General features: G+C 44.8%; 2 protein-coding genes across 6 annotated transcripts in view; one reads left to right on the top strand and one right to left on the bottom strand.

The window, feature by feature from the left end:
* DYRK1A (dual specificity tyrosine phosphorylation regulated kinase 1A) overlaps nt 1-50788 on the top strand; it is a 69928-nt gene extending 19140 nt beyond the window's left edge. Inside the window, exons 2-12 of one of the 3 annotated variants that reach the window (XM_032101128.1) lie at nt 4899-4977; nt 32566-32771; nt 40343-40435; nt 41358-41546; nt 42198-42345; nt 43527-43813; nt 44914-45060; nt 45370-45510; nt 45757-46063; nt 46535-46659; nt 47330-50788. In XM_032101128.1, coding sequence (XP_031957019.1) covers nt 4968-4977; nt 32566-32771; nt 40343-40435; nt 41358-41546; nt 42198-42345; nt 43527-43813; nt 44914-45060; nt 45370-45510; nt 45757-46063; nt 46535-46659; nt 47330-47953 — 2277 coding nt within the window. In that variant the 5' untranslated portion in view covers nt 4899-4967 and the 3' untranslated portion in view covers nt 47954-50788. Of the gene's footprint in view, nt 1-4898; nt 4978-22307; nt 22331-32565; nt 32772-40342; nt 40436-41357; nt 41547-42197; nt 42346-43526; nt 43814-44913; nt 45061-45369; nt 45511-45756; nt 46064-46534; nt 46660-47329 lie in introns of those variants that run through there. The other 2 variants (XM_032101129.1, XM_032101130.1) reach the window with 2 other exon arrangements.
* Nucleotides 50789-70036: 19248 nt separating this feature from the next.
* Nucleotides 70037-220615, bottom strand: KCNJ6 (potassium inwardly rectifying channel subfamily J member 6). 3 transcript variants are annotated; one of them, XM_032101125.1, is made up of 4 exons: nt 220393-220615; nt 171813-171861; nt 104227-105147; nt 70037-71276 (listed from the first exon to the last, which is right to left on the bottom strand). In XM_032101125.1, the coding sequence occupies exons 2-4, from the start codon at nt 171835-171837 to the stop codon at nt 70951-70953; spliced, it is 1272 nt and encodes a 423-aa protein (XP_031957016.1). In that variant the 5' UTR covers nt 171838-171861; nt 220393-220615; the 3' UTR covers nt 70037-70950. The 3 variants fall into 3 exon arrangements, with proteins under 3 accessions (XP_031957016.1, XP_031957017.1, XP_031957018.1); XM_032101126.1 differs by lacking the exon at nt 171813-171861; XM_032101127.1 differs by lacking the exons at nt 171813-171861; nt 220393-220615 and adding an exon at nt 106378-106542.
* Nucleotides 220616-287559: the final 66944 nt, after the last annotated feature.

Raw genomic sequence — 287559 nt, 5'->3', positions numbered from 1 at the left:
TGTGGCTGCCCTGTCCCTGGAAGTGTCCCAGGCCAGGCTGGACGGGACTTGGAGCAACCTGGGATAGTGGAAGGTGTCACTGTCCATGGATGATCTTTAAGGTCCCTTCCATGCCAAACCATTCCATGATTCCCTGATTGTGCAGTTTTAACGTAGTTGCTGTTTCAGTGAAAACATTCAGCTAATAAGCGTTCCACAATCCCATAGAACTTAAACCTGCAGAAGGGAATCTGTGACTTCTTTGGGAACAGGAGAGCTGTGATGCTGATGGCAAATTAATTACCTGTGTTTTAGTACTCAATATATTTGCTGTGGGGCACACAGGAATCTGCAGGTGCCCAGAAAGGGGAAGGGACGTATTGGCTTTTCATGCTGGAATCATAATCTGCTCTTAATTTTCTCCTGTGATATTGCAGGTGAACCTGAGTCGTTGTACAAAGCAGAACTCAGTACCAACTTGTCCATCTTTTTTTCCTTTTCGTTCTCGTGAATTATTCCATAGATAGATCATCCCATATGTTGGTCACAAGGAGAACAGCAGCACTGAATTCGTGTGCGTTTAGCTCTCAGATCTGTGTTAATTTGGACATTAAACACATGGGATTTCCCTGGTAACAAAGCACATTGCATGTGCTGGGTGCTGGGAAAACAATGATTCTGGAATTCCTCAGCTTTGTCCCTCTGGGAAGCTGTCAATCACCGAGCACCCTGTAAGATTTATTCATCTAATTCCAGTTGGGTTGATTGTACTTCACATTTCACTGTGCAGTATTTGAAACAAAACACCAAATCCTGGTGTGTTTGAGGAATCCTTTGCTCAGTTTGTCTGACATCAAACCTCATCACTGGTTGCCTCTGCATAGTTCAGATGTCTAAATCCATTATATTCCAGTATGCTAATAACCCCAATTTCATGGTGGATACCTCAGGATAATTCTCTTATTAAATAAATTTTAAAAAAATTCGGTTTCTAAGTAAGTATTTATATTTTATGTTGCTAGCAACAGGCCTGCCTGTGTTCACCGAAGGTCAGTGACCTGAATTATGTTCAGCTCTGCCAGCAGTGTGTGTAGCCATGAGAAATGCAGGGGTTTCTCTGTATTCCACGAGTATGACTTTAAAAATTACAAAATAATCTTTTCACAGAGGAAAAACTTGAACCTGGCTTTGCAGAAACATTCCACATTGAATCTTACAATACAGTGATCCCGAATAAGGAAAATAAATTCCTCTATGAAGTGTTTTAATTAGTAAAATGTAAAAAGTAAACCCCTCCCCAGCAGGCTTCTCTTTTAATTAAATTTTCATGTTAATAATGGTTTTTGCACTTTAACTTTTAGGGGTTTAGAAGTCTGATTGCTCTGAACCCAACTTTGATCTGCAGTGGACCTATTGACGTGAGTTGGGTATTGAGTGTTTTGAAGGAAGGGATGGATGCTCCTAAGGAATACAGGGAATAAAGCTTGAATTCTCAAAGAGGCCAGCAGGGAAACTAGGCTTGGGGTGTGAGGAAAAGTCAGAGACGTGACGAAGTTTTGTTATTCGGTGTCACCATCTTCATAACATTGTGGATATAACCTGGAATAGAACGTGCTCAGCATCCTCGGTGTATCTGACTAAGCCTTGTGTAACTCCACTCCGGAATTGCTCATGAGCAGGGAGTGGCTCTGGATAGGGGATCCCATTCCCTGTGTTTGAGGAGATCAGAGGAGCCTCGTTTGGCTAGGGAAGAGGAAGAGTAGAAAGCAACAGTGATTGAAAGAGGAAACAAAAGCACGAGGTAAAGTTTAGCACAGTTGATTTCTAAGAACTGCTCTCTTTGTTTAAATAAAAGACTTCAGCTTTTATTCTTCTCTTTACTCTACTACTTTCAATAATTTGCTTTTTAACACCTTTCCTGTCATCTGCTCCTTCCTCTCCTCCTTTATTTCCAATTCACTTCTGTTCTATACTGCTAAGTAGATCAAACTGGGTTCTTGAAGCCCAGTAAATGTTATTACTGAGGGGATTCTTCTCATAATGATCTTACAGACTGTGTGATGAGTAGGATTTGCTCTTGCCTCCTCTTATCATCAATTTATTATCTAAACCAGGAAGCCTTTGTACAGGCTGGCTGAAGGGCCTTTTGGTCTAAGAACTTGGCAATGCAGACACAGCAAAGACATTCAGTGACTGAGTTTAAGGTGCTGCCCCTGCAGTCATTGGGTGCAATTTGGTTGTATCTATTTAAAAAAAAAACCCAAATCGTTACCCTTTTGTGTTGTGTGTGTGTGACACTGATGCTGTCCCAGGGACTCACCAGCTTTGGGCTCTGCTAAGGTTCTAACCCCCTCCTTGGAAAACAGGGCTGCACCTGCTTTTCCACTCTGGAATTCCACATGAGTTCTCCAGTTCTCCAGGATGGGCTGATTGTTGGAGAGTTGGAAGGAGACTGAAACTGGGGTGGATCTGTGTTCCTGGTTAGCTCTGGAATGCACAGATGTGTTGATTCCTGGTAATAACCTGGTAATGACTTTCTCACATCAGCAGCTCTTTGTAGTGTTGGTAGCTCTTAAAGTGTCTTCTAAATTCTACAATAGCTCAGGGCTCTGTGGGTACCTCTCCAGCTCTTTGGGAGCTGACCAATCCCATTGTGGAATGGGCAGGAGGCAGTGTTTGAACACTCCACGATATTTTGGCTGAAAATTGCTCAAACTCTGGTGATAGTTTGAATTAAGCTGGTTTGGTATTGAAACTGGTCTTGCACTGGTGGCACTGGGAAGGGATCAGGCTGTGGTTGAGCTGCAGGGTGGTAAAGATGAGAGAGTGATGCCTTCAGTCCTTGAGCTGCTGCTGGCAAAAGCTTCCTGTAATCCTGGTGTAAACCCAGAGGTGCTGCAGTTAAAAGGAATAAAAGGATATTGGCCAGAGAGAGATTTCAGAAATAGAACTGAGGTTCTGTAGCCTTAGGGCACCTGTGTGGGATGGACAGGCCTGGTGCTCCAGGACTTGGAGCTGCTGGAGAGAGGCCAGAGGAGGCACCAGGATGAGCAGAGGGATGGAGCAGCTCTGCTGGGAGGAAAGGCTGCGAGAGCTGGGATTGTTCAGCCTGGAGAGGAGAAGCTTTGGGCTGAGCTCAGGGTGGCCTTGCAGGGCCTGAAGGAGCTGCAGGAAACACGGAGAGAGACAATTCCCAAGGCATGGAGGGCCAGGAGCCAGGGAATGGCTTCCCAGTGCCAGAGGGCAGGGCTGGATGGGAGATTGGGCAGGAATTGTTCCCTGGCAGGGTGGGCAGGCCCTGGCACAGGGTGCCCAGAGCAGCTGGGGCTGCCCCTGGATCCCTGGCAGTGCCCAAGGCCAGGCTGGACATTGGGGCTTGGAGCAGCCTGGGACAGTGGGAGGTGTCCCTGCCCATGGCAGGGGTGGGAATGGGAAGAGCTTTCAGGTCCCTCCCCACCCAAACCACTCTGGGATTCTCTTGTTTGTTTGTTTAAGTAGGAGTTTGCTCTTCCTTTCTTTTTTCTTGTTGAGTCCCAGGGCTGCCTGTGCTGGGTCAGTGGGGCTCAGCTCAGGGTGGGAGGTGTTCACTCAGCACCTGGACCAGACCGAGCCTTTCACCCAAACTGAAGTGATTTAGGCATGAGAGTGCCCAGCTTGTAGGACTTGGTGTAGCTTCAGCAGTGCTCATGGCAGCTGTGGATGTGGCAGTGACATTCCAGGGCTCTGTGAAACTGCGGCCATAAAAAGGCTGTGGATTCAAGATACGGGATGGCCACTTTGAGGGGTTTTCCCCTTTTTTTTTGGAGGCACAACAGCAAGAATTCACCTGCTCCTAAAACACCGACACTACCACTGCAACACCTGCCCTACATGGATCCAAAAAGTTGCTCCTTGTCTTCCTGCCCCCTTCCCTTTGGTGTGTTTGACATTTGAGTGGCACAGGGACAAGCCCAGCGTGGTGGCAGGAGGGCAGGCTGGGCCCAGGGTGGGCTGTGCAGGGTTTGAACTCTCATTGTTGGGGGGAAATGGAGCGAACGGCGCCGGTTGCTGCTCAGATCGCAGGGTCTGAGTGCATTTTAGACTGCTCACACTTGCCTGAAGTTACATATTTCAGGAGGTGTTTAAATAATAATAACTCTGCAATTCCAGCTGGTCAGTAATTTGCAGAGTTCTCTAAAATTCTCAGTAATTCTAAGTGGGTTTGATATTTCCATAGGTTGTAGAGTACCAATGATTGTTTGTTGGAGAACAAGTGAAAAACAAATGCTTGAGAAATACTTTGACCAGTCTTAGTTGCTGGGTGTTGTGTTTTGGGTTTTAATTCTCTTTTTTTTTGTTAATAATCCTACTGTTCTTCCTAACTTCTCTTGGAGTTTTCTTCCTAGAAACTCCTGTCTTTATATCTCTCTGTCTTATGGAAAGTATAATTTTATTTTTCTGAGCATATTTTAATTTTTTGCAGCAAGGTGAACCTAATTCAATTTCATCGGGCTATGAGGAGAAATGAACTTTAACATTTAGGAATTTATATATGTTTATGGTTCTGTAGCTTGTTGATTGGGGAAAATCCCACAAGTTCAGTTGTGTTTTAGAAATACTGCCTGGAATTTCTGTAAAAATCCACACATTTAAGGGCCTGGCAAAGATGGGTAACTGTCAATTTTTTGGGATGACCTTAATTTTCAGAACTATTCAATGCCCAGTTGAAATTTAAGTTAATCCTTGACATTTTGACACTTAGAAAGTTTTTCTAAAACCAGGTATCAGTGGAAGATAAGTCTTTGTAATGCCTGTCTCTGCTTTTCCTGTTGGAAAACTTCAGTTTCTGTTTGGATTTCCTTGGTTTAGCTCGGGGTTGAACTGAGCAGTTGTGGCTGCAGTTTAAGAAGTTTATTCTTATTTTACTTTTCCTTTTTCAGTGTTGTTTGCTGCTGGACTCCCCCTGTCCCCACAACCCCGCAGGATGATATGAGACTTGAAAGAAGACGATGCATACAGGTGATTTCATATTTAGGATTTTTACAATGAAAAATTGTGCATGTTCTTGATGTGCTTTTTGTTGCTGTTCCATTGTCTGTCCCCCTCAAATGATGTTGTTCCAACTTAGCAGAATATTTAAGAACCTGCAGAATTCTGAAATCCTTCTTTGCCCTTTGAAAACTCTTCTGCAGCTTGGAAAACTCTCCTTCTTCCAGGAAGAAAATGGTTTTCCTGAGTGGAAATATTGTTTTCAAAGTTTTCATGGGAATGCTTTTAAAGGTGCCAATTTAATGGACTGATTGATATTTTAGGAAGTTCTTCCATTTTTTGGCTAATCAAAAATCCTGGAAGTGCCAAATGTATTTGCAGATTGAATAGCTGATCTTTAGTTTTGTTGGAAATAGAGTTCATATTTTGACATAGAAAATCATGAGCAGTAGAAATAGAATAAAACTGAGCTTGTCCAAGAGGGTTGGTCTAATTTTTTATACCCAAATGCCCTTATTTTAGCAGTTTTGGGGCCTGTAAAGGTGTAGTAGATGCAAACTAGATCTTTGGTTTGCTTGTTCAGCTTTAAACCCCAGGAATCCTTGGGGCTGGAAAAAAAAAGTCTGGGTAGATTTCCGTGTGCATCCAGCTCATCTCCTGATTGACAGTTTTCGGTTGCATCAGCTGTTCATGCATAAACAGCTTTGGAGGGTATATTTACATGGAGCCTTTGGATTAGGACCAAGATGCTGGAAGTGGAGATTTCATTCCGTGAAAACCAAACATCGTTCATTCCACTCCGATGTTTGTGAGTCGTGTGCTGAAAGCTCAAGTCAAAGTGGGTCCAAAGAATTCTAAAATTAGGTTGGGCAAAGAAGAGGAGAAGGGAAAACTACTCCAAAGGGGTATTTCATTGGTTTTAAATATCTACATCTAGAGGAACGGCATTAGAAGTCTCAAAATTGATGTCCCATCAGATTCGGGGAGCTCTGTCTAGTAGGCAGTGACAGATTAAAATAGAACTTAAATATTGAGAAAATGTTTTGAAAGCTTTAAAAATATTCATCCCACAACTGAAAGGAGAGATGATGTTATGGAATAGTACCTTATGTATGACAGTGTTTGGGAGAATTCAGTTTCGTATTGCAATACATTAATCTGATTTAAAACTTCCAACTTAAGCACTTTCAGTTTTGGTCAGAATTCCTGATGATGTTGAGCTTGTAGGATTAGGAACTTGCAGAATAGAAATGGATACAAGATTTTGAAATTTAAGTGGTAATTCTGTCTTCTGCAGCCCGAATTCTTTATTTACAAGTCCCTTGATAAATACACATCAGAAAACAGGACAAAGACCTTCATGTCCTCTGATGTGTTGAAAGTTAGAAAAGTCAGATTTATTTGCCTTTTCTTTTTATTAGGAGAGCCAGGCTTGCTGTGCTGAGGTTTTGAGCATGAACAAGATTTGCAGGCTTTAAAATGAGAACCTGCCCTGTGATTATTTTGTGGTGCAGTAACAGCCAGAGTCATTCGGTGACTCTGCTGACCTCGATCTCAAGTTCAAAGTAGCTGGGGAGAGCTCAGGCCTGAAACTGAAAGGTTTTGTGGTACTTGAGGATGGTTCCTTGTACATTTTCAAGAAGGTTTCTTGAGGGTGATTGATCAAAGGTGCCTGGTAATGTCTAAACTGTCTTTGGTTAAAGGGGGAAAGCTTCTATAGGGCCAACAAATTCTTTGTTACAATGGGCATCACTTCACTGTTGGGGAAGCTCACCTGCTCTAAACCCCTACAATCAACCACAACTGGGGAAACAATTCCCTAAAGAAGTGGATTTTTTCACTTCTTCTACCATGGAATACTTTAATTTTAGATCACCACTTAAGCTGAAAACCCAGGAATGTATTAAGGTCCACTGCTTTAAAAAAAAATGTGAAAATTTGAAGAAATGGGGATATTAAATGTTATTTTCCAATTTGACTCACCAAGAAAACAAACTTGCAGCACGTTTAACTTCTCTTTATGCCATGTGTAATACGTAGGACACCCAGCAGAAGGGCACTTTAAGATGGTGTTTGGAGAACCAAAAGATTTTCAATAATTTTATCGATGATCTGGAGCAGGGGATTGAGTGCCCTCTCAGTCAGTTTGTGGGCAACACCAATTTGGGCAGGAGTGTGGATCTGGAGAGTGGGAAGGTGCTGTAGAGGGATCAGGACAGGCTGGATCCATGGGCTGAGGCCAACAGTGTGAGGGCCAACCAGGCCAAGGGCCAGGTCCTGCCCTTGGGTCACAGCAACCCCGTGGAGCTCCAGGCTGGGCAGAGGGGCTGGAAAGCTGGGAAAGGCCCTGGGGGTGCTGGTGCCAGCGGCTGGACACGAGCCCAGGGGTGCCCAGGTGGGCAAGAGGCCACTGGCCCCTGGGCTGGGTCAGGAATTGTGTGTCCAGCAGGAGCAGGGCAGGGATTGTCCCTCTGTGCTGGGCACTGAGAGGCCCCTCGAGGGCTGTGCCCAGTTCTGGCTCCTGCAGGAGAGCCCTGGAGGGGCTGGAGCGTGTCCAGGGCAGGGAAGGGAGCTGGGAAGGGGCTGGAGCCCCAGGAGCGGCTGAGGGAGCTGGGAAAGGGGCTCAGGCTGGAGCAAAGGAGGCTCAGGGGGGACCTTGTGGCTCTGCACAAGTCCCTGACAGGAGGGGGCAGCCGGGGGGGTCGGGCTCTGCTGCCAGGGAACAGGGACAGGAGGAGAGGGAACGGCCTCAGGCTGGGCCAGGGGAGGCTCAGGGTGGACAGCAGCAGGAATTTCCCCATGGAAAGGGAGCTCAGGCCTTGGCAGGGGCTGCCCAGGGAAGTGCTGGAATCACCCCCCTGGGGAATGTTCAGAAACCTGTGGATGTGGCAGTTGAGTTCAAGGTTTAGTGATGGGCTGGGCAGAGTTGGGTTAATGCTTGGACTTTTATGGTCTTAGAGATCTTTTCCAGCCTTAATGATTCTCTGATTCCATGTTTATTTGTGGATTTTTTAGGATCTGTTCTGCTTTTCCCTGAACCACTCTGCAGTAAGCAAAGCTGGGGTTCAGCTCCTTACAGGAAAAGCCAAGTTCGTATTTCAGTCATGTTGTGGTGACACAGGCAATGCCTTAGAATGTGGTTTGTGATAAAAAAGTGTTTTCAGAATGTGAATTTTTCACTTTTTTGTCCTTTGCAAGTCTCTCCAGGACTTTTTGGGAAAGGAAGGAACCAAACAGTTCTGGGTGTAGTTAGGCTGGTGGTCAATCATCCTACCCATATTCACTTTTCATGGTGTGGTAGCATCAAATTTGGGGTTGTGCTGGGTTCTTACAAGCAAGGATTCATCTTGGGTTTAAAAGTTGGTGTTTCCAGAGTTACTGCTACACCTTGTCCTGCTCCTGCATAACTCAGTGGTTGGCTGTTCTTTTTTTTCCCCTTTTTAATGGAGATTCCTTATAAAAATCTTCTGGGTTTATAACAGCTTTCTGCTTTTGACTTTTCTAGTTAGCTGGAGCCTGAGGAATATGGATCTAAAAATACTGAGTTGTCTGATTTTGAAGCGTTTGAAGATCTCAAAGCCTCTTTTTGTAACCTTTGTAAGAAAACAGAGTAACATAATGGTTACAGCGAATTATTCTCATCAACATGGAATTATCCTGGATGCACCAGAGATGTAGAGAACCAAGGAAATGTGATAATGGTGTAGTCAAGTTTGATAAGACATTGGAGGTGCTCAAATTGCTCTTAACTTTAAAAAGAAAAAGGTCATTTTTGGAAAAGAAAAAAAGCCACTCCAATACTTCTCGATAAGGATAGTGCAAGAGCAATGAAATAGCCAATTCTCCCACAGATACCTGTCTTCCCCCAGCTGTATTCCTTATTAAAATAGAACAAATCCAGAGGAAAGACTTCTGGGAAGTTCCTGGATTGAGTTGAGTTTAGAGCCTGCAAGTGTCCAGGTGTTACTTTTATGGAAGAACAGAATGAAAATGTAGAATTGGGCCATGCCTCTCACATCTCCTATTTCTGATGTTTTAGTTGCTGGTTTCATTGAGCCTGTAGCTATTTTAAAGGATGTTTTTATATGTCAGTAGTAAAAAAAACACAAACCAAAGCAGAAAAACCCCTCTGTTGTTCTGCAGCCAGAACAAAGTGTGTCCATGGTGCTGTTCTGTGTTTGGAGTTCATCTGTGTTACCTGAACTGCTTCAGTCACAGCCACTGGAAGTTTCACCAGGGAAATCCAGAACCTTCCTGGGCCAGCACCATGTCCCTGGATCTTCCTGTGGCAGTGAAGATGCTGTCCCTGGTCCCACGGCGGTGATCGCACGCCTGGAGGTGAAAGTTGGTGGCAGAAAACCAGACCCGGCTTGGGCAGAGCAAACCTCTGCTCCGTGTGCTGGGTCCCTACTGGGGCACACTGGTGGCTCCCACTGGTTTTGTTTCCGGTGGGGGACTGGTTCCAGTTGGATTCTGTCTGGCTGGATCCTCCCAGGGAGTTTTTGGTGGATATTCAGGTCCTGGCTGAGCAGATCAACACAAGTTTGCCATAAACAGAAGATACCGGGAAAATCATGTCCGAGACAGAGCTGCTCATTAGGAGGGGAAGTTTGAAATACAAGCAGCTAATGAGGGCTTGGATGTTCCCTGGGTTAACCCCTGATTTTCCATGGATAAATCCCTTTGCAGCAGGGGGTGGTGCTGGTTTGCCTGGGAGTTTTTGTGAGAAAGCAGTCGGGAAGGGCAGCGCTCCTCAGACTGAAAGTGGAAGTTCTGCTTTTCAGAGATGGAGTCATTGACCTCAATGAATGATAACCTTGAAGTCAACAGACTAAATTAATGCTCTACTTTCTGGATTTGAGAGCAGGAATGTGAAAACCTGGACAGCTAAAGTTAGATTCGTGCATCCATATTTAAAAAGAAGTTGCCTATTTAAAAGAAAAGGGTTTTTTTTTTACCCCTCCTCCAGAATGGCTCAGTACCTGTGATATTGAAAATTGAAGTTTTCAGCCTCAGCTCGCATCTAAGAGGAAACAAAAATCCTGTTTCCAGGGTTTTGGCATGGAATTACAGCCTGGTGGAGGATGCTGCTTTCCTTATCCAGGAACAGACCAGAGCATCTAAACCAGAAAATCTTAAGATGCTGCTGTCCTTATATATAGTTTTAATACTCTGGAAAAGTAATTTCTATTCATTTTGCCTCCCAATACATGTGACCCTCTTTAAAAACCTTTTGAGGTAACTTTCAATGAAGTTTTAAGTTGTGAGGAGATTTCTTTATTGCAAGGCTGAAATTTATTTCTGTTGCCAGTTTCTAAGAGCAAGGACTCACTTAGGCTTGAGAAAAATTAGGTTTTGAACAAAAATTAAAATTCAGATTAAAAATTGCAATAATAACTATAAAAATTATTTCCTGAATGATTGGTCAGTGCACTGAGAATGCCTGAGGTGTATAATGAACATAACACTACAAGTACAGAGTCCTTCTTGCAGCCTTTAAAGCCAGTGTTCAGTGTGGGAGCAAAAAGGAAAGGTTCACTTGGGCAAGGCAGCAATGGGGTGCTGAGACGGAGTTTGGAGCTGCCCATGGAGTCTGGGAACTGTGCCCTGTCCCAGGGATTGACTGGCTCAGGTGGCTGCTGCTGGGAGTGGCCCTGTCTTGTGCATCCCCTTTTGTGTCCTGTTTCCGCTGTTTTGGAAGCAGATGTTCCTGGATCGATCGTGCTGGCCTGGGCTGGGTGGGTTTGGAGTGAAGTTTGGAGTGAGGATGGGTGTTGGAGGGAATCCCAGCCCTGTGCTCCGGGGAAAAGCCATAGGTTCAGATCCAGAGGGAGTTTCTTCCCATGGACTTGGCACGGGCAGCACCAGTTCGGAAGCATTTGCAGCTTTTCAGGAATCCCACCTGAAATCTGGTGCTCCTGAAGGACCTCCCAGGGTGCAAATCTGCACCCAGCAGTACTTTGTGGGTATTTCATGGAATTCCTGAGGTTGGAAAAGCCCTCCCAGCCCAGCCAGGCCCAGCTGTGCCCCATGCCCACCGTGTCCCCAGCCCAGAGCACTGAGTGCCACCTCCAGCCCTTCCTGGGACACCTCCAGGGATGGGCACTCCAAACCTCCCTGGGCAGCTCCTGCCAAGGCCTGACCTCCCTTTCTGGGGACACAACACCCTAAATTCATCATCACTAGATGAGCTTGACAGTGCCTTAACTTAAACTGGTACCACTTCAGTTCTGAGCATATTCTGTGTTGCATCCATAAGCAGGGCAGCAAATGTCTGTAGGAGGCATCCTGCATCATGGAGCCAGGCAAAAATTACCTCTCCCCCCATCCTTGGAAGTTCTGTTCCTTTGGGGTTAGGTTTTACAATACACAGAGACACCATAGGATGTCTCTCAACAGCCAGGCCTGAATAGTTCTTGGTAAGAATCCCATTTATAATACTTTATCAGGCAGGTGGAGGCAAGAACTGGGCAAATATTGTTCCTAAATCTTGATGAAACTGGACATTCTGACTTCTTAAGATTTGTATTTCTCTTTTTCTAGTCAGGCTGCTGCTTCCTGTTCTATTCAATTCATCCCTTGATGTGCGGCTTTTAATGTTTCTATCAAATGCTCTTGCAGGCAGTGGTGCTCAGATGTTGTGTTTGCTTGATGCCTGACTGGGATCAAACTGGTGGATTCCCAACTTTCCAGAGCAACACAGGATATGCTCAGCTTGATGACAGAGTTTTTTCCAGGTTATACATTAAGGAGTAGGTTCCTGTCACCAGGTTTTACCAGAGTTTCCATGCCTCAATATGCAGTCAGCTATCCATGGATAGCTTGGATATTTCCACAAGGCACCTTCAGGACACATTTGTCAGCCCTCTGATGTCACTGGGAGCAGCTCAGACGTCATCTGAGTGGGTCTGGTTAAACCCTGCTGGATTTAGGAACACAATTAAGCTTGGAAAATGTAAAACTGAGAATGTTTCACTCTCAGATTTCCATTGTGATGCCACAGTCTCAGAAACACACTTGTTGCTAAGATGTTAAAGACAGGGATTAGATTAGAGAGCAAGAAACATAATTTGTTTTTAGGAGTGACACATCAGATTTAAGGTTCTGACCTTCCAGTTGTCCTGGGAAGAGCAGGAAATACCCAGCCCAGCATGGATCCATCAACCCAAGGGAAAAGCCTGGTTCCTGAGGCTCAGCACTCCCTGACACTCCCACCTAACCCCTGGTGACATTTGGCTGACTTAAATCCCAAAATATCTCTGGGGATCTAGATTTGAGTGTATTGCACACAGAGCCAGCTGTTGAACATCTTTGCTGGAAAGGTGGAACAGGTGGCAACAGTTCTGTTCCAGACAGGGAAGAGAGATTTGTTCTTGATTTCCTCCTTCCCTGTGGGAATCTGTTGGTGCTGGCATTTTCCTAACAAAGTGGTTATTACAGGTCCCTTAAAAACCTGGGGATACAAGAAGAGCATTGAGTTTTTTACTGGTTAATTCTGGATCTTCTAAGTGGTTTCTTTTTGTGCATATTCTTAACTTCTCTTTCATTTCATTGAATCCACTTTGTGAACAGAGAATCCAACCTCAAGTTTGCTAAACCAATCCAACACTTTGCCTTTTCCTTACTAAAATCACAGAAAATTTCAATATTTGTGCATCTTGCCTATTTGAGCTCAGTATTTTGGGGTGAACTTGGTACTTGTTTGTGCTCCCTCAGATGTGATGGAGAGGGATCAGCAGATGTGCTGTGCCAGGAAATAAACAGAAGGATGATGTTCGTAAAGGTGGGGGAGGTTGGTTTCATTTTTACTTGGCTTTGTGAGGCCTTTAAATAGAGAAAAATATTATAATACTGTGATTAAAATCCACAGTTCCTCAGGACTGTCTCACCACTCCAGAAAAATAAACTGTTTCTGGCAATACATGGAGATCCAGACATGGTTTTTTAGCTTAGCTGTGATAGGACTGACATCTTCATGCTCCTCCAAGGTCCTGAAGATGCCTGAATGGAGTGAACTGGTTCTCCAAGTTTTTATATATAGGTAAAACTATCTCTGATTTCACCTGCCATTTTAATGTGAGTTCTGACTTGCTGTTCTTGCCTCTCAGTAGATCAGATCCTTCTCCACAAATTGGGTTGAATATAAAACTGTTTTTATCTTCATGTAGGTATGGAATAATGGCTTACATATATTATATTAGCTTATAAAATATAAAATAAATTAACCCCCCCACCAAATATATTTACCTTATATATTTAGATTTAGATTTAGATTATATTATTTATATAAATATTTATATTATGTTTAACTTATAAGTTTTGTACCATCCAGAGGCATTGTGCTAGTTTGGAATAAAAGTGGGAATTAGCCCTTTGAAATATTTCACTTACTAAAGTTTAGCAAAATATCTGAAAAGGAGCAGATGTCCATCATAATTCCATTTACAGCTTCACTTTAGGTGTGTTCCAGATGTTCATGGGAGGCTCTGTGTCAGGTCCTTAAAGACTGTAAAAAAAGCAGTAATCTGGTAATTGATTTATTCTTGCTTCTTAAGTTAGACCTTTCTAAAACTTCCAGATTTAAAATCAAGTAATCATTTCACAGTGCTGAGTGATTCCAGGACACTTCCCTGAGTCCAGTGATACATCCACGGTGTGGAGTTGAAGTGTATTTCTGGTGCTTAAGCTCAGAAGGGGATATAAATAAGGCAGTGTTTCTTTTTAGGTTTAAATGTTCACATCTCTGAGTTTTTTCCAAAATTCAATTTTACTAAATTGGCTCGTTGAGATCATGGAATCCCAGAATGGTTTGGGTTGGAAGGAGCTTAAAGCCCATCCAGTGCCACCCCTGCCATGGCAGGGACACCTCCCACTGTGCCAGGCTGCTCCAAGCCCCAATGTCCAGCCTGGCCTTGGGCACTGCCAGGGATCCAGGGGCAGCCCCAGCTGCTCTGTAGAAGCTGAGATGTTGAAGAAAAACTCTGATCCCAGCATTACCATGATGACCATAAATAAATGAAAAAAACCACCAAGTTAGTCTTGTGTGCTTTAATTTAGACCAGTTCGTGAAGATCTTGTGTTTTGTCATTGGTGATCCTCAAAATCAGCTGATAATTCCTCACCTTTCATGGCCCTGGGCAGTTGCTTGGTAAGAGCATGAACCTCTTTTAAACCTTGCAGAGAAACGGGGTCACAGCCCAAAATCTTGGTGTGAGCAGCGCAGTTATTGGCCAATGGTTTTGAGGTGTTTTCCTTTCTTTACATCCCAGGATTTTCCAAAATCCAGTTCACAACTGAGGCTCTCCTGGTTTGCCATTTTCACTAATTGGAAGGAAGCTGTGTCAAGTAAGAGCCTTGATTTGTAAACTGTGCCAGCAGAGAGCTGCAGGAGCAGATGTGGTCAGAGGAGATTTCAGAACATAAATTCCCAGACAAAAAGAGCTGTTTCCCTGTTAGTACACGGAGCATTCCCAGCCTCGGGAGCCGATCACATGGAGCAGCACACATCTGTGCTAGTTCACTGTCCTGGCTGCCTGCTGGGAAGGATTCCTGAACATGCTGACTGCCACACATTCCCAGGAGTTGCTGGGAAGAGCGCTGCACACAGGGATGCTGTGGATCCCGCGGATCACGGCCCTGTTTGGGATCTTCCTCAGCCCAGCTGGATCCAGGGGTACACAGCTGCTGCTTCCATGCTTCCTCAGCTCTTCATTCCAGTGTTGTCCTTAAATCCTTTTCCCTTTCTCCTTGGACTTAGGATGTCTCAGGAGAAAATTGCTTTTTTTCCCATTGTCAAAGCAAAAAACCCCAGGGTTGTTCTATCTTTTGTTATATATACATAATATATAAATATATATATAGAAATATAACTTCTTTATTCCTGACCTGCAGCTGCAGGAATATTCCTTTGCTTCCTTCTCACTCAAAAGCCTGAGAGAATTTTGTGTTGCTTTCCTATAGATTTCCATCGAAAGTTCAGCTTTTCTTCCATCTTCTGAGAAATTTTATCTGTAAAGTTGTTCTTGTCCTCTGGCTTGGGCTGACTTCATGGACTTCAGGAGTCTTCATGACTTCTCTTGTGAAGAAAAGAGATTTTCCTCAGGAAAAAAAGAGGCTGTTTCACACCCAAATCAATGGGTCAGCTTTCAAGTTAGGATTCTGCACCTTCAGCTTAAATTCTGTGTTCAGCTTTGTTTCCCTACAAAGATTCTGGTAGCAAAAGGCCCCAGGCAATGACTGTTTGGATCCTGAGAAAGGCAAAAAGTAGTTGTTGTGTTTTTTGTTTGGTTGGTGTTTTCTTTTATGTCTGGAGGCATGTGGAGCTCCAGGGGAAGGCAAGAAGCGCAACTTCATTTTTTCTTGGGAGAAATCCAGGCTCTATAGGCTGCCATCCAAATGCAAAAATTCTGACACTTCCCTGCTCAGAAAAAGTGCCACCAAAACGGAGCCAGCTGAATACTCCACTTCTTCAATAGAAGGCAGTTTCCTTAAATAGAACTTGGGAGCTAACTTCGTCTGGAGCGGGGATTTGGGTTCAAAACACTTCCAGATCCGTAGTGACGTCTTTGCACTTGAAGTCTTTCACTCTGGCTACAGGTATTTGAGTAAACACTCAGTAGGTATTCAGACACCTAAGGAATCATTTGTGTCCTTTAATTCCATGAATTACAGCATTTATAACCTGAATGAAAAATCTGCTTCACTGTTTTTTTCTGGGAAGGGGTTGGTAAAGAGGAGAGGGGAATTCTTGCTTTCATAGAATCCCAGAATGATTTGAGTTGAAAGGGACCTTAAAGCTCATCCCATTCCCACCCCCTGCCATGAGCAGGGACACCTTCCACTATCCCAGCTTGTTCCAAGCCCCATCCAACCTGGCCTTGGGCACTTGCAGGGATGGGACATCCGCAGCCTTCCTGAGCAGCCTGTGCCAGGGCCTTCCCATCCTCCCAGGGAACAACTCATTCCCTACAAATACACTTTGCACAGATACACTTGCTCAGTATTTACAGATTGGTTACAGTATTCTGTTGTTTGTGTGATGCTGTCTCCTGTGGATCCCAGTTTATTAGCAGTATCTTTTTGCTATCAAAAATCCACATTATCCTCAATAACAGATTAGCAGTAGCTCCGTCTTCTCAAGAAGCTGCAGTAACCCATTAGGAAGGTGGTTAATCTCCCTCCTGGATAAGCCTTTTGATCAATTTAGAGAAAAGTGAGTTGGTGTCTTCTGAGCAAGTCTGGGTAGCAGCTACTTAAACAAAGCGATTTGGGCTCCTTTCAACATCAGCTCCTAATGAATCGTCGGAATTTCATCAAAGACCAGGTAATTAGACAGGTACTGCACCTTTGCATTAATGGCACCTCTGACAGAGGCCTGGCTTCCCCATTCGGAGATAGGAACTGATCCATTTTGGAGAACAAGAAATGCCTCAGGAAGTTTTTGGAAGCATCTGGACAAGGTGCTCCGTGGAGAAGCATGGCTGTGCTCAGGTTTGGAGAGTCAGGGAGTCTCTTTCCTCCCAGTCATTCTGGGGTCCTCAGCACAGTTACAAGGGAAGGGACAGGCACAGGAAATTCCAGGTGTTACTCTGTGCCTAAAACATGGTCCTCGGGAATGAGATCCTATGAGTAGGAACACAAAATTACCGTGGTGTCTGAGCTTTCTGTGGAACAGGAGGCTCTGCTCCCAGGGAACAAGAGAAGGAGGCCTCAGGCTGTGCCAGGGGAGGGTCAGGTTGGAAACCAGGAGGAATTTCTCCACTGAAAGGGTTGTTAGACATTGGTATTCAGGATCATCCAGTCCCACCTCACCCCAGCAGCACCAGCAGCACCCCAAAGCCTGTCCCCAAGGGCCACATCCAGACTCCTCCTGAGCACTCCCAGAGACAGTGACTCCAGCACTCCCTGGGCAGCTCATTCAAATACCTGACCAGTCTTGCATGGAAAGTTTTTCCTAATATCCAATCAGAACCTCCCCTGGCAAAATCATTTAATCCTTGATGATGTTTTGAAACACTGGAGTGTTGGCTAAAGGTGGCCAATGCCGTGACCCTCTGAAGAGTCTGCCATGTTTTCCTCTCACAAATGACGGCAATTTTTCCACGTCTGTCCACTCCCTTTTGTTTGCAGAGATGTTGGGAAGTCTCCCCTTACCCTCTTGTGGGGCAGAAAAAGAAAGGAAGTCCTCTCTGGCACCTTCAGTTCGGACACGGTTGGGCTCTCTGGAACTGCTAAGAAATCGTAGCAATTCCGCAGATTTCTGAAGAAGTCTTGAGGAGCTGTGTGAGATTGAGTGACATTTGGAAGCAGCTCTGTGCTCACTTGGCCAGCAGTGCCAGAGAACAACACCGTGGTGCTTTCAACCCAGATGCTTTGGCAGAGCACAGCCTCGAGTGTCGCCACTGCTTGGCAGAACAACTGGTGCTGCAAAGCAGGAGCAGGTGGTTTGGGCTTTTTCTGCTTCTTCTGCACCAAGGCCCTGCTTTTTGCAGGGGTTTTGGAGCACAAGAAACACTATTGCTCTTCTTTTCTGGTAAGGCTTTTAAACTCTGAGATGGACTTGGTAAAAAGTTGGGCTCCATGGCAGTCATGAGAATGATGAGTTATGTGGCCTTTGTCTTTTCAAACATCTTAGAGGTGGCAGATTCTGTGCTTGTTTTATACTTTCTCCTCCAAATTCATGGAGTCATGGAATGGTTTGGGTTGGGAGGAACCTTACAGCCCATCCAGTGCCACCCCTGCCATGGGCAGGGACACCTCCCACTGTCCCAGGCTGCTCCAAGCCCCAATGTCCAGCCTGGCCTTGGACACTTCTAGGGATGGAGCAGCCATAACCTCTGTGGGCAGCCTAATTCAGCATTGCAGTAACAGAAAGTCCCATTACCTTGAGCACTGTTTGATAACTGCCCTCGCTGATGTCCTGCTGGGGGTAACATTTCTTTGGGGTAACGTTTCTTTGGGGTAACGTTTCTTTGGGGTAACGTTTCTTTGGGGTAACGTTTCTTTGGGGTAACGTTTCTTTGGGGTAACGTTTCTTTGCACCCCTTCTCGAGCATCTCCTCCCACCACAGCCTGACACAGCCCTCACTCCAGTGGGTTTTCACTCATGGCAGGAGGGCACTTCCAACTTCTTCCCTCTTCTTTCAGCATCTGCCTGCCAGGGAAGAGTCAGGCTGTTCAAAGACTCATCCTCACGGGTGTGTTTGCCAGAGTCCTCCTGACTGTGCCATGCATGAAGCCGGGTGTTCTGTTCCCTGAGAACACTTCTAAAACCCCAATGCTGAAGCTTTGAAGCTCATTGATACCTAAACTTCTAAATAAAGAGTTTGTTTGCTATTATTTCACTTTTCTTGACTTGCAGTGACTTCACCCTTGGTGACATGACTTTGTAGGAGGTCGTGGTTCCTGTGCATTGCAGGACAGTCGTGTCATGTTCACAATGTCCTTAGGAACTGGGAACATTCCCTGACCAGACCAGGGCACAGTTTTGTTTCAATTAAAAGCCTTCAGGGGTTTGAATGTCATTAACATTTCTGCTATGAACTGGACTTGGGGTGATCTTTCCTCAGAACACAGTTGTTTGCTGAACCTTGAAGAACTCCTTGTGTGTTTGGTGTTTGGATCCTGTCAATAATTTTCCATCATCACCTTTCCTTAGAAACATCTCTTACCTCAGGTGAAATGCTCCCTCTGCACCTCTCTGCACCAAACCCAACACCAAACCATGGCAAATTATCCGGTCAGGTTTTCCTTGGTGTAGTTTATAGATCTTTCAGGAAATGCTGCAATGATTCCTTCCCTCCCTACCCCATTTCTGCACCCCTTGGAAGTCACCTGCTTTTTTTGGTGGCCTGGATACATCTCTTCCCTCATGGATGCTTCAAGTGCAGGTGACAGGCAGCTCTCAGCAGCTTGTTCTGAGAATTGGCTTTCCAGAAAAACCAGAGACTGATGGAAGGAGAGGCTCAAATGTTACAGCTGGAACACGATGTCTTTGGTTTATGCATCTTCCATGGTGTCCCTGCGGGGAACAGCTGGCACTTCTTGGAAAGGGGGACCCCAGTTGTGGCAAATGGGAAAGTTTGTAAGCTGGGAATCAGATTTACGAATGGAGATCAGCTGAAGGAGGGCAGGGCTGGATGGGATATTGGGCAGGAATTGTTCCCTGGGAGGGAACAGGGTGCCCAGAGCAGCTGGGGCTGCCCCTGGATCCCTGGCAGTGCCCAAGGCCAGGCTGGACATTGGGGCTTGGAGCAGCCTGGGACAGTGGGAGGTGTCCCTGCCATGGCAGGGATGGCACTGGATAATTTTTGAGGTTCATTCCAACCCAAACCATTCTAGGATTCTGTAAGATGCAGACAAAATTTAAAGTTTTTTAATTTGCACAACTCTGATACTTGGGTAGTGTTGCTCTCATCATTATTATTACTGTGAAAAAACCCCATTTTTTATAGTTAGCTTTAATAGTTCTTAGTTTATGCTAGAAACAGTAAAAGCTTAGAAGGAAAAATGCGAGTTAAACTTCAAAGATAATTTTCTTAAATCACAGTATTCTCCTAAAGGAATAACGATACTTCTTGTTTGTTTTGGGGATGGTATTTTTGTTGATTTGTTTAAAATTTTTCTGGGTTGAAATTTGTTACTTGAGAGAAATTAATAAAGTTTACAGTGAGCTCCACTTTGGGGTCGTATCGTTTGGATTAGTGAAGTCTGGCATGCCTGGGTTTTGGTGGTTTCCAGCTGGAAGTACGGATTCAACCACACTTAAGTTTTTTTTCTCCTTAAAAGCTGCAACTTCAAGGTGAGACAAATCAAAAGAAGTAATTGCTTCAACTTTAAAGTGTGTGTACTAAATACAGGAATTATTACAAAGGCAGGAGGAAATTGGGCTTTCAAATGAGTGCTTTGGAATTGTGAGGTTTGACTGGACTTGTCAACCCCCTTGCCTGGGTTTATTTCTGATTTTTTTGGGCTTTTCTGTGATGAGCACTAGGCTGGATATGGAAATAATTGAAACTTTTTACTGAGGAATGATTTATTGTTTAGTGACTCAAGAAGTCTGAGTGGAGTTTGTCAGGACTGGCTTCAGATTCCTGCTGTAAAATGCAGGTGTCAGAATATCAGTTATCAAATCACTGAGAATGCAGCAGAAAAATGGTTTAGGTACAGTTCATGACCTGTGAGGATTTTATGGAATAGTTCTGGTGCTTCCAGGCTACTTTGGAGTGAGGAAAGAACCTGGAATGTTATTATTTTATGATCTGTGATATGGATTAATAAGGACAGCATGCCTAAGAGTTTTAAAGTATTCTGGTTTTTAGAAACTCCATCAGAATCGGTGTTATTAATACAAAGTGTTCTGGTTTTTAGGAACTTTGTCAGAATTTGTGTTACTAATACAGAGTATCAAAGCAGTGCAATGTCTCCAAATGCAACAGAACCCTCAGTTTGTTGCCACAATTTATGTGCTATAAACTTCCCTTGGAGTGACATGAACTGGTTCAAAATCATACATGAAATCAGCCACTGAGAGAATTCCCTGGAATCATCACACCAGCAGCTGCCCCATAATCGAGGGGTCATTCATAATGGTTGATATTTCTTTTTAGTTCACTTTTTCACTTAAAAAGCTTCTGTGTGTGTTGGTCCTTAAAGGTGTGTGATAGGTTAATAGCAATCCCAAATCCAATCCCAAAAATCCCAAACTGTACAGGCAGTTTGGAATTAGTAAAGGAAAAAAGACTTCTAATATCAATAGGGCTGTGCAAATCCTGCAAGTGGAAGGAGGGGACAGCCCAAATTCTGAAAATACACACTTGCCCACATGCCAAGTTATTTTATTTTTGCAGTTGGTTTTATTTTAAAATTGTCATCACTGGGTTAGATGAAATCCACCTTTATTTATGGTAGACACCAGAGCTGGATGGATGTCACCCAGTGAAATAGTTCAAAAATACATGGGATTATTTAACTGAGTTTAAAAGATTTTGCATCAATTCCGAGCCCTGTCTGTATTCAAACTGCAAAAGTACTTTGAGATCCTCCCCCTCTCTCCTGAAAGCTGTTCTCTTTGGTCAGGTATTGAATAATTTATATCATGTGAGACTCTTGCACATGATGTATTCATCCCTTGTTTAGCTCTTACATTCATGGTTTGGCATGCTGGCTGTACATTGATATGAGAGATGCTTCCCATTTTTTCTCTACCAACTGTTTAAATATATCTTGTGCCTCAGTAACTACAAATGGGAAATAGAATAATTCAAGTAATTTCCCTTGATGGGTTTTATGCGTAGGAAAAGATTTCTTTTAATTTTTTTTTTAACATATATCTTGTTTGCACAATAGATTAAAGGAGAACTTGAAAAATTATGCCGATATTTATGCTAACTTTATGTTCAGCTGGAAATGCCTGACACATCAGGCCAGGTATTGATTCGGGATAAAATATTGGGTGTTTTTCACCTCTCGTGTGGTTTGACGTGCTGCCATGTAGCAGGTAATTTATTCCATCTTTAATTAGTTTTGCGCTGCAAACTGCAAATTGTGAGTAATGTTCTTTGGAGGTGGGGGAAGGAGGAGGCGCTGCACCAGCACGAGGAACTCTCGGTTAAGTGCTGATAAAAGTATTTCCCTGAAAGGACAGCGGAGCAGACCAGGAGAAGGATTAGTGCTGCAAAGTCCTGGCCCAGCCTGGATTGCTTGGAAAATCTTGTAAGCCCCTGGTCAGGTAACGCTGCTGCTGCTGCACTGCTGCAGGGTCTGTGAGACGAGCATGAAAGAAATGCAAGATTTGAGTTCAAAAAGCTGACACGAGATACAGAATAGGTGGCACTGATTTTTTGGGGTGTGTAATGCACACGCACTGAGGTAGTCGCTTGTGTTTTGGGGCATGTAAGGAGATATTGCAGTAGTTTCACTACTGGTAAAACGTCCAAAATGAAGTTGTTGAATGAGGGAGCCGGTAAAACTTTTTAAGTTCTGTTGGAACTGACATTTTGGAAAAAGCAGATTCTCTGCTTCAGGGCTGAAACGTTTGGCGGTCCTCGGCACCCCCTAGAAAACAGGGATCTTGTCCCCTCTTTACCCGTGGCCCAGGCGAGCGGCCGAGCGCAGGTGCTGTCCCAGAGCGGCGTGGCCGCCCCGGCGGGTCCCGGCGGGTCCCGGCGCTCCGTGCCCCGGCCGGTGGCAGCGCCGGGCACCTTCCCGGAGCCCCGGAGAACAGGAAGCACCCCCCACCCCCTTCGCAGGTGAGTGACTCGCAGCGGCGCTGGCACATCGCTGCCGGGCTCGGCAAAGTGCAGTAAAACATGCCCGGCACCGCTGCGGCCGCCACGGCGTAGAGGGGACAGTGCCGCTCCAGGGACAGCCGGGGGCTTCCAGAGTAAGTCTGTCACTCTTTGCATTTCCAGGCGCCGGTTTTCCACATCCGCATCCGTGCGCGTGGGAAGGGGATCTCCCCAGCAGCCCTGCAAGCGGTGGTGGTCAGTGATGGATTCACACCGTCACAGGCACAGAGACACCAATATGCTGTCAGATAATCTTTTTTTTTTTTTTTTTTTTTTCTTTAAAATCGGTCAAAAGAAAAAAAAAATCTGCTTATTTTCTCGTAGGATGCTTCAGCTTCGCTCATGTTCAGTCGTTAGCGGCGGTGGAATGAGCTGAAATTTCATTTGCTTAAAATCTGTCGGGGGGGGGGGGGGTGTGAATTATAATAACAATAAAGAATGTTGTGTCTTTAGGGTTAAACCCAAACCAGTGAAACATAAATTCAGATCCTTGGGAAAAGGGAAGGAAAAAGGGAAGGACAGGAGTAGCCTGACACAGTAATTTTAGGAGGTGACCTGCCTAAGGCAGCGACAGGGAACTTTAGAGCTTTTTAAAGCCCCGGGAAGAATTCCAGCCGGGCGAGCTCCCACCCGGCAGCATTGGGGGATCTTTAGCATCCCAGCCCTGGAGAAGGCGTCCCGGAGCCGGGCAGGCGAAATCCTAACGCGGGCGCGTTTATCTGTAATCCCGTGTATCATGGCTGCGCCGCCCTGCCCTTGCTGTGGGGGTGAAATGTAGAACATGAGCCTGATCCTCGGGAGATGGAGCTAATTTCGCCCTAAACTGGAAAGTGTTAACAGCGCCCGGCGAATGTGACAAAGCTCAATCGCGCTCCTTGTTTATGGAGCCCGCGCCCATTGGCCGCCGCGCGCCAGCTCTGCCCTGGCAACTGCGCGCCGGCATTTGCATAGCGCGCCGCCATTGGCCGCCGCCGCGGCGCTGCGGGCCAATGGCGCGGCGCGGCCCGGGGTGGGCTATGCTAATGAGGCGCTGTTGCTGGGGCGCGCTGCGGCAGCCGGGGATGCGCTGAGGGGAGCGCCGGCATCGGCTTCCCCCTCACACACGGCGCGCGGGCCTGGGCGGTGCGCGGCACCCTCGGCGCCTCACACCGGGCTGCTCCGAGCCCCCGAGCGCGGCCAGCCATGGGGCACCCGCAACTAAGCCTTGGTGCTAGTTTTTTTACTATTTTATCTTTTTTTTTTTTTTTTTTTTTTTTAAAATGCCTTAAAGTAGCCAGATTCCCGCAGAAAGCGCGGCTGTGGAACGCTGGTACACTCACCTCGCATATCAGCCCCTTCTCGCTGTCCGAGATCAGGATCTGAATCTGATAATTCTTTAGCGTAATTTCTGGAACACACACTCACCTTTCAAAAATGGTGTATTCGCATCCCAATCCCCGCCCGCCCCCCCCTCCCCCCGACAAAAAAAAAAAAAACCCCACCAAAAACCAAGCCCCTCCTCAGCTGTAAGTTGAGTCCTGGTTTTTTTCTGTCCTAAATATAATTCCTGCCTAAGAATATTGGGGAATCTAAGCTTAAAATATATTCTGTTGCTTAAATCTGCATCTGTATCTGTCCCTTTCCCCCCCTTTCCCTGCTTTCCCAACGAGCTTTTTCTCCTGTTCAGTCATGGATCACTTTACCTTCCTCAGTCCTGTTCCCCACTGCTTCCCTCTGTCTTCCTTAGTGTCCAGTTCCTGGGTTTTCTTTCCATAACTGCTCACATTCTCTCCTTCCAACTCAGTAAAATTGACTGTAAGGTTAATAAATTATTTAATTGAGTAAATCCAGCTACATTCCATGCTGTTTTTTCCCTTTTTTCCCCCTTCCCTTTACCATAAGTATCAATGTGTATCTACGGTTTGATACTACACAGCATTTACTAGTAATGGTGGAAATTCCTGTCACCAGCAGATTTTTGATTAAATCTGATTTTTACTTTGGTGGAATTTTAATTTTCTGGCTGTTTTCTAAACCATTCAGGAAACTTCAGGTTCAGCAGAGGGAAATGTAATTTCTCTTGAATAAAGCCAACCTTTTCATAGAGAAACTTAGTAATTTCTAGAACCAAAAACTTGGATTTAATATAAATTGTGTGTACTTGGAGTTTGCTTGAAGCCTCCTGAAGAGTAAGTTTAGAGGTTCTTTTGTAGCATGTTTAAGGGATAAAATAATGTCAATTTAAACTTCGTGTCACTAAACTTCTGCTGTATTAGGAGATTACCATGGATTATAAAGGTTTTTCTCCTTATTTAATGAATTTGACAGAAGTTTCTGTTTTCTGATTGTATTTGTGATTTTCACGTGTAATTGAGGGACAGGTGTGGGTCTTTGAGCAAGTTTAAATATGCAGAGGTAGTTGGAGTTAAGTAATTATTGGAAAACCTATTTGGGAATAACATTCACACTCAAGTCTTTATTTCTGCTTTAAAGCTGTAATGTTTGTTTGGTCAAAGGTTGGACTTGATGATCTTTGAGGCATTTTCCAACATTATTGTTTCTGTATTTCTTTGAACTTTCACCATGATCATAAAAGAGTTTGTCCATTTTTCCTCACCTTTATATTTCCTCTTTTTTAAGTGTCAGACTTTTCATTCAATTAGAAAAATTGTAAACCTTAGAATAACTGCATAAAATCTTTAAATGCACATAAGTTTGTAGGGGGAGAGAAAAAAAGAAGCCTCAGATCCTCAGCTGTGACACATTTTCACCAGCATCGGTGACCTCTGGAAAAGGAGGATTTGGACAATTTTTATTTGTCAGTTTTAAAGTAAATGTTAGGCCTCTTCTTGAAATACAGGTTATTAAATATTCAATAATAAAGTATTGACTGTTGAGATATTGTTTCACCCACTCGTTTGTCATAAAATACATAAATACACGTTGGGGTGAATCACCAGCCAAAGTACTTGAGTTTGACCAGTAAAACTTCGGAAGAATTTTAACCATGTATTAGGAGAGGGGAAAACCCTCAGTAATAACTCTGTTGGAGTGTGTACAGATGCACAGTTGAGAATGTTTCCTCTCTAAATCCTGGGATATCCTCTCTTGGAGGATCACATGGGGGCAGTGTGTCAAAAAGGAGCTTTTTTTACCTAACCTGTAAAGCTGTGGAGCTCTGTAAAACAGAGATTTACCTGCTAGGATGCGTTCCTTGTCTTTGCAAAGTCCTGAAGATACAAAAATTTAAATCATGGAGCCCTTTGGTGTTTATCCCATGCCTCGCTGTTTTTCTGCAGAACAGGAGAAAATGCAGAACGCTGCAGAAGGAAATGATTGTTTGTGAATTCCAAGGATGCAAAAACAATGACCACTCTATAGAATATATATGCAGCCAGGAATAATTTTATTTGGAGCACAGTCTGAAGAGCGTCAAGGGATATTATGTTAAACACAATGAAAATAAAAAGATCTATTGTATGGCCACCAATTCAGGGAGCGCTGCTTCCATTCTGCCCCCTAAAACAAACAGGGCATTCATGGAGCTAAACAGAATCATAACTTATTGACATGGAGGCACTAAATTAAAGCTGGGGAAAGATTCTGGGCTTTCCTAATTTCTGGGCACAGTGCTCTTCATTTTAGTGGTTTTTCAGTCCATTCAGTCCTTTGTAGGCCTGTCCGTAGGTTCAGTTCTCCCTGTTTCTTTGTGGAATTCCAGGTGTTTTTTAGCTGTGCTTCTCCAGGGCAGAAATGGAAGAGCAGAGGTCTCACAGAGCTTAATTTTGACTTTGAAAGTTAAGAGTCCTTGTGTTTCCTGTAGATTTTAGCTGAGAATTTTGGCAATCTTGGGCTTCATGTATTAAAAAAAAGTGGTTTCACTTTCACAACATTTTCTCAGTTCTAAGATTCTCTGGAGTGTACTCAAAGTCATATTTATAAGTTAATGAAACACAGATTTATATAGTGTTGCCAGTGGATTGAATGAGTTTTAGAAACTTCTTTCTCTTGTAGTGGGAGAATTACAACGTAGTAGCGGCATTCAGTCCTTCTGGTACCAGATTTTTGAAGTGGCTTTTTTTTGGGAAGATATTTCCCCCAATCTTTCCCTGTCACAGGTCTGAGCCCCAGTTTTTCTCCAGGAAAGGGGAACTGGTGTCCTCTGATTGCACAAAAGCCACAGACCACAAGTCCTGCCCAAAGTCCACCTCCTGCTGCAGGTTGTCCAGGGAAGAAACCAGCCAAGACAGGCCCAGCAGTTCATGAACCTGCTCTTGGCCTAGTTTTTCTCCAGGCTGGGAAAAGATGGCACCCAGGAGTTTGATGTCACCTCCTGAGCACTGTGTCCTCCCTGCAGCTCCATCCAGTGGGGAAGAGCAGGAGCTGGGAGCAAGAGGAATCCATGGGAGTGTTGACCCATGAATGGGATTGGACAGGGGGGTTGTTTCTTAGTTTAGGGCTTCATTCTGCTCTGAGGGAAAGCAGTGTTTGACATTTCTGTACAGGGAAGTTGGCTGAATAGTTATTGTAGGATAACTTCTGAAGCAGCCATTCTTAATAATTCCCCCACAATAATAAAGTTCCTCCAGAGGAGGAACTCGTGTGGGATATTTATAACAGGATTGTTCTCCGGTAGCTGCCGCAGGTAATTTCCCTTTGTTCCCTGAGTTCTCTCAGCTTTTCCCTGGGTTCTTTCAGCTTTTCCCATTCCAGACCAAGCTGAGAGAGGTCCCTGTACCCCCACGTTCTCATGCAGTCACTTCAAACCCCGTGCATGGGGACAATGGGCAGAGCAGGGCTGCAGAAGTTCACTCAGAGTTCAGGTTGGCATTTGCTGATTGCCTGAAAGATGATTGTTCTAAACTCTCCAGTCCCCTGTGGTTGACATCCGTGATGCTCAGGCAGAACTCTGGTAGGTCTGACTCGTCTTCAGTGTGGGTTTATTTGAACAGAGAGTTGTCAGGTACAAGTGCTTGTTGCTAATTGCTCACTGTCTGTTTTGGGATGTGCTAATACAGCACAGAGGTGGTTGGATGCTAGAGCAGTGCGGGGATCAGTCTCCCTTTTCCAGACACTCTTCAATAGCTGAGGCATCACTGCTCATGGATGCCGAGAGCTTTTCCAAGCAGAGATTTTGAAAAATAAAGTACACCAGAACTTCGCAGAACAATTAACTTTGCAACAAAAGGAGAAGGATCTCACATGAAGGAAGAGGGCTGTACAGTTCCTCAGCTAACACAGGATGTTCTTAGAGGGGACACTGGGCTGCTTTCACATTCACTAATTTAAATACAGAATAAAGCAACAAGAAGTGCTTGCCTTCACCTGTGGTAGCTTAGCAGGGGTTGGAAATAAAAAGATTCGAAGTCTGAACCGGTCCTGTGCAGTAAGACCCGTACTTGGTCTGTGGTGTGGGCCCACAAGCTCTTGAACTCTGAGTGTGGAAAGGAGAACAGCCTTTGTGGGGAGCAAGACACTTCTCGCTTTTATTCCCGGGTCGCGTTTCCTGGCAGCTTCTCACTCAGCTGCCAGCGTAGCCCTGAGAGGGAATAGGGGGAATATCTGCACATGGCTGAGCAACCCAAACACAGGAAGGGAGGGTGGGACAGGAGGGAGATGAGGGGAAAGAAGCTCAAAACATTTTGTGTCAAGCAATAATCTTTAGAGGGAAAGTGTTGAAGAAAAGGAAGAAAAGGTCTAGCAAGGCAAAGAGAATGGAAAGTGAATTGTGCAGAGGAGGTTTCACACTTCAGCCTGAGATCATGGAGTGGTTTGGGTTGGAAGGGACCATAAAGATCATCTAATTCCAACCCCTTGCCTTGGGCAGGAACACCTTCCACTACCCCAAGTTGCTCCAAGCCCTGTCCAACCTGTCTTTGAACATTCCAAAATTGGGGAATTACTGCATTTAAACTTTTAGAAGTATGGAATAAATGCTGATGGGACTTTGACTGCTCTTACCTGCTTCATCTTGCACGAGAATCAGCAGGCAGGGAAGTGTTTTTAAGGCTGTTGCAAAGGTTCTGTTATCAGCAAGATAACTCTTTATCTCCCGGTGTCATGGAACCAAGATCTGTTGCTGCACTTGGGAGATGCTTTTGTCAGTCCTGAAGGCAAACTTGCATCACTCACAGGGTTCAAACTGTCACAGTGGTTCTTTTTGGGGGCTAATTTTTAATTGTGAGGCGAGAAGTAGGAAGATGTATTAAGGAAATGTCACCTTTTTTAATGCTCTAATGATTTTTGTCTGACTGTGCCTCCTTTTTTATCTTTCACTATGAATGCACCTCAGTAGAACACTTGGGTAGAAGTGTGACAGAAGGACAAAGAGAGTCACAAAGATACTTTGAGAAGCAAAGTAGATCTTTAATGAGCTGGATGGCAGGAATGCAAAGAAACCTTGGAATTACTGGTGGGATTTGCAGGTGCAGTCTTACCCAACAGAGGAGATGCTCTAACAACTCCTGATTCGGGGAGAAATCTCACTTTGTGCTGACTTTGTGGCACAGAAATATGGAAACACTGAGGCTGGAAGAGACCTTTGGAGGTTGCCCAGTCCTGTGGCCAGTTGGGCTTTGGCCACAATCCACACATTTTTTCTGGATTGGTGATCCATTGTTGGGGTCACCTGCAGCTCTTCCCCATCAGTCAGTGAATGTTTGTGCCTCGCTGTAGCTGAAAGGAGAGGGCCACGGATGTGTTTCACCACCTGACCTTAAGGTACTTTATCTGGGAGGAGGTTTAATGTCTAAATGAGTTATGTGGACTGATGTCAAAATGGGAATAATAGGATCTCAAATGGATGAGGGAGGGAATTGAATCTTGAAAAAATACATTGAGTTCTTAAAAGATTGATGCAAAATTTTACACCAACTTTTCCAATATTACACCAATTGTCTTTCATTTATAGACTCCTCGGTAACCAGCATCTCAAATATTACTTCTGCTTGGAGTTAATAATTTCTTTGTTGCTTGGAAAAATCATAAAATCCCAGAATGGTTTGGGTTGGAAGGGACTTTAAAATCATCCAGTTCCACTCCCTGCCACGGGCAGGCACACCTTCCACTATCCCAGGGTGCTCAAGCCCCATCCAGCCTGGGCTTGGACACTTGGGGTGGGGAGGCCCCAAAACATCCATGAAAAAAAAATCCATTTAAAACACAGCTATTTTGAATGAGAAAAGCATTTTCCATCCTCACCAAAGAAATAAATTTATTCTTCTTCCACTGTGTTGAGATGATGCTTTAAAGAAATAAACCTTCTCCTTTATGATGAGGGAATCCATTTTTGCAGTGTGTCTATTTTCAGGTAGTTCTGAGCTGTGAGCCTCTTTTGAGTGCAAATACACAGCAAGGTGGGTATTTTTATGCCTTCCCCGAACTAACATTAGGTAAGGCCTATTTGTAAGATAATTCTACCCACTTCCAATCCATAATCTCTTCCCTTAATGGGCTTCATGCTTAGAGATCTTGGCATATGTTTTGGGGTTTTTTACTTTATTTTCTTCCCAAGGTGCTTTACGAGGTGTGAGCACTTGAACTTGTAGTGGTTAAAAAGGAAAATTGATGATTGACTACACCTTGTTCATAGATATTTATGTCCTGTGGAAGTTCTGGATGTGTTGTGGTAACAAGTGCCGGTGGATTTTAGTCCTGCTCTGGTGGTCAGCAGATCTCTGATTTTTTTGGATGTCTGGAGCTCTCCAAATGAGCCAAAAAGCAATCTCTGAGCCACCAGAGGCTTTATGAGCCTCAGTTAATGGATGTGCACAAATGTCCCTATTTGTGGAGCGACTCCTCGACCTAAAACTAAAAGAGGTCAAGATTTCTATTCTAACCAGTCCTTCTTTCCCCCTTCCTTTCTTCCTAACGTGTCACTGGGTGTTTCTAGGAGTGTTCTCTTGGGATTAGATGTCCTGGGATTGGATTGCAGGTGCCAGGAGCAAAGTCTGGGATGTGGCAAGGGCAGGGATTTCATCAGGGCCCAGAGCTGAGCGTGACTTGTTTGTGTTGGTGGCCAGGACTGCTTCCAGCACGAGGCTGTGAACTCCAGTGCCTTCCTTGCAGGGACAGGGACAAGTTGGAAAGATGGAATTACTTGGCTGCTGATCCTTGTGGTTACAGATCCTGAACTTCTGACCCAGGTGGTTGTTGCTCGTTGGTGACGTGGGTGAGGTCGGTCCCATTTAGGAGATGACTAAAGTGCTTTTCCATTTGGGATGGGAACATGGGGATGAGTTAGCCAATTCCCATCCATCTCCTTGTCATTCTTCACGTCATCGGGCTGGTCAGGCTCTAATCTTGTCCTTTTTTCTGAGATTTGCTGTGCAACCATTTGTGTTCCTGGTTTAAGAAGGTTCTTGTTGGACACAGTTTGGATTCGTGGCATCACATTTGTTGTGGGACTCCCCTCCAAGCCAACAGGGACCTCTTTGTTAGTCACAAACAACAAATTCCAAAAAATGTTTAACTAAAAGAATAAAATTCATGGATTTGGATGCAGGTGGACTTGGGAGGAAAAGGTCTACAAACATGGAAAGTTTGAAGCTGAATCAAAACATCAAATTACAACTCTTGTTTTGTGGGATAATTATACTTCTAACACTCTTTTACTTTACTTTTTGACTTCATCTTAAATGTGTGTAGTGCATTATTCAGTTTGTGCTCAGATTTGTTGTGATTTTTGGAGTGTCAGAAGATCCTATGAAGTCAAACTGTAAATGAGAACCCCACGGTGCCAGGATTTTTGGCTTTATATATTTGAGCTTTCTGCTTTTTTAGGAACTTGTGGAAGGGCAGAATTTTTTAAAAATAAAATCTGTTTTTATTAAGTTCTGTAATTGTCCAGGTATCTGTCTATTGGAAACCTGTGGCCTGAGGTAAAAAAATACAAGATAGAAACCTTTGAAAGTAACTGGCTCTACACTTTAGAATTAGTGGTATTTTTGACTCTCTGATTTAAATATTGTTTTGACTTTTACTTCAGTCACCGTGATGTTGCTAAGTGAGATTATGATTTTTTTTCAGGGTAAGCAGAACCTCAGAAATTAAAAGAGCAGAAAGTAGAGATACTGGATGATGTCTTACATATGTTCAGCCATTCTTACAGGAGTGTTCAGTGAATCTTGAAAAGGAAATGTTCACTAACTTCACCAAGTTGTAGAGATGGAAGATTAACTCTGATTCTCAGTTTTTAATGGACATTTTGTAGAAGAGTTAAAAGTAATTTTCTGTGCAATGTTAACTTAAAATGGTTAATATTTTAATATAACCAATGTAAAATGGTGTTTGATTTCATCCATGCAGTTCTTCTCTTGCCCTGATAGATGTTGAGTCAATGGTGCAATATCAATATCAATATTTTAATTTTCTTTTAACATAGTTATTTTTAAGAAAGCCAAATCTTGGCTGTACTAATCTACTGTTTTCTAGTGCTTGTATTTTCTTGCAAGGTTTGGACTGTAAAGGAAATGGGGATTTCCCTTTGCTGGTCAGGTGCTTGGCTGTTTAACACCTTCCTTCTAAATTTAATCTTTAGTGATAATTTTGCGTTCATGTTGCAGCTGCTCTTTGTTTGCTGCACTTTTTAGGGAGGCATAAACACAGAGAACAGGGAATCAGGGATTCACAGAATCACCAGGGTTGGAAGAGCCCTTTGGGATCATCCAGTCCCACCATCACCCCTAAACCTTATCCCCAAATGAAGATGAGCTGCTGAGGCTGGACACAGGATTTTCCTTTCTTTTGGTACAATCAGTCAAGAAAGTTGCTGGGAGCAACCCAGAAAGGCAGAACCTGTGTGTTTTTCTGGCTTTTGTGGAATCCGTACATGGAATTAGTGTGTTTGGAATAAACCCTGTCAAATTCTGACTGAGTTATGACACCCAGATGGGGATGTGAGAAATGGGACGCTCAGGATTAGAATCATGGAATGGTTTGGGTTGGAAGGGACTTTCCAGTATTGAGTTCTGACCGTCAGGGACACCTTCCACCAGACCAGGTTGCTCCAGCCTGGCCTTGGACACCTCCAGGGGTGAGGCAGCCCCAGCTGCTCTGGGCACCCTGTGCCAGGGCCTGCCCACCTTCCCAGGGAACAATTCCTGCCCAAGATCCCATCTAACCCTGTCCTCCCTCAGCTTAAGGCCATTCCCCCATGTCCTTGGGAGAAGTCCCTGTCCAGCCTTCCTGTCCAGCCCTGTAGATAACCTTTCCCTGAGGATGGTATCTGGGATCACTCCCTATGGAATCTCCCGTGTGTGCCAAGCACTCGGTGCTGATGAGCTCTGGGATCCTGACCACAGGGCAGTATTTTCAACCCATCACCTGCTTAACCCTCACCTTGTCTTTGCAGGAGGAGAGACTTCAGCATGCAAACCTTCATCTGTTCGGCTTGCACCATCGTTTTCATTCCATGCTGCTGGCCTTCAGATGGCTGGACAGATGTCCCATTCGCATCAGCAGTACAGTGACCGGCGGCAGCAGAACATCAGTGACCAGCAGGTCTCGGCCTTATCCTACGCTGACCAGCTCGAGCAGCCACTCCCATTAACAAACCAGGTATGGGGGGAAAGCTCCTTTTACATCTGGGAGTTCTTGAAATGTCGAACTGTGCAATCATTTGGGTTGGAAGGGACCTGTAAAGATTGAGTTCCAACCCCCGCCACGGGCAGGGACACCTCCCACTGTGCCAGGCTGCTCCAAGCCCCAATGTCCAGCCTGGCCTTGGGCACTGCCAGGGATCCAGGGGCAGCCCCAGCTGCTCTGGGCACCCTGTGCCAGGGCCTGCCCACCCTCAGGGAAAAATTCCCTCCTAATATCCCATCTAACTCTGCTCTCTGTCAGTTTAAGGTAGTTTTCCCCATATCCTGTCACTCTAAACCCTTTGTGAAAAGTCCATCTCCATCCATATATTATACAACCATAAATTACAGGATCAGGGCATTTATTCTTGTAGGTTTGGGTTTTTTTAAACTAATTAACTCCTGACTCTGTAAGGAAGGAGTTAATATACAACTACATACTCAGAAACACATATTTTTATATATATATATATATATATATATATACACTCTAACTTCAAAAGTAAGTTTTTGTAGTTGTTTCTAAACTTCTGGAACTTATTTATTACGCTTATTCTGCTTGTGACATTTTTTGAAATTGGGGGAGAAAAAGATTGGCCAAGTGGACAGCTGTAAAAAGCTCTTTAATAACTATTTTTTTTAACTTTTGTGCTGTTTGTTACTATCTGATTGCTTTTTTATTCTAATGGACAGTTTTTTACTGCCGAGTCACTGGTTGATGTAAATGGAATATAGTTTGCACAGAAGATAATTTACTTGAGTAGGTAGAACTGCTGAAAGAGCTCCCTAATTCAGAGTGCCGGGAGCTACAAGAGCTGCTGTTGGTCTGGATAACTGGGAATTCTCTTGGTTTTTAAAAATTCCACAGTCCAGTTGTGGAAACAAAAGGGCAGATTGGTTCCAACAAAGCCCGTAAGTCAGAACTTGAAAATTTGGTTTAGATTGATGAGGAATGAGGAATGTTTCACTAAAGAGGATGGAGGTGAAGTGTTTTGCTGCTCAAGATGTTTTAGGTAGAAAACTCTTCAGTACTATCAAGAGATGCTCTGGTGCTGTAGGGAGACACTTTTGCAGGAGGAGGAAAGGATTAGAGAGAATGAGAATGGTCAAACCAAGTGCTGGGGTGTTGGATGCCAGGATTTGGAGATCTCCAGTGACAGGGGCAAAGTGAATAGAGCTGGCCAAGGATGGGTTTCCTTTCCTGAGAGCCAATCCAACTGGAAGAGGAAATCTGCTCCTATATAACAATACTTAGCTTGAGGATCTTCAAAGGCATTTTATGCGAGTTTTTTTGGGTTAAAGGTCTCCCAGAACTTCTACAATGAGGTTGGTCAGTCAAGAAAAGTTGCACCTTAAACCTTTTAAGGCACTTTAGAAACAAACTCAAGGAATTTTAGATTGTATGGACATTATCCATGTGAGGAAATGATCAGCTGGCCACCTTCATCATGGCAATCGAGCAGTCTTTGCAGCACCAGCACAATCCTACTGAATCAATGTTCTTGGCTTTGATGGTGGCCAGCTTTCTGAAGTCTTCTGAGTACTTGCCTTCTGTGCCTCTTTCCTCCCTCGAGTTCTTGTGCTTCTCCCATCACCCAGTCTCACCAAGAGTTCTCCTCACCAGGTTCCTCCTTGGAGTGGAAGTTCTGTGTGAGCCTCTGTGGGGACTCAGTGGCTTTTTGTCTTTGCACTGCAATTCTGATTTTATCTGCACAGCCAGATCCAGCTGAGATCTTCATGCTGGTGGCTCAGATCATCTGCTCTAGACCTGGTCTCTGTGCTAAACAAATCTGCTGATCTTTCTCTTGGAGTTGCCCTTCTACGGCTCTGGTTCATCTTGTTCAGCTCTTGTTCATCTTGATTAAAAAATAACTTTTTTTTTCTTACAAAAGTCTTGCCCCACAGACCAGTCTTTAATAATGGCAAACTCTCTTTGGTCACAAAAGGTAATTTCTGCCTTTGTAAGTTCATATCACAGAATTCCAGGATCATTTAGGTTGGAAAAGATCTCCAAGATGAGTCCCAGCTGTGCCCAATGCCCACCATATCCAGCCCTTCCTGGGACACCTCCAGGGATGGGCACTCCAGACCTCCCTGGGCAGCTCTTGCCAAGGCCTGAGCTCCCTTTCCATGGGGAAATTCCTGCTGCTGTCCACCCTGAGCCTGCCCTGGCCCAGCCTGAGGCCGTTCCCTCTCCTCCTGTCCCTGTTCCCTGCCAGCAGAGCCCGACCCCCCCGGCTGCCCCCTCCTGTCAGGGACTTGTGCAGAGCCACAAGGTCCCCCCGGAGCCTCCTTTGCTCCAGTGGTTATCTTCCAGAAGATCCTGTTTTTAACGTGCAGCAAAAAGAATTGGCTGTTGGAGATGGTTTCATAGTTTGATCTTAACATAGCCATAAAAACAGGAGGAGGGAAGAGGTGACTTCAGGCAGATTCAGGAAGCTTTTAAATTTTTTTAAGTGGATCCTTGCAATGCAGTGGCTCACATGCAGTCAAACAGACAAGGATTGGGTCTAGGAGCTTCAGTTTCCTGGAATTGCCTGACATCAGCAGCCTGGACCATTGGGATTGCTTGGGTGCTACAGCCTTCCACAGCCTAAAAGTAACTTAGTCTGGGTGCCCTAAAACTGACCTGCTTGGGTACCCTAAAAATAACCTGCTTGGGTGCCCTAAAAGTAACCTATTTGGGTGCCCTAAAAGTAACCTAATTGGGTGCCCTAAAATAACCTGTTTGGTTGCCCTAAAATAACCTGTTTGGGTACCCTAAAAGTAACCCATTTAGGTACCGTAAAAGTAGCTTCTTTGGGTGCCCTAAAATACCCCGTTTGGGTGCCCTAGAAGCGACCTGTTTGGGTGTGAGTACCCAGCAGCTGATTGACAGCGAGTTGCAGCCCCTTTGCTCCCGTTCCCTGGTGGATTGAGCAGCCAGAGCGATCAGGAAATCGGGATTTTCCCAACTCGGCGCTGCCGGGATTCCAGGTGGAGCCTTTCCCGAGCTCCAGCCCCCCTCTGCTGGCCGCAGCGCCGCGGTGCTGCTGCTGGGAAAGCTGCTCTCCCAAATATGCCATCCTTGCCTCCAACTCCCTGAGCTTCAGTAATTACCTGAGGATGTTCTTCAGGTTATTTTTGCATCTTTGTTGCACACTGACTCTTTTTTTTTTTATGGAGTGTCTGGTTCAGGTTCCTGCAGTGATTTTAATTCATAACCAGAAAAAGGAAGCCAGGCCTTGAATGTGAATTTATTGCTTTTATTCCTGCTCTGTCCTGCTTGGATTTGGGGTTGTAGTGGCTCGCAGGCCATATTCTGTTATTTTGGGAATCATTCCCAGCTTCAGATTAAAGGTTAGGAAACAATAAGGACAATTTATATTAAAATGATATAAAATATATGTATTTATGTTACATGTAAATAATATAAATAATTACATATAAGTTGCTTTTAAAAGATTATTTACATAATCTTCTCTTGCACTTACTGCTTTCTGGCTGTGGTCCCCAAACCCGTCACTGACAAGGATCAAAGAATTCTGGGAAGATACTCCAAGACCAGCCAGATTGTTTTGGTTTTCACTTATTTATGAGGTTTTAAATCACAGTTTAAAACTTCCAGCTCTGTTTTAAATTTTTTTTTCCTTCAGGAGTTGGTTTTAGGGCTTTTTTTTCCCAAAAAGTGCTGGCAGGATGGGTCCTCATCTTGGCTGTGGCTGCTGAGTGCTTCAGTTTCAGGGAAGTGTGGGAGCACATGGTCCAGAGTGAACAGAAAAGTTGGGATCTCTGGGATCTTTCTCCTGTAGCAGTAACAAATTAATACTTCTCTGTCCAGTTTTAACTGGTTCCATCCTGTGAGTTCAATGCAGCCTGATGGGAATACAAGATAAGAGCTTAAAAGTTGTCACAACTTCAAAGTCTCTTTTTTTTGAGGCTCTGTTTATCTCCATTGTGGATGCTCAGATTGCCTGGAACTCTTTTCAGTTAATAACGAAATGCTTAGAAAATTGATGTACTTGATAAAGGAGCTGAGGTGAGATTTTGGTAACAAATTCCAGCAGTTCAGCTTTCATGAAACACCTGGAATGGGAAGGTCAGGCTGATTGCTAGACACCTTTCTATCTCTGTTTATCTAAGATCACTCTGCATAATTTGAGGTTTTACTGACCAGATCTTGGCCAGAGATTTTATTGATCACATCAAGATCATTGCCAAGTTCACGCTGCAGCACCAGTTAAAAATCCTTAATTCAGATATTCCCACTACCTGATCAACATTCCTGTTAATGATGGTTTAACTTCAGCAGTCCCTGTCATCAGTGTGGCCATGCAGGTCAATTAAATAAGTCCTTACACTTGGAATTCTTGCTAGAATTGCCCTTACACGATAAAATCTTCATTATTTATTCTGTTTGTCAAGTGGAACATGTGCTACACACAAGCTGAATTTATTTTTTTTTCTCTCTCTTCTTTTAATCAGTGTGGATGGTGGTGGATCTTGGTTGTTTTTTTCATAAAATCTGAATTAAAGCATCCCATAAACAGCTCAAGATTCTCCATAATCAAAATAAAAATCATTTAAAAAGGAACAATGCCATCTGCTTGGACAAAAAAGAAAATGTCCAAAAAGAGTGACATTTGTTGTGTGTTCCACCCCCAAAGGCTGGGAGTTCAAACAGCACACCTGAGTTAAAAGTCACAGTTCCCATAAAATGTGCTTTGTCACCAGTGTGTTGAGGATACGTAAATGGGGCCTTTTCTGTGGGTATTCCCTGACATTTATAATTGTAATTAAATTAGTTTCTGGTCTCTCAGACCTGAGATGCAGCATCTCTGATTTGTGTTGTGTTTTTAGGGAGATTTATCTGAGCTTGCAGTGTTGCAGTCTGGCCACCAGATAGAGACTGAAGCTTGTGAAATAGGACCTTTCCTTTCCCCTTTCCCCTTTCCCCTTTCCCCTTTCCCCTTTCCCCTTTCCCCTTTCCCCTTTCCCCTTTCCCCTTTCCCATTCCCCTTTCCTTTTTTTCTTTGGTGCTTGAGCATTCCTTGAAGCCAGGACAGGAATCAGTGTTACCCCAGCAATAAAGAATTCCAGATTGTATAAAATGGATAAAGACCACTTTGTTCCACGGTCTTCCATCATCAGGAAGAAGGGAGTAAGAATCTCTCTGGGAAACAGAAGAGAATATTAAAAATTTTTCGATATAAAAGTGTGAGGAAAAAAAATCAACCCAAAACTTTATGAACCCAGGAGAGCAAAACAGAACTTGTGGAAAGGTTCATACAGGTTCAAGAGTGTGCCCAGAGATGTGTGACTGCCAAAATGCAGTTTTTAAATAAGGGACTGGCTGCAGTAGTCTGCAGAATTTAATTTACAATTAGGGAATGGCAGCAAATCAGATTATGATTTTTTTTCATCAGGCTATTTATTTCAGAGGAGAAATTAGGTTTTTATTTTTGAAGTAAGCAAGAAAATTTGACTTACAAAGTAGAAAACAAATATGAAGACTTGTCCTACAAACTCCCTTTCCAAATTAGAGCAATTTTTTGTGGGAATAATTGGTCTGAACTATGGAATTCTTCCATATTGAGACTCTTCCCTCAGAACTTAAGTCCCTGTGCTGATGATCCAGCCCAGGACAGAGACGGGGCCCTGCCAATATTCCTGATATTCCTGTGCCACACCCTGGTTTCTTTTACCAGCAAAACCCACCAGTGTTCCCATATTCCAGTACCTTCTTTAAGTCAGATTAAGGAATTTGAAGGAAATCCTTGGATTTGAAGAGCTGTAACAGTGACAGCTGGATCAGGACTTGCTGCTGCTCAGAGCTGTGGGAGGGAACCAAAAGAGATCCTCTTTAGGTGGGGTTTATTTCATGGGCCACATTTGTTTGCCAGATGAAAGGAAGAAACAAAAATGTTTTGTAAATGTCTGATAGTTTGTTTAGGAAACTTTCCAACAGTTTCCTGATGTTTACAAAGTGCTTGTCCTTGTAATAAAATAGAATTAATGTCTTTACCCCTGCCCACACAGGAGGAGAAGGGGAGTTTGGCTTTCTAGGGTGGTCCCTCAGGTACCTCAGTGCAGGTTCAGTTTCAGAAGCACAAACTCTCTATAATTTCTTTTTTGGGTTACTTTGATGTGATTCTTTTTATTTTGTCATTGAGGAGGAAAAAAAAAAAAAGAGTTATTTGTACAGTAACCATTATAAGTATTAAGTTATCCTATAAAAAATAGAGGAGCAGTTAGACTTTTCCAGCTCATTTATTAGTTAAGTAATACTGGTGGAAAACATACATGGAACAAGCTTTTCTCCAATGGAATTGCTTAAACTCACCCTGAGGTTTTCTGTCCTGCTCCTGGAGGGGAACAACCCCAGGCAGCAGCACAGGCTGGGGGTGACCTGCTGGGGAAGGACCTGGGGGACAATGAGCTGTCCCTGAGCCAGCAGAGTGTCCTGGGGGACAGGAAGGCCAATGGGATCCTGGGGTGCATCGGGAAGAGCATTCCCAGCAGGTCAGGGTTATCCTGCCCCTGTGCCCAGCCCTGGGGGCACCTCTGGGGTGCCGTGCCCAGCTCTGGCTCCTCAGCCCAGCAGGGCCAGGGAGCTCCTGGAGCGGGGCCGGCGGAGGCTGCGCAGCTGAGGAAGGGCCTGGAGCAGCTCCGTGCCCAGCACAGGCTGAGGGAGCCGGGGCTGCTCAGCCTCGAGAGGAGCCCCAGCTGAGAGGGGCCCTCAGCCCTGGCTGTCCCTGGCTGCAGGGAGGGCTCAGGGCAGGGCCCGGGCTCTGCTCCGGGGCCCGGCAGCGGCACCAGAGCCACGGGCAGGGCCTGAGCCCGGCAATTGCCCTGCACAGGAGGCAGAACTGCTGCCCTGGGCAGGGCCAGCCCTGAGCAGATTGGCCACAGAGGCTCTGGGATCTCCTCCCTGGGGATATTCCAGAGCCACCTGTGTGAGGGGATGGAGAGAGGAGCAGACTGAAGGACTGGCCACTCTCCAAACTCCTTTTTTGGGCTCTGGTTGGGTGGGACAGGGAATTCCCAGAGTTTGTCCAGCAGGGCAGCAGTACTGGGCCTTTGGAGATGGTTTGTCTCTAGGTAGTCCTGGATTTTGGTTTTTTTTGGAATTTAATGCAGTTGAATGTTTTGAGCTGGCCCAGTTCTCCAGCAGTTCCTGTGAACTTCCGTTGGAACCTCCTGTAAAGTTCCTTTGGAACTGTACCTTAAATATGGTGACAATCCATGAGTCAGCCCTGAGGTGGAGGAGTGATGGAGGAGAGTCTTTGTTATGAGAAGAGATTTCGATGAAACCTGTTGGGTGTAGTGGGAGGAGAGTAGGAATCTTGAAATTTGCTCCTTTTAAAAAAATAATTAATATATTAAAAATTATTAATATATTAAAAAGTAACTTAACTAAACTAGGTGTGGGGGTTTTTTATTACCAGTTAAAAAAAACCCCTTGCATTTAAAGAACTCACTTCTGTGAGGAATATCACAATTTGATTTAGTAACTATACTGTTAAATTCCTGGTTTTTGTTCTGATTTCTGCCATGTTCCTATTCCAGAGGCGGATGCCCCAAACTTTTCGTGATCCAGCCACTGCTCCATTGAGGAAACTCTCCGTAGATTTGATCAAAACATACAAGCATATTAATGAGGTAATGGCTCCAGATGTCTTTAATGTGCACTGATGTTTGTTACAATACATGATTTAGATGTATTTTCTACGAATAATCTTATCAAGAGATCCAAAAAATCAAGTTTTTTCTCAGTTGTTCACATCTTGTTTGAGGTCATGGGTGTCATGGTCCTGCTTTCTGTCCAGCACACAGGAACTCTCTTATGCTGGGATTTATTTTCTGTTGTTTTATAAACAAATGTTTAGCTTGCAGGATGAGGAAACCTGAGTGCCACAAGCACACTTTGAGCTCAATAAAACTTTATTAATATTTCTAAGATCTTTTAAGGAAAGTGCTGAAGTGTTTCCCCTAAATTATTTCAATATTATTGACAAATGTAAAATTGTTGTGGTTGATACAGGAAAGCATCAGTTGGTTTCAAACTTCGACAATTATAGGGAATGTGAAGGGATTTTTATGGTGATTAATGACTTCCTTGGAATTCTTTCCCAGTCTTGTGGGAAGATCAAATGATAATTCTTGTTTCCAGGCTCCTTAGCATTTTGAGTTTTGCTGTGTGCACCGTGTGCTGGGATGTGTCCGTTCCTTTTGCACCTGCTCCAGAGATCAGTGTTACTGCGTTTATTAGTGTTGTTATTATTATTATTATTATTATTATTATTTATTAGTGTTAGTACACTGATCGGTGTTATTACTATTATTTATTAGTGTCAGTACATTCCTTTAGCTCTGCTTTCCCAGTTCTTCAATTATTCACCCAGACTTCCCTTTGGAATAATGGCCTGACTTCAAACAGAGCAATAGGAGGAGAGGATTGCTTGGTTTTCCACTTGGAGAAGTTGACTTTAAAGCCACAGGATGCTGAATAAAAGTTGATTCTCCTCTTCCTTGAGCTGCTGTTCTAAGCAGGGCTCTTAAGGAAGCTCCTTTTCCCCTCCAGGTTTACTATGCAAAAAAAAAACGGCGGCATCAGCAGGGCCAGGGAGATGATTCCAGTCACAAAAAGGAGAGGAAAGTTTACAATGATGGTTATGATGATGACAACTACGACTACATCGTGAAAAATGGGGAGAAGTGGATGGACCGCTATGAAATCGACTCTTTAATAGGCAAAGGATCCTTTGGACAGGTAATGGCTCATTATGTATTTATGTAATTTATGTGGATCACATTTGTATTTAATTGGAAGTGCTATTGCTGTTTCATTTTGAAATTAAAACTCTTTTTTCTCAGTCCTGTTATCCTGAGTTCCTGTTCAGACACATATTTTTGTGCTATTTCATGTTACTACAGAAAACTTTTAATTATGTTTCAGTGTGTGTTGCATTTTATAATGAGAAGTCCTCCACCTTTTGCCATCAGTTCACATTTTTAGCTTGAGTTTAGTTTTGGTTTGAGTTAGCTTTTTAGTTGGAACAGGGTTTTTAAATTAAAACAATAATTAGTGCTGGATCTTACCTCTTATAAATGTCATTAGCAACATTTGTTTTGACTGGTTGCAGCTTTAGCCAAGGGTGGAAGGAGGATGGAGCTTTTATTTTGTAGTTTTTAGTTTTTCTCAGACTTAGCAGTCCTTTTACAGTGTTGGTTTAGATAATTTTATTTGCATGTAAAGTGACATTGCTGCAATAAACATCACACAGTCAGTTGTAGCTTTATTGCTGTATAGAGTTAAAAAGGAGAACATTTCCTCCGAATTCAGAAAGGTGAGAAAGGGAGTTTGGGTGGGTTTTTTTGAAAACTGGAGGGAGTTTCCTGATGGATTTGGCTTCTCCTGCAGGTTGTGAAGGCTTATGACCGAGTGGAGCAGGAGTGGGTGGCCATCAAAATCATCAAAAACAAGAAGGCTTTCTTAAACCAGGCCCAGATTGAAGTGAGACTGCTCGAGCTGATGAACAAACATGACACTGAGATGAAGTACTACATAGGTATGGAAATAATTCTTCTTTATTTTTATTTTATTATGAATGGTTTAGATCTTGCTGTAGAGCTTAGGCTGCTTTCAGCTGATTTCCACATCTATTTGGGAACATTTGTGATGATATTTGGTGGTTCTTGCCAAGCTGGTGGGTCCAGCGAGCTCAGGTAGGGTGGGGAGGAGTTGGAATCAAGTGTAGGAAGCCCACCAGGACATGGAATGGTGGGAGGAGAGTTCCAAAGGTGAGAGAACGGGAATTTGGACAAGGATGTGTGGCAGGAAATGGCAGCAGGGTGGGGGCAGAAGGTTGCATCTCAGGTAAGTTGTAAAGGACACAGAAGGAACTGGTCTGGGATAACAGAGAAAACAAATCCATGGATTTGTTGACCAAAAATCCACCTTAATTAAAAGTCTGAATTCTCATGGTGCTCATATTCAAGATTTTATTCTGCCAGAAAGGGGAGAGTGCTGCTTTTTCTCTGGAATGTTTTTCCTATTTCAATTTTCTTGTGGCAGCCTGAAGGTTTGACAATGGCAAACCCTGCTGGTCTCTGAACAGAGCAATGTGATAAATATTTCACTTATTTAATGAAAAAAAAGGCTTGGATTGGTTCCTTTCATAAACTGACATTGTACCTGAAGGAAATGAATAGGAAATCCAATTCCTATGGGATATCCATCAGTTTTATTAATTCAAGTAATCAGCTGAAGTCACAGCTTATTAATTGCCTTGATGTCATTGTGTATTTTAAATTATTCTCACTATTAAATATTTCCTCTGTCAATGTAAGGGAGTGATAACTTATTTTGGTAATCTTATCATTTCATAAGGTTTTGGTTAATGCAGCTTTACTGAGGGTGTGTAAAATGCCCCCCTGTACCCCAGGCATGGCAGAAATATTTTGTTAATAACACAAAACTAGGAAAAAAAAATGCTCTTATTTCACACATTGCTTGAAATACTTAAAAGATTCCACAAGTTTTTGCAGTTTTTTACTGAGGTGCACCTGAGGATGTGTAAAATGTCCTCTTGTCCTCCAAGCATGGCAGAAATATTTTGTAAATAAGACAGAACTAGGAAAAAATAAATGATGCTCTATTATTTAATGATAGTCCTGCTTCCTACGTACTCTGTTGTAATTAACCCATAATTCTTAGCGTTCGTTAGTGATATTTTCCCCTTTTCCCCAGTGCATTTGAAGCGCCACTTCATGTTCAGGAACCACCTGTGCTTGGTGTTTGAGATGCTGTCCTACAACCTGTACGACCTGCTGAGGAACACCAACTTCCGCGGCGTGTCCCTCAACCTGACGCGCAAGTTCGCGCAGCAGATGTGCACGGCCCTGCTCTTCCTGGCCACCCCCGAGCTCAGCATCATTCACTGTGACCTAAAACCAGAGAACATCCTGCTCTGCAACCCCAAAAGGAGCGCCATCAAGATTGTGGATTTTGGCAGTTCGTGTCAGCTTGGGCAGAGGGTGAGTTTGGGGGAAAATCGGTGAAAATTCTGTTCGTGCTGCTGGAAAATGCGAGATTTTTAAGTCATAGTACTCATCTAGCTCATTGGAACTTCATTCATGGTGATTTTAAAACAATAATTTAAATAGGGATCCACGGTCCACAAGAGCTTTAAATATGAGTTTCAGAATCCCAGAGTTGTCAAGGTTGGAAAAGACCTTTGAGATCAAGTCCAGCCATGAACCAGCAGCACCACATTCACCACTAAACCAAGTCCTCAAGTGCCACATCCACACATTCTTTGAACACTTTGACACTCCACCACTTCCCTTTAGTGCCCCAGTAGATAAAAATCCACCACATGATAAATTTTCCATGGTTTTTATTTCTTCTTGGCTGTGTTTTTGTGCCTTGTCAGTAGAGAATGTATCAACACTTGGTTGTAGAAATCTGCAGTACTAATTAATAAAATACTCCTTTATTATTATCTTATTCCACCTAACTCTTCCTTCCACGAGCACTCCTTTAGCATGCCCCCTGTTCACAATTAGTGACACTGCAGTTTGGATCATTAGGAAAAGAATTCAGGAAGTCAGGAACTAACTTCACCAAAAGTGCCCCACTTCTCTCTTGAGGAGTTGGGACTGGCCAGTAGCACCCCGTTGCTGTTTCCCATAATGAACTTAGGAAAAGCAGATCACACTATTGAATATTGTATTGAAAGCAGCAATGAGACACAGATTTAGATGTATAAAAGGACTTTTTGCTATAAAGTAAAAGGAAGGGCTGAAGGCAGACAGCAAGAAGTGAGATCACATCTGGATTATTTATCCAAATCCATTGTTCATCAATAATACGATAATTTTGAAGTGTTAAGAATCACAATTACAAAAACATTGCTGAACTTCCTGCTTTTTTTTTTGTGAGCATAATATTTTCCTAAAAATCAACAATAAGATATTTTTATTACTGTCATGAATGTGTAGATTTTAGTATCTCTGATACCTTGTCTTTTCCTCCACCGAAATGTTTATGGCAGTTGTGTTTTGTCACGTGGAATTGTCATTCTTTCCCTTTGGATGCTGTGTGTGATTGTGACCTTGAGATGCTTTTATTCCAGATATACCAATATATCCAGAGTCGTTTTTATCGATCACCAGAGGTGCTACTGGGAATGCCTTATGACCTTGCAATTGATATGTGGTCCCTTGGGTGTATTTTAGTCGAGATGCACACTGGAGAGCCTCTCTTTAGTGGGGCAAATGAGGTAAGTTATGTACCAGTAATTGGGTTTTTCTCTTGTTAATTACCATCGTGATTTTCATCTGTTTAATTGGAATGCATAAATGAGGGAAGTCTGATAATTCTGAAAGGACTAAACATCAATATCATTACTTTTGTCAGGACACAAAATTGCCTGTTCATAATTTTCTGTGTCTCCCTCTTACTCCTTGTTTTGTACATATTAAGTTTTTCTTAAATTAATTAATTTAGAACTTGTGTGAGTTGCTGACATTTGTGCCCCAGCTGGGCTGGCTGTCACTTGTCCTTCACAAACACATTTTATTTGGGACAGGTGGATCAGATGAATAAAATAGTGGAAGTTTTGGGGATACCACCAACCCACATCCTCGACCAAGCACCCAAAGCAAGAAAGTTCTTTGAGAAGTTGCCAGATAGCACTTGGAACTTGAAGAAGACCAAAGATGGAAAAAGGGTAGGTTAAATAATTAGGATGATAATATATATATCAAAATACATAAAATGGTGAGTTGTTACTTTGTTTTACATCTTGTCTTACTGAAAATGCAGCTTTGTTGTTTGTTAGCATTCTATCTTGTCAATTAAATAACATTTCCTTTAGTGTTGAATAGTTTCCTTACTTGATTTGACTTTTGATATAGAATCTGTGCACACCCAAGGCTTCACCCGTTGATTCCAAGCAATTCCTCCCTTCCCACAGGAATACAAACCACCGGCAACTCGCAAACTCCACAATATCCTGGGAGTTGAGACAGGAGGACCGGGTGGGCGCCGTGCTGGGGAGTCAGGTCATACTGTAGCTGACTACTTGAAGTTCAAAGACCTCATCTTAAGGATGCTTGACTATGACCCCAAGACACGAATCCAGCCCTACTATGCCCTGCAGCACAGTTTCTTCAAGAAAACAGCGGACGAAGGTACCAACACGAGTAACAGCGTGTCCACGAGTCCTGCCATGGAGCAGTCCCAGTCTTCAGGAACCACCTCTAGTACATCTTCAAGCTCAGGTGGGTTTTGGTCATGAACAGGTGACAAAATTCTGCTTTCTAATGTTGGGCACTGCCCAGGCTCCCCAGGGAATGGGCACGGCCCCGAGGCTGCCAGAGCTCCAGGAGCGTTTGGACAGCGCTGCCAGGGATGCCCAGGCTGGGATTGCTGGGGGGGTCTGTGCAGTTGGACTGGATGATCCTTGTGGGTCCCTTCCAACTCAGAATATTCCATGATTCTGTGAAATGTTGATTTTTTTTTTCCTCTCCTGTTAAAAAATGTATCAATCATGATCACTAAACAATTATTTTAATCAGCTGGAGCAGGTAAACAGAAAAACCCCAAAACCCAACTAGATGAGCAAAAATGTGAGTGATTACCACAGATCTTACACTTTTCCCTTGCAGCACTTCATAAATCTTGATGCTGCCATTGTTTCATAGCTGTAAATTCCTTGTCCCTTTAGTTATTGTCATGTTGGGGTTTTCCAGGTGGATCTTCCGGCACGAGCAACAGCGGGAGGGCGCGGTCGGACCCCACACACCAGCATCGACACAGTGGTGGGCACTTCACTGCTGCTGTTCAAGCTATGGACTGTGAAACACACAGCCCACAGGTAATGCTCCAGTGGGGCTGAGGCAGTGATATCTTAGCATACAACAGATAAAACTGTCAATTCCCCCTATAAATGTAAGTATAAATTGGTGTGGAGATAGATTTTGCTCTTTTAGTAACCTTTAATCAGCTGTGTTGTTCCAGAGGTTCCTCTAATGCTGTTGGCACCTTTCAAGGTATGAGCTACAACATTTTAATTTAATTTGCTTTGCTTATTGTCTCCAGGCTCCTCAGCCAGAGGTCAGGGCTTTATTTTTCTAAGTGTTGTACAAATGCTGTTATTATTACTGTAATGTAAAGCTGCTCCTATAATTTTGACAGCCGAGTCACTTACCAGACTTTCTTAAATTGTTTGAGAAAAACATCCAGGATGTGTATTCATTTTTCTTAAGGCAAATATAGAAAACTATTGGAAACGACTCTTAACTACATGCCTGCATTTCTAGAAAAATTGTGCAACTGCAAGGCCTGGGTAACATTTCAAAATAACGAATAACTTAATCTCTCATGTATTGTTCGAGAACCAGCTGGATGTGACACTCAGTTGACAGGGTGGTCAAAGGTTGGACTGGATGCTCTTGGAAGTATTTTCCAACCTTTATGATTCTCTGATTCAGTGAAATCACAGCTTTGAGTCAGCATTTTAATTGTAACTTTGCTCCTGACTGCAGGTTCGACAACAGTTTCCTCCTCCGATCGGTTGGACAGCCACCGAAGCTCCCACCCAGGTCACTGTCGAGAACCACCCGGTTCAAGAAACCACCTTCCATGTAAACCCTCAACAACAGAATGCATTACACCATCACCACGGCAACAGCTCCCACCACCACCACCATCACCACCACCACCACCACCACCATGGACAGCAAGCCTTGGGCAGCCGGACCAGGCCGAGAGTCTACAATTCTCCAACAAACAGCTCCTCCACCCAGGATTCTATGGAGGTGGGCCACAGTCACCACTCCATGACATCCCTGTCTTCCTCAACTACTTCTTCCTCTACATCTTCCTCCTCTACTGGTAACCAAGGCAATCAGGCCTATCAGAACCGCCCAGTGGCTGCTAATACCTTGGACTTTGGACAGAACGGAGCTATGGACATGAATTTAACAGTCTACTCTAATCCGCGCCAAGAAACTGGCATAGCTGGACATCCCACGTACCAGTTTTCTGCTAATACAGGTCCTGCTCATTACATGACTGAAGGACACCTTGCCATGAGGCAAGGCATTGATAGAGAAGAGTCTCCCATGACAGGAGTTTGTGTTCAGCAAAGTCCTGTGGCTAGCTCGTGACTAAACTGAAACTAAGTTTGTTTCTTGTGTGTTTTTATAGAAGTGGTGTTTTTCCAAAAACAAAGTGCAAAGCTGCTTGAATCAGAAGGAGATAAACTCACTGAACCGCTACAGGAGGGCAAAGTTGACTATTTTTTTAAACTTGAAAAGATTGCAAAGGGACAATGAAGTTTTTTTTTTGTTGTTGTTGGTTTTTTGCTGGGGGGAGGTTTTTTGGTTGGTTTTTTTTTTAAGAGCCATGTCTGGACCCACCTTAACGGATAGCTTAGTGGTGTTCACCTTTTGCTTCCCCCATTTTAACTTGCCACAACCTAGTCATAGTTTGGTTTTTTTGGGGCGGGGTTTTGGTTTTTTTTGGTTTTTTTTTTTAATTTTTTTTTTTTTTGCTCTCATTCAACAGGGGTTATTGTTCAAATGTTAGTCATAGTTGCAAGCTAGTTTCTTTTTAAAGGCATTGCACATGATTTCTAAAAAAAGGCCCTTTGAAGTTTTTGGGGTGGGAGGGGGAGTGAGTAATATATATATTTTTTTTAGTTCCCCAAACAACCATGGGCACAGAAATGCAGTACTGTAAGAAAGAGGGACCTTCAGATTACACAAATATATTATTCTTCAGCTGTAAAAAGGGACGGTTGTGACGGAGTTTGTGAGGCACATTGAGCATGCGAAGTGGCGGTGAGCAGAACTCTCCTTTTCTGAATCTACTGAGGATCAAAGCAGCAATTGTGATGGGAATTCTGTGGGTGCCACCTTTTGGAGCCCACGGGCAGTTAGGATGGAAATCTGACTGGTTTCATAACTGAGGTGCACTGAGAAGCAATCAACGGGTCGGTCCTGGCCAGTCCTGGGGAGGTCTAAGTGGTGGTCTTTGGGATAACCTTTGGCCTTATGGATTTGGACTCTTAAGTTAGAAGAGCCTACCATTTCAGATGCAATCACTTTTGGACATGCTTTTGCAGACAGTCCTTAATGCTGAAAACACAGAGAATGGGTAATTCAAGAGGCCTTTCTTTTAAAAATAGACTTTTGTGACCCACTTATTGTAAGGTATTGCAAGGTCACTTTGCGTGTGTCATAAAGTTGACTTCCTTATTGGTTGAAGGTCACAGGAGTAGTGGTTTGCGTTTGATGGAAATAGCTACAACTGTGTCCCTTCCTGCTTTTTACTTTTTTCTTTTGCTTTTTCTCGGCACGTGGTTTTCTCCACCATTACTTCTGCACAAAGACGTCTTCTGTTCATCCTGAACATTTTTAAAAAAAAAAAAAATGCAGAATTTTATGTGACTGCTTTTTTGCCTCACAATTATGCTGTGAATTTTACAAAAATTTATTTTCTTTTTTGATAATTTATTGTACCAAAGCTGTTTTTATAGCACATAGATGTCTGTAACCAATAATGTAGCAGTTCTGCACTTTGACACAAGGTGTAACTAGACCATTTTTAAATGTCAGTTGAAAAATTATGGCTGTACTATTGCTTAAACAAAACTGGAACTGTTGTTGAATTCATAGCCAATACATTTACAGCAATCTGTGTACTGAAGATAATAGATTGACATCTACTTGGAGACTATAACATCTGTTACATTATCAATGTGTTCAGGCTTCTGAAGGTTAAAAGGGACACTAGATCCAGAAGCTATGAAACCAGCAGTTGATTCTTGTATTCCTTATTAACATAATTGTAAACTTGAAGGCAAGACCTTGATTGCATGAAACAGGTCCAAAAATAATAGGCTGAGTAAAGCAAAACCCTCACGGGAGACCTGAGGTTAGCAGGCTGTATTTAACAGGTGCCTAATTTTTGGGTAACGCTGCCTTAATATAACACAGTCAGCTTGGCAGTTGCAAAATTTATGGGCCCATCCAAGAGATCTTTTTTTTTTTGTGGGAAAAGGAAAAAAAAACAAACCCGAACGCTGCGTGAGAAAAAAATCCCCCTTGGTGAAAGAATGAAGGTGAATTCCTTGATTGCCCATCCCAGATGAACAGTGTTGCCCATCCTCTCTTACAGAAGCAGTGATCTACCTCTGCCAGTAAGCCCTTGGAAAAGTTAATTTTAGCAGCAAATGGTCAATTCCATGCGGCCAAGTCGATTTTTTCAGCCGGAAAGGTGGAATTTTTTATACTCGCAGTGGCAACACAGCAGCTGACTACCATGTAAATGGGAACGAATCCTTGGGATTATCATTTTTTTGTAAATCATGGTTCTCTTAATCAAATATTTCTTTTTGTACCGACACATCAACCCTGTGGATGAAAGTGGATTGATTTTTTTCCCCCCGCGCTTTTTTTCTTTTTTTTTTTTTTTTTTGTTTTCTTTCAAAGCTCAGTAATTCAGAGAAGTTTACAGGATTTGGAAGGCTGTCACCTTAGAAAAGGATGCTGAGTTTAGCAATATAAAAAAAGGAATCCAGTTCTTACTGCTGTCTAGGAATATAAGGGTAATATGGAATCTGGGTAACACCGTGCGCGCCGGTTGCCACCCCTTAGCAAGCGCCAAAAAAAAAACCCCACCAAACCTAAAGCAGTTCAAAGAAATAACCTCTACATCAAGAAGAAAAAACAAAAAAAAAAACCATCATAAAATCCAGTGCTTCTGCATACTGTGTTATGTTACAGTCCAGTTTTGTGTGCTTTACTACACAGTTTGGTTACAGGACTTCTGTGCATTGTAAACATAAACAGCATGGAAAAGGTTAAATACCTGTGTTCAGATTGTAAGATCTAGTCCGGACTTGCTGTGTATATTGTAACGTTAAATGAAAAGACAAGCCCTTTGTATTATAGTCATGCAGTCTTATGTATGATAAACAGTTGAATAATTTGTCCTCAGACTCTTTACTGTGCTTTTTAAAAAGAAAAAAAAAAGAGAGAGAAAAAAAAAAAAGTAATTTAAGGAAAAAACCAAAACCAAACAACAAAAAAAAAAAAAAAAAATGTAAACGTAGTAAATCTTCCTATGCAATTAACCTACTCCAAGCCATGGTATGGTAGGTATAATTATACTATAATATGTAAATAGCAGATACATTGCAACAGACTTAAAAATATGAAAGTAAAAGTTGGAGGCGTAACAGCTAATTTGGAGTTTTTAATTGAAAACCAGCAAGGTCTGCAAATCCCTGATGTGTGAACACAGCTCTGCTTGGTTCTCATGGACTGTGCTTGTAGTTTGAGTTCTTTAATCCTCATCTGTTAGTCTGAGTGTTCTTATGTGCTCTGCAGCTTCCTCCTTATCCCAGACGAGCTGGTTTTGAGGCCATGGAATGGGATTTTGGGACTGGCATGCCATCATCCCTAGAACCCAGCCTAGATCCTCCTGCATCACCAGCTCCCTGTCTTTGGGTGCAGTAGGACATAGTTCTGAAAAAGCTGATTTTCCTCTAGATTCTGCCAAGTGGGAGGACTTTTCCGTGTCTCTGGAGTGATTCAGCCAGGTTATTTCCATACTCCCAGCCCTCCTTTGGTTCTAGGACTGTTTAGTTACAGCTGGTGGCCGCCAGAGCCTGGCAGAACGATGGGTAACAACTCCAGTTTGAAACTATTCCATGTCAGAATATGTTAACTGTAAAGCTCTTACGGCTCTTCTGGAACTTCAGGTGTTTTCAAACCCATTCTAAAAGCTGGAATTGCTGCACACAGCCCCTGGGATTGGTGCCAGTCCTGCTGTGTGCAGGCAGGGAGGTGCTGGTACATCCTTGAACCTCTCACTCAGTTCCTTGTCTGTTTATCCCTCCAAGGATTGCAGTTTTCAACCTTTCAGTCTCAGTTCTTTGCATTAAAAGATTGTAAATTTAGATGATTCTCCATCCTGATTGCTCAGTCCTTTGGGAATGGCTGCTCTGCCAGGATTTAGGCTTCCATCCCGTAAGTACAGTGGTGTCTGGAGGGGCCTGGATGCCAGAAGGGTTGGATTCACCTGGAAATGTGACTCATCTCCATTGCTTATCACTCTGCCATCCCTGTCTTCATCACACCATCTATGTGCTTGCATTTTATTCTGGACAACTGAAAAAAAGACTTGAAGATCCTCTGTGGAAGAATTCCCGTTGAAACCCATCAGGAACATCCATTTTAATGAGGGAGTGAGTGAAAACTCCAGCGTGGTGACACAGAATGTGTTGTGTTGGTTTTTAGAACAAATGCATCCCAGTAGGATCAGTCTGGAACTTGTGGATAGAAAGGAAGTGTCTTTCTGGTCAAAATTCCATGGGGAAGTGGCTGCAGAGTAGAGTTACTGTGAGAGTTGATCTCCTGAGGGTGGATTGTGTTAGGCTGACTTTTGGATAATTTATTTATTGGAATTCTCTCAGGGGGGACCTTGTGGCTCTGCACAAGTCCCTGACAGGAGGGGGCAGCCGGGGGGGTCGGACTCTGCTGCCAGGGAACAGGGACAGGAGGAGAGGGAACGGCCTCAGGCTGGGCCAGGGCAGGCTCAGGGTGGACAGCAGCAGGAATTTCCCCATGGAAAGGGAGCTCAGGCCTTGGCAGGGGCTGCCCAGGGAGGTTTGGAGTGCCCATCCCTGGAGGTGTCCCAGGAAGGGCTGGAGGTGGCACTCAGTGCTCTGGGCTGGGGACAAGGTGGGCATGGGGCACAGCTGGGCCTGGCTGGGCTGGGAGGGCTTTTCCAGCCTCAGGGATCCTGGGATTCTGGGATATTTTACTTTGAATGATTCCCTTTAAACTGCACAATACTTGCCCAGCAAGGGAAGGCACCTGCTCAGTGGTTTTCTGTTCCATATCCCTGTTTATGTGGGGTTCTACAGAAACAACTCCATGTCGGAAATTTCCAGCTGGTTTTTAGTTCTCCACCTTCTGGCAACTGTTGAGCTGTTCCTCACTGATGAAGATGCCTTGATTTGATTTCAGCAGTTCTCCACAGGAGCCCTGTGAAATTTATGGGATCTGCCTAAACCTGAGGGGGTTTGGAGTTGCTGTTCATGATGTTTTATGGTCGATGTCCTGGAGCATCGGAGTTAATCATAAGCTGGGGTTGTTCAGCCTGGAGAAGGATCCAGGGAGACCTCAGAGCCCCTTCCAGTGCCTAAAGGGCCTCCAGGAGAGCTGGAGAGGGACTGGGGACAAAGGGCTGGAGGGCCAGGAGCCAGGGAATGGCTTCCCAGTGCCAGAGGGCAGGGCTGGATGGGAGATTGGGCAGGAATTGTTCCCTGGCAGGGTGGGCAGGCCCTGGCACAGGGTGCCCAGAGCAGCTGGGGCTGCCCCTGGATCCCTGGCAGTGCCCAAGGCCAGGCTGGACATTGGGGCTTGGAGCAGCCTGGGACAGTGGGAGGTGTCCCTGCCATGGCAGGGGTGGAGCTGGATGATTTTTAAGGTCCTTTCAACCCCAAACTTTCTTTGATTATGTTAAAAATGGGTTAAAAACTTCTCAAATCCAGTGTTGTGTGATCACTGAGTCCTGCTGAGCCCTGGCTTATGAATCTCTTGAAAAATCACAGGAATTGTAACAATTTCTTGAAACTTCAGGTTTTATGGGTACAGCTTGTGGTGTTGAGTAATAAAATAGTGTGGCTAAGGCAGGAGAAATTAATAACCAAATCCCCCTCCCGCAGGCCTCCCCTTGAGAAAGGAGATGGATTTGATGGATGGTGATTGTCAAAAACCAGGGAGTTCATGATTGGAAAATGATAGATAGAAAATTCAATACAGAATTTGTTTGTTCTAAAGAAACTTATGGAAGATCTCAAGCAGAAAATCCCCAAAAAAATCTTTTTTTAGGATCTCTCTTCCCCATCCCCAGCTGGGGACATCTTTCCCACTTCCTGTTGTGTTTCCAAGCTCTCTTTCCCTTCAGATATTCCTGCCAACCAGCTCAGGCAGGAATCCAGGACTCCTTCCCATCAGTATCAAGAGCTGGTAGATGGAATTAATAATTCTGAGGCTGCAGGGATGAGGAGGAGGATGATGATGATGGAGTTCCCTTTACCCAAGGCAGGAAGAAAAGCTCATCCTGAATGGAGCACATTGAGCTGAACTCAACAAAGCCTTTCGTAATTTGTGCTTGAAGGAAATTCCCATTTTGGAGACCTTTGGAGTCTGGAATGAGCTGGGGGAATTCAATCATAGACTTATGGAGTATCCTGGGTGGGAAGAATCCACAGGGATCATCCAGTCCCACCCCTGTCCCTGCCCAGACCCCCCAACAATCCCAGCCTGGGCATCCCTGGCAGCGCTGTCCAAACGCTCCTGGAGCTCTGGCAGCCTCGGGGCCGTGCCCATTCCCTGGGAATTTTCAAGGCTTGAGTGTCACAACCTCAGTGAGGACAAATCCAGGGATCTCAGGAGCCAGGGCTTGGAAAAGCAGAGATGTCACAGAGTTCCTTCACGGGGACAGTGAGAGTTTTGTCTGAAGAAAAAGTCCAACACTGTAACCTTGGCTAAAGGAATTGAATGCTCTTTGCGTTTGCTTTTAGGTTGAAGCTTTGGTTCATTTCCCTCTTCAGGAACATTTCAAGGCCTTTTCACGCCCTTGCCAAATTCCTGTCCTTTCTTAGTGCTCCTCCCTTTCCCTTTCCCTGCTTTCCACTCTGACCCTTCTCCCCCTTCCTACACTTTTTTCTCCCTTTTCACATTTTGCTTTTTTCTCCTTTTCCCATCTTTCTGCTTGGAATTTTCCCTCTGCTTCTATGTCTGTCTTTCCCTGCTTTCCCCACTGCTTTTCCCTGCTTTCTCTCCCGTTGCTTTCCCAGTCTTTCTGCTCTTCTCACTATATCCCTTTCCCTTCCCCTTCCCCTTCCCCTCTCCTTCTCCTTCTCCTTCTCCTTCTCCTTCTCCTTTCCTTTTTTTTTTCCTTTTTCCCTTTCCCTTTCCCTTTTCCTTTTCCTTTTCCTTTTCCTTTTCCTTTTCCTTCCCTGCTTATTATCTTCATCTCTTTTCACAGCTTTTCCTGTCTTGTTTTCCCTGCTTTTTTCCTTGCTTTTTTTTCCCTGCCATTCTTTCCCTGTTTTCCTTGCTCCCCGTCCCCTGCTCTTCCCTTCCTCTCCCTCCTTCTTCCCCTTTTGGCTTCCTCCCAAGTCTTTCCTTTTTCTCCTTTTTCTTCTTGGTGCTTTCATTTTTTTCCCTGCTTTGACTTTCCCCCCCTTCCTTTGAGTTCTCTTTTCTTCCATTATTTTTTCAGGATCCTTCAACACCGTCCCCCTTTATTTTCATTATTCTTCCCTATATTTTCACTGCCTGTCTTTCCCCACTTTTCCACCTTTGATTTGCATTTGCTTTTCCCCCTTTGCTTTTCCTTCTTTTCCCCCTCTTCTTTCCAATCTTTTCTGTTTCCCCCCTCTTTTTTTCTCCATTATTTCAATACTTTTGAGGTGCTTCTGTGCTTCCTTTCAAGTTTCTTCCCCCTTCCTTCTCTGCTTTTTTCCAAATGCTTTCCAGGTGTATTTCTTCTTCCCTTTGCTCATTTTTCCATCCCCTCCTTGCTTTTCCCTGGTTTGACTTCTTTCCCATTTTTCTCCCATCTTTTTCATGCTTTTTCTGGGTAATTTCATTTTCCCCTCTTCTTTTCCTTCTTGCCTTTTCCTTGCTTTTCTATTCTCATATTTTCCTTTCTTTTCATGCTGTTATTCCCACGCCCTCCATCCTTTTCAGTACTTAAAAGAGACTTTTCTCTGCTTTTCAGGTCCTTTCTTTGCTCTTCTCTTCTCTTTTCCCTACTTTTCCTTTCCCATTCCCACTGCCTGCAGTGCTTTGACTTCACTCTCACTGATTTTTCAGGTATTTTCTTTCTTCTCCCCTCATGAAAAGATTCCTTTTTGAAACCCTCTTGATTCCCTTCTTGATCTTTCCCTGCTTTCCTTGCTTTTCTTTTTCCTCTCTCTTTTCAATCCTTGTAACTCTTTCTATTTATTTTCACCCCTTTACAGGTCTTTCTCTTCCCCCACCCTTTTCTTTATTCTCATTTCTGAGGAAGGAAGGAGCATCCTTTTTTTTTGGTGCCTTTTTTTCCCCTATATAATTCTAATTAGATTCTACCAAACCTATAAATGCTCCATTAATTCTTTTTAGTTCTCTTTCAACTGTTTCCCCATTTTCTGTTTAGTTTTTTGTCTTTATAACATTTTGTTTTACAGCTGTGAAAATGGCTGAGAGAGCTTTTCTCCCTAAATTTCCTAAGGGAAATTTCCTAAGCAAAAAGGGTTGCCCAGGGAAAAAAACTTTGGAGACACAACCTGTTCTGGTGCAAAGCAGAGCTGGAATTTTCTCTCCTGGGAAGGGCTAAAATCCAGACTTTTCTCATTTTCTGCATCCTTACCAGACATTTGGGAAGTGGGTGATGGCAAATCCCATAAATGACGTGGCAAACTGGGACAAAGTTCATGAAAGCTGTGAGAAACCCTAGAGGCACCTCCCCAAGGCTGGAATCCAGGGAATGGCACATGAGCTATCTGCAGCTCCATGGAAAGGCCTGGGGGGGGGGAGAAGAAAGGATGAAGGGAATGGGAAAAGCTCTCCTGGATGGAGACTGGAAAGACTCAGGCTGATTAATGAGAAAAGAGAAAAAAAAACCCATGGAGAAATCAAAAATCCACCTGGTGTGGTGTAGTCAGACCTTCTACACACCTTGGTCTCTGTGAGGTGAAATGGTTTTGCTTGAAAAGTTGAAATGGAATCGAATTTGAGAGTGGGAAAATTGAAACTTTTCCATGTGATGTAACTCCCATGAGTCCCACTGGATCCAAGGGTTGGAAAAGCATCGGAGAGCTGATGGATAATGGTAAATCAAAATGAACACACTGAAGAGACCAGGCACCCTCAGCCCTAGAGGCATCAATCCTAATTATTGCAGGTTAGGAGAAACTTCCTGGCTACTTCCAGGCACAAAAAGATCATTAAAAGCTGCTTAAGCCATCCTTGCTCCCTTGAGAACTTGGGTTCTGCTGTGGCTGGGGAGAAGATCCTCAGGCGATCCTGTTCTGTGTCCATGTGGGGCTTCCTGAGGCCTGCCCGTGCTGCAGCTTCTCCCTCATCCCAAATCCACCTCCAGCCTCAGCTGGATCACAGAAAAAGCTCCTTGTCTCTCTTTTTTTGGCCAAAATCCCACAGCTGGGAGCTTGAGCAGGAGTGTTTTAAAATGCAGCCAAGGGAGAGCAGGATTTAGGAGGGGTAACAGGAGAAGCAGGGAAAAGCAGATCTGAACAGGCGCATTTCTCCTGACTTGTTTTTCCTCGAGTTTGAAAAAAATTCTGACCAGTAACTCTCCACCATTATCTGAAATAAACTTCAGTCTGGCTGGGTGGAAGGGCCTTCTTGAAAGAGATCAAAAATATTTCAGTTGCAGTGGGTTCTTGACACATCTGACGTGGGCTGTCCATGGCTAATTTTAGCTGCTGCTCTGCCAGCCCTCATCACTCCCAAATTCTGACCCTAAGTTTAGAAGCAGCAGCTTTCCAAACACTAATGGGCCTCATGCTTTGCATTGAGGCTGCAGGAGTTAAGGCCAATTAAAACAAGTGCCTCAGCATTTGATTCTTTTCACTTTTAGTTGGTTGAACTTCACTTTAAGGTGTTCTCTTAAGGGGAGATTTTAATGAAATCTGTTTTGGCCTGGGACACTGACGGTGCTTTTATTAACGTGGGTGGTGTTTGTTTGGTCCAGCACACACCTCGTGTGAGTTCCCCTCAAGTATTAATTCAGGAGGAGAGAATATTTCTTACCTGTGCCTTCATCCCCAGCAGCGTGGGCAGCAGGAGAGGGATTGGGATGGTGCCCCTGTGCCCCTGTGCCCAGGTGAGAGCCCACCTGCAGAGCTGCCCCAGCCCTGGGCCCAGCACAGGGAGGACATGGAGCTGCTGGAGAGAGGCCAGAGGAGGCACCAGGATGAGCAGAGGGATGGAGCAGCTCTGCTGGGAGGAAAGGCTGCGAGAGCTGGGATTGTTCAGCCTGGAGAGGAGAAGCTTTGGGCTGAGCTCAGTGTGGCCTTGCAGGGCCTGAAGGAGCTGCAGGAAAGCTGGAGAGAGACAATTCCCAAGGGATGGAGGGCCAGGAGCCAGGGAATGGCTTCCCAGTGCCAGAGGGCAGGGCTGGATGGGAGATTGGGCAGGAATTGTTCCCTGGGAGGGTGGGCAGGCCCTGGCACAGGGTGCCCAGAGCAGCTGGGGCTGCCCCTGGATCCCTGGCAGTGCCCAAGGCCAGGCTGGACATTGGGGCTTGGAGCAGCCTGGGACAGTGGGAGGTGTCCCTGCCCATGGCAGGGGTGAATTTGATGACCTTCAAGGTTCCTTCCAACCCAAACCATTCTGGGATTCCATGAAAGGAAATGTCCTGGGACACATCTCCTCATCATTCTGCCAGGGGAGAGTAAATTCAGGGTGTGCAGCCCTTTCCCTCTGCTCTGGAGCGATGCTGACCCCAGTTTTTATTTGTGTGTGTGGGAGGAGGGTCAAGGCTCTGAGCTGATTCTTGACAATGAAGCTTCAGACAAACTCCTTCACTTCTCCCATCCCGAGTTACCAACCCTGCTGTGAAAATCTGTGATAAGGGAGCTTTTTATAAAAGGTTATTTCAGCCTTGCATCTTTTTGGTTGTGTTGGAATGATTTATGGGCACAAACTGACCCAGCAAATAAGGCAAAATATTTTAGTTCTGCTAGATGGGTGTCCCTACTCATTCCTTGTGGAAACAGGGAATTACTGAGGAGTTTGTGACTTGTCTCAAGTACAGAGACAAAGGAAAAGCTCACAAGCCTCTGCCAAAGAACAGGAAAGCTGGAGTCCAGCAGTTCTTTGTCTGGGTGTACCATGGGCAGAGAAACTTCACAAGGCTGGATTCCACAACTTGGGAAAACCAAAAGGATGTTTTGATGTTCATTAGGGGATTCAAAAAGCTCCAGTGCAGCGAAGGTGGAATCTGTGCTGTTTCTGGGGGCAGGAAGGCAAAAGTTCTAACTCAGACCACGATGCTGCAGCAGAACAGAGTTCCAGAAGGGGAAGCCACACGTGATGGATCAGATAAAGTGCAGAGGCTGCAACTGTCAACACAGAAATAACTGAGAGTGGATTTGAGGTAAGGGATACGAAGGAGGAGCAGCTATTAATAATGAGGAGACATCGAAAAAATCCCGCAGCCGCCCGGGGGGGAAACCTGAGAGCACAAATGCTGCTGGAAGGATTTGCAAAAAATAGCAAAGGCATCTTTGCAGGGGATGCTTCTCAGTCGTGCCACTGCAGGAATGGAATATAAAATGCAACTTTCTAGAGCTGGAGGTCCCTTAGCAAGTGAAGATTTCTGGAGCTGACCAAATCCACAGCAGAGGAAAAACCTTGGAGAAACAGCTGAGCTGCTGGATCAGATGACTGGATTTGATCCAGGATGGAAAGCAGGAGCACTTGGAGATGTCAGTCAAGAGTGGAATGTGACGGGAAGAGAGCGGAGGGGATAAAGCTGAAAGAAAGTAAAGAGTGTAAGGGAGCCACAAAAAAGAAAGGAATAAAACCCTCATGAAATCCATCTCCTCTTCTCATGCAATTGTGATTTCTAATAGGCAAGGACAGGGGTTTTCCTGTCTTTGAGACAGGACAAGAATATGGGGGGAAGAAAAGGAGTGGAAAAGGTAACATGTGGCTGGCCTGGATGGTAGCAGGGATTTTTCCATGAAGTGCAGCTGAAGGAAAAGTGCTGGGCTGAGATCTCCCTCTTTTCTTCACAGTCAGAGTTAAATCTCTTCACATGATTTGAGCCTCTCTGACCTGATTTGCACTTTATAGGAGAGAGATTTACCAAAAAAACCCCACTGTTCTCTCCTTTTCAGTGTTCATATAAAAATCCAGGATGTCACAGAGGTGGTGGAGTCACTGTCCCTGGGAGTGCTCAGGAGGAGTCTGGATGTGGCCCTTGGGGACAGGCTTTGGGGTGCTGCTGGTGCTGCTGGGGTGGCACTGGGTGATCCTGAAGGTCCCTTCCCACGTTGATGGTTCCATGTGAAAATGGTAAATTATGAACCAGTGGCAGCATGGTCACTTCCAAGTACTCCAAATCTTAAGACATTTAGAGGAAAACACTGATTTTCATGGATCAGGACAACACCAAACATAAAAAAAATCCCCCAAGAAATGAATTGTTCCACTTAAAATCTCCTTGGATTTTCTGCTGCTCACTGAGAACCACCAGGACTTTCCCAAACCAGCACATTTTCCTTCTTTTTTTGTTGCTGTTGCTCCAAATGAACCAAATTTACCTGGATTTATTTCAGCCACCTCTGCTGGTGGATCCTGCTCCTTGCATAACCTCCTCCCTCAGGGGCTGCCCTGGCTGATCCCGTGGGCACAGGGAGCAGCCTGGCCCTGGAATGAGGCTGGAATTGCTCAGAGGGGAGCACACAGAGCAGCTCTGCAGCCCACCCTACTCCATGGAATTCAGGGATGTGTCATTCACCAAACCAGAAGGGTTTGAGGCCATCCCACAAAGTGCTGAGCAGCTCTGGTAGCACTCCCAGGCTCTAATTTGGGAAAGGAATCCATGCACACCCCTGACCTCAACGCACCACTCCGCTCCTGATCCTGAACACCAAATTGCCTGATTTGGTGTCATGAGAACTTCAATTCCCAGAGAAAAAAAAAAAAAAGGCAAAACCCCCCCCAAAACCAAAGCAGAAATAAAATGCTGATAAAAAAATGTTGCTTTCTTGTTCTTCTTCCAGCACATTTTAGCAAAACATTGAACAGCAACATCCCTGTGTTCATGCAAAGAACACATTCCTGTTGTTTGGAGGGTGTGGGTTCATGATTTCTTTGTATAAAGGCAACTTTTCCCTGAGTTTTGTGCAAGATAATAAATTTTCCATGAAGATTTAAAAATTCTTTTTGCTATCCTTGGTCCTTTCCCAGGAGTTAATTTACATGATGTCAAATTCGGTGCGAAGGGATTAATAATCTGTTGGCATCATATAAAACTATATCTGAGTGCTCTCAGTTCTTTAAAATCAGCAGGGAACTGAATAATAAAAAAATGCTGTTTCTCCTTTTTGCCCACAAAAAAAATAAACCTCAGAGCCTGATTTTCAGGTTTTTATATTTTATGTGTGTTAGACCTCAGGTGCGGGGTTTGGTTTGTGTTTAAATGATTCACAATCCCAGGATTGAGGGGATCTTTGGTACATAGGATTTGCTTAAATTCTTACCTATTCTTCACGATTTTTATCAAGAACAGTTTGAATCCAATCCTTCAATCTGAATATTCAGTGTAGAGGGGATATGGTGCTGTGTAGGAGTTTGACCCCCACTCCTACAGAATCACAGAATGGTTTGGGTTGGAAAAGACCTTAAAGATCACCCAGTTCCAACCCCCTCCAGTTATTACTTTTTAAGTAATATTTAAGCCCCCAGCTTTGTCTGCTCTGACAATTATTGGTTAGCAGGCTGTCAGCTCCAGGTTTCTCCCCAGTCCATCTCTGCCTTGCCCAACACTCCCCTACAATTCTTATGTCTAGCAAACTTCCAAATAACCCACAATTTGCAACGTTAGGAAAAAGCTGAAAAGCAGCCAGAATTTTGGAGAACAGAAGAAACAGCTCACAGAAAAGGAAAAGAACCTTTGCTTTTGTGCTCTTCCTTTGCTTCTCTTCCTTCCCTTGGCCCTGGAAGGGCTCCTGGCTGATCCCTCAGCCACATTTTTGTTCTATTCCCTCCTTTTCTTCTGAGCTGCGTGGGATTTGTGACATTTCATCGCAGCACAAGCGCTCTCCAGCATCTCCCTCCTCCTGTTCCTCCCCGTGCTGTCCCTTGTCCCCTGCTCCCCCTGGAGCAGGAGGGATGTGGGGAGCTTTCCCTGCAGGAAGATCCTGGCAGGGTGCTCCGTGTGCCCCCGCCTCGCCTTGGAGCCTTTGGAACACCAAACCACCTGGATTCTCCCTCCCTCTGGATTGCTGCACTGGCATCTCCTGGAGATCTTCCCTCCACAGCTGCTCCTTCAGCTTTTCTGCAGAGGATTTCTCCCACTCCCTCCAGAGTGAGCTGTGGGAGCTTCTTTGTTCTCCTGGATCCCTTCTCTTCTGTCCCCATTTCTGTCCCATCCCATCCTTTGACACGGGAAAAACTCAACTCCCTCTCTCTCTTCCAGCCCTGCCTTGTCTGTTCCTACAGCTCCACTCAGATTCATGGCCTGAAAATTTAAATTGAATTTATATTTAAGTGCAAATTTCTACGTTATAAATTGAAGTGTAAATTATCCAAAGTCTTCTTTTCTTCCTCTTGCTTCTCTTCTGCATTGGGGAGTAACTCTCCACAAATAATAAACATTATAGTTTTATGTATAGATTTAATTTTCCTCCTTGAAACTTCTACTTGTTTGGTGGCTGTTACAAAACCCTAAATAATGGTATTCACTGATACCGAAGCCGTATCTAATTTAACCAAAATGCTGCATTACTGCATTTTCTCTTCATATTTTTCTGTTATCTCTGTCTCTCTTTGTAGTTGAGACTTGTCTGCTTAGGAAATTTATCTAAATTAGCTGCTGGAGTAATTTGAAGTGGATTTGTTTGATTGCACAGAATCAGTTTGTGGCACTTCACTCAAAATTTAAATGGCTTCAATTCAGTTTATTCCACTCCAGATAATGATCAAATGATGTTTAGAGTTCATTTTTATGGGCTTTTCAGAGGTCAGTTCTAAAGAATCTGAGCCATGAGGAGCAGGGATTGGCCTTGGGATGTGACCCAAAGGATGGGCAGGATTTAGTGTAGGACAAGGACCAGAGAGACGAGGGCCAAGGCATAGAGTAAAAGGCTGAGTTCTCACTGAGAAAATGAGTAAACTAAAATTAAAATTTTCCCAATTATAAATCACATTTAAAGAAATATCTCCTCATTTGGAAACGGATTGCAGCGTGTTGCATGATAATCTGGTGGTGTAACATTTAGAGAAGGTGTGAAGGAAAATTAACATTGATATAATGTGAGCAAAAGCTCCCTGAAACTGTGGAAAAGCAGCTTTCAAGGTGTCCCAGAGACTGAGATCATCTCATTTTAAAGGGGGTAAATTCTTTTCCTAGAACACCTTTTCATATATTTTTTTCTTTTATTGGTTCTCTAATTACATTATTTTATGTGCTTTTTAAATGAAATCCTCTGATCTTTACCCACTGCCAGGTGTGTTGGAATTATTTCTGCCTCATATCTGCTCTTACCTGGCTGTTCAGTGCCAGGGACACTGCTGGGACAGCAAGGAGGTGACCACACCTTTCCTGGAAGGGTTTTGCTCATTCCTGCTTATTTACTGAGATGATTTGAGCAAATATTGTTTTATTGCTTTATTCCTAAACTTCTCTGTGAGTATTTTAAGGCAGATACAATTTACTCATTTTTTAACCTAATCCTGTTAATATTCAACTTCTGGGATTCAGGCAGAAATGCAGAAAAAATGAGTTTGAAATCTGGCTAGATGTTATTATTTCTTACTCTTCTGGGAATGAGTTTTTCATTTTGTTCTCTTCCCCTCTTTCTTTTCCCTTTTCTTGCCTATTTTCGTTTTTCCCTTTCCCCCTTCCTCCTGTTTCCCACTTATTCCCTTTTCTTTTTTTCCTCTTTTCCTACTTTTCCCCTTCCCCCCTCTCCCTTCTTTTTCTTTTTCCCCTCTTTGCACTTTTCCTCTTTTCCCCCTTCTTTCCCTTTCCTTTGTTTCAATTTTTCTTTTTTCTCATTTTTCTCTTTTTTAATTTTCCTTTTTGCCCCTTTTCCCTCCTCCCCCCCTTTTTTCCCCCCTTTTTCATTTTCTCCCTTTTTAAATTTTCCTCCTTTCCCCCCCTCCTTTGCCTCTTCTCTTTCCTTTTTGCTCTCTTTCCCCTTGCCCCCATTTTTCCTTCTTTTCTCCTTTTTTCTCCTCCACTTTGAGAATTTCTACCCTGCTGGGTAGAACCTGCCAGGGGAGGAAGGAGACGTGGTTTGAGCTTCTGCAATTTCATATTTAAGATAATCCAAGATTTAAAAAGTCTCTCTGAGTCAGTACCAGCAGGAAATTGAGCCTACACTTCCTAAATCCCAAGTGGGTCCTTGACGTTTTGGTCCAAACCCTTCCCAAGTCCCATTTTTTGGGATGAAAATGTACAGAATGTCAGATTGGGAATAGTTTAATTTTATCTGTGATCGATGTCTGGCAATGACTGACTCATTGCAAGGGTGAGCTGATGGCAAATTTCTTCATTTCCAGATATCTCCAGCAGAGTATTTGATTAAAATAACAAAAATTAATGCCTATTCCATTTTGCAGTAGGAAAACTGATTTAATTTGATGCCTGAATTTGTTCATTATCTGCAAAGTTGAGCAAAAATGGGTTTTTTCAACCTATTTCAAGAAAGTCTCCAGATGAACAAAACATTTGTTCTCATAGCAAAATGCTTCATTAATTTATTTTGGGAATGTGAGGGGGAAAAAAACCCTGGGAATAGAAGATTCTGTTCTGATCTGTGAAGTGCTGGGATTTAATTTTTGGGAATTTTTTCTCTGAGAGAGTTCACTGGATTGATCTTGTTGTAATTATCAGTTCTGATCCACAGCTTCCTCAGTAATTAAAAATTAAAGACATAAAATAAGTGACTTTGTTACAAAACGAGAAATACTCTTAAAAGGTCATATTTTTATGGCCATGCAGATTTTTGGCAAATCAGTCAGAGCTGACACAAAGAGAGAACAAAAAATCACTAAAAAAGAAAATGGAATTTGTTATTTAAGTTTATGAAATTAAGCCCCACTTTCCCCTGCCAGTTTCCTGGGAAATTCCAGTGTCGGTTTTGGTGACAAAAGGAAGTTGGAATCTTGAAGGGACCCAATGGTTTTTGTGCATTGAACTTTTCCCTCTTTCTTTTGAATCCAGGGAGTTTGGAAATGATGCCATCCCTCATTGGAGCTACTTTGCTGCATTTCATGAGGGGGGGGAAAAAATTCTGTGTGCGGTTGAAATGAGGAATTCTCTCCCTTTTCTCTTCTCCTCATGGAGATTTCACGGTGGTGATTTGTCCAGCCAAGAATTTTAAGCAATAATTTTGGTCTTGCTTTATTTAATATATTTATTAAGGGTTATTCTGTGGTGATGATTTGTCTGGCCAACATTTTTAAGGAATGGTTTTGGTCATGCTTTATTTAATATATTTATTAAGAGTAATTTGGTGCATGTCAGAGAATTGACAGAGAAACTGTAAAAAATGGCTCAGCATGGCTGAGCTCCAAACTCCTGATTCCACTGGCCCTGCCCTGTGTCCGAGACTTTTGTTGGCTTCATCTGTGGACTTTGCACTCGTTTTTATTCCTCCTTTTTGGGGATCTTTTGTATTTCCATCCCTGGCAGTGCCCAAGGCCAGGCTGGACATTGGGGCTTGGAGCAGCCTGGGACAGTGGGAGGTGTCCCTGCCCATGGCAGGGGTGGCACTGGATGGGCTTTAAGGTTCCTTCCAACCAATTCCAGCTGATTTTGGGAAGAGCTGGTCCATGTTCAGCATTCCTGAGGAGCATGGACAGAGATTTAGGAGGCAGCTCCATTAGCTCCCATCCAGCTAAACCAAAAACGTTGCTGTTAAAAGGAAATAACTTCCATCACCATGTGAGCAAGATTCCTTGGAATGACTCCAAAGTGGGACAGTTTGGGTTCCCCACCCCAAATCTCACTGATATTCTCAGATTAGAGACTTCTCATTGTGATATCATAATCTGCTTTTAAAAATACCATTTTTAACTTGATCAGAGTTGCATTTGGGGAAGATTTGGGAAGATGAAAGAGCTGTTGATGCTCCAGTGAGGAATTCGGGACACAGTGATAGAGAAGTGGCCAGGGAAGGTGACTGTGAGGGTTCATCCTGGTGAGCCAGGAACGCTCCTTCCCTGAGCTGGAAGGAGTCCTCTGGAGGACATGTGGAGGAAAATTTGGTGGGATAACAGTTGTCCACCAGTTCTCCCAGTTTAAATTCTCCAGGAAAGTCAGTGCAAATGATTGCCTATAATCATTTGAGGGAAAAGAGCTTCAGCTGTGAGTTTGGAGCTGCTGCCTTTGATTTAAAAGAAGGAAAAAAGGAAAAACAGTAGGGATGGCTCTCCCCATTCCTGCCCTCTGGAAAAAAAAAGCCCTAAAAGCAGCTGATGTTATTTGAAATTGAAGTTTTTACTCTGTGTGGATGACATGTGAGCTGGGGAGAATGAGGGAAGAGCTCAGGTTTGTAGTTGTGAATTTGCTGGGAATAGAAACCAGATTTCACACTTGAGGTGAAATAGGAAGATCCAAGTCCCTCTGGAGCTCTGTCTTTGGATATGACGTGGGAAACCCTTGGAGCATCAACAGGCAACAAATGGGGCAGTGGAAGGGGTAAAATAAGCGCACTGGGGTTTGCCACTGGATTATAATTTCTGGAAATCCAGAGGAGCTGATAAAACTGTGAGAATAAATTGGGAGAAAGAAGCTTCGGCGAAAGCCACGAAATGAATTGTGGATGTCTGACACCAGCTCTCCCCTCCAAAATGCCAAACCCTAGAAGTTTCAAACTCCCTCAGGAAATGATGAACAAATAACAGCTTTCAGGTCTTGTCTTTAGGAATTATTTACAGCTCAAAGCCCAGATTTATGCCTGCTCTCCACGTGCTTGTTTCCAAACAGGTGTTTGGGAGCTGAGGGAACAAGGGTGGAAGAGAAGCCAACTCCTCGTGTTTTAGGTTTAATTTATGGCCTAAAAAGTGCCTGAGTGAGGTCTGGCTGTCAAGGAGGCTGATAATCTGAAAAGAAAGATATTTTGATCAACAGGGAGTACCACCACAGTAAAAATTTTTTATTTCCCAGCCAGAAGCTCTGTTGGTAGCACCTAAGGAATGTCCAAGGTGCCCAGTGCATGGGAGACAAATTGTGTTGAACCTCTAATTCACACCCACATCAAAGAACTGGAGGAAATGGTATAAATTCACCACTTCAAGTTCAAATCTGCAAAAGGCAGGAGTGACAGGTATCCCAGGGTTTCTGGGAATAACACCGTGCATCCTCTCAGGGCTGGGCAGTGAAGATCAAACTACTCCAGCTCAGGAAGTGAGAAACCTGCGTTGCCATTTAGCCAAGGAACACCCCGATGGGTAGGCTGGGCCCAGGGAATGAGGGATTTTCCATTCGTCCATTAAAAACCCCATAGATTTTATAGAATCCTAGAACTGTAGAACTGCAGAACTGCAGCATCCTAGAATGGTTTGGGTTTGAAGGCACCTTAAAGATCATCCAGCAGCATGGATCCTTCCACTCTAGAAGGAGAAAGTTGGGCTGTTGGGAGAATTCCAGAGCAAGTCAGCCCTTGGCATGGGGCTGGAGCTGTCGGTGCTCTTATGGCAGGGTTTGTTTTTTGGGAGGACTGGGATGCGGCTTTGGACATCCTTGGGCTGAAGAGAGCACTGAGTCCAGGCCTTCCCTCTCCTAAACAGCCCAAAGTGGTGCCCTGGGGCTGGAAACAGGACAGGGATTTCAGGAATTTTGTTCTTCCCTGGTTTTGGAAGGCCTGAGTAGCCACTTTAACTCCAACAGAGGAACATGAGCAACCCAGACTTGAAACCAAAGACCTGAAGTGAACTTCAAACCATCTGTTGATTCTCTTGGATTTTCCAGCACCTTGTCCCTCCTGGTTTAGGCAGCTGCTGGATTTGTTGGGATGGCTTCCATGGCTTTGGTGTTGTAGGGCAAAGACGCAGATCAGAACAACTACAGACACCTACCAGGACTTCTGCATTTTTGGGTGATATTGTAAAATAATTGTGGAGATGTATTTCAATGCTGATAAGGTGGTATTCGTTGCTAAATGATAAACCTGAGCTTGGAGTATTTGCTGAAGGTTACATTCTCATTCAGCAGGGTTTCTGGTCATTGAAGAAGGAATTGAGAGCTCCAGGAGATTACTGGAAGCTCACATTTACCTCTGGAAATAATTTTTCTCCTGGAAATCATAAGAGACTCCAAGAAAAAGCCATCAGAATATATTAGTGAATGAAATAGAATTGTAATGGGTCTGGATTAATTATGTAGTCAATTACATTAAGATGTTACATTATCCATATCCCTTAAATGTGATCTGCCACAAGTATTCCCATAGGGAATTGAGCTTTCCTAGAACATTGCTCAGGATTAAGAGGTAAAATTCCTGGGTTAAATTATTTACTGTCAATGAAAACACCACTCAGGATATACGGCTTGAAAATCCATTGTTAATTAACAGCATTCAATTCTTAATTGTCTTTGTACCAATTCAGTTGAAATCATTGACACAAAATACATTGTTAAACTGCTTAATCAATCATTGTAGAAAAATAGAGGTGTTTGATAGGGACATTCTAGTACAAAGTTTCCGTGAAGCTTCCCCGTTGAAAGCTTTGGAGGCTTCTATATTTTTTTTTTTAAAGCTTATGTTACAAAAAATGAGAGTTCATAAACTTTACAGTCCATACTACATGGATACCAAAGACAAGAAAATACAAGGAGGGGAGAGAGAGAAAGAGACAAAACACACACACCTTAAGCTGTAAGTGCCCTATTCACAAAAATAAAGCTTACACATGCGCATGCCCCAGTGGCGGAAAGTCTCTTTTTCTGTGCTGAAGGACACAAAAAAAAGGTTTCATCAGGGCCCTGAGCTGCTGTTCCGACCACAACAAATTTTCTCAACCTGCAGCAACGACTTCTAGAGTGGCCCAGTGAATTCCAAGAGCGAAAAGCAGGTTTATCCTCGGAGGGAAAGCTTTGCTTTCAGCTCATGCACCTTTGGCGGGACGGACACGCGCGCGTGGCTCCTCGGCACCGGGGTCGCTTCCAGAGGGGCTGTGGAGCTGCCTTTCCCTAAAAACTCTCAGCACCCCTCGTGGGGAGCCGTGGGGGTGGTGATGGATGGGCTGGAGCACGGGGCAGCTGCTGATGCTGGGGCAGAAGGACGAGCTTGGGAAGCGCTGTGGCCAAGTGGGTGCTGTCTCCCAGAAGTGTCTCCAACCTTCACTGAGCTGCTAGAACCATCCACCCCGGGTGGAGGGACCAAAAATCCTCATCCTGCACCATTCCTTGCATCCTGGGAAAGCCTTTTAGGGGAAAATGGTCAGTGCTGAAACCAAAAAACCTCTTCCCGTCCAGCCTGACCTGCCCTGGTGTGCGACCCTTCCCTTCCCCAGGTCCTGCTGTGCCCTCCTCACCTGGAGGCCCCCCAGATCAGCCACCCTCTCTGAAAATCAGCAAGGGGCAGTTGTACTAGCAAAAAAAGAACAATAAAAAAAGGAAGAGAGGTGTGAATTTAATGCCAAAGCTATATCACAGTGCAAATTTTCCACCTGCCCACCAAGTTTCTCCTGAGGTTTATTTTTATATATTTTTTTTTTCTCTTTTATTTTAACGTAAATTTTTCTGTACAAAAAAATGCTTCGGATTCTCTTCAGTGTTTTCTTTCTTCCCGAAGTAGGCAGGCATTAAAAAAAACAAAACAAAATTAAGGCTGCAGCTTCTCCTCCTGTGCTGGCAGAAAGTCTGTTCTTGGTGGGGCTGAGCTCCCCCACTCCCGTGCGTGTTGCTGTGGAAGCAATGAAAGTTCTCTCTGCCCGGTGGATGGAATGTCCAGGGTTTTCCAGGGATTTACAACAACCAGGGAGCTACCTAAGGTGGAAAAACTCACTGGGGAATCGCCCTCCTGAGCGTGGGTGGCAGGGTCCGTGTGTTTTCCTGGGAATCCTCGTGGAAGGATACCCCCAGGGATGCTGTGCCCCCCACGCCTCAGCACCGGCGCTGCCAGCACATGGCAAACCTCACGGACCTCTCACACGAAATCCAGCTGTTTCTTTCACAGCTGAAGTAGCTAAAATCTGCTGGCTGAGGGGCAACATTGATTTTTCAATGGCTTGTGTGGATTTTGGTTGTTTTATATTTTGTGTAGCAAACGACTCTGCTGAAATCCCACGGTTTGGGTGGGGAGGAGGGAGGAGATTCCCTGGATATTGCACAGTGAGGATAACACCTCCACACGACACATGCTCGCTCTATGAAGAGTATACAGGAAATTCTGGTTAGCCATGAGTTTGCCACAGCCTAAATTTTTCGGCTGAACTGCCCCCAAAAAAAGAGTAACCAGGAAGGGTTTTGCCTTATTTGTAAACATTTTCACAGTATGTCAGAAGTTCTGGTACAATTCCTCTACCCTGCCCTCTCCCAGACTTTATGGCTTTTTAGAGTGAGTGAAACGCTCTGTTTGGCAAACAGTGAGGTACTCTAAATAGCTGCCAGTCTGGTACGCTGAAGAAAATGTCATGCACTAGAAGAGTCAGAGAGGGGAGGCAAAAAAAAAACCCAACCCAAATTAAAATCAATAGTACACTCCAAATATTTGAAGAGAAATGCCTACTCGATGGGTAGTTAGTTTTTGCATCCCAATATTTCTAGAGCTCTGTTTCTAAACCTACATTAATTACACAGCTGTGTACATTATTTAGAAGTTCTTTACTACAGTACTTTTGTACATGCGGCGTTTATTACTAAATGTAGAGAGAAATAGTTACATAAGGCATATGTACAGGATCTGTGGGGTTGCAGGTCCCTCTGCTCACCTTCCTCTTAAAGCTGCAAGGCCCATTCCACTGTCACCCAGTCTGTGAAACTGTCCTGAAATACAGAAAAACCACAGTCAAGGCCCATTGCTTTGATGAACATTAATGAGTCTTTCCTCTGAAATCCCCTGCATGCATTTCCTTTGCATTCAGGGATTGGTTTTTGTGTTGTTGATGTGAATAAATCTGGAGGGCTGCACTGGAGAGGTGCCATCAGTCCCTGCCAGGGGGAGATTCCACCATCCTTGATGGGTGTTGCAGCTTTAACCCACGCCTCTGCTGACTCTGGTGATCTCTGGGGTTGAAGTTGGGCGGGGATTTCGCATCTATAGAGTTCATTTTCTGGGAGTTACCAATAACAGGAAGAGAAAAAAATTAAAGGCGTGTCGCAGGAAGAAACAGGGAGCAGAGAGGGAGAAGACAAAGGAGGTGGTGTGGCCCTGGTTTCTCTGCTGGTTCTACACTTTGGACTCATTCTCCAAGTTGGCCACGTCACCGTTTCTTTCGTTTTGGTCTTCTTGGTTCTTTTCCTCCTCCTCCGTTTCCAGCTCGGCGTGTTGGTCCAGCTTGCTGGAAACAGACCAGGTCAGGGGCAGTTCTGCTCGGCTGGCCATCTCTGCCAGCTCTTTGGCACTGTAAACGGGGGTGTTGGTCTCATAGGTTTCATGAAAACTGTTGTAGTCAACCTCATAAAAGCCATCCTCCAGCGTGAGGACGGGCGTGAAGCGATAGCCCCAGAGGATCTCGCTCGTGATGTAGGAGCTGCGAGCCTGGCAGGTCATCCCTGCAAGAACAGAGAAGGAACAAGTGCTGTAATCAGGACCCACTGCTTCCCCAAGTCTTTAATTTATTCTTTTTTCTGTCTGTAAGAAGGCACATGCCAGGACAGAATGAGGTTTGACATCACACGAGGTGGAGCTTAGCAATCAACTTCAGGTGTATAAGCTGAAGTGCTCAGTCTGTCAGCGAAGATTTTAATAATAATTTCTTTGTTAGACACTGTTCTTCTGCCTGGGTTTCACCAACTCACCTGCTGCTGGGTCTCAGGTGGTGTGGGCAGTGCCCCTGCCTGGCACTGTGCCATCCTCTGTCCCCTGGCTGTCACAAACCCACGCTCAGCACATGCCCAGGGTGACAGGAATTGTCACCAAAGCTTCCCTCTGCTGGAGCCCACCCCTCATCCTGAGATCCGAGGGGTCCCTTGGCTCCCCTGAAGGTGGGAGTCACCTTTTGGTTACTCTGATCTGAGAGCTGGGCTGGTGGGCAATGCATAAACACCAATAAAACTCCGGAAGGATGTTGGGATAGTGTCTGGAGTGGAACTGGGATAACTGGGAGTAATTCCTTTGTTTCATTCTCTCCCCAGCTCTGCTGAACCTCACTTTATAGGGCAAAAAAATACTGTGCTTTGTTCAGAGGCACAAAAAAAAGATGCTGATCCAAGCCCAGTGCACATTCCAGAGTGTCCTCTAGGTGAAGAAATTCCTGGGAATGGCAGGGATCTGTGACTTGGGACCTGCTCCATCCCAGAACCTCAGGGAAGCACTGCAATAAGATACTGATGCTCAGGAGTGGAAAAACCCAGGAAAAAGGGGTTACCTGGCATCCCAGGCAGAAATATCAGGAGAAATGAATTTAAGAGGCCAAAAATGATGCCAGCTTTGATGGCTGCAGATTGTTAGCTTCGTATTACTAAGCTGGACAGTATATACGGAATATTTAGTAAATGAAATTGTTTAAGCCCTGGACAAGCCTGCCACACATCAGTTATTTAGAAGGCAATCATAAACAGTTAAAAATAATAAATTTAGAGAGCACAAATGGCAGGCTGTAGAAATGCCCATTGTGTCTCTGCACTGGTGACATCATGGAAAGTCACACGGAAGGGTCCTGTGAAGAGGCAGCGCTGGGAGTTTAATATCCCAAATCTCTTTCAGGGCTGTGAAGACTGTTCCAGGTAATTCTGCCCTCATTCTTTCGAGCCTCCTCTCCCAAGTTCTCATTTCTTCCTTCTGGTGGCTGAAAACTGCTGTTTCTCCATATTCTCACTTATAACATCACCTTTAGGAAGATATTTACCAGCTGTCACCACACTATGACACTGCTCCAGTGTTTCCCTGCCCTTCCTGCAGTTCCTTGGACCCTGTGGAATGTTGATTTACAAGGAAAAATGTGGGAAAGCTGCTGCTCTGGACCTCCCTGCTGCAGCCAGGCAGGAACACCACCTCAGTTCTCTTTCTTTAGACCTGACACAAATATTTAAGCCTTCATTTGTCTCTTTGTTCTTCCAGGACAAGTTGCATTTCAATTCCCAAGAAACGCACAAATGGAAATACAAAGATCTTCCCATTTTCCTCCTCTTCCACAGGTGGGAAGGGTGGGAGGACACCAAGGCCTGTGACAAAATCACCTCTTATGTCGTTTCCTGTGTGATTTTGAGTTCTAAAGGATGTTTTCTTTCCTGCGAAATCATGGAGGGAAAGGAATGTGGGAGCTCACAGGGTACTGTACTTAACAACAACCCCGTGGAGCTTCAGGCTGGGCAGAGGGGCTGGAAAGCTGGGAAAGGCCCTGGGGGTGCTGGTGCCAGCGGCTGGACACGAGCCCAGGGGTGCCCAGGTGGGCAAGAGGCCACTGGCCCCTGGGCTGGGTCAGGAATTGTGTGTCCAGCAGGAGCAGGGCAGGGATTGTCCCTCTGTGCTGGGCACTGAGAGGCCCCTCGAGGGCTGTGCCCAGTTCTGGCTCCTGCAGGAGAGCCCTGGAGGGGCTGGAGCGTGTCCAGGGCAGGGAAGGGAGCTGGGAAGGGGCTGGAGCCCCAGGAGCGGCTGAGGGAGCTGGGAAAGGGGCTCAGGCTGGAGCAAAGGAGGCTCAGGGGGGACCTTGTGGCTCTGCACAAGTCCCTGACAGGAGGGGGCAGCCGGGGGGGTCGGGCTCTGCTCCCAGGGAACAGGGACAGGAGGAGAGGGAACGGCCTCAGGCTGGGCCAGGGCAGGCTCAGGGTGGACAGCAGCAGGAATTTCCCCATGGAAAGGGAGCTCAGGCCTTGGCAGGGGCTGCCCAGGGAGGTGCTGGAATCACCCTGCCTGGAAAGCAAGAACTCGGTGATCCTGCTGCTTTGGTTAGGAAAAATTGCTCTGCCTGGTGGGAAAGAGGAGGGACAATTTTCTGCAGAAATCAAGAAGATTAATTGAACTGTGTTAATTGAACTATGGTTTACGGCTCATAAAAAACAAAGCCTCCTCTGAAATGTAGATCTCCATTTTTAATTTAGGCTCCCATTCAGCAATGATTTAATTCCCGTTCCTTTTCCACAGCTGGATGAAGCACTTTCAGAGCTAGAATGGAAGTTAGGATTTTTCAAGTCAGTGAAACTAAATTATGGGGATTGAGTGGAAGGAGACTTTTAATTTTAGGCAACCAAGCTAACTTGGCTTTTTTTTTGTTTTATTATTGTCATAGGTTAGCAAGCATAGTCCCGGAAGGGACGTCCTTGCTAAGGGGTGCTTACAGTTTCCTCTGGGAACTGATAGAACCTATCAGCTGGCCAGTTTGAATATGGACAATTCTCTAAGCCACTTAAAGTTGTGACCACCTCTGTGATCCACATTTAAGAATAGGCAAACTCCCCCTCCAAGCTCTCTCTCGTTTCCCGTGCTGGGACAGGTGGCTGCGGCCCCGTGTGGGGGCCAGCGGGCCCGGCCAGGCCCTGCTTGGGCCAGGCCGGGCCGGGCCACGGCCACCCTGGAGCCGATGGACCTGTTCCAGCCGTGGAACCCCCCCCCACTGCCTTGCCGTGGGCAGCCAGAGCGGCTCGGCTCTCCCCCCTCTCCACTTCGATAAGAAACATTCAACATTCCAGCTGCAAAGCTGCAAGGCCGAGGTGAGAGTAACCCTTTTATTGCTGTGAAGAGCTGAAAACCCTAGGGAAGAGAGAGAGGAGATGCTTAAAGCTGAAAGTCTGTTGTGAAGCTATGATATATCAGAGTATCCCGTTGTAATTTCATGAAGATATGGGGGGTGGAGTGTTCAACTCGCAAGCAAAAGCACCTGCGCTGAGATAGGCAGATGCTGACGCAGCTGTAATTCCATGAGAAGTTTGAACAGGGAGAGATGGACCAGATGAGGACTTTTGCTCCAAACGGGAAAGGAGAAAACCTCAGTTCCTAGAGATGCTCCCAGAGATAGTCCTAAAGATGAAGATGATGAAGACCCTTTGCTCCCAGGGAAGGAGAAGGGCCTCTGTTTTTTGTTTCTGAACGGCTCAACCTTAAAATTGTACCCCAAAAAACTTCAAGAGTGGACCCTCGAAAGCAGTTGCGGGAGAAGCTGCAAGTCGGGGGAAGGGACTCACATGCGAGCAGAGAGACTCCTCTTCCTGAATGGACTGAACGATATTTGGAAGTGGGCGGCTGTCTCGTTGTGATACTGTTTTCATAGCATGAGCAAGAAGAGACTTCTCTTTCTAAATGGACTGAACAAGGTTGTTATGGAAGTGGTAAACAGACTGAACATTTTAAGGGTTGTCTTTTTTCATTGTCAGTGGGAGAAGGGAGGAAGGTGGGGGGAGGAGGAGAGTTCTGAAGGTGGTATAATTTTTTTTTCTTCTTTTAGGTCTGTTAATAAACTTCTTTATATTCTTTCAAGTTTGGTGCCTGTTTTGCATTTCTCCTAATTCTTATCTCACAGCAGATAAACAGTAATGAGTATTTTGGACCAAACCACTACAATTATTTATTATTATTATTAAAAATTGTTATTGTTTTGCTTTTAAATGGGAACAAAAAAGATCTTTGCTTCAACTAGAAGCTGGGACCTTGCTCCTCTCCAGAGCAGTGGCTCCTGTGCCTGGATGGGAGTGTGGCCTCTATTTATTTCAGGATGCCCTGCCAGAAGGTTCCTTTGCAGCAGAAGGAAAGGTGTTATTAATGTATATTAATTTATTAATGTTTGCCCCACACAGCCTAAGAGAATGACAGAAGAAATTCCCCACAGCTGTTGCTGAAAGGCAGATAAGGTTCACCCCCACCTCTGACTGATGAGAATTAATTACAAAGTCGATGTCACTTCTGGCTTTATTACTCTTGAGATGTTGCCCTGTGCAGAAATTTGGAGGTTCCTGCTGTCTGCTGCTATTCAGGCTCAAGCTTTGCTCTGTCTCACAGTGCCACAAGGGTTTGCTGTGATGACCCAGAGTGACCTGATGCATTTCCTCGGAGTGCACTTAATTGAAGATTTCCTGGTGGCTTAGACAATAAAAGGTTGTGTCAGGCACTCTTACCATGCAGTGTTCCCCTTTGGGATGGGAGCCATCAAAAGTAAACCACTTGGAAAAAATCAGGGGAAAAGGTTGCTTCAGAACCATGGGATCAAATCCATGTTTGGGCTGAAATGCAGGGATTTTAGTGATTTTCCAGCCCTGCAGTTTGCACACAGGGACAGCCTCATTCAGCTTTCGTTTTACTCAAGACAGGCCCTTTTTTACAACATCACCTTTTCTTTTCAAATTCCATTTCTGGGATAAAAAAAGGGCTCTCAGTGAAATGAGGGGCTGAGGGTTATGGCTCACGACTGGCTGCACCTCTGTGACAGTCACAGCGATTTCGAGGTTTGGCAATTTGCTGCTGGCACTTGGCAGGGCCAGGCAGACTTTCTGCTGCACTGAATTATTTGGGATATCCCACAGGAACGGCCTGTTTTCAATCATTGCCTGGGAATTCTGCCTCACGCTTCAGCCTGGAGTAAGACTCAGCAGCAAATTGTGCATGGAGCACAGGGGTGTCCCCGTTTCTGGGGTGAGTGGGGTTTCACTCATGTGCAGGAGGACAAAATTTGGTCTGGGGTCTCCATCTGGGAGCTGAGATTTCCTCGTGCCTGTGATGCTCCTGTTGAATTCCTTTCACCCTGTCTGTATCCATAAGAGCCTTTGCTGAGCTATCACTGCAGAGGTTTTGATCTACTTTGCAAAAAGTTCACTTGAGTCATGAGAACCTTTTAAAACCAAACCAAAACATGAAGTTCTTGCCCCTTATTAATTTCTGCAGCCTCTGTGTGCTCATGATGGAGCTGTGGGAATCAGGAAGCAGGAGAGGCTTTAGAGCTGAGTTTGCACCTTGTCTGGGGCAAGGGGGAGAAGATGAGAGAATTTTATTCAATCACTGTGATCAAAGAATCCCAGAACAGTTTGGGGTTGGAAGGGACATCAAAGATCTTCCAGTTCCAACCCCTGCCATAGGTGGGGAGTCTTCTCTTAGATCAGGCTGCTCCAAGCCCCAATGTCCAGCCTGGCCTTGGGCACTGCCAGGGATCCAGGGGCAGCCCCAGCTGCTCTGGGCACCCTGTGCCAGGGCCTGCCCACCCTCCCAGGGAACAATTCCTGCCCAATCTCCCATCCAGCCCTGCCCTCTGGCACTGGGAAGCCACTCCCTGGCTCCTGGCCCTCCAGGGCTGTGTGAAAAGTCCCTCTTGCAGAAAAGTCCCTCTCAATGACACCAGTACTGAGGGAGTTGGAGGAACGTGCACCTTGTTTGTAGCTCCAGGAAACCCAAGTGGATTCCAGCTTTGCATCCAAGCCCTGCTCCCGTGTTTGGGAAGGATCCCCAGCGAGGCAGAGCCGTGCTCTCTGCCCCGCTGACCCTTTGCACGCCGATGGATTCGGTGAAGGATTTGTCACTCTGCTATTTTTGGGTGTTCTCAAGAGAATGAGAAAGCAACGTGGGCTATCAAAAACAAGCCAAAGGCTTGGAGTCAAGACCCCCTGCTTGATCCCTCAGTTTTCCTGCAGACACTGTGTGGGCTTTGGCAAATCCCCCAGCTTTGCTGGCTCTGTTTCCCTGCTGTGCCACCAGGAACACGCTGAAATGGAAAAGCAGGAGATGTGCTGGCAGTAGATTCTCTTCCTCCTCTAGAATTTTTTCGCTGTCAAATTTGTACTAAACAGTTCTCCCTGGTGTGAAAATTATTGCCTCAAAAAAAAAAAAAAAAAAAAAGAGAGATTTGGAATAAAATCTCCAGAGTGCCACCAAGTTGGTGTCAGAAACAATCCATGGGCGTTAATTGGTCCTCTTTAATCAAGCTAAAAAGAAGGAAGCAAAAAGTCATGTTGGAGCCTGAATTCACTGCAGTATTTTAAAGCTGGGAGCATAAAATCATCGAATTTAGGTACAGCTGACAATAAAGCCATGGTAGTTTCAGTTTATTTGAGTTAACACCCCACAAATATATATTTAATATTTTATACGTATATAATCTCCCGTTCCGAGGTAGCAAAGGGGAATTCCCAGGGGTTCTGATAACTTGGTTCCAGGCACACCTGGAAACTGGATGTTTATCTCACCCTGAGCAACGTCTAAACCTCCTGAAAGAAGTAAAACTGCACAGGTGCCTGGGAGCCTTTTAAATATTTTAAATATCTTTGCTTCAGCACATCTGAGGATCTGGGTGTGAAACCCTCGTGCTGTGGGGGTATGAATGGTGTGGGAGAGGAAGGGAGTGAGGGCAGATGTTTTTTACTCTTACAAGAATATAAGGAGTTAATTTTGCCGGGTTTTGTTTGTTTTCTTTTTCCTTTTTTAATGTTAAAACTGGCGTGGTTTATTTTTCTTCCTTGCAAAGGATCCGTGTAATTTGATATTTCTATTTTCACGTCTCTTACTTAATCAGCCCGAGGAGCAGATCACTATATTTGAGATTTTATTTGCTGACACCATCTGTGAATGCAGCTCAGGGGTCTCCGTGGTAGCTGAGGAGGGAGCAGGGACCAGCTCAACCCAGAAAATCCAAATTTCCATGGAGTGAGTGGGCTGGAGCAGCTGCTCTGACCACCCCACCCTGTAATAAAATCACAGCTCTGCAGGAGAACACGCAGATTATCAGCTCCCATTTGCACAGAGACGAATATGCAAAGGAAACTGAGCTGATGAGAAGCCACAATTTCAAGCCAGTTGAACTTTCTGACACTTTCAATTCTACTTCTTGCTGAAACAAATAACAGGCATGAGAAAAAAATGGAGCTGATATTAAGTTAAATTCTAAACAAAGCCCAGCGTGAATCAGTCAAAGCATTCTGGTTTCATTCTGACTTCTTCAAATGTGATGTATTGTGTAATGCAACACCTAAATAAGAAAAAAATGGACATGCTTTAGTCTTTTACAGACTGTTAAAATACACATTTCCCCCCGCCCCAGCAGGAGATTTCAATGCCAGCAAAGTGATATTTTCCAGTGGCAAAATGCTGAATTAGAAATGTTTGATTTACTTGGTTACTGTTTCTCCTATCAGGAATTAAATACTGGGTAATTTGTGCTAATTTCTTGCTTTCTGACAAGTGTACCTGGTGAGGCAGAAGAGTTTGTCTGATCCAGCCTCAAATGTGCTGCCACTTTTAGCAAACAGTACCAACACATTCTCAATGAACTGCTTGTAAAGAGATGGTAATTTTACCAAAAAATTACAATTTTACCGCAAAATTACAATTCAGCCAATATTTAACCTATATTTAGCCTCCTATTCAGGCCGTGCCCAGCAAATCCTGATGTGGCTGAGCTTTGATGTTGTTTTTCAGCTGATCTTTACCTAATGGGTGATAATTACATTTTTCTGTCACCTAAATCTGGGAAATTTCTTATATCCAATAATGCCTGACCAGAGAGGGAGAAGCTTGTTCCAGAGCTGGCACTGGGAGTCCTTGGGAATGGGGAGCTCAGTTCAGAGAAGCTGGAACATGAAGTGCCAGGATTTTGTGCTCTGCTCTGTGTTTGGATACATTTATAAATCCAGAGCTTCCTCAGACATCGGATCAGCACCACACAAGAGATTTATTTTTCCTACTGGGTGCCCACCACAGGGGGATTTGTGGGAATTGTGGTTAAAAGAAGCTGCAGCTCCGCTTTCCAAAGTGCTGAGTAAGGAGAAGACCTGTCCTGACCTTTTAAAAATATATTCCTACGAATCCAAGGGCTTTCTCCTGAATCCTGCAGATGGGATGTTCTCCCCTGTCATGGTACACTGGCATCCTGGTCCACAATTCCTTGACAGCCATCCAGGAACAGGCAGCAAGGCTCTGGTTCCAGCTGCTGCCTCCCTGGAGAAGGGTCCTGCGGGATTTTTCACTAAGCAGTGTGAGCTGAGGCACCAGCATGAGGGGCTGAGAGCATCCTGGGTGGATCTGGATGGAGCTGAGAGCATCCTGGGTGGATCAGAAGCAGGTTCCCCTCTCTCCACTCCTTGCTGAGGAGGCAGGAGATGGGAATTAGGCACATATAAAATACAACTAGGAAGTGAAGAATAAAAAACTCCTGACCCAGAAATGAGCATTTGCATCCCTGAAAGCCAAATGTGCCCTGGGCTGCTTGCAAAGCAGGTGGGCAGCAGGAAAAGGGAGGACTGTGCCGTGCTCAGGTGAGAGCCCACCTGCAGAGCTGCCCCAGCCCTGGGACCAGCACAGGGAGGACGTGGAGCTGCTGGAGAGAGGCCAGAGGAGGCACCAGGATGAGCAGAGGGATGGAGCAGCTCTGCTGGGAGGAAAGGCTGCGAGAGCTGGCATTGTTCAGCCTGGAGAGGAGAAGCTTTGGGCTGAGCTCAGTGTGGCCTTGCAGGGCCTGAAGGAGCTGCAGGAAAGCTGGAGAGAGACAATTCCCAAGGCATGGAGGGCCAGGAGCCAGGGAATGGCTTCCCAGTGCCAGAGGGCAGGGCTGGATGGGAGATTGGGCAGGAATTGTTCCCTGGCAGGGTGGGCAGGCCCTGGCACAGGGTGCCCAGAGCAGCTGGGGCTGCCCCTGGATCCCTGGCAGTGCCCAAGGCCAGGCTGGACACTGGGGCTTGGAGCAGCCTGGGACAGTGGGAGGTGTCCCTGCCATGGCAGGGGTGGCACTGGATGATCTTTAAGGTCCCTCCCAATCCAAGCATTCTGGGATTCTGTGAAATTCACTTGGCCTTGAAAAAGAATAGAACATTTTTTGTGAGGGAGCTCTTCCAAGATGGCATCCTTCAAGGAATGTGCACGGAGAGTCAATCTTTTGTGGAAAAATAAATGGTTCTATCCTACACAACCCTCAGCATCTGCACCTCTCCTGGGGAACGGGCACTCAGCACCCAGTGCCATGGGACTGACACTAAAACAAGGCACGTGTGGGCACTGCTGAATTCCCACTAATGGGAATTCATGCCAAGGGATGGTTGGGAGAAAAACCCCTTTCCTTGGAATGGTGCTTGCTGCGAAGGAAGCGTTTCCTGTGACACTCTGTACCTGCTGCACACTTGTGCTGTCACTGCTGGGGGACAAACATTCCATTAAAATAGAAGTGTGATCCATTCCACCGCTTCTTCCACACCTAATTCCAGTCTGCCTGTTTGGATGGCTTTTGTTCCTCTCCTTAAAATGCTGAACATCCAAGGTTTGCTCCATGCTGAACTTTCCCGACTCGGAGCTTTTTATATAAAAATGTCACATTTTCCTGTGGAAATGATTGTGAAGCCAGGATTAAAGACAAAACAGCGTGAACATGCAGCTTGGCATGCTGTAAAATCCAGGCAATAAGGCAAGATCAGGAGCTTTTTGACAGCAAAATCTGTGAATCACCCACCAAATATTCTGGGGGTTGTTTCGAGGTTTGTGGCTGAAGCCTGGTTGCTGTGAGAGCAGAGGGGGAGATGAAAGAGAGCTCAGGAGAAAGCACTTGTTCCTGCCAGGCAGATGCTGGTGAGAAGTGATGCTTGGAAATGCAGCACGAGCAAAGGTTCCAAAATCACTGGGATTTTTTGGGAAGCAACAGCCCAGTTCCGTGGGGTCGCCTGGGTGGTTTCGTAACGCTGCATCCTTTTAGGTGGGCTGGGACAAGCCACACGTGGGTGGGTGGTGCTTGCTTTTAGAAGAGAAAACTTGAAGAAATCAGCTTTTCTAAAGATATCCCGCTTTCAGAGATGATGTTTTTGACTTCTGTTTCACCTGAAAGAGGAGCAAGAGGACTGGGGGAGACGAGCTCCGTGGTTTGCAGAAGAAAGCTCTAAATCCCAAGCTCTGGGAGGAGGAATATCTGGGCTGGTTTTGTTGCTATTTTAAGTGATGGGCTTGGATAGTAGATCTTAACCCCTTTAATTTTCTTAGTGGGAGAGAATTTAAGCAACCAAGCATTTGTTCATGTCATTATTTAACATGATTGATCCAGCCCTTTATAAAAATCTCTTTAAGGGAAACCATTAAACACATTAAGCTCAAAGTTCATCTGACACAACAACGATCTTTAATTAAAATTTAAATGAGGGTTTATTGATATCTTGATCATAACAAAAGACTCAGCCAATGCCAGGCTCCCTGCAGCTCTGAGTTTTGATGAACTTTTGCAGGCCTTCTTGCAGTTCTGCACAGAAAATCATCTGCGCTGTTAAAATCCTCCCACTGTGTAGCAAGTGGGTTTTGAGTTTTATTCTGAGTTGGTTTTTTTTCAGTTCATGGGATGAGACTTATTAAGTTGATGCTTTCAGGTTAATAATATTTGGCTATCTGACAACTTGAGCAGCATCTTTTTTTGAAATGCAGGAGGGAGCAGAAAGTGGCTGCCTGGGGGAATGAGATGCAAAATCTTTCACTTCTGAAACGCTGTTTAATATTCAAGTGGTGTCAAATTTTATTTCCATATTTTATCTTCTTGGCATCCCATCCAATAGTAGGGGCTATTAATACACCTGCTGGTAGATCAATGACCATTTTAGAAAAATTAATATTTGCCTGGTTTTAATCGACTTTGGTTTTATCAGAGGTGGTGTGGAAAAGCTGATTCGGATCTTTAATTACTGCCCACATTTAGCAAAGGGTCCAATAAAGGAGAAGAGCAGCAGTAGGGTTGGGATTTTAGGGAAGCTTCAGTTCTACTCTCCTGATATTTCTATTCTGGGAAAAAATAGGAACAACACATGTCAGGCTCTGGGCTTTTCAGTCTGCACTTTCTTCAATGCTTGAATTCATTTAAAGTAGGGGGAGAGGGGACCAAAAACCAGCAAAACCCCCAGCAAAACATTTTTTTTTTTTTCTATTTCTTCATATTTAAACTAATAATACTTAAACTAATTGTTTCTGGAGGAGCACAGACAAAGCAATCCATAAAGAGATGTGTCAGATTTTCCTCAAATTGTTCCAACTGCTGATGGAGCAGAGAAATTCTAAATTTCTTTGACACCTGCACCTCACTTACGGAAGCAACAAAGAGTCCTTAGGACTCTTTAATTCTCCTTCATTTGACAAAAATTATGTCAGATGAAAATTTTGAGAAAAATCTGTTGGTTTAGTAAGGAAAAAATAATGAACTTGAGAAGAATGTGTGGGGAAAGGGCAGCAAGGTGAGGGTGCTCACACCCAAACTGCAGAATTCCCAGGAGAGAGGTGCCTGAGATGATGGAAAAGAGTCTGAAATTCAATGAGGGGTCTTGCAGAGCAAGAAAAACTTAGTGTGAAAGCCTCCATAATGTCAGCTCTCCTGAGTAATTAATTGATTAGTGTTCAGCAAAGCACACAAACACGAGCTGGGGAGGGGGCTGATGCTCTCAGGGTGTTGTGGTGCTGGATGAAAACCTGCTGGGAGCCCAGGGCATGAGCTGTCCCTGTCCTGCACAATCCCAGCTCCCCCGCTGTGGCTCGATCCATCCTCAGCATCAGTCATGAGGTGGCACTCTTCTCCCAGCAGAGATGCCTTGGAAGGGAGTGTGTGTCTAAGGGGGAAAAAAACCAAAAGCAGCAATGCCTGGAAAATATTGTCGAGGGATTATTGCGGAAGTTGCTTTCAGAATGTCTGGGCAGGGAGGCCGTGAGAGATCAGCAGGATGTCGTGGGGTTGTGGCAGGAATGGATTATTTGAAGGATGTGCCTTGCTGAACTCTCTCTGAGCTACAGGATGGTGCTTTCCTTGGTTTCCTTCTGATTCCCACATGGATTTGGGGCAGTTCTGACAGCAGCTGGGGACCACATTCTCCTGCATGACAAGCACAGTGCCACAGCCTCTCTCCTGCAGCTTCTGTTGCTGCTGCCAGACCTCTGCCGGTTTGGAGCCCTTCGTTGATCCAGACGTTGTACAAGGAGCTCTTGGCTAAAACTGGACATCCCTCACTCCCAGGTGTCCTCACCAAAATCAAGGCTCCCAGGCTGAGAGGTAAACAGGGGAAAAGCTAAACCCAGGCATTTCTGGCTGAAAACATCTGTCTCTAACATTTCACGTGAGTGCTTGGGGAGAAATTTTAAAATGTCCCGATTCCAGTCCCAGTCAGCAGCAGTTCAAAGCAGCAGCGTCCTCCATCGGGATTTTGCCGTTCCACACTGCCCACCTGACTCAGATCCCCCCAGTTTTACACCTCCACGGGATCCTTGCTAAGTCCCAAGCAACCCAACAGATGTCTGCTTGTGGGGCAGCATCCACTGGCTCCTGCTGGGGTCCTGAGGTGTGTTTAACCTCCAGGGTGGGAAAGAGAAATAAAACTTGGCATGGTCTCTTTGAAAACTTCCCAAGCCCGTAGACAGGACAAGGGGAATGGCTTCAAACTGACAGAGAGTGGGTTTGGATGGGATATTAGGGAGAAATTGTTTCCTGGGAAGGTGGGGAGGCCTTGGAAAAGGGTGCCCAGAGCAGCTGGGGCTGCCCCTGGATCCCTGGCAGTGTCCAAGGCCAGGCTGGACATTGGGGCTTGGAGCAGCCTGGGACAGTGGGAGGTGTCCCTGCCCATGGCAGGGGTGGAGCTGGATGAGTTTTAAGGTTCCTCCAACCCAAACCATTCGGGATTCCATGTTTCTCTCCTTCCTGCTTGCAGGGAGTCAGATTTAGGTACTAGGGGAGCTCAGGGATGGTTTATTCCTGGTACTTCCTGCAGTGTCAATCACAACACCTGGGAGGACTCAGGCAACAGGTTGGACACAAGGCAGGCTGATAAAAGGGATACGAGTCTGGGAGATGTTCAAGAAGACACCAGGATGCTGAATCCAACCAGCTCTGAGCCCTTCTCTCCCTTCCCACCACAATAAAACTTTTCCCTGGCTGCCAAATTAAACATCTGGCCACTGCCTTCCCCTTTACACTCCAAGAAGAGTTTTTTTTTAACCAGAGAGACAAAAGAAGCCAATATTTTGCACAAGGCCCTTTAACTAAAACTGGGAGGGGCTGCTGGGACAGGTGACAGATCAATAGGGCCACCTTGGCTTCTCCTCAAAGCACAGCTGAACATCAGGACCCCGAGGTGAGGAAGTGCTCAATCACCCACCAAGGCTGGACTCCTGCCTGGCTCAGCTGAGATCAGCTTCTCAGAGCTGTCTCAAAGAATGAAGACTCTTCTTCATCTTAATCACACATTTCAAAAGGGAAAAGGGAGACAAACCAGCAATCCCTTATACCCAGTAGGAATGTGAGCACTGGAAATTAATTGGAAATGCAGCTGTCCCAGCCCAGCTTAAGTCCTGACATTCCATGTGGAATACATGGGAAGCAAAGGCAGAGCTGGCACATGCTGGGCCCTACATTCACAGAGCATTAACTGCAACTCACTCTCTACAACCCAGATCATTTGTTTTTTGTGTTTCCTATCAATTTTTCAATTACTTTTTATTCCAATTTTGCTGGAAGTACAGGTCAATGGAAACACAACAATACAAGCACAGAAATCCAGCAGGCCATCAGGAAATGAATAATTGAAGCTCATAAAGAACAAGACCAGCAATATTTGGCTCTTATTTCCCATGACCTTTTATCTGGAGGTCTCCAGGGTAGGGATTCATTATTATTTTTCTTTTCCAGTGGGGAAGTTGAGGCAGGGAATGGCGACTTGCCCTGAGGCCTCATGGAAGGTGTGCAGCAAAGAAAGGCTCTGGTGAGGATTTCAACATCCTCATGGTCAGGTGGGGGCTGCTGGATTTTTGTTGGCCTTTGGTGGAACCAGGAGGAATTTTTGGCCTGGAGCACTGATTTGGATTTAATGGAGAACTAAAGTTTTGGAACAACATTTTTTTTTCAGGTCCTGCTATTTCAACACAAGGCAAGTTTTGGCTCAGTGCTGGGATCTCAGCAGAGCTCAGCATCTTTCTCAACATCTTTTCTCCCTTTTGCTTTAAGCAGAGCAGGGTATGGGTGGCAAAAGTGGATGGGGTTGTTTCAGGAACAGGAGGAGGATGAGATGAAACAGTCATGGAATGTGAACGTGTTTTCCTGGAGCTGCAATCGTGCTTCCTCAGCCTTTTCCTGTTCTCTGTGCAGTGGAGCTCTCGCATTCTTTCAATCATGATTGAAATTTTCCTGCTCCCAGCACAATGGAGGCATTTCCTGGGGGAGCTGGGGTGGCAGGAGGCTGTGGCACGTGCACACACACGGAGACACCGAGGGCAGCGCCGCCGCGCTTCCCCTGTGCCCAAAATAGCAAAGCCTTGGCGTGGGAGCCTTGGAAATCCTCAGCCCCTTTAAATGCTTCATGAGACTGGTTGATTATCATCAAAGGAAAATTCCTTGTGTCATAAGAAGGGAGGAGAAGAGAATTTAACTGGCAGCAGGGAGAAGACAAGTAACAGACTTCAGAGCGGCACTGGGAGGGTTAAGAACTTGTTACAAGAAAATAATTGGGAAATCATGAATAGGTCGGGTTATGTGGATACCCCATGATCCCTGGCAGTGTCCAAGGCCAGGTTGGATGGAGCTCTGAGCACCCTGGGATAGTGGAAGCTGTCCTTGCCCATGGCAGGGGCTGGAACAAAATAATATTTCAAGTCCCTTCCAAGCCAAACCATTCTGGGATTCCATGATTATGAGAACATGGTGAAACTGAACAAAAAATCACCACAAAATATTGTGGTGTGACAGGATTAAATCAGCCAACCCCACGAGTGAAGTTCTGTTGCACCACCACAGCACAGAAATGTTTGGGGCTTGTATTTTTGGTGACGTCTAATGGCATTTCCTCATTTCCTCCCTCTCCCCACTCACAAAAACATTTGTAGTGCTGAAAGCTTCACTCGATTTCTAATTTGGGAAGAAGCTGTGGCAAAGCTCATAATTCTTTTCCTGCAGTTTAGCAGGGTAGTGTTATACAATTTGGCTGCAAGGATTCCCTGTAATAAATGACAGCTCTTTCAGCCTCTTGGCAGTGTCTGGCCCAGCCATCACTCTTGTAAAAGTTCCCATAACCATCGAAAAGTTGAAATAATTTGGAACTGTGGCTTAACACATTATTAATCACAGAGCAAAGGGTTTGCTCTGGTCTCACCAGGAATATTAATGTAACCCCCTGTGATTCTCTCAGAGGCCAGCACAGGATAAAAGTCCAGCAAATCAGGGGCTGCTCCCATGGTTGGATACAGGATTCAAGGCCAGCATTTCAGGGAGCATTCCTCAAAATTTGGTCAAGGCTGAAGGCTTTCAGTTAATAAATCCCCTTGGGAACGTGGACAGGTTGGTTGTGTGTCCATGGGGTGTTTGTGTCTGTCAGTGGAAGAGGAGGTGATTAATGCCTCATTAACTGTCCTGACTGATAATGAGAAACTATTTGAGCCAGTCCAGAGGAGGCACCAGGATGAGCAGAGGGATGGAGCAGCTCTGCTGGGAGGAAAGGCTGCGAGAGCTGGGATTGTTCAGCCTGGAGAGGAGAAGCTTTGGGCTGAGCTCAGTGTGGCCTTGCAGGGCCTGAAGGAGCTGCAGGAAAGCTGGAGAGAGACAATTCCCAAGGCATGGAGGGCCAGGAGCCAGGGAATGGCTTCCCAGTGCCAGAGGGCAGGGCTGGATGGGAGATTGGGCAGGAATTGTTCCCTGGGAGGGTGGGCAGGCCCTGGCACAGGGTGCCCAGAGCAGCTGGGGCTGCCCCTGGATCCCTGGCAGTGTCCAAGGCCAGGCTGGACATTGGGGCTTGGAGCAGCCTGGCACAGTGGGAGGTGTCCCTGCCCATGGCAGGGCTGGATGAGCTTTAAGGTCCCCTCCAACCCGAAGCATTCTGTGACCCTGTGAACTGTGTTCCCCTACTCACTGAACTGGAATTCCCTTGTGAACAGGTTGCTTGTGGTCAGTGCTTTTTGGGCCCACCAGTGATTCCATTCTCCAGGCTTCCAAGCAGCCAAAGGCTCCAAAGTCACTGACAAGGTGATGACCCAACCCAAGCTTCACGAAAGCCCAAAGAATCTTCTTGCTGCATTACTTGGCTTTTGGAAGGGAGTGGATTAATTCTGGATGAGAGCAGGTAGGAAAACTCTTTATAGGAATGGAATCACTCCTCAGGATCCCTTTTGGGATCTTTGGGGAATTTCTCCAGTTTTTCATGTGGCTGCTGAACCACATGGATGTTTCTGAATGCAAATGTGTCAGACTGACAACAGAAAGAACTTGTTCAAAGGAAATCACCCCAAGATAATGAGGATGCCATGACTGGAGTTAGTCACCTGTAGAAAGTTTAATTCACTTCAGGAATAATGCAGCAACAATCCCACAACAACTTTCCATTACAGACTGTGCCATGTTCAAGCCACACCAGCCTGGTCTGCTGCTGTTGTGTGGTACCTTGAACTAAATTGCTGTGAACAATTCTCTCAAAAGAGGGAGCACAGCCAGAGCCCTGACACTGCAAAACTCCGGGATAATGCTGGAGCTTGTTGCTAACAGGAGAAAGATGGAGATTAAGATGACAACCGCAGGAGAAAATCCACTTTGCAGCCTTTTTTTACACTGTCATCTGTAGGAGAGAGAGCTACAAGCACAGCTGATGAGGTGTGATGCTTTAAAGGAGGAGAGTTTGGATTTGCAAGGAGCTTTGAATGTCTTGTTTTCCCACCAGTGCTGCCATCTCCCTTGATAAGCTCATTTCAGAAGTTAATGGACCAGATCCTTCCCTGTGCTAATGCTGCATTGTGCGGCTTCAGAGGGGCAAAACAGCTCTAAAGCAGTCTCTTCCTGCTCCTGGAGCTCTCCCCCTGTCCCAGGAAATATGGACCAGCCAGAAGAGATCATCCAAAAGCCCAGAGTCTGGAGCAAATCCTTCTGGGGAAGGAGAGGGGTGAGAGGCGTCACCACCCTCCCTAACTCTGAGTGGCTGCTGCTTTGGGGCCATAGGCTGAGGGCAAAAACTGATTTTACAAGCTACTGATGGGACAAATATTCCCAGGACTGGAAGGGCATTGAAAGAGTCCAAGTTTGGCATCACCACCACTCCTCCACCCAAAGTGGGTCCCTCCCTGCTGCTTTCGACTGCACGCTTGGAAGGGGGCGTGAAAAACAGCGAGGGAGAAATTCCTGCTTATCAATTTCCTCAGCTGTGCTGACTAAACAGACAATTCCCTCTTTTTATTTGGTGTCAGCACGTGGCTGTGGTCGGTGCTGAGCAGGGCACCAGCTGCTCTGAGGTCTGAGGGGGAGGAAGATGACCCAGCAGGGCACTGCCACATCGACTGGGACAATTTTACCTGGACAACTTTAATCTGCTGCTCTAAATCAGACTCCAAGCCAGGGAGAGACACTGAAAGAGGGGCTGTGAGAGTCCAGATGCTGCTGTCTCTTTGGCTCACCCTTCCCACGAGGATACAAACCCCCAGTAACCCAACCTGAGCAGGGCAGCTAAATCAGGACCAGCAGTGAATGGGCAATCAGGCTGGGCACTGTTACACACAGCAATGGGTCACACACACCTCCTGCAGCTGAATTCTGCCACCACTCGATTCCTGGCAGGCAATCTGCTCTCCAGAGCCACACTGGATCTTTTCCACACAAGAGCTTAAGGTTATTGTTGCTGTTTTTCAATTGAAGGAAGAATTTCGTTGGAATTAGTCTAGAATTAAAGATTTTGGACAGGTCTTAAGCACAGCTGATGGTTCCCCTGCATTTCAGGTAAATGGACTGACTTTGGGCCCTTCTTCACCTCCTACCTGGGCAAGGCAACAGAGGCCATAAATCCACAGGTCCAATCCATGCTGAATGCCAAACACCTCACCTGCTATTTCATCTCTAGAAACAGAATTAAAACCGGTGCTTGTTTACAAGGTGCTCATTCCGTGAGACCCAAATAACTATGGATTGTTTCCATCCTGGGGAAAGGTGGTCAAAATAGAACTTTTCTGTTTGTACAGAGGCAAGAGACTGAGGAATAAACTCCAGTTGCAACTAAAACTCCCCAGTTTCCATCAGAAGTGCCAGAGAGACATTTTGGACCTCGTCTTTTTAATACAAACACAAAATAGAATGGATCAATGCTAAAAAAAACCAAACAGCCATCACATCTGGGACACAATTCTGCTGATGAAGGGAAGGGATGGACCACTTCTGATATAAAAAAACTTTCTTTCCTTTTCCCTGTTGTCTGTTCTTCTCTCTTTCCTGATCAGAGAATGACAGAATGTCAGACTGACACACCATCAGGTGTAATCCTGAGCTGAGTGAGGGCTGTAATTTGATTAAGGGGCTCTGACAGGTTTTGAAACAATGGATGAATGAACCTGGAGGATTTAATTCATTACAAGTGTAGGTGCTGCATAATGCAGTTTTCATAAACCTTTCCTGCCAGAGCAGCTGCAACATCCCTCCAGCTCCTGATCCTGCTGAATTCAAAGGGACTGAACAGGCCTTGTGAAAGGGCAGCTAATGAGCTGAAAATTCAGGGAGGTGGATTCAGCAAATGAAGGCCTGCAGTGATCTTACAGCTGCTGAGAGAGCTGTACAGAAAAGAAGCTGAAAGTCTCCCAAAACAGTGAATTGTTTTGAGATTAATTCCTCACCTCTCAGCTCAGATCAGTGGCACAAAATGACTAAGCCACGGTCTCTTGACAAAGCCTGTGCTTACACAGGGGGGCTGCTGCAGAAACTTGTTGAAACTCAGTAAAGTTGATTAAAACCCATGACTCTGTCAGCACCGACACAGAGCTCGAGGTGAACAGCTGCAGGTCAGCATCGAAGGGATTTTTTCCAATTAAAGTATTAAAATTTCCTTCTTCTGTATCCAATATGAGGGGCTTAGCAGCTGGGTGGGGATCAGGCAGTGGATTAGACCTAATTACTCTTGGCTGCAATAAATCAGGGCTCTGGATGGCAGATAAGTAGATGGCATGGCCTTGTGGAGCCTCCAGGGGGAAGTTTGGATCTCACATTGCCCATTGCCTTCAGTACTCTGGCTAGAAGACTTTGGACACATTAATATCCAAGTATTTTTCCATTCATCCAGCAGCAGGAAGGACTGGTCCCTAGGTTTTTTTTCCTGCTGGAAGTTCAGGTTTGGATCACTGGGGGTGTAGAACAAACAAAACATCTGAGACACTTTGCAGACAGACAAAACATCATCATAAATACAGGTGTCTCCTGGCCCCCGAGAGAAGGGAGCCTCAATCCTCTGGTAGAAGTGAAGGAATCTCTTTTTCCTTCTTGAGAGTCGACTTGAGCAGCACCCACGCACTGTTCCTTGTGTTGGAAACTTTAATAACTTCACTTGAAAATCCTGCCTTTTTGATGGCAGTGGAAATAACATGACTTTTAAACAAGTAGAGGAGACTGTCATTGAAGTCGAGCCAGCTACGTGGGAGTCAGATGATTAAGGTAGATGTGGTGTAGGAGGGGAGAAATACTATCATTTGGAAAAAAATACTGTATTTTGAACAGGTTTAATGTTCTCTTCCAGGAAAGTGGGGTTGTTATTATTAAGAGCATTACCAACATTAGATGCAGGGCTTGATTCTCTGTTGATGTGCCTTGGCTGTAATTGTTCCCATCCATGCAAATTGCCTAAAAACGAGTCTCAGCTCTCACTGAGTTGTGCAGCTGAAGTCTGGGGGAGCTGTGTGCTCACTTCTTCAGGTGTGGAAACAACGAGGCAGAGGGTGAGATGGGAGGGAGGGATCTGCTCCGTCCATCTGGGCCACGCCAGTGTGTGTGTGTCACACCAGGGATCCATTTCTGATCCTGTCAGAAGGTGTTTCATTCCTGTTGGCCCAATCTGAGTTTTATCTCAAGGCTGTGTGATGCTGTTCCCTTTTTTGGGGGCAGACAGTGCTGCTCCAGCAAGGATAACTCAGCACATACCCACAGCAGGCTCTGGAGCAGCTGCAGGACAGAGGCAGCAAGGCTGGGTTGATGCTGAAATGTTCTGTTCTTGTTTGAAGCAGGTTCCACCTCTGAATCTGCAGCCCCTCTGCTCCTCTCTGTCCTGCCCACCCTGCTTTTAGGAGCCTCTCCTCTTTGTCCTGCCCACCCTGCTTTTTGGAGCCTCTTGTCTCTGTCCTTCCCCTCCTGCTTTTTGGAGCCTCTCATCTCTGTGCTTCCCCTCCTGCTTTTAGGAGCACAGCACCTGTGCTGGGCTTGTCCCTGCTTTCTCTCTGTGGGATCAGCCCAAAGCCAAATGAGTCCAAAAGACTTGGATCTTTTGGGGGAGATTCCCACCCCCCTCCCCCCCCAAAATCTTATTCCAGTGTGGAAGCAAAGTGCATTGTGCAAAATTTGGGTGCACAAATTCAGAACTTGAAGTACTCCTCACATGGTATCTCTTTTTTCCTAATCACAGGGTCCTGCATTCCATTGTTCTAACGTGAGACAGAGGGGAGGAAGCAGAAAACCTGCACCAACCCCTAACAAATAGAATATCTGAGATAGATTTGGTGTGGTATCTTTTGGTCGGGATGCAAAATCTCAGGGTAGTGATTAAGCAAAATCCCTGGTGATGACGTGGTTGGACTTTACTCAAAGCAACAAACCTCTCTGCTGATTTAGTGAACTCAAGTGCTCTCACATGCCCTGAAAACCACTCCAACTCGGGATCTTGGCATCTTGAGACAAAAAAGTGCCCTCTGGGTAGCAGCAAGGCCTTCCAAAAGGTTGTATTTTACCAGCAAGATGGTTTTGTGCTGTAAAAAAACCCCTTCTCCACCAGCAAATTTCCTTTTCTCCTCCTTGACAGACCCGTACCACTTTCAATCTGGCAGGAAAAGAAGATAAACCCTAATCTGTGCTCAAAATGCTTCATAGAGAGCAGATGCTTCCTCTCTCAGCACAATTATTGGTCTCTGAGTCTGCAGTGGAGGAACTGATTGACCTTAACCATAACCCAAATGACAACCACAAGATGCTCTGTATGAGCAAGTGAATTTTGATTTATATCAATCCCTCTGCTTTTCTCCAACTTTTCTCCCCACTAAAAGAGTTAGAGGACCCTGTTACTCATTTTGCCTGGCACTTGAGTGACCATGTGGATTTGAGTGCCCTCAGCCCAAGCACTTTCCTGGTGTTTATTGCAATCTTATGAACTCAGAGGTTTTCAGTGGCTCAAAACTCACTGAGAAAATTACATTTCTTCCTTGACAGATCCCAACTGTTCCCAGGGTCTCTTTAACACCAGGCCTTCAGGCTCACAATAATGAAAAAGCAAGATTTTACAGCCTGGAGAGCAGAAGGGAACTACCCCAGCACAAATAAGACTTTTTTACAAGATTTCCCAGCCTGAGCTGACTGTAATTACACGACATCTATGGAAAACACAGTTGCTGCCTAATGCCACCACCTGCGTGGAATATCCTCTTTACTTCAGCGTGGTTTCATAATTTCCTTGCAGTGTGATGCCACAGGGTCTCATGATAAAGCCTTTATAACACATTTTGTAAATGCTAGCATGGATTAATGGCACAACCTGCATTTTCTGGGCTCTCACAGCCCCAGTTGCACACTAAGTGTCATTTTTGTGCCACTACACCTGCTCCTCCTGCTATTTTCTTCTCCTTTTGTCTAAACAACCTACAGGTATGTTGTGTATTTTGTCCATTTAAGTAAGTTATGGCCATCCTCTACGAAATTGCTTTAAAATAGATTTTTCCTTATCTTCTCCAGCCCTGCAATAAGTAGAATAGTGGAGATAAGGCTTCCTGTGCTGCACGGTGCTGTTTTCACCTGGAAGGTGTCTGGCTGAAGGGCACTGCTCTCCCTGTGGTATCCCTGTGCTGGCTTTTTTTGGGAAATGAGGCTGAAGGATGCTACTCCAGCTGTCTCAGTGCTGCCTGGAGTTCTGAGGATTCCATGGGGTCCCACAGGTGTGATTCCTCTTGTATCCCTGAGGGACACTGCATGTTTTTTGGTGTTCTCACATCTTCCCAGGTGCCTGGGGGAAACTGAGGGTGTGCTGAGGGAGGAGAGAGGGGCCTGGTTACCTGACATGGATGGTACCCATAAAATATCATGGAATCATGGAATGGTTTGGGCTAGAAGGGGCCTTAAAGCTCATCCAGCTCCAACCCCTGCCATGGCAGGGACACCTTCCACTGTCCCAGGCTGCTCCCAGCCCCAATGTCCAGCCTGGCCTTGGGCACTGCCAGGGATCCAGGGGCAGCCCCAGCTGCTCTGGGCACCCTGTGCCAGGGCCTGCCCACCCTGCCAGGGAACAATTCCTGCCCAATATCCCATCTAACCCTGCTCTCTTCATCTTTTTTTTTCCAATGCTTCCACTTATTTCCTCAGTCACACAAATCCCCTTTACTCCCAGTGCAAATCAGACGAGAATTTTCACCCTTCTCTTGGCTGCTGCTGTTGCATCCCTGGGAATTTGCATCATTGTTTCATCCCCCAAAAGATGAACAGGCTCATTTTGTGCTCCCCTCATGTTGGTTTCCATGTCCCAGCAGATAAAGTTGGAAGTCAGAACTGGTTGAAGGGCGAGGATTCAGCACATCCTGCCCTGGCTGTGCTGCAGGCTCGGGTACAAGGTGCTGGATAGAAATTGCTCTGGTTATTTAAAGCTTTCTGTGCATTTGATTTTGGTCACTTTGTAGACATCAGTAATGCTTGACTGGTGTCCGTTCAGCATCAGAGGTCCTTTTCAGCATCAGAGGCTCTTCAGAAGACTACTTTGAAATATGAGGATTGTCTGTCTATTGGGTAGCAGATAGCCAATCCTCATATTTCAGCTAGCAAGAAGTGAAAGAGCTTAATCTGCACAAAAAATTTCCAGGGAACTCCTGGAAACGTTTCAATTTTTTCCCTTACCATGTTATTCTGTTCTGCTGAGTGTGATATTTACACAATATAATGAAAAGAGTTTTAGGAGAGACATGATCTCTGTCTTGGCTGCCAGACAGAGGATGAGCCCTGAGATCTGTGTTTCCAAGGGTCTCTGCTCCAGGTCTGTTATCTTTCCAAGGGAACCATTAGCACAGATTTGTAATGGACCCTCTGCACCTGCTGAAATTTTGGCTTTTGGTTCCTTTCTTTGTAACAGATTAAGCATGAAATCACAGATGACAGATGGGAAGTGTGGTGGGAGGGATGAACTCAGAACCCAAGGAAGGGAGACAGAGGAAGGAGAATTTCCATGGATTGAGCATTTTTGGCCGCAGCAGTGTCTGTGCTGGCCATGGACAGTGAAACAGTCCAGGTCTGTTGGGTCTGTCCTTGTGGAATGGCTCCTTCCATCCAGCTGCAGAAGGGACAGTGGCTGCAGAGAACAGAAAACTCAGGGCTGCAGGACAGATTTCCTGAGGGAAGGACACCCTGCCTGGATCCACCCTTCCTCCCATGGCTGTGGACTTACCTCAGATGTGGTGAAGCCCAAACTTCCAGTGTGGGTACTTTATCTAGATTATAAACATTCAGCTGCTTCTAATCTTCCATTTGCCTTTTAATTAGAGCCTTAATTGCTTCTTCTCTGAGACCATTAAGGAGCTGACAGGCGCTGCACAGCTCAATTCAGTCCTTTAGGGTCCTAATGCAGAGGCCACCAGAGACTCAGTCCTACTCCACAGGTTTGGGAGGGCTCTGGATCAGGCTCAAAATTATACATTAAACCTCAGATCCACGTTGATAAGGGGTGGTTTTGGACTGAATTGCTATCACTGATGGCTTTTGAATGCTTGGAGGGTATTTTATATCCCTTTGGAGGGTAAAGGAAGATGTAGCGAGATTAAAATTAATGTTTTGTGTCTTAAACCTTGGATCTTGACTAATTTAGCAGGGGTTTAAACTCCTGGTTTAGTTGTGATCAAGCCCTGATGGGAGTGGCTCAAAGAGGAGATTTAGCCCCTGACTCACAGTAGGAGAGGAGCATTTTCCTTAAAATGCAAAGCAAAACCTCCTCCCCTTCACAGCTGTGGAGTTGTGGCTGCTGCCTTTGAAGAAGATTTTTGGCCAGACAAGAACCTTTGACTGCCTCAAAACCTTTGGCTTTGGACTCTTCTACACTTCTTCATGGCACCTGTCACAGCCCTATTGGCAGTTTGAGACTCATTGCTGCACTTAATAGCTGAAAAAGCACCTAATTTGTTGTCTTCCCACTGGAGAAGGAGATTAATGGAAAAAGAATTGGAAAACGATGAAAATGGACTGGGGGGTTTTCCCACTCTGGAGATCTAAGTGTAATAAATTAATGCTTCTTATGCAAGGTTGCAAAGAACAAAAAAAAGAAAAAGAAAAAAATAGAAGCTAATGGCTGGTTAAAAAAAGTGCCAGCACAATTTAATTGGAGTGGCTGAGTCATAAATCTTTTTTGTTCTGGTGGTGCCTGGCAGCTCTGCCACAGTCAGATGGATTTTTCTCCTTTAGGGGAAGCCCCCCTTTCTCTCTCTCGTTCACATTGGTCTGCACCAGTCAGAAATGTGGAATCAAAGGTGTCAGCCTTGATGTGCCTTAAAGGGGTTACCCCAAAAAAGTCTGGAATGTCTTGAGAGACACAAGTTGTTGTGATGACGATGCTAATAATGCTAATAATGACAATTCGGCACCTGTTTGTAGCTGGGATTCGTGCTGGCAGCTGGAATCACAGGGAGCCTGTCCCACAGAGAGAGGAGCAGCCAATCCATGCTGGACACTCATCTCAACTTCCCTCACTCTCCAGTGGAGCAGAAAGATGCAAAACCCCCCATAAACCACAATTTCTTCAATGGTCACAGAGGAGAACAATGAAAGCTCTGAGGCGAGCTATGAATTTTGCAAAGCCATTCCATTCTTCACAGCTCTAAAATACAAGGAGGAGCTGGCTTGGTGTTTTATAATCACAGGTAAACTTAGGCTGGAGGGGATTTCTATCCACTTTTGTGGTATCAGGGCCATCCTGAAATCACCCTCTTCCAACTCTGTTTATTCTATCTTTGAATTCCCTGACAAATCCCTGGGGCTTTGGCTCCCCTTTCAGCCTTGGCCACTGCCATGGAGTGTCCTCAAGAAGAGATTTTGGCTGCTCTGACCTCATTTTGCTCCTGGTATGAGATAAGTCCTGACCAGACCTGCCAGGGGAAATTATTTGTCCAGTTCATCCCTTTGTAAATTCAAACTGCTGGGAGAAGCCTGGGAGGAGCCTACAAAATACCCCAGAGTGTGAGTTACCCTTCCCACTACTCATTTCTGAGAAGTTAATGAAATTCAGCCAAATATTCCCTCTGAATTCATTTTTCTAAATCAAATTTTGGCATTCCTCAGATGTCTCAAACGTGTTCCACTGGAAATTTGGTTTTGGAGATCTTCCTTTTTGCTTTGTTTGGAATGTTTCTTTAAATCAAGTTTCTTTCTGGTCTAAGTTGTAAGAATGGGATATCTCCTATTCAACAATCCTGTATTTATGAAAATCCCATTTTCTTATACTAAAGGTTTATGCCATTCCACAGAAATCCCAACTAATGAAAATTGTCGAAATCAGGAAGAAAAGAAATCTTGGAGAGGATTGTGACTTTCTTTAAGTCATTCTTGGGAATGTTGGGAATGAAGGAAAGAGGGAGTAAGTGAGCAAGAGCACAGCAGTGAGTCCAAACTTGTGCTTGATTTTCCTTGGAATGCAGTGATTGAGACCACTGAGATCATTGCCCTTCTTTGTGATTTGTTTTTCCTTAAATCCCTCGAGGATTTTTTTCAGTGGCCTTGGGAATCCCAGGAACTGTGCCACGATGGGAGTTTTTAGTGCTGGCAGCTGCTTCCTAGGATAAAAAATATAAATGCAGGAATTTTCTGTCTTTTTTGATGTCCTTTATGTAGCTAGTGGTGTTTCTGCTGCCCATAGCCTCGTTCTTTCTGATCTATCAGCTGTTGAGTTTGAATTTCTGGTTTACTTCACAGCTTTTCTCATTCTTCAGCCTTTTAGGTCCCTTTTGGCTTTGAAGTTGCTGCTCTATTGAATTTTGTGAAAACTTTCTGCTGAAGGTGAACAATCTTTCTGCTCACATTCATTAGAAACTCTAAATATTTGTGTAAATATTTGCTGTTCCAGAGAGGCCTTATGGTTATCAGGGAGTGTATGCAGAGTGTTTTCCTTCATTACAATTCAGGGAGACAGGAGGAAACAATATTCTACAGCTGGAAGTAAATAAGCACCAAGGGGAGAAGCGAAAAGATCTTTTAGAAACATGGGAGGGAGCAGAGTTTTCCTAAAAATACTTCCCAGGGTTTTGAACTGCAGGCTGCACAGATAGACTTCATATCTGGAGATCAAGCTGAGTGAACAAGGTAATCGACATGAAAGAATCTGTTCATTCCAGCAGAATTCCAGGCCTGAGACCCTGCCCTGACTCAAACCCGTGCCTGGGATTTCACCACCGTTGTCTCCAGGCAGGTAACAACCTCGGATGACCAAAAGTGAAAGTCTAAAATGAGAAATACCAGCGAAATATTTCCTTTCCCAGGAAAATATTTCAGTGCTGACCCTTCTTTTACACCGGAGCAAGGGGTGAGCTCAAGTTGAAGCTGAGCACACTCACGTTCCTGGTGTCGTCTTGGGAAGTGCTCTGGAATGGAAAAGGCACCTCAGGGGCCCCCAGCACGTCTCCGAGGGGCTCAGGAATCACATCTCCACTCAGAAAGCAGGTGGAACATGTTCAGTGAGCTAATCCTGCCTGGGGAATCCTCTGACCTGGATAAGGCTCAGGTGCCCTTTGCAGAGAATCCTCCCTTTGTTTTTGCCAGGTGGGGACAGTGTGGGCACAGGGACACGGGCACTGGTTCCTCCTGGCATTCCTTAGGGTCTGAGCTGGGTCTGGAGCCCCAGGGACTCAGCAGGAACACCTCTGCAGTGCCTTCTTTCTGGGCTAAAACTGCTGGGAAACTGTTGCTTGATGCTGTGCTGGAGTCTGGAACCACAGGATTTTAGGAAGACTCTGCTGGTCAATGCAGACAGTGCCAGCCCAGCTTCCCACTGTGCCTTTCTGCTTGGAAAACAGGAGCAGGGCCAGTGTTAAAGCAAATTTTGGGATCCTGTCATTCCTCTGGCCGTGGAGATCATGAGCCCTGCCGGAATGTTGTGTGTAGGCTCAGGACTGATGAGCAAAGACAGGATTTTGGGGCACCTCACTCTGCTTGTCCCTGGTTTAGGAAGGAACAGTGTTCACAATGTAGGTCTGTGGGATTGTGGAAAGAACTGGAACCTGCCCTTTTTCCATGCCCAGAGAGATCTAGCAGGGATTGTAAAGGCAGGATGTGCAAAATGAAGCTCTTCTCGTGCAAGTCTGATATGTGGTCGGCACAGAATTATTTAATAATATCTGATCTGTTAGGTAATCCTTAAACCCATGGTTTTTTAGGGCTCTTACCTTTTAATATGAGTTACTGCTTGAATCTGAATATTATATTTGAACATTTAGGGGTGAGGGAGCAGCTGGAGTTGTGAAGAGCTGAGGAATTAATCGGTGAGGAAGGTGTGAGAGATGGACAAAAAGCCATTGCCAAACATTCATAACAGCTTTGCAAAGTACAGCAGTACCCAGAGAATAAAGCTGTTAAGCAAATGTGTACTCCCTTTTCCCTGAAAGTGAGATACAGCAAAATTTTAGTTGAGATACTCATAATCAGCATCTCTCTTTTATTTCCCATGAATGTTGCTCCCTGATTTCTTGCTATTCCTCATAGTTTTGACTATTGTGAAATTGTAATTGCCTCCTTTAAGCCTTACAGTCCTCTTCAGCAATGAAACTCATCTTTTCCACCTGTAGAGAAATCTTCCTGAAGGAAACATCCCAATGAGACAGGAATGCCTTTCCCTGCTGGCATTTAGAACTCCACTCCTGCTAATGCCCCTAATTTTCTGTGTTGGAGTAAATAACAATGAAACTGTTTGTTACAATCAGTAAAACTAAAATGGGATAGAAGTGAAAGGAATTGCTGGCAACTCCAGGGAACTGGGGATGTGTGAGAAGTTAAACCTTGTCCAAGTCTAGCACCCAGCACCAGGAGATGTTAAAACCCCTAAAATAGAAAGGAAAACTGCAGACTGGAGAGCCCTTGTGTTCTGATCATTCCTGAAAAGAAGAGGATCCAGTTTGGAGCATTAGCCACCTATTCCTGACCCTGCTTAAACTGCATTTCAGTCAATGTGCTTTGGTCACACCCTGGAGCACAATGAAATCCACTTTCACTCTTTGTCTTGCAGAAACACTCAGGTGGGAGAAATGCTGGTGCTTTTCTTCCTTTCACCTGCATCCCCTTAAGAAGCAGGTGGAGAGGATAAGCATTTCTTCTCTGAAGAGCAGTAGAAAACTCAAGTGAGAAACTCTAACCCCAGCAATGTTTATTTGGAGAGCGAGCAAAGTCTGCTGAGAGGTTTTGAAGGATTGGAACTGCTTAAATTCATATCAGAGGGAGATATTTGCTAGGACTGGGCAAGGATAAGGGGTAAATATGGCAATTCATCCCAGAGAAATCCAACCCACGATAAATCAGTCAGTCAAAGGGGCTGTAGTGAAGAGGGGAACAGCTTTGTACAATGTTTGTCTGGTCAATAGCACTGTTTACTGAATAAATAACCATCCCTGTGAACATTTTATTGCTTTGCACACATATTTTCCACAGCTGGCAAGTGTGGTTGTTCCTGTATCTGTAAAGCCTTCTGCAGATGCTGCTCTCAAAGCTGCCCGTGTGTCAGAATTATAAATCCATCCCAGTCTGAGTTTATTTGTAAAATTATCCCTCTGAACCTGAAGTTCTCTGTCTGGCTTTGTTGCTTGTTTTTTTGAGAGCTACAAATGTGCAGATTATTTTCTTTCCTCGGTGCTGTTCAATGCTCAAATGTTTATTTTTAGGCAGAGGGAACTGCCAGAGTGTCACTGAGTGCACCCCACTGGCCAGATAAAACTTCACAAGGTTTGTTCACAATTTTCCTCTTTCTCACCCTTTTTTTCCTTTTTTTTTTGCATCTCTCTTCCTCTCTCTCAGTTCCTTTCTCTCAGTTTCTCTTGCTATTGTACCACACCTGACTTTCCCACTTTGCATCCCAAATTTAAAAGGGTTTCCATTTCTTCTCATGGGTCTATTTCCTTATCAGAATTACACATTTGCAAGCCTTGCTTAATTTTTTAAAATACTTACTTTGCTTATGATGATAAGACTTCCCTTAAAAATAGCATTTCACCAGGTGAAAAAGGCTTAAAAATTTTAAGCCTATGGCTAGGATTCAATGATCATAAAACATTCCTAATAATTATTATCTAATAATTCTAGTAGATTGTTTTAAATTTAAAACTCTGGGAAACGGGGGCTGCAAAATGTGGAAATACCAGAGGTGTCCTCCAAATGCAGTGAAGCTTGGTTGGATTTTTTCCCCCCATTCCTCAAAGCTCCTCAGTGGTTCCATGGCAGCCTAATGTGCTTTACACTATGATTGTGTTGTCCCAAAATTGGTGGTTTTGGACACTTGAGAGCTGTGCACCACCATCAGGAAAAGCACAGAGAAAAATCTTTGCAAAAGTTTTATCCTTTGAATCCAAAGGGATATTTTTGAATGCTGTTGTAAATAAATAAAGAGAATTGCATATTGAAAGGATCTGTAACAAATATTTTTAAAAACCAGCCTTATTTTGAGTGTTTGATGATGCTGGATGAAGGAATCAGATTGAGTTCATGTTTTTGGAAAGTGCCTTGCTGAAGATTCTGCCCTCAAAGTGATCTTCATGGTAGAAAGAATGGGAAAACCAAGGGGTAGGGATTCTCCTTGGGATAATATTTTGTTATGTGCCTTAGTAAAGACACATCCACTTCTTTTTGCACCTCAGGAAGTTATGGCAATGCTTCCATGGGGAATTAAGGGGTCCTTGATTTGAACTTTCTGCTGAATTTTAGTTCGGTTCATTATTTTAACATCATTTAATAAAATGCATTGCTCTTAATTTCCTGTCCTAACACACCATGCTGACTTCCCATGACAACCCATAAAAAAGTTGTGTTTCATTGGTAGATGTGATTTTGGAGCACTTAGGGTGGAAAGTATTATAAATGTATTTACCTGTTCAGTCAAATTTAAACAGAATGATATCAATAATCAGCAACAGTAATAGCAAATGTTTACCCTTATCACTTCCCATTTTATTTCTCATTGAAGGTATAGCTGAGTGGGGAAGCTCTGAAAATAGATAAAGGATTGTTTCCCCTGGTCAGACTCAGGAGTGGCTTTTCTGATGAGCTCACTTGGTTTGGATCCATCAGCAGCGACACTAAATGAGGACACTGCTATAGGTGACATCACAGTTTCCTGGCTTCAACTTTAATAATTTTGTGTTCCATGACTTTGTTGGCAGGAATGAGGGGTTGGACTTTGCTGCTCTCACTCTGCATCAGGTGGAAGAAGGAAATGTGTAGATTTGACAGCGTAAATCGGCTTTCTGTGTTTGCCAGGATGCAACTTGTAAATATTTGTAAATTAAAAGAGTGAAAATTCCTCGTTTTGGCAGAAGTCTGGCCTGATTGTGCCTTCAACAAAAATCACTCGATGCATGTGGTCAAAGGACGGTACAAGCAGCTACCTCTGCACAAATATGTTCTAGAAATTGTGCTGGTAATTCTGACATTATCTGATGGCCTCTGCTCATATCTCACTCAGCAGGAGACTCTACCCAAACAGAGAAGTTTAAAATGGGAAATGGACCCATCCAGTGCAGGGGAAACTCTTTAATCCTGGATATCTTCTGTGGGTTTTCAAATCGCTGCACTCAGTTCCTCTCGTAATATGGACTGGAAAGGTTACAGATAACGACAGATTTGATTTTTATCTTCAACTTTGCCAGCCCAAGCAGGCTGAGGGGTTTTGTGCTGCAGTGAAGCCTGGTGATGGCTGAGTGGGAGAGGTGGTCAGAGCCAGAGCAGCAAAGGACACCCCGGAGAGCCTGGGGGTGTGCAGGGGTGAAAATGAGGTGAGGGGAGGGGGGGTCACAAATGGAGAGTGTTGAGACTTAAGATAACAAATCTACATTTGCTGCACTGCACAAATATTGTCTTTTGATCTTGTAGGTGGTTTTGTGAGACATTTTTTATTCTTCCACTACCTGCCAACCATTTTGCTGGGAAACACAGTGTTCAGCAAACCTGAAAATACTCCCCACCCTCTGGGATGTCAAGTTCCTTCAGCTGCAATTCTGAGACCTCAGGATGGTTTCAGGGAACAAACAGCAATTTCCTCATTGTCTCACCCAAAGGTGATGCAGATGTTTGAAATCTTGGTGCCTACTGCACAGATCAGGAGCTCTAAACACTTCATCTTGATTTCTCTTCAGTACCACCTACTTCCTGGAAAATTTGGAAGCCTTGCACTTACCACTTCAAATTCCCTGCCAAGTTCCTTTCAGTTTTTTCTTTTTTTCCCCCCTGCTCCATTTTTGTCTCACACGTTTATTATATGGTGACAAATGCAGTTTTCTTCTGACACCACATAATAGATGTGTGAAACACACACACATGTTCTAGTAAGAGACTGCTCTTTATTTCCTGGCTCCAGTTGCAAAACATGAGTCAGGGTTGGAAAGGTTGTGCCTCTGTCAGAGCTGTGGAATCCACGTGCTCAAACTTCCCTGGGTTTTGCAGCAGTCGTGGGGAAAAATGGCAAATCTCATTCTTATATTTCTATATTCAGTGTTTTCTCCTCCCCAAGCACATCAAATCTTCATTTCATAATCACCATTCCCTTGTGTTGATTGTATTTACTTATTTCAGGTATTGATGCTGTTATTAAGAGGGAAAAAACCACCTCCAGCTTCTAAAACACAGATAAAAGTACCCTCCTATAATTCTGGCTTTAATACAAAAAAGAAACATTATTTTAGTGGTGCATTTGCTGCGAATTTCAAGCACTATTTTCTCTGCACCAAGTGATTTCTGCTGTTCTGCTGCATAATTGCAAGTAACAACCACCCAGCATCTCCACAAGACTCCGGTGACACAACATTCCGTGTTTACACATCCCAGCTTCCAGTGTTCTGTGTGCTTCTGTGGGGGCCCCAGTGAAATACAAAATCAAAGATCTTTTGTGAGCTAAACTGGAACAAGCCCCATGTTACAAGTTAAAACAAAAACCAAGCAAAACAAGCATGCAAAAAAAAGAGAGAGAGCCGAACACATCATGACTTCCTGCTGGATCCAAAGAGGCTTGGAATGCCACAGGGCTGGCAGTTGTTCTGCAGATACCCAGGGGTGATTGGAAGCAGCAGGACCGTGGTGCTTCCACGTTAATCACAAACAGAGTTTTGCATTGATTTTTTTTTTTTTCTTTTTCCTAAGCAATTTTACCCCACAAGGTCCCTGTGGTTGAGCTGCTCCTGCAATAGAATGACAAATAACGGGGTGACATGCTGTGAAAAATTTAGAAAATGAGAGATGCTATCCCATTTTCCAAACAGAGCAGAAACAACACTAATTCCGTTAGGCAAGATGGAACAGACAATTAAACCGGGCATGCTTTTAATTTTGAAGCTCACCAGAGAACGGACGCCTTTTTCAAATGTAACAACTGTGGAAGTGATTCCTTTAAAACGAAGCAAACCCACTGATTTTCCTTGCTAAAATCAAAGCATTTACCTTATACAAAGTATAAGAAATGTTACCTGTTGCCTCCACCATTCCTTCTAGGATTACAACAATTTCTAGCTCCTCTTTGGGCAACTGGGCTTTGGAAATCTCCCAGAAAGGACTCTGCTGGTTAATCTCATGGCTGATGATCAGTGGTGAAACCAAAAAGAGACGATCATCCCCTGTGTAATAACCTACGTTGATATCTGTCTGGTTGAGTGGTATAAATTCCCCCTCCTTTGTCTGTTTGGATTTGATCAACTTGGCTCGTATTGATGCCTCTACAATGTGTGAATTCCTAAGGTCTCCTACTCGGAACATCAGACACAGCTTTCCATCCCGCATGGAAATGACTGCGTTTGTAGAAAAAACCAAGGTTTCTGCCCTCTTCTTGGGTTGGGATATTTTCACAAACATGCAGCCAACCATGAAGGCGTTGACGATAGAACCTAGGACAGACTGCACTAAAAGCAGGATAATTCCCTCGGGACACTTGTCCGTGATGACCCGGTAACCGTACCCAATGGTGGTTTCGGTCTCGATTGAGAATAAAAAGGCTGAGACAAACCCATTGAGGTTGCTGACGCAGGGGGTCCACGTGCTGTCCCCTATGTGATCCATGTCCCCTCGCATGTAAGCAATGAGCCACCAGATCATGCCGAAGAAGAGCCAGGTCACCGTGTAAACCATGACAAAGATCAGCAGGTTGAACCTCCACTTGAGATCCACCAGGGTGGTGAAGATGTCAGTCAAGTACCGGTAAGTCTCTCTGACATTCCCGTGGTGGACGTTGCATTTCCCATCTTTCCGAACGTACCTCTGGATTTTTCTCTTGGCACATTCTTTGCTTATGTTTTTTGGCAGATCCTCTCTAGCTTGTTTGGGCAACTTTGGTTGATGGATAGTGACAGGGCTCTCGATGTCCTGCTCCATTGAGTCTTCTTCCAGGACGTTGGCTGCCGTGGAAAACAAACAAGGAAAAGTCGTTATTCCTCTTAGTATTTCTCTAAGTCAATATACAACCTTTTCCTGTGTTAATCGATAAAATTATCATCCCTGTTCTTTGCTAACACAAAAATCAAATGATTCCAGGCACCCTCATTTTATTGCTACACAGAAATAAAATGAAACCAAACTCTCGTTTCTTATCAGGTCATCCTATCTACATCCTACCTTATTTAAATTCTGCAAGATGGGTTTAAGCAGATATTCCTTCCCTCCCTCACCCCTATTAGAGTTCAATGAATGAAATTTTTTATGCACCAAAAAAGATCTTATGGAGATAAAAGATATAAATGAGGGAATGGATTGACTTGGGGGTGAGCAGAGAAAATGAGCTATTGTTGAGTTATTCTTTTCCAGCAATTGCATTGCTGTGGGGAAAGTATTAAATAAGTAGAAGGAGGTTTTTTATAAAAAAAAAGCCAACAGTTTTTAGAAAGAACCAATCTTCTTCTTGTTGAAGGACAGTTGTAATATCCATCAAGAGCAATTCATGCACACTTCCACAGAAAATCAATGTCTTGCTGATAATGAGACAGGGAATTGTGTGTCCTTCTCCCAGCAACGCAAAACCTATGGTACTTCAGATTTCATTTGAATTCACTGTGCCTGTGGCCTTTAATTCAAGTGTACCTTGTCCTCTAATGATCTGGGCTTTTTTTTCTTAAGTTTCCCAGCCTTTGGAGATAAATAGCTTCATTATGGTTGTGTGCCAGAGAAAAAAAAGAGTGTACTGAGGAGGAGAGTGGTTTAATCAAATGTCTTTAGCATGGAGGACATGGTGAGGTCTGGAGTAATTGTTGTTTTTAACCGAAATCCTTTTGTTTTCTGGGGCTTCTTCCTGCAGGAATATCAGCTCTTGAATTCCTAATTCTTTCCCTTCTGGCTAACTGCTGTCATTCTTCTGCCAGACTGTAAAGGGAAAAGTCTTTTGGTGGGTCTGTCCAGGTGCTTGACTCTGCATACAGAATCACAGATTGGTTTGGGTGGGAAGGGACCTGGAAAATCATCCAGTGCCACCCCTGCCATGGCAGGGACACCTCCCACTGTCCCAGGCTGCTCCCAGCCCCAATGTCCAGCCTGGCCTTGGGCACTGCCAGGGATCCAGGGGCAGCCCCAGCTGCTCTGGGCACCCTGTGCTAGGGCTTCACCACCCTCCCAGGGATTTCTTCCCAATATCCCACCTAAAGAGCAGCACTGCTGTGATGTTGAACCAGTCCCTTACAGAGGGTTGCACAAGGGGCTGCTCTCGGTGGGTCAGTGTGGCTCTAGAAGCATTTTTCACTCTTAGAAATGTGTGCTGTGCAGCAGATCCTGTGTGGAGTCTCACAGCACCTGTAGCTTTTTCAAGATGTGCAGGTTCATCCCTGTAGAGAAAGATCACAGACCCTTGTAGAGTTTTAGGGGCGATCGAAATACCCAGGGGGAAAAAAAGGGTTGTAGCCTGGTTGTTCCTCCTCCTGATCTGCTCCTCTTTCAAAGAAAGACTCAAAGCCCTACAGTAGCACAGAATCTGAGAGCAATGCCACGTTATAAGGCTGTGCACCCCATCCCGTGTCACCTTTTCAGTTTGCTGCTCTGTCTCAGGAGAGCGTTATCGGGGCTGATGGCAGCGGCAGCTCTGGGAGCTGTGTCACAAGGCCCTCAGTTCTGAAGGAACTCCCCCAGCCAGTGACACTGTGCCTGTTTGCATTATCCCTGATGCAGGGTAATGCATGATAAAACACAATCAAAAGGTATTGCAAGGCCCTTGTGAGGCAGACTGAAGCCAAAGCCAGAAAATTTGAAGTTAAGGCTTCCCACTTTATGCTCAACTCTCCGTTGTGCTTAAGGAAATTCCAGTCCACAGGAGTTATCATATCACTGCAGCAACAGAATCCTCAAATAATTATGAACAACCTATGAAGGCTCTGGCTTTTGAGGCTTTATGTTAAACTACTAATGCTGATATAATGGGGTTCATTATCTTTCAGGCATTATGAATAATTTGCTTTCCCCTCCCAGTCAGAGCCCGGCATGGACCCAGAGACCATGAGTGGAAGAGTCCTGTTGGTTTTGAGAATATTCCTTCCTCCTGGCCCTGCTGTTGAAGGGAACCACATCCCAAACCTCCCTGTCTGAGCATCTCTTACCAGAAATTATCCTGGGAGGGGACCCAGGTGCTGATTTTATTCCTGGCAGCAGGAGGAACGTGAAGGGACATCCAGGGCTGCCCTCCCACCACACGGCTCCTGCTTTGCATGCAGAGTTTATTTCCTGTGGAAGTACTTTGAGCAGCAAAGCACCTTTTATTCACACAGCAAAGTTTTACTGATGCTTTCCAAACGCTTTGTGTGGGTTTGTGCATCACAACCAGCCTGACCCGTCTCTCACAGCACGAGGGAAGGGCCACATTTTGTCAAGTGTCCATAGGTTCTGTAGGAGCCAGGAGCTGCTGTCACAATAAGTGGGATCAGGATGTGACACTTCCAAATTGGAAGGGTTTTTCTTAACCTGGAGAGGTTGTAGTTGAGCTAATTCTCATCTGGCTTTGTAAGGGGGCAGCTTTGGACAACCAAACCCAGTGTTTAACCAAAGTCTCTCCCATTACAGCATTTATTTGACACTCTTACAGACATTTCCATCTTCCTGGGGGCATCTGGCTGTTTATAAACTCTCCAGGCTCTTCCCAGTGCTGTCATTTCTCAACTCTCAGTCTCTTAGAGGAAAAATTAAGGTCAAGTTTTTTGTCTTTTTCTCTTTTTTTTTTGCAAGATGCCCTTTCCTTCTTTCCCTCACCCAATCCTGCTATGAATGAATTCCTTTGTGGAGAGGTTTCTAGATCAGAATCACAGTTTGTTACCCTCTCCTGGACTGAGTTCTCACTCCAGAGTGAACCTTGGGAGCAGCAATTCCTGAAATATCACACACAGATATATATCACACAGAAATACGAGGTTGGAAGAGACCTCCAAGACTTTTGAGTCCAACCCATGCCCTAACACCTCAACTAGACTATGGCACCAAGTGCCATGCCCAGTCTGTTTTTAAACACATCCAGAGATGGTGACTCTACCACCTCCCTGGGCAGACCATTCCAGTACTTTATCATTCTTTCTGTGAACAACTTTTTCCTAACATCCAACCTCTACCTTCCTTGACGCAGCTGAGACAGTGTCCTCTTGTTCTGTCAGTTGCTGCCTGGTGGAAGAGACCAACCCCCTCCTGTCTGCAGCCTCCTTTCAGGGAGTTGTAGAGAGCGATGAGGTCACCTCTGAGTCTCCTTTTCTCCAGGCTAAACAATCCCAGTTCCCTCAATTGTTCCTCACAGGGCTTGTGTTCCAAGCCCATCACCAACCTTGTTGCCCTCCTCTGGACACACTCAAGCATCTCATCATCTTCCTGAACTGAGGGGCCCAGAACTGGACACAGCACTCGAGGGGTGGCCTCACCAGTGCCCAGTACAGGGGAAGAATGACCTCCCTGCTCCTGCTGGCCACACAGTTCCTAATGAAGGCCAGGATGCCATTGGTCTTCTTGGCCACCTGGGCACACTGCTGGCTCATGTTCAGTCGCTGTTGACCAGCACCCCCAGGTCCCTTTCTGCCCAGACACTGTCCAGCCACACTGTCCCCAGCCTGTAACGTTGTTGGGGATTGTTGTGGCCAAAATGCAGAACTCGGCACCTGGACTTATTAAACTTCATCCTGTTGGACTCTGCCCATCCATCCAATCGATCCAAGTCTCTCTGCAGAGCCCTCCTTCCTTCCAATAGATCGACACAAGCTCCCAGCTTAGTGTCATCTGCAAATTTACTAATGAAAGACTCAATAAGTGATCCAAAGATTATGCATCTGTGTGTTTCCATGGAAACGCTTGATGAATAAGTTTTAAACACATGGCAGGATCCCTGTTCACCACTGAGGCTGAGGCACAGCCACATACTGTCAGTGCCTTTGCCACAAAATACTTTAACTAATTATATTTTTACTTGGTATCAACCCAATTAACTTCTGCTGTTTATTCCATCCAATTTTCCTATTGGTTACATAATGGCTGTCATGGATCCAGGAACAGGGGAGTGAGTAGCAGCAGCCTCACTTGAGAGCTATTTTTGCTCTCTCTGCTTTTCTTCCTGACAAAAATATATACATATTATTAATCTGCACTGAAAAAGAGAAAAAAAGGTGTTTCTGAACTCTTCCTCCTCTCCCAGTAAACATTATGTTTGTTTGAACACAACAGCCAGGTAACGAGCCAATTTAAGGGATTCTATTCAAAGGATCTGCTTTGGTTACTCTCTTAGGCAAAACCTACAAGACATAGGAGATTTCAGTGATTTGTTTAATTTCCCAGCAAATGACAAGGAGTTCTCCTAAATAAGTCCCTGAATAGTTCACTTGTGTCCTGGCTGTGGCCAATTTAGCAAATTAAGTGTGCCCAGGCCTATTATTTAGCGTGGAGGGTAAGGAGGGTGCAGCCCACACCTGGATTATTGAACTCCAATTGTTTTCCAGGCAGGTTAGTGTCGTACAATCTGCCAAACAGGAATAATCTGTGTCCTGAAATGGAGCCAGGAATTGTGTGTCCTCAGTTCTGCACTGGTCCAAACCATGCCAAGGGCTTTTCTAGAAATTTCACCCTGCAGGGGGTTGTGTGCCAGTGCTCAGAACATTTTATTTTCCAGTAAAATTGTAGCAAATGTTGTTGTCATGTTCTTGTCTACTCCAAAGCAGCACTGGAAAGGCACAATCCCGTTCTTCCATGCACATATTTTTATTTAGAGCCTGTAGAACAACACGAAACCAGTGTCAACAACAAAAGAGCTGTGCAGGACATGCTCTCTCTCTTTGAGGCTGTGAATGTAACACATCAATATAACCCTTAAGCAACCATTTTTTCATCAAAAATGTGATTTTTGGCGTATTTTGGTAGATCTTGTTGTGCTGCTGTGCAAATGCAAAGCAAAAGGAGGAATGTAAAGGGCCTGCTTGTCCAATTTAAGTACTGGAAGCCTATTTTGGTTGTGTATGATCTGTAAAATAATGAGGAGTTTCAACAAAGAATATTGCAAATTATAACTGACCTTTCTGTAACACAAGCTGACTCAGAAAGTTCTGTGGATGTTCCACTGTAATTTAGTGATTTTAACTCTCGTAACACAGTTGTGAACACTTTGTGTGCAGATTCATTGAAAATGCCCTGATTTCCAAAATCATTTACAATCTAAAAATCGCTCTCATGGGCTTTGCTGCATGTAGACAGATGTGTTGAGCAGACACTGCCATTCCTGTCTGCATTCCCCACTTCCTGCTGGGATGAGGGCCACTTTTAAGTGAAGCAGGTGTTTGCATCTCTAAGGTCCAAGTTTGACTTTTGGGAAGCCTTGAGTGTTTCAGCTCTCGTTTGCTGTGCTCCCAAACCTCCCTGGCACTGCATCCAGCTGTGGAGTATTTGGCAGTACCTGGTGGCTGTTTGGGTTCCCTCTGTGGGGTTGTTGGGCTTTGCACAGCACAAGGAATTTCTTGTAGCCTTCAACACCCTAAATCCAGGTAATTCTGTTTCTCCTCTTGCTGGCAATGGAAGAAGTCAGAGAAGGGAAGCAGAGATTTTGGAATGCTTTGCCTCATCTGTGGCTGGTTTTTGTTTCAGAGCTCTGCAAAATCTCGTTTGTGATGAGCACAGAGGGGCACAGGAACACAGGAATTCTGGGAATAGAGGGGGATTTGTCTGTGGGATGAGCCCAGCCAGATAATCCACACTGCAAGGAGCCATCATCACTCCCAGATATGAGGAGAAAGAGTCTTGTTTAGAGAAAAAAGTGGAGCCTTTTATGATCAGCTAGCAACTGTAAGCAGTCATTATCACAGAACACAGATCCTTTTTCCTGAAAAAGAAAGGAATTAGGATCTGGTCCCGCACTGTTGAAATCAATGCAAGATTGTCTATTCACTCAGCTGGAAGCATTGCTAGGCCTCGCTTTGAGAGGTTGGAGTGCTCAATAAACACTGACTTGGCAAATCTCTTCAGGACCCAAATTACTTCTTTGCACCCATGGAATCATAAATCTAATTTCAGAGGGAGCATGCGTGTGACTGAGGTTTATTTCAGCAGCAGCTTTCACTAAAAAGGACATGAGATGAGATATATTTATGATTAGAAAAGAGACTGTAGAGATGATACTTTGTTTTTTCACATTACCTGCTTCATCACTGCCTTCCAATCCCACTTGATAAAAATAATGTTCTACTATTTTCATTTCTTTTAAGCCTGTACAGCTGCAAGAAATCAGTCTGAGTAACACTTTGTGTCTCTGCAGCACAAACATTTCCATTCACTTCTGATTCTTGGCCCTTTTATTGTGGAGGGTGGAAAATGAAGCTGGTAACTGAAATTGAAAAACACGACTCCATTTTTGGTAGTCATTTGACCTTGTAGTTTTTGTCTTGGATTCTAACCAACTTCATTGCAGAATTTACCACTGAAGGCTCCAGAATGCTGTTTTTACATCTGCTTTGCTAAATTTATCTTCATTTGAATCACGGGGAAGCCAAACAGCCCTGGCTTGGCAACATTTATGGGGCAATGTAAAAAGGCTGCACGTTGTGAACCTGCAAAGATGTGCAGACACAGTTCATTATAAACATCTTCAGCCTTTCATGAGGCTGTGGGTCCCAAACTGGATGATGAAACTTGTTTGCTACCTGAAGTCTGAGCTCTTGGAGTCAGTGTTTATTCAGAGCCATCTCTACTGCCTGGCACTGAACACAGATCTCTGGAATAAGGAGACATTTCCTGTCTGATTAGTCTTTTACCAGGTCTTTGGCTCCCAGAAAAGCTTAAGCTGGAGCTTCAGAGCAGGTATTTCTGTGTCCAGGGCCAGGTTGGACAGGGTTTGGAGCAACCTGGTCTAGGGGAAGGTTCCCTGCCCATGGAACTGGATGATCTTTAAGGCCCCTACCAACCCAAACCATTCTGTGATTCCATGATTCCGTAATGTCCTTGTCCTATCCACAACCTTAGAGCCCTGTTTCATCTGAGAAGGTGACAAAGCAGAGAAAAAGCCTTTTTTACACTTGAAAAACGCTCAATATTGTCAGTGCTGCTGCCAGCAAGGCAGCAAGGGCAGCAGCAGAGACAGCCCAGGTGTCCCAACCTGAACTGTGCCACCCAGCAACACCAGAGCTGGGCTCTTCTCTGGTATTTCCATGTGCCAAACGAGTGCCAGGTGCTGCCAGAGGGATAACAGGGATCACTGAGCATGGTGCTGACAGGCCTCAGCAGCTGCAAATCCTGGCCACACATTTGCCTCCTGGTGCCTCTAAGTCAGACGTGTTCCCTGACTTGCTGCAAGGTGTCCTTGTCTGATGTGACCCCTGAGACTTCTTTTTCCAGTTACTCAACCCCAGTTATTCCTGCCAGTTGCTATCACATGTCCAGATACCAAAATTTTTGTACTATTGCACTATTTCTTCAGAGGTTTACTAAGAACCAAGCTTTTCTTCTCTGTGGGGTGTACCAGGAAAAGGAGAAAGCATGAAAGACCTGTATTGACCTTATTGTTACCAGCTTTAAACTGTGTTTATATGCTTTAACTGCTAAAAATAATCAATCAATTAATTCAAAATCTGCTTAAATCAGTGAATATTCTGGGTTGCAAGGAACCTCTAAAGGTTTCAATGCGCTGCTCAACACAGAACCGACTTCCATGGAGTGCCCAGGGAGGTTTGGAGTTCCCATCCCTGGAGGTGCCCAAGGAAGGCCTGAATGTGGCACTCAGTGCTCTGGGCTGGGGACAAGGTGGGCATTGGGCACAGCTTGGATTTCTTGGAGGCCTTTTCCAACCTCAGGGATTCTGATTCTCTGAAAATTGGGTTACTCTGCTCTGGGTTGAGGTTGGGAGTGTCCACAGCCTCTCTGGGCCCTGTCTCAGCACTTTCTCTCTCACATTGAGGACTTCTTTTTGCTTTGTTTGCATCCTGTTGGAATTCCCTTCCCTGCATCGTGTCCATCGCTCTTTGTTCTTCCCTCTGCACCTCTGAGAAAGGAGGACTTCATCTTCTCTTCAGCTTCTTTTTCAAATCTGAGCTCAGCCTTCCAGAGAAGTTGAGGGCTGGTTAAATGCTGATTCCTCCATGTATTCTCTTTACTGATTACATGGAAAAAGAGTATTCCCAACTTTTGTGAGATGAGATTCTCCAGATTTTTTCCCCATTAAAATTTTCCCAGATGAAAACTCTGGGAACAAAAATGAGCTGATCAGCTGAGCTATTTTGTGTAGATAATTCTGACCCAAATATTTCATATGGATAAGCCTGACTCATTTAATTCTGCACTTGTGATATCTCTGATACCTGGGGTGTTCTCCTGGTTGTTTCTGGAAGCGTAAATAGGAGTTTGGCTGCCCTGTCCAGTGGTGATTGCACTGCTAATTTAGCAAACTGATTGTTTTGGCTTTGGCCCAATTAGTGCTCTGCGAAAATACCTGGGAAGGGTTTGGGAGACAGGATGTGCTCCCATTCAGCAGCATGGATGAGACTGAATGGGATTTGGCTTTTTTCACTCTTATCTGCCAACACCATTCCACCTTTGCTCCCTCAGACACCTCCACAGGCTCCCATCCCACCCCTGCTTAAAGCAACACAAACCCCTGGTCTGCAACACAGACCTCACCTTGTTCCAGAGAAATTGAAGAGGAAAAAGGTCACTATTAATAAACAAGTTATGCCCTAAACCCAAGAGAAAGTCCCCACAAGACTCAGGGCCAGGTGCTCTGCAGCAGGGCATCCTGTACTGCTTGGTCTCAAGGCTGCAGAACAATTCCTGGTTTTATTTAACATTGGAGATGGAGTCAGCTTGCTGGTGGGGCTGGTGCATGTTCCAGCACGGGAAAAGCTTGGAAATCAAGGCAGGCAGCTTGTCAAAGTCTGTCTGTCCAGTTAGCTCATGAGAGAGGAGAGAAATGCACTCTCTCAGAAGAGCTGTTGTCACCAATTTTCATGTTGGCAGGAAAAGGCAGCCTCTCTCTCCTTGCTGTTTCCTATCCCAACTCAGTTCCTGTCCTTTTTTCCCTCCCCTCCCTGAAGTCAGGGTGTTTTCACTTGAATCTTCATCCTTGGCATAGCCAAATTCAGTATTTTCCTGCATTGCTGAACAACCTTGAGGCAGCCTTGTGCCTGAATATTCATAGAGCTCCTTGGGCAGGTGCTGGAACCACCTTGACTGCTGCACAACACACTCTGACAGCTTCTTTGCTTTGATCAATGAACTCTCATAAATATAAGGCAGAGGAATGATGGAGAGGAATATTTTTGGTCAGAAGGAAGGACTTGATTCAATCAAGATGCTGAAGCAGTCGAGTGAAACCCATAACTTATGCAATGGTCTAAGGCTGCAGACCAAGGCCAAGAGCTTCTAGCACTTTCCTACCAGGAGCAGAAGACTTCATATGATGGTAGAGAGCTTGGATCTGATCAATTTAAGGTGAGAGGATCCCAGATGACTTTGAGAGTGTTCACTTTTGCTCTGCAAAACATTGTTTGCACTGAATTACCTTTCCCTAGGTCAGGGTGGTCACTGGCTGGGGAAAGCTCCGGCATTGGCACCCTGGGTCGGGTGTGGGTTTGCTACAGTGCAAAGCAAATATTTACACACTCCTGACTGTACTTTGACACTGATTTTTCAGCTTCCTTGGGCAGCAAAATTTTGGGAGAACAGCGCAAATCCCACTGGTAAAGAGATGTGTTTGGGTTATGAAGAACTGTCATTGCTCTGGGTTTTTTTCCCCAAAAATTATGAACTACAGGGGACAGAATGACTTTGAAGCACAGATATGTGATTCCTCCTGCCTTCCAATTCTTGAAAGAAAAATGAAAAAATGCCAGAAACTTCCCTCCTGAAATGATTTTCTTTTCCTCACTCAGTTTCCATCCAAACTTGCTGCCCCCAGGTCACAGATGTTGCCCAAGCATATTGGTTTTCTTGCTGCTATTACTGTTGCACAAAGCTAAAGAAGGCGTTGAAAAGACTGGAAAAATTGAAACAGGCAGAAATTATAATTATTTTTTTTAATCTGGTAATGGAGATTTCTTTCTTGACAACTTCCCTGCAGTCAAAGGAGGATTTTGATGGCTTTTGCTTCTATTTCAGGTGAGCTTCTATTTCCTGCTCCTCCTTTACAAAAATCATGCAGGATTTTAATTTTTATGCACTTGAGGAGAAAAACTACTGAAGTGTTTCACATGGATGCCAGGGAAACAACATTTCTGTGGCTGTTGCTGTCCCTCTTGGTGGTGACTTGGTGGATGTGCACAGATTTCTGCTGGTTAAGTGTTGGCTCATTTGGCCTAAGATACAAACCCAAACTCTGCCATCCAAATGTTGCCTCAAATAATATCTCAGGGGCCAGGCAATTACCCCTCTTAAAATGAGTTTATCTCAACAGCTCTCGTGTTCTTTCCATGCTGCTCCTTCTCCATTTTTGCAGGTGATACTGGGATTTTGGCTGCTTTCTTTAAGCTAAATAATTAGGCCATCACTGCCTTCATCCCTTTTCCCTGCCAAAAAAAGTCACAGTGAAATACAAAGACCTTGTTTCTTGCTGACAATTTCCCCTTTTGTGCAGTTTATAGACTGAAGGAAAAAAAAACCAAACAAACTGAGAAATCAGGCTGGAAGTGGCATTTAGAAGAAAGAAATTTTTTAAAACCTCCTTAATTTCAGCTGAGTCAATGTTTTGTTTCAGGCTGTGGTGTTTTGATAACCTGGAACTGGTAAGTTCAGAATGGTACTTTAGCAATGTTTCCTAAGGAAATGAGCCTTATCCATCACCCTGTCTGGCCTCCTCTGAATCACTTTTGAAACTGTGGTTGGTATTTAGGCTTTTAGATCTCTTTCAGATCTTCAGTGAGATTTTGGAGCCCTCAGAAATACTAAATTCCTACCAAAGTCATGAGAACAGGCTGAGTTAACCACACCGTTGGATGCCAAGAAATCCATCTCTACAAGAGCGAGCTACAAGAAATGTTTCTTTTGTTTCCATAAATGCTGCTGCTCCCAAAGCTCCAGTCAAATATTTTTTCAACTCACTATTCCACTCCATGTCCCTGTGAAGTCTCTTCAAAAGGAGAAACCCCTGCTCCTGCTTTGTGTGCTTGGATTTTCCAGGCTGCATCTGCCTGATCCTCATTTTCCATACAGGGACTTCCACCTTCAACAACAGCTCAGTTTAGGTCAGACTTTGGGGGTTTGTCCACAAAACAATTGAAGTGCAAGAAAATAAAGCTGGCTCAACTCGTGCTTTTTATTTTTAAGTAAAAGGTTGAGTAAACATATGTTTGGTTTCAATCCAGATTTTTGCTTACTTTTGTTTAATCTGAATGAAAAACCTCATATTTTTTCTGCAATGAGCATCAGCTCCACAGGATTTTATACCCATTTTACACGTAAGAAGTTGTTCAAAGATGTATTCAGGCAGGGACTATGTCAGCCCCAACAAGTGTAGAAATAGAAGTTAAAACCACCAAAAAAAAAAAAAAATCTTTCCATGCTAACAAATAGCAACATTTTGTCTTGAAATAAGCAATTCAGTGGTGTCTAAATTACCATTTACTGTGCTAGTTCACTTAAGCTACATAATAAAGTAAATAGGTCTATAAATTTGTTTGAAAAAAACTCAAAGGAGTTGCTGTGAAATTGCTATAATTGCTCTAATTGCCATTATCTTTTTCTATACGGATATAAGCAGAGAAAAAAAAAGAATTAGAAGCAAGGAAACATTTTTTGTAAATTGAATTTGATTTGACCAACAACATTTTCCAAAATATTTTATAAGGGAAAATACATTGAATTTCAGGCTTTCAAAAAGGTGCTATTTTGGGTGCAAAATGCTGAAGTTTTGGTACTTTTAACAACAGTTTCATAATTCAGATTTGCACTTCTTTTTCACAGTAATATTTTACCCAACTTTAGGAAACAAAGTTGTTCAGAAGGACTAAATAAACTCAGAATGGAGGGATTATATGAAAAACTCTGTAATCCCTATTTTGGGTGAAGTAGGGATTTTCTGCTTGTTTTTCTTACTTTGCTAAAAAGTAGAAAAGACTTTTTGATTGCCCTTGATTTTTCCTGTAGGTTTTTCTAATCTGGCTAAAAATAATCCATCATTCCCCAGGATTTTTCCATGCACGAGTCACCAGTTTCCTCTCTAAAAATAAGGTCCTTTAAGGGCTAACTGAAACCTTTTGGAAAAAGTAGAAAGACTTGGCAGTGCTGGACTCTCCCGTTATCCCAGATTGCAACATCCAATTTCTTGCATCTATCTGAGGGAGTCTTGATGGCCTTTGATTCTGGGTGGCTGAATGGAGAGTTTAACATAAAAATGAAGTGATATTGTGGAATTATGTTTTATTTCTGTGGATGGATCTCACCAGAACAGGCTGCACTGGTGTTATTTTTTTTAAAGAACTGAGATTTTTGATGGTACATTCAGCCTGTAAAGCCCGTCCACCCTTACTGGAGCTGGCAAAGCTCAGCAGCAGCACAAATAATTCAAAGCTTTCGTAGCCTTCAGATCTTGAGAGAAAAAGTGGAGTTTCTGCTCTTTCCATCTCTCCTGAGATGTGTAGGGAAAGTGAAATGAGGGAGCTGCCTTTCAGGGATGTGGCCATGGACAGCAGAAATACAGATTGGTCTTGTTAGAGCTGCTACGTGAGACAAGGAATTAGCGCTGCACTAAAATGTGAATTTCGTGTCTTTCTTAGACAGGTACAGACTCACTTAAAGAAGTAGTTGGTAAAGGAGCTGACCTTTCAATGAGAAAACAGTAAACAAAAGTATTGAGCCCACGGAGGGCAGCTTTTGATAAATGAATCGACTGGTAATGAGAACACGCTTCTTGTGCATCCAAACCCAAAATTAAATGGAGAACTGAGGTGGTAAAAATAGACATTGGCTGCCTCAGAGCAGCTTTCAGTGCATGAAATAAGGTTTGAACATTTGCAAACAAATTAGCCTGTGTGTTGGGAAGGTTTCTGGTTTTCTTCTTTTTAAAGATTACTCACTAGACCATTTTTTGATAACCCAAAGGCCCATCCATGAGGTGGAGGCCAGTGGAACAAGGGAAATGCTTTGCCAGGAATGATCACAGAATCCCAGAATCTCTGAGGCTGGAAAAGACTTCCAAGGACATCAAGTCCCAGCTGTGCCCCATGCCCACCTTGTCCCCAGCCCAGAGCACTGAGTGCCATGTCCAGGCCTTCCCTGGACACCTCCAGGGATGGGTACTCCAAACCTCCCTGGGCAGCCCCTGCCAAGGCCTGACCACCCTTTCGAGGAAGAAATTCCTCCTGACGTTCCACCTGAAGGGACTGATGGGGTTTTCTGCCCTCTCTGGTGCCCAAGCACCATGAGAGCCCACCTGACTGGTGTGAAGGTGGGACTGGCAGCTTTGTAGACACTCAGACTTTCTCAATATGGACAAGTTGCAAGTGAGTTCTTCTAGATGAGACCATGTTCCATGGCAGAAGGGCACCTGGTGTGATTTTTAGTGACATGGCAAAAGCTTTAAAGGGCCTTCCCTGGAGGTTTAGATGTGCTATCCTGGTGTGCATTGAAGCATCAGAGGCCATGGATGTGTGGGAAAGAAATGGGGATGTTGGAATGTCCAAGATGTAGGGGAATGGTGGGCTGAGTGAAATATTTGGGATTGGCATGTGTGTGTTTTAGCAGGGAGAAAGAGAAAGTGAAGAGAAGCAGTTGGTGAGGAAGGACGAAGGAGGAAGGAAAAAGGAAGAAGGAAGAAGGAAGAAGGAAGAAGGAAGAAGGAGGAAGGAGGAAGGAAAAAGGAAGAAGGAAGGAGGAAGGAAAAATGAAGGAGGAAGGAGGAAGGAAGAAGGAAAAAGGAGGAAGGAGGAAGGAAGGAGGCACTACAGCAACAGAGAGAAGGGACTGTATTTGTACTTGAGGGGTGACAGGACAGAATTTGCAGGATCCAGCCTTGTGTGAGTTTGTTCATAGGGTGAGATAGATTTTGTGGTGTTACCCAGAGTATTTGTGTTTAATTCCTTTTAAATCTGGTGGCAAAACTTTGAGCTGTAACTTCCTTCTCTTTGTCCAGGATGAAGTTTTCCAGGCCAGGTTGGATGGAGCTTGGAGCAACCCAGTCTAGTGGAACAGGCCATCAAACAGATGCTAAGGAAAGCTGGAATATTCAGCCTAAAGAGGGTGAAGGCCAAAAGGGTTGACATGGGTGGAGAATGGAAAATCCCATGGATCTCACACAACGAATTAGGTTTTAAAACAGCTGAATTTTTTTGGTTTTAAAATAAATAAGTTTTCCTTTAACAGCAGGTCGTGGCTTCCAAAGCTTGTTGTCCCTGGGAGCATGTGGATTTGGATAATATCAGGGAATCTAGAAGTTTGGCAAACCCACTGAATCCCAGAATGGCCTGGGTTGGAAGGGACCTTAAATATCATCCAGTGCCACCCCTGCCATGGGCAGGGACACCTCCCACTGTGCCAGGCTGCTCCAAGCCCCAATGTCCAGCCTGGCCTTGGGCACTGCCAGGGATCCAGGGGCAGCCCCAGCTGCTCTGGGCACCCTGTGCCAGGGCCTGCCCACCCTCACAGGGAACAATTCCTTCCTAATATCCAATCTAACCCTGACCTCATTTGGCTTAAAGCATAGAAAAGGTCTTTGAATAGACAGGGTTAGACCCTCCAAGGACTCTAATGCCAAGTTACACAGGAATAAGTGGGAAATAAACCCCCAGGCTCATGTGCTCCCCTGTCAGGGCATGGGAGAGCAGTTTTTACATTTTTTTATATTTTTCCAGCTGTCCAATACACACATTTCTCTTTTTGAAGCCATGGACACATTCTCTGAGGCTCACAGGGGGTCCATAAGGAGTGGACAGAAGCTAAGAAAGATATTTTGCCTCTCTTCTGAGAGAATGTTGTTCATGTAAATACTGTGATCAGTTGGCATCAGAGATGATTTGGCCCTAATTCTGTGCTAAAAAAACAATTTCTGAGTTCAAATATAGAGTCTTACATTTATTTTTTTCCTAGCCTTGCTAGTTTCCAAGGAGATCTAACCATGTAGATTGTCTGCAAAGGTGGTAATTAGCCAGCAACGAACAAGATGGACACAAAGAACTTATTGGCAAAAATCAAAATTTCCCAGCAGTTCTATCAGAGCATTCTGATCAGTTCTTTTCAGACATCCTAATTTGCCTCACACCATGGTTTTGTAAACAACTGGCTTTCAGATCAGTGCTTGAGCAGAAAAATGGAAAATGTCCTCAGATGGATGCAGATGGGATTTTTTTTTTCATGATCTCTGGCTATTAAAAATAAGATCCAACAAATTCTACTGCCTATAAATAATAACTGTTGGGGTTTATAGCCCAGGGCTCAGAAAAAATGACAAAGGGAGGAGCAAAGTCCGTGTATAAAACATGTTCCCCTTTTTATGCAAGACAGACTTGGAGTGAGAAATCTTTGTTTCACCTTTGGAGTAAAGCAAAGAGAGGAATTGAACTTGGGCTGTCTTTTTTACTTGACAGGAGTGAGGAAGGGTGAAGGAGAGGTAGGAACAGTCTTTACTCTCACTGACTCTCTTGGGAATATCACCTGAATTTCTTTATTAATCTAACCCGCCAATGTAACACTATTTCACTATATAATACCTATATTTTCCTCCTTAGAAAAGGTGCTGTTTAGTTGAAAAATATTTACCTAGTTTGATGAAAATATACAGATTTTAAGCTAGAATATTATGTTCAGCAAATAAACCATTTTCTGTTAAATTTCCTCATAGTGTCTGTCACAGTGTAACTTTCAGGCACACCTGGAGTCATGTTAAAGGAGAAGCTTTAGAAAATAAGTCCTTTGCAATATCAATAGTGGAAGGGTCAGTGTGGCTGAGAGTTACCTGGACACAGCCTGTGTGGAGAAAAGTGGGAAACCTTCCAGTTTATAGCAGGATTGTCCCTTTGGGAAGTTGGAGTGAGGCGGGGTTGCTCTCTTCTGCCGTGTCCCAAGGGAAAGGAGGAGAGGAAATGGCCTCAAATGGCACCAGGGGAGGCTCAGGTTGGAGATTGGAAACAATTTTTCCCTGCCAGAGTGGGGAGGCCTTGGGATGAGCTGCCCAGGGAGTGCTGGAGTCACTGTCTCTGGGAGTGCTCAGGAGGAGTCTGGATGTGGCCCTTGGGGACAGGCTTTGGGGTGCTGCTGGTGCTGCTGGGGTGGCACTGGGTGATCCTGAAGGGCTCTTGATGATTCTGTGATTCTGTGATCATTATTACGATTTTCAAAGGGCCTGGATGAAGTTTTTGACCTTGTTTCTGACTTTCACACCTCCATGTATCCCAAAATGGATCTCCTTTGCGTTAACAAATGGATATTTATTTCCATCTACACAGAATATGTGGGAGTCATGTGTGAAATGAATAGTGAGGACCTGAGGTGTGTGGAACACAAAACAAGGAATGTACATTCAGGAGGAGTGGGGGAGATGCACAGAAACCTCTCTTTTTCTTTTTTTTTTCTGTATACAAACACAATTTTTTTCCATTGGATACTGAGCCCTGAAATGGTGACTAAACTCTTTATTTTGGGGCTGTTACTCCTCCTCCAGCTTGTGAGACTGGTATTTTGTACTGTACATGGAGCTGCATCAGAGACATTTTTATCTGATGCTTCCTCGAGCCGGCAACAGGGAGCAGCAGCAGAACAAACATTTCCCTCTGGCTGCTGGACACAGCCCCGGATCTACTGTTTCCCTCTGGAGCCCAAGAAGGCAGTGAGTTTGTAAATCAGGATTTGTGTTGGAAGCTCAAATGATCAGCAGCACCAAAGTGAAGTGGAGAAAGCATCATTTTATATAATCACAGCCTCCATCAGTGGAGGGGGTTGAAGGGAGAGAGTAGGATTTACCTGCTCACATTCATAGCACTGGGAAGGTGGCCTGGATAGAGAGGTTTTTCCCTCTCTTTACACTTCTGCTAGTGTTGGAATAAAAAAGATAACGGCCTAAGAACTTTCTGTGGATTGTTATGTAATAAGATATTGGGCTCCTCACATTTCTCATTCTTGTACATGTACAAGGACTCTAAAGAGAGCTTCAGCAGACGGTCCCCAACAAGATTCTCTGAGTTTTGATAAATTTGGGATCGAGAACAAAGAGAATTCCTGCTGCACGGGCATCTAGGCCTTCCAGGGTCTCAGAGATCGCCTCTAAAAGAGAGAGTCACTTATGGACCTTCAGAGTTGCAGGATGGGTCAGGCTGGAAGGGACCACAGAGGGTCACTGGTGCCACCTCCCTGCTCCAGCAGGGCCATCCCAGAGCACAGGGCTGTGTCCAGATGGCTCTGGAATATCCCCAGGGAGGAGACCCCAGAGCCTCTGTGGCCAATCTGCTCAGGGCTGGCCCTGCCCAGGGCAGCAGTTCTGCCTCCTGTGCAGGGCAATTGCCGGGCTCAGGCCCTGCCCGTGGCTCTGGTGCCGCTGCCGGGCCTCGGAGCAGAGCCCGGGCCCTGCCCTGAGCCCTCCCTGCAGCCAGGGACAGCCAGGGCTGAGGGCCCCTCTCAGCTGGGGCTCCTCTCGAGGCTGAGCAGCCCCGGCTCCCTCAGCCTGTGCTGGGCACGGAGCTGCTCCAGGCCCTTCCTCAGCTGCGCAGCCTCCGCCGGCCCCGCTCCAGGAGCTCCCTGGCCCTGCTGGGCTGAGGAGCCAGAGCTGGGCACGGCACCCCAGAGGTGCCCCCAGGGCTGGGCACAGGGGCAGGATAACCCTGACCTGCTGGGAATGCTCTTCCCACTGCACCCCAGGACACCACAGATAAAGGAAATGTGTGACAACCCACGATGGGTGTTATTTGTGTGGGTATCAAAGAAGCGGCAACCGTGTTTGTAAGTTAATCTTAAATTTGGGTTTGATCCACACAAGGAGCTGATGGCCTGACCTGCCACACATCTGCCCCCAGGGCGCGGCACCTTCCCTCTGTAACGTGTTTATTATCTCTGTCTTCTTACACAGAGCAACATCTCCAAGCCATGAAGAACGGCTGATGGGATAAATGTCCACCAGTTACAACTGATTTCAGCGCTGACCCGAGCAGGCAATCTGACCTCAGTGCCATTCACACGGAAATGGAGTATAAGCTCCTATTGCAGGATGGGATTGCTAAATGGGAAACCTCTTGTTTTTCATCTGTGATCACTTTAACAAATTGCCTGACTCGCTGGCTTTCGCCTTCTTTCTCCTGCAGTTACCTTGATTATTTGCTTTTACGTTCAGCATTAGTATGACTTGTGTCTGGTAAATCTTCCCTGTGGAATCAATGAATGAATCAATCAAATCCTCACTCACCCTGCTCATCCTCTCAGTCCAGTTTGAGTGTGCTGGTGTTATTTGGTCCAGACAAAATTAAAAACAGGAGCTAAAACCTGCAGCTGTGTGCACTGGTGTGTTTGTAGGAGGCAGAAATATATTATATTATCTCCACATTGGTAGGGGAAAAACAGTGTTCAGTGCTGCTCACAAAATTCTCCCTCTCTATGGCAGGCTGAACACATTTAATCTTCTGTGGTGTTATCCCAGGAACATTAATGCAAATAAAGCTGGCCTGGAATTTAGTCTAAGGGAAGTAATGGCTTAGTCAGGAGTGGCAGAGTGACATTTCAGGGCCATACTATGCCGTGCATCAGATCCAGCAATTTTAAAAGACCTTTTTGACCTTTTGATTAAAAAGACTCCCAGCATTTGTTCTTCCACACCTCCTCATAAAGCTGTCACTGTTTTCAGTCCTTCTGTTGTGTTCTCTTCCTGCTTAAAATAAAATGAAACTGTTGGCCTCTGGTCAAGTGACTTGGAGCTGGAAAACCAGCGTGTATCCATAGGAGTGCCCACCTACACTGTTTTCTTATGGAAAGCCAGGACCAGTGGACAAACAGGGGACTAGAATTCTGTCCATGGCATCTCTGGGCCCAGTATTGGCTTCATAGCCAGTTTTACTTGGTCAGGTGCTCAACCTGTCAGGTCCAAAAGCACAGCATGAGCTTGTCGTGGAGACTTTGGATTCTTGGCAACCTGTGTAGTATCATAGAATGTTCTGAACTGGAAGGGACCCACAAGGACCATCCAGTCCTGCCCCTGTCCCTGCCCAGACCCCCCAACAATCCCAGCCTGGGCATCCCTGGCAGCGCTGTCCAAACGCTCCTGGAGCTCTGGCAGCCTCGGGGCCGTGCCCATTCCCTGGGGAGCCTGGGCAGTGCCCAGCAGCCTCTGGGGGAAGAACCTTTCCCTGCTCTCCAGCCTGAGCCTGCTCTGGCCCAGCTCCAGCTGCTCCCTGGCTGCTGTCCCTGGTCACTGGAGGTGAGGCTTTTGTCCAAGTGGCCATTGCTGAAGTGGCCTGGTGCTTTCACAGAGGGCTCAGAGAGGATCAGAGGAAAAAAAAATAAAAAAGCTGTCTCTGTAATGTAGTAAAATCCAGGCCAAATTATTTAATAGAATCCCAGAAACTCTGAGGCTGGAAAAGCCCTCCCAGCCCATTGAGTCCAAGCTGTGCCCAATCCCCACCTTGTCCCCAGCACTGCCACGTCCAGCCCTTCCTTGGACACCTCCAGGGATGGGGACTCCAAACCTCCCTGGGCAGCCCCTGCCAATTTCCTACGGCTCAGGCTGTGCCAAGCTCCCTGCTGGGGAGGTATCGGGGTGCTGGTGAGAATTGCTGGGCTCCCTGTGCCTCCTAATTCCAAGCAGTGTCTGCACAGGGCAGAGAGAGCTGCCAAAGAGGAGGTGTGGGAAGCTGCTGCACCAGCTGCTTCCATACAGGGGGGTCCCATGGTGGGGGCACTCAGGGGGAGACAATTTTCCACTGAGGGAGCTGGGAAAGGGGCTCAGCCTGGAGCAGAGGAGGCTCAGGGGGGACCTTGTGGCTCTGCACAAGTCCCTGACAGGAGGGGCTGTGAGAGAGGGGGGGAGGGTTCAGTGAAAGGATGAGAGGAAATGGCCTTAAATTGCTCCAGGGGAGGGGCAGATTGGAGATTAGAAAAAGCATTTTCAGTGAAGGAGCAGTCAGGCCTTGGGATGAGCTGCCCAGGGAGTGCTGGAGTCACTGTCTCTGGGAGTGCTCAGGAGGAGTCTGGATGTGGCCCTTGGGGACAGGGTTTGGGGTGCTGCTGGTGCTGCTGGGGTGAGGGTGGGACTGGATGATTTTGCCTCTCTCCAAAGACTGAGCAGAAACATCCAATTAGTTCCACGGTGGAAAACCAAAGGGAAATATGACTGAGGAAAGATAACCTTCTTTTGGTGTAAATACTCTGATATTCTAAGGAGATCACAAATCTACAACATGTAGAAATTAAAAATCCTATTCCTACTATGGAGACAAGTAAAAAGATCCCACTTCTGGCTCTCCTAAATCCATCACTGTGCCCTGAACCCCAAGATTTTTCCTATTGCAGTGGTATTCCTCAGGAACTGTTTCAGTTGCTTTTGCTCCTGTTTAAAAGTTTCTTTCAGAATGGAACCCTTGGGGTACATCTTCCAGATTGGGATCTGTAACATCCTGACCAATTTTTAAAAACTGCATAAATGCAACATATTCCCTCATTTTTTTATGGCCATGCTGATATTTAGCTTTTAATAAATCCACTTCCTGCTAGCTGCAAATTCCAAAGAAACTTCTCCTATGGAAAAGGACATTAAGAGGATTGCAAGCATTTAATTTTTCTCCTGACCCTTGCAAACACCAGTATGAAAGGAGTGTGATGATCACTCTGTTGACAAGGGGTATAATTAGCATTTGCTTACACTTCATAGTTCCTGCTCTGGGTGAAGTGGTGGATGGATGACAATCCTTTGGAATGAAAAAGAGAGGCTTTGGAAGAGGAGAGAACCTGTTATTGTAAATGAGGGAATTTAAAGAGGGCAAAAGCATAAGTAGAGTTTAATAGATGTGGGAAATAATAACAGTTCCAGTTGCAGTGGAATAAAGCAGCAAAGAAGATTTAGGCTGTGTGTCAGGATTTGGTTTTTATTTCTTTTCTCTAGGCTTTTCATCCTCAGTAACTTCTCTGTCTAAACTAAAACAGGAATACAGTGATGTCCTGGTTGCTCTGGGATGTCTCTGAATGTAAAATCCAATTTTGATGTTCTTTTTTCTTGGCTTTGTTTTTAGAGCTCCTTCTAAATTTTAGGGCTTCATAGCACAGGGTTTGTTACAAAAATGGTGGAAATCAATACCATTGTAATATCTTGTTTTCTCAGGTTGAAGTTAAACCTTCAGCACCAAGAAAGACAATCTGAAGGTTTTGTGCAGGAAGTTTTCAGGAAGAACATTTTGGTTCCATCTCTGTGTTTTCCACTCTGCCCTTCCACGAATCTCTTTTCTGTCAGATCTCTTGGGCTCTTTCCCCATTTGTGGAGCTGGTAAGTGGAAAATGAAGGTGCAGCTGAGCAGCAGATGATCTGTCCTGTGAGGTGGTTTTTGTTCAGCAAGGAATTAAAGTTCATCCCAAATAATTTACTTAATAATTATTTCTTTTTGTCACCTTAAATAGAATTTTTTAAATATTGCTTTGATTACACTGTTCTGTCTTGTAATAGCAGATTTAGCTTTTATGCTGTGTAGTAAATAAAACTGATGGAGTTCCCTTTGTCTAATCATTTGCCATAGCAAACAATTAATTTTTATATAAATACACCCGATATGCTGTCATTAAAACCTGAGGGACAAAGCTGTAAAACTCAAAACAATGGGAAAGTTTGGAGAATGTTTTGGGAATACTCTCCCACATCCAGTCCAGCTCACTCAGCCCAGCTTTCCTGACAGGGATGTTCAAATCTTTTGCCTCTTGGTGAAGCCTGTCCTGACAAATATCTGCTGGGTCCTTTTATTTAAAGAATTATTTCTTTTACCTTTAACAATCTTCAGCCTCAGGATGCTGTTTAGGAAAAACCCCAATCCTGCTAAAATGCTACCAGAAGCTGCTGCTCTCAGGCTATTAAAAGGCACAACAAACCAGCCATTAACTGGTGGGAACCAGTGATTAAGAAAACCTTGCGCAACTCAGTGTTGGGTGGATTATTCAGTGCTCAGTCATCCTTTGTGCTTCCTAATCTTGGGAAGATATAAAAAGGTATAAGCTTAATTCAAATATTGCCTTTTGGCTGCAGAACTTTATCAAAGCATCTCAACTTTTGTTTTCCTAGCACATAAAAATCTGAAAACTTAGAGGGACACAAATTAGAAAGACCAAGGAAATGAAGTTGATTTTCTCTGTTAATACTGATTTCTAAAAATATTTTCTTTCTGTTAATGGTTTAGTTGAGTCTGTTCTAAATACTGGACAAACACCAATGTAATTTTTCACTTTGGTAAAGTTTAAAAGAAAAAAACCTCATTGCATTTAGGGTTTTGAACCTGAAATTGGCTCTACAGTCATGACAGAGAAGAAATGCTGCTTTTGTTTTGAGATTCTCACATAATGGGTGCTTCTAGAAAGTGAAAAACCCTGATAGTGTTCAAAGACCTGTGGGCAGGACAGTGAAAATTTCTTTTCAGGAGTATTTTGCCTGCTTGCTCTTCCTGCTCAGGCTCCCAGTCTGGGCTGAGTCATAGAAATCTGAATATATTCGTGCGTGCTGTCCCCATCTAGACCTTAATTTTCATTTGTTCTGTAACCTGTCTTAGGTGGGTGATTACAAAAATGAGTAGGAAAGCTTTGTAAGGTTTTGTCTCTAAGCATGGCTGGCTTGCAGCTGAAACAGGAGGTGTTTAATGGGCATCCAGCACCACCAAAATGTATCCTTACATTTGAGTGTGGGCTCATTATAAAAACACGGTAACAGCACTTGGAAATTGCTAATCTAGAAGTGCTTTGAATCACACATTTTTTTGGTTTTTTTCTCCCCAGTTGCCTAAAAACCCGAGAAGACTTCTTTGTGGTGTGTTTTATCCTGCACTGGAGCTTGGCAGGCAGGTGCAACTCACTCAGTGCTGAGATCAAGATACACTTTTAAATTAAGCTGATTGCTTTAAAGCCATAAATTACCAGGCTCAACAAAGCTGGCACCACAGATTCCATGGAAACCAGAAGTACCTTAATCAATACAGATCTAAAATCAAAATCTCAGGATCCCTGAGGCTGGAAAAGCCCTCCCAACCCATCAAGGCCCAGCTGTGCCCAATGCCCACCTTGTCCCCAGCCCAGAGCACTGAGTGCCACCTCCAGGAGCTCCTTGGACACCTCCAGGGATGGGCACTCCAAACCTCCCTGGGCAGCTCTTTCCAAGGCCTGAGCTCCCTTTCCATGGGGAAATTCCTCCTGAAAGCATATTTCTTCTTTGCAATCCTCCTTTGCAAGTAATTTCCTGAGTAATTTTACCGGCTGTCCTTGGGGAACCTGGAAATCAGGTACAACTGACTGGGTTTAAGAAACAAAGCAAAACACCCCCCAAAAAACTCCAAGAAACAGAGAGTTAAAATAAATAAGTAAATAAATAAACACTGAAAAAGTTTGAAGCTCTTGTTCTGTGTCCATCTCCCCAAAGGATTTCTTGGTCCCAGCTGTGGGTTGGGGTTTGTAGCTGTTCACCCACGACCTGCCCACATCCATCCTATGAAATCCCAACCTGCAGGACACTTCCTGACTTTTCTGCCTTCTTCCCAACCTAAATTTTGACCCGTGGCTATTTGAAAACTTGCAGGTAAAGCTGGCCAGGGAATAATTTGTGGTTAATGGCAGCTTCTGTGCTTTTTGTGAGGTTGTGAAGTTTTAATTCTGTGCTGCAGGGAAACCAAATCCTTAGAAATGCTTCTTGGGAAACATCCCCTGTGCAAAATATGCCTTTTTTGTCTTGTCAGGATCAGATATTTCAAACTGGTTTCCCTTCTGCAATCCCTCTGACATGACATCCCACCTTAGAAACCCCTTTCCAGTGCTGCTTTTCCTGAAACTGGGACTCACCTTGCTAAATATTTTAGCTTGCAAAGAAAAAGAGTTTTCAAGATGTTTTTTGGTCAGAACTATTCCAGCAGGTTTGGCTTCCCAGGGTGCTTGTCCCCTGCTTCTCTATGTGTGAAAACAACATAAAATGTAGGGACTTAATGGGATGTAGGACCTTCCTCTGACTTTCCTCATGTCAATTTATTTGGAGCATGAAGCTACCAGAGGAAATACAGGGTGGGATAAAGATTTTGTGCAAACTCTGCAGAAACCCCTGAAGTTTTGCACATCTCTGGACTCTGGGAGCCTGAGGAGAAATCTGGGAAGCGAGGAGGAACAAGACACGTGCTGGATTGAGAGAAGTGCAAAATGTTTCCACAGCTTTCCTGTGCCTGTGCCTTTCCCCTCTTGTATTTAACCAAGCTGTTACTCACACCGAGCTGTTTGGGCTTGTCATGTGAGAGGCACCACATTGTACCAGAGCTTTGAGAAACAGCCAAGGTCTGCACGAGGCTCACCAGTGCCTGGAACATCATCTCCCACCCAGGAACCGCCAGCTGTTGTGCCCTACATCATAAACGAACCACTGGGGAGCAAGGGACTGGAGGAAGAGATTTTCTGGGACGAGCTGAGTGAGGGAGTTGAGTTTTTTCTGGGTTACCTCTGATTTAAGAAGGCACTAATGTGACTATTAAGCACTGAGCAGCCTTTGATCTGTGAGTCATTCCGTGTTCTGGGCCCAGCCAGGGCGCATCTGCTCTCTTTGATCCATGGGGCATGCTCTGCTCTCATGATCTGCCATCCCCAGGGCTCTGGGACTAGCTGCAATCTGTTCAGTGGACACAAGGAGAAGTTGCCTTGGCAAAGACTGGGAACTTCACAGAATCCCAGAAGTTTTTTGGCAACAGATGCTCTCGTCAATCCAATTTGCTGTTGAGGCTACTCAGACAACTGCAGCATGTGCAGCACATTAGACATGATCTAAAGCAGAACATTTATGCTGTTGGGTGACACCAGAAGTACAAATCAGTCTCTTCTCTGCTCCAGCTGGGGCACTGCTGCTCCCCCTCTGTCCCATCCACTCTCTTGATCCATTCACTGCAGGAACCTGCCACCTCCCTGGTGACAATATTCAGGCAGGTTGACCCGTTCTCTCGTGGCACCAGCCCACTGTGCTGTTTTCCCTCCTCCATCCTTCCTAGTCCTGCTCAGTTTTCCCTCCCCAAAATAGCCCCTTTTGTTTGCTTTGAGGGAAAATATAGCATCTGTGCTAAATAAAGCCTATCCAAATTTGTTCCGTTTGGCCCTACCCTTCTGTGGTGGGGGGATGGATTAAAGGTTGTTTATACCCTGAAATAAGCCAGAAGTATTTACTGATTTTTATTGCTGCTGCTGCTGCAGTGAGTCAATGTATTAGGACAAAGTGCTATTTAGAGCAATGAAAGGAATGGATACCTCAATGACAGCATTGATTTTGATCTAACACAGACTAATATCCCGTGCTGGCACAATGCAGCTCACAGCCAAACGAGATCTTCGCTTGCTGCAATGGAAAATTATTAAAAAGCAGCCCTCAGTAAATGCATTAGCATATGGTGATGTGACTGTGGCTCTGTCTGCACTCTACAGGCTCACAGAGAACCTGTGAAGCTCTCCCCTCCCCCAACTCCTTATCCAGACACTTCCCACTTGGAGGAGAGCAAGTGAAAAGAGGTCGGAGCTCCTGTTCCAAACTTCTGTGTTGGACACCAGTTTGGACTCTGCTTCCAGTTGACCAAGGCCAAAACTGGATCCATCTTTCCCATTTAGACTCCAAGGGAGAGGTGGCCCAGAGGAGAATACTTCCATCACTGGAGGTGTTCAAGGTGGCTCTGAGCAACCTGGTCTGGTGAGAGATGTCCCTGTCCATGGCAGTGGGGTTGGACTATGAGATCTTTGGAGGTCCTTTCCAGTCCAAACTGTTCTGATTCCTTTTCCTTTCTTGACAAAATATTATTTAAACAAACCTCATCAGCCATGGTTACCCTGCTGTGTTTGCAAAGCAAAATAAAAATCCTCCACAGGTCCACATGCAAGATTGATCTGGAGGTAATTGCCGTTCACTGCCCCATTTGTACATAGAATTCCAGTGCTGCTGAGATCCAAGGCAGCCAAGACTGCACTCTGCAATTCATGGAAGGAATTAAAAAGATATAATGTTAACAAACAGAGCAGCAAACATAGAATCAGCCTTGTCTCTTGGCTTCCAGTTTCATATTCCAGGTATAAATCATAAAAGCAGAATAGATTGGGTTGGAAGGGACCCTTAAAGATCAACTTCCACTAGACCAGATTGCTCAGAAACACATCCAGCCTGGCCTCGGACACTTCCAGGGATCCAGGGGCAGCCACAGATCCTCTGGGAAAACTGTGCCAGGGCCTCACCACCATCTTTGTAAAAAATTTCTGCCTTGTATCTGATCTAAATCTGGTCTCTTTTAGTTTAAACCCATTACTCCTTGTCCTGTTGCAACAGCACTTGGCCTTGTTGAGTTCAAACCTCATGAGATTTGCATGGTCCCACTCCTGAGTTTGTCCAGAACCCTCTGGATGACAAATAAAACTCCCAAATAATATCCTAAATGAGATTCCTCATCTGATCAAGACCTTCAATGATGCATTTAGTGAGTGATTTTCAACTTTTGGCTCTCCAGTGAGAAGCAGGTACAGTTTGAACACTGGTGTTTCCTGACATCTGGATAAACTCCCAGTGAATTCTAGGTACATCCACCCAAGCCTCAGAAACATCCTGTGTTTAACGTTATTAATGTAGAGTTTCCAGTTTGTGGTGGACTCAAGTTCTGATCAAATCCCTACAACCCCTTTAATCATGTGTAAAAGTCATTCAGGCTCTTACTAAAGGCTCACAGAAATGCACAAGAAAAAGAAAAAAAAACAACCCCAAAGAAAGTAGAACAGTAAAAGAAAACTATTCTGAGAGTAGGAAAGTGAAGCAATTAAGTAGATGCTTTCTTTCTTCCTGAAACTCCAATCTTAGGGCTTCCTGAAGGAAATGTAAATAAAAGGAAGCACCTCCTTCATCTGTAGCAAAACCAGCCTGTCCTAATCCATTGTGCTTTCCAACAGACTCCTCAGCTTTCAAAAAAGCCATTTCAAAAACACAAATGAACTTCGGTCATGCTATAGTGAAAGGCATGTTTTAAATTTGAGGCCTCCCAGACACTGAGGGGTTTTTTAGGGGAAATCTCTGGTGTTTCAGCACAGCTGGGGAGCCTGGGGCAGAGGGAAGTGTTGTAATGACCCCTCTGGAGCTGTGCTTCTCCCACAGCTCTTCAGCCACTGGCACAAAGCAGCTCTTGCCAGCCTCCTGCTGCAGGAGGATTTGCAAACTGCCAGGGGACAGGGAGGCCTGGAGAGACAGCTGGGAGTGAGGAAAACTGCTGGGAGCGACAGCTGGGAGAGAAATCACAGAATCAGAGAATGGCCTGGGTTGGAAGGACCTTAAAGCTCCTCCAGTGCCACCCCTGCCATGGGCAGGGGCACCTTCCACTGTCCCAGGCTGCTCCAAGCCCCAATGTCCAGCCTGGCCTTGGGCACTGCCAGGGATCCAGGGGCAGCCCCAGCTGCTCTGGGCACCCTGTGCCAGGGCCTGCCCACCCTGCCAGGGAACAATTCCTGCCCAATCTCCCATCCAACCCCACTCTCTGTCAGTTTGAAACCACTCCCCCTTGTCCTGGCACTCCATCCCTTGGAAATGGTCCCTCTCCATCTTTCTTGTGGAGTCTCTTCAGGTCCTGCAAGGCCACAATGAGGTCACCCTGAAGCCTTCTCCAGGCTGACAAAACAATCCAGTTTAGATGTTCCATAAGGTCCCTTCCAACCCAAACTATTCCATGATTCTGTGGTGACTCAGCCACTTCCCTGGGCCACCAGTCCCAGTGTTTGACCACCCTTTCCATGAAGCAATTTTTCCTAATTTCCAATTTTCAAACTTCCCTGCATGTGTCCAGAGGTGAAAGTCAGCCAATGCCCAGCGTCTTTTAGGGTGAAGTCTGAATGCTGCTCACTTGGTGCTATCAGGGGAGTTTTGAATTGTGTTAAATTGTGTAAAAAAGGTGCTGCTTTTTGGCTGCTTTACACCAGTGGAGGGAGGGCTGTGAGCTCTTGGTTTCTGTGCCTGCAGGGCCAGGGCAGCACTTGGGGGGTGAGGGAAGGAGGGAAGAGGGAAGGAAGAGAGGGAAGGAGGGAATTAGGGAGGGAAGGTTTCTCTGCCTAGGGCTGGCACTCTGCACTGCACAGTGTCCTGGGAAGGAGTGAAATGCCCCTCTGGAATGCAGTACCTTGATACTTTCTTGCTTTATTTTGCTCTTGCTTTTCTCCTTGTGCCGACTGTCTGACCTGACCAGGCTTCCCTTTGCTTGCTGAATAACACAACTCCCTCCTTTGCCTTCTCTCTTTTCTCCCATCTTTTCCTGGGAAAGATATATTCTGTCCTTTTGTGTCCACATCTTTGTGCATCCTCTTTGATTGCCCAAACTTTCCTGCATTCAGTGGCTCGATCAGTTCCCAGATGTTTATTTGCATATATATATGTACACCCCAGGCCTCCTCCCCTCCACCAACTTTTGTAAAAACATATAAATATTTGAAGCAGAAACCCATGAATGTAATTTCCCCACTTTTGTTATTTTTAAGAAGTGCTTCAAACATTGCAGTGGTGGTGGGGGGAGAAAACAAAACCCTGCGGAACCCACACTGGGATGGAGCCTTATTATTGTGTGTTAATAGGGAAGGGCTGCGTTGCTGCTTCCAAATGAGTTTAGTGTTATGTTCCCTCAGCATATGGAGGTTTGTTTGATACTGACTTGATTAGGGTTTTCCTGGGATCTATTCCACATCCTGCCCATTCATTTCCTGAGACAGAGAACCTGAACCCCCTCCCTGCCCTCTGGAAATGGCTCATTGCCCTCAGCCAGAAGGACGGGGCAGGGAGGGAGGTGTGGTGGGATGACAAAGCCTGCGCTGATGCCAAGCAGGGAAAGGTTCCTGGAGGGGAAAACGCAGCCTGCAGACACCCTGAGGAAGCTTCCCCTTTATCCCCCAGCCCTTACAAATGTGCTGTCAGGCACATCTTCCTCGTGAAGTGCTGGGCTTGAAAGCTGAGACAGGTGCAAGGAAGGATGAGATGCACGGGAAAATGAGGAGCTGTGGGTACATGTGGGCACGAAAAGGAACGCTTCAGCGAAAAAAAGCTGGATTTCTATTCTGGGGGTTTGTTGCTTTTTTGTGTCTCCTTCACTCTGAGATAGTGCTCAGATGTATTTTGCCTTTGCTCATAATGCTGGCAACTTTCTTTTTGGGCTTGCATAGGAATCCGGATGAGAAACAGGAAGAAATTATGGAGCTGCCAAGGCTTGGAGCCCTGAAAGAAACCTAAAGAAGAAGGGAGTGGCTTGCTTTTAACAGGGTAGGAAACTGCTCCTGGAGTTACACTCACATGGGAGGTAAGGTGACTCCACACTGCCTGTGGAAGGTAATTATACCTTCTAGTAGATCAACTTGCATAATTGGGGTCAAACCCAGCCAAACAAACATGCTTTTAGGCAGAAACACTCTCTTTTAGTTTGGAAATGGAATGTAGGAGGAATACATTAGCAAAGTAATAACCTCCCTACAGGGGTAACTGGATGAAATATCCTTGCAAGTGTTACACAGAACTTTTGGTCTCTTCTGGCCTTAAAAGCAGGAGAGAAAGCAGGAAAAAAAATCCCCCTTCCAGAACAGAAGGAAAATCTGTTATTTCCTGCTGATGGGATGCTGTGGGTCTATTGAGAAGGGTGACCTGCACAGCACTTGTGCGTTCAACTCCTCTTACTGCAAAAGAAGATCCCTCTTTCTTTCCCCTTGACCCCACACTGTGGCTGCCTCACCCCCTACCAGTGCCTGAATGATGCAGATCTTTGCAAACTTCCTTTTCCATAGCCAGCTTTGCTTTGCTTTGCTTTTTGCCAGGATTGTTGGGGAGCTTCCTTCAATGAAAGGAGGTGGGTATCTCTGCAAAGACCTTCTAACTCTGTTCTTCTCTTTGCTGTCCTTTTTACCAGGCCTCAGTTGTCTGCTGGAAGTGCAACAGTGCAAGGAAGACCCTGCATGGGCCTGTAAAATGCAGGAACACAGGCTGTGAGAGTGGTTTCATGGAAGAAAAGGAGAAGGGATGGGGCTATGGTGTGATTTTTCTCCTCTGAATTGCTGCATGTCTCACATGGCATTCTCCTGGGATATGTTTGATAGGAAGATAATAAAAGATGACGATATGCAGAGCATAGCAAGGAAAAGTTCTGCACTTGAATTACAACAACCCTGTGGAGCTCCAGGCTAGGCAGAGGGGCTGGAAAGCTGGGAAAGGCCCTGGGGGTGCTGGTGCCAGCGGCTGGACACGAGCCCAGGGGTGCCCAGGTGGGCGAGAGGCCACTGGCCCCTGGGCTGGATCAGGAATTGTGTGTCCAGCAGGAGCAGGGCAGGGATTGTCCCTCTGTGCTGGGCACTGAGAGGCCCCTCGAGGGCTGTGCCCAGTTGTGGCTCCTGCAGGAGAGCCCTGGAGGGGCTGGAGCGTGTCCAGGGCAGGGAAGGGAGCTGGGAAGGGGCTGGAGCCCCAGGAGCTGAAAATGGGTCTGGTTTTAAATCTACACTGCATAGGTGGAGTGATTTCCCCTCCTTCCACTCTGTCTTGCCTTGTTGAATGCAGCAGAGGCTGCTGCAGGGGCCACCATGAACGGAACAAGCTGCAGAGTCACCACCCAAATTATTTTTATTATAGGGAGGAAAAAGATGTTAAGCGGGAGGAGGCCAGAGGATGCAAAACCCACATGATTTTAGTTAATGTAACCAACTATTTTAGAGTATAATTGAACCATTAAGTGGACCTGGGTGTTAATTGAGAGAGGGATATTCTTTGGTAATATAATTATCTATTGCCATTTCTCTTTTGGCTGTCATGCATTCAAGCCTGGCTCAATTATCTATTGTTCCACTGAGTTTAATACTAAGGTCAGGCTCTGCAACACAGAGCAAATTTTTGTCAGTTTGCCTTTGTCTGGCAGTGGCTGTGTGGCAGAGCCCACGAGAGAGTCACTAATTCTGTCTGCTGAGCTGTGGGGAAATGGTCCTCAAGAAAAAGAGTGAATAATGAGAATAAAACAAACCCTGCCCATCTTCTGGTCAAGTGAGCACTGTTCATATTTGGGCAGTGAATGAGACAGGGCCCATGGAAACAAGAGATGTTGGTGGTGTTTAATTAATTGATCCTCCATAATTAATGTGCTTGAGCAGGTGGGAAGGTGAAGTTTTCCTGTACCTCCTGAATAAGCACATTTCCTAATTTCTCTTCTTTTCTCCCTGCCACATCCAGTGAAATATTTTGCCTGAAGCTGACCCTCAGCATGGAAGATTTCAGCCCAAGCAGTGACTCTGATGGGAGTTCAATGAGCTGAAAATGTGGCTGTAATGAAAATTACCAGGCAGCTTGAACAATAGGTGCCATGGCTGGGAACCCCAATTAGGTTAATTTGGCCACGTTTAAATCCACTGTGAGGAGGAATAGGGGTCCCTCACTCCTTCTGTTTGCCCAAGGCTGGATTAGGGATTAGGGCAGGAAACCCAAATATTTGCTTGCCCCCAGACAAGCAGCAATGGCACATTTTGTCCCTCTTTTAGCCTGAAGAAATTTGTATTAGCAATTAGAGGGCAAAATATCAGGCTGTCACCAGAACTGCAGAATGTTCTGGCCGGTGAGCCACAAGCAAGGAGATGCCAAATGAAGATTTTAGCTGTCACAGCACCCCGAGCTGCCTGTCAGCCTGCTGACCTGGAGCAGCCTCTGAACTGAGAGAAACCTCCAAATGAGAGGCTGCTGCAGGTGAACAGAGCTGCTGCTGAGTGACAGGGGCCAGTCCTCGAGGATGCTGCTCAGAGGGGATACATTTTGGGCTCAGTCCTCCTGCTCCACTGGAGTTCCACATGGCTGACACTGTAGCTTTAATAAAGCCCAAATGCTGATGGCTTGAATTCCTCCTGGTGCCTCCATAGATCTTAAAGCTCCATTATTCTAAAATTTGAACAAAACACCAGATTAGTGCTGCCCCAGGCCTGGAGCCCAGCACAGGGAGGACGTGGAGCTGCTGGAGAGAGGCCAGAGGAGGCACCAGGATGAGCAGAGGGATGGAGCAGCTCTGCTGGGAGGAAAGGCTGCGAGAGCTGGCATTGTTCAGCCTGGAGAGGAGAAGCTTTGGGCTGAGCTCAGTGTGGCCTTGCAGGGCTTGAAGGAGCTGCAGGAAACCCGGAAAGAATTTCCAAGGGGTGGAGGGACAGGACAAGGGGGAATGGCTTCAAACTGACAGAGAGTGGGGTTAGATGGGAGATTGGGAAGGAATTGTTCCCTGGGAGGGTGGGCAGGCCCTGGCACAGGGTGCCCAGAGCAGCTGGGGCTGCCCCTGGATCCCTGGCAGTGCCCAAGGCCAGGCTGGACACTGGGGCTTGGAGCAGCCTGGCACAGTGGGAGGTGTCCCTGCCCATGGCAGGGGTGGCACTGGATGATTTTCCAGGTCCCTTCCAACCCAAACCATTCTGGCATTCTCTGATAGGTTGGAAAATCCAAGTGCCAGGTCCATACTGTTCTCTGAGGTGAACTGATCCAAAACTTTCCTTCATGATCTGTGGAGCTGCCTTTGACAGGGAAGAGCTGAGTGTGGATTCTTATAACCAGGCCTTCTGGAAACATGATGAGCTCTCCTTCAGAGGGGATAGGCACTGCCAGTGCAGCTGACTCTCTTAACAGCACTTGTGTCAGTGCTTTATTATTCAGTTTATTCAGAGCATGATAAACATCCTAAAAACTGTTGTTCTAAATAATGAGTTCAAGCTCAACAATGTGCAGAAGGCAGAAATCAAATCTTCAAAGATAACCCACAAAAGTACTTGAATGAGGAGCCACCTCATTTCTTCTCAAAGTGCCTTCTGAAAACAAAGCCAGCAGATTAACAGAAAGGTTTGCCATTAGCTTTGCATTTTCATTCTCTTTAATAGTATAATAACAGCTTTTGTCTGATATGAATTATTTTCAAGGAAGAAAATGATTTTTTGATGTGCAAGGTGTGATTGATATGTAAATACGGCCAAAATTCAGGAAGTGCAGGAAGAAGGATGAAATGAAGGACTTTGGGTGATGGGAGATTGAATTAGAAAACAATTGTGAGAGGTGAGCTTTCTTTTCTCCTGCAGGAACAGGAGATGGAGATAATAAAGGTATTGTTGCATGTGCTGAATTAATTGAATTTTTCTAATTAGGATGAATTGTCAGACGCTGGAAAATTCCTAATGTTTCTCCGTATTTCTCCTTGCCATTTCCCCATCAAAACAGCTCTGTTTAGGATGATAAAATCCCGGCAAATTTATTTGGCTTGCTGACTTCCTTTGCTGCTTTGGGCTCCCCTGAGCTCCTTCTTCCTCCATAATTCTGAGACTTTAGGCAGTGGTTAATCAATACAGGATGACACCCAAGGTTTCATTAGTGTTACTTGGCTCTCCCAGTGGTGGCCCTTCCTAATGATGCAGCTCCAATTAGCTCACCTTTCCAAAGGGTGCCAGGGATTCAGGCTGCTCCTGTGCTTCCCACAGGCTGCTGAGATGTTTGCACTGTCCCTCTTCACTTTTGGGGTTACCCACAGGCCACACGACTCGTAGGTGGCAGAAAATGACAATGGAAGTGTGCTGCTCTAAACTGGGAGGAGGCAGAGAGACAGAAAAAGGGAATGTTCCTTATTTAATGAAGAAAAAGGGGAGAAAAGAGGCTGCAACCTCTTCAGGGGAGCTGCAGCTCCAGGCATGATGTGGCTTTTTGCCAGCAGGTTGGTTTAGGTCGGTTATTACTGAATTTGGAGAGTGAGCAGCTCTTGCTCTCTGTTTTAAAGTCACCCTGCTCCAATGGAATGGAGCACAAATATCAGTCAGCAGTGTCACAGTGTCCTTCAGGGACCTGTTCCTCCTCATCTGCCCTGCAGGAAAGTAAGAGAAGGGGCAAAGCAAGACCTTTCCCTCCTGTTAAGCAGCTGCAAGATCCTGGAAATCTGTGCAGTGCAAGGGGAAATGAAGCAGAGTCCAACATCAGTCTCCTTTCCTGAGGATCTTTCTGGTACCTGTCCAAAGAACTGGGAAGGATGAAGGGAGAGAAACTGGGAGCCCTTGGGAAGGAGCTCTTGGGCCGGTTCAGACTGAAAAATTCCCCACTGCTAAGGAAAACAGTGTTTTGATGCACTCTTTTTCTGATAAAATGGTATTTGGAAGTTTTAGAGATGTGTGAATGTTCCTGATCAGGAAAGGTTGCTCTTCTTCCTTGATGATTCTACCACCAGTGAGCAGCTGTCATGAATGGCTCCTATTTCACAGAATCATGGAATGGTTTGGGTGGGAGGGAATCATCCAGTGCCACCCCTGCCATGGCAGGGACACCTCCCACTGTCCCAGGCTGCTCCCAGCCCCAATGTCCAGCCTGGCCTTGGGCACTGCCAGGGATCCAGGGGCAGCCCTAGCTGCTCTGGGCACCCTGTGCCAGGGCCTGCCCACCCTCCCAGGGAACAATTCCTGCCCAATCTCCCATCCAGCCCTGCCTTCCTTCATCTTAAAACCATTCCCCCTTTTCCTATCACTCCAGACCCTTGTGAAAAGTCCCTCTCCAGCTCTCTGGGAGCTCCTTTGGGTACTGGAAGGGGCTCTAAGATCTCAAAATTCCCCTCGTTTCTCCTTGTAGAGCCCTTTCACCTTGCTCTGCCTTTCTGCTGCAGACAGGAAGGTCACAGCCAAGTGACAGCAACCCAGAAAAATCTGCATTTTGTGCTGAGGCTCCCAAATATCAAGTGAAAAGGGGAAAAAAAAGCCTTAACGCTTAAAGGCAAGGTTTTAACTTCTCTCTGTGTACCCATCACTAAAGTCACATCAACACTAAGTTACTTTGTCTTTAATTAGGTTTTGTTTTGTGTTATTTTGACAGTTCATCATCCTCTTTGTGGATTATATGGGAATTTGGATATGTTTTGCTTGTTTCTGAGGGCAGAAATTTAATTGCAGGAGTTTTATTCTCAGGTTGTCTTGAGAAGCTTTTCTGTCAGTAAGTGTGACTTACCAGTGTTTTATCTGCAGTGACAACTGTTGAAATGTATTTTTAGTTAACCAAAAGAAGCACTTTTGTTAAGGATAATGAGAACAAAGCTTTTACATGCAATGAAAACCTCTGCTAGTGGCAGAAACAGGTTTTGTTGAGCCATGGTTTGCTATGAAGTTGTTTATTTTTCACATAGAATCATTAAGCTTGGAGAAGACCTCAAAGATCATCAAGTCCAACCTTTACACGGGACACGAAATTTGAAATTGGAATATTTGAAATACTTCTTTTGACTATCAAGTGAAAAGAGCTGGAGATGTGATGTGCAGGCATCTTGGCCTGCTCTAGCTGGATTTAATCTGTGAGGTTTAGGGGACTTTAGGTCCACATTGGGATAAAAAGTCATCCTGCCCTTGCAAAGACTTTCCCAGATGCTGCAGAGCGCAGTCAGAACTGTAGAAATGAGCACTGCTGCCCCAAAAATACCCATGTGGGATATTTCTCCCTCAGCCAAGTCTCTGGGGCACCTCAGATCTCACTGCAGCAGCGGTTTTCATCTGCTCAGATGGGTGAGATCATGACTGATATCTGCAGAACATGAGGAAATTCGCTTGATATTCCATGACACAGAGAACAACTTGGCTTTTGATCACTTGGAGGAAAACGAGGAGGGAGAAAGGAGGGAGCAAGCAGAGAACGTGAATAATTAAAGCCCGTTGACTAATGCCTTCCTGCAGTTTCACAGTGCTAAGTCTGATATAGCTGTTTAATTTCAAAGGCAACTGAATTAAGTTTCCTCTGTTTGTAGTGCAGAGCTTGGAACCAACAAGACAACAGCAGGCGAGAGCGAAACGAGGGATTTTCTCCCAGGTCAGCACTTAGCACTCTGAGAGTTAAACATTTGCTGGAGATTATGTTTATAAATCATTTAGAGCCCGAGTTCACTGCTAATCCTGAAAGGGAAGCAATGGAAGCCCTTTCTTTGCACTAAACATTTAAACTTAGGACCCTTGGGGGGGGGGGGGGGGGGGGAAGGGTTTTTTCTGCAGGAAGCCAAAATCTGCACAAGAGAGCTGTGCCTTGGTGGTGACAGAGCACATCCCACTTCAGACTCATTTAGCAGCTACAATCCCAGTCTTCGGTCAGGATTTGCTTCCTCTCCAGGAATGGGACAAGGGATGGCAAAGGAGGGAATGATTCTTAAGAGATCTTCTGTCCTTCAGCTGGAGTTCAGACCCTGGGGTTTAACTCCTGGTCTGTCCTACTCCTTTCTTCTCTTCATGACTTGGACTGTAGAAACTATAAGAAGGATGTGAATGGATGCAGCTAAGTGAAGGTAAAAAGGGAAAAAAATCCCTGGGAAAAGATGTCAGTCCTCTTCAGCACAGGGAGGACGTGGAGCTGCTGGAGAGAGGCCAGAGGAGGCACCAGGATGAGCAGAGGGATGGAGCAGCTCTGCTGGGAGGAAAGGCTGCGAGAGCTGGCATTGTTCAGCCTGGAGAGGAGAAGCTTTGGGCTGAGCTCAGTGTGGCCTTGCAGGGCCTGAAGGAGCTGCAGGAAAGCTGGAGAGAGACAATTCCCAAGGCATGGAGGGCCAGGAGCCAGGGAATGGCTTCCCAGTGCCAGAGGGCAGGGCTGGATGGGAGATTGGGCAGGAATTGTTCCCTGGGAGGGTGGGCAGGCCCTGGCACAGGGTGCCCAGAGCAGCTGGGGCTGCCCCTGGATCCCTGGCAGTGCCCAAGGCCAGGCTGGACATTGGGGCTGGGAGCAGCCTGGGACAGTGGGAGGTGTCCCTGCCCATGGCAGGGGTGGCACTGGATAACCTTTAATGTCCCTTCCAACCCAACCAATCTGGGATTCTTCTCTCTGCACCTCTCCCAGGCTGTAACTTGTCACTGAAAATGGGGAAGGATCTGTCCCAAAGCACAGCTTTGAGGTCATCCAAGAGCTGGTTGGTTCTGCAAACATCCCTGTTCCAGCAGCCCCCCTTGGACAGCAGAGCAGTGACTGACATGGCCGGGAGATGAATTCCCAGGGCTGGAAAGCCAAACAGATTTCTCTGTTTGGTGTCTCTCGATGGACAACCCCGTTTGCCTTGTCAGTTAGCTTGAAAAATTGATTCCATTCTCCTGGCTTTAGCTCTTGGGACATTCCTGCTCCCTGAAGGACTTGTGAGGCTCTGAGGGAGCTGCCAGTGCCTGGTACTGATCTGACTAATGCTTGGGTGGAGCCAGCCATCCCCTCCAAGTGTAAGAATCTTCTTCTTGATCCTCCTAAACTTGGAAAACCCAGAAAATGGTGCTTCCCTTCTAATAATGAACGTTGTGAGGATGTAGAGGATGGTCTTCCATCTTTTACTGAGGCTCAGTGAAGGAGGGAGGAGCCTTTTAGACTCCAGGTTGCTCCAGCTGAGGGCAGGGCTGATGGCACAGCATTTTAATGGAGAGCTTTAGCTTTCCATGAACAGGAATATCAGTTCCCAAAGAGCGGACTAGCTCAGAAATCAGCACCTTTTCCTTCTCTCCAGCCCTTGGTTTTACCTCAGTGAACAAAGCTTGGACAGTAACGGAAATATTTTGCTGCAAATAATCTTGTGCCCACTTACCCGGCTCTCACATGGGCCTCAGGCTAAGCTCCTGTGCACGGAAATGAGACATTTCACCTCTCATTCAGGAAATGTGGCTTTGGCAGGAAAGCAGAAAGTGCCTGGGTGACAAACGCGAAGGAGGGGACTCTGCTCTGAAATCAGCGTAACAAGAAATGGGATAAAACCTGCAAAATACACTTTTGTTCTGTGTCAAAAGAGGAGGATAATTTAGGGAATCAGTGTTGCCCCTCAGTCCTGTGCCTTCTCCTTTTACCCTGAGAACTCTGCATCAGGCTGTGATGCAACCTGTGTTATTAAAATGGGATCCCTGGCTGTGTGAGTGGAGACAGCCGTGTCCTGATCCAATGGATGTCACCCACAGGATGTCACTTTGCATTCTCCTCCCTGAAACACTTAGGGTTACAAAGAAATCCTGATGTGTTTTCCTGCAAAAGAAGCCACCCTAATGACTGCTGAAGGACTCAGCCAGCAGGCTGCAAAACTCTTAAAAGATTTTTTTTAAGGGGCTCTTCAGAAAAAGAGTACTGGGAAAATGACACGTGGGTCTTCCTTGGCTCGTGGTGTGGAGTCACAGCAGCTGCTGTGTTTCCTTCTGTGTTATTTAGGTGAGCTCTCAGCATAAATCTTTCCTCAGGAGTCTCTTCCTCTCCGTGGAGGGGGGAGTTGGATATTAATTGGAACAGAAACCCTATTTCACTGCGATACAAATCCCAGCACGCAGAGTGTGCTGCGCTGCATTTGCAAAACACGGTAAGTACCAAAAGGCTTTTAACAGAAGTACTTTTCAGTTTTTCAAAGCTGTTCTTGTATTCCATTCCACATTCAGCACCACTAGAAGATGACACATCGTGAAGATCCCGTGGGCTGAGTGCACTACACTCAACAGGCTCTCTTTGTTCCAGCACTACATTCCTGTTTTTCCTGCAAGGGTTGGGATTTCCCTCACAGGCTTCCCTTCCCCTGCTCTGACTGGGCCACAGCAAACTGCATTGGTGGCTCTGTGGACTGGTTTAACTGGGATAAGAGTTGATTTTCTTCTCAGCAGCTGTGTCTGGGATTTGTGATTAATAACCCAGGGATATTTCAGCTGTTCTTGACCAGTGCTTGCACAGCATCAAGGTCTGTGTTTTGTATTTACTAAAGCCCTTAGGAGCAAACTTCATATTTAAAGGTTTTGGAGTGAATTTAGTAAAGGAAATGATTTTCACTCGACAATATATTAGCTGTAACTACTCGATTTCTTTCTTTCATTATCTTCCCACATGCATCTTCTTTTTTGGTCACAATAAATGAGTGACTGGACAACTCTGAATGTCCTGCTCTGGAAGCTGCAAACTATAGGGCTTTTTGTATGTTTGACCACAGTTTTCCAAATTTTCTGGGCTTGATTAGGAAGGATAAGATAATTTGTAAAAGCTTTTTACCTTTAAGGGTGGCAGAGATAAAAGCAAACCTTGGCTTCACCAGCTTGGATGCCAACCTCCCCAAATTCTCTCTGTAAGCAGTGAAAGGAAAGGGTTCTCTCCAGAGCTCCCTAATCCAGATTTCCAAAATGGACATTTTAACCTGTGCAGAAGCCTTGGAAGAGCAGCTTTTTGCCACAGCACTGGGAGTTAGGGGGTGTCAGTGCTTACTTTGATGTTTCATTAAATGCCCCCTGGACAACGTTAGGAAAGGGAAGCAGCTGGCAAACGTCAAGGAAAGGCTAAAATGAAATTCCTTAGCAAGAAACATGGGTGGATTTTCCAACCAGGCAGTGTTTGATGGTGCTACAGGAAAGTTTTCTATTTGCCCATATTTCATGGAGGCAGGAAAATGGGAGGAATTGATTCTTGTAAAGGAATCTGAAGGACTACAGATTCAATTCTCATTTGCTGGCTCTTGTATGAAGCTGGGTAAGAGTTTGTTCCTTTCACAGAGCAATTCCCAAGGATTGATCTTCAGCTGAGCTCCTGTGTTCCCATTGCAAAGATCATGAGAATATCTGAGACCAAACTACCGCCTGGAAAACCATAAGGACTCTGGAAGGAAAATGGAATATTTGAACGAGCTTGATTTAGCTCTAAAATGCAGATTATTAAAAGTGCCTTCTTGATGACACAATCCAAGTGACATTTAATGAAAAATGGGATATTTTGAAGTGGAAGGATTGGAAAATATCTCAGTGATAGCAATGAAAACAAGACACCAAACTGCGCTGCATATGAGGATCATATATCACTAAAATAGATGAAGGTAGTAGGAATAAAGGACTAACTGTATTTTGGAAAGTGAAAAAAGGAAGAAAGAAATCTAATGGTTATATGACACAGTTTGAGGGTCTTCTTGTTTTTCTCTTTTTTTTTAACCAGCAGGAAAGTGTCACAAAAATGACACACCCAAAACCCCCTCACAAAACGTGGTGGTTGCGTTTTGTTTCTAAGGACTTTTTTTTTTTTTTTCCAGTGGCTGAATCATTCTTAGTGTTTCAGTAATAACCATCAGATAAAGACTCCCAGGGATCTGAGGCCCTCTTGATAACTCTTGTCAGGGAAATCAGGGGAAATGTGCCAGACTCTTTCTGTCTATTCCTTCAGAGGGAGGGAGAGTCAGGCATTTATTTGGCTTTTGTTTTATCTTTGGGAAAACTCCATGCCTGTCTGTCCATGTAAATCTATCCTTGTATCCATTTGTTCATGCCCATATGTGTATCACTCTTTTCCTAATAAAAAAACAGGTACAAGATGCTGTTCATTCAACGATTTGGAACACTGAAATCAAATAAAGTGGCATGTATTCATATTACTGCTAATGACAAGCAAGAGCATATGCTGAATTTTATGCCCATTTTATTAGGATCAGCAGGTTGGTTCCTCAATACATTTCATGCTGTAACTTAACAGATCTGTTTTATTTGTATTTCGTGGCCACCAATTCAATTGCTGGGGCTGCTCTGCCAAACATCATGAGGTGCTTCAGGGCAAGGTTTGATTTGGATCTCACCTTGTCTATCCCTAGTGCTGGTGTGGTGCTTCAAAAGCTCTGCTTGGGTGAGCGACAGATTTCACTCAGTCCCAGCTAGAAGAGATAAAACCTCTGCTTTCAGTCAGAAAAGTGCTATGAGCTGGCACTAACAGAGAACCCTGGGCTCTTCAAACACTGAGCTGGTGCAGCACAGTGAAGGAAGGGGGGGTCAGGCTGTTTGCGTGCACATGCTTGAAAGGGAAGGAGAAATTCTGGATTTTCCTGATATGACATCCACTTGTGAGTGACTGCCAGATGCCGTGGAGCTGTATTGTGTGCTGGCTCTGCACCCTGAGACTCAGTGCTATTTCTGAGTTGCCTTCAAAACCCTTTCTCCCCGCAAAGGAGCACTGAAAACGCTCCCTGTGCCTAAGCAGTCTTTGGGAATTCAATGAAAGAATCACTCCAGGGCATTTCTGACTGAAGGCAGTGAGAGCGGCTCCTGTGGATGTGCTGCTCACTGAGTAGCTAATGGCAGATTGGCACATCCCTGAGGGCCTTTTCTGGCACAAATACAGAGTTCTGCACCTCTGGCCCAAGGGGATCTGCCAGGAAGATGGTTCATGTGTTTATGTTTATTCCTCTTCGCCTTTACCCTCCTGCTCAGAGCTGCCTCCACTGCAAATATGCAGAGAAACCTTCCTGACTGGAAAATTTCATAGAATCATGGAATAGTTTGGGTTGGAAGGGACATCTTTCACTAAATCAGGATGCTCCAAGTCCTGTCCAACCTGCTCTTGGACACTTCCAGGGGTGGGGCAGCCACAGCTTCTCTGGGCATTTGTTTGAACTGAGCCATGCACACAACCAAGAGAAGAATTGCTGTTCATGCCCTAATCATGAAAAGCAAAATTAAACTTCTGAACTGAGTGTTTACTGGTGTTTTTGAGTCCCATCTTAAAGGCCAAATGGACACCAGGCTGCTTTCAATCCAGTGGAGAGGTGGAGAGCCCCCAAATACAAGCAGCACCTGAACTGCAGAACCAGATTTTGTACAAGAACAGCAGTTTTTCCTTTCAACCTTAAAAAAAACCCCCATTTGCTAGGGGGAAATACATATGGAGAAGGTACCATTTTCATACGAATAATTCAATTCTACCAGTTCCCTGTGTTTCCAAGTGAGATGAGGTGTAGCTGCTGCTGAGGGTGACACATGGCAGCGCATTCCTTATGTGTGAGTGGAATAATGGGATTAGGCTGGGATTAGGCTCAAGTGATCAACACTGCCTTGGTTTCCTGTCCTGGGTGTGCAGATGAGGCAAGGATTCCTCTCAGGATAACTGGGATATTTACACTCTTTGGGAAGCTGGCAATGAGCACTCAAGGTGGCCTGAGGTATTTCTGTTAACAGCCTCAGTTACATTCATACCGCGACCCCTCAGAAGACAACTCTACTTCTGCCCTAGGCACAGAGCCCAGGAAATCTGTTCCCAGATTTTCCATAAATATTTTTTTGGGTTCTCCAGCAAGTCTCATTAGGAGATATTTTTGAATCTGGCACGTGACCATTGAAACCAGGGGCTTTGGGCTTTGTTGCCCCTCAAACACAGGTTGCTGCTGTGCCCCACAGCTCTGTTGGAAATATAAACCCATGTTTGCACCTCAGGCAGCAACAGTCTCACCTTGAAGTCCTTTGGAAAAATAAAACTAATGTTTCTCAGGAGCTGAAATAACGTGGCAGTGCCTTTAAAAAGCAACACAATTAAAGAAATTGAATTCTTATTGCCAAACGTTCTTGGTAAATTGGCTATTTTCTTTTTGCCCACAAACAGCTAAAGAAGGATTATTAAATCTAAGGAATACAAATGCAAAGTAATATGAGGAGCTTGAATCAGACCCAGAGTTAAAGCTGGAAATAATTCTGTCCCTAATCCACTCTGTGGTGCCCTGTGGTAGGATTGGTTGCCATGCCAAAATCTAGAAGTCTGCTTTCATCCTCCTTGGATAGCAGGACAAATCAGCCAGGGCACGCTCACACTGTGTTTGGGCTTCTCACTGCACTCCTAGGTGGCTTTTACAGGAACATTTTCAAATGTTCTTATCATTTTCACCTGAAAGGATGTTTTCTTTCTGTTTGAATGCTAAATGGAAATGCAAGTTCAGGTTGCTTACGGAGTACACAAGTTTTTATTGACTATTTCTTTATTTGATTATTTTACTCTTGCACACAAGTAAAGCTTAAGGTGTTATCAAAAGCTTCAAACTGCAGGCTTTTTAGTCTTTTGTTTCTATTCCTGTCATTTTTTTGGCTTTAATCAGTGAATTTCTTGGCTTGGAAAACTTTCACACGTAGCAACACCTTCAAACTGTGCACGCAATATATTGATATAGAGATGTGTGGAAGGCATTTGGGGACTGAAATCCTCTTGAAATATTTTTAAACAATCTTGGAAATGTGTATATAACATATCATCGATGTGGCAACATTCTTTAAAGACAAATTAGTGGTTTTACCCCTTCTTATACCTACTGGTATGGAAATGGATTAACTGGGAGAGATTGGGAGGCACTGGCAATGGAATTATTGATATCAAGTTCAGTTTCCCTGTGAGATCTGGTGATTTCTTTTTCAGCCTTGATGGCACAGCTGAAAATAAAAGGTGTGGCCTGGGGCTGCTGCAGTGATTCTTTGATTGACCTCTCCAGAACTGGGGGGCAGCTGCTCCAGCAGATGTTGCTGTTGCTGGTCAATAGCTGGAGGGCTTTAGACAGCCCCTGCTGTCCCTGGTCACCCTGCCCAGGATTCCATTTCGTGCTGCTAATTGGTGAAACTGGCTTGGGACCAGCTGGAGAATCAGTCAATGGAAGAAGTGGGTCAGATACCTTTGATTAATTCGTGAAGCTGAGAGGAATTTCTCCCAGGTTATCTGGTTGCTCCCTGCAGTCCTGCTCCTGGTTGGCAGTCGATAGGAAGGAAATGATTTCCCTGGGTCTGTAACTGCAGTGGAAAATAGGCAGAAAGTCTGGAATGTCTGCAGGAATCACAGAATGGGTTGGGTTGGAAGGGACCTTAAAGATCATCTCATTTCACCCCCTGGACACCTTCCACTATCCCAGGTTGTTCCAAGCCCTGAAGTGAAGCCATTCTCCCATGTCCTGTCACTCCATCCCTTGTAAATAATCTCTCTCCATCTTTCTTGTTGGCTCCCTTCAGGTACTGAAGTGAGTTAATAATCAATAAAGAGCATAAGAAATAAAATTCCAACACTTTTCCGCTAAATTATCTCCCGCTCTGCATTGCATAAGTGGTTTTAGTTTCTCTGATCCTGATCCTGTGCCCCGGGGCAGGGACTGCATTTCCAATTCCTGTAGAGTGCACGGAACATCACAGTTCTTATCAGACAGCTTTACAAACAAGTGATGTCGCTGCTTGGGATTCTGTCAAAGCTGTGAGAGTGTGAACGGCTCAGGATGGGGAGTTCACTTCAGACACTACACTTATAAATAGATGTGTGTTCCTTGGGGATGTCTTTCCCAAGATTTCTGGCCCAGCTGTGAGGGAATTGTTAATCCTTGTCTGGCACAGAGTTAAGTCAGGCAGCTGAGCCCAGGAGGGACCTGAAGGACCTGGGAGTGGATCGGTGAAGGGAGGGATGAACCTTCCCAGGAGGATCCCCAAAACCCTGCAGGCTCAGCTGCCTCTGCTGCCACTGAAAGGGAAAGGCTGGCTCTGCTTAGTCCAGACTAAATGCTTGGGTAATTACCAGTTTCTTAATTGATGGTGGGGTAGGACTGAGCCTGAAATGTCCTGGACACTGCTGATTATTCCCTTAAAATGCCCTGCTGTGAGCTGCAGTGCTTGGAGAGCCCCTGAGGATGATCACAACATCTTGGAGCATCCTGTTTTCCCAAGAGAAGCCTTTCCCACTCCTTGCCGGATCCATCACCTGATCAGGCAGGTTTTGTGCCTGGTGTGACCTTCCAGGCTGTTTTTCACTGCGAGGCAGGTCTAACCCAGCTGGTTTAAATCCAGCAGGGAATGTTTGCAGGAGTCATGGCCACAACAGGGAATGCACTGCAGATGTATGCCAGGCTCCAGGACAATGATCCACCCACACCAGGTGAGCCTGTTGCACAATGAGGACTTTAAAGTTTGTCCTGGAATACTGGGGGCAAAAAATGCCTATAATGACTAATTAGATAAAAATTGTATCGATGCTTTCCTGGCTAATTCCTGATAACCAGAGCTGTGATCTTACATGACATTCATTTCTCCAGAAAGATAGTTCTTCTGCCCAGGAGGATTAATTTCAGATGGGAGTTATGGAATTAAATGAACAATTACAAATAGAGAGAGTAAATAAGGATATGGGTAAAAAGGAGCAAGGGTAAATAAATAGCCTTAACAAGTTGCTGTGTTCCTTCACATAAATCATGGAAGCATGGAATGGTTTGGGTTGGAAAGGATCCTAAAAATCATCCAGTTCCACCCCAGGGACACCTTCCACTGGACCAGGTTGCTCCAAGCCCCATCCAGCCTGGCCTTGTGTGTCTCACATCCTTCCATCCACTTCTACAACTGATGATTATTATTTTCTTTTTCTCGGGGCAGAGTCAGTTTTCAAATATCATTCAGAGAATTGCAAAATAGCCCTGGTTTGAATGCACCTTAAATGACCATTTTGTGGGGAAGGGAGCCCACTGAGATTATTTACCATCCTGTCCAATCACCTCTGGAAAATCTCCAGCAATGGGGACAGGAGATGTCCCTGGGGATGTTTTTCCAGTGACTGATTATTCTTACTGTAAAAAATTTCTTTTTAGGTCAAAAATTTCTTTTTAGGTCAATTCTGTCCCTGTTTTCAACAACCAATGCAACGAGGTGCTCAAGATCTATTGCAGCAGGAGCATGGATATTTGTTTGTTTGGCTGTTTTTAGTTCTAAACCTCTCTTTTGGACTGTTTTATTAGCAATGTAGGCATTAAGTCAGGTAACACAGTTTAAAACAACAAAATCGTGATGGAGGAAATATCAGCAAGCATCTCACAGGCAGGTGGATTTCTGCTATGATCTGTTCCCGAGGGATTGTTAGGGTTTCACATGGAATACCAAACTCCAGCCTGCACTTGGCTATCTTAGCTTAGAGAAAAATACAAATGAATTTTCAAAGCAAGACATCAAGGTACACAGAGCCATTCCAGTTGTCATGTGGAATGTGGTGGGTTTCAGTTCCTGATTGCTGTTGTTTGATGTACTTCAATTTGCTTTATTTTTTTATATATAAAGGATTATTAGAAATATTCCCCCTTTGTTTTCTTTTCCTGGTTGTTCCTACTCTCTGTGTGCATTTTGTGCAATATTGCTCAAGGGTTTTCTTGAACTTGCCTGGTTTGTAGGCGGGGTTGAAATGGTTTCTGGACAGGGTCTACAGGCAAAGGTGTCCATGTGCATCAGGAAACATCCCTGACCCAAAATATTGCCAGTATTGCAGAAGGCACAGGGTTGGAGACACAGTGTTTTTGTCTTGCAGGGGAAATTTTGGCCTTCTAGAGGTAAATGAGCTGTAGCTCTGCTGAGGAATACCTGATCCAAGGCAACCATTCAAATGAGAACGTGCTCTGATTTTTTATACATTTATTTAGACATAATTTTATTTTCTATCTCTTAATTCATCCCCAGATTATAGCTCGGACCTCGTAATATAAAATATAATGGATTTTGACTTATTGTTGCACTGACTTCAGCACCAGTGACCAGAAATGTTCTCCTGAGCTCCAAAACCAAATTCCCTATGGGAAGAGAGGCTTTTGATAGACCTGTCGTTCTTTTTTTAAAGGCCTTGTAACAGCTCCTGAAGAACCTTTGATTTAAGCAGCACCTTTTATCTGCTGTGCTACTTCTGCTGAAGAGAATGTTTATGTTTCAGGTTTTTTCTGGGGTTTATTTTCAGGCAGTTTGTTTTTTGAAAGGACTTTGGGTTTTTGCTTGCTACCGACATCAACAGGACATCCTGTTTTCTTTGGAAAACCTGGAATCCTTGTGATGGGAGAATAGAAGATTCTCCTGGTCCTTTCACCTCCCATGTGGGCTGTGGTGTGACAAGGAGCTCTCAGCAAGAGAACCAAGGAGAAGACGCAGAGAGCAGAGGTTGAGACATTAAATTCTGAGTGGTGGTGGGAGAACTGGCCACCTCCTGTGTGGAAAACACTGGAAGAGGAAAGAGGTGATGATTCAGTTTGTGTGTTCCAGCTGAGGGCAAAATCCATCCAAAACCAACTGGAATTTCTCCACTTATCCTTAGAAAAGAGTGTGGGCACATCATGGAGCTCCTCCCTTGGTGCAGGAGCCGGTGAGGGAACACAGACAGATGGAAAGCCATGGGAGAGGTTTGCTTTCCTTCAGGAAGCTCAGTTGGTAGAGCACTGGTGCCATCCTGCCCAGCCACCCTGTGAAATGAGTAATGCCACCCTGGGAGCAGAACGAGGCGTGGTGGGAAGGAAGGAAGGCACTTGTGCACCTTTTTTGGCTCTGTGAAGGAGCATGGCAGGGTTTCAGGCTGAGCAAAGCATGTGTGCACTGAAATTCCTATGAATTCTCTGAGAAGAGAGATGGAGCTCCTTGGTGGATCCCACATTTACAGCCATCGGCTCCCAGAACAGCAGGCTCTGCCCCTGCCACACTGCTTCTGTGGGGCTTGTTTGCACTGCTGGGAAATACTGACAGCCCTAAATGATGGCATGGACCTTCCAGGGCAGTTTAGAAGTGAAGTGGCAGGGATGTGGAACTGGAAGAATCAACTGTTCCTGAACACACTTGAGAGAAGCAGGACCTGCAGGACCAGGAGGGATATCAAAAAATTGTGGAATTGTTTGGGTTGGATGGGAACTTATAGATCATCCCATGGGCAGGGACACCTCCCACTGTCCCAGGCTGCTCCAAGCCCCAATGTCCAGCCTGGCCTTGGGCACTGCCAGGGATCCAGGGGCAGCCCCAGCTGCTCTGGGCACCCTGTGCCAGGGCCTGCCCACCCTGCCAGGGAACAATTCCTGCCCAATCTCCCATCCAGCCCTGCCCTCTGGCACTGGGAAGCCATTCCCTGGCTCCTGGCCCTCCAGCCCTTGGGAATTGTCTCTCTCCAGGTTTCCTGCAGCTCCTTCAGGCCCTGCAAGGCCACACTGAGCTCAGCCCAAAGCTTCTCCTCTCCAGGCTGAACAATGCCAGCTCTCGCAGCCTTTCCTCCCAGCAGAGCTGCTCCATCCCTCTGCTCATCCTGGTGCCTCCTCTGGCCTCTCTCCAGCAGCTCCACGTCCTCCCTGTGCTGGGCCCAGGGCTGGGGCAGCTCTGCAGGTGGGCTCTCACCTGAGCACAGGGGCACAGGGGCACCATCCCAATCCCTTTCCTGCTGCCCACACTGGGGCTCAGCCCTGGGCATGGGGATGCCTGGAGCAGGTCAAGCTCTCACCCACCAGCACCCAAAGTCCTTCTCCATCTCCATATGGGAGGGATAGGATGGGATGTGCTGGAAAACTTGTCAGGGGAAGCTTGCAAGGCATGATTTTCTGCTGCTCCTGGCTTTATCCCCTGCATTTGCATTTGCATAAGCACCAAGTCAGAACAGAAGTTGAAAATCTCCCAGACAGCAGCGATTTGAAGCGCTGCCTGTACAACTTTGCTGAAATATGCATGGAAGGAGTTCCAGCTAATACATTATGAATTTTGGTAATGCCACGTCTCTGGCAACCTCAGATACAGATCATGAACATGAATATTTAGAAAATATTCGCATAGCAGGGGGTCGGGCTCTGCTGCCAGGGAACAGGGACAGGAGGAGAGGGAACGGCCTCAGGCTGGGCCAGGGGAGGCTCAGGGTGGACAGCAGCAGGAATTTCCCCATGGAAAGGGAGCTCAGGCCTTGGCAGGGGCTGCCCAGGGAGGTTTGGAGTGCCCATCCCTGGAGGTGTCCCAGGAAGGGCTGGAGGTGGCACTCAGTGCTCTGGGCTGGGGACAAGGTGGGCATGGGGCACAGCTGGGACTGGATGGGCTGGGAGGGCTTTTCCAGCCCCAGGGATCCTGGGATTCTGTGAAAATGTTTCGCCTGTGTGTGTGTCTGTACCTGCCTGTGCACACATCTGTGTGTCACACAAATGAGATTGTATTTTTTTGCAATCCCTGAGGGATTTTGGTTCTGTAATCACAGAGGATTCTGCCTTGATGCACATCAGAGATAAAAATATTTGTATCAATTTTTCCTTTTATCCCCTCAGTTCCTGTTTAGTGACTCTCTGTTCCTCATGCATTTAGGGAATGGAAATGAATGATTGTGTAAGCTATTTAAAGGAAAAAACTTTAAAATAATATTTAAGGGTTTTTTTTTCACGGAAGATTTTATTGATGTTATAAAGTTGGAATAAATAATTGCACGCTGTACAGAGCAACAATTCCTTCCTGGCATGTTTTCACAGTCTTCATAATATTAATTTCTTTTAAAAATTTGAGTGATAACTTTCCTGTAGTGCCTTCCATCAAGACTAGTTAGAACATATATTAAAATGACAGTTCATTAGGGTGTTGCCAATGCAGCTGCAAAGCTTTCTATCATTTTCTGAACTGTTATTGCTTATATAATAAAGCTACCAGCAAATAATAATCTTCATGTCACACGTTGCTGCTCTTGGGATGGATTTATTGAGGTGAATATAAAATAATGTCAAGTAATGATTACAGGGAGAAAAAACAAGGAGTTACCCCATCAGTCTTCTATGATACTGAAGATGAAATGACTGCTGCAGTAAAATAATACTGTGACAACTTTGTCACTTTATTCTCAAGATGGTGCTAAAGGACTGTGATCCATTTAAGTTTGGGGGATAAACTACAAAAAAAAAGAGCATATTTTGCTTTGTATGAATTAATGGAATAGAAAAAAAAAGTGATGAATTTTTGTTTTAAAATATGTGTGTGTGCTTGGACACCAATTGGCTTTGTTAAATAGACTTTCCTCACACCGAAATACAGCTGAGTCCATCAGGTGACCAAATTTCATGATCAATTTAAGATGAAACTCTTAATATATAAAAAATTCTGCTCCACTAATTCAAACCCCAGAGAAAAACACATGAACAGGCTGGAATTTTAGGTGGAGATGCAGCACAGAGTTGTAATATTTGAATAATTGCTGGATTTTAGCATGAATGCTGTGGTAATGAGCAGCACTGAGACCTTGTAGCTCTAAAGGTTCTGGTGCACCACCCTCAGGAGAACCCACAGAGAGGGCAGAGCCTCTGGAAGCTGGTTTAGCTTGGATTTGAGGAAATTTATGGCTGTTTCTCTCCGTAAAATAATAAACTGGCCTGCTGCTGTTGGGTTATTTGGGAAGTGGCTCTGGAATGCTGGATAAATCACATCCCGTGCTGTGCCACTGGATAAATCACATCCAGGGCTGTGAGGACAGGGGTGATGCATTTCCTGCCTTGTAGGCAGGGAGAGATGAAAAATTCAAGTGCTTCCCTGCTCTACCTGTGAGAACACATTCCCAGGGATTCTCCTGGATGGCTTTTCAGAGGCAAACACGTCTCCAGCTCGCCCGCCTTTGATCTTCCATCTCCAACAGGCGTTTTGACAACAGCCTCTTGCCACGTTGATGTATTTGAGTGTATGAAGACTGTCTTCTTTATTCTTATAGGACTAGTGGGCAAAAGCAGCCCAGAAGTATTGTCAGAAGTGAAAGAAGGGGAGCTGATCTTCTCTGTGTGGGGAGCATCCATGGCCACAGAAGGTGCTGAGGGCTCCCGCAGCCCTCTCCATCCCTGCAGCAGGTACAGGTGTCTGCCTGAGGGAGATTAATGATCTTCTTCCTTCCTCCCTGGTTGCCACTTTCTGCCCATGTTTTATGGCCCCCAAAAAGGCAGTGTTCTCCCAATTCCATCAGCACTGGGTGCCTTGCTCCAGCACCTCGCTAGAGAGGGTGAGGAGTCTCATAAGGAATAGATAAGGCAGGGGTGTCTGGCCATGAGTGCCATGAGCTTTCTTCTGCTAGAAACCAAGCCAAGAAGGAAGGGGATTCCTCAGGGCTCTGAATTAGAAGTTGTTTATCAGCAAAGGCTCTTCATTAGTGGAAGCCAGGCATTGCCTGTCATGGGCTGGGCCAGAGCTGGCAGCAGAATCAGATCATGGGCTCAACAGCTTCTCTGAGTGGGGAAGGGACCTTAAAGATCTTCCAATCCCACCCCTGCCACGGCAGGGACACCTTCCACTGTGCCAGGCTGCTCCAAGCCCCAATGTCCAGCCTGGCCTTGGGCACTGCCAGGGATCCAGGGGCAGCCCCAGCTGCTCTGGGCACCCTGTGCCAGGGCCTGCCCACCCTCCCAAGGAAGGATTTTTATGACACTGGCATAAACCCTAACAAATCTTCAGTCCATCACCACCTCCTCCAATCTAATCAAAGGTTGTACAAGGTACATAGATATTTATACACCCCCAAATCTGTGCTAATATATATGTGTGTGTACAGATCCATTTCAGACACTGGAGAAAAACTTTGTGCACACTGAAATTGCTCCCTTTTAAGTGAAAAAAAAAATAGAACCAGGTCTTTAATTCCTAGTACATCAAATATTACCTCTAGTTATGCAGGAAGAGAGTTGAGGAGGATATTAAAGCTTGAAATTACTGAGCTGTTTGTAGAAGTAGTTAGTGAACGTGGGCAATAATCTGTTGTTTAAAAAGCAAAATCCCCAAGGATCTGGAGTCCATGTGTTCAGCATGCAGGCATGGGATGTCTATCTAATAGATTCATATTTCACAGGCCAAGAGCAAATTGCGTGACAGACTGTAAATTAGAATGGCTCCCAAACCAGCCAGTACAAATGGATTCTGAGCAGTGGGAATCAATAACAGACATTTCTCTCTCAGCTTCCCCTCTGCTGGGGGCACACAGAAGCTCAAACACCACATCTGTCGTGCTGTTGCCACTTTGGGAATGCCTTGGAACAATACATCTCACCCACATCTTTGTTCTGATCAATTCTTTGACATTTTCTGTTGAAAATCCCAGCATGGAAACCTATAGCTCCACGTGGAAACTTAAGCTCCTCCCTGTCTATTCCTAAGAAAATCAAACTTTTTTATATACAGGTGTGCAGCTGCTGTTTATTTAAGCACAATGTCTCATTGACTTCATAGCCAAAGGTCAGGAATGGGAGAGGATGTTGTTTTGGGATACGTGGTTGTGTCCCTGTGGAAAGTCTCAGCTCCATGATGCTGATTAGGCAGTGAATAATCCTGAAATGATGGAAGTGATGATCATGGAGAGACACACTGTGGTTGAGGATTTCCAAAGGGACACTAATTCTCTGTTTTCCTGTGTCCCACCTACAAAGCATTCACTGGAGCTGCTCCTCTGAAATTGCTCACTTTGCTAATGGCATCTTTAATTTGTTCTGGTCAAGGAGTCCATGAATCCCTCCTATGCTTTTGTAGATCTGTACAGAGTTTTCCATGCTCTTCTCTTGTTGATCCTCAGCTCCCTTGCTCTTTTTCCTTGGATCTTATTTGTAAGCACCTTTTATTTTCTTCTTCTTCTTTTTCTGTTTGTTTTACAAACTCGTGTTCATTCCCAATGATCCTACATCCTTCTTCTATGAGAGGATGAATTTTTTTGTCATTTATTTTGTGTGAGTTATTATTAAAGAAACAGCTTTCCTCTCAAAAATCCCAACCCAAACCAACACAAAAGCAACCAAAAATCCCAAAGACCTCCTTTGGTTGCCTCCATCCCTGGGGTCACTGCTCATTTAGCTCCGCTCCCATTAGCCTGATCCCTCTGTTCCAATAATCATGGAATCACAGAATGGTTTGGGGTGGAAGGGACCTTAAAGCTCATCCAGTGCCACCCCTGCCATGGGCAGGGACACCTCCCACTGTCCCAGGCTGCTCCAAGCCCCAATGTCCAACCTGGCCTGGGACACTGCCGGGGATGGGAAATCCACAACTTCCCTCTACTTTTGGTCCCTGTTCATTATCCTTCACCCTTCAGCCTGATGGTTTTGAACAGTGAGTGATTCAAGGACAGGCTTCTAGTACCTGCACTTTCAAAGAAATGTGGGTTTTATGAGGTTGTACAGGTGAAATAGGGTATTGAGATTCTCCTCTTCCCTCCTCGCAACTTTTCTCTGTTTCTGTTGAACTGTAATTAATTCTCTGATTTTTATTTTAATTTCTTTCAGGTCTATCTGACAGCTGAATGTTAATATGCCTGATAAAGGATTTTTACTCTCCTCCTCTCTTCCAAAAACCCCTCTCCTGTCTTCATTCCCAGCTCTGGCTGGCGGTGTGAACAGAGGGCTCTGTTATTTTTGTCTCCACAGCACTTCATCCTTTCAGCATCGTCTTTAATTCCACTGCTTTCCCTCACTCCTTCACTGCTTGGTTGGGTGTTCTTGTAATGATCTTGTATCTCTTTTCTGTCTGATCACATCCCTGGAACTGCTGTAATACAAACTCTGTGTGACACACAGAGAGTGAAGCACAGGCTGCACAGCTGCTGCCAAGATATCCCTTTCCTGCCTCTCTCATCCCCCTCCACTCTTCCCTGCTCCAATGGTGTTCCCACTTTTTTCTGCCTCTCTGCCTGTATTTTTTTCTCTCTGAAGTTTCTCCTGCCTTTCAGAAAGCATGAGAATCAGATCCTGGTTTTGGACCTGCTCTTCTCTCCTTTGCCTCTCCACCTTGCACCCTTTACGAGCGCCTTCCCTCAGGAAAAGTCCCATCCTCAGGGACTCTCCAGGCCACTGAATTACACATTGCTTGTGCTCTTCCTTGTGGGTGTGAACTTTCTGCTGCAAGAGCTGTACTCATGGCTTGCCACAGTATGGTGTGACTGTCTGATATCCTAAAAAATTTAAAACTCAAATGGATGACTGGCATGGAAAGGAGGAGGAAAGAGTGTCTGGGAAGTGAATTATCCCCAAGGACAGTCACAGCTGCCTGGTCAGTCTCATTGCAACAGTGTCTTTCTAAGCCTCAAGGCAAACACTATGGATTTGTCAGTGCATTTCTGTGCATAAGAAGAGTGGGGAAGAGGAAGAAACAAAGCAGCCTTTTTTCTTTTAAACTCTGCAGCAATCCATAGATGCTTGGCTGAGATGGGCTAATATTAAAAAGAAAGCACATTGTCACACTCTTCCCACACCTCCGAGCAACAGACTGAACTCTACAGAAGAGACAGTACTCCCTAACATCTGACTGAAGCACATTGGCTTTCCCTGTGCCAAGAGGAGGATGGAAATGGTATCAACACCTTGCTTTAAAAATGCTGTGAGCAAAGATTAACGAAAAAAAATAACCAAAAAAACAGAACAGAAGAAGGCGGCTTATATTTGGAGCTGAAATTGTGATTTACACTGGCAATTTCAGTGGTAAGCAATTCCATTGCTTTTATTTTTTATTTTTTATTCATTTTAGAGGTTTTTTACCTCTTAGCTGTCCCTGAAGCTATAAATTACCTGGAGCACAGCAAATCACCAGCAGCTCTGTCTTCCTCCTGGGCAGCACTGCCTGCTCTCCTTTGCTGGCCTCCCTGTCTCTAAAAGCAAGATATGCTGTGAAAGTATGAGATAAGAACCCTTCCTTCCTTCCTCTCCTCGCCTTCCTCTCCTCGCCTTCCTTCCTCTCCTTCCTTCCTCTCCTTCCTTCCTCTCCTTCCTTCCTCTCCTTCCTTCCTCTCCTTCCTCTCCTTCCTTCCTCTCCTTCCTCTCCTTCCTTCCTCTCCTTCCTTCCTCTCCTTCCTCTCCTTCCTCTCCTTCCTTCCTCTCCTTCCTCTCCTTCCTCTCCTTCCTTCCTCTCCTTCCTTCCTCTCCTTCCTCTCCTTCCTTCCTCTCCTTCCTTCCTCTCCTTCCTCTCCTTCCTCTCCTTCCTTCCTCTCCTTCCTTCCTCTCCTTCCTCTCCTTCCTCTCCTTCCTCTCCTTCCTCTCCTTTCCTCTCCTTCCTTTCCTTCCCTTCCTTCCTTCCTTTCCTTCCTTCCTTCCTTCCTTCCTTCCTTCCTTCCTTCCTTCCTTCCTTCCTTCCTTCCTTCCTTCCTTCCTTCCTTCCTTCCTTCCTTCCTTCCTTCCTTCCTTCCTTCCTTCCTTCCTTCCTTCCTTCCTTCCTTCCTTCCTTCCTTCCTTCCTTCCTTCCTTCCTTCCTCTCCTTCCTCTCCTTCCTCTCCTTCCTCTCCTTCCTCTCCTTCCTCTCCTTCCTCTCCTTCCTCTCCTTCCTCTCCTTCCTTTCCTTCCTCTCCTTCCTTTCCTTCCTCTCCTTCCTCTCCTTCCTCTCCTTCCTCTCCTTCCTTTCCTTCCTCTCCTTCCTTTCCTTCCTCTCCTTCCTCTCCTTCCTTTCCTTCCTCTCCTTCCTTCCTCTCCTTCCTTCCTCTCCTTCCTCTCCTTCCTCTCCTTCCTTCCTCTCCTTCCTTCCTCTCCTTCCTCTCCTTCCTCTCCTTCCTCTCCTTCCTCTCCTTTCCTCTCCTTCCTTTCCTTTCCTTCCCTTCCCTTCCTTCCTTCCTTCCTTCCTTCCTTCCTTCCTTCCTTCCTTCCTTCCTTCCTTCCTTCCTCTCCTTCCTCTCCTTCCTCTCCTTCCTCTCCTTCCTCTCCTTCCTCTCCTTCCTCTCCTTCCTCTCCTTCCTCTCCTTCCTCTCCTTCCTCTCCTTCCTCTCCTTCCTCTCCTTCCTCTCCTTCCTCTCCTTCCTCTCCTTCCTCTCCTTCCTCTCCTTCCTCTCCTTCCTCTCCTTCCTCTCCTTCCTTTCCTTCCTCTCCTTCCTTCCTCTCCTTCCTTCCTCTCCTTCCTTCCTCTCCTTCCTTCTCTCTCCCATTCCCCCTTCCCCTGTTTCCCCACCGATCCGTGTCCCATTGTAATTCCTCAACACTTAGAAATGCCAGTCCTTCCCCTGATCCTCCCCCCAGCAGATTCTGCTGGTTCAGTTCCCCAACATCCCTGGCTATATTTAGCCAATTTGTCTAACTGAGTAGGGAAAAAAAAAAATTCCTTTACTTTCTGTAGGGAATACCAGCAAAGCAGCAAATATTGCCATGGCAACGAGCCTCTCAATCCATCAGGCTCCTGCAGTATCTAATACATAATCTGGAAGGCAGGGACTGGTGTGGAAAAATGAACATAACATATTGGCACTTCAGGATTTAATATCCCCTCCCTGTGCCCTTAATTAGCTCACCTCATTTGGGGTAATTATTCAATTTGAGAGAGAAACTTCTCTTTTATTTGGCTTTCCCGAGGAAAGCCAATGTGTGATCTACCTTCATTAAAATGCAACTTTTGACTTTTTCCCCACAAACATGCCACGAAATGGGAGTTTCTATAGTAACACACAATGCAGGCTCAATTTGAAATTATAATCTTTTGATAAAAAATGAGTTTCCCCCAACCCCCTTCTCTATATATTTTCTTTATCTTAAAAATTTGGGTTTGCCACTCTGCTTTACCTCTTCTCTGTTCCTAAGGAAGTTTGAAAAGAGTTCCTTAAAATTAAAAAGCACTGCTGAACTTAAAATGACTCCCCTGAACTTAAAATGACACATTGCCACTCCTCATTTTCATTTGTACATTACAAATTCTGTATCATTTGGTTACTTTTTCACATCCTCTTATTCTTCAATTATTAAATTTGTTTGCTATGACTGCTTTATCCCATGGGAAAAAGAGAAGTGCATTGCAAGGGCTGTTGGAAAGGCCTTTATCAGGTTTAGTGATAGGCTTTGGATTTTTAATCTGGTCTTTTTAGACAAATTCTATTATGGGGTCTGTTTATCACACATTCAATATGAGGAATTAAAAAAAAAAAAAATCCCTGACCAATTTCAATAACATTTAAGAAGCATTTCCAGGCCTTCTGCTGCTGAGTGGGAAGATGTAGATCCATAAAATCTTTTGTCAAGGCTTTGGAAGTGGAAGTGGGAGGGAGGGAGAAGAGAAAGGTTTGATTGGAGTTGGGGTGTCCAAAATAGGAGCCTGCAGGAGTGAAATGTTCCATGGAGAGCCAACCTGGCCTTAAACTTTTCCAGGAAATGCACAACTTTTCTGAATAACCTGTTGTTTCCTGATATACCTGACTAGCAGTCACTGAGGTCACACCTTAGTGTGACCCACTCAAAATTATTGGGATAAAGAAATAATTTAACTGTGTTCATGAGCCTCTCCCCTTCCTTTTCATGCTAACATCACAGGCACCTGATAAAATTAGGAGGCAGAGAAACAGTAGGAGTTCTTCTGCTCACTTTCAGGGGGTTTGTATGATGCTTTTCAAGATTTCACTTTGAAACATTACAGCCCAGCACACATGATTGAATGGATTCTAAAAATACACAGCCTTCACCCACAAATTAGTGCACCAGCATGAGTTACTTGTGCCCGAAATAGTAATACTCCCCTAAATAATAATGTTATCACCAAAAAGACACTCAACTGCATGCAAGAGCAATATGCCATAGGAAACTAACTTAGCAGGAGCTCTGGGGATAGTTCTGTTCTGCTTTCTTAAAAAAAAAAAAAAAAAGAAAATTTGCCAGTACACCATCCAGTAGATCTCAGAGGAAATTATTCTTTACCTGTCATTAAAAGAACTACTCAAACAATCCTAAAACACAGAGCAGGAAAAGAAATTTAAACTGCCACCCAAACTGTTAAGTGAAAGTATAGGTTTGAAACCTCAACAAAAATGTGCCATTTCTAAGGACAGAGAATGATGTTTGTTGTCCTTTGGTTTGCAGGTAGGTGAGCAAATCTTTCGTGACACAGGACATGACTTCATTGTGTAGGATCCTGGGAGAAACAGAGGAATCCTGTGATGTAGAGAGAGCAGGCTCAGCCTGACAATGATAAATATGTCAGACAGTGACAATCATTGTGTGATTTAGCTCTTGTGAATGAAGGAAAATGGTAATTGAAAGTGTCATGATTTGGAAGCAATAATCACCTCCCCATCACTTATCCTCAGGCAGTCGGAGGAGAACGCAGCTTCCCTTTGTTCCATGTGTGAAGTGTGAGCTGCCTGAAGACATGGATAGAGACGTGGAGTCAGGCAGGGGTGTCAGATCTGACCTCCTACATCATGGAATCCCAGGATCCCTGAGGCTGGAAAAGACTTCCAATACCACAGAGCCCAAGCCGATGCCCACCTTGTCCCCAGCCCAGAGCACTGAGTGCCACCTCCAGCCCTTCCTGGGACACCTCCAGGGATGGGCACTCCAAACCTCCCTGGGCAGCCCCTGCCAAGGCCTGAGCTCCCTTTCCATGGGGAAATTCCTGCTGCTGTCCACCCTGAGCCTGCCCTGGCCCAGCCTGAGGCCGTTCCCTCTCCTCCTGTCCCTGTTCCCTGGCAGCAGAGCCCGACCCCCCCGGCTCTCCCCTCCTGTCAGGGACTTGTGCAGAGCCACAAGGTCCCCCCTGAGCCTCCTTTGCTCCAGCCTGAGCCCCTTTCCCAGCTCCCTCAGCCGCTCCTGGGGCTCCAGCCCCTTCCCAGCTCCCTTCCCTGCCCTGGACACGCTCCAGCCTCTCCGGGCCTCTCCTGCACTGAGGATTTGTGGTGCCTCAGCAGTCAGTGGTGTCAGGGAGGGCAAGGAGAAGTGCACCTGTCTAAGGCACTTTACCACCAGCTGTGCTGGATTCAGCTGTGTCTGCCCTGAGGAACACAGGCTTTTATTTTGGGTGAGCCTTTTTGTTTTCCATTATTTTTCTTACAGGTACGTGGATTAAGAAATGTACTTACGGAGTGTGAGGATGACAAAGTGGAGAGAGTGCAGCAAAGAACAACCAGGACTGGAGGCCCTGGATGCTGATGTGGATTATAAAATCTAACAGGGTGATTAGAGAGAGGTTCTGCAAGCTGGCACATATTTGAAGAAGGGAGGTAGGGGAATCATTTACGAAGAAGGAGCAATCTCATTATATGACAGAATTTCAGTGCAGTTCTAACAGCGATGATCAGCAGGTGAACACAGCTGTGTCCTTCTTTTCCTGCAGAGAGAGATGCCTGTGAGACATTCCTGGGCAGGAACAGCAAAGGCAGTAATGCTGAAGTCTGGGATTGACTGATTTGGAGGAGCAGAACAGCCCCATAGCACAATGACTGCCATCCCTGGCTCAGAAAACAGTGCTGGAGTCCCTCAGAGAGGACAGACCTTACAGGTCTCTGCCTTCTTTATATTTTAGCAGCTCTCTCACTGTTGGCAATGACTCTCACTGGAGTCTTTCTGGTTTTCTCCTCCATGTAGTTCAAGATATTTTATGGTGAAAGGAATAGTGGTAAATAAAGTTAGAAGAGGCTGAGCTGTGAGTATGGGCAGTCATTCAGCTATAACACACTTTGAATTAATGTGCTCTGTGCACACACTTCCAGGCATTATTTGCCTTTAATATGGGTAATATTGTCCCTGTTATCCCCTGTCAAATGTTTGAAGAGCAATAGAGGCAGGTGAAAAACACATGGAGAACATAGTCCAGCTCTGGGGATTAATTTAATACCCGATTAAAAGGCTTTTAAAAGACATCTGTCCAAAACACCCTGATAAAACCTTTCTCTCATTGTTTATGTTGGAAAGTGCAACTGGGCCCTTTTTCCAGTGAAGTGGGATATTTCTCTTGCACATCAAGTAGTTTATCTTGCCATGCTCTATGGTATATTCCAGTCATTGATTCTGGATGCCTTTGCAAATAATTTTCAATGTCTAAGGTTTTAAAAATCCAATACTTCATGGTACTACCTGTTTAACAGCTGTTCTGGTACATCTCAAATGCTTATTTTTTTTCTGGATTTTTTTTCCCTCAACTGTTGACCAGCATTCTTTGCTATTCCTCACACTCTATTTCCTAGAACTAAAATCCATTATGGTCTCTTATCTGCTTGATAAGGCTGCTCCAGGACAGACAGGTTTCTACAGCTTTCAAAAAAATTGATCCTTCTTTTCACCATAGAATTTAACTCATCTGCTCTCTGTGGAGACAGCTGATTAGACTTTTTTTATGCTGAGTAAATATGAACTTCCTGCTCTTTACATGTGGAAGCTGCTCTTCCAGCACTGCACAATGTTCACTTCTCCAGCTGAAGTTGTTGGTTGGCACCTTTGGAAGATTAGAGGGGATGTTAAATAAATGTAGGAAAAGCTTTGCATTAGATGAGCATTAAAATTGTGAAACCGAGCCCCAAATAGAATCATGGAATGGTTTGGGCTGGGAGAGACCTTAAAGATCATCCAGTTCCAGCCCTGCCACACCTTCCACTGTCCCAGGCTGCTCCAACCGGGCCTTGGACACTTCCAGGGATAGTTAAGGGGGTAATGCTCCCATTGAACATACACTTCTTATTTGGGTATGAGGAGAAAATGATGTCTCAATAAAGGCTTGAACAACTTAAGTGACATTTTTGACCAAGCTCCTCAAAATCTGGTCCTTAAAATCTGCTTTCAATATTAAATTTCTGCACTTGCTTAAACTAATCATCATTTCCAAAACCCCTGGGTATATATTTGCCCTCTGAAGACTGTCTCATACCTAAATGCATCTCATACCAAAACTCATCCAGAGTCACAAATTTTCCCTTCAGAAGGTGCTGTTGCAACAGGACCATGGCTTGGGATGCATAGAGAGTGGTGTCCTGGGAAGCTGAGAAGATGTCTTATCTAAAAGCTTTGTGCCTACACCACTTAGATCCAGTATGGAATCAAATCCCACTTTGCCCTGGGAAGGATGAGACTGAAAAATCCAGGCCATAGGAATGCAAAGGAACACTGAGAATTTTGAAATAGTGGCAGCCGGACTGCAGCCTCTGTCTTAGAAGTGTGTGATTTAGCAGTGGGTAACCTGGAGCTAATAAAAACATATATAAAGGTGGAAATAACAGGAAATATTCTGTTTCAAGAAGAAGTCCAATGTAGCCTATATGTAATCGCTGTTCCTAACTAGAATACCGGGAATTTTTACCTCATTCATAATTCAACTCTTGGTTATCTCATCCCTGAGATTTTGAATTTAATTTTCACAAAGATTTTAGCTTAGCCAAGGAATATTAGCAGTGCTATCAAAATTTAATATGTTTTTGAAAAATCCAGGCTTCTAGAATCATATGACTTTGTGAGAGCCTTGGTTTTCATTTGGGGAAAGAAAACCCATTTCTGTCCTTCGCAGTTGCAGAGAAAAGGTAAAGATAAGACCCTTAAAAGCTCAGAGAATGCCAAGAAAATGCTCTTCACAATGTTATATCCCCAGGACTGGAAAAGTTGTCAATCATCTTCCTGCCTAAGACAAGTTTCTTTTGTTCATTATTGCATATATAAGTTCACAGCTCTTCTAGGCCCCTGTCAGTGCATCACTGAGACAATAAAATCCTTGCTTTCCTGCATAATGAACTCCTGCTTTAGAATTTCGTTCTTCCCCTCAAAAGCTGACCTTTGCCAGGAAGAATAAAGTGGTTTTTCTTTTAATAATAGCAATGTTCTTTCTGTTCTTTGGATTGTATGTATCAGCTAATTTCTGCTGAAACAACCAAAACAACAACAATAATAAAATCATACAGATTCTGGTTACTTGTAATTAAAATTTGACCAAAGACTTAGGGAGTTAAGTTGGAAATAAATGTTATCAACCTACATAAACAGTATTGAATCAGCAATAATTAGATATATCATTTACATCTGTAGCTGGAAAACCAGCTTTCCTATTCTGCTCTTGGCACACCTCATAAAAAAGGATAACTAGAGGATAACTGGATATTTCTAAAAAAAGTGACTCCCCCAAGCACAGGCAAATGTCTTTCTTGAATGAGTACCTGCACAAGTGGAGTTGTGTTCACACAGGACGGCATTGCTGCACGAATGACTCCTGGTGTGATCATAAAAAGGTTAAAATCAGAATAAAAATGGCCTTAAAGATCATCATAATCCACCCCTGCCGTGGGCAGGGACACCTCCCACTGTCCCAGGCTGCTCCCAGCCCCAATGTCCAGCCTGGCCTTGGGCACTGCCAGGGATCCAGGGGCAGCCCCAGCTGCTCTGGGCACCCTGTGCCAGGGCCTGCCCACCCTGCCAGGGAACAATTCCTGCCCAATCTCCCATCCAGCCCTGCCCTCTGGCACTGGGAAGCCATTCCCTGGCTCCTGGCCCTCCATGCCTTGGGAATTGTCTCTCTCCAGCTTTCCTGCAGCTCCTTCAGGCCCTGCAAGGCCACACTGAGCTCAGCCCAAAGCTTCTCCTCTCCAGGCTGAACAATGCCAGCTCTCGCAGCCTTTCCTCCCAGCAGAGCTGCTCCATCCCTCTGCTCATCCTGGTGCCTCCTCTGGCCTCTCTCCAGCAGCTCCACGTCCTCCCTGTGCTGGTCCCAGGGCTGGGGCAGCTCTGCAGGTGGGCTCTCACCTGAGCAGGGCACAGGGACACCATCCCCCCCTAAATTCCTGCCCACAATTGTGTTGATGCAGCCCAGGGTACTGAACAAAAGGCAGAGATAAAAGGTGTAGTACTGGGGGGAAAAAAAGGTGGAAGTAGGAATGTTACAGTGTCCTATTGCAAGAGAGAAGGTTGGATGTGTATTTACTGTAACATACCATATGTTTTTCTTACATGTCATAAAACACTAATGCAAAATAATTGGAACTGCTCAAAAAGTTCCAGACTACCCTGGCATGGGTAAATCTGGAAATGCTCAAGTAACTCAAAGCAGAAACATTTTTTCTCTTTCTAAGCTCTGCTTACAAGTCTGAGAGAGCAATAGGGACACTTCAGACTCAGACACTGGAGACAAGAAAAAGAAACCTTTAGGGAAAAGCACTTCATGACAAACCAGCTCTCTCCTGGGGTTTGTCTGCTCCTGCAATTCCTTCATGTTGGCTTATATTCTTTTCACCCCCCCTGAGTAAAATTTGTGGCATCCATAATTCAGAAGGTTTATCTGGAGTCATCTGAGGCCTCAGTATTCATTATTTCACTGTCTTCGGAAATACATCCACAGACATTCAGAGCTCACATTTTTGTAACAAATGAAGGAATATCCTTATTTTAACTCAGCTCTGCTGCCTCTGGCTGTCCTCAGGCAGGTGTGTCTGTGGAGTGACTGGGCAGCAGAGCAAGCAGGGCTGGTCACTGATGTGTCCTTGCTGCCAGAGCAGATCCTAATTGGATGTCAGTGTCAGACATCCAGCCCTGCCCATTTTCCATCCCAGCCGGGAGCAGCTTCTCTCTGCTCATGTCACACATCCCATGGCACACGAGATCCATGTTTCTGCAAAGCTGAGGACTTTGACATCCTCAAAATAACTTCTCTTAAACACAACAACAAATTTGGCTTCTCACTAAATATCTTGTATTACTCACTCCAGAAAGCATTCCCAGCAATGATCATTCCCAAGGACTGGATAGTTCTCTAGAGGAAATTTCTCTGAATAAATTTTCCATATTGGCCAAATAGATCAGGATGAACATCGATTCCTTCCTCTGCTGGTAAATATTTGCTCTCCTACATTTCTTGCTGGGCTTTAGCCATTTGCAGGCCTGGTGATGGCATCATTTGGGTTAAAAATGATCACCAGAGCATGGGAATCTTGAGAACAACAGGGAGAGAAGAAAACAAAAGTTGCAAGGAAAAGAATTTCATTCCTTGTTTCAGGGATATGCTCAGCTTTTAAGTATTCTGAGATTATATGAGGCAAATTGCCTAATTCAGGCTATATAGAAATTTAAAAATGCATATGGATTTTAAGGAATTAGAAAGGAATTCTTGGACAGCTCCCTGGGGCTCAGTGTATTGTGGTGGCTTTCTATTAATTCTGTGCAAGAGTTGTGAAATAGTAACTTGGGGCAAGGAGTGGTGTTATTTGGTATTCATTTCTGCTTCTGTATCAGCTCTTAGGGACTATCCTGAAAAATTTAGCAGAACATTTCCTGCTAGTTTGTACTTTAACTGTTGTATTAAAATGATTTCCCCCCCTCACTTTTTGTTTTTTTAACTTTCAAGGAAAGCAAATCTCAAGTACAAGGCGCTGTCATGATACCTCATCTCTTTCCGTCACCATAAAGGTTCTCTGGAAAGAGGACAGAAAATAACAATAACACAATGTTTTCCTTACCAATGCTCCCTATAACGTGACAGAGCCTCTGAGAATGGAAATGCAAAATGTGACAGAAATACAGACTGTTATCCCTGCAGGCAAAAAACATAGAACAGCCTTGGAACAACCTCTGCATCAGTGCTCCCTCAGTCTCCCTCTTGGTGTGTGGTGTGATGTGAATCTCAGGTCCAGGGGTTTTACTTAGTGCAGAAACATCCAGAAAGAAGATCTTTATGGAGGAGAAGGGGCAGAGAGCAGTGCTTGGCAACTTCAGCCAAGTGTTCTGATAGAGAGAAAATACAGAGCAGTGGAGGGAAGGGGATTGATTTTTCCTGGGGCTGTGCAAAGATATGAGCAGAGGGGGGAGAGGAGCGCAGCTCTTGGGTGAAATAGGAAGGCAAGTTATAATTCTGTTCTATTGGTACCATGATCAAGCCATTTCTCCAGGCCTTTGAAACCCTCTCAGGCCTTGAATGCTCTTCTTTATTTTCTCAGTTCCAAGAAAAAGGCCCTGCAGTCCCAGCCAGAGGCCCACCCTACTGCATTTATCTCATTTTAGTCTGCAGCAGCTTTAAAATAAGGACCGTGGTACATTCACTAAGAATTTTACTTACACCTTGCAATGCCATCTATGATTTATTAAAAGTATTTTAAAATGCCGTGAAATGATCTGAAAATTTCATAAAAGCCTCACATGAAGTATGAACAAATCCTCACAGAAAGCAGCAGTAAACCCCTTTAGGCATCATTCTGTCTCAAAGAAGTCAGATAAAATAATTGGCAAGACAAACATGCATCCTGAAGGAACAGCACAGGGCGTTTTTGGGTTTGTGTTCCCAATCAGTTACAAAGCATTCTGGAGGCCTCTCCTCTGACTCTTCAGAGCACTCGGACAGTCTGACTGCTTTCCCCTAACACTTTTTGGCAATATTCCTTCACCTTGTTTCAGAAGGGTTGTGCAAATGATGCCATAAAGATTTTTTGCCTTTTCTTTCATACTCCTGTTATACCTTTTTTTACAACTTCTGTACTCCTAGTGCTTTTTGCCTCCATTCTTGGACTTGTTTGTCAAGCTGAGAGACTCAACATTTTAGAAGCTTGGTAGCCAGGGATCAGTGTGCCCCAGAGCCCAAGGTCCTCTCCAGAACACATTCTGTAAACCAAGAGAGAACCATCCAGGGGAAGGTTCCTTGGGGAGGGGGGCTCACTCGAGCCTCTCATTGGGGAATCTTTGATAGATCTGCTAATTAGTAAAACCTATAATGATATACCTGACCTTTTGGGGGGCATTGTTGTGTGCATTTCAGTGCATTCGACCTGGATGTAGTACACCTAAGGATCCTTAAAATAAACACCAAGGTAAAATCCCTTTTCCCCTTCTAACCATGTTTGACACTTGATTTTAAGATCAGGAAGAGGCATCACAAAGTCCAGCAAGTACCTAACGAACAGCGGAGATATTATTTATCTGCTTCTACCTTTGATAGCAGGTTCCTCCTTTGTTCTATCCATCAAGACATAATTACACATCTATCCAACACCCAGCAGCACCAGATGGGGTCACAGGATGCTTCTAAGAGTGATACTGAACATCCACAGAGATTAAAGGAGCAAAGTTACCATCCTTACAGCAGAGAGTTTCCCTGGGGCCTGGTGTCATTGTCCTTCTGGGCCTTGCTAAGCTGGAATGTTGTGATTTCCTCTGTTACCACCCAGGCTTGGCTGCACCGTGGAGAAACACTTATTTATATTTCTTTATATATGTTTTATACTTATATATCTATCTATCTATATATATGTATATTTACTGCAGCAATATAGAATCAGAGAGCCCCAGACCAATTTGGGTTGGGAGGGACCTTAAACCCCATCCAGCCCCACCCCTGCCATGGCAGGGACACCTCCCACTGTCCCAGGCTGCTCCAAGCCCCAATGTCCAGCCTGGCCTTGGGCACTGCCAGGGATCCAGGGGCAGCCCCAGCTGCTCTGGGCACCCTGTGCCAGGGCCTCATCACCACCCTTGGCACGAGGGTTGGAACTGGATGATCTTTAAGGTCCCTTCCAACACAAGCAGAAAAAAGTAACTGGAAACAACGTTCTGATATAAACATTTCATTCATGGCTGTGATTCTGTCTTTCTGTAGTCTCTGGTTAAGCAGAGTGAAATATTTCTCCCTTTTGAGTCAATTCATTTAAGCTTCCATAGACTTTGTAGCTGATAAATTTTGGGTAAGAGGCAGTGCTCCACCAGGATTTCACCCTAAATTGTCTCCAGATTTTGTCCACAAATGGATTATCCAACCTGAGTCTCTCAGCTACAAAAGCTTACAGCCACTACTCCATTACCTAGATCCCAAATTATGGCAAAAATACAAACTATTTCTTGTTGGGCACATATTTAAGACAACAAAAACCTCTCACAAACCAAAGAAATCAACTGAAAGCTTTCTGGACCCATCTCTGGGCATAATTCCTGTTGGATGAAAGTGGCACAGGCAACAATCCTGAATAATTGCACTGGATTTAGAGTGACCTTCTGTAAGCTTGTAAAGGAACACACGAATCAAGTAAATTAGGCACTTATTAAGTCCACAATTAGTTGCATTCTATTTAAAAAAACCCTCAGGCTCACAAAGTCAAACATGGAGCAGATTCTTTGCTGGATTTAAGCCCAAATAGATGTGATTTAAGCAGTGCATGAAGAAAATAGCAGCCCTTTTTCTGGGGATTCCTATTTTCTTTTGGTGTTTTTTTTCAGGAGTGGAATGATTTATGATGAATTTGGGAGTGCAGACAGGGCTGAATGAGATCCCTGGATGCAAGCACTGCGTTCTGGGTTTGTGGCTTTATGAGAGGGAGGGGGACAAATGGAAAAAGAAAGTGGTTGAACTTCCTATTTGTACTCACTCATCGACTCTGTCAATTTGGCCATCTCTGTTTCTCTTTGGGGCTTCTCCTGGGGGAACAGACAAAATGAAAAACAAATATGTATATGTAATATAGAAATAGAAATACACCTGAGTGCAAGTGGCAGTGTGAGGGGAGGACATGAATTCATGATATATTTCTATTTTATTTAGGGATTTTACTTCACTCCTAAATAGCCTGAACTTCTGTGGGCTTTTTTTTTTTTTTTCCTTCTCGTTTCTCAATTTTTCCTACTGTGAAGTGTGAAGCTTGTATTTATCTGAGTGTATCTAGCTGAAGAAATTGAAATTATCCAATCAAAGTGATAAGGGAGGAGGAAACCCTCCTCTGTTTTTCACTCTCTGCTAAAATACACAAGTGTGTTAGGCCTTCCTGACAAAAGAGCAACCCACAAACCACTTACACTGCAGGGAAAAAGCACTTATTTGGAAATAAATCGATTTTATATGGGAGCTGGAGTGTGTGGTGTGGCACTGGGCATACTTGAGGGACTCCCAGTCAAACCTGCTGGTCTTTGTCTCTTGGGTTTTTGCCTTTTTGTTGTTGTTGGATTTTTTTTTCATTTCAGGCACTTGCAGCTGCTGTAACTGAGACAGAGGCTTGGTCAATCAAGAGCCCTTGAGTTTGGCGAAAATCCAATGTCCCAGTGCCAGAGCAGTGGAGGCTGGGCCTAATCTCCTGATTTCAGACACAAAGTTTGGGCTGAATGAAAACTACAAAGCCCTTGAAACTCCAATTAAGTGGTTTTGAGAGGATGTGGTGGGGCTGTTGTCACCCTTCTGATCCCTTTGGTGACTGAGCCCCACCTCTCCACCCTTGTACCATGTAGAGGTAGTCAGAGTGGCTCTCCTGGGCCATGGGTGAGCAGACCTCAGCTCTTTTTTCCCCAAAAAACCTCAGTAAGGGAGAAAATTTACACCAATATCTGACTTTAATGGGCAGAAACACAAACAGATGCTCCTTATCTCAGCTCTGGGACGAGGTGCAGGTTTTTGGGCAGGGTGACTGTCCTGGGTTGCAGGGTTTTCTATTACCATCCTCATGAGCTGTTGAAACCAGGTGGGGCAGTGTTTCCTTGCCTCCTCCCCCCAGACTATCTTTCTGTTAATTGCCCATCATTGTCCTGCCGCCTGACTCAGAGATAACTCCCTCCGGACTATCTTCTGTTAATGAGCCTAATCAACACTTGGCCTCATGACTCATTACCCCATTGTGAGATGCTCCACCCAGAGGGAGGAACCAAGCATCCCATCCTGGATATAATCTGAGATGCTGAACACCAGAGACAAGCCTTCCCACTGGACTCTCAGAGGACAGGAGCTACACAGCCACCACTGGACCCTCTGAGGAAGAGCAGACCCTTCTTCTACAGGATCACCGCTTCAGAGGACTGCAGCCACCATTCTACCAGACTGCTACCACCACCCTGACTAACAGGGTGTCAGGTTGTACCTTGACTCTGTCAGTTTGAACCAGTGTTTTCTTTTATTTTTTTTCCTTTTCTTTGATTTTGCCATTGAATTGTTATTCTGACTTGGTGCCTCCCACTGGTTTGTTTTCAAACTAGTACAGTGACCTTCAGTAGCTGCCGGAATGGCTGGGGACAGGAGTCAGCACGGTGACATCTCTCTTTGACTGGGGCTGTGGTAAAAACAGCACTGGGGAGAGCCACAGGCTGAGAATGGTCCCTGCCAGGTGTCATTTGGCAGGAAAATGTGATTTTTCCAAGGCCTTTTGGCTGTGACATGAGCAAACCCTGCTGCAGGGGCCCCAGGCTGCTCAGGGGATACCTCCTTACTTTATCTAAGAGCAGTACCATTTCATAACTCCAGAGGAGCTGAAGTCTGTCCAGCTCTACCTTAGAATCCCAGGATCCCTGAGGCTGGAAAAGCCCTCCCAGCCCATGGAGGCCAAGCTGTGCCCAATGCCCACCTTGTCCCCAGCCCAGAGCACTCAGTACCATGTCCAGGCTTTCCTTGGACACCTCCAGGGATGGGCGCTCCAAACCTCCCTGGGCAGCCCCTGCCAAGGCCTGGCCACCCTTTCCATGAGGAAATTGCTCCTGGTGTCCACCCTGAGCCTGCCCTGGCCCAGCCTGAGGCCGTTCCCTCTCCTCCTGTCCCTGTTCCCTGGCAGCAGAGCCCGACCCCCCCCGGCTGCCCCCTCCTGTCAGGGACTTGTGCAGAGCCACAAGGTCCCCCCTGAGCCTCCTTTGCTCCAGGCTGAGCCCCTTTCCCAGCTCCCTCAGCTGCTCCTCACAGGAGGTACTCTCTTGTTAAGTGTCTTATCCCGATACTGACTTTTATCTGATGCAAAAACCTACAGAAATATTTTCTATACCAAATAAGCCACTACTTGCACTTCAAAAAGTTGGACCTCTACTGAAGAACCAGCTCAAATGTCACAGTAATAGGAACCATTGGCATTCATGAAACAAGCAGATAATGCTTCAGAACTGCGTTCATACACCCCTGAGAGCATTTTATATTAAAAGAAAGGTTTAAGGTTATGCCCTGGATCTGAGTGAGGACAATGCCCTAAGCCATGCTGATAATATAGCATCCAGCATCAGATTCATGCTTTGCTATGGAAGGGAAAAAAAAGGAAGGAATAAAGAAAGAACTAGCACAAGAGTGTCAGTTTTTTTACAAAAAAAAAAAGGTCCTCTATGGCAGTTTTTTTTGCATGGCATTAATCATCAAAGGAAAGCAAAGCACTCTGAAAACCATCAGGAATTTGTGTCCATGATGATTTATAAAGTGACCTTAAAGCACCTCCTTCTGCTGCAGAACTCCGAGTTTATCAGGAGTGAACAGTTAGGAAAGAGCAATTTGAGCCCTGGAGATGGAGGGCTGGATTTATTAGACTAATAACAAATTGATATTTTAAATATTATTACTTTACTTTTGCTTATCATGACATACTTTTTACTAATGATGAAGCCTATCATGACAAAGGAGACTTGAATGGCATTTCATTTTAAAGTGAAAATATTAAATATACTATCTAAGGACAAATTTATAAGTTTTTGAGTTTATTTTACTTTTCTTAAAGAAATGCCCAGGACTACTGATTTCTGGTCTTCCTTCTTTATTAGATAAAAATATGTTTGTGTGCATGTCATTTCTGAGTATTAATTTTTTTTAAAATTACATCTTATTTCCAGTTTTTTTAATTGAAAAAATTAACCTTTGGTACTGTTATCAATGCACTTAAGACTCTATGAAAATGTTATGTCAAATTTTGTCCTTTTCCCTCTCTCTAATGATCACTAGGATGTGCACACATACACCCATGAAGGTCTGGAAATTAGGAAAAATTTTCCACTCATCTGTTTCTTCAAAATGGAATATTTTAAGGGAGCTATAATACCTCTAAGAAATTTGTTTTTTGATGCCATATAAAAAAGGAATTCCATCCTCTCTGACAGAATGAGTTCTAGCAGATTAACTTGGGGGAGAATCAAAGATTAAAACATACTTTTGTTCCTGATTTTAGCAGATGCGAGTTTGAATACAGACTGACAGCAGAGTGAGATTTTCTGCCTTCGAAGAAACGAAAATCCAACCCACAAAACAGAGCAACAAAAAAAGTAAACAACAAAATGAAACAAGAAAAAAAAAGAGCAAACAACACCGTGTTTCATTTCAGGAGCGGAGTTGCCTTTAAGGGCTGACTGTGGTTGCATTTCCTCTGGAGATTACTGGGTAAACAAGAATTGCCACCTCAGAAAACACATCAAGAGAAGCAGGACTCATTTTTTATCTCTCCTAACACAATGATGCTCATATTTTGGGGTTTTTTTGTAGCCCTGTAGTCAGCATGGAGTGATTTCTTCAGGGGATTTTGAATCTGTGGGCTCTTGCTGCCGGTGCCTGTTCTGAGGTGAAGATCCCAAATCTTCCACAGCCTCAGAGGAGCAGCAGAGCCAGACCCTGCTCCTGTTGTGTGTGGATGTCTCACATGGTTACTGCCTTCCTGGGTGCCTAAAAAGCAACAAATCCTGCTTTTCATGCTTGGAGTGATGTGCACTTTACAAAGTGCCAGCAAAAGGGGATACTGTGATGCAAGAAGGGATGCGTGAAATATAAATTAAGTGAAGCATAACTTCAACTAGCAAAAAGGGCCATTTAAAATGCTGCTTTGTACTTCTTGCACTGTTTGTGAGGCCTTTCATTCAGCTGAGGGTGTAAGAAAGAAGATGCAAACTGTCCTTTTCTAATGGAGTTGTTTTCTTTTTGTTTAAAGGTATTTCCTTCCTATCAGCTTCCTTCAGACAAAAGAGCAGTTGCCCAGTCCTACAATATCTGAAGCTGTGGTGTCCTGCCTTGCACTGAATTTAATCTCAAATTATTATCACGTTGTTGCAAGATTCATGGGTTTAAAGGGACAACACAAAGTGCGGCCTTCACATCACTCTTTCCCTTCTGAGCCAAAGAAAATCAGGCACTTTTGCATGAAACCTTCCTTGTTTGACATCCTGTGCTGCACAGTCTGCCATGGCTCTGTCAGAGAGGCACAAGAAGACAGCAGGAGTGCCAACCAGGCAGCACAGAAATAACATTTCCAATGTCAAGCAGGAGAAGACTGGATCGAATTCCAGATAGGAATCAAAACATTGAGTTCCTAGGTCACTTGTCTCATAATGAAAAATTCTTGGACAAGACAGTGTATGAACTTTTTGTGATTTTTCTAATGGAAGGACAAGGGCAATCCTGAAACTCCCTCTCCAGTGGCTGTTGGCTTCAGCTGGCACTAATTAATGAAATCATTATACTTATTTTCATAGGGTCACAGGATGGGTCAGGCTGGAAGGGACCACAGAGGGTCACTGGTGCCACCTCCCTGCTCCAGCAGGGCCATCCCAGAGCACAGGGCACAGGGCTGTGTCCAGATGGCTCTGGAATATCCCCAGGGAGGAGACCCCAGAGCCTCTGTGGCCAATCTGCTCAGGGCTGGCCCTGCCCAGGGCAGCAGTTCTGCCTCCTGTGCAGGGCAATTGCCGGGCTCAGGCCCTGCCCGTGGCTCTGGTGCCGCTGCCGGGCCCCGGAGCAGAGCCCGGGCCCTGCCCTGAGCCCTCCCTGCAGCCAGGGACAGCCAGGGCTGAGGGCCCCTCTCAGCCGGGGCTCCTCTCGAGGCTGAGCAGCCCCGGCTCCCTCAGCCTGTGCTGGGCACGGAGCTGCTCCAGGCCCTTCCTCAGCTGCGCAGCCTCCGCCGGCCCCGCTCCAGGAGCTCCCTGGCCCTGCTGGGCTGAGGAGCCAGAGCTGGGCACGGCACCCCAGAGGTGCCCCCAGGGCTGGGCACAGGGGCAGGATAACCCTGACCTGCTGGGAATGCTCTTCCCGATGCACCCCAGGATCCCATTGGCCTTCCTGTCCCCCAGGACACTCTGCTGGTTTGGAGACAGCTCATTGTCCCTCAGGACTCCCACATCCTTCCCCAGCAGGTCACCCCCAGCCTGTGCTGCTGCTTGGGGTTGTTCCCTCCCCAGGACCTGACTTTGCCCTGGTTGAATTTCAGACAGTTCTTCTCTGCCCATCTCTCCAACCTGCCAAGGTCCCTCTGAAAGGCTTCACAGCCTTCAGGGGAGGGTATTTTTTTGTTTCCTGCATGGCTCAAACATCTCTTGCGCTTTTGTCAGCTCACAAATGCAGAGCTTCACCAACACACTGGGAATCTGTTGAAGTAATCCAGAACTTTGACTAAAAGTTCTAACAGTATTTTGTCAGCTGTGGATCAGAACTCACATCCACTATATCCATTACACATCATTTTATGAAGCTTTCTCACTTCTGAAGTAGCAAATCCCTGGTAATTCAATTGACATCCTTGAAGGCAATAGCTCCTTAATCACTAAGTACCAATTCAATGAGCAAAAAGGAAAGAAGAACCTTTTTGGAAATTTCAGCTCAGGCAAATCTGTCTTGGGATATCTTCAATTACTTTTCAAACTACATGAAAACGGTTTCATGTTTGAAACATTATTAAGTGGGAATAATAGAATTTAATTTTATGGAGTGTCTTTCCTGCTCGTGATATCTCCAAACACTTTTCAGTAATGAATTAGATACAGGTTCTGGGGCGATGGTGTGTAGGCAAATGCAGCTCTCATTATGTGCTGTTCATTCCTGCAATAGCCTACACCCAGCTCTCAAAAGCAGGGCTTGTTTTAGGTGGGGAGGGATCGTTGGAAGGAGCTGGAGCTCTTCCTTTAGAAAAACGCCGTAGGAACTTCCATTTCTATCTGTACACGTATCCAACAAAGGAAAAAAAATAGCTTAATAGCCCATCTTTAGGGCTTTAAACAACGAGATACTCTGTGTTACTGCATTATTTTACTGTTACTAGAATTCAGGCTTTATGCAAGGCCTGCCTAAGCTTGTGGGAGTTGCTTTTCCTGTCTCCCTGGCCCAAAATAAGAAATAATGGATATCTTGTTTATTTTTCCTATCCTGTCTTGCCTGTCCCAAGAAAAGAGGTTCGTCCCAGCTGCTTTTTTTTTTTTTCTGGTTTTCCAGAATTAAGTGTTGGGCCATGGCCTATAAAGACTATTTTTGTGCAGGACCCAGCACTAGTTGATCTCCAGCAAACTGGCTTCATCCTCAGCCTTAAAGCTGAGCACTAATCTGCACTCCCTTGCAGTGATCCCAGCACTTGAATGGCTGAGAATGTATTTTATAGGAATATTCTTCTCGTGGCACAAGAGGTGATTTCAATTTGCATCAGCTGGAATGAGCTTAAAATACAATATTTGAATAGATGGAGTGAGCAGAGTTCAAGGAGGGAGTGCCTTAGCTGGGTTCACTGGAGTTATGGAGCAGCAGGGGTGACTTGGGCTCATTAATGTGTTCAGACCTCATAAAACACTCTCAGGAGCTCTAAGATGTCTTACATGGAGGAAATTTGCATTAGCAGCAGGAGGAACTGAATTTATTTCCCTGGGTTCTAGAATCGAGGGGTTTTTTTTACATTTCTCATAATTCTTAGTGAACTTACTCATCATTCACACTTGGTCTGTGAAATATGTATGGAAAAATCTCTGGTTTTTTCCAGGCAGAAAAATCAAGCAGCAGTTCTAGAGGAGCTTGTCAGGTCCCCTCAGACTCCAGGGACAAAGCTCGCAGAATTGTGGGTTCAACCCCTTGCAAATGCAGTGTCATTCTCCAAGGAGGAGGAACAAATATTCACATATTAAACAGTGGGGATGGTGTGTGGTGGTTCTGAGTGTGGGAAATCCTTTGAGGAGCAGAATCAGCAGATAAATGTTACTGACTGCTGTGCAGTAAATAGGAACAGTTTTTAATGCACTTGTATCTAGCAGATCATAAATAAATAAAATACAATTTTGACAAGATAAGGAGAAAAAAATTGAGCATTTGCAGGAGAGAGAATATTCATATCTATGAAAAGATAAAACTCACAGAGACAGACTTTATGGGTTTGACATTTGAAGTAAGATCTAAGCTGTAGCAAGTCTCAGGTTTTTGGTTTTACTGAACCTGAAGAACTTCACAATTTTAGACTATAAAAATCTATTGCAGAGAACATGAAACTGAAAACTTATTTAAAAGATCCTGCTTTTGGCAGAAAAACCTCAGAACTGCAGGAATTTGAGTATCCTTAACTTACAGTGGTGACAGTGGCAGGAGATGCAGATTATTTTAGCGACAATTCTGGTTTAGGTTAATAAAATAAAGAAATTTGGATATCTACAGGACCACAGTGGGAACAAAGCAATGTTGTGGTGTGATTACGTGATTAAAGGCAGGTATATTTTCTTAGTTCCTTTGCTCTAGAGGGTGAATTTTCCTCTCCCACTACAAAGGTCCCACAGAGGGTCAGAAGATTCATTTGATTCCCTCAGATCTCTGTAAAAATACATCTACTCCAAGACAATGAGCTGGGCTGACTGAACACCAGGAGAGCTTCCACTCCTGTGTTTTACAGCCAACAAGCTGCATGTTCTGCCTGCTTTTGAGAAGCTCAGCTTGGGTGTTCTGACAAATTATGGATGCAGGTAATTGCAGTGGAGGATTTCAGTCTTACACCCAGCATTTCCTGCCTGCACTGTGAAATTAAGCAAGTGTAAGTTCACACTGGAAATCAAGGATAATATCCAGGCAACAAAGTGAGGCAGGGATGCTACACTGAGAAGGTTTGAAAGCTTTTTACTTAGGCTTGGACAAACCAGCATAAATGACATCTCAGCAAAAGGTCTTCGAGGCAGAGTGGATAATCTAAAATATGCTCTGCCATGGAAATCTGCAGGCTGCAGGTGGGGTGGCTGTGTGCAGTTAATGCCTGGGGAAAAGCTCTATTTTCAGTGGAAATGCTCTTACCAATTCTGAGACCTTCGGATCAAGCTCTTAAGAAACTGCTGGTTTTCTTTTTTAGGGCATACATCATGAATATATTCTGAATTGTAATAGGAGAAATGTAAGTTACTTTGAGATAACAGCAGCCACCCTGTTTTTAAAAAAAAAAAGTTGGTAGAAACCCAAAAGAGGAGATTCACTATAGAAAAGAGACTTAAAAATGCTTATCCAATCTTTTCAGCTGTTAATAATGCACATGCAGGGTTTTTCATGGGCTCATTGCTTCTGTGCCCCCCAAAGGGAAAATCTCAACTGGTTGGTTGTATTCTTGTAAATTCCAGATTTCAGTAAGAATCGCTTTAAGAAAATCTACAGGCTCAGGATTTCCTATGAAAAATGTAAGTGGAAGCATAACCTGAACTAATCTAGAAACCATTATTTAAACTATTTAAGAGAATAATGATCTAATAAAAGATGTTTTGTTTATTACTTGCCTTGGTGCATTATAAAAATAACTCATGACTGCACAGAGCAGATCAAACATCTCAAACCTGAACCTATTTCCTCAGGTACCTTGTGAGACTTAAATGATGAACACAGAACAAGGGGAACTGACATTTTTCTTTGTTTTGTGCTGTGATCATGTTCCCTCAATGAAAGTTCTTAAACAAGACCTGTCTGCAGCGTCAGGTTTTTCTCCGATTGAATAATACCAAAGTGTCTCACACAGTTTCCAATTTTAGCAGCCTTTTGTTGTTAAATCCATCTCAAAAAAAAAAAAAAAGGAAAAAAAATCTTCAAAAGCAATGAGATGTTAGAAAAGAACAAGTAATGTGTCAGATGAATGCAAAAATTCTAATAATGATAATACCTCCCTGTCCTACTGAAAAAATACCTGAAAATACCTCCCATTTACTACTCCCTGAGAGAAAATCGAATTTTTGGTTGCTTGCACAGATCTTTTTGGGCCAGACAGAAAAAGTAATAAAAAAGAGAAGTGCTGAGGTAAAGCAGCTTTTGGTTTACCTTCACCATTAACTTTTCAGAGCTAATGAAGGCAATAATAGGAGCTGCAGCAGAAACAAGCCAGGTGTGGATATTTGGACATAGCCTTGGGGTTCATGTCCCTGAGTCCAGCTTTTTCACTGAAAATTTGGATGCAGGGTCTAAGCAGGTTATTTGGATTCCCGTAGCACCAACAGAGGGAAAGCAGCACCTCCACAGGAGAGTTGTCCGGGGGTCTCAAGCAAAGGGGTCACTGGGGGAAGTGCTCAGCTCATTAAGGATGGAGTTGACCCGATTCTATGTGACTAAATATGTGTTAAATGGGTAAGACAGGGGGTGTGAGGCCACCTCTCTCTGAAATCCCGGAGTTACTGTGCTCCTTGTGCCATGCCAAAGGTTTGATCCCTTCCTCACCTCCCATTCTCCTCTCCCCCACCTTCAGTTTCTTCGTTTCCTTCTCTCTTGTCTTACCCAGCCCATCACCTTTCCTAAAACAGTCTCCCTTTCCTTTTCTCTCCATCTAACTTTATCCCTCACCTCTCCCCTGCCTCTCTTCACACTCTCCCACACTTCCCGAGGAAGCGGGTGTGGAAGGAGCATGCGGCTCGGAGCTGTCACAGGGCGCATCCTCCCGCTCTGCCCCCAGTCCTACACGTGGGATTATCCTCCCCAAACAGCCTGTACAGCCTCGGGGCAGGGGCTCCACTGCCTGAACCCCCTGGCTCTGTCACAGCGTCACCTCCTCACTTCAGACTGTGGAGGTATTTTAGTAATTAATGTGTGCAAGAAATTCTCTCAGAATCACAGAGTGGGTTGGAAGGGACCTTAAAGATCATCTCATCCCACCCCTGCCATGGGCAGGGACACTTCCCACTGTGCCAGGCTGCTCCCAGCCCCAATGTCCAGCCTGGCCTTGGGCACTGCCAGGGATCCAGGGGCAGCCCCAGCTGCTCTGGGCACCCTGTGCCAGGGCCTGCCCACCCTGCCAGGGAACAATTCCTGCCCAATCTCCCATCCAGCCCTGCCCTCTGGCACTGGGAAGCCATTCCCTGGCTCCTGGCCCTCCATGCCTTGGGAATTGTCTCTCTCCAGCTTTCCTGCAGCTCCTTCAGGCCCTGCAAGGCCACACTGAGCTCAGCCCAAAGCTTCTCCTCTCCAGGCTGAACAATGCCAGCTCTCGCAGCCTTTCCTCCCAGCAGAGCTGCTCCATCCCTCTGCTCATCCTGGTGCCTCCCCTGGCCTCTCTCCAGCAGCTCCACGTCCTCCCTGTGCTGGTCCCAGGGCTGGGGCAGCTCTGCAGGTGGGCTCTCACCTGAGTGCTGATATACAATATATATAATATAGAATACCATACATATGGATGTATTATATTGTAAATGACAGAGAATATCCACTAACAAAAAAGCAGAACAGAGTGAAATTCATTTCCCTGTGGCTCTCCTGCTGTTCAGACCAAGGTGACCAAGCTCTGACTGCTCCAGGAGGCTCCTGCTTGCCATCAGCTGAGGGTGGAGACAGAATCCACGTTTATTGTCCAAACCAGCCCCAAGGGCTGTTCCCTGTGAGGGAATGCCAGCTCAGCACAGTGAGAGGCTGCCTGGAGATCCCCGAGGAGCCTCAGAAAGCACAATCCCTGTCAACAAGTCAATTATTCTGCAGGAGCCTTGTCCTGGTGCTGTTCCTGCTGCAGCTCTTCACCTCAGCGTGTTTTGTACAGTGCCATGCAGACGTGTGGCGTGTCTCGGGGATTGGGATATATTTTAAGGATATATTTTAACTGGAATTTCCAGACAAGCTCTGGGTGAGTCAGACTAAAGATTGACAAGTTGGGCACAGCAAATCTGTGTGTTCTTGAGGCAGTGCAGCTGATGGCACTTCCACTTTGCAGAATGTGCTTTAGATACAGTGCCCTGTAATGGAGATGTTTCAAATTGTGCCTACTCGAGTCCTTTCTGAGCTTAAACACCTCCAAAATAATGGATAATGCCAGTGATTAAAGGTCAGCTCATGGAGCTGGCCACTGCTGCTGCTTTTAATCTTATTAAGTGTTAATAATGATAAAATATTCATAGCTGTAAACTTATAAAGGGAAAAATTATGTGCTCTAATAGAGATAAAGCATTTTATTCCATTACAGACAACAAACAGAGATGCGGGAGGCTTCTGGCAGCTCCTCAGAGAAGCCACCCCTGCAGCTCCACTGCTACCAAAACCTTGCCATGCAAACCCAAACCCAATAGAAACTCCAGTGTCTCCTTCATTTTAAAATTTTGAGGAAGCTCAGTATTACTCAGAATATTTCCTGAGAGCTGATTTGTGAAATTTTAATCAGGAGTAAATGTAGTCAGAAGAAGTATTTAATTTGTTTCTCCATTTTTAAAGATCCTTCTTATTTTCTATTGTAATGCTGTCTTTTCTCCTCCCCAAATTCTAGATTATGCCCAGAATTCACTCAGTTGAGTGCAAACCTGGTTAATAAAAAGATAAGCACCTGACAGTTCTCGTGCTGTCCTATTAACATAAGCATTCTACCACTGTGCAGACTGGACGTGACGCACAAAAATCTCCTGAGTTTTGCAGCTTGACTTGATTTTAACGTCTGCTGCATAATTCTCAAATGTTTAACACTTCAGAAAACTCTGTGTGATTTAAGGGTAAATTAATCTTTACTCACTGAAAACGGGAGCAAGATTTAGGTAAGATGTTTTGCCATTCCTCAATGTCTTTTAATTAAAATTCCTTCTTGTTTGTTTTGAAAAAAATCAAAGCTCTGCTTCTAGGCATTTGTACTAGAAGAGATCAGTTCCAGGCCTCCCTAACCATTGCATGGAACAGCTCGTTTTGCTTTGCAAAGGCTGGATGTGCAGCTTTATGGATAATTTTTCACCTCCTCTTTTTTTGCTGTATATTTCCAGGACAATTTCAGCTGCAGAACCTGGAGAATGTGATCCAACATAGGCAGGTACATGCTGACTCTGAAATTATGTGCAGGCAGAGCTGTTACCCATCTTCATGGAGCTCTGCTGGATGTGTTCAGACCACAGGAAGGCTCAGTCTAGACAGAGATGTCTCAGTGCAGGGCCAGGGCTTAAAGCTCCAAATTCCTTCCAGGCTCTTCTGAGATGGTTAAAAAGCTCCAAATTAAAGTGACTACCTTGGTTTGCATCCTACTGAGGAGAAATCTCCTTGTCTGAATTTATTGAAAGAAGATGTCTTTATTCTTCTGTCCACCCTCTGAACTCATCCCTGGTGATGAATTCCTCAGACCAGGATGATTTTTACTTTGCTAAATTATTTGCTATGTAATTATTAATTTGATGCTGGTATGAAATGTGGCTACAAAAGATTTCATAACAAAAAATGTTAAAAGACTAAGTTGAGCAACACCAGGATGAGCAGAGGGATGGAGCAGCTCTGCTGGGAGGAAAGGCTGCGAGAGCTGGGATTGTTCAGCCTGGAGAGGAGAAGCTTTGGGCTGAGCTCAGTGTGGCCTTGCAGGGCCTGAAGGAGCTGCAGGAAAGCTGGAGAGAGACAATTCCCAAGGCATGGAGGGCCAGGAGCCAGGGAATGGCTTCCCAGTGCCAGAGGGCAGGGCTGGATGGGAGATTGGGCAGGAATTGTTCCCTGGGAGGGTGGGCAGGCCCTGGCACAGGGTGCCCAGAGCAGCTGGGGCTGCCCCTGGATCCCTGGCAGTGCCCAAGGCCAGGCTGGACATTGGGGCTTGGAGCAGCCTGGGGCAGTGGGAGGTGTCCCTGCCTGTGGCATTTCAGTGCTGCAGCCTTGGGGACCAGCCTCTTGTGAAAGGCTTCATCCAACCCCTCTGAGGATCTGGTTAAATCCCACCTGCCTTTTCCGTATCTTTCCATTCTTGACTGCAATCTGTCCTGGTGAAAAATACAACTCTCTTTCAACTTATCTAGAAACTTTATAATTCAATTTTTAATTCATATTTTTGTTTCCACTTCTGAACAAAGTTGCTGACTTAATTACCAGAAAAATAATTTATTACTGCTTTTTTTCCTCTTTTGTCTTCATGTAAAATGAAAGAAAACAAAACTTTCCTCCTCTCACATTTCCCTGTGTTCTAGTTTTTATCAAAATTGTTCATTTAAAATTTGGTGTTGCTCTTCATTGTGCCCACAGTCATCACCACTTTGTGGCTTTCACATAATTCCTTCTTGGCAGTTTTTACCCTAAAATTATCATGAGTATCCAAATTTTCCAAGCCACCAAAAATTTCCTGATCCCAATAATGGTGCTGATTTCTTTAGAAATCAGGCCCTCAGTGTTTTAATAGAATCATTATCCCTGTGTGTTGTCCCAACAACCAGACCCTTTCAGTGATTTGGATCCAAATGGAAAATCACATCCCAAATTACAATAAATGTGGGGACACGCAATTACCATCCCAGAAGGCACTCCAGTTTCCACGCTCATTTAGCCATGTTTTCCCCAGCTGAGCCTGCCAGCCAGGGCATTAATTAATGTTTTTTTCTAATGTGGACACCTGCCCATTAGGAGCCACCAATTCTTTGTCTACAAAGAAAGCTGTCAGAGGGTAATTTCCTTTTGTTTCCTGCTGCTCAGGTCACTGAGAGACAAATTTTTCATTATCAGACAGGAATGAGACCTCTAGCACCTCTGGATAATTTAAAATTTTCTACTTAGGAATGGTTCCTTTGGTTGGTTTTTGAGGATTTTGGTTTTGTTGTTGTTGTTGTTGTTGTTGTTTTTTTTGGTCACTCTTTCTCCTTTTCCATAAGGTCACCTCATTTCCAAAGCCACTTCTTTTGTGATTTTAGGGGAATTTTAGATTGAAGGAGACAGAAATTATCGGCGTATTACTAAACTGGCCCAGAAAATTACTTTGGCATGCTCAAACACGTAATTAACAGTAGTCAACAACTAGTGGTTTTATCACAGCACACTCCAGAAAATGTGCGGAGAACATTTAACCCCAGAACTTTGTAATTAACTTAGAATTCCTTGATGGAAAAAAGAAACACCCCACGGCACCTTTTTAGTGAATAAAACCTGTCTTTAAGATCCTTCAATGAATTCTTCAGCACATCCTTTATTATGATGATTTTCAGTCCTTTTTTCATTCTGCCTGGCACAATGTAGCACATTCTTTACTACAGATATTACAGGCATAAAACCTCCAATTTTGCAAGACCTGGTGGCCGTCTGAGCTAGATTAGAGAAATTTTAAATGAACAATTTTGATAAAACCATCACCCCTGCCCTGTGCCCCTCTGGCCTCTTTCTTGGTAGATGCACAGGCAAATACAACTTTCTCTGTGTTTGGATTGTACATCACGATTTAAATCTGATTTCTTTGGTGTTCTCTGAATCCGAAGGCCTCTGATCTACAGGTTGTGTTGGATTTAAAATTTACAGCTTTTCCCTCACTTCTCCTTCTTGTTGCTGCTGCTGCTGATTTTAGTGAGCCCAAATCTTGGACTTTTTGTCATGACAGAGCCGCATTGAGGCGGACTTCGTGCCACAAGAGATGAGTGGGGCTGCTCCATTTGGGGAGAAACATCAGAATTTGGCTTTCTGTACTCAGCAGCTCGTGCAGGAGCAGAGGAGGCTCAGGGGGGACCTCACTGCTCCCCACAAGTCCCTGCCAGGAGGGGCAGTGAGGGGGGGTCGGGCTCTGCTGCCGTGTGCCAAGGGAAAGGAGGAGAGGAAATGGCCTCAAATGGCACCAGGGGAGGCTCAGGTTGGAGATTGGAAACAATTTTTCCCTGCCAGAGTGGTGAGGCCTTGGGATGAGCTGCCCAGGGAGTGCTGGAGTCACTGTCTCTGGGAGTGCTCAGGAGGAGTCTGGATGTGCCCCTTGGGGACAGGCTTTGGGGTGATGCTGGTGGGACTGGGGTGGTACTGGATGATCCTGAAGGGCTCTTCCAACCCTGATGATTTTGGGATCTCCTGCAGTAGCCAGCCAGCCTGCAGAGAAGCAGTTTCCTGGCTTGGCCATAGCTCTGTGCTGAGTTTGGGACCAGGAATTTATGGGAGACGCTCTGTGCGAGGGGCTCCCTCCTGCTCAGACCCATCTCGGCAGACTGGACACTGCTGGATGGGTCAGTGTGTGATTTGGGAGGGAAAAAAAGTGAAACAAATCAGCTTCTGGAGTTTCACTTTAGACCTTGACAATCCCTAATGCTTCCAGTTCTTTGATGAAGGAGAATGAAAACAGCTTAATAGGGAGGAGACCTGAATAAAATTACTCCAGAAATGAGGTAATGAGCAGTTTCAAGTAGATTACGTGGACATGTGCATCCAAATATTTTTTTTTTTTAGGGCTTTTTTACCCCAGCCAAAATACTGACACTTAGATGGATGAATCACTGGTCTTATCTGGCAGTGCTGAAGGAAAATTTAAACTGGTGACTTCTTCTTTGCACTTTCATGGTGTCACTACAACAAAGATTTGTATTTGATGGGACTGAAAAGGGTCTAATCTCTCATGTTTGGACATATTGATGGTAATACTTTTTTTTTTGCCAACTTCTGTATTGTTGGTGTCTTTTTTTTTTAAATTTAAACATTTTAAAATGCAATGTATTTATAAATAACCTCAGGCCTATCTTTTTTTTTTATTCTGATTTTCTGCTGCAACAAGTCCATTGTGACTGTGGTGTCATTTTTTACCCCTTCTAGCAGTTTGGAGATCAGTTTCAACCCCATTTATCAGCGTGGTTGAAGGTTTCAATCACATTCATTTATTGGAATTTAGTTGAAAATTGGCAGCTGAGAAGGAGCCATTGCTATTAAGCAGTGGAGAATTCACATGGGACAGTTCCCCAGGAATTTGTGCCGTCTGCTGCTCCAAAAAAATTGCCCACAGATGGTGGAGAATATTCAGCTTCAGGGGCTCAAATGATGAAAGTTCTGTGATTCATTAAATTTCAGTAGCTTCCCTGAAGGTCTCAGTAAGTTGTGATAATCAATAAATTTCCCCCAGGGCCCAGTTTCAGCTCTAGAGTAAGAGTTGTCTTTGGTGTATTTGGTTAAGTTGTAAATTTTTAGGTCTGGGCTGGAATTGTTAATCAGGGAACGATTTCTGTGTAAATGTTTTGCACGGAGCTTTGCTTGCACAGCTTCCCGTGGCTGTGCAGCTTTTTGTATTTCTCATTTTGCCACTACAAAGTTACATCCTCCTTACCCTAAATGTGATATGACTAACTCCCTGTGTAACTCTCCTGATCAGAATGGGTTGGGTTGTTGGGTTTTCTTCAGTTTTTAACGGGTGTCTCTCAGAATTTACATCACCCATGGAAAAACAAGTTTGATTTTTCATTTTGTCCATCCTCACATAAAGTTGTTCAGTAGTGGAGTGAGAGGACCAGTTTGATGTAAAAAATGCATTAATTAATTAATCCCTTCCAGAACTTAATTTAATACTGTTTTCTCATTTCTTCTGCAGTAGTGTAAATTCCTTATTTTAAGTTCCTTTTGCACATCCTGGGATGATCTGCTGCTGACTGTACAATGACTGCAGCATTTTCGGCTCAACCAAATTATTGGTGTCTAAAATCCTTGACAAAGTCTGTTCAGCTGCTTGCCAGCCTTAATTACAGATTTGGGCAGTAATAATGTATGGATTTAGGCAGTGATAGTGCAAAACCTCTGCAGTCAGGACAGGAATTGCACACCTGTTTCAGCAGCTGCTTGAATGCCACTGGAATTGTTTTGAGGTGGCATCATGAGGAAGGGCAGGAGAGCTTGTATGGATAGAATACTTCCATTAGGGATAGATGCTCCTGAAAGGAGAAAACTCCATGAAATTATGAAGAGCAGGTGCAGATGGATGAGGGAAGGGAGGAGGAGAGGCAGGGAACACACCCTGGTGTTTTTACCCCCTCTTGTGCACAAAGACCAGTCCAGTTGATTCTGGATCAGAATTGTAAAGGGTGAATTTTTTTCCCCCCCCCATCAATTTGGACTTTTTCTGCTCATCAGGACAGCTCCAGACAGATTGTGTGATGACAATCTTCAGTGTGCTGTTTGAATATATAATAGGAATAGGATCCAGCAGCATGTGCATACGTGGTGCAGAACAAAATGTTCTGCAAACCTTGACAGAAAAGTCTGCGTCCTTGCCAGAAATAAATAGCCTTGAAAGACACAAAAAGCTGTTAATTTGTGTACAGTCTATCAGGAGGGGAAATTGAGAGGTGAGACAGGGGAGGTTTTGTGGCCTCCATTACCTTTTACCACTTTTTTTCCAAGAACCCATTAACATCCCCAGTCTCCTTTTGGGAGCTTCCTACAGGGAATCCATTCATCCCAATCCTTGTGAATTATTTAACTCCTTCAGGGCTGCTCAGAAGAATGTTACTTTGGTTTAACTTTGATTGGAAAAGGCACCTTCTTTTACCTTCTATTTGTGGCTTCTTTTGGCTGTTCTTTCACACCCTGCCAGCCTGGTGAGCACTCTGTAAATTATAAAAATCATTGATCTGCTTGCAGCACAGATGGAAACTGGTGGAAAATTCATCCAGGCAGGTGCTGGCACTCAGAAATAAAATGGGAGTCGATGTCCAGACAGCTCTGAAAGCACCTTGTGGGATACACCTTCTTATATTGGCACCTGAACACCTCAAAAGCCAACTGTCCCTCTTTTATTTTAAACAGTAAAGACATGCAGATTAAATTTCTAGAAATGATAATGTATAAGAACCATGCAAAGATTGTACTCCTACTCTTGTCAGCACTAAAATACTAATTTTTCAAAGCAAGACCTTTAATCTATGCTGTGAACAACACCAAGTGTGCACTGGCAGCGCTGAAAAATGAGTTTGAAATATGTTTTGAGAGGTGTTTAGGCTTTTGTTGCACTCTGTGTGTTACATATTTTATTCTAAGGGCTGTATTTACTTGAGGATCTCTCTACTTGGGTGATAATATTTCACATTTTAGTGGAAATTACTTCTGGAGTTGTAGTAAGAGGCATCACCTCTGTGGCAAGTTCGTGTGTCCCAAGTGAAATGAGGTGTCATATTATGGAATTTATTAGAGTGGATGTGTCTGTCCCAGGGTGTCCTGTTAGGAGAGCTCTGTCAACACCTTGTCACGTCTCTAACTGGTGTAAAAATAGCCAATAAAGTGATGGTACAGCCTTGACCAATGTTCATTGTTATCACACTTCAGTGTGTATTGGGAAAATTGCATCCTGAATTCCTGTGTTCAACATTCCTTATCAATTACCCAGCACCGTGTCCTGCATTTTTCTTGCTTGTTGGAAAAAAATCATTAGGTTAAAACATTGATTTTTTTTTTCCAAGCTGGACAAATTAAAATTTAATTGCAGCAAATGTTAGCACTGCTTCCTACTAAGCAAAGATTTCAGAAGTAAAACAGGCCTTTGAAATATTCATTTTATTTTTGCCCCAAAGTCATTTCTTTAGGCTCTGAGCCAAATATCTGAACTGGCTGCAATAGAAACCAATCCATAGAGCTTTTCCATGAGAGCTCCAAGGTTTCCTATTGTGTCTAAAAATAAATGAACTGATTGGGATTGTGGACAAATCATTCAATTTGGATAAAAAAGGGACCTACATTTTTTCCAAATTTTGGTTGGGTTTTTTTTGACCTCTAGTCCAAAGACAATTGCACTGAGACCTGTCTTCTATCCCAAAAAACTTGTACCCATTTTCTAATCAGTGGTATGAAAAATCCTAATTCTTTTATCTTTTTGGATGCAGAGAGAACCACAGTGCTGGAACTCATCTAGCAAATTAAGTTAATTTTCTTTTAAACAAATAGAGTCATAAGTGTCCAAAGAGAAAGTTTTTGCAGTTTTCCTATCTTTTCTTTGGGGAAATTGATTTTGTACATTAACCTGTACTTTTTTTTTTTTTTTTTTTTTTTAAGGAACTCTTGGTGCTTTATAAATACTTTTTTAAAAATTCTCCTGTCTTTGAAGGAAGGAGTTAGACATGGATGGTGACATCATGTTTTATGTGCAGATTTTTTAAGCCTATGAGGGTAACTTGCTTTGCAAAATGAGATAGATATTTTACTTCAGTCAAAATTATGATGCATCCCCTCAGAATATAAATTGCTTCTTGTCTGCAAGGGGGAAAATCTCTTCCTTCTTGTTCTAGAGGCTTTTGCTGGTTTTCTCTGTTAAAAGATTTTTACTCTGGCTTTTCTAGATTTTGCATTTTTGAGTCACTTACTTCTTTTTCAAGAAAAAAATGAATCAATTATCAGAATTGGCTACCAATAAATCATTGATTGAAAACAAAATATATTAAAACAACACCTAAGAAGTTCATCTGAATGAATTTAAGGCAGGAGGAAACACCCACAAAATCAATGACAACCTAAAATCAGTGATTTCCTCTACTTACAACACATCAGCTATTTTTGGGCACATTTATTTTCCTGATATGGTCAGCTCAGTGTTCTGCACACACTGCTGGTTTATAAGGCAGGTTTGGGATTCCACTGTACCATTCATGGACCAATTGGTAGATTAAAGAATAAAACAATAATGATAATAACAACAACAATAAAATAAGATGCAAATTGAATCCTGGTTCTGGTTTTCCTTTTATTGCTCATTGGGACTGATTTTTTCCCAGCCTGTGCTCTTGTGTTTGCCCGTGGTGTTGTTTTCTGGCTGGAGCTAAGGGCATTCTTTCATTTTGGTTAAAACTGGAGGATTACATCTGACTCGCCTGGCTTGTGGAGCTCCAGCATTCCAAGGGTTTAAATTATCTGCCACTGCACCACTCTCTACTAATTTAACTTCCTCCTTCTAGTCAGGCTGAAGAGGGTATTAAAAGTTGGCAGAGTCCACGACTTTAAACTAACTCGTGCACTAACTTGATAAATAATTCTGACAAATCCTTGTCTCCTGCCTACTAATCCCCTTTTTGTAGGAAAAGAACATGCATTTTACAGCTTAGAATTGCTATAGCAATGGGAAGAAGAGAGATTTTTCAGCCTGGGTGGTTTCTCACGTGGCAGTTTTCTTGCTGCTCGCAGAAGTCAGACCAGAGTGAATTGTGTTCTGTGATTTTTGCTTATGGATGAGTGAGTAATTTTTTTTCTTCCTGGGTGTTAACATATTATATTGTTTCTTCTCTAATCTGCTGACTGAGAATACAAGGGATTAAACAGATGTTGCAAGGATAGGCTTTGATTTATTCATGTTTTGTGGAGTAGAGCCCTGGAAATCAAAGGTTTCCTTCTTCATGCTCCCATTTCGAATAACCTTTCAAATTAGGCTTGTTTTTTTCCTATGATGTCAATGTCTCAGCTTTTGTAGTCAGCTCTGTCACAGCCTTTTTGGAGTGACCTCAGGAACAGGCACAGACTGTGGTGGAGGTCAGGCCACACTCGGAGGCTGAGGAGAATATTTATTCCCTCAGAATGAAGTAAATGTCCTATAAATGGCAAAAGAATTGGCAAGAAGAACTTGTGGAACCTAAGGACTAATATATAACACAATTAGGGATTTTCTGTTCTCTGCAAACAGTTTATCACCAGACCAGGCAGGATGCTGAGGTAAAAAAGTTGTAAAATAAATTCCACACACTTCCCCAACCTCCATGGACAACCTGTGGCAGGCCCCAGTCTCCCCCAGAGTAAAAAAAAGGGTTTCCTGGTGTCCAGACAAAGCCTCCTGTGGTTCAGCTTGTGAAAAGCACATGGGGCCATCCCCTTTGCACCCTCCTTTCAGGTGTTTGCAGATATCCATAAACCCTCCCTGAGCTTTCTGTTCTCCAGGCTGAACACACCCAGCTCTCGCAGCCTTTCCTCGGGGAAGAGAAGTTCCAGTCCCTTTTGTAGCCCTTCTCTGGACTCTTTCCAGTGTGCCCATGTCTTTGTAGGACTGAGGAGCCCAGAACTGGATGCTGTGCTCCAGGTGTGCTGAGAAGAGGGAAATTCTCATTTCTTCTCCTTCTCCCACCAGTGCCAGGAGCAGCACAAGAATGGCTCAGCCCAGCTTTCCCACAGGCTTCTCTATACCACTTTTTCCACTTATCCTTCTCAGATCAAGAGCAGCTTTCATATATCTCTTTAATTTTGAGTAATAACCTTTGACTCTTTTCTCCAGAGCAGGTCTGGGCCAGCTCTGGCGTGGCAGCATCCTTCAGCCAGCCCTGACTGAGAGCAGACCATGTTTTTAATGCAGTCATATTTACACTCCATGCACTCAGAGCTGATCCAAAGCCATTTGAAACCAGTGGGAAGCTTTCTCTTGGCTTCAACGGGACCTTGATCAGGCCCTTAATTAGTTTTACTTCCATTATTGCTCAGCAGGACTCTGAAGGCAGAACCTTGTACATTCCTGCCTCTTTTTTTCTTTCCTGATATTGAAACACAGAGTGATGAACCAGCCTAAGGTACAGTAAAAAAGTAGGGATTTTTCCTCTTCATGGCTTCACAGAAATCCACAGCTCCTTTTGTTTTTCCTTTGTTTGTTCCCTCTCACAATAAGCACATTAATGACCTTCTTTTTCAGCCTTTCTATTTCCAGTTACAACAACCTTACTGAAAAGGGCTGCTGACGAGAAAGAACCTGGATCCAGATTTAAGCTAAAAGCAGCTTAATCTATAAAATCATGAGGGTGATACCGGTTCTGTTATCCCACTTTGAGAAGTAACATTGAGCCTCATGAGCCTAAAATTCCTAGTGCAAGCCTGTGGGTGTTTGGAGTGCAACTCAGGCTAGAAAGTTCTAGCAGAGTACAATCTGCAGCACTGCAATCCCACACAGCTCTGCAAAGCTCGCTCCAGGAGTGAGGATTATTGCAGAAAAAGCTTTGGAAAAGCAGAGGTGGATGTACCCTAAACTGCACTGAAACAAATAATTTCAGCTATAACTCAAAATATACATCATAATATACAGGCTGATGGCTGTTTTTACTTCTCACCTGTTGGACTTCAGCCACCCCTAAGTTAAACCTGTACTGGTTCATCCTGTCTGTCACTACAGGAAATTGGGATGAAAAGTACCTGTTTTGCTCCCTCCTAAAGATGGCACAGGGAATCATCCTCTGGAGGTGTCTGTCTCCTTTACTTGGTTAGAAAGGGCACCCAGACAAGGTGCCCAACCTAGAAATTTAACTTTTTGGTTAGAACAAGTCCTCCTCCCTTTCACTTTGTGCAGTAAATATTCTCCATATGTCCAGTTCTGGGCTTCTCACTTTGAGAAAAACATTGAGGGGCTGGAGCATGTCCAGGGCAGGGAAGGGAGCTGGGAAGGGGCTGGAGCCCCAGGAGCGGCTGAGGGAGCTGGGAAAGGGGCTCAGGCTGGAGCAAAGGAGGCTCAGGGGGGACCTTGTGGCTCTGCACAAGTCCCTGACAGGAGGGGGCAGCCGGCGGGGTCGGGCTCTGCTGCCAGGGAACAGGGACAGGAGGAGAGGGAACGGCCTCAGGCTGGGCCAGGGCAGGCTCAGGGTGGACAGCAGCAGGAATTTCCCCATGGAAAGGGAGCTCAGGCCTTGGCAGGGGCTGCCCAGGGAGGTTTGGAGTGCCCATCCCTGGAGGTGTCCCAGGAAGGGCTGGAGGTGGCACTCAGAGCTCTGGGCTGGGGACAAGGTGGGCATCGGGCACAGCTGGGACTCGATAATCTTGGAGGTCTTTTCCAACCTTAATGATCCTGGGGTTCTGTGATTACCTGAGCTGAAAGCATGGAGCCTTCTCAGCTCTCTTTGACACAGGCAAAGGCAGCCCCAGAACAGGCCAGGGTACTGCAGGCTGCCTGGGGGAAACATGAGGACAGAGCTGGAGAGAACAGACACCTTTGTCACTACAGTGTAAACTCGCCATCTCCAGTCTTGGAAAGCTCCCAGTCCCTCCCTGGCGTTATCAATACTGAGTGCAAGGACTGGCAGTGTGTTTCACCCAGCAGAAAACCACCTCACCCCCCAAATCCATATGCACCGTGGTATTTGAGGCACAACCCGTGAAAGCAGGGGGGGATCCATCTGGCCCAGCATTTATGGGCACTGCATTTTTACTGTCACTTTTAAAAAAGTTACGTTAACACCCACCTCCAGGCGAAGTCCTTGCGTATGCAGCTCTGTGCTAAAAACATTCCCTTTCCCAGCTGGAGAACCTGCTCCAGTCTTCCCAACCTCTCCAGCTATTCTTTCATGTTGCTGGTGCCGAACAAGATGCTGAAAACGTCTGCATAATATCTGTGTGTCTTTGGGGAAGGTGAGGAGAGGCGACTGCTGAGGCTGAAGTGCTTGAAAAAGAATTTTCATGACGCTGAATGTAGAATCACAGAATCATGGAATGGTTTTGGTTAAAAGGGACTTAAAGTTCATCCAGTGCCACCCCTGCCATGGGCAGGGACACCTTCCACTGTCCCAGGTTGCTCCAAGCCCCAGTGTCCAACCCGGCCTTGGACACTGTCAAGGATGTGGCAGCCACAGCTTGTTTGTGCCAGTGCCTCACCACCCTCACAGGAAAGAATTCAAAATGAATGTCCACTACCTGAAATTTGAATCCAAAGTCAAACTTACATAAAAAGACATCTTTTGATGATTGCATATAATTGACCTAACAGACATATTTATTTATGTGTGACATAAAATACATTTTCAAAGCTCAGGCTTAATCTTGCACTTCATCTACCACCTTTTCTCTCTGATCCCATATTTCCTGCTTTCCATAAATAATACACTGCTCTTTTCCTGCTGACTAAGGACACTGCCTCTTACGAAAGGGCTTTCATGCTGCTCCTTATCTGATAACACCACGGAGGAATCCTGGATGAAAAGAGATAACTTTTCTGTTGTTTTCAAGCCTCGAGAATTTGCAGGTACTTCTACTGCAGTAAATTCTACCATGTACAGTTGTTATCTCTAAAAAAACCAGACATCAACCTGCACTGTGAGGGTGGAACTGCAGTTTGAGCTGTGCTAATTGTTTCTTATTAAGATGTGTGAGCAGACAGGGGGAGACTCAGGGACGGAAAACAGCTGGAAGTGCTACCCTTGACCTACACTAAATTTTCTGTGGAAAGTTTTATGGACTCCATAAAATTTGCCTGGTCTTTGAGGGATGTGGTGCTTTCCTCTCCAAATGTAGAGTCAGACAGTAGTTGTTGAATAAGATAAGGAGGCACAGAAGCTGAGCTCTGATAACTGGCAGAGCTAATCAGGTCATAGTCTAACATCTTAGCAGAAAATGAAGAATTTTAATTGGAAACACATGCTGGGGCCTGGCATCATCTACATAATGCATCTTCCATGGCAGCAGTGCACAATGAGGGTTCAACATCCTACCACAGCAGAACACTTTCTTTTTAAAAGCAGGAAAAAAAAAATCTTAGTTGTCAACTGGGGTTACTAGATCTGCCTTAACTCAGTTAGATTTTGACAATTCAGAGATTTTGCAATATTTGTCCCTCAGAGGTGCATTGATTGCTTTTTAATTGAGGGGGTAGGAGGGTGATCTGTTTAGGAGAACAGGGTGGCAGCGCTCCCTTCCCCCCAGATTTACAGGAATTCTCCAAGGAGCCAGGAATCAATCAGGAGTTGTGAATGTTGCAGTGTGCTGTGCTGGGAGAATTCTGAGAGACTTGGAGCCATTGAGGTTATTTTTCCTCTGTTTTCTCTCAGTGTATTTCATGAGTGCCCTGTCTCCTCCGTGCACAAACAGGAATGTTGGAATTGTATCACAATGTCGTGACCAGGAGCTGTGGAACAGCTGAAATTCTCTCCCCAGCACCTTTCTGAATACCTTTGTTCACCTCAGTGCTGTGCTGGGATTTCACCTCTTCACACAGGTGATTCACATGCCTGATCAACTCCCTGCCACAACTGAGGTGACTCCTGCAAATCCATTCACAGACAAGCCATGGAATTTGCTGTCCCTTTGGAGTCACACACACAAGCACATGGGCACAAATGCATGTCCTTTAATTTGCATTTTAATTTTACTACGCTTGTTTTCCTTGCTATTCCTCAGCAGTGACTTTAATGAACTCCTTTCTGCTCTACTTATTGACTCCTTCGTGGCAAAAGAGTAGAAAAGACAATAAATGGAGAAAGAATTGGAGCAAAACTCTTCTCTCCAGACAGCAAAGTACCACTTTTGATGCATTCTGTGTGTTTTACTCGAGTGGGGACCTCCAATGTACTTACAAGTGATGTTGTGCTGACAGAAGCAGTGGAGAACATAAGAGTGATTCACAGTGAAAACCAGGGAGGGAAATTTGCTATTGGGAGTCAAAGTCCTCCACAGACTTCTGACTACATAACCTTTAACAGAGAAAACCAGTTCATAACAGGTGCTTGTAGATTTGCAGTGTTGGAGCAGAGGTATGGAACTGCATAAATAATGGAACTGGGAAGCTGTCATCAGTTTCAGAACGGAAAAAAAAGTAGTGGATATTTAAATGTTTCATCTTGGCTTGTTATGAGCTGGCATTTCTCTGTACTTACTAATAACTGAATGTGCTGTGGCTTGAAAAAGTTTGGATGCAGACACCCTGGAGGTGATCCAGCTGGACAGGAAACTCTGGAAGGTGTCCTGGTTTTGGTTGGGAGAGGGTTAATTTTTTTCCTAGGAGCTGGTTTGGATTTAGCGTGAAAAAACACACTGAAGTTTAGTGTTTTGAGCAGTGCTTACCCTAAATCCAGGACTTTTCAGTGTCTCATGCTCTGAAAGCGAGGAGATGCACACAAAACTGGGAGGAAGCACAGTCAGGACACTGACCTGGACTGGCCAAAGGGATATTCCACACCAGAGGACATCATTCCCAGGATAAAAGTGGGAGAGCTGACTGGGAGTGGCTGCTCAGGAACAGGCTGGGAATTGGTCAGTGGGTGGTGAAAATTGTATTGGGCATCACTTGTGTCTCCTGGCTTCTGTCACTCTCTCTCCTTTTCATTGCTATGATTACTATTATCAGTAGTATCAGTGGTTGTTTATTATTATTATTATTATTACTGTTATTATTATTACTATTATTATTAAACTGTCCTTAACCCACAAGGTTTACTTGTTCTTGCCAATCCTCCTGCCCACTGGTGGGGTGAGAGGGAGTGAGAAAGCAGCCATGTGGTATTTATTTGTCAGCTGGGGTTAAACCATGACACGAGGGGAAGGGAGATTGGTACAAAGGGCACCTGGGAATGGACTGATAGATCAAATAGTTTGGAAGAGGTGACACATGATCTTCTTTTAAGCCTCTGGTTTAGACCAAGATTAAGCTGGTGTGTTGTGAAAGTCTCTGTCTATGTGGAATTATCTGAAAATTTAATTTCAGTTCTGTAATTAATCACAGTTTCAGTAGTGCTGTAGACACAGCTGATGCAGTGGAGGAAGGTGTGTGTAAGGAGAGAAAAAGAGGTGAATTTACAAGAACGATGAGGAGGGATTTATATAAGGGCTGGAGGGACAGGACAAGGGGGAATGGCTTCCCAGTGCCAGAGGACAGGGCTGGATGGGATCCTGGGCAGGAATTGTTCCCTGGGAGGGTGGGCAGGCCCTGGCACAGGGTGCCCAGAGCAGCTGGGGCTGCCCCTGGATCCCTGGCAGTGCCCAAGGCCAGGCTGGACATTGGGGCTTGGGGCAGCCTGGGACAGTGGGAGGTGTCCCTGTCCCACGGCAGAAGGTGGGAATGGATGGGATTTAAGGTTCCCTCCAACCCCAGCCATTCTGGGATTCTGTGATTCTGGGAATACCAGCACAAACATTTAGTGATGTTTACATAATAACCGGTGGGTCCAGCAGGCACGTGTGACATGGACTGGTCATTTCTGGAGTTCTCATGAAAAGACTGGGACATCAGCTGGAAAAAGCGGATTTTTCCAAAGGCAAGCTCCTCGCCTGGGGTTATGTGGCGGCATCTGCAGGTGTGAGATGATATCACCAGACCCCTACCCTTGGAAACAACAGAAGAACCTATCTGTGAGTCATGTTCTTCCCTAGATTTTCAGGCTTTGCCCCTCAAAAGTGGAATTTAGCTGAAGCCTAAACAGACCTGGGAATAAATCAGTGGCTGCTCCTAATGCCAAGGCTTTGTCTGCACAGGTTCACGGGGAACAAGGAATTTGTGCCATCAGATGTTCTTGAGACATTGGTCCTCCCTGCCAGCAGCTAAACATCTTTCTATAGATCTTCCATATATCCAAGAGATCTATGGATCTCCTGTAGATCCACTCAACACAGAAGGGAGAAGGAGTTCAAAAACTGCTTAAATTTCCTTTGAATCATCTTCTTTTAATGAGAGTGTTCTAAAATGTGTAACTGTGGAATGCTTCATGCAATGGCATCTCTCACTTCATTAGAGAGCACTGTCCTTCTGTGCCCACTCTTGTTTTTTCAACTAATTAATCACCTATTTTGTTAAGTAAATATATATTTTTTTACATTTGAACTTCCTGAATTTCAAGTTTCAGGCTCAATGAAGCTCTGAGCAACCTGATCTAATGGAAAGTTCCCTGCCCATGGCAGGGGGCTGGAATTAAATGGTCTTTAAGGTCTCTTTGAACCCAAACAATTCTCTGATTCTTTCATTTGGTATTGAATCATCTATTGGAAGAGTCTCCAGCTTCTTGGGGTTTGAAATAAATGTAGTTACTCATTTTAATTTTGGATTAAATTTAGATGCAAGTCACGTGAAATCATGCAGTAATCTAAAAATATCTCGTGCAGAGGTCTATATATGATTCCCAAAGAGATATAAACAGCATAAACAGATATATGATAATTCTAGTGGAGTTTTTAGTGTAGCTTTTCTATATTTATGAAGAGAATATTCACTTTTGATATCTATGTTTTGGGTAGTTATTCTCTGTCCTACACATGTCCAGTGAAATATGAAAAGGAGTTTGAGCATATCCTCACATCAGGACCATTTCACTTCAAGCTCATTCCATAAAGCACAATTCTGCCTGGAAACCTTTGGAGTAACATAAGCAGATATTTCACACATGATTCATGTGGCTGCATCCAATGTATTCCCCCAAACTGCTGGAGTTTTAAAATACCTGCTCCTCCCAAACACTGAAGGTTGTCTCTGCTGGCAAGATCCAGAGAATGGAAAAAAGGCTAAAAGCCACAAATTCCTTCTTTCCCACAGGAACTTGCCCTGTCCCTTTAGTAACACATCCCTTTCTTTTCGAGAGGATGCACCACATCAAACTTCCAGTGGAATTTTCCGTGTGACCACGTTTCCCATGGATAAGATATTCCCCCAGGCTGCAGAAAGCTAAAGTAATCTTAGGTGGCAATTGTGGAATTCATTTCACCTCCCTTTTTTCTTTCTTAGATGATTCCTGTTGCTTCCAGAGATCATTTTTATCCCATTGCAAACAGGATTGGAGGCAGGAAGTATTTATTTCCTCTTCACTGGCTGGCTGCAAAGGGAGCAGTCCAGCCCAACTCACCCCGCCTGCCTGAGTTTTTGACTGCTGGCAGGACTTAAATGGCTGATTTTTATGAAGATATCGGGAATTCATGGCAATTTTGGACCACTGCACTATATTGAAACACTGTTCCTTGTAGCTTTTCCCTTTCTCCTTTGAATCATGACTCTCTTCTTGAGTTGCTGAGTACATCTCCAATTTTTCTGCAGGAACTCCCACCCAGAGGATTTACATTCTATAGCCCTGTCTAGTATTTTATTGTGTGATCTCACAACTCACAGTGAAGCCTGCAGAAGTGAGAAGTTGCAGTTTGTTTATTTTTGGGCTAATTTTTTTTTCTTTCTTTATAACAATTAACTAAAACACAGGAAAAATTATATCTGATGCCTAACCAGCTGTATATTCTTCCCACTTCTTTATGTTCTATCAGTGACATTCCTAATATTGTGCACTTGACCAACAGGTAGATCATTTTTATATTTGTTTGGGGGTTTTTATTTTAATTTTTTGCCACAGAAGACATCACATTTAGCTCCCAGCAAAAGAACTGTGATCTATAAGGCATCATTTTTCTCCTTCCACCTATCAATGCTGCATCTAATAGCACTCATTCTTCAAATGATTTCTTGCCAATGACTGCCACTTTCACTTTTAAATCCTATGTCTAATGTCAGAATTATTCAGCCGTTTATGTAAAATTGTCTATTATGTTAGACATCCAGGTAAAACGCATCACACTGAGGTCTTTTTCCTCCTTTATTGATGAAGCTTGAATTCAAAAAGATCCTGAGAAGTTAAACTGCAAAGACAACTCTGAAAGTGTCCTTTCTGCAGTGAAAGTTAAGAGTGTCGTGGATTTTATGTCTATTTTTCATCAGCATTTACGGTGCAATAAAGACACATCCCAGACTCTGTAAGGATTGGGGAATACCACATTTGAGCAGGGGGAGTGCCAAAAGAGAGAAGCCTGCCAAAATACAGATTACAAAAGAACAAGGTTTTAGGCTCAAAGGTTGTTCAGACTGGCATTGTGTGAGCGAAGGAAGCAGCTCTGCTGCCCAGCTGCTCCAAGGATGCCAACAGTTGTTTGAATCCTGCCAGGGGGCCGGGTGCCAGTGACAAAAATGAGCAGAGTGGAACATCTGCTTTTTGTGATTTCTGCCCAAAAACGAGAGAGGAACATTCTGCTGCTTCAAAGCACTCGGCTGGAAAGCCCTGAAAGGGTTTCGGAGTGCCGCACACGCTTTTGTGCTCTGCTGCTTTCCCCAGCCCACGAGCTCCAAGTGCCTCAAGACAAAGGCATTGTAGGATTGGCATTTAGGCTCAGTCCTAACTGCTCATGGGGTCCTGAGCCCGGGGTGACTCAGTCAGAGCTCTGGAGCTTTTCTTGGGAAAGGCCTCCCCTCATCTCCTCCTCCTCCTCCAAATGTCTCAGCGAGGCAGCCAAACACCCTTCAGTCTCCTTCAGGATCTGCTCCTGGCAGACACAACCAGGCTGTTGGAACCCACAAGCAGCTTGGTAAAACATCTGTCCTGCCTGCATTCCTGAAGTGCTGAACACCTTAAAGAAACATTTGGCTCAGAGCAACGTCACACAACTTTGGAAGCATTTAAAGTAGAGGCTCTGTGGTGGCAAAGAGTCATCAGGCACGAAGAAAGGCTTTGGATCCTTGTTCTCAGGAGTGGGATGCTCTGCTTCTCCTGGGCCTGATTCACATATTTCAGGGCAGAATATGCGAGATCTAGAGCGTGTTTGGGAATTTTGTTCTCTAATTTTTCCCGTCCTTTATTATTGTAGCGGATTATTCTTGGGTTTTGTTACTCTTTGTTTTTGTAGCCAATTATTCCTGTTTTAGGGCAATAGTCTGTGTTGCTATTGGAGTTGAACCTGGTTTTTCAGACCTTTTCTTCACCTTCTTGAGATCATTTTGGATGCTAAACTTACCCTCTAAAATACTAAAAACGTTATTTTATCCAAGACAGAATTGGGCACTCCACAGACCCATCTGGACACATCCTTCTGTGCTGTCAATGCACCCCTGGTAACTCTTCCTCAGCACATTTTACAATTAATTTTGGGGCCATGAGAAGGTAATTTCTCCTAGATCAGCTTTCCCTGTTTCCTGATTAGAACACTGTGGCAGATGGTGCAATGTCTTAATAAAATCAAAATATATGACCCTGCTCAGCTTCTTTCTTAGCCTGTGTTGATCTACTGTGGAATGAAATGAGGCAGGTTTGATGCAATGGGCTGTTGATAAAGCCATTTTGGCTTATATTTCCTCTTGCCTAAAGCAGTTTTTATTTTTTAAAGAGCTTAATTTAAGGTGAGTGGTCCATAATTCACCAGTGTTTCTTCCTTTTTCTGCCAAACATCCTTCATGTTTAAGACAGGCACCACATCTGCTCTTTCCAGCCTGCTGGAATTTCCCTCATTCTCCATGAATTCTGAGGTAGATTTCATGTTGTCTCAGACTGTCCTTAGGCTATTCTTCAGGTTTAATTGATTTGAGAACATCAAGCTTTATGTTATGTCTTATCCAGTTCTAGGGAAGGATCTTCCCTCTTGGGTTGAGTAGTCCCTTGCTCACCACAGGCCTTTCCTGTGCAAAAACCCACAAAAAATACTCTTTATCCTACTAAATATCATCTGTAGCTTTCCTTCCTGTTGAAAGTGTGACAAAACTCTCCCAACACTTCCTCTTACTACTGATTTACTCTCAGATTAATTTCTTTCTATTACTGCTGCCTCTTCCAAGCTGAACTTCTCTTTGTGTTTCTCGCTTTCCAGTGTTAACCCCTATTTCCTTCAGAAATTATCTTTAATGTCACGGCACAGTCTGTGTGTGCTTTGTTCTTGTGAGGCCGGTGTGAAATTCTCCACTTAGCTCAGTTAACCTCTTGGTTTTTTATACTTGATCCGGATTCCTCTGTGTGTGCGTGTGTGTGTGTGTGTGTGCCCTTTCTCTGGGGGACAGCTTTCCCTAACTGCTGCAGTTTTCTACAGAGTTCCCCCAAATCCCAATGACTGACAGCTCCTGGAATTTGTGTGATTCTTCTAATTGCCCACAAGAGATTAGATGTTCCGATCCTTTTAGATCAGTGATCTTCTTTCAATCCCCAGTGTATTAGCACCTTGTTCCTCTTCTCTCCTATCACTACCTGGCACTTGTATCAAGTCCTTCCCTGTGCAAAATATGACTGGAAAAGCACTGGACAAACCTTCTGTGCACAGGAATTGCACCAGGAACTTGTTATCCCAATCATCTCATATGTTGTCTGTGCTGATGCAAAAATACAGGAAATAAAGGGGAATGCTCAGATTTGTTCAATGGATTGATTCACTCACTGACTTCATCCCTTTTAGAACCTCAAGAAGCTTGGCTCTGATTTTAGGCCCTTGCCAAAGTCAGTGGTGTTTGCACACACCTGGAAACTCAGAATCATTTGAGTTAGAAAAGATGCTCAAGATCATCCAGCACAACCATTCCCCACCACTGCCAAAGCCACCACTAACCCATGTCCCCAAGTGCCACTTCAAAGTGTCCCAAAGATGAAGATGCCCAGCTTCATTCCTCCTCTTTCTCTATGCTGACATTGCTTCTGTGGCAAAAGTTTTGCAATCATCTAAAGATGATAATACTGATAAAGGGAGACTGCAAGAAAGATGGAGAGTTACTTTTCACCAGGGCCTGAAGTGACAGGACAAAGGGAAATGGCTTCGAACTGAGTAGGTTCAGATTAGATATTAGGAAGGAATTGTTCCCTGGGAGGGTGGGCAGGCCCTGGCACAGGGTGCCCAGAGCAGCTGGGGCTGCCCCTGGATCCCTGGCAGTGCCCAAGGCCAGGCTGGACATTGGGGCTTGGAGCAGCCTGGGACAGTGGAAGGTGTCCCTGCCATGGCAGGGGTGGCACTGGATGAGTTTTAAGGTCCTTCCAACCCAAACCATTCCGTGATTCCATGATCTATTGCTTGGTCTTTGAGATGTCCTGTGTTGCAGTGCATGAGACTGCACTGGTCAGGACCAGTGGGGACAAAACAGGTCTGCAAGTGGGACCATCCATAAGTCTTGAACCACCCCCTTTGCACAAGGAGCCTTCCCACATCTTAATATATTAATGTCTGCTGTTCCTGTGTTTTGGATTGGCCCGTTGGCCTCTGCCCCTTTATACTTTATTTGGTCCCCATCTAGAAAGTTCCCCACTCCTGATTCTCCCATTGGTTTCTGCTCTCCTGCCCACCCCTCTCTTTTCCCTTCTGGTTGTTGTACCTTCACCCTGCCCTTACCCCGCCTCCTGGCCCTCAGTCCATTGGCTCTGGTTTCTCCCAGCCCCATATAAAAGTTGTACCCTTGTCCTCCCTTTTGCCTTTTGTTGCTGGACCCTCAATGTCTGGAATAAATCCTGCTTGCTGGAACCCCATACAGGCGCTCCTTCTCGCCTCTTTTCCACTGATCACTGCACTGTGGATGTGTGAGTGAGTGGCTGCACCATCTCAGGTGAGTGGCTGCACCTTTGCTTGGCCCCAAAGCGGCTCCGTCCCGTTGGGGACGCTTTTGGAAGGCCACGGCACTTCACCACCTTGCCATGCTGGCAGCAGTCCTGTGTTAAAATGTTCATGCTCTTGCTTATGGACATGGTGATGCTCTTAAATCTAACTTAAATACAACATGTTATATTTAAAACTCCAGCCTGTATCTTGTATTTTGTAGCTCTTGAGAGCTGCTGGGCCAGTGCCTTACCAAGCAGTTATCCTAAATGAATTCTGGTGCTTTGTTTTAAGGAAGACACTGAATCCTGTGGTGAATTAAACCTGGGACACTTTCTTGTAGAGAATTGCTGACTTGGGCTCTCAGAGTTGCACAGCAGTGCTACTGTGAGGGTATTCCTGTGTCTGGAGAAGTCCTGGCTCTTGGTAGGAATAATTCTCCAGGCAACAGCACCACACTGAAGTTCTGGGAATAAATGAAGTCCTTGCACTGCATTTGTTCCATGCTCTGTATGCCCAGAACGGAGCTGAAGGCCTTATGTGCATGTTAAATAGTGGGATTTTAATAAATAATAAGTATTGCTACTCATTTAATGTTTTCTATTAATCTCTGTTCAGACACATTGGGAGAAATTCACACCCTTACTGAAGGAAAGACAGAAATTCTTCCCTGGAATGTGAACAGGTTTCCAAAGGTGCTGTATTCGCTTGGACTCGGCTGGTTGCACATCATTCTCTCCTCTCTCCATCCCACCACTGCAATTCCAGTGGGAATTGGTCAACTTCGAGTTTGTGCCTTTCTCCAAGGAGGCACCTGGACGTGGCTGTGCTGTGCTGGGCTCTTGAGCTGGGTTTTCCTCCAGCTTTTGCACAGGGGTGGTTATGTAATGCTGCAGCAGCATGGAGAGACAGGAACTGCTCGATGAGGAGAGTGACAGTGGGATGGAGCACTGAATTCCATGAGAAAGGTGAACAGCCTCAGTTTGTGACAGCTAAAAGAAGGAAGTTCTTTAATGGGAATTATTCAGATTAGAGGATAAATGTGCCAGGCAAAATGTCCATCTGTGTGTGTGTGCAACGAGCTGCTGCAGCCCAAGGATTTAATCCAGTGACCTGATGAAAACATGGATAATTGTGTACTTAGCATGAGATCCTTGTTTGGTGCAAATAGGTGACTATTTACAAGAGTTGGCCATGGAATTCTTCTTGCATCTCTTTCCATCAGATCTTCTTTTCCTGGCCCTGTCACTACAGTAGAGCTGTGCTGCATCTCCTGGAACCGTGCTAAGCTCCAAATGTTCCTCTTTCTGTGGGAGTTGCTAGAGGCAGGAGAAAAGCTTCTCCTTTCGATGCTACTGAAGAGTTCAGAATGCTGGAAATTAGGAGAGAACCATTATTTGATTTTGCACTGAGTGTGTGTCCACTGAACACTCCGAGACTTTGATGGATCTGAGGGAGGCTAAAACAGAGCCTTGCAGCGTCGCCCTCCAGGTCCCTGTCCTGATGCCACAGGTTTGTCCCTAAAATAAACTCTCCTTGTGGTTTTTTTTTTAGTAAGGACTCTGTTCTTTCATCTTGGCCCCTTGCCTGGAGAAGGGGCACAGGTTAATAAGGGTTAATCGCTTTTTTGTTTAGAAAATGGCATTCTCTGCCTGCCTGTGGTTCGTGGTCTGAAGGGTTTTTCAGCACTTCTTAGTCCCTCAGCCTCATATTTTGAGGACAAAATTTGTCATTCCAGTAGGAGACAGAATATATATCCAGTGGGGAAACAACAATCTTCAAGACAGGTGAGGATTTGTGCTTAAAAAATGGAATTTACTCCTTTCTAATCTGGGCAAATTAAAATTTTCCTGCTCCTCAAAACAGGATAATTCATTCTCTTGTCAATGTACCTTAAAAACTTGAGCTTTGTCATTGATATATATTGAGGAAAAGGGATGAACACCTTCAGGAGGGATGTGGGAAATCCATCCAAGAGTGGAGGGTAACCATGGCACATTTTCAGAGGCCCAGTGGGGATAAAAGGCTTTGTTCAGCAACCTTGAGAAAATGAAAGAAAAAAAGAGGCTTTTTCCTTTTTTTCCCCCTACAAATATAAGGAGCAGGAGAAGGAGCAGAGGTGAAAGAAGGTGAGGCAAAGATCAGCCACTTGAGAGGGAGTAAATGATGAGTATTTAGTTCATTTCAGCACCTGAAACAGCTCTGATGGCTTTGGGTATAGTCCAGAGATCTTTGTAGTCACGAAGCTGAGAGAGAAACTGGGGAAAACAATCTGTGCAAAAGCAGAGTGGAGCAAGGGTTTATCTGTTTCAGAATTCCTTGTAATCCTCTTGCTCTGCTTTTAATGGCAAAATGTTTAATTCAAGTCACTGCTGCAGCAGTGTAAGTCAATCAAAAATGTGACTGTCTTAGGAAAAAAAAAACCCACCCTGATTATATGATACTTAATGCAGTTAATTCACATTTTCAATTATTATCCCACAAGGATATGCCTGTGAGGAAAATATCACTGTGCTAAAGTTCTTCCACAAAGATTGATAGAGATGACAAAATGTAATTAAGGGTTTCAATTTATTCCCACTGAAATGAGTTGGGAAACTCTCAGTCACTTCAAAAGCAGCCACCACCTTTTATGTTTGGCCGGGATCAAAAATATCCACTTGGAAATATCACAAGCAAACAAGGAGGACTCAGAAGTAACTAAAGCAAAATTCCTGAAGAGTTCTGTATATCCAGACAGCTCTGTGGGCTCTGGCAGGGCAGAGCTGCTCACACAACAAATATTAGCCAAGTGAATGATTAAACTCTTTTATTGACCTTTGTTTTGTTGCAAATGTCTTAAAAGTTTCTCAAATTATTCTTATTCCAGTGCATGTGCACATGGAAAGGATAGAATCAAAATGTTTAGTAAAGGCAGGAATTTTATGAAGGTAACACCTCATAAAGGAAAATTCCAAACCCATTCCTGGGCTGGGATGCTGTGCCCCTACTTTCTGCATGAGAAGGCTTTAGGAATGAAACATAAACCTTCTAGAAATGTGACACAAATCTGAACAAGATTGCCAAGAAATCATCCAGTGATGGACTGCTCACACAGAAAGTCAAGTTACACCCTGAGAATCAGCCAAGTTAGCAGCAAGAGACAAGGATGTTTCAAGTGGAAGGAATTATGAAATCTAAAAATTAGAATAATGAACATGAAAGCATTTAAAGTCAAACTACATAAGAAATTCCCCGGTGACTGTACACAGGGAAATGATTTATTGTCCTTTTAAGGAAAATAAGAAGGCACATTTAGGGAACAACAGGCTGATTAACCTTCCTTCACTCCTTGGGAAAATGAATGAATATACTCTCAGAAAAGCCATTTCCAGAAAGATGAAACACAAGAATATGGTCAGGAACAGCCAGCTTGGATTTAGAATTGTAGAATTTAGAATAATGGAAGGGTTTGGGTTAAAAGGGACCTTAAAGCCCATCCAGTGCCACCCCTGCCATGGGCAGGGACACCTCCCACTGTCCCAGGCTGCTCCAAGCCCCAGTGTCCAACCTGACCTTGGATACTGCCAGGGATGGGGAGTCCATAACCTCTCCAAACAATACATTTATCCATGGCTGGCAAATTTGATAGTTTTTTACCACAAAATGTCTGGATCTGTGGATGAGGGGAGAGTAGCAAGTTTTTAGTAAGACTTTCAACACCATCCCAGAGTTTTGCTGGCCAAAAAAAGGACAAATGGAGGGGATGGAGGGACCGTAAGGAGGGGTGGGAAGTGGGCTTGACTTCTGAAAGGTCTGCAGATTCAAATCTCACAGCTCCTGGTACCCCTTGGGGGCTGATTCCTTTTGGGGCACCAAAGGAATCTCAGCCTCCAGCTGACTCCAAACTGGAAGGAGCAGTGGATGCACAGGGATTCTTCAGGAAAGCCAGAACAATGGGCTGTTGAGACTCATGAAGTTGAACATGGGAAAAAAACAAAGTCCTGCACCTGGAAAAGAGCAGCCCATGCATCAGTACAGGCTGGTAACTGGGATAAAATCTGGGAGTTCCACAAATATCCACTTCCACATGGATCAGCTGTGCAACCTCCAGCAACGAAGGCTGAATGTACACTGGGATGCTTTGGGAACAAATGGCTGAGGAATGGGATTATTCCCTCTGCCTGGCACCTGTGAAGGACCTCCAGAGCTCCCTTCTAATCTGTTTTTTCTATGATTCTGTGGAATTATGTAATAATTTTTATATTCTGTATTTTTCGTTAGGTTTTGTTCCGAGTTCATTTAAGATTCATGACAGGTGTTAAATTAGAGCAATAACTCCACATACACTGGACAAGAGTCTTTCCACATGCACCAAAACCCTGGAAGTTGGGAGGACAAACAAGATTAGGTCCTTGTACAAGATTAAGTCCTTGACTATTGGCACAGAGGAAATAGTCAGGCAATATAAAGGTAAAGCATTTTATTTTCCAGTTAATTTTATGAAAATTTCGATCTGGGGAGAGAAACTTTTTACACTTTTTAAAAAAAAAATTTTAGTTCTAACAGTTCTAATTTTGACCTCTCTGCTGATCATTAATTCATGTTTATGCAGCTGCATCAAGCTACTCTGGTCCTCTCCTTTTTGCCTCCCATGTTGGTGTGGGAGATTGAGCAGAAGTGCTAATTCTAATTTATTGAGTATGGTTTTGATAATTACAATTAGAATTGGAGAGTTAAGTTTGAAGTTTAGGCTTTTTCATTTTGTGTGTGAGTGTGTGTGTGTATGTAGGGTTTGCTTTGGTTTGGTTTTGGGTTTTGTTAGTGGTTTGTGGTTTTTCCTGATGGTGCACCTTCACTAATGATGGTCAATTCAATCCGAGGTCAACTCAGAAAAATGCACTTTTTAGACTGTGACTGTGCTAAAATGCGGAATATGTGCTTTGGGCCCAGCCTCACTCAGCTTCAGATTTCACTGAAGTGAGAAATTTGCCTGAAACCAGAAATTGTTGTGGAAATTTAAAAGTTCTTCCTCTGTGTAATTTGCAAACAGTGAAGTCAGATTTTTCTCCCTCTTCTGCTCGTAAGGAGGGTGCCTGAGGCGTTGTTTTCAAGAACAAAATGAAGATTTCTTGCCATTTCAGTTACCACTGTTTGCTCCCACCTTTTCCAACTGCACAGCCCAGCTCCTGGGCTGGTTTTTGTCTTGAAACTTATGGGGTGGCCCTGCCTACACATTCGATGGCTTGAACATCATTTTTAATGGGCTTTTTATGGACTGGTTACTGCCATAAATTGTCAGGAGTCTGTTAGTGCACTACTTATTTCTGGAAAACTTCATTAAGGCGAAGTAGGAATAAATCTGACTTTATTCTGCACTTCTAAAAATAATATTTAAAACATAACAGATGGCTTAATATTTTTATGGCACCATTTCAGCTGTGCTCACCTCGACCGCTCTTGACTGACGTTCCACACAGGTGCCAACAGCCATTAATTTTAAAATAAGCTGCTTTGAAATCTGTTTTCATATTTACTCCCAAATCCATGCTTTGGACCTAAGGCAGGCTGATCTTAATTAAAGATCAAGCAGAAACGCTCAGGCTGCAGCTCCTGGTAAATGTTTGGGTTGATGCACATCCACCTCTGTTGAAAATGTGCTCTTTCATCCTGGGGAGCTGCAGAACTCCTATGGGAGCACCACGTGCTTGTTTTGTGGCCAAATGTGAGAAACTCCATTTAAAATCATCCCACTGGGAAAGGATTTGGAGAATTTGTAGAGGTTTCTAGAATGTGTTGTTGGATCACCTTCTCTCTCTCTGCTGGCTGTACATTGACACCGACAAAGCACAAATAGGAACAAAGTTTAGGCTGGATTATACAAATATTTCTGATGCCAGTCTGAAGGAATGAAGTCATCCTGGGATGTGCTAAGGAAGCTGCATGTCAGACCTCTCTCTCTTCCATACCAGCCTATTTAAAATAAATTTACATTTAAGGTCTGATATGAAACCCCTTGAAGTGAACAGAGAGACTTTAATGCTCTTTGACTAAAATGAATTTAGAAGGTCTCATATTTTCTGTGATTCTATTTCTGTAGCAGCTTGGTAGGTTTTACTAGCCCTGAGCATTTCCTGCAAGGCTTCCTCCACTTTCTTTTGTTATTATTATTTCCCCTCATGTTAATATCATAAATCTTTCCTCTGGTGTAATTCTAAGGCCCTACCTGATTTGCCTGCTTAATTCTCTTCTAATATTTGAGTTGTGCCCAAACCCACCAGTCTGGCTTCTGAAAGCAGCTGGAATTAAAAACAAAACAGCAAACAAACCACGAGTTCTGCTCTTTGCAAACAACATTATTATTATTATTATTATTATTATTATTATTTTCTTTGACTTTATATGATATTTCTGTTGAACTTCTGGAGGTAAATTGGCTTCATATCTGCCATCCTTGTGTCAATGGAAGAGCAGAGCTCTTTCCTGAAGCAAACACCACTGGAAGGCAGCGTGTCAATAGCAGGCATTTGCTGTTTATACACACAGGGTCCTATTTTTTTTCTGGAGAGAAGTTTATAAAAAATAGTTATTCAAGGAAAACTATTTTCTATACATCCAGAAGGCAAAGGCTTTGGTAGTGTTGGGTCAGTGAATTCACTGCTGTAGCTCAGACCACAAATTTGCCACTTGCAAGGAGTAGAAAATAGTGATCAGCAACATCCAGATGTTTCAGGTCACCTAAATTCCAGGGAGCCATGCCAGAACTGTGGAATGGGCTGTTCCAAATATGGGAGTCTTTATGATCCAATTCTAGGACTTCTATTCCGTTCCCTTTTTTTTTTTTTTTGTATGTTGTTTTCCTTTCTCTCTCGAGCCCTTCTCCTTCCCACTCCTGCCAAATTTCAACCTTACATTTTGAAGGAAGCTTTCCTTCCTCTGGCTAGAAACAAAGAACTCAGCCAGTCCCAGGATTCGGAACTGCAGCAGAAGTTTGGGGTCACCCTTAAACCTTTACGTGCTGTTGTAGGGAAAAGTTTCATGGTGGTGAATATGTGGAGAACACCTACAGTAAATCAATCCTTACCAACAAAAAATAGCACATTGTAAATGTCCAACATTTAATTACAGTCACCATCGCTAGGATATTGCAGGTATGGTTGGAATATTTTCTTGGTCACTACAATGTTCTGTTTGCTTGTTTCTCTTACAGGTTTTAGTGGTAACTTTGGTGTATTTGGGGGAAGTGGATTAACACTGCTTTGTTTGTAATCACAGAAAGCTTGGGATGCACTTTATGCCTCAATGTAATTATGCCTCGTAGATAGAATCCAGCAGCTTCCCAAGGATTGTTCACATCCCTCCGGGACACTCTGCTGACATAAACATGTATCTAGTTTATTGAACATGATTAACTACCTGAAGTATTGGCATCCTTGTGCAGTGAATCACACCAGCCCTGGATTTTGAGATGACTGCAGAGACGCTGGATTTGGTGAAACATGCCCGGCTTGGTGGACACACCATGCTGGGTGGCCCTGATGGGCTGGCATCCAGCTGCCTCCTTCCCCCTCCTCCCCTCTACGAGTGCTGGTGGGTGAAGGTTTGATAACCCCCAGCTCCCATTCGGTGAAGGACTAAATGAGGCACTTTATTTATTTCTCACGTACCAGCTCTGCTCTCCTGCACTTGTAGCAGACAAAGCCAGCAGAGTACTGAGGAGAACACACCAAAGCTGGCACAGATTCCCTTCCAGCCCAGCCTCCTTTCCTCTCTGCACTGACACTGATCTGCAGCCTATTGCAGCTGATGACAATCCTGAGATCATTAAACAGCCCCTGGTTTTAATTAGGTAAAAAGGAATCCTTCCATTTCCTTGCCCAGCTGTGTTCTCCCTGCCCCTGCTGTTGGTTCCAGCTCTGAGAGTCCACGGCCACCTCTGAGACCAGGGGGCACTGAGCCACTTCAGGCTGCAGCTGCAGAGTGTCAGGGACAATGTGAGATAAAAATAAGCCTGACTTCTACATAAACTTGGTACTTTTTATAAGCCAGGAAGGAAGAGAGTGATGCAGGACAGTGCAAAGAAGTTTAGTGGGCTCAGTTCTGTGAGGGAGCTCTGAGGACAGGGACTCATCTCCCCCACCTTCTGCACCTGTGGATGGCCATGCTGATTTAATTATTAGACAGGCATGCCATGAAACTTGAGGCACCAAACCGTGGTGTCTCTAGAAGCCTCCTGAGATCTTTGATGGAATAAAATTACTTTTTGGAGTTTCCCCTTGGAGTTGCTCAGCTCTTTTCATTGATGCTCTAAGGGGAGACATCATTGCTCTGCACAACTCCCTGACAGGAGGGGGCAGCCAGGGTGGGTTTGATCTCTTCTCCCAGGGAACAAGGGACAGAACAAGGGGAAACAGCCTCAGGCTGTGCCAGGGGAGGCTCAGGGTGGACACCAGGAGGAATTTCTGCATGGAAAGGGAGGTCAGGCCTTGGAAAGAGCTGCCCAGGGAGGTTTGGAGTGCCCATCCCTGGAGGTGTCCCAGGAAGGGCTGGAGGTGGCACTCAGTGCTCTGGGCTGGGGACAAGGTGGGGATGGGTCACAGCCTGGACACAATGACTTTGGAGGTCTTTTCCGACCTTAGTGATTCCGTGATTCCATTCTATGATACTCTAAGAAGCCCAGGGAAGCTGCACTTCCGAAGCAGGCAGTGCCTTTTGGAGATCTTTCTGTGAAAATCTGGCCTCATGGAAATCAATGGGGAATTAACTCTGCATGTCCAGACAGCTATTGAGCGGTAAGGAGGTTCTTAATTACAATCATTTAACATAAACGCTTCTTTTCAGGAATGGGAAATTGATCTGGCAGGCTGATAGAAACTGCAGACTCTGTGTGTCAGCAGGAGATGGTGGGAGAAAAAGCAGGAAGGTAGGAAAACCCCTTTTCTCATTCTTCAAATAACTACTCTGAGAAATAATTTGACAATTGCTCATTGTTCTAATGAACCCCTGCTCTTGATTATGATAAATACTAAATTACACGATAATTTCTCCTCTGTTTTCATTGACAAAGTTGTCTGTATTGACAAGACACAATGAGGTTATTTTTTTAAATGGCAAGCAAAAAGCAGAGGATTTCCTGCAATGCTGCAAAGTGTTCTGAGCTGGAGAGGCTGGTGCAGGGATGGTTGTGATGAAGCACTGCAGAACACAGTTGATTAGAGCATTGAATTAACGATGCTCTCGTGCAGGCTCTCATCGTGCCATTTGTTCCCTCAGCCTCCCGTTTCACCCTTTCAATCTGCACATTAATTGTTTTCTTGTCCAGAAGTGTTTTGGGGTTGTTTTTTTATTTTTTTTTTTTCTGAGAATTCAGCACAAATGCCAGCACTTGGCTTTCATCAGGAAACAAGCCCCAGTGTTCTGCTCCAGAGAGTCACAAAAAATCCTGTGCATGGTGGCTTCCTCAGGTCAGCCTCCAACAGTCTCTACAGATTAGAGGGATGTGGGATAATCCAGACCAGCTGTACAAACCTATGATCTTCAGTGTTTATTTGCCTCTGAAATGCCATCACTGCTGCGGCAGCAGCAATCAGACCAGGGACTTCTCTTCCTGAAGGCACAGTTGAATCTGAAGACCCAACACAGGTCAAAAGCTATGAAGTGAAATTAAGTCAAGACTGAGGCTGTTCCTGCGGGCCTGTGACGGGTTGTGGAACCATATCCAAGGGTTTGTTGAAGCACCTCTCCCCACCCAAACTGTCTGTAACCTCCTTTAGCCATGGGGCACATGAGGATCAGCCCTCAAAGCCAACTGGCAAAGTTCATATTTACATTTGTGTCAGCATCCCAAACCCATAAAATCCCAGAATTATTTGGGTTGGAAGGGATCTTAAGATCATCCAGGGTGAGACAGGGACACCTTCCACTAATCCAGCCTGCTCCAAGCCCTGTCCAGCCTGGCCCTGGACACTTCCAAGGATCCAGGGGCAGCCACAGCATCTCTGGACAACCTGTTCCTCAGTTTTAGGATGAGTCAGGGGCTTCCTGTGGCTGAGAGGTTTTCCTGAGGGCTTGGATGTCCCCAGAGATGTCAGAGTCTGAAGCTGAGCTCCCTCAGTGTGGACATGGCCAGAAAGGGTAGGTAGGTCGCTGGCAGTCAGGATTAATAAGAGGCTCCCTGGCTTAAATATTTGAGCCTTCACTGTCTGCACTCACACACAGAGTTATTAGTGTAGATGCTTCTAAAAAACTCCTTAAATCTCTGTGGAATCCTAATTTACTCCTGTGAATTGCAAGCTGTGTGTGCAAATGTGAAGGGTTTTCTGACTGCGAGGCAGGCTCTGCCCTTGGATACACTCCGGTATTTTCCTACCAGAGCGAGTCAAGAAAGTAAATACTTCTTGGAAGTAAATAATTTCCAGCTGAAGATTGGTGGGTATTGTGGATATAGACTTCCAGCTACCATTAATGTCTAACCTGAGGTTGTAACTGGCAAATAGCAGCAGAATGGGCCTTTGCATTGTGGCTATTTTTTAATTCAAAGCTCTCTTGAGTAATTCTCCAGAAAAAAAACTTCTCTGAGCAGCCCTTGGCACTTATGTTAAAGCTTCTTGTGCAACCTCTGGCATAAACTGGGGCTTCTGCAGTCAGGGCTGTGGAGAGCCCTTGCACTCATGAAGATTTTCAAGGGGTGTTCAAGGCCAGGCTGGATGGGGCTCTAGTGGAAGGTTCCCTACCCATGGCAGGGGGTTGGAACAGGATGATATTTAAGGTCTTTTCCAATCCAAACCATTCTGTGATTCTATAATTCTACGATTTTACTGGGCACTGTGTGACTCTGAGGGTAGAAGTTGCCTGTTTTTGAAGAACTTGAAAATCTCCCCCCTTTGTTTTTTCTCCTGTGTCTGAGGACAGGATGTTCTGCTGGCCACATGTAGGAGCTCGTGAATAGACTGCAAAAATCCACTTGAAGGAGCTTTTCAAATGGCAGCAAGGTGTGTTTCCTCAGCTGCCAAATTCCCGTGGCCCTGGGTGATGTTCTGTGAGGCAGATCATGGGTGAGGAGTTAATTGAGGAGGAGGTGATGAGTTAAATGAGGAGTTGAAGGTGCTCTGAGCCTCCTTATGGACAGGATCCACACCTGCCATACTAAGGACAGGAAAATTCCAGTCTCTCCACCAGAATTTTGATCACAGAGCTTTTCCTCCTCCAGAACCTGCATGGACAGGACTGATGCCATTGATGTCCTGCTGAGTGTGGGGCTGGGATGGGCTGGTGTGGGATGTCTTTTTGGCAGAGACTCCACAACACAGTCAGGAGGCTCTGTCAGAAGGCTCCAGCTTCCACCAGCCAGTGTCCTTGGGCATCATTAAAAATTGCAGTGCTGTGTGGAAAAACTGGATTCAGTAACCTCCAATTGTTCAATACTTCTATTCCAGCTATTAATAAAACATAAAAATTGTATTTTCAACATCAGCAGCATTCTAGCAAAGCATGTGGAGAAAACCTCCAAAAGCCAAGCAAGTAAAAGCCAAAAAAAAAAAAAAAAAAAAAAATCTTCCAGAAAGTCAAGTGGAAATGAGATTAAAACTTTTCCCTTGGGTTTGCTGTTTGGGAAATTTGGGATTTGTCAAGAAACATCACATTCTTTCTGCACAATCAATATATAAATATTAATACTTAATATATTGGGAATATTGTTTTCTAGTATCGAACTGCCTCCACCAGTAAAAATTGTACATCCACACAAATGTAACACATTAACCTGAACCTTACATTTTTTTAAAAACTGCCCCTGCTTAATTGTCCCAATTAAAAAGTAACATCCTGGAGCAAGCAGGTGATGGAAGCACTGAACAGAGGTGCAAAGCTTTTAACAGCAATAAAAACCAAAGAAATTATAAAATAGGAATGTGATCTTTACAATGCGTCAAGCACTGCTGCTGCACACATAATTTCATTTATTTGGGAGAGTGTTAATAGGAATTATTTTACTTCTTACTTTTATAGAAGGATATAAACAAATCCTGAATAAAACTGTATATGTAAAAACATCATGAGAAGATCATGACAAACCCAGTAATCTTACACCAATGGTGTCCAGAGTTCCTGAGAGGTGAAAGAACATAAAGCTTATACCTCAACCTATGGTGAAATATTTGAATATATCCCTTGTGATGGGTATTTTATGAAAATACAAATGAAATTCTGTTTCTCTTACATAGTTTGAATGAGAGATCTTATTTTCCTTCCAAAGTACCACGCTTCAACAAAATGACTACAAAACAAGGCTCCAAACACATGCTTGTGAAAAACAAGTCTTTTCTGCAGTGAAATAATGTATCTTGGGAAGCTCGAACTGAACGTGGTGCAAATGCACTGGCAGAAATTCCACGAGGAATTGTGTCTTTTACTGAGCTGATTGGGGCTGTGGTTGTGGGGCTTTCGGTCGGTGTTGCTATAATTAATTCTTTCCTTACTTGCTTATGAGGCAAAATCGTTTGGTAATGATCTGATGGCATTGTTGTGACGCTGCAGGAGCACTGCCTTACGTAAGGAAATCAATAGCTTCAAGTATTGCAAATGGTTTGGTAGCTGCCCTGAAGAGTTGGCTTCTGTTACTCCTCCTTTTCCCACAGGAAAGTAATGAGTTCCTGAGCTTGTACTTACAGTTCAGGCCTTTATTCCCATATTCCCTGGGAGACAGGCCTGGAAATGGGAGGCCCAGCATTAAAAAATCCAGGTCTCTGTTTCCATAAAGGCTTAACTCATTAGTTCACTCAAGAAGTGGAGTTAGGGCAAAATGTGGATTTACATGAGAAAGGATTTGTTATTCTCAGCAAGGAATTTGCCTGGAGTCCCTGCACAGAATCACAGGATGCTTTGGGTTAAAAGGCACCTTAAGAATCATCCCATGCCAACCCCTTGCCAGGGACACCTTCCACTAGAGCCTTACCCAGGAATGCCCACCCTGGGCATCCCAGGAATCAGTAAAAAACCCAATTAACTCCCATACTTGACTAGGACTCACCTATGTGGTTGTCTCTTCCACAATTATTTCAAACAGAGAATTTAAAAGCAAGAAGGAAGCCAGGCAAAGCAGGAAACCAGTCCTGGTGTGACTTGATAGATTTCTGATAGTTAAAGGATGGCCCAGAGAGGCCGGGGATTTGGATTCCAAACCAGTAATTCTCTGTGTACCTGTAGTTTACTGCCTATCAGCACTGAGGCAAGATCGAATAAATTCTGTTTGCTTAATGAAAAATGAACATCCTGACACAGTGAACAGCCCAAAAGTGGCTAAACCATCTCTGTCTTCCCCAGTGAAGAGTATTAATTATGCTGCTTGCTTTCCTAGACTAATTTTTTCCCAGTCTGAAGTGATAAGTGCATATGTAACTGCTAGAAGGAGATAGGTATAGGCACGCTGAGCCAGTGCTTCACAACCCATCAGAGCAGGAAATGTATGCTGGCTGTTGGTGCATTATCACTAACCCGAACACTTTTTCTCCCTTCCCTTTTTGTATTGATTTAAACTGGTCACCAGCTGTCTGAGGAGAAGAGGGCTCGATCAGGAGGTGTTTTTGCGGTGAGCTGATCACGGCTGACCGGCACAAACTCCACCTGTACGACTGTGCCCCTCAGCAGTGGGATGGCTCCCTGAGCTACAAGCGCAATTCCTTCCAAGTGCTATTTCTCCACGAGTTTTCTGCTGGCAAACCAGCCGAGGCTACGCATTTCTCACAATTTCTGCAGGGCTCCTCTCACGGGAGCTGTGCGTGTGAACGGTCCTGCTGGGGGATGCAGTTACCTGTAACAACTTACAGAGAACCGCTGCAAAACAGTCCTAAAAAACATCCTCGAGCGAGCTCGTGGAAAAGATGTAATTTTTTAATGTCTATTCTCCCAGCTCCCGCATTCCTTTGGCTCAGGAAAGTTTAGTGGCCCTGGGTGAGTCTTCCTCCGGCTCCTGGCACCCGGCGGGGAGCGGCTGGGGGGGAATTTAACAGCGGGGACACCGGTGGGGACTCCCCCTGGTCCTCCCAGCGCAGAATCCCCAATTCAAAGCCCCCGAGCCGCGCTCTCCCCGCGCTCTCCCCGCGCTCTCCCCGCGCATCCCGCGCTCCCCCTCCGCCCCGCCGCTGTCCGCGGTGCTGAAGCGGGGCCGGCCCGGCCCGGCAGCCGAAGGCAGAGAGCCCCGGGGCTGTCGGAGAGGTCGAGGAGCGGGGGGGAAAAGGGATGCATCCTAAGCATCCCAAGCAGCCATGAGGAGCAAACCCCGAGACAGCTTCCCGGAGAAGATGCTCCGGCCACGGCCACTCGGGAGTCCCTGGCTCCTCGAAACTGCGGCCCCTTCCCCACCGCGGTCCCCCGGCCCTTCGCCGCCCGCTTTTACCACGAGAGGAAAGTTTTGTCTGTGGTCTCTTTCTCCCCACCTCTGGCACCGGACCTGGCCTGGAAGGGACGGCGAGGACCGGGGGGAATAGAAGAGGGGGGGAGTTATCTCCTACTTATTTATTTATTTAGCTCTTTCCTCCCTCAGGTCGCCATGGTGATACCGAGCTCACTCTCCCTCCGAACAAGAGGAGACGGGCACCCCTCCGTGAACACCCCCGTCCCCTCCGCCACCCGTGTCCCCCGGGGGAGGCTGTCCCCTCCCTGACCGCCCGGCGGGGCCGCGCCGCCCCCTCATCCCGGCTCCGGCTCCTCTCCGCCCGGCCCCGGCTACCTCCAGAGCTACCCCGGCTCCCCTCAGCCTCTTCCCGGCTGCCCGCATCGACCCCAGCTCCCCGCAGCGCATCCTCCCCGCGCTGCCCTCCCAGCGGAGAAGTGAGACGGGAGCAGCCAAAACAGCATCGCCCCCCCGCTCCTTGCCTCCTCCCCGCTTTGAAGTTCTTCCCAGCTCCGGCACCGCCGCTGGAGCGCCGCTGGGGGAGGGGGCGGCCGGGCGGGACGCCGTCCCCGGTATCCCCTCCCGCGGTGCCCGGTGCCGAGCCCCGGAGCCGGGGGAGGCCGGAGCAGCCCCGGCCCCGTCGCGGCGGCGGCGCTTTGCCCGAGGGCGTGGGGGTGCGGCTCCCACGCGGGTGGTTTCCGCGACGGCAGCTGGAAACGGGGACCTCGGGGCCGCCTGCCCGCCCCACCGTGTCCCCCTCGGCCGCGCTTTCGCCGCTGCCACTTCGCCCCTTGCCCAGCGGGAAGCGGCCGCGGCTGCTCGCCCCCGGGTTACATAAGTAACGCGCCCCGAATCTCTCGGCACCGCCGCCGTGGCTGCCCGGGGGGCTCGAGGAAGGGCGTTTTTTGGGGCAGGGGCGAGATGGAGGAACGCGGCGGCAGCGAGCCGTGAGGGCACAGGCACCAAACCCGCGAGCCCCGACCCATCACCTGCGCAGCGTCCCCTCGGGCACGGCAGCCCCGCTTACCTGGCCGCTGCTGTCACTCCATGCCGGCTCCCCGCGGGACGGGACGGGGCAGGGCGGCTCTGCCCGGCGCTGCGCCGGCTGCGGGGCTCGGGCTCCGTGCGCGCGTCTGAGCGCCGCTCGCTGTCACACGGCCCCGCGGATGCTGTCGGGCGTCTCCATTCCCCACGCCCGCTCGCCCACCTCCCGCCAGCCGCGCACCCCCGGGGGGCAGCGGCACCCGCCGGCCGCGGGGCTCCGCCGGAGCGGGGGGCGAGCGGGCGGGCTGTGCGCGGTGCGTGCGGGCTGTGCGCGGCTGTGCGCGGGTCCGAGCGAGGCGGGCGGGGGAGGCGCGGCCCCGCGGAGCGGCCGCGGGCGGGCGGGCGGGCGCGGGGGCTGCACCGGGGGCTGCGCTGGCCCGGCGGGCGCGGAGCGGAGCGCGGAGCGCAGCGCGGGTGGCGGCAGCGCCCTCTGCGGGCGGCGCGGGGCGGCGGGGGCGGCGCGCTCCTTCCGCGGGGGCGGCCCCGCTCCGCCTGCGCCGCCCCCGCTGGAAGGGAGCGCTGCGCTCCCGCGGGGATGGGGCTGCGGAGCGCGGGCGAGCGCGGAGACCCGGCGCTGTCCCTCCCGCCGGGATGCGGCCGCCGGCTGCGGCTGCCTCGGGAGCGTCCCGCCCACCCCGGCGGCGTCCGCCCCGCGCAGGGATCACGGAATCATGGAGCGGTTTGGGGTTGGAAGGGACCTTAAATATCAGTTTGTGCCAACCCCCCGGCCGTGGGCAGGGACACCTTCCACTAGCCCGGGTTGCTCCGAGCTCCATCCAGCCTGGCCCTGGGCACTTGCGGGGATCCAGGGGCAGCCACAGCTTCTGTGGGCACCCTGTGCCGGGGCCTCCCCAGCCTCACAGCAAAGAGAACCGCACCCCGGGTGTATCCGGGGAACACCTGGGTTTGTGTCCCGCAGTTCTCTGGTGCATAATCAGGGCTGATCTCACACCATGAACAAATCTCCACCCCCTTTGGGGCACTTCCCAGCACCTTTCCCTCCCTCCTCGCTCATGGAGTCTTTGGCATTGCTTTTCTACTCTCAGGCTCGGCTGAAATCGGCCAACAGATCCCCCATTCCTAGGTGGAACAGCTGCCAGGCGAACAGGCAGGTGCACACCTTCAGACATCAACAGATACTTTACTTCAACCTCCTTTGCTGAGAAAAACTGGCTGAAAAGTGGAGCCCAGAAGTCCTTTCCAAACATCATCATAATCATCCTTTCCAGACCACTCCACCTGCTGAAAAGGTGAAATTCACCTTTTGTATGTGCACTGTGATAAATTACCCATATTCCAAACTTTTGCCCCTGGTCAGTGGGAAACAGAATGGGATTGTGGATTTTCAGGTAACATAAATAATAACAATCTGCACTTTCAAAAATCCTATCACTTTCTCTGTAATTTTTTTTCTTAGATTAGCAGCAAGCTCAGCTCCACACCCCATCTGTGCTCTCTGACCATGGATCATCAATGATCTAATTTTTTTCTCCTTCTGAGACAAAAGTAATACTTTAAACCAGCACCACTTTAACTTGTAAAATCTCCTTATTTGCATTTCCTTTCTCACCTCACCCTTTCTTCACACCTTCCTACATTTCCTAATGTACTTTCTGGGAATATTTTTTTTTTTTTCTTCTCTCTGAAATTTCATCTGAGCCCGTGTAATTGTGTGGTGAATGTATTATTATATCATGTTAGACTGAAAAATGGCTGTGTTCTTGTGCCTTAAGCTTTTCCCATAAAAGGGAACCTCGCTGAAAAGAGCAACATGAGGCCTCTTCTTCCTGGGAGATTTGCACAACTCTTAATTTCTTCCTGCAAACTACAGTTCTTTAAATCTCTTCCCTTGTGCTAGGACCAAATCTCCTGGAACAGGAGCTGTTCTCCAAGCTGAAGCTGCTTTTGTAGAGCCTGCTCTACTTGTTACTCATTTTTCGTGCTTTCATTTGCCAACAGAGCGGGAAGACTGGGCACATTCAAAATGGAGAAAGGGTTTATGTGAAAGGAGGATATGTAGGAACTTATCCTTTCTGCCTTCACAGTCCTGACACAACGTGACGTGTTACAGGCCCTTTTAACTCTATCAATTGTTAAATATTTCAGGAGAAGCAGCATATGAGCGGTTAGGTTGAGCTTGGAACCATAACAGCATCATTTAATTGCACAAACCCTTGTGCTTTCCAAATGGCACTTCTTCTCTTGGGGCACAAAAGCTGAAATGGCTCTGGAACAGGTGCACAAATAATTCTTTTATACTTGGCCTGCTGTCCCCCTCCGATCTATTTGTCTCGGTTGCAGCTCGCTCAGTGTCAGCTCCGTGAATCTCCCTGCAGAGCCTCTCAGAGTGGATTAACACTCATGCCAAGACACACTGAAAAGATCCCTGCTGCTTCCTTAAGGTGCCAGGCAGATGCCTGACTGGTGGGCTGCTGGGATTTCCTTTCCCTTTCCACTTCAGTCGAAGGCCAAGGCAGAACTTGAACTGGCAGTGCCTGAATCTGCTCGTTCAGGGTGATTCCAGTTAATGGGCTCTGACTCCGTTCCCTCCCGGCTCCCTTTGGGCACACAGTCCCAGAAATGACTTCCCCAGACTTGTGCCGTGCCTGAGGGAACAGTTTATGTCAGGAAGCACAGTTTGTATCAGCGTGAGGATTTTGGAATTGGTTTTGGATGGTTAAACGATAGGGAAAGCAGAGGAATGGGTTGGCAAGAGGTGGAGGGGATGGGTACATCCTACTTTAAATGCCTAACTTTGGGTTTGACTTTAGGAGCCTGCTCTGCTCAGGCCATTGAGGACAGGATCCCACAGAGGTCAGTGCACCTAAAATAAACTTCAGTTCTGATGTGCCCTCTGGAGGGTTTTACTCCTGGGGGTTGTGCAGAGGGATTTTATGGAGACAAACTGCCTAAACCAGGATCTGGTACATCCTTAACCCCTCCAGTTTTCATTTTGCCAAAGCAACAGGGCATTTATACAAGGAGAAATCACTTGCACCACATCTCTAGGAGTGATTTTTAGGGATGTTTGGTACTGGTGTTTCAGTGAACCCACAGCTCCCAGTACAAAATGGGAATACAGGTGGTATTCCCATGACCTTATCCTACAGGTTTGTGCAGATTCATGTTAGTGTGATTGAATTCAGGATCACTGAGGTTGGAAAAGAGCTCCAAAATAATTAAATCCAAGCTGTGACTGATCCTCACCTTGTCACCCAACCCAGAGCCCTGAGTGCCACCTCCAGGTATTCCTTGGACACCTTCAGGGATGGGGACTCCAAACCTCCCTGGGCAAATGCAATCCCACACATAAAAACCAGCATTTGAAGTCTGAGGAAACTGAGCCAGAGGCATTGGTTCTTCTCTTCAGGAATTTTGACTTTCCTTTGGTACATCCCTCCTTACCTCTGAAAGGGATAAGTAATTAAAAAGGGGTTAAAAAGTGGGAGTTACTACTACTGCTAGTAAATAGTAGATGAAAAGTAGTTAAATCCAAAACATGTCTGCAGAAGAATTTTGTCCTCAGAATAGTGTTTTGTACATAAACTCTGAGTTTAATTACTTTAAAGAGTCTGAGTTTTTTATCCTGTCTCAAAGGATCACTGTTTATCTGCAAGACAAGAATTTTCCAATGTTCTCAAAATTACTGGAGTTACCTTGCGATATCAAAATCACTCCTGAGCACATCAAAAATCATCTGTTTTTATGACTAACATGCACATTTGACAGTCCTGGGGCTGGCTGATCCTGACCTGTGACTCTTTAGGTACCACCATAAACCAAAACCTCATGAAAATTAAAAGTTGGACTTGATCTTGGAGGTCCTTTCCATCCTAAAGAGTTCTGTGATTCTGTGATCAGGCCTGGGGGTGTTTTGATATGCAAAGGGAACAAATCATCTGGCAGCTTGGGAGAAGCCTTGCCTAGAGCCTCCTTTGCTCCTCCTCTTGTTATGACACTTTCCCTGCCTGGCCTAAGAAGTGTAAGTCTAGATATTGCCTCAGCCCATACGGCAACCCTGAGAGGTTTTTTTTTGCACAGCAGCAAGGAAAGATGTGGTTGGAAATGTCTGCTTGAAGATCAGCTGAAACAGTTTTGGTTCACACAAGCTGATAATATTGTCAAAGGGTCAACATTTGCTAATCCGAGGGGAATTTTAAATCCTCGGGAGGTTTTGTGGCGAGCTGGAGCTGGGGAGATTTTGCAGAGCAAGCCATTAGGAACTGAAGGGAAGATAAGGAGAGACCAGTGGGTGGAAGCTGTCTGGTTTTGTTTTCTGGCAGGAAGAATACCAGAGGGAATTCTCTTTCCCAGCCTACCACCCCCATTTTTTTTTTTTTTCCCCCCATTTGCACATCAAAGCCTGAATTTTTGGTGTCTGACATTTCCATGGTGCAATCTGGTAAACCTAGCCCAGATGTTTGGAAAAGCTGCCTGATATTTAAGGTTGCTTTCCTCTGCAAAAGCTCCTATTTCACTTGCTAACCTTCCCATTTCTGGATGCCAGGCCAGGGAATGGCTGTAAGTATGGAGTTAGGTGTCACAGCTGCCAAAATTTATTATGGAGAGGTTGGCAATAACCTTCTCCCCTTTGCCCTTTCTCTCTCTCCTGTATTTTGCAAGGTAAAGTCTGTCTTTCCTGATATTTTTGGATAGAATCTGACACAACAAAGCAACTTTCCAGCCTGCAATTGAGTACTTTGGTAACAGAGGAACAAAACAAAACAAATAAGTCAACCTAAAGCTATTGATCTTCATGGAGCATTACAAAAGCTGCTTATGTAAAGCTGTTTTGCAGCCAGAGACTCAATGGCAAGCCTGGAATTTTGCTGCATGCAGGAGGAAAATCTCCCCATCTTTCTGCCAATATCCCATTTGCTGTGCAAACCATCTTCCCTGATAATGGAGCTTCGTGTTTTCTCAGAATTCCTCTTCCTTTGCAAACTGCAGGGCAGGTACCAACCATGTGAAGCTTTTCTGTTCCCTCACATTAAATTTAATCAATTGAGGCCTGTTTATTTTAATCCCCTTCTACTCCTCTTGTGAGTAATCATTTCAACTCTTTAAATCCCAAGTGGCTCCCTTCAGCTCTCTTCTTCGGCTGAGATTTCCTAATCAATTATGAAATTTAATTTTCAACCGGTAAATTTTTGTTATGTGGGCCAGGTTAAACACTGAATTTGTGATCTTTCGTTTCTATGTTATAAAGCAGTCACAGAATCACAGAATCACCGAATACTTGGGGTTGGAGGGGACCTCTGGAGATCCAGTCCAATCCCCAAAGACCCCAGTCTAGTCCATCACTGCCTCTCCGTCACTGCATCTGCTCTTTCCTCTCTGTTTCCTCTTCCTCCTATTTCTATTTCAGCCTCCCATCTCCTGAAAATTCATTCATAAAACTTCTCAGCTCAGTTGTGCTGTTCTGGATTGGGAATACAGGCCTGGAAACAACGTGCAGGGTGATGGGATCATGTCTGCACTGGGCTGTACAGTTCCTTCCTTCCAGAAATATCTGTGATTTCTGTTTACCATAAACCCAGTCTGGTTATTTGTGGGGGTTTTTTTTCTTGTTGTTTGAGTGTTGTGGATTTTTTTGTTTGTTTGTTTTTTAAAATTCATGCTACGACTCCTGAATAATTATTCACTTCTCTGATGCTTAGAAATTCCCTTTGACATAGCACTCTGCTTATTTATTTCAATTTTTTTTTTCCTGTAGTGATTTTTCCACTAATTTAAAACCATTATTACCTCCTTTTCTCCCTTTCCTTCATCTGAGCTGATACATCTATAGTGAACCACTTCCTCCCCTCTTCACCTCTATTTTCCTAGAATTAAACTGGACCAATCCTTGCTATTATTCCCTTGTGCCACAAGCTTTCCATATTATCCTGCTGGTCCTCCTCTGCTCCATATCAGTTCAAATTCATCTCCCTGGTGCAGAAGGGACCAGGATTGTGACAGTATCCCTGCAAAGGGCTCATCAGTGTCATGTACAACAGAAACAATATTGCCCTTTCCCCAAGGGAACCATCCCAGCCGATGAGATGTAGGATCACATTTACTTCTTTACAGTTGCATTGCACTCATGGCTCTGTTCTCCCCTGGCTCAGGGAGATAAAAGTCAATTCCTTCTCTTCCCTTGTCAGTCTGATCATGTTCATAACTGAGGGCAGGAATTTCTGTTTCATTCCTGACTCTGCACTTTGTACCATGAAGTTCCATTCCATACCTATTACTCGACTCCAGTTTTCAAGGTCATGCATTGGGATATTCCCAATCTTCCTGTTACCCCAATTTGGGTAATGAACACATTTCACAGCCACTGTCATACTCTGAAATATAAAATGGTTTGGCCACATGCCCCCTTCTCTTTTAACTGAGTTATTGTTTAAACTGGAGAAAGGAGAAAACTGACTGCAGAGGCAAAAGCCAAAAAAATGTGAGGAGTCTCCTTTCCCCAGTCCAAAGTAAGGCATTGAAAATTAAAAACCAAGGTATTGAAAATCATAGAATCATAGATTGGGTTAAAGATCATCCAGTTCCAGGATGGGACAGGGACACCTCCCACTGTGCCAGGCTGCTCCCAGCCCCAGTGTCCAGCCTGGCCTTGGGCACTGCCAGGGATCCAGGGGCAGCCCCAGCTGCTCTGGGCACCCTGTGCCAGGGCCTGCCCACCCTGCCAGGGAACAATTCCTTCCCAATCTCCCATCCAGCCCTGCCCTCTGGCACTGGGAAGCCATTCCCTGGCTCCTGGCCCTCCATGCCTTGGGAATTGTCTCTCTCCAGCTTTCCTGCAGCTCCTTCAGGCCCTGCAAGGCCACACTGAGCTCAGCCCAAAGCTTCTCCTCTCCAGGCTGAACAATCCCAGCTCTCGCAGCCTTTCCTTACAGGAGATGGTGTCTCCTTCCTGCTGCAAAATCAGTGTGATTTGGTGCTCTTGGCTCCAATTCTGCAGCTGTTCCATGGCAGGAGTGACTGTCTGAGTCCACAAGACATTCTACGGATTTCTCCCCATCTTCAATAATTCACTATTACCAACTCAAACTGGTGTTAGAGTGAAATAGGTTGTACCTTGCAGGAAAAGCTGACTGAAAGGAAGGTTTGTGTTTGACTGTGGCTAAGAAATGATGCTCAGCACCCTCCATTGCGCCTGGAAATCTGGATTCTTGCTCGGGGTTACTCCTGGTAGTGCTGTGAAGGGTAGGGAAGCTGAAAGGGCAAAAAGGCTTAGTGAACACCATCAGTTATAAAAACAAACAGGAGAACTCGCTCCTCCAAAGTGATGATTATAAATGGCTCAATTAAGTAAACAAAGAAGTAGTTAAAAAAACCCCAGCACTGACAGATATTAGATAATAAAATTAATTATAAACAGCAGCCAAAATGCAGCAAGTATGAACTAATCAAAATACTTAATTAGGCTTTGCAGTAGCTACTTTTCTCCCTACCACTCTTTATTACAATTTTATCTGGGGGTTGATGTCTTTGGTAAGGCTCCAAAGTGTGTAATAACTGGTTTAAAATCCTTATGCTCCTACAAAATAATAATATTTTGAGACATGGTGCACTTCAGGCTGGTTCAGCACAGCAAGGAAGGAGCCCCTTGCCCTAAATGGAGAGATCTGAGGGCTGATGTTGCCTCTGCCCATTGTGTTCCTCTTGTGGTATTCAAAAGGCTTCAGGTACTTATCAATATGTTAAATCTTGGCCTGACAGCTGCCATTTGGGTCACTGCAGGTGTCTTCTCCAAGGAACACAGGTAATCTGATACAGCATTTAAGGAGTTAAAGATCTGTATGAATAAAAGCAAATCTGGGTGCAGAAAATAAACTAAAGAAGCAATTTAGTAAAAAGGTCTTGTAGATTGTAATGGATATATTGGTGTCCTCTGAGGTAAAACGTTAAAACAAAAAAAAAAAAAAAGAAAAGAAAAAAAATAAAGGAAGTTTTACTCTGTTGAATTTGAGCAGCTAAGAAACAGCTACCCTGATTTGGTTTTGGCTCCTGCCCTAGGTTCAAGGTAGAATGTGATGGTGACTCCAAACCTCCCTGGGCAGCCCTGCCAAGGCCTGAGCACCCTTTCCATGAGGAAATTGCTCCTGGTGTCCAACCTGAGCCTCCCCTGGCCCAGCCTGAGGCCGTTCCCTCGAGCAGAGCCTGACCCTCACCTGTGAGAAGAGTGATAGAAGTCAATGCAGGGATGGCACTCAGGAGAAATCTAAAACCAAATTGGAAGAGGATTTTGGTGAGGACAAGATATATTCATCTATTCAGAAATAAATAAAGAAATGGGAAGATTATATATATACACATATATATATATATATACATATATATACATACATATATATATATATACATATATATACATATATATATATATATATGTATATCAGTTCTCTTTAATTGTTTTGTACCCAGATATAATTTAATGTGAAACTTCACAGATATGAAGAAAACCAGAATTTTGGTTACCTGGAAGAGATTTCCAGCAGAGTTACTTGTTCTGTTCCATGTATGCCAAAGGATCTGTAGTCATTAGTGTCACTGGAGGATCTGCCTTTGCCAGAAAGTGCTCAGGAAAAAAAAAAAAAAAAGCCAGACAGCTGAATTTCATCAAATTCACAGATCCAGTTCCATGGAGATGTCAGAACAAGCGAATGGATGAGTTAAAAATGATCACAGCACAAAATTTCCATTTTTATTTTTGCTCGAGAAACAACAGAAAGCTGTGTACATCCTGCTGCTGGGGAAGGCAGAAATTATAAATCCAAAATAATAAATGCTGCATAAAAATAAAGCATTCACAGGCAGTTTGCTTTCGTACAGCATCTACAGCCAAAACTCACTAGCCAGTGCTGTGAGATTTACTTCCAACAGAGAAAGCCACTTAAAATTCAGGAACTAATGTGATTTAATAAAACACAGCGTAACACACTCCTACTTTCATTTTCACAAATGAATATGAACCTCAGGAAACAACAAAAAAGCGTGTAATCACTCGGGCTCTCCATTTCACAAATAAATTCTGTGTAACCAAAACCACATCCCTGGGCTTGGGAAGTTCCTGTTTGGCTTGCATGGGCAGTTTCAGAGGAAGGAAGGATGTAGGAGCATTTCCATAAGTTTTGATGGTGCTGTGGGCAGTCAGTTAATAAATAATCCTGACTCTCTGTGAAAATGCAAACCACCCAAATGCACAAGAATTTACAGAGCGAGAGATCCTGGTTTTATGAATGTCAGTAGTAATTTTGCCTTTGATTCCAGAGGGTTAAGGCTTCACCCAGGAGGTTTCTACCCTCCAGCACTTCCCACTCCTAAGTGGTGGTAATAGCTTATAATTTAATTTCTGTCACAGCAATAACAGGGAAAAGCAACTCTCTTTCCCTCAGCACACTTTTTTATTGCACCACAGGCTCCTAAATAGAAACCTGAATAACCACAGATCTAAAAGCTCTCCAAACCTGAGAGATTTGTGCACGTCTCCTGGTGGAAATGGTTGGTTTAGTGACGTGGGTGGAGTGGGAGCTTCAGAAAAAGTTTATTAAAGGATCCCAGCTACCGAGTCATGAGGTGCTGAAAGGCCCCCCTTGCTTTCTAAACTTCACAGAGAGGAGCCTGGAGGGGCTGGACCCAGTCCTAGCCCCAGAGTTTGTCAACAGTTTTGAATTTTACCACTTTGTCCTGCAGGTTTTAATGATGGCAAATCAGATCTGTTAGTACAAAAACAAGTTCTTTATTATGACAAATGTTTAGACAAAAAGGACTCCATCAGAATTATTTACCACACAATAGAATAGCTAAAGCTACATTAAAGCAATTATATTTAATTAGCAAGATAGAAACAATTAGTAAGTAGAGATTGATGTGACTCACCCATAACAACACTCATGGCAGCTCTTTCTCTTAACCTCAAGGACTATCCCTGGTGGGCATCCCCGAATTCCCAAGGGAGAGATCTCCACATTCCAAGAAGGAATATGTTAGGGGAACCTTCCAGAAGGAAAGTGGACTGGACTTTCATAGTGTAAAGGGGTTGGCTGCCAGTCTTAGGCCTCCAGGTCAGTTTAGCAGTTCATCTGCCAAATCTTTGCCTCATTATCAGGATGTTCATGCAGGGTTAATTGCCAGATTGAGCTTTATCATAACTCAACAAAAACAACACGTGGCCACCTCTCAATCCACCCTGACACATTTGCAAACATGAAATTTTTGAGCTGCTTGACCACGTTCCAGGGCAGAGCATCCGGATCAAAGCATCCTGCCACGGTCAGTAGGATCAGAACCACAGCCACATGTGCAGCCAGTGGTCACCTGGGCAGGGGCACAGCCACAGCTTGGCTGACCAGCAGCAGGGACAGGCCAAGGAATGGATCCCTGCTGCCTTATCTAGGCCAGCCACAGAGCTGACCTGGTTTTGGGGACAGATCAATGCTATCACAACACAGAAACGCAGGCAGAGGGTGACACAAACTCCCCACCAAGGAGAGGGCATTTTCAATGAATCCTCTTGTGTTAATTCTGGCGTGAGCTGAGTTAAAAGAAGCAAACAAGGAAAAAGTGGGTGTGGAAATTGTGCAGCATCAGTGGTAGGCAGTGTGAGATTGCCCTCTCAGTGTAAGATGTGAACAGGAGGCAGCCAGGTTTGCCACTTCTATTTTGTACTGCACAGCAACGAGAAGGTTGGGGTTGTTTTTTTTTAATCAAGTGCCTCTCCAGGACTTAATGGAAGGTAATGCATAATAGATAATGTTTCCATGGGTGAAACAGCTGGTTGGAAGGAATTAGACAACAGGCTGGAAATATTTTTGCTGCTAATTCGCTAGGTCAAAGCCAGTCCATGTCGGTTGCTATCAGAAGTTGCCACCATCTGTTGGTTGGTGGCCTTGGTGAGTCAGCTGCAGCTTGGTCCACCTGTTCCTGGTGCAGAATGCCATTCTCCTACCTGGGAAGAAGCACAGGAAAAGGTGTCCAGAGGTGTCTAGAGAAGGGCAGTGGAGCTGGGGAAGGGTCTAGAGAAGAATTCATGTGAGGAGAGGGTGAGGGACCTGGGGGGCTTTAGCCTGGAGAAAAGGAGGCTCAGGGGCTTCTCACTCTACCTGACAGGAGGTTGTAGTGAGGGGGGGATTAGATTATTCTTTCAGGGAAAATAGGACAGGAGGAGAGGGAACGGCCTCAGGCTGGGCCAGGGGAGGCTCAGGGTGGACAGCAGCAGGAATTTCCCCATGGAAAGGGAGCTCAGGCCTTGGAAAGAGCTGCCCAGGGAGGTCTGGAGTGCCCATCCCTGGAGGTGTCCCAGGAAGGGCTGGAGGTGGCACTCAGTGCTCTGGGCTGGGGACAAGGTGGGCATCGGGCACAGCTGGGCTTTCATGGTCTTGGAGATCTTTTCCGACCTAAAAACTCCATTTCTGACTGCTTTTGCTGCCTACCTTCCCTCCTGCCCCTCTGCTGGCTGTTCTCTCCCTCTGGTATTGAGCCCTGTGCCTTCCTGGCTTTGTTCTTCCCAGCATCCTCACCCTTCAGAGGGAAACCTGTAAGGTCCTGTTAAAAAAACCAAACAAACAGGATAGCTCTGAGTTATCAGTCCTCTGGTAGCCCTTCCAAATGCTGGCCAGTGGCCTGAAGCAGTCTGGGCTTTGGCAGCACCCTGCAGTTTAAGTTGCCAATAATTTGGTGGATTCTTCTTGATTTGCCAGGGTCTAAATTACTTCCCTTCCACTGCAGCTCAAGTGCTGAGAAACAGTTTGTTTTCTAGCAAAGCAGGAGCCTCCACTTGTGTGGCTTCTGTACTCCCCTCTGTCCCTCAAAATGTTTAAGGAATTCAGCAAGGGGGGAAATGCACTACCCTGAACTAAACTGTCAGGATTTCTGCTTGAATTGCAGCAGTAAAAGTTCTGAAATATGAGAGTATGAAGACCCTTTCACTGGAAATGCTTTTTAATCCAAACTACTCTTTTTTTAAAGAAAGACAATTTCCCTCTTGCTGCGTGGGATCAAATAGAAAGCCAGTTGAATAGAAATAGAAAGTTAATAGAAAGAGTCTCATTTACTTAATAGGTTTGAATCAGGTCCTTTGAGATTACTCATGGTTTTGAGAGGGAGTTTTGCACTTTTCTGTCTCAACAGCATGTCCTGAGTCTCTGAGGGAAGGATCCATGGACTGAGGACAAGGTGTGAGGGTCAATAAGGTCAAGTGTTGAGTCTTGCCCTTGGGTCACAACAACCCCATGGAGCTCCAGGCTGGGCAGAGGGGCTGGAAAGCTGGGAAAGGCCCTGGGGGTGCTGGTGCCAGCGGCTGGACACGAGCCCAGGGGTGCCCAGGTGGGCAGGAGGCCGCTGGCCCCTGGGCTGGATCAGGAATTGTGTGTCCAGCAGGAGCAGGGCAGGGATTGTCCCTCTGTGCTGGGCACTGAGAGGCCCCTCGAGGGCTGTGCCCAGTTCTGGCTCCTGCAGGAGAGCCCTGGAGGGGCTGGAGCGTGTCCAGGGCAGGGAAGGGAGCTGGGAAGGGGCTGGAGCCCCAGGAGCGGCTGAGGGAGCTGGGAAAGGGGCTCAGGCTGGAGCAAAGGAGGCTCAGGGGGGACCTTGTGGCTCTGCACAAGTCCCTGACAGGAGGGGGCAGCCAGGGGGGTCGGGCTCTGCTGCCAGGGAACAGGGACAGGAGGAGAGGGAACGGCCAAACCCTCAAATTTCCTGCTGAAAACCAGCATGGATTTGAACACATTGAGGCAGCTTTAGTTTATTCAGTTGACTCAAAAGCCCAGCTTGGTCTGTGGACAGGCCGGCTGTGCAGTTCCAGTTGAGTTTTAATTGGTCCTAACTTTGTAAAAGGCTCTGTGGTGGAGCAGAAACACCTCTGATTAGCAGCCCCTCTGCAGACCTGACTCTGTGGGAAGCTGGGTGTAAATTGGTGAGATTATAAATCCTCAGGCCTGACCTCAGTGACCACTGGCTGAGGGTTAATGGCTGCTACTAATTAGGGAATGTTTGGGTCCAGCTGCATGACTTGCTCTGCGTGTCATTTGTATCACGCCAGACGGCTTGGTTTGCACTCAGTGGGGAAAAGAAGGACTGATTGTGCATTTGTGGGGCTTTTCAACCCATACTCATTGCTGGAAACATATTAACTCTCCTAATTAGCTGGGGATAAAAACCTGTTAACAGAGACCTTCTCGCTGGCCTGGGGAGTTCAGCAGAACTTTGCAATTCTTGCTTTTCTCAGTCTCCTTTTTGTGAACTCTCAGAATTTCCCCTCATCCCCGTGGTCGCCTCTTTTATGGCTCATACTGATTCCTTTTACTGGTTGGCTATATTTAACTCCCTTTGGAAATGTGTTTCTTCAGTGGGGTAGAGAGCAGTTAAATGTTACAGATTTATGACCTTGCTCATTTTTTTATCAGTTCCTTGGGAAGATTTATGTAGTATTTTTATCACCTCTGAAATGTTCTTGATTGTTGATGGGAGAAACTTCTCAGACCACTGGATATTGATTGTCCATAAGATGTTTCTTTTCCCCTCTACCACAACAGCAACAAAATAGGCTCAGAAGTTCTTCTGTGCTTTATGTCTCCATTCCTGGTACAGAAAGGAAGAACTGCTTACTATAGGGATGTCATGAAAATATGGTACCGTATTAAAATATGGTTTTTATGTACATAAACTGAATAGCACAAGTTATTAAATGTTAATATATAATAAATTATAATTGCAGCGTGTACTTGCATACTGATATACAGATATATAAAATCCCCCCCTCCTGTTTATATAGACAGTTAGATCTTTGATTCTCTTGGAAACTTTGTGGGTTCAAACCCAGCTCTGAGTTCTTCCAACTCCGATTTCCTGCTGCTGGAATTTGCAGCATCACTTTTATTTAATAAAAGTGATATGAAATATCACTATATTTAATAGTAGAAGACATTTTGTTTCCTGCATGGCTTTGGGCTTTTGCACCCTGAAAATGCTGACTGTTTTCCACTTCAGACTTACTGCTGAGACTTGAGGTGTCCAAATAATGTTCAAAACAAAGCACTGGCTTGGAAGATGGAGGAAGACAGCCTGAACTTGTGCACCTTCTGTGCTTGTGACTCCGTGTCTACTCTGTGAGTAAATGATGGCAGCTTACTCAGCACCGTTTTCTCCTGGTTGTACCATTTTCTGGCAACCAGTCACTAAAATCAGCAGAGCTCTGGTGACGTGCAGAACTGCTGGGGACGTGGAGACAGGAGACGTGCAAATATTGAGGGAGTCTTAAGTCACCGTTTCTCAGAGAGTCCCTTCCTTTAGAAATCAACCTCTTACACTGAGTAGCGAAATCCTGCTCTTTGTCAGCAAGGCTCTTTCCCTGAGGGCTGGCAGAGGCACCTTCACCCTCCTGCAGTGGCTTTCTGGCCCTATTAGTTATAAATTAGGATTCTTTGATCTGGGATGTCCTAGCAATGTGCTCTAGGATGGCCCTGCTTCCGACTGGACCACAGTGGTCCCTCCCAGCCTCATCCATTCTGGGATTCTCTGGGATTCTCTGGGACTCCTGGGCTCTGTTTCCAGCTCTGTCACTCATTTGATGCCTGACCATGGGAAAATTGCACCTTTTGCAAAGGAACTGCTCAGTCAGGAGAGTCTCCTGCATGGTGCTGCGGGCTCAGGCTCAGCTTTAGCCTCAGATGGTGCTGAACCCCCTCAGGCCTGGCTTTGTCAGGCAGGTAGTTCTACACAGGCTCAAGCTGGAGACAAATCCCATCTGCTCTGCCAGCAGGTGACTGGAGCAGCCATGTGGGAGGGACAACAATTCCAATCTTCTGGGCACCAGGCTCTTGTGTGACAAGTCTGGGACAGCAGGTGGGATGTGCTGCAGATGGATAGCTTGGGAAAATTTCACTGAGCTCCTCTGCTCCTCAGGCAGGAGCACCTTTGGGTGCTCTGCCCAGCTCTGGGCAGAGTTGGAGTTTGTCCCTCAGCCTTCTGAGCTGGTTTAATTTGTACCTGAATGTGTTTCTGAGGGCAAATGGTTTATCTATGGTTTAGCAGTTTGCCTTTCAGCTCAGCCCTGAAGCCACTTTGAAGAGACCACAGAGGTGGAGCCCTGGTGCTTTATGGAAATGCATTGCAGTGACAGAAGAAGGGGGAATGGCCTCAGACTGAGAGTAGGGCTGGATGGGAGATTGGGCAGGAATTGTTCCCTGGCAGGGTGGGCAGGCCCTGGCACAGGGTGCCCAGAGCAGCTGGGGCTGCCCCTGGATCCCTGGCAGTGCCCAAGGCCAGGCTGGACATTGGGGCTTGGAGCAGCCTGGAACAGTGGAAGGTGTCCCTGTCCCATCCTGGAACAAGATGATCTTTAAGGTCCCCATCCCAAAAACCTTTCCCTTCTCCTTCCCCTTCCCCAAGCCCCTCTAGAATTCCATGATTCTCTGATCTCAAGCTCTTGTATGAACATCTCTCACTTATAAAACAGGCAGTGAAGTGAAAACTGCTTACGTGTGTGCTTATAATAAATTTTTCTCTGCCTATTTTAAGCAGAGTATTTGAAAAAAAAAAAGAACCAACAAACCCATAACTTGCAAAACTTCCTGCTTTATATCCAACGTTTTCTGGTGCAAAAGGTTAAAGGCAAAGCATATTATTGTTTTCACCTTCACTGGACACGTTTGCAAACAATCACATATGTTTAGGGGATTTTGGTGCCAGCTGTAGTTGTAACAAATGATACAATATTTCATAAATAAGCTGTCACTTATTCAGCATCTTTATTTAGAGGTGCTAAACAAGAGACTTCTTCTCCCTGCCTGGTGGAACGCACATGGAGAGAAAAATGTGAGCAATGTAGCCCATGGAATCATTTCACTTCTCAGGGTTGGTTAGAAATGAGGTCCTTCAGCCAAACACTTGGGCTCAGGGATTCCTCCTGCTTTTAAAAGAGACCTGTGTGGGTTCCTCAGGGTCAAACTGAGCCCTGAGTGGGGCTAAAACTGATCCAGCAGCAGCTGGAATGAGTCACTTGGAGGTCAGGGTTTTGTTCACTCTGGGATTGCACTTCTGCCTGTGACCTGGAGAAAACAAGTGAATATATATGTAAAATATCCACTGTTTTTAGAGTGTCACAGATATCACAGCTGTTATCAGGTGTTTGCAGAGTTTATGTCCCATGCTGCTCTATACATCTTCATAGAGCAGCTTGCTTGGCATATGATTAATAAAAAAAATTAAAGGTTGGTGTTTTTTAAATTGAAAAAAACCCTAAAATCAATTGAAGCGTGAATGTAAGAAAAATAAACTGTATTAATTCTGCCCAGCATTGGGCTTGGTATTTCCACAACTTGAATTCTGGAGGAATTTATGTTCAGCCTGTTTTTCCTGTTAATTACTTTTTGCATATAACATGAGAGCTCCTCATGAGTCGATTGCTCGCAGGGTTTCATGTAATGTAAACAGAACTCTAGCAGTGGAATTGGTAAACACTGTGCCACAGCTTTTTACCCTTTCTTTCCATCTCCACAGCCTTGAATTCCTCTTCTCACACACACATGAGGCTCTCCAAGCCCTTCTTGTGCTGGAAAGCCTCTGCATTCTGCATTGTGGAACAATTAAATGCTGTGGTGGTAAGGATTGTTAGAAAAGAGCTTTTCTCACTGTTGCTGTTGTCAAAATTATTGTGAAACACATTCACTGTAACAAAAGTACCTCCAGCCTGGATTTAAAGCTGGAATTATAAGAATTCTATGCTGTCTGAATGGAGTTTGTCTTGGAATGCAATATTCATTTGGAGGAGGAAAGTGATGTTTTCCCTTATGTGGTGGCCAAGCAGGAAAGAAAGACCATTTATTCAAAAAGCAATTTCTCCCCTCTGCTCACGGAAAATACATTTTGGCCACGTCCTCTGTGCTACAGAGTCATTATTGGGTTTATTTCTTCTGAAATCACAAGTTGAGAGCAAACAAGTTGTACTCTCTCCGCAGGGTTTGGAACAGTGAAGAGGTGTAAACACGTGTTGGGTTCTGAGCATTATTCATAATTAGAATATGTGACGAGAAAAATTAGAGAGCACCCAGATGGAAAGTAAATGTTTCAATCCTTCTACATGAGACAGAGTGGAGATTTATTTATTTATTTTATTTTATTTTTTTCACTCGGGAATTCAGTATTTGGGTTTGATGTAGTCGGTGCAATTAACTCAGATACTTCTGAGATCATATATCTCTTGGGTTGGACGGAATTAGAAATGCCAGCTGTGCTTTCGTGCTCATTTGCACATGCACAGCCCCCACAGTGTTGTTCCCAGGGACAACAGCCTGATGGGGCTTTCATGGATGGACTGGGAAGATGAGTCAGCCTTTTTGATGGCTGTCATTTCCCCAGGATTAGCAGGCAAATCCTCCAGCCTTTGTCGTGCTTAAGGAGTTAAGGGAAATATGGGGCTGCATCCTACTAAAAAATCCTGATTCCCGAGAATGGCTTCAGTGGTGAATACCTTTTGTAGTTAAAATTACAGAGATTTCACTGGAGGTGGTTGTGTGAATAATAACTAAGGGAGAAAAAGTTGTAAACACTCCCTGATGTTTACTTTTATGGAAAAAATGGGTTTTAAACATCATAAAATTGGGAAAACTCATACATTTCCTATCTCTGTGGACCTACGGGATCCAAATGTGACCCAGTCCATTCACTTAAAAAAAGCAACATCTTTGCCTTGATTTCTGTCTCTACAAGAGAATTGTGTTGGTTACTTTTGGTCCATGCTGAGATTTTAAGGTTTGAAAAGGTCACCCAAAAAATCTGATATTGCATCCTTCAAAGAAGAACCTTTGATTAAAGCTTCTATTCCAAATAATTCCCCTCATCTTCTTGTGAATGGAAGGCATCCCGTTGTTTTTCACACAGGACTGATCACACTTCTGTTAAAAATAAGTGTCTTAAATCTGCTGCGAATTTATTTATACACCATTCATAAGGCCCATTTGCACCAGACTGAAGTTTTCTTCATTATCAATTATTTTCTCATCCCCAGGAAATTTAGAAACATTAGTTGGGTCTCTTGATGCATCACAGACAGATGGTCCAGTCAAATACCCACATCTTACACTGTGCAGTTGTTTTTCCAGCCATTGGGTAAATTTATTTTTCCTGTAGCACTCTCCCAGTTCCCATTTTCCCCATGGACCACGGAGCTGACCATAAAAAACCCATATCACTCTTGCCACTGCCATTGTAAAATCATATTTTTGCTGCTCCTCCCCGTGGAAACACAAAGATATTATAATTTTAACATATTTTTTGTTGAGCTCTGTGACTCCTGTGACTTTGAGACTTGCACAAGCTCTGCCAGTGTCTATTCTTGAGGTCTACGTTTTCCTGGCAGGAAAATACAAGCTCTTCTCCTACAACTCTGCTTTTTCCACTCTCTACCTGCAGAATACCTCAATATGTTCAGCTCAACAAGCAAATCAGGTGGCTTTTTCTAACTGCTCAATGTTATTTGCCAGTCACTGTGCCCTCCACAAATTTCATAAAGAGTAATTTTATGTCTCGCACTCTCACCACATCAGGGAGAGCTGAGCAGGCAGAAAAGTGTCTTGTATGAAGAGCCTGAATTGCAATGATTCATTTGTATGGCTCTGTAACACTCCATTGTTATTTCCCTCTGCTGATTTTCCAGCTTTTACATCCCAGGGTTTTGTCCTGAAATCAGTGCTGGAATGTAAAACACACTTCACAAGCGAAGGTTGATTTTATTTCAGTCCAAATCCATCATTTATATACTCACTAAATTCTACCAGGGCACCATCTGGTGAGGAGACAACGGGGTTGAATTACACATAATGCAATTATGGTGTGAAAACACAGCCGTCTCTGCTATTCATTAGGTTGTATTCCTAAAATACTTAGTAAAGATTAGAATGTAAACTAATAATACTTTTCATTAGGCCCGTAAAAATATCTCTGCAGATTTCACAGTGTGTGCATCTCTTAAAAATGTGAGGCAGTGCTCATTGAAGGCATAAAAGATGGACCAAAAGGGACTTGAAATGCAGCTTCTTGACCTTCCTCCCACGCTTTTTGTGGGTTTTAATTTTCATCCATTAATTTTAATGATGTATCTGCTGAGCATCACCCCTGACACGTGACACTACATCAAAATATAGGTGGAATTGTTTTATACAGAAGTGGTAAAGTTTGAAATTCATCATGAAAAGGAGATGTTGGAAGGTATTGATCAAAACATTTTGGGCTTCATGGGGATTTTTCTGGGAATTCTTGCTGGAATTTGCAGCGTTGTGTTCTGCCTCATGTCCTTCAGTAATCAAACCATCACTGTACACAGATATTCCTGCAGTTTATGCTGGGTACACTTTCATCTTCATTCAGCTCTTTATGCTTTAAAACACACCCTGAGAGATTTTGCTGTTGTTATTCCAAACAGCTTTTTTCCCATGTTGTATTGGACTGGAATCTGGAAACCTGTATTTCCAAAGGATTTTCTGTGACTTGCTTGGAGCCACCTGGGCCAGTGGAAAATGTCCCTGGTTTAAGGTCTCTTCCAACCCAAACCATTCTGTGGTTCTATCTCCATATATTTATTTAATGCGAGCACATCTTTTTAAGGTGTGAACCCATGAAGATTATGAAAATATAAGATTAGGAGAGAAGCTGGACATCCAACATATTAATAGGATTTTTTTCCATGCATGCACAAATATTTGTACATATTTGCCTCTACCCTACAAATGATAAGGAAGTCCTAAATCCACTTCCCATATTTATTCAAACCTGTAGTTTCTTTACATATATTTAAATACATAAAATATTTATATATATATAAGTGCACATATTTTATTAGGCTTGTGTGAAGAACACACAAGTTACGTTCTCTGAATCAGATTTTAAATGCAGGCACTTTATGGAGTGATAAATAACACAGCTCCAAGTGGGAAGAGTCATGATTAATATCCATTCTGGAATTTTCATTTGTGAGGGAACAGATTTCCTGGCTAAAAGAGACGGGAATTGTGCACATCAGTTTAAGCTTTTATGTATCAGGTTATGAGGGAGATTCTGATTAAAAAATCTGTTTTGTTTTCCTTGTTTCTGCCTGCTACTGAGAACAAAACCTTTTAACAAAAGGATAAAAAATGGCAAAGAATATGGGGGTGGGATTTTTGGTGGTTTTTTAATTAATTAATCCTTTTAAATCAAATTAAAGTTCACCTGGAGGTACCTGATTTTAATATTATTTTATAAGAGGTTATGTTGAGAAAAACAAGAATAGTGATGATTTTTCTTCCTGTGACAGGATATTCACACAATATAGAAAGATTTCTAAGAAATAAAAATTGCATGTTTCTACTAAGTAAAGGAAGTCTTTGGATCCATGACCAATTTTTTTCTTCCCTAGGAAAGGTGGAAGCCTGAGCAGGATCTTTTCATATTGCAGTGGTGGCTATTTTTTCTGGTTTAATGGACTCACAGAAGATCCTAAGGTGGCAAAACAAAAAATACTTTGACTTAATGCTATAAAATTCGTGACCTGGGAAGAGCAGTGCTCACTTTAGTAAGAAGAAATTTGATTTTTCAAAATACAGATGTCTCATTCTGGCAGATTTTACCTGGCAATATCTATCAAGTATAAAGTAGTTCTTGATTTGAAGGAATTACCTCTCAGAGGCACAAGTTTAGGTCATTCAAATTGCTTTAGTCCGTGGGCTTCATTTCCAACAGCTGAGCCCTCAGCTCACTGAATCTCTTGTTGCTGCTGAGGTTAATTTATCAGAAAATAAAAATAGACGTGAAGTTTCACCCAGAAAAGCCTGTGTTTGTTTAAATTCTGCTAAGGTTTTTTTAGTCATAAATATTGCTGGCCTCCAAATGAGTTGTGTGGGAGTAGGATTCCTATGTGTCCATATTGCTTGCAGGATAATTTGAAGTTGATGTATTTTTTAAACTTCATATCACCAAATGTAAATGAAAGATGCATGGTGGAATTCATTAACTTGGCTACAGACAGGATTGCTTTTCTTCTTGGGGTGTTTTTCCTCAAGATTGCAACTGTAGAAGTGATAGGTTGGCATGGAAATTCATGTCTTGTTGGTATGAAAATCTTTTTCAGCTTCACTTGGGGATGTTGTAATTCAGAACCTGTTTGGGTGCATAAGGCCCAGACCTATAAACTCTGCCCTTTTTTTTTTTTTTTTTTTTGGTCCCCTGGACAAATAAAACCAAAAATCCATCTTTTCCGTGATTCCCTGGCAGCTGTTTCTTGGAGGCACCATTTATGTTTGCAGGGATAAATTGTTCACTACCTGACTTTTGACTAAGGCTGTAAATCTGTGACAGAGGGGTGCCCTCAGCCACCTTTTTTTTATGACCATTGAACCAAAACTTGCCAATCTTTCGAAGAATAGAACAGCACTAACAAAAAGTCTCTGCTGGCCTGGCAACAGCATCACACATTGCTGGCACAGCTGCAGAAGATTTTCACACTGCTCCCCTGACTCATCCCGTCCCTCTACATTTCCCTGCATGCAGGATCCGTTCCTTAGGATTTGGAGGGGTGATTTTTCACTCAGTCTTTCAGGAAATGGCTTTACCTAGCAACAGTAAATAAGTCAGATGATGAACAAAGCTAAAGTTACCACACAGGTTCCATCGCTGCTTCCGGGCTTCTTAACACAGCGTGATGGGCAGAGCTGTGAATATATTTACTTAATGTGAGCTGTAAGTCAACTCAGATACAAATCTTGAGATCCTAAGTACAGCCTGATCCCTTATGAGCTGCAGAGTTTTGATAGCTGACTCAGGGTTTAGACTATTTAGCATCAGCAAAAGCCTAATATTTGCAGTGGAGCTGACACGAAAAGGCTCTAACCAGGGATTTCAGCAGCTTGGTATTTAAATGTTTGGTACCTGCAGGTTGAGGCAGGATAAAGAATTCATCACACCATTCGTTTTGTAGCCCATTTCATATTCAATCACGGCGTGCATTGTCATTTATGGAAAAATCAAGAGATTTTGAAAGATATATTTTGGGATTTGCTTGGGGAAGCTGTTAAAAATAACTGCATTAAGACCTAGGGAATGGGAAAGGAGAAAAAAAAGGCCATTTTTTTTAAAGGTGGGTACCCTGTCCAAACTGGGACCAACAAGAGGAAAGCCAATGTGTGCCCAGGTAGACAAGGCCACTGGCCCCTGGGCTGGGTCAGGAATTGTGTGTCCAGCAGGAGCAGGGCAGGGATTGTCCCTCTGTGCTGGGCACTGAGAGGCCCCTCGAGGGCTGTGCCCAGTTCTGGCTCCTGCAGGAGAGCCCTGGAGGGGCTGGAGCGTGTCCAGGGCAGGGAAGGGAGCTGGGAAGGGGCTGGAGCCCCAGGAGCGGCTGAGGGAGCTGGGAAAGGGGCTCAGGCTGGAGCAAAGGAGGCTCAGGGGGGACCTTGTGGCTCTGCACAAGTCCCTGACAGGAGGGGGCAGCCGGGGGGGTCGGGCTCTGCTGCCAGGGAACAGGGACAGGAGGAGAGGGAACGGCCTCAGGCTGGGCCAGGGCAGGCTCAGGGTGGACAGCAGCAGGAATTTCCCCATGGAAAGGGAGCTCAGGCCTTGGAAGTGCCCAGGGAGGTCTGGAGTGCCCATCCCTGGAGGTGTCCCAGGAAGGGCTGGAGGTGGCACTCAGTGCTCTGGGCTGGGGACAGGGTGGGCATCGGGCACAGCTGGGACTTGATGACCTTGGAGTCCTTTTCCATGCTAAATCATTCTGTGATCCCACGGAGGTGTTGGGTTCCAGGTATCTTGTGAAAGAGATTTCTGACTTCTGTGGTTACAGTCTGGCATTTTAGAAGTTTTTGGTTCTGTTGCATTTAGCCAAAAGTTGCTCAGCACGGACCCTCACAGAGAGCAGCTGAGCTGGCACTAGGTTTGTTTGAGTTTCAAAAGCTGCAAGGTGTGGTCTGGTGCCAGAGAAATTTGAAATCCAGAAAGTTCCAGAGCACTCAGAGGCCTTCTTGTAACCTATAGCTCCAAATGATCATGGAAAGATGAGAGAAGAAGCATAGACTGATGCAGGACAGGAAATTTGTTAAGAAGGAGCCCAATGGATAAGATTTGAGGGTGGAAAAATGGATCATTTCGAGACGAAGGGAGCACCTTGTCAGAAGGGAAAGAGGAGAATAAACTATTGTGAAAGCAAATGTCTTTTGCAGAGAGATGGGGGCAGGGCTTTGCTCCTCATGGAAAGGACACCACTGAAGGAACAGAGAACCTCCAGCCACTAAGAACAGCTCTGAGAGGAGCTGTGATTTCACAGCACACTTTGGATCAGGATGATTTAAATGGATGAATCCTGGTGCTTTTCCAAGGAGTTGTGTCCCTTAGAGCTTGGAGTGACAACCCTTCCTTCGGTTTTCTAAAATCTTCTGAGGGAGTTGGTGCAATTATTTTATCTAACAGTCATGTAAGCCCTCAGGGTGGGATTTCCTTCACTTGACTTCAGACAGATCCCAACAAGACATCTGCAGCGTACAATTCACCTGGGACTCTGTGGAGTCAGTGCAGACAGCTGCATTTTTCCTGGAAGGGATTCTGCTGTTTTAAATCTATTTGAAATGTCTACCTGAGGAGGAGATGAGTGATGCTGTAGCCCATTTCTGTCTAAACCCACCTACACCGTTCACTGCCTGCTGTTTAGTGCCTCATGCATATTGAAAATTGTTGTTTGCCGTTTCTCCTGCTTTAGTGAAAGCTTTAAATGAGTTGACTCAGGCACAGGGATTGTTCTGGAGAATTTCTTGGCTATTCTTTCAGGCAGAAGTATTCTCACAGCAGTCTGTACTGCCTTCAAGTTTGGGGAAGGCAAAAGAGGGGGAGAGAGAGTGAGTGAAGGGGATTAAAGTAATTATCCTAGTAAACAGAAATATGTGTTAAACGTTTCCTGTGGATAACAATAATTTATTCAGTTCAAAACTTTGGAGAGCTAATTAAAATCACGGTTTTACAGTGCAAGCTTCCAGCGGAACTATTTTTTCCCAGAAGGTAGGAATATCAGAGTATTTTTAGGCAGGGAAGAAATTGCTTGAGCTCGTAATTATATGGGATCTTTGCTGACATGGAAAGACTGGCAAAGTCAAGATGTGCAGGCAGTAGTTGAGATCTTCCTGCAAAGAACTTTTACTCAAAGCAAATTCTCCTTGGTTTGGTGATCAGAACTGGTGGCCCAGAGTTTATGCAGCAGGTTTGGGTGTTTTGCTGGGTCTCTCAATCCAATATTGCCAGAGTGGAAGATTGGGATGCACTGCACTGCTTTTTTTTCAGGCTTTTAAGAGGTAACAGATGTCACATATTTTCATCTCCCCTTTCTGCATGATCTATATTCTCATGGAATCATTCTGGTTGGAAAAGGCCTCTAAGATCAACAAGTCCTGTTCACCCAGGATCATTGTGTTCCCCCTAAACCACATCCCCCAGTGCCACATCCACACATTTTTTGAACTATTCCATATCACACCCATTGCTAATTCCTCTGAATGAAAAAAGGCAACTTGGATTTTCTAAAAGTCCTTAAAAAGCCAAATAAAATCCCCAAAAGGTCCTTCCAAAACCTCAAGCCTCACAAAGACTAAAACATGGCACTTGTTATATTCTCTTTCAGCAGTTAAGGACAAGGAGTAACAGAGCAATAAAAAGGACTGGAAGTTAAAGAACCTAAACAAGCTGGGTGAATTTGTGGACCTGTAGAACTACTTTGTTCTCTTAGTAAAATACCTTAGCTCTCTTAATAAAATATCTGCTTAACAAGATAAGAACTTGGCCCCATCAGAGCGTTTTCCATTTACATTGTATCACTAAAATAACTCTCTGAATGTTGGCACACTGACATTTCTAACTCTTAGTCACAGTGGAAAATGCTGGGATGCAACTGGGGTTTGCTTGCCTTAAGACTGAGATTGCAAAGCCTGGAACACCCCTTTTTTTTTCTTTAATCTTTGTGATCAGTGGTGGAAGGCCTCTTTTATGAATGTGCATTCACACCCAGTATCTTCCAAAGAGCCAGTTTAAGTCTTTAAAATCTTTAAATCTGGTTTTAATAAAGGCAGGTCAGAGTAACGAGAGGGAGAGCATGAGGCTTATGAGGTGATAGGTGGAAAAATTTAAAAAGTAATGGTTAAGAAATTAAGAGAAAAACTTTAATTTCTGTGCAGTGGGGAAATGTGAAAACCTCGGAGAGAAACCAAGGATTTTGCAGTGTGTGATTAAAATAACCCCAAATTCTAACCCGTCAAAAGTCAGTAGCATGATAGACTGAGCTAGCCTTTTTAGGCAGGGCTTTATTTTTTAAAATTGTAAAGCTTTTTTTTACAATGACCAGATTTGCCCTCTGGGCTCACCTGTTCAGGTTTGAGAGGACAGTGTTATTCTGGAGATGATTTGCTGCAGTTTGGGGGTTCTTTTTAGGGGAAAAAGGAGAAAAGTTTTTCAAGTGCAAGTGAAACTGCCTTGTTATCTGTGCATTTTATGATGCTCAGCAAGAATCTGGCAGTTTTTAAAAATATACTGAGTGAGACATTGTAGTGAAGTCTTATTATTTGGACTGTGGGATTTGCTACCAAATTTACTACGTTTCATTTATTAGGAAAATCCCCTGAATTATTAACACAACCAAGGGATCTTCGGGATAATGAACGAAGTATATTATGAGCAGCTTTATGCTTGCTTATTGCTTGTCTTTGATTATTCATCAATTTGCAGTCCGTGGTAATTCACAATTCATCTGCCAACCATTAATGTGAATTACTGCCAGGATTATGTCTGCTTGCTGCACTTCCTTGCAATATGAAAGAGAATATTGAACAGTCAATTGTCCAAGATGTGCCTTTACTATGCACATAACCAGAAAAAAACCCATAAGCATAGAAGTTGTGGATGTACTTTAAGATCTGTCCTGAGTATTGTTTCTATTTTATGAGCCTTAAGGGAAAATCTGTTCAAGAATTGCCTTTACATTTACTTTCCCTGCTAGAAGAAAGGGGAAATGGAAAAAACAATTAATTCCTTCATCTACAAACCAGCTAAAGGGAAAATGTCATAAAATCACAGAATCAGTGTTGGGAAGTGTGGTAAAGCTCAGTGTTATCCTTCCTTTATATTAATTAACTATTTTTTAAGGTGTTAAAAAGATGACTATCCACTCAAATCCCTGTCATTTGGTTATTTAAATAACCATGTTTTATAATCTTTACTTGACTCAATATACCTCCTTTTCTACTTGCATATTTAGAGTTTGCATTGGGTTTTTTCCTCTGCTTTATCAAGTCTTGAAATTTTTGGGCGAACTTGAGGAAACTTTATTATAGTGCATATGTCAAACTTCCTGTGAAGTTATTGAAAGGTATTTTCTGTTTTCCCTAAATCCCATTAAAACAAGTAGGATTCAACAATAAGATTTATAACTGCACCCTGGCCTGATGCTGAAGTGTAAAAGTGATTTCATTAAATTACAAATTTACACATCTTACATTGTTTACTTGATTAAGGCTTAAAAGAATAAACTTCTGTTCCACTAACTGTGCAAATTACTTCTAGAGCCTGGACATGAAAGCTCCCAACATACATCATTGTCAAGCATAACTCACTAATTACTAATTCACTTCATTAAGTAACACCTGCCATAGAGGGAGGGAAAGAAGGAAAGTGTAGCTAGATCAAAATAAAAGAGGGTCGTGTGTGTCCATTGTACAGTCAAAATACTTCCCTATTTTCAATTAGGAGCAACTATGACTCCAAAACCCTGCTTTGTAACAGTAAATGAAATTTAAACCCTCAGATGTGGAATTTTCACATTCCTGCACTGCTGCACAATTTACTCTGCACAGGTAGCTTGTCTTAGGCGTTTAAAAATAGACTTTGTGTGTTTTAATTAAAAATTACTGCATAAGAAATTCTGCAACTCTTCATCAGAAAGTTTATGAGAAATTTAGCATTAGCAGAAATTTTCAAATGCAACCTGCATTCCCAGCACCTTCTGGTGGGTCCTTTCATCACTTGGTCAGCTGTTCTGTCTGTTGATTCCAACAACAACAACATCCAGCTCAGTGAGAAGGAAATTAAATTTCAAATATTGAGTCCCTATAGGGAATGTCTCCTCGTGGTTCCCTTAATCAAAATACGCTCCACTTCAGAGAGGAAATTAAATCAAGGTGGCCAACTTCCCTCTCCTCTGTCTCCCCCCATGAACAAGTCAGCCAGAACTGCACTGATTTATTGAGGAAAAGAGTAATTTTCAAGGGGTAAAAAGTGCATTTGGAATGAAAGCACAGTGTCCCTGCACAGCAGAGCAGAAGACAATTTCTATTCCTGCACAAATGTAGCAGAAAATCTCTTTGCAGTATTACCAAAGGTGCTACAAATATCCCATGTGGAGGAGGATAAATAGTTGTGCTCTGGGATGTGAATCCAGCCAGGTGAGCAGACACGTGTGGCAGGGAATGTAGGGATGGATACAGATTAAAGTTTGTTTTCTGGCACTTGCTGAGCTCAGTGTGTGAAGTTTGAGGTGCTTGGAATGCCCCTGGTCTTGGAGGAGAGCTTGGACTCTCAGGATCTCCTGAGGGAGGCAATTCCTGCTCACAGGGAGGTCCCAGGAGAAGTCAGACAGGCTGGGAACCAGGAAAATAACCAAAAAATTCCAGGGATGACCCTTATCCAGGTGCTAGACATCCCTCAAAAGTTTTATCACAAGCTGATGGCTACCAGCTGTGTATTAAACCTTTGTGGATTTTTTTCCCTTTTACCGTTTCCATGAAAAATCTCCAACACTCGGAGCAACATTTTCAACTAATTCTGTGAGAGAAGACTCAGATAGGAAAATGAAGTGCAGAAAACAAAAGGGATTGTCTGGTGCTTAATAGGAGGACTTAGGGGGAGATGTTTAATGTCATGTAGGGGAATGAAACACCTGGATCCTGCTCATTTTCTGTGGGACTCAGTTGCCATCTGTGCCTGCAGAGTCCAGCCCTTAACATTTTCATTTAAAATCCAGTGCACAGTTAAAACAGCTCAAAATCAATGTAGGTTTTCATCCAACCCAACTGGGTAAAAAAAATTAGTTTGAAGACCGTAGCACCTTTTGTCTCAGTTCTATGCAAAACCATCCTCCAAACTAAATATAGCAGTTTTTATTCCCCAGCTCTGAGTGCAGAGAGGAAAACAAAGAGACCTATGTCTGTGCACAGGATTAAAAGACTGGAGACAGGATTTATTTCAAAAATAACCAGCCCCTGGGCTGAGAGCTGATCGCTGGAAGTCCTGCTACTCTGTTCAGCTGATTCAACAGAGCATGAGCTGGAAAAGGCAATGTGCAGACGCCAGACTAAAGTCTAACTATTAAAACACCTCCTAATGAACCAGCAGTGCAGCATATGTCTCCCTGTCAAAAGCAAACCGTTTAACAAACATTACCTTAGGTAATTTATGCTGTTCTGAGGGTGAGTCACAGAAAGTTGGTGATTCAGTGACCTATCTGGGTCTTGCTATTGTTAGATTGCCAGCTCCAGTTCCTTTTAAGTGCCACTCCAACAATGCGACTGATTAGGAGAGCGAAGCCTTATCAAAATAAAGCTATAAAAGGACTATTTAGCATGTTTGTTTGGAAATGCAGGCTAAATCCTAAATCTAGGGCTTATCTCAGCACCGAGGTGTCCAATCAAATGATGTTTTTATCCAGTAGAAAACAAAGTGGGCTTTGTCCTCACCACTGCACACTTAAAATGCATCTCCAAAATCTACAGAACTGTACTTGGAGGCATTCTGTCCTAGGGGAGATTTAGCAATTCTATGCAGAGATAATTATTCAGACAATTTTGTGTCTGGAAAGTTTTAATTATAATACTGTCAGCTGGTTCACCTGTTCCTGCTCAGTTCATGTTCATGACCAGTCCATGCTTATTTCCTAGACCCATCTTCCATCACTGAGGAGAGAGAAATTACATTTTGGAGAGTTTAGTTTCGAACTTCTCTCTGAATCATAAAATCATAGAATGGTTTGGGTTGCAAGGGAATTTAAAGCTCCTCCAGTGCCACCCCTGCCATGGGCAGGGACACCTCCCACTGTCCCAGGCTGCTCCAAGCCCCAGTGTCCAGCCTGGCCTTGGGCACTGCCAGGGATCCAGGGGCAGCCCCAGCTGCTCTGGGCACCCTGTGCCAGGGCCTGCCCACCCTGCCAGGGAACAATTCCTGCCCAATCTCCCATCTAACCCCACTCTCTGTCAGTTTGAAGCCACTCTCCCTTGTCCTGGCACTCCATCCCTTGGAAATAGTGCCCCTCCATCTTTCTTGTGGAGTCCCTTCAGCTCCTGCAAGCCCACAATTAGGTCACCCCAAAGCTAAATAACTGCAGCAAAATGATTTCTTGCAGTGTATTTTTCAAGACAGCGGGTAGATGCTGTAAGACAGACTCACAAACTAAGAAAAAAAAAATATTAGTGTTGTTAAAGAGAAGTATAAGAAGTCACTTAAATGGCTCCATGCTGGAAAAGTTATAAGGCCCCTTGGAATTTAATTCTCCATTTATCCTGAAGCAGCAGCAGACAATGACAGTAAGCAAAATAAACAAATATCTCTTATTTTCACTGTTTAGCTCCTGGTGGAGATGGGGGACACTGAAGGTTTTCCATAAAGGGCCACAGAGATCATCTTTCTTTCATTGTTGTGAAATACAAATTGTCTGCTACAACACCCTGTACAACTAGTGGGTTGTGATTCCTGCTTACAGACCCAATCCCAGCTCCTCCAAACTCACCTTTATGTTTTATATAGGAACACACTTTGTGTTTGCATTAAATGACTGCATTTGAGCAAAGGTGGACGAGCTGAAGAGAGATTTTTCACCACATTAAGCTCAGGTGTGGTTTATTCATAGAGGGCACAGAAAAACAGGTAAGAGCCCTTCGTACAACAGCTGATACAGGATGGCAACTCATGTGTGCTCTGTGTTTCCCCTGTATTTCCCCTGAAAACAGGATGTGATTTATGCAAGCGTGGCTTTTTCAATGAAAGCTGGTTGAGTAAACTCAAGTTACCTTTCCTTTCCTGCCTGCAAGGCACATGTAAGAGAAAAGAAGAGCAGCAGAGGCATATCACATTCTTATTGTTTCTTGGTATCCCAGGCAGGGCAATATTTGTTTCTCTGGCAAGGTCTGACTGGGCTCTTTCTAAAATTGGCAGCTGTCACTGACTTGAATGGGTTTAAAATTTGAGCTAAAAATGTCTCTTTATGTAAATAAGCAACATATTTTATATTCTCAGCCAGTATCCTCTAGCACAGCCTGAATGTGTTTGTGAGCAACCCATCATTACATCTTAAAAAAAAAATAAAAAAACCTCAACATTTGTTTGTTTGTGTAACATTTGTTTTAACTCTGTGAATTGTTTATGCTTGGTGGGAAGTGATCACAAAATCTGAATGATTTGGGATTATTTTGGGGACATCTATGGCAGTGCTGACTCTTGATTCCTCTATTTGCGCACACGAGTCACTCTGAGTTTCTGTCCTCACTACAACTGGGCTGCAATAATTAATCTTGATCTGGTATCTGATGCTGGTGTTTCAAAGCAGCAGAATTTGCAGGGCTGTCACTACAGGCATGTGAGTCACATCCCATCCTGAAGTTTTTGGTTTGTGCCACTTGCTGTGGGTAACATTTACAGTCAGCTTTGCCACAGAATGATAATTCCTGCATGGCGTTCTCCATGAGCCAAATATTGTGCAAATATTCACTACCTAAGCCTTGTAGAATATTTCCTGTGAGTAAATACGTTGTAGTCCTCAGAGGGGCAGGTAGGAGAGAGTGAGAGGGAAAGAACTTCTCCCTTCCTCTGCAAAGAGCAGGAACAGTTTTCCCTCTCTCACAGATTTTTGTGAAGTGTTTCTCTTGTTTCCTGGACTGTGGAACAAGGATGGCTTTTTCTGTTCCTGTCCACTTGAGCCTGGTTTTGTCCTTGTTTTATAGGGAAGATAACTGAGGGGAGAAGGGGATTGCACAGAAACTGTGCAGCAACTCTGGCACCGATTCATTCCGACCAGGAGCACTCACCACTGCACTGCCCCTCTCCACACCTCTCCGTTTAACTTCCTTCCTTCCAAAATGTTTTTGCTCCATGGTTTTAACATGGAGGCTTGCAGCATTTTATAAGAAATCCCTCTTAAGGAAACACTCATGGATCCAAATGTCAGAAAGAAAAAGAATAAATTCACATTTGGCTGCTGAAACACCTCTATGATTAACTGAAAGAGAATCTCAGAGTTTGTCAGTGGAACTGTATCATCTCTCCTTCAGGTACAAAAAGCACTTTGAATACACCCCTGGCCCAACACAGGAGGAGAGATTTTATGTTTTCACTTTAGGACTTAAGAGACATTTCTGTTCCTTGTATGCTGGGTGGATGTGGAGAAAATTATGGAGAAAATGTCAAGCCCTTCTCTGTCTGGAACTTGAAGTTTCTCACACTGCTCCATGCAGCACAAACACAGGGAAGATCCCTGGAATAGGTGAGTAGATATGGCTCTGATTCCTCATATTCTTAAAGGTAAGTGTGCTCTGATGGTGTCAGTGCAATACATGAAGGTCAGAGAGGAAAAACAGTTTCACAGAAAGTGAATTTTTGTTTCCTTGCTCTGAGTTTAACGGGCTGCAGTTCGTAGCGGCTGAAAATGAGCAAAGCCACTGCTCCATGAGGCAGAGATGATGGGCCAGGGATTGCTGTATCTATCCATGTATCTATGCCAAGCATAGAAAAATATCAAGAACTTGTTAAGTGATGTATTTTAAGTGATCAGCTACACGGGTTCTGCAGTCACGCACCTCCTACAAGTGCCAGTGATCCATCAGCTCTCCAGCACGCAGGCATCTCATTACAATGGAGAGCACATGAAAATCTACTCAGATTTGCCACACTTGTCAGAGTTCCCACTCAGTGTAGGCCCTTTGTTCATGGCTGTGTGCTGGACTTTGTGTGCTCTGTCCCTCCTCTTCCCAAATAAACCAAATCTTTGCTTTTTGGATAGCGAGTGAGTCGTAAAATGTGGCCTCAGCTACAGCCTGAGTTGTTATATTTTGCTCCCTTTGTTGCTGAGGCCTTTCCTGCTCTGAAAACACATTTGTATTATCATGGATAGTATAGCTCTATAGATAGATATCTTCTATATTTTACAGATACCTTGATTCTAAAATAGAAACCAGACAGAACCTATCCTACCACTTGTTAATCTATCACTTCCCTTCAGACATGAAGGTTTACATTTCATGTCTTTTCCAATCTTTTGCAGTGGGTCTGCTGCAGAAAATGCCAGCTGTAAGAGTGGCAACAGGAAAAAATGGTGAATTTTTCCTTGTAAAGAGTAAATTCAAAGGTCTGTGACACCTGACTGCAGTCCTCGTTTAAAATCAGGATTATGATAACAAGGAGAGCGGGGAATTATGATAGGAAGTGTTTCTGCTGTTTGTTAGTGTTCTGAGCCAAAGGGATATAATATTTTTGCCCTTTCACTGAAATCCAGAGAAGACTCTTAGAAGAAGGGTTCTGTTACCATCTGTTTTGAACATTCAAGGCACAGCAGCCAATGCCCATGGGATGACATTTGCTGTTGTGTAAAGTACAAGCACAATGTCTCCTCCCCGGTTACCCTGCGGGCTTACATGCTCCAGAAGTACCCAGGATTTTCACAGCGAGTTGCACAACAGTGGATTTCAGCCAAAAAGTAAATGATAGCAACTGAAGGCAGCCTCTGTAAAGCTCTACCTGAGTAATTCATGATAATGTCATTTTTTTTCCCTCTGCTCAAATGCCGGACTTGTTTATCTACAAAATATTGCAAATGCTGCCACAGATATTGGAGGAATCTGTCCCCTTGCAAAGCTGAGAAAAATGATTGATCTTATCATTTGATGTAGAGATGGGTATGAGGTTGGACTTGATGACCCTGGAGATCTTTTGCAACCTAAATGATTCTGTGAAAAGGGTGGAAGTCTGTCATTCTTAGGGACAGAATCCTACATTTAACTGCTGTCCCTCATCCCTCTCCTGTCTTTTGACTCTGTGGGGCACAGGCACCACCTCAGCTCTTGCTGGTGGTAGTTCTAAATCCTCCCCACCCAGTTATTCCAGGGCAAGGGTTTGAAAGGAACTTGTGACAGCAGCTAAGTGTCACAGTCCTCTAAACTACAACATTAAGTAAGTGGATTTAAAGCAGGTGGATTAAATGTTTTAGTGGGGACCATGATGAAAGGAAATGCCTTGGCAGATCTGCAGGGCTGTCCTGGTGATTGACATCCTCAGGTATTACTGGTGCTGCAGCTGGGACCTGGAATTTCACATCTTAATACATATTTGACTAATTTTAGAGTTCTGAGGGTTTGGCAGTGACTGAGCAGACTGCGAGCAGACACGGTGGGAGAATCAGCTCCTGATTCACCAGTGATCCTGATCATGGATGGGGTGGGTTGCAAAGGGCACCTTAGCAAGGGGACACTTGTCTGGCAGACAAAATTGAGAGCTGAGCATTGAATGAGAAGGGGGACAGTCTGAAGAAAGGTTTATCTCTTTTTGTAAAGGGTTGCCCAGGAGAGCTGTTACTTCTCCCTATGCTTATTGCAGAATTAGCACCATGGTGTGGTCAGATCAATAAGTCTTGACTAATATTAGGCTACTAAAAGTTTTAGTTGTCATATCTGCTGCCTGTTTTGGCAGAGGACAGAGAAAACCCTCTCCAAGCAATTATTTATTCCAGATGTTCATGTGTAAAGCAAAACCAATGCTCAGTCTCACTGGAGTGCTTTGAATGCTGTTTTTTCCGGGTGGAGAAAGACTTCCATACACGAAGCTCCACACATAAACCAGTAAGAAAGGCAACAAATCAGTCTTCAGTCGTGATTATGCAGGGTGGGCTGGGCCACAGACTGAATTACAGGTGTAAAAAAAAATCACAGAGCAACCCTTTGGGTAATTGTCCTTCTCTTTGTACATGGAGCAATAGGGATCCCCTGGGGAAGAAAGGAATACCTGGCCAGGTAATTATCCTCACCCATGCACACAGAAAGGCTTAATTGGAATTACACAGAAAGCAGCAGCTCTGTTGTTGCCTTGCACATAAGGACTAATTTTGCAACCTCAGTATTTTCCACACGTCCTTTTCTAATGTGAATGTGTTATTTTTTCACTCAGGAAGAGTTAAATATCAAGGGCTTCAGGCAGCAGTGGGTGAGTTGTAACAACTGATTTAGTGGCTGATTTAACCACGTCAAAGTTGGAACCTGATGTCCTATTTTGAGTGTGGAGGAAGACACAGAGGGAAAAGAGTGATTGAGAGATAGCATTGAGTACCTGAAGTAAATTATTGTACCACAATGAGATAAAATTGTTGGTAAATCTGGAAACCTGAAAGGCTGACAGGTAGCAAACTCAGGAAATATGAGAGGCATTAGGAAAGCATCAGCTCTCTCATTAAGTCTGCTGCTGATGAAGTTTTCCCACATTGCCCATTTAAGCATTATGCAACAAAGCCAGAATTGCTTCCTACTCCAGAAAAATTAATGTTCTATAAAACTTGCTGTTGCTTTAATATTTTCCTATTAAAGTGGCATGAAATGCTGTTATATCATTTTAACAAAACGAATGGATGTTGGCCCAATTTATTATCAATTCTTGTCACCAAGTGTTTCTGCAAGATGTAGGAAAGGGAAATGATCATTTGCAAAGCTCTCTGAGCCAGTGAGAGTCTGTAAAATATGCTTCTGGATGAACCCTGCCCTTCAGATCCCCAGTGTGGTCATGAAATAGTTCTTTTACATTTGGACAAACCCTGGAAATTCACCTTCTCACATCTCTGAAAGGCCTGTGGAAAGAAAGGAATTTGTATGTTTTTCGTCGTGTCCCTCTTGTGCAGTGCTTTGATGTCCCAGCACAGCTCACAAGTGTCCTCACCTAAAAGAGAAAAACAGATTTCAGTAATGACAATGTGTATTTTTAAGAGGGCACATCTGAGTTACAGTGTGAGCAAAGGATTTGAAAAGGGAATGTAACCCAAATTTAGGATTAATACTCTTTCAAACCCCCATCCAGTATCCTGTCCCCTGACACAAAATCCACTGTTACATTTCAGTGATCAAAACTGGTTTTAAATCAGGCTCATGTGGAATGGATTTTACAGCCATTTGCACACTTTATTTATTTGATTAAAATTCTGGCCCACATTACTCCCAATTCTTCCATGTTGCAATTTGTCCCAAGCAAATTCGTCTGTCACAGATGCATTTTTCATGCAGGGATTCATCCAGACATGGTGTAATAGCCTTGTCCACCATCTAGGCCTAGATATATTATTTGGTTTTCATTAGATTTTTTTCCTATTTTCTCCTTAAGACTCAGTGAATTGAAGAAATTGCACTATGCAAATACTTTTTGAGAGTGTCAGCTCTCTCTATTTTTTCCACTTGCTGTAGTAAAAATATTGCTGTCATTTTTCTTTAGTTGCAATTTCATGAAGCCCAATATTTAATTTTAGGATATTAAACCACCAAGAGTTTTCATTTTTGATTAAATAAAGTCCCTCTTCATACAAAATACAGCCATTTTTAGGTCCCTTCTGAAGCCTGGTTTTGGTTTTCTGGGGGGGTTTAGTTTTATTTTTTAATTTTTCTTTCTCATTTGCTTCTCTAATCCACAGTGATTTTCTAGGAACAAATAGGAAACCTTTCAACCACTTCTAATCAGTCCCAGCTGTATCACATTGCTAAGGACTGAATTCCCTGCTGTACAGTGAGGAATCTGCAGCAGGCACTGGAATTTTTGTAACAACCACTTTTTAAACACTGTGGAGTAGAATCAAAGCTGGTTCTGTTCCCTCCCAAATAATTCCTGCTAAGCTGCTCCAGTCCTGACAGGAGATGTGGAACTGTGGAAGGTTAAGGTGAAATGTCTCATCTGAACCACGGGGGCATCCACAGGGACCTGGACAAGCTCCAGAAGTATCCCATGGGAATCTCGTGAGGTTTAACACCACCGAGGGCTGGTGCTGCACCTGGGTTGGGGCAATCCTTGGGATCAATCCAGGCTGGGATGAGCAGATGGAGCAGCCCTGGGAGAAGGACTTGGGAATGCTGGTGGGTGAGAGTTTGACCTGCTGCATCCCAGAGCCCCCCGTGTCCTGGGCTGAGTCGCAGTGGGGGCAGCAGGGAAGGGATTGGGATGGTGCCCCTGTGCCCCTGTGCTCAGGTGAGAGCCCACCTGCAGAGCTGCCCCAGCCCTGGGACCAGCACAGGGAGGACGTGGAGCTGCTGGAGAGAGGCCAGAGGAGGCACCAGGATGAGCAGAGGGATGGAGCAGCTCTGCTGGGAGGAAAGGCTGTGAGAGCTGGGATTGTTCAGCCTGGAGAGGAGAAGCTTTGGGCTGAGCTCAGTGTGGCCTTGCAGGGCCTGAAGGAGCTGCAGGAAAGCTGGAGAGAGACAATTCCCAAGGCATGGAGGGCCAGGAGCCAGGGAATGGCTTCCCAGTGCCAGAGGGCAGGGCTGGATGGGAGATTGGGCAGGAATTGTTCCCTGGGAGGGTGGGCAGGCCCTGGCACAGGGTGCCCAGAGCAGCTGGGGCTGCCCCTGGATCCCTGGCAGTGCCCAAGGCCAGGCTGGACATTGGGGTTTGGAGCAGCCTGGGACAGTGGGAGGTGTCCCTGCCCATGGCAGGGTTGGAATGAGATGATTTTTCAGATCCCTTCCAACCCAAACCACTCTGGGATTCCATGATCTCTTCTAAGCAGCTCCATTGAACCAAAGCCCACCAGGGCTCTGTGGGGTTTCAGATGTGTCCAAGTGTTACAAAATTGCATCTTTGCACTGCTCAGCGAACGAGCTGGATAAATGTGGGAGCAAACAGAACATCTCAGTCCTCCAAACCAGCTCTGCCAACATTCCAGCACTGAAAAGCAGCTGGAAAACTTTACCAGGCACTCACTTTAGATGAATACCCGTGGAATATGCAGCCCAGTGACTGCACACAGGGGCATTTGACCCTAATCCTGGAGAAATGTGGAGACAGAGACCACCTGTATAAAGAGAGTTTGGCCAATAGATGCAATCATGCTCAAAACATTTGCCCCTGCCCACCACCCCCACTTCCTTTCCAGGATTCCCGGGTGGAATACATCAAGGGCTTAGGGTTTTTTTTCTCCTGTGCATTTGACTTTCACAAGCAATATTTTATTTTTTAAAGGTTTGGACTCATGATCATTCCTGTTAAAAATAGGCCCTTCCTTGCGTGCCTTTCATGCCCAAATGCCAGCTCTACTTTCAGTAGACTGGAAAGTTTCATTTCTCTTTTTTTTTTTTTTTGATGTGAATTGAAGACTGGCTGGTCAGCTTTCACTACTGATTGAATCCTTCAGCTTTGTTCTGGATCATGATTATGTTTGATGATGAATCAAATTAGCTTTTATGCTTGACAACTGGTAAATAAAAAAATCTAGTTTAAAAAATTATTTCGAGGGAAATGAAGTTTGGAGAAGGTGGAAAAAAACCCCCCAGTCTAATGAAAGCCAAGTTCTTGGAAATAAAACTAGGGGACAGATAAAATTTAAGTGAAATGCAAATTATTAAGACAGCTTCTTTGCTGAATCAGGCAAGTGTCCAATTCACTGTTTCCATGAAACATGGTGCTGTGTTCACTTGTCACAGGCGATTTGTAAATTCCAGCAGGTCTCCTGCTTATTCCTACCATTGCTCCAGCAGATCTTACATATTTGCTGTATTTTTTATATCACACTTAAAGAAATTATCACAGATTGTGGGCTGGCAGGAAAAAAAACTCCCTGGCGAGCTGCAAGTTTGTACTCTGCCTTGGGTAAATGAGTCAAACCCCACCACCTCTCCCCTCTGGCTCAGGCTCTGGGAAGAAAAAGCTTCAGCTCACACCTGCTCAACAGGACATCTCTGCTGGAAACATTGTTCAAAAAATTATTATGGAGATGCAAATAGGAGATAATAATAATAACTTCATTGAGACAAGAGGCCGCCAGTTACTTTGAGGAGCCTCTGAGGTAATTATGTGCTGATAAATTGTGTGATAGTGTATTTTGGGACCTTCTGATGGTGCCATTCAGGTGTTGCACAGATCATCTCTTCTTGCAAAAGCTGATTGGTGTGGTTTGTCCTGCTGGTGAATGTGGTCTGTAGAAAGCATGAGGGTGGAAAAGCTTAGGGCTAAACCCTGACCACCAAAATGCCTGTAATGAATTCTGCACTAGCAACTCAATCACTTCAGAGCACCCCAAAATGCTCTCAGTCCCCTTCTCCTTTTTTATGATGTCACAAGATTTGCAGCATTTGATTGTTGTAGCTCTGTGGTTATTCATTGACATATTTCTTCTTGTATTGTAAAGAGAGAGCACAGAGAATCAAATGTCAAATTTCTTGTCATGACAGGGATTCTTTCTGTGTTCCTGGTTTAGGCTGCTGGGCTGGAATTATACTGGATTTATTCTGGCAGAACACTGGCAGAGCTCTGTGCAGGTACAGCTGGGTGGAAAGGTGACAAGAGACTCTCTGCATGCTTGGTGTGATGGTGTTCAGGAGAGTTTTGATGGCAGTGGAATCTAACTGATAAAAACAACCTGTCTGTGTTACAGACTCCTCGAATTCCCTGCTCCTGCAGCAGGAGGCACAAGGGTTATCCCACCAGCACAGATGCCCTCTTTGCCTGCCCAGTGCCTCCAAATATGCTGATCTCATGTGAAAGGTTCAAAAACAATTGGACAGAAGGACAAGACAGGCAGGTTGTATAATTGCATAAACCTTTTTTCTTAAGGAAATACAGGAAAACCCCAGTAATTGTTAGTAAAACCTCTCCCCCCAGCAGTGGATCTATTTATTTATTTATTGGCTTTACATGCAAAATATCCATAGGATTCTATCAAAACTGTGTCCATTCATTGCAAATTGATGATATTTAGCTGTGCTACAGATATGGGATACACCAAAAGATGCATCTGAGGTGGTCCTGATTTCCCAGGAGATGTTTAAACAGTCTGACCCCATTCCCTGTTCCCACTGTTGTGGTGCCATGTATTTTCTCACACCAGGCACCAGTATTCCAGGGTTTTGTTCATCTCCTGCACCCTGTCTCTGATCTGGAGCTGCACCCCTGTCAGGACGCCAAACACAAACCAAAAATCATTTCTTTTGCATTCCTGGCGGTTTTGAACAATGTTTAATGACCTGCTCCTTTCCCTTTGTGTTGCAAAAACCTGCGGACTCTTGCCAGCTCCTGGGGTCCAGAATTCCTCTTGCACCACTTCCAGCCTGCTGCAGTCACGAGGGGAAGGAAAGCAGCTGTCACACAGCCATAAAGCAGAAGTATTTTTCCTATTTTCACAGGTTTTCCTTTAAGCTGTCCCCTCCATCTTCTCCACACTTTGCATTTCACTCAGATCTTGTTTTCCAACCCTGTGCCTGTGTGCCCTGCTCCCAGACTCTCCTGGCCTGGCGATTGTGCATTTTTTCCCAAGGGGAACACGCAGATTTTCTCTTTGAAATCTGCCTGAAGCGTGGCAGCAGAAATCCCCCACTGTCATTTCACATTCAGGGAATGAACAGGGGAAGGAAGGTCCTTCACTCCCCGTTTGTTGCACAGGGGATAAGGGAATATTTTTGTCAGCCATCCACACTAGGTGGTATTTTTTTTTGTTGCACTGCTGGGCACGGAACTTGTGAATTCATTTCTGTCTTCAATCATTAGGCAGGTACTTCCAAATTTTCAGCTTGGGATTTGGCAGCGTGCTGGAGCACAGGGTGTGTGTTATTAAAATCATCTGCTCTGCAATGAGGCAGAGAACATGTGATGTTCGCTCACATTTTCACTCTCTCATCCTGGAATAACCGTTCCCTTGTTCCCACTGGACAAGGCATCAACTGGGCAGTCTCAGTTTCAGCTGAATCAGCAGCAAAGTGCATTTCCTCAATTTAGAGTGAGTGTCAGACATGGATTTGTGCTGGATTCCACCTGGGTCTGGAGGACAGATTATTCCCAGAATTTTTAAAGACCCCGGAGGCAAACATATTTTCCTGACACCTTTTTGAAAAAGTTTCAACTCAGAGTTATCTTCTACTGGCTTGGCTGTTTATATCCCATAATTGGGGCATTTTTGGCCTGGTTTCTCTATGTCTCATGGAAATACTCTCCTTGTAGCCCTGTCGAAATGGGCAGGTTTGGCTGCAGGATATTGATGGGATGCGATGCAGAAAACATTCAGATGTTGGGATTTGGCTGTTTCAAATAGAGCTTGTCTGCAATTAATTGAAAAGCTCTTATTTCCTTTTATATTTCTGTTTATGTTGGAATTCTGGTGGGTTTTCCCCCCAAACATTCCAAACTCAGTACAAAGCAGATATGGTGACAATGAGTAGCCTGGCTGTAAATGGTTTGGAAAAAACTTTCAAAATGATCAGTACCATATTTATCACAGAATCACATGATTATTTGGGTTGGGGGGGACCTTAAATATCCACTTTCAATCTCCTGCCGTGGACAGGGACACCTTCCACGAGACCAGATTGCTCAGAACCCCTTCCAGCCTGTCCTTGAACACTTCCAGGGATGGAGGTGTTCCTACAGCCACCCTGGGCAAATACCAAATAGTATTTTACTATTTTGGTCTATAAAACTTCATTTTTAGTGAGTATTTTGCATTTTTCCCCTTAAAAAAGTTTCAAGCACTAACTAAAAAAAATATATCAATATTATTAAGAAAAATATCGATTCTTCTAAGTCAGAAATTACACAATGGGAGTCAAGTCAACTTTTTTTGTTGTTTTTGGAGATGTTTTTTAAATTGCTGCACTGATTTGGCAGAGGAAAGACAGGATTTTTGAAATCTCAAAAGACCTAGTGTTGCAAGGAAAACCCTTTCAACTGGTCCCAAATATGACAGAGTTCATCAGAAAATATTTCATACTAAAATGTCCTTCAGAAATCACTGAAACCTATTCAGGTCTTGAGTTCTCTTCAGAATTTTTGATGGCGAGGAACAAATGGAATTAATTATGAGCCTTGTGTGTGTGTGTGTGTGTGTCTTTAAGTAATTGTAGAATAGTCCAATATTAGTCCTGGACTAAAATGTGAAATTATGATCAGAAAACCTCCGCTTGGCTTCTCACAGTAAGAAAAAAGACACTGCCCGTGGCTGGAGTTATATAATGTCCATCTCTATTATGTCCTTACATAATTTGTGCAGTGGATTTGGTGACAGTAAAATGGGATTAATGTTTTGAAAGGTTCAAAGTGTCCCAAAAGGAATCTGCTAAAGAATTCTACCCTCTCCTCTCCTGGAGCCTGAATTCTGTGGGAATGTGAGACAGAGGGAGAGGTGAATGTGTGGGAAAACAATTTACCTGGCAACCTGTCTCATGTTTGCTGACTGTTGAGGGTAAGAAACTTACAGCTCTGTGAGGGGGAAAAAAAATCCCCCATTAACTTTGCTGCCAGAAGAAATCAATTTTAAATTCCACTGTAGGTGCTTTTTAAATAAATCTGTAATTCCAACTCCAACAAGTGCAGCTGAGCACAGGAACCTCAGCAGAATTTGCCCATTTTTTTCTGAGTTTTTGGATTCAGGGGACATGTGGGAACATGAGTGTGAGGGGACTGCAGCCCCATATGTGTGGGGATCCTCTTGGCAGCCATCACCCTCCATCAGGAAGGGATCCAAGGCAAGTTCTTGATGTGCTCCTAGGGATTAATAAAGCAGCAGAATGGGAAATGGTTGTGGGATATAGATACAGGGACTGTGTGAGGGATGGAGTGCTGGTTATCCCTGGTACTTGTCAGGTGACTGGGTAAAAAATTCTCCTGAAAGACTTCATGAATTGCAGTGTGGGGTGACAGGAGAATCCTTCTGGCCAACATCCTCCTGATAGTTTAAAATGACCCCCTTACCATGTATAAGGATCTTTCCTCATTAGAACGAGATCATCCACGGCTGTTAACATTTTCAAATATTTTCCCTGTCATAAGTGAAATGCTGCAGGTGTCCTACTAAGTGTAATTGGGACATAAAAGCAGGAGGATTTAGGAGGGTGGCACATCAGTACTTTAGTCCTTCACTGGACTCACCAGATTTTTTTAGACTTCTGAGAAAGGAAGTGAGATATGTAGGCCTTTGACACCAGACTTGCTCATTTGGCACCTGTCCATCTTATACATGGCTGGTACCACATTCCTTTGCATTTCCAGTCAAGGAGTGCCTTCAGGAGCCTCACCTTCCCCTTCCTGGACAGGGGGATGGGATGGTTCTTTTGTGAGAAAAGGCAGCAGTTTTTTCCCCTCAATTCTGTCCCACTTCTAGTGAGTTACACTATTTATTTGTTCGTGGCTGGTGTACAAAGGGCTTTGTTGCCACCTGGCAATCAGAGACTGATTGCTGACCCAAAACTGGGACCACATCACAGGGATACAGCTAAAACTGGAGGGGCTGAGAGAGGGTGGGAGCCTGCAGGCTTCACCTGGAGCTGACCAAAGCTGAAGTGCTGCAGGGCACTCATGCTCTCCAAGGTGTTTGAGTTGGTTTTACAGAAAGGGCCAGGCTGGAAGGGACCACAGAGGGTCACTGGTGCCACCTCCCTGCTCCAGCAGGGCCATCCCAGAGCACAGGGCACAGGGTTGTGTCCAGATGGCTCTGGAATATCCCCAGGGAGGAGACCCCAGAGCCTCTGTGGCCAATCTGCTCAGGGCTGGCCCTGCCCAGGGCAGCAGTTCTGCCTCCTGTGCAGGGCAATTGCCGGGCTCAGGCCCTGCCCGTGGCTCTGGTGCCGCTGCCGGGCCCCGGAGCAGAGCCCGGGCCCTGCCCTGAGCCCTCCCTGCAGCCAGGGACAGCCAGGGCTGAGGGCCCCTCTCAGCTGGGGCTCCTCTCGAGGCTGAGCAGCCCCGGCTCCCTCAGCCTGTGCTGGGCACGGAGCTGCTCCAGGCCCTTCCTCAGCTGCGCAGCCTCCGCCGGCCCCGCTCCAGGAGCTCCCTGGCCCTGCTGGGCTGAGGAGCCAGAGCTGGGCACGGCACCCCAGAGGTGCCCCCAGGGCTGGGCACAGGGGCAGGATAACCCTGACCTGCTGGGAATGCTCTTCCCACTGCACCCCAGGACACCATTAGCCCTTAAATTCAGTGCTTAGGGAAGGAGAAAGCTCTGTGTGCTCAGCCCTTGCAGCTGCTCCACACTCCCTGTTCCTGACACTGATTTATGCTGTGGGGGAGCAGACAATGCCTCAGAACACAATAATAGACTTTGGGTTTGTTTACTGACTTTCATGCCCTGAAATGCTCTGAGCAACCTCCACAAATGGCAAGTTAAATGTTAACAGTTCCATGTGCTGCAGAGTTCCGTGGGTGAATTAACCCCCGTAGATTTTCCACTTGTGAACTCGCAGCTACCCTCTGCTTGAGGCTCTGTACCCTTTCCCTGGCAGGTTTTTCCAGACATTTGGTGGCAGATATCTTCCCCTGGAGGCTCTCACGCTGTTGCCCTCATGCTGTGACCTCGAGGGCCCTGCAAGCCCAGACCCTGCTGTTTTGGTTGCCCTTTGTGGGAAGCAATATCTGCCAACAACTGTGGGCTCAGCTGGTAAAGCTTTGGAATATAAACCTGTCTCAACACCCTGTGTGCAACAAAAGCCTGAGCAGACAAAATTCGGCAGCCAGTCTGAGCTCATCCTACCTACATTTCTGTCTTAGAGCATTTCCAGCTGAAGAAAGCACCTGCTGGGCCAGGGTGTTAAAGATCACCAACCATTTGTACCAATCCTCCCTCTTCCCCCTGCTTTCCCTTGAACTTCTGTCCCATATTCAAATTAGGTATCAGAATCCCAGCAATGTATTCCATCAGAAGAAGCAAGTGGTATTTATCTTTCTTAGCCTGGCTTCCAAAATAAATGAGGCTGGTGTGACCCATCTGACAGTCAAACCCTCTCTCTCATATCTTTTAAACCTGTTGGGGAAATGGTCCTGCAAAGCATTAAAATAATAAAAAGGTTGTAAATTTGCTCAACCAGGGGAAAAAAAAATATCATTCAGGTATGTAATTCTCATATCTATCTTCACTTTAGTTGGCAACCTCACCAGTTCTCTCACTCATTTAAACTTTTTGCAAGCTTTAAACATTAATTGATGTACTGTATTATCATTTCTGTTAAACTGTTTCTGGCAATATTTGGCAAGTCCTTGTTTCTCCTTGCCAATCTCCTTGTTTCAGATTGTGTGAGGAAATAATGTATGCACAGATCAGGCTGTGACTGGGGAGTTATTGCTTGATAAAACCTGTGACTTTCTTTTCCTGATTATTGCATTTTAAGCTGTGTTTGTGACAGACTGTCTGACATATTAGACATAATAAAGAGCCTAATAAACAGTATTATTGAAATCCATGTAGAAGATAGGTCAAAACTCTGAGAAGAAAAAGAAAACACTGTTAATTATAGATGGAAGGCTGGTTTCTGAAAGTGCTGGAGGGCCTGTTTTAAGGATGTTTATCTCCAGTAGGTTATGAAAAAGTCAAAAGATCACATCCCTGTCAACAAATATGTATAAAAGAAATTTAGAAATGAATATCCATTATATTCCTTTATCGAGTTATGAAGATAAATGAGATGCCAGAAACTAAACTTTTATCTCTGGTGGCATAATGTTTTTCTGTTTTCTACTTTTATTTCCTTCCTCAAGTTTTCTTTTCCCCTCCAAGCCAAAATGTTTTTTTCTTCCCTGTGCTCAGCTGAAAGTAAATGAGTCTTTAAATGATTTCTCGATTTTTACTGATCCTTGCTACTCCCTAGTTTTGTAATCAAAAACATCTCAAGTGTAAAGGAACAAAGTCTTCTACAGCAACACCACATGCTTACTTAGGAGGATATGCTATCTTTTGCTACAACTTTATCTTTTTCTGACAGCTATAAATTATATTAAAGCTTTAGGATTCTTAATATGTTAAAAATATTCTTCCTTTCCCAGTCCCTTAATCGTGAGTGATAGCTTGGGCCTCTGGAGTTTAATTTTATTTTAATTGGCCTGGGTCATGCCCAGGTATGATAGTGGGCAGAAGTTATTTCCGTAATCCCAATAATTTTCAGGTTGTGTCAAACGGGAAGACAAAGCAAAGGGCCATGGATCTGTCCCAACTCAGCCTCTTGCTGAACAGTTTGGGGGGAGGGCATTAAATATTTAAGGGGTAATTAGTGATGGTTAAAAGGCACCAGGCAGTGCACAGATTTGGGAGAAGCTCTGAAGGGACACATGGGATGAAGAGAGACACAGAGTCATAGAATTACTTGGATTGGAAGGGGCCTCATCCAGTCCCACCCCCTGCCATGGGCAGGGACACCTTCCACTGTCCCAGGCTGCTCCCAGCCCCAATGTCCAGCCTGGCCTTGGGCACTGCCAGGGATCCAGGGGCAGCCCCAGCTGCTCTGGGCACCCTGTGCCAGGGCCTGCCCACCCTGCCAGGGAACAATTCCTGCCCAATCTCCCATCCAGCCCTGCCCTCTGGCACTGGGAAGCCATTCCCTGGCTCCTGGCCCTCCATGCCTTGGGAATTGTCTCTCTCCAGGTTTCCTGCAGCTCCTTCAGGCCCTGCAAGGCCACACTGAGCTCAGCCCAAAGCTTCTCCTCTCCAGGCTGAACAATCCCAGCTCTCGCAGCCTTTCCTCCCAGCAGAGCTGCTCCATCCCTCTGCTCATCCTGGTGCCTCCTCTGGCCTCTCTCCAGCAGCTCCACATCCTCCCTGTGCTGGGACTCCGGAGCTGGGAATTGGGTTTGGAAGCTGATTAGGATCTTTTGTAGGTAGGTCCCTGTAAGACAAAAGGAAGCAGAGTTTTTCTTTATCTACTCAATCCACCCGACACGAGGCTGTGCAGAAGCTGTAGAACACTGGGGATCAGTAACACTGGAAGTGAGTGGCACAGGCTGCCCCTTGTTGTAGCAGGAGCCTTCTCTACCTGCCACCACCTGCACGAGGTGTCTGGAGGTGGGAAGTCTATGAAGAGACAGCTGGGCAGGGCTCTCACCCCACTCCTGTTTGGTCTTGTTGATGTGGTTCAAGTTGTAGATCACCAGACTGTTGGAATTCATGGAACTGGACCTTCCTGTGGCACTCCTTGCCTGATCTACCACTCTCTACTGCACTCAGGCTCCCAGATGGATTTGTAGCACCTTCTGCTGTTCCTCTGTATCTGCAGATGTCAAGCAGGCCTGTGGAGTCTCCTTTAACACCTGTCTCCTCCTTGGATACTGCCATGCCACGTCTGACACATTGCCTGCTGTCCCCTCCACACACTCCTGTCTGACAGCTCTGCCTCCTGTTCCCATCTGCGCCTGCTGCACCCGGCAGGAGCAGCTGTTCCTACTCCAGACTTCCCTACTTTCCCCTCTGGCAGCTGAATCTCATGGTCCTGGAGCAGATATGCTCTCCTGTTATGTGACTGGACATCTCCAGCCTGTGGCTGGAGACGCGTGACCCTCACATTTGGGGATTTGACTGACCTATAGATGGAACAAGTGTGCCTGTGGGAATGGTGACATTGTTTGGAATCTGAACATCTGAACATTTTTTCTTCATGGAAAGGGTGGTCAGGCTTTGGAAGGGGCTGCCCAGGGAGGTTTGGAGTGCCCATCCCTGGAGGTGTCCCAGGAAGGGCTGGATGTAGCACTCAGTTGACAGGCTGGTCATAAGTCAAAGGCTGGACTCAATGATTTTGGAGGTCTTTCCCAACCTTAATTATTCAGTAATTCTGTAAAAAACTGAGGAGTGACATCACTGGAGACTGGGGACTCTTCATGGCTGGAGAGATCCCAGTGCTGGGAGAGCAGGGATGGAGTCTCCAAAATCATTGATGATGTTCTGCTAGGGATGCCAAGAGAGGCTGAATGGGAATTGTTGTGATGGAGAGGTAAAAGAGGGAATTACTTAGAATTCCCCTTGAAGGATGGTAGCCAAACCACCATCAAAAATTTCATTTATCGTTTCTTAGATTAAAAAGGCTGTTTAAACACTGCATTTGTTTGCATCAGTGGAGACCAGGGTCAGAACACTTCTTTTGCACTTCCCTTCATTTCTCTGAAATGTAAATACATTTCTTTATGTGCTGAGGGATTTTCTTCGGTCCACAAAGGTACTTCCAAACTCTGAATTGAAGGACTTGTTGGGCACTGGTTTTCACTTAGTGAATTGTATTCCCAAAGAGAGGGACTGGGATTATTGGAAGGTATTTATGTCTCTAATGATGCCTTGGAAAAACAGGTCACAACTGAGGTCATGTTGGCTGCCAGGTATTGAGAATCTGTACAAATACATCCCTTGGGCTGTGAATAAATATCATACATTCTGCAGAATTAGGTTTTGCTTGCACTTTATGGCATTGGTGTTTTTCCCTTTGGTTAAACTGTGGAGATATTTGGGGATTTACAGTTTGCATTTTAAGAAATAAAACCTCTTGCTTTTCTACAGTGATTTTTTTTTTTTTCATTTATTTATACAGTGTTGAGGTGTTTTTCCACAGAAGGTCTAGGTAGCAGTCATTTTTAGGACTTTTTTCCCCTATTGAGTTCTTGCATTCAAAGAATTACTAATTAAATTCTTCATTAGCTAATTTGTATTGTAATTTAACCTCACTGAGTTTGTAAAAGGTTCTGTTGCTTCTGACAACATTTGTGCTACAAACGAATTTTTCTACACTTCAACAGAAAGTGCCTGAATTTAGGGAAGAATAAATATTAATCTTAAAATACATTGAGTGGTAAGTCCCAAACCTCTTCATTTAGGTGATTATAAATCAACACTTGATTGTCCTATGCAGATGCAGTAGGAAGTGTGACACTAAACTTAATTTTTGGATCCAAGTACCAATACAATATTGGTTCACAAATATGGCCAGGAGATTTATGGACACAGAGCTTTCTTTTTCATGAGCATACAGATCATTCACAATTGTTTCTCAGTTTTTATATTAAAAAAAAAAAAAAAAAGGAATTTGGTGTTTATAAAAGCCTGATCTTCCTGGCAAGCTGCTGGGGATAGTGTAGTTCCTCCTCCAACTGCAAGGCAGTAAATTGGTGTTATTAGCGGAGGAGGAACCATTCCCTGTTATTCAGGTTGTTTAATACTTCCCACATAAGAGCCTGTATTTAATTCTAATCTTTGTACTGATCTTGAATTCCACTTGGATGAAACTTTTTCCAGAAAGCCACATGCCTTAGGTGGAGATTTTTGAAGGAGAGAGGAGACCGTCACTGAAATAATTGGTATTCTGTAAGAGACTCAAGGGAAAAACAAAAAGTGCTTTTCACTCCAGTGAAACATCCAATAATCTTTTCTTCAAGTTAATCTTCACCCCATGTGCTTGGGACTTAAAGATAGATTTTAGCAAGAGGCATCCTTTTGTCCATGAGCAGGTTCCAGCTGAGCAGGATCTTCCCTGGAACCGGAATTTCAGACACCTGGGGGTTACTCCGTCCGTGCTCCTTTGTGGAGAGGAGCAACATGCTCTCAGTTGCTGTGCTGCTGAATCCAGCACCTAGAACCTGTTTTTCACTGATGAAACCAAAATAAAATACTGTGGAAAGAACTGAAAGTGGAAAAAGTGATACCAGCACTCAGCAGCCATGGCTGGACTGGAAGCAGGTCTGAGGAGGGAGTGAGAGGAGATGACAAAGAATCCTTGATGGAAAAACTCATGAGATTGCAATGCAAACCACCAGCAGTATAGTACAAATACTGACATTTTCCAGGCATGGAGTTTCCTATGACATTAAAAAAAAAAAAAAAATTGAAAACACTTCAAATTTTACTGTTGTGATACAGAACTTTGTGACATCTGAAGGTTTTCATGCAGGCTAAATTATCTCAGCTACCACTGGCTAAGTCACCTCACTGAAATTGTTATTTCTTGATTTTAGACACCTCTGTGTTATCATTCAGTCTTCTGACATTGTAACACCACCTCTCAAAATCTCCTGCACAACCTTTCCAAGAGACTACCTGGTTTTAATTCTGATTTTGCCCTGACCTGAAAGTAAAAGTCCACTCTGCTGTCTGCAAGTGGGTGAAGTGAAAATTACAGTAAAGACTTGCAGTTTTAACTCCCTGGCAAACTCTTGTGGAAAGTGCTGCTTTTCCTGCTTTCTTCTAATGTTATATTCCCCAATTCCTGAGCCTCAGCAAGACTGATACATTCAGTCATCACAACAATTTATAACTTGCTGCAGAATCCCATGGAGGTAAATATGAATAGACTCAGGAAATTAGGTTTTCTCACAACGGTCAAGTTGATTTTATTAGTAGCAAATCAAAACTTTCCTGTTCTCCATTTCCTCCTTGCTTTGTAACAGCATCTTTATCAAAGAACCTCAATTTTCAGATGGCCAATGCATTTGTTTTCATTTTATTTATTTGACATCAGCTGACACAGGGATTCTGTTGTGCTTGGGAGAGATGATTTTGTGAGCAAATCGTGTTAAGTAAAGCACAGAGTAAGGGAATGATTGTACAGGATGATGCTGAAGACTTGTGACTCGGAGATCCACTGTGAAGCACTTCCATAATCCTTGCAGGAGTCAGCAGTGTGTCAGGAATCCATGGATATTCAGAGAGCTCGTTTCAGAATAAACAAATTAACCTCAGTTTATTCATTTTCCTAATGTTTTTGAGAGGGTTGAAAGGTGATCTCTGAGAAGAAAAGAAGGTTGTTGTTTCCTGTTACAGAGATCTGTCTGCAATACCATAAATTACTCACCAGATTAAAGGACAAAAGAAATTTTAAATTGAAATTATAAATCAGCAAGGAAAAAATCAAGCAGATTAGATTACTGAAGTTGTAGAGCAGTGCTACTCTGACAGAAACTAATGGAAAATGGAAAAGCAAACAGAATGATTAAAACATGATGATGGATCCACAAAACAGAAGCAAAGAATATTCAATTAGTTTCCTAAAATATTAAATTAAGCCAGTAAATTAAAAATGCTCCGGTGAAAGCTATTCTTCTCTCTGTATTACATTATTGCCCTCTCTTAACAGTGATCAATTATTTTATCTTGTCAACTCTATTAAATCCCGCCATGGGTAACGAATTTCTCAGGATATGTGTTGTTTGTTCAGTCATTTTTTAAACAATCTGTCATGGTTTGACCTTAAACTGTGCTGTACAAGGCATAGGTGGCCCCAGAGCTGGCTGGCAGGTCCAGAAACAGAGTCCCCTCTGCTGCTGGATCTCTCACATGAGGCTCTGATGCTGAATTTGGGAGATGGGGGACAAATTTTAGCACAGTCCCTGCCATTTACAGGCTTTCTACCTTCCCAAGAGACCTCAATGAAAGTCGTGATGAAGACATTGCTTATGAGGATGGGTGGCTGCATCCAATTTGTCTATTTTCTCTTTATCTGTTTAGATTTTGGGGGTTCCAGGATAGGCACTGTTCCTTGAAACTCCTGAGAAAATGTTTCTGCTTGGAACTGAAGTTTCTAGGCATTATTGGGAATAAATAATGACAACAAAAATGATGATTTCATCACCATAAAAACTGAGGTAATGGGACAGGTTTCCTAGAGAAGCTGTGGCTGCCCCTGGATCCCTGGAAGTGTCCAAGGACAGGTTGGACAGGATTGGAGCAACCTGGGGTAGTGGAAGGTGTCCCTGCCCATGGCAAGGGGGTTGAAGATGATTTTTAAGGTTCCTTCCAACCCAAACCATTCTCTGATTCCATGATAACATTTTATTTAAATGTTTTAAATTTAAACTGTGTCCTGGTTGTTCTGTCCATGGAAATGATGCAGAGTGGATGTAAATTTCACATATCCACACGGATGTTGAGTTGACTTCTGGCAGTGCCTGGTTTTCCCTTGACTTTGGAGAAAATGTTGGATTTTCTTTGGACATTAGCTGAGTTAGACAATACCCTTTTACAGACCAGGGAAGAAAACTCTTGTTTGAGACTGTCATGGAAACATTTGGGAATTTCCCCCGTGAAAAAAGTCCTGTCAAGGATAAACTACTGAGAAGCTGTTCTGTAGTAACACTTCAGTTTTAATATACAGTTTTCAAACTTGAGGACTTCCTCAGCTGGTCAGTCTTTTAAAGTGGGATTAGAAGGAAATTTCTACAGTATCTTCCACTGGGAACCAGGGAAATGTTAAATGTGTAGATTAAAGAAAAAGGATGATATATATGGGGAAGAAGAGGGTATTTTTCCCTGTACAAATACACTGTGGGTACCTTTGAGGTGTGTTAGCCAAAGGTAGATCCTCTGAGGATAATTCAATGTGACAACAGGGAAGAATTGAGCCCACTAGTCCCAGAAATCACTCACTGTTTATGTTTTCTACCAGAATGCAAATGTTTCTGTTCAGATGAGGTCTTGGTGAATGCAAAGCCTGCAAACCTTCTTCCTATTTTCACAAAGGGAAAGGTTCCCCATAAAAAACCCACTTAAAGACCAGCAAAGACATTCTGTATGTTCTCTCCAGCCTATTTTCTGTTCCCCCTCGTTGTGTAAGCGTCTTAATTTAGACCTGATTCTTTTATCAGCACAGATTGGATGTGTCATGAAGTAGCTGAATCCCAGCTGGGTGGTCCCAGCATGGAGCATTTACGCAGCTCCTCGGAGGCAGGTGAGACTTGGATCCGCACGGACTCCATACCTGCCATGTCAGCATCCCGCTCTGGAGAACCAGATTTCCTGGATCACAGGGAGTGCATCCCTGCTCTGCAACAGCTAAAGAGGGAGATGTGATCAGCACTGAACTGATTTCATCCTTGGAAGATAGCTGGAAACAGTTTTTATGATAACCTGCAGGCACAAAAATGTATTATGTTGAAGCTTGATTTGATAATGGGTATAATTTTAATTAGGTGGCCTTAATCTTGGGTTAGTATAGAGAAAATACGCCTGGAACAATGGAAAACATTTTAACAAAATGTTCTTCCACTCATTCTGTGATTTTGTGATTTGGTAGAACCAAATTTTGGCAGAACCTCCATGCCTGTATGCATAATTTTAAAAAATCAGTTTTAATATATAGAGAGCGTCATGTTATTAATCATACTTTAAAATTGTAAATTTGGAATGTTTTCTTGTGCCTGTTCTATTAGATTTGTAATAATTATTAAAATTTCAGCTTTGTTATAAATCGTTTCACTGCTCAGTTTCGCGCTCACCAAGAAAAGACAGCGAAGAATCAAATATCCTTAAAAAAGGCAATTGATGATCACTTCTCATGTCATATCTGATTGGTAACACTTTTCTAATAACTTTGGCAAGTCATGAGAGCGAAGCAAATTATGCTTCTTAATTAGGGAGTGTATTTTGAACCTCACAAGAGTCTCAAATCACACCACTATTTTTAAAAATCCCGTGTATGCGAGCTTAAAAGCCTAATTTTAGATTTGCTATTTTGAAAATGATAGTCTGTGTGTATTAAAAAGTCTCTATTAGTCTATTGAAAGCCTAATCATTTCAGTTTTTCAGAGTGACAGATTCTCTGCCACTAAAAAGGTTTAGCAGGAAAATAGACACTTTAGTAGGAAAATGGGTCATTTTCTTTGATTCACAGATTTCTTTATCATTTTAATGTCTATTAAAGCAGCACATGAGCAAAGCTCTATGTTCTGTTGGCTTTGTGGGCCAACAGTCTTAATCGTAATATTTTGGAGTTCTTTTCTGCAAATTACTGTGACATGGCCATGCAAGATCTTGTTTTGAGTGGAGTTTAACTCCAGCCAGCAACTGACCCCACGCAGCCCTTGCTCAGTCCCCACCAGTGGGACAGGGGACAGAATTGGAGAGTAAAAGGGAAAGAATTTGTGGGTTGCAGTGAAGACAGTTTAATAGGTAAAGCAAGAGCCACATTCACAAGCAAAGCAAATCCCAGAATCCATTCCCCACTTCCCCTGGGCAGGCGGCTGTTCAGCCATCCCTGAAAAGCCAGGATCCATCACCTTTAACAGTGACTTGGGGAGACAAATGCCATCACCCCAAACACCCACCTTCCTTCTGCTCCCATCTCCAGACTCTGAGCACGATGCCATATGGTGTGGGACATCTCTGGGGTCATTTGGGGTCAGCTGGCCTGGCTGTGTCCCCTCCCAAATCTGTGTGCACCCCCAGTCTCCTCACAAGTGGAGTGGGGTGAGAGGCAGAAAAGGCCTCAACTCTGTGCAAGTGCTGCTCAGCAAAGCATCCCCAAATTGTCAACACTGATTCCAGCACAAATCCAAACCAGAAGTTTCCTCTTCATTCTCCCACATTTCTGGATCTCTCTTGGATCAGGAGCAGGGCAGGGATTGTCCCTCTGTGCTGGGCACTGAGAGGCCCCTCGAGGGCTGTGCCCAGTTCTGGCTCCTGCAGGAGAGCCCTGGAGGGGCTGGAGCGTGTCCAGGGCAGGGAAGGGAGCTGGGAAGGGGCTGGAGCCCCAGGAGCGGCTGAGGGAGCTGGGAAAGGGGCTCAGCCTGGAGCAGAGGAGGCTCAGGGGGGACCTTGTGGCTCTGCACAAGTCCCTGACAGGAGGGGGCAGCCGGGGGGGTCGGGCTCTGCTGCCAGGGAACAGGGACAGGAGGAGAGGGAACGGCCTCAGGCTGGGCCAGGGCAGGCTCAGGGTGGACAGCAGCAGGAATTTCCCCATGGAAAGGGAGCTCAGGCCTTGGCAGGGGCTGCCCAGGGAGGTGCTGTGAGGGTTGTTGCTGGTTTTGGTTTTTCTGTTCCATTTTTCCTGGCAGCTCTTTCACCCTCTGATCTGACTGAATTTGAATGTTGTTGATCTGTACTGCAAATGAGCAATTAGTGCTTAATGGTTGTCAGACACCACTCTCTTCATTTATCAATCTATTTAAAATTGGAGGAAGTGGTTGGAGACAAACAAGCGGAATTACCATGCAAAGAAAATAGACTTAATTGAGCTCAAATATTTGCAGTGTATCAAGGTAAGGATTTACAAAATACAGAGATGTAAACAATGATTTTCCTTAATTTTTCCCAGGATTGAAATGAATATTGAATGAGGCTTTGTTGGTTGAGTCTAAAGATGCCAGTGACTCTGCAAATGAGACATTTTCAGTATCAACATTACTGTAAAATTACAGATTTGTTTTGATTTTCATTCTGTTCCCAGCCTTGTGGTTACTCTTAAGTATTTCTTGCAAATGTTATCATTATTCTCAGGATTGAGTGTGAGGAAAAGGAGTGTTATTCCTCCTGTGGATCCACGTTCCAGTGCGAGTCAGTAGGAATCACAGACTTTTGCAGGTGTGCTGAAATTAGGATAGCACAGAACCCTTGTGGTTTCTAAAAGCACTGAATCAAATTGCTGTGATGAGATGGGCAACGCTGTGAGAGCACCACACTGAGTTTTGGTGGGAACAGGTTGGAAATAGAAAAATCAAAGAAGTTGATCTGACATAAGGCTGGGAAAAGGAATCCAATAGATGGATGACAAGTCTGCTGGTGGTTCTAAGAAAATCACAGACATGCCTTGTGCGATGGAATTCCTTTGTTCGTTTGGTTTTCCACATGGAACACGGTTTTCTGATGCCAGCCTGGTGGTGCTACTTTTCTTTATGGAATGTGATGGAAGCAGCAGCAGAACAAGAATGCTGTCAGCTTTTACAGGATTGGAACCTCTGTTTCCCCTGTTCAGCACCAGCTGAATGCAATTTGAACTTCGTGATGAGTTTAATAAGAAGTGAAGGATGACCAGGATGCTGAAATAAAACCAAATAAAGATTTGTCACTGTCTAGTGGAAAACACAGATGAACACCCTGCCTGCTGGTGGATGGACTGCCTTTATTCCCACATGGACTTGATGAACTGCTCATTTGGGATGAGGAAAGACATCTTTCTCTTTGCTGGCAAAAATCACAGAGGCATCTCAAAAAAGTCTTTTCCCTGCTAACTCTCTCTGCTTCCTCTCCTTCTTTCTTTCTGTCTTTCTCCTTTCGAGGAAATGCTGTGGGTTTGTTTTTTTTTTTTTAACTAGGGAGAATCACGGTGACTGTGATCACAGGGATCTGCTTTCCCAGTTCAGAAATAGGAGAAGTGTAGCAGCTTTCCCCCTCCTTTCTGATAGCAGTGCTGCAAAGTGAAAGTTTCCCTCCTTTCCCCATTTCCAGGCTTTCCACAGCACTTCTGTTCTGGGTCTCACTTTGGTTTCTACCTCATTTGCCCCACACTTGAGATAGTCACGGCTCAAATCCAGCAGTAGTTTCATTTCTGTTTCCTGCTTGGAACAAATGGACAGAAACTGAGCCAATTCCAGTTGGATGAGCTCTGGACAGTAACCCAATCACTTCCTTGTGCAGAGTTAGCAAAATCCACACCAGCAGGGCTTTGACAACTGCCCAGCACCTTAAATTGTGTCAACTTCCCAACCTGATGTCACAATTCATCTCGATTTCTGTGATGCAGAATTGATCCGTTCAACATCATCACTTATTTCTGAGTTTGTTTTTTTTTGCCTGTGTGTGACAGGGGATTTCTGCTATCATTTTTGTTGGTTTTGTAAAATTTTGTTGTTTTTTCTTTGGCTCAGGATCTTTGATGATGGAGGCTGGTAATAAATTTTTACTGTCTTGACTTAATTTCACTTAAAATTACATTTTCAGATAAATCTTGATATCTTGCACTATGGTGCACAAGAGGTGGTTACATCTTCTGCTTCACAATTCTCTTTCATTTCCTCCACCTCCTATAAATCTAGGAGCTCCCTATTTCCTTCTGGTTTATTTCTTAGTTTACACCATTTGTCTAAAAATGCGCAAGAAGACAAATGTTTATTTAGAATTTCAGCTTGTCTCAGATGTTTTTACTGTGTTTTGGCAGGTTTTACCTCAGAACAAATCCATCCTGTTCCTCCTCACCTTCAGGTCTGAAAATCTGCATTCCTATCCCTGTTAGCTTCTGTTGTGCTGCGTGCAGGAATATTGGCAGGAGCAGAGAGACGGATTTGAGGTTGTCAGTGAATTTCAGAACCTTTCCAAGGAAGCCTTGGGGAAAGGGAGCTTCTCCTTAAATTTGCAATTGCTGGTGAGTGGTTTAAAGTAGTTTTATTAATAACTGCAGGCTTTTTAATAAGGTGACAGCTGGTAGAATAATTTAATGGACAAGCTTGAAAGATTATTTCTTTTTCTTCTGCTCTCAGAAACAAACTGTTCAAACTGCAAATAAACACTAGTGGGTACAGAATCACACATTGCTGAGATGGTAATGTAGGTTTGGTAATTTGCATATTCAATGAGGAATGGCTAAGTAGGCATTTTAACCATTGCAATAACGCTCAATTATCCTCAGTGCTGCAGCCCTGGAATACCTTGGACAGCTCAGGATGCAACTTCCCACCCAAAGAGGAGCCTGAGCACAAACTGCCTCAGCTGGGACCTGCAAAGGTTCCTGATTTCCAAAATTTCACCCCAGGTTGGACTTCAGTGGTTTATTTACCCCTGAAGGAAATGGAAAACCGGTGATTTCAAAGAAGGAGAAATCTGAGTGGAGTCTGTGTAGAAGTTCAGGCTCGATTTCATGGAGTGACTGAAGAAACAAATCTCCATTGTGGTAGAATGAAATAAAATAAAACAAACAGTGCTCTTTGAAGTGAATGGCCTGCTGTGCTTCCTAATGAGAAAGTTCAGGAGAACCTACAAAGAGTTTAAAATCATATGCAATCAATGAACACGAGTCTTAATCCTCTTCCACTCTGGGACACTAATTTAGCAAAGGATTTAAGCACGTGTTTATCTCCATTCCTGTGAGTAAAGCACTTGCAGCACTCAACTTCCAGTTCATGGAATTGATGTTTTTTTATAAATCTAAGCATGAGTCTTGCTAAAAAGAGTTGGATACCCTTCCTAAGGCTCTGGCATATCCAGAGCTAAGATTCCATGCAGCAGACAGGGCCTGGTGACAAGCAGACCTGGCTCAGAATGAAATGCTTTGAGATTAACAGCCAAATAATTTTGTTTTCCTCAAACCAGTGTGAAAAACAGGAACCCTGATTGAAGACAGAAAGGAAATGGTGTAATCCACCAGGATTCAGCGGTGTTGGCAGACTCCTGGAGTGTGCTCCATGAAGTCAGAGGGAGGGAATCCAGGGCAGCTGGTGAGTGTGGACTTGGCCTTCAACAGCAAGTGCAAAAAGCAGGTGAAATGCCTCTCCCAGGTGCAAAATCCTGGTCACCAAATCCCACATATCCCATATGGCCAAGATCCATGTTCACTGGATGCCCTGACAGCAGAAACAGAGGGACAAGCAGACATTGTCCTGCTTGGAGTAAAAACACTCTCCTGCCAGTGGGAGTCCTGGAGCCAGGCTGAGGGGGGCTGACAGACTCAGGGTTCTCCTGGCAATTACCCTGTCCAATAATCCAAACCAGAAGGGGTGTCTGCTCCTCCATGCAAGGGGCCAGAGGAGAACTTGGCTTTTCAAAGTGCAGGATTTCCCCTGTGATGCCACAGAATCACCTTACAAGAAAGTGCAGACTCTGCGCTATCAATCCAGGATTCCTGAGCTGCCCTCCAAAGGATTTTGGAAGCACCTGACTCCCTGTTTTTCCAGGATCACCAATAAGTATCTAATTTAGCTAATCTGAATCACGCTGGTGGGGTGAGAAGCCTAAATTTTAGGTGCTGCAATGCTACACTTAAAATGTCTAAAAGGAGAAGTCTGAATATAGGTCTCAGTATCTAATGTATGGGTTAGGTACAAATCACTACCAGGTTCTAAATTACAGGGTGAAGATAATTTCAGGCTCCCATCATTTCAGACTAATTAGTGCACATTAAATTTCTTCTTTGTCAACTGGGAAGAGCAGTGCAAAATCAGCCAGTCTGCGGTTTGTTTGAATCCCTTTTCTGCAAAGGATCACACAAGGCTTGGCTGTAGGGACCGGGCAGAGTCTTTCCACAGCAAATATATGAGGAGAGGAACCCAGCCTCGGCTTAACCTGAACTTCCTGATGTCCAAACATCCTCTCTGACTTCTTAATCTGAATGACAATCATTTACATCTTATTCTGCGCAAGGAGAGATCCTCAACTGATGTTCAGCCTCATTGCACAGCAGGGGAAAGCTGCAAATTTGTAATTAATATGTCCTAGGAGACCATGAGGTTTGGTGAGTTGGTGTCTCTCCTGTCTCTCTTGACTTCAGGGGAGCTGGAGAAAGATTTTGGTTTTTATGAAGTTGCCAGCACATTTTAATCATTCAGTTTAACTGAACTCCCCTGTATATTTTATATTTATATATATATATGTAAATATCTATATATTTAAAGACTGTAGTTCCCCAGTGCATGTCCTTATCCCTTCAAGCAGCTACAGAGTTGCAAAGTCTGAAATAGAAGCGGGTTATTTTATCCTTGCCTAGGGAACACTAGAGCTGGTTGTGACAAATATGCTATCCCCAAAAAATGTAAGTATGCACAAAAGAAGCAGGGAACAGCCTCTAAACTTGGACATTAGAGTTCTTTTGTGTGTGAGAGGATTTTTTTTACTTTTTTTTTTATTCTCTTGATAAAGAGACCCCACAAGTGTTCATAACGTCAGTGAGACAGAGCACCAGAAAGTCCCTGAGAGATTTTATCCAAATCTCAGAAACCGTGTGTGCATTTAATGTCCTCAGGCACAAGCGGACCAAGAAGGACCCTTGGAGAATAGGAAGGCTCTGCAGAGGGATCTGGACAGGCTGGATGGATGGGCCAGGTCCTGTCCTTGGGTCACAACAACCCCGTGGAGCTCCAGGCTGGGCAGAGGGGCTGGAAAGCTGGGAAAGGCCCTGGGGGTGCTGGTGCCAGCGGCTGGACACGAGCCCAGGGGTGCCCAGGTGGGCAGGAGGCCACTGGCCCCTGGGCTGGGTCAGGAATTGTGTGTCCAGCAGGAGCAGGGCAGGGATTGTCCCTCTGTGCTGGGCACTGAGAGGCCCCTCGAGGGCTGTGCCCAGTTCTGGCTCCTGCAGGAGAGCCCTGGAGGGGCTGGAGCGTGTCCAGGGCAGGGAAGGGAGCTGGGAAGGGGCTGGAGCCCCAGGAGCGGCTGAGGGAGCTGGGAAAGGGGCTCAGGCTGGAGCAAAGGAGGCTCAGGGGGGACCTTGTGGCTCTGCACAAGTCCCTGACAGGAGGGGGCAGCCGGGGGGGCCGGGCTCTGCTGCCAGGGAACAGGGACAGGAGGAGAGGGAACGGCCTCAGGCTGGGCCAGGGCAGGCTCAGGGTGGACAGCAGCAGGAATTTCCCCATGGAAAGGGAGCTCAGGCCTTGGCAGGGGCTGCCCAGGGAGGTTTGGAGTGCCCATCCCTGGAGGTGTCCCAGGAAGGGCTGGAGGTGGCACTCAGAGCTCTGGGCTGGGGACATCGGGCACAGCTTGGACTTGATGGTCTGGGAGGGCTTTTCCAACTTCAGTGATTCTGGGATTCTATTTCTCAGCTGGGCTGACTGAGAGCATCCCACAGAAGTTGTGCCAAGCAGAGCAGGAGCTCCTGCGTTCAGTGACAGCAGAGAAGTTGTTAAAACACGGAGCCAGAAGATTTGCCAGGCAGGGAACACCTCTGGGGTTCATTTAGGAACCCGTTACTGAGCACAACTTTATCAAAGTCCAGTTCTGAATTTGTCCCTTCATCTCTCTCCACAGAACAAGCTCAGCACAGCTCCTATCACTGTGTGTGCACAGATTTACACACACGTGTGTGCAGGGTTTAGAGTCTCTTGATTTACGGTAGGGATCATTGCTTTGGTGGTGGGACCTGGGCAGTGAACAAAGCAGCACAGAGGCTTGTATTTAAACAAGAGTTAATTGCAGACAAATCTGATTTTATGCACCTTGGCATCTCTAACTGAAAAAGAACAGAAAAGAATTAGGACACAAGGGAAATCTGGGCTGGGGATTAACCATTAGGGTTACACAGAAATGCACAAGGAGAAACGAGGGAGAGTGCATAGAGGGCAATAATTTTGTGTGAGGAACATTAATTATTTGTCTCTATTAGAGGTTCTGTTGGGGTTTTAGGAGCTGTCTTTCAAACCAAGACAGGTTCTTAGCATTCCTCCTCATACTCTGATTTCTGGAGACTAAAGTGAAGAAGATGACAGGCTAAGATTCAAAAGCACAAACTTTGTTTTTGCTCCCTCTGCCTCCAAGATTCGTCTTCTTCAGCAGCCAGAGACAGGGACAGTGTGCTGAAAAGATTCTCTCTCACCTGCTGTTTTATTTCATGCTGCCTTTGCAGGTGGCCTTGCTCCTGTCACCATCCAATGCTTCTTCTGTAATGAATCACAGTAGCTCTGTCCTTGCATTGGAAATGATAATTTGAGGGAAGGAGAATTAATACCTGAAAGTGCTTTGGTTTTAGGGTTTTATTCTTTCCTGATTATATCTGCTCTCTAGTTAATAAAAATAACAGTAATGATAATGGTGGTGATGATAATAATAACTCTCCCTGCAAACTGCATCTTGCTTTGAGCAGGACAGTGATTTTTAAGGTATTTTGTTGGTAGTCTCTGCTTTTCTTGAAAGCTGTAGGATGCAGCGTTGATGTGAAAATGTCATTGCATGTTATTAAGGGAAAACTGAATTATGGCAGCGACAATTGGGAGAGCCTGAAAATGCGTCTATTAAACTCTGTTTTACACTTCACATTTGGGTGAACAGCTCTCAAGGGTTCTGTCTGAGCAAAGTAATTAAATTTGTGTCTAACTTTAAGGTTACACTTAAAGTTCTAAACTGAAATGGAAGTATGTGCTCAACAGATTTGGTCATTTGCAATTCACAAGCAACTTTATTTGAACAATTTTGGAGCTGAAGTTTCATCCTTTCTTTTTTCTTAGTCTATATCTTTATCAGCCTTGTCTGTCTAAGTCCCTACACCACCAATGCCACAGTGTTCAGATGCTTTCCTTGGTTCCTTTTGACTGTCTGTTTGAGGTACTTTGGTAACAAACTGTTAAACAAACACATTTTGAAGGTGTGTGTTGCTCTCTGTACATGGCTGTGAATGAAAGGTGGAAGAAATGTGCCTTCACCCCTCTGGAGGAAATGCCACTGAGTTGGAAGAGTAGGATTGTTACAGAAAGCTGAAGGTTACGAGCTGGCTTTGAGATGGTGAACGCAGGTGGTTGATCACCTTTAAAGAGGGGACCAGGATTTTCTGGGGATGCACAGAATAGTTCCTCATGGAACTTAAGAAACCTGGTCTAGTTTAAGATGTCCCTGCCCATGGCAGGGGATTGGAACTGGCTGATCTTTGAGGTCCCCTCCAACCCAAACTATTCTTGGATCCTATGAGCCAATAGAGTGTTTTCATTTTTGAGTAGCAAAGTACCTCTCATTAGTACCACGTCATTGTAGTGAACATGCAAATCATCAGGCAATACTGTCTCTTATCATTTTATAATGCACTGGGAACTTCAGCTCTAAAGGAAGTTTAATGTGTGAATTGTACTATGTCCAAAATCAGGCTGCCAACAGAACCAGTTCTATCACTTCATTTTTCAATCAGGGTAGCATTTTGCAGCACTTAATTAAAATATATTTATAACATAATGGCTGTGAGTATTTCATTCTCAGGTTTTGCTTGCCTAGGAGCCAGTGAGGAGATAATTCTGTTTGGGTATTTGGATCTCTCCTTCCTTCTTGAGCATGTCCAGTTTACACAGAGGCACGAGAATTTGCAGCACCAAGTATTTACTTCAGTAAGATATGAACAGAGATGTGATTATTTCTTCTTCAGCCTATCATTGTCCTGATGAACCTTGCAATTATGGCCTTGCGCCTGGTTTCCTCTCTTGGCTTTATGGTGGGATCTCATCCCCCAGAGAGTGAGGGGACCTTCCCTAAGAACCACAAGGGTGTGGGTCCTGTGGCCCCAAACCTCGTTTGCACTGAAGGTGCAATAAGGCTGCAACCAGTCTGTCACTCTTCAGAGTGCAGTGGTGACACTGGAGAGGCTGTATAACGACTTGGGTAGCTGTCAAGGACATTTTCCCCCCCTTTAACTCTCCCTAGGATCCTACAGAATATTTGATTTCTTATGATGGACAGATTGCAGGCTGAACCCTGAAGTGTGCTCTTATTGCAATCTGTGCCCAACTGAAACTCACCAGAAGATTATTTCTGTGTTTCATGGCCAAGAGCCTTTCAATAACAGGGTGATTTGATGGATAATGTTTGGATGAACATGTCACAAAGGACGGTTTTTGTAAGGTTTGCTTCAAATTGAAAAGAATGTGGGGTTTTGTTCTTCACAGAATCACAGATTGGGTCAGGCTGGAAGGGCTCACAGTGGTCACCTGGTGCCACCTCCCTGCTCCCAGAGCCCAGAGCACAGGGCTGTGTCCAGACAGCTCTGGAATATCCCCAGGGAGGAGACCCCAGAGCCTCTGTGGCCAATCTGCTCAGGGCTGGCCCTGCCCAGGGCAGCAGTTCTGCCTCCTGTGCAGGGCAATTGCCGGGCTCAGGCCCTGCCCGTGGCTCTGGTGCCGCTGCCGGGCCCCGGAGCAGAGCCCGGGCCCTGCCCTGAGCCCTCCCTGCAGCCAGGGACACCCAGGGCTGAGGGCCCCTCTCAGCTGGGGCTCCTCTCGAGGCTGAGCAGCCCCAGCTCCCTCAGCCTTGTTTATCTGCAGTATTAATAAACCCATTAGGTTCTAAATCAAGTGTGTTACAATTGAGCTTCAAAGTTACGATTAAATGATCATTTTATCTGTCTTTTCTGTTGCATGATCCACGAAAGCTTCTATTTGATAAACGCTGCAGCTGTTAATAATGTGAGGATTACAAATAGGAGCAAGAAGAATGACAGGCCAGTATCTGCCTGCATGCTAACGAGCACAGGCTGTGCTAATGGGAGGACTTGGGAGAGGGTGAGAGGAAAAGGAAACCTTTTTCACACACGACATCTAAAGTTTAAAACTTGCAGAGACATAAAGGCAGCCGCTCGCTGGCTGTGCCAAAAGTCTGAGGAGGATCGCGTGCGAGCAGGAGCCATCCTGTCACAGCTGATTCCTGTCTGCTCCTTCTGGCCCAGAGTCTATCCTGTGTGTTATAAATCTGGATCTGGGAACGGGTTATACTGATGGAAGGCCTGTGCTTTCAAGGAGAGTTGGACAGAGCTGGGTAGAAATGCACAGAAAGCCAAATCTGCTCTGGCGCAGGGGTATAAATGTGCAAATACCTAAAATGGGGGGGAAATTGAATGGTTGCAGGTTTACACCAGAGAAATTGGGAACATAACATGTCCAGAGGTGTTTTGATTACTGGCTCACATTTTTTCATCACTGGGGATGGGGACACAGCAGTGAGGGCTTGGTGACAGTCAAAGGAACGCAAGCAGCATTGCTTGGGCTGTTTGCAGGCTGTATCTAGATTACTGTGTGTTTTTCTGGAAATATTTCCACCTGGATAAACCCTCAAAATAACTCTGCTCTCCTAGGTGGCCAGAAGACAACAATGACCAGACTTTTAATTTAATGGAAAAGCTTGTTAATGGAGAAAGAAAGGGTAAAGACTGAATTTCAGTGTACCAGTGCCTTGGAACAATCTAGGCTTTCATTTTGGGTCATGTCTCACAGTTTAAAAAATCCCTTCTGGATTCTTGGGGAGGGATTATTTTGTTCAAGACTTTAGATCCCAATGGACTTTTAAAGCTCTGTAAAGGAAGTAAATGTAGCCACTGGGATCTGTAGCAGGAATATTACCCTATATCCTCATATAAAATAAAGGGGATTAGCTCCAGATGAGAAGGAGATGTCCCAGGCTCAGAAACCCAGACAGGGAGTTCACATCCCAACATCTGTCTGGGCAGTTACAGGGTTCTCACCACCAAGGAATCAAAGCAGCTACCTCCGTTTTGGCTGATTGACAGTGCTCTAAAATTAGGCTGTGCCCCAGTCATTAGGAGCTATTTAAAAGTCTTTCTGAGTGTTCCTTACCTGGGTGCTTCTGCTAAATTTGACACGACTGTTCCTTCAGGTTTTTAATTTTTTTTTTTTTTTTTTTTTGGTGAGTCCTGTAGCAATAATAACATTCTAATGAGAAATCTGAAAGTTGTTGCATTGGCAGCAGTTGCCCAAGAGCCAGGAGCTGGTTGGTTGTCAGGGCAACGCCGAGAACACCCAGAGCGGTACCCGAGGAAAGGCTTCTGCTCACTCTCCCTTTGCTTCTTTTTGTTGGGGAGTGGATGCTCAAGTTCATTTTCAGGGGTTATTTAAAATATCTCACCAATCTAATTGTCTAAAAAGCTGGAAATAGACATTAAAATGACTGAGTTTGTATTACTTCCCTCCCCTTTGCTGTATAAATACCAGAGAATCATAGAATCATGGAATGGTTTGGGTTGGAAAGCACCTAACAATCATCCAGTTCCACCTGGACACCTTCCACTATCCCAGGTTGCTCCAAGCCCCATCCAGCCTGGCCTTGGGCACTTCCAGGGATTGGGATCCAGAGCTTCTCTGAGCAATATGAATATAAAATGGAATTATTTATTGTTTTCACTCTCTATCTCATTTGAAACATCAAGGAGGCTTTTGCAAGCCTTCATCTGGGGATCATTTCTTTCAGACACTCCTAAAGCTGGGCAAACTGAGTGTCATCCCTGCCAAGCTCTTAGCCCCTGGTGCCAGACACCACAGCATCCCAGTGCTGCTGCTGGAAGCCAGAGGGGAAACCAGGGGTTTTGGTCCTGCCTGTTGTGAACACAGGGGAAGGAGCACGAAGAGGAGGAGGAGAAGGAGGAAGATCTCCCGGACAGAGGAATTCTGGCTGCCATCTCTGGAAGTGTTCAAGAAGTGTCTGGATGTGGCCCTTGGGGACAGGGTTTTGGGATGATGCTGGTGGTGCTGGGGATGGGACTGGATGATCCTGAAGGTCTCTTCCAACCCTGATGATTCTGTGATTCTTGATGGCTCTGTAAATGAAAGTTCACCACAGAAATGCCATTTATGGTAGGGATGGAAACATGAGGCTGTTGTGCAGTGACGTGGATGTGAATGGGGATGGTGTGCCCTCAAACATGAATTGGATTAAAGGTTCATGTCCCAATTTTGCTCAGTTTCTGCAGTCTGTGACTTCCAGGTTTAGAGTATTTTTTATTTTGATATGCTGATACCAACAAGAAATCATGGTTAATATTGCAGTGCATCCACTCCTTGGATTTCTGAGGGGCAGCAAGATTCCCAGAAGCAGCTACCAGTCAGCTTCCCAGTTTTCCATCAGAAATACAGGAGATACTGGGTTTTAACCCCCACAGCTGGAGCTCTGACCCCAGGGCAGCTGTACCTGGGGTGGTGATGCCTGACTGCTCCAAGGGCAGACCTGTGTTATGAGTTAAGTGTTCCCCAGTTCCTCCTCCTGAAGGATGGGGCATTCCTCCATGGTGAGACTCCTCCAGTTCCCTTTTCCACCTGGTTTCTGTTTCAACCTCAATTCTGCTTTTCTGCTTTGCTCTGACCTCTGTTTTAGGGGGATTTAATCACAGTGATCCTAATGCCCACCTTAGCACTTCTGAGTGGGCATCCAGCAAGACAGGAGACCAATTATTTCCTCTCCTGCTCTGGAAAGAAGAGATCTGAGAGGAAAACACACACAGAGGAGAAAGCTGTTATTAAAAGTTATATGCAAAGTATTTTTGAAAGATTCAGCTTTTTTTGTCACCTCACCTTGTTCAAGAAATGTCTGGGAATGTTTCTGAATTATATTTTGTCCTCTCTTCTCTGGTTCTCTTCAAGAGCAGAGTGAGTGGGAGTGTTGAACGGACTTGATCTCACTTTAGAGGGAGAGTGTTACATCTTCAAAGAGGGCTGTTTTTCTTCAGAAAGGTTAATCAGTTATTGAAGTTAAAGTAGTGCCAGTGAACACCAAACTGTAAAGACTGACTGTAATTTCCATGAGGTGTATTAATAGATGTGGTGAAAGAAATTGTAGCCACGTTGCGATTTTGGTGCTAATATTTGTTCTGTGACACGTCTAGAGAGCTGGGTGAAATGGAGCCAGGAGAAAGACTGAGAGAGACAATGTCCAATGGACGAAGGGACAGGACAAGGGGGAATGGCTTCAAACTGACAGAGAACAGCTTTAAATGGGGTATTAGGAAGAAATTCTTCCCTGGGAAGGTAGGCAGGCCCTGGCACAGGGTGCCCAGAGCAGCTGGGGCTGCCCCTGGATCCCTGGCAGTGCCCAAGGCCAGGCTGGACATTGGGGCTGGGAGCAGCCTGGGACAGTGGGAGGTGTCCCTGCCCATGGCAGGGGTGGCACTGGGTGATCTTTAATGTCCCTTCCAACCCAAACCACTCTGTGATCTCATGATTCCATGATTCGTGTCATCTCTAAGTGTAGTTTCACCTGGAAGTGTGAAGAGCTATTGAAACAACAGCTGTCAATAACTTTATGATGATTTTTGCAGCAAATCTTTTGAAACAACTCCATGCCAAGCAACATCAACACTTCTTGCAATTTGGCTACTTTTCCTCAGGTCCTCATCACCAGATTCTTCAGTTGTGCTTTTGTACATTTAAGTGCACATGGTGGAAGGGATTCTGAGTTTGTGCTTTGCTAAATGCTTACCTGGTGAGAACAAAATCAGAAATCTACGACATTATCCTATGTAGTTTATGAATGCTAGAAATTACTCCAGTGACCTCCCAAATCCAGGTTTGATTATTTGGGTTTTTCTATTTCTACCCATGACTCATGAGTGCTTGCTGGAGGTGGGAATAAATGCATTATTCTCCAAAATTTATTTGTTCTGAAAGAACTTGCTGAGATGTATCACTTGGCTTGCCTCTGTCCTCTGCTTCCTTGTGTGACTTCAGCAGCTCCAAGGGTGCTGACATCCTGGTCAGCGTGACCACTGGTGTTAGAAAATCCATTTTAGGGGAATTAAATGCAGTTTTGCATAGCTCTGCCACAGTTCTGTGTTGCACCAAATTCAAATTCATGGCATATAAATCACTTTCCCTCCTTAGCTGAGTGTGTGCTGATGGCTGCTCCACCAGAGATGAAATGGCCAATTATTTACTATCAAACTTAATGGCTTGCCTGAATAAAACATGTGTTAGGAATTCTCTGTCCCAGCATTAGCAAGAACCTGTCACAAAAGGCGTTGTTTTCTCCCAGGGCTGCCTGTCACAAAAAGCAGAATACGGCAACGTGCTC

Source organism: Corvus moneduloides, chromosome 2, assembly GCF_009650955.1.
Source record: "Corvus moneduloides isolate bCorMon1 chromosome 2, bCorMon1.pri, whole genome shotgun sequence".
Taxonomy (NCBI): Eukaryota; Metazoa; Chordata; class Aves; order Passeriformes; family Corvidae; genus Corvus; species Corvus moneduloides.
This window is presented reverse-complemented; position numbering and strand designations above follow the sequence as displayed.

Bases quoted from the DNA above. Each gene is read 5' to 3' on its own strand.
- KCNJ6 (XM_032101125.1), bottom strand. From the start codon at position 171,837: ATGGCCAAATTGACAGAGTCGATGA. The intron at 105,148-171,812 runs GTGAGTACAAAT...TTTCCACGGCAG, and splicing joins CAAATTGACAGAGTCGATGA to CCAACGTCCTGGAAGAAGAC. The intron at 71,277-104,226 runs GTAACATTTCTT...CTGTTCTTGCAG, and splicing joins AGGAATGGTGGAGGCAACAG to GGATGACCTGCCAGGCTCGC.